General features: G+C 42.6%; 4 protein-coding genes and 1 non-coding gene across 14 annotated transcripts; 1 reads left to right on the top strand and 4 right to left on the bottom strand.

Moving 5' to 3' along the window:
• Nucleotides 1–99099: 99099 nt before the first annotated feature.
• On the bottom strand, nucleotides 99100–130851 carry TRMT11 (tRNA methyltransferase 11). Of its 4 annotated transcripts, none has more exons than XR_012659648.1 (13): nucleotides 130713–130851; nucleotides 126904–126969; nucleotides 126076–126149; nucleotides 123714–123795; nucleotides 123528–123620; nucleotides 121560–121694; nucleotides 119723–119879; nucleotides 115555–115635; nucleotides 114761–114925; nucleotides 113312–113384; nucleotides 112431–112582; nucleotides 108960–109080; nucleotides 99100–99686 (listed from the first exon to the last, which is right to left on the bottom strand). XR_012659648.1 is itself a non-coding variant. In XM_075087571.1 (13 exons), exons 1-13 carry the CDS (start codon nucleotides 130785–130787, stop codon nucleotides 99555–99557), a joined length of 1386 nt encoding a protein of 461 aa, XP_074943672.1. In that variant the 5' UTR covers nucleotides 130788–130849; the 3' UTR covers nucleotides 99100–99554. The 4 variants fall into 4 exon arrangements, 3 of the variants coding, with proteins under 3 accessions (XP_074943672.1, XP_074943673.1, XP_074943674.1); XM_075087571.1 differs by having other exon boundaries at nucleotides 112451–112582; nucleotides 130713–130849; XM_075087572.1 differs by having other exon boundaries at nucleotides 112451–112582; nucleotides 126045–126149; nucleotides 130713–130824.
• Nucleotides 130852–139411: 8560 nt separating this feature from the next.
• On the bottom strand, nucleotides 139412–146619 carry HINT3 (histidine triad nucleotide binding protein 3). The gene is made up of 5 exons (XM_075087570.1): nucleotides 146426–146619; nucleotides 145527–145644; nucleotides 144091–144160; nucleotides 143160–143286; nucleotides 139412–141204 (listed from the first exon to the last, which is right to left on the bottom strand). Exons 1-5 carry the CDS (start codon nucleotides 146549–146551, stop codon nucleotides 141157–141159), a joined length of 489 nt encoding a protein of 162 aa, XP_074943671.1. The 5' UTR covers nucleotides 146552–146619; the 3' UTR covers nucleotides 139412–141156.
• Nucleotides 146620–148382: 1763 nt separating this feature from the next.
• On the bottom strand, nucleotides 148383–241189 carry NCOA7 (nuclear receptor coactivator 7). Of its 7 annotated transcripts, XM_075087566.1 has the most exons (17): nucleotides 241032–241189; nucleotides 221719–221850; nucleotides 219276–219328; nucleotides 201239–201492; nucleotides 177522–177601; nucleotides 176575–176682; nucleotides 175216–175317; nucleotides 174032–174157; nucleotides 171506–171690; nucleotides 169135–170201; nucleotides 167476–167644; nucleotides 158161–158308; nucleotides 153643–153768; nucleotides 153011–153163; nucleotides 152287–152382; nucleotides 151565–151638; nucleotides 148383–150668 (listed from the first exon to the last, which is right to left on the bottom strand). In XM_075087566.1, exons 3-17 carry the CDS (start codon nucleotides 219320–219322, stop codon nucleotides 150533–150535), a joined length of 2871 nt encoding a protein of 956 aa, XP_074943667.1. In that variant the 5' UTR covers nucleotides 219323–219328; nucleotides 221719–221850; nucleotides 241032–241189; the 3' UTR covers nucleotides 148383–150532. The 7 variants fall into 7 exon arrangements, with proteins under 7 accessions (XP_074943667.1, XP_074943663.1, XP_074943665.1 ...); XM_075087562.1 differs by lacking the exon at nucleotides 219276–219328 and having other exon boundaries at nucleotides 241032–241160; XM_075087564.1 differs by lacking the exon at nucleotides 219276–219328 and having other exon boundaries at nucleotides 169135–170168; nucleotides 241032–241160.
• A 9360-nt stretch (nucleotides 241190–250549) lies between these two features.
• Nucleotides 250550–250621, top strand: TRNAE-CUC (transfer RNA glutamic acid (anticodon CUC)). The gene has a single exon. It is a non-coding gene; the product is annotated as a tRNA-Glu (tRNA).
• A 12134-nt stretch (nucleotides 250622–262755) lies between these two features.
• On the bottom strand, nucleotides 262756–274454 carry HEY2 (hes related family bHLH transcription factor with YRPW motif 2). Its single transcript, XM_075087561.1, has 5 exons — nucleotides 274177–274454; nucleotides 272945–273023; nucleotides 272753–272836; nucleotides 269983–270064; nucleotides 262756–264978 (listed from the first exon to the last, which is right to left on the bottom strand). The coding sequence occupies exons 1-5, from the start codon at nucleotides 274257–274259 to the stop codon at nucleotides 264299–264301; spliced, it is 1008 nt and encodes a 335-aa protein (XP_074943662.1). The 5' UTR covers nucleotides 274260–274454; the 3' UTR covers nucleotides 262756–264298.
• Nucleotides 274455–288358: the final 13904 nt, after the last annotated feature.

The following is a 288358-nucleotide window of genomic DNA, read 5'->3' as shown; positions in this document are numbered from 1 at the left end:
TGAATAGGGATCAGCTGCTCACTATTTTCTCCAGTGCAAAACCAGGAAGGCATCAAGTGAAGACTGTAAATCCTGATCCAAACAAATGTGAGCGCTTGATTCTTTATGCAATGTGGGTAGTAGTGGATATTGTATACAGATGGGCTTGAGGGGACACTAGACCAGTTAATGGAAGAAAAATCCGTTACAGGTTACTAGACACATAGAAACTACATCTGATTCACGAAATCTCTCAGCTGGTGATAGTATAAAATTGGGAGTCCTCAGGGCATACTCATATTTGTTTGCTCTGATCTTGTTCTTCCCTAGGCATCTGCTTATGACCATTGTTCTCATTGGATTTCCCCTTACAAACAGACTTCAGTTCATGTCTAATACCAGCTACCCAGCCAGAGTAAAGGATGGTGAAATTAAAAAATAAGCAAAAAATTACAGAGGCATCAAAGAGGAAGAGAGTCAAAGGGTCAAAAGTAGAAAAAAGTAGAAATTGTGGGTGGGGCAGAGGCAACCCAAAACAGCTCCAAGAAGTGCATGCCAGCAGCATAACCACTCCTTCAAGGCATCCAGCTCAAGGCACCCAAGGAGATAATTGGTATTGCTGAGTGGTGCTTTCCCCAAATGGAAGGGGCAGAACAAGGGAACACAGGCTCATCCTGCACACACCAGATCCCATCAAGTTTCCTTCCTTAGAAGGTGTGAACCAGTTTAGACAGGGCCAGGAGGAGGTTGACAATAAGGTGTCTTGTGACTTTTTGTGTTCTCAGGTGAGGAGGGTGTAAATGAGAAGGTGAGGGGAGGAATGCAGCTGCACCCTCAAGGACTGAAGGACCCAGAAGAACTGCAGGGTTGTGCACTCAACGTAGATATATGCCAGGGCCCCTCTCTCACTGCATGTCAGGGACCTTTTGAACCACTATGTGCAATTCGAATCAACATCCCTATGCCAGCTCCACATTCTCCTTGAATACAGCATAGTCTGTATTCATTCTCAGCTTTAGTATTTACCAACAGGTCTTTGGGCTGAAAGATCTAAGCACCAGTTGGAGCCGGTCCGTGCTAGGGTACCAGGCTGCCTATCATCCATCCCAGTTCTGGTTCTCCTGGCACATTTCTCTCTCCACATTTCATGAGGCAGGGCTCACACCTTCTGAGAAGAGGCAGTCTTTGGTGCGAATGTCACTGGGAATATCAATGTAGCCTATAAATAAAAAGAAAAATGTAGCAATGCCATTCTAGCACGTCAGAGTGAGAAACTCAACATATAAACAAGGTAGGTGGAATAATTGCATGGCAGGTAACTGATGTGAGTCCAAACAGTGCCCTCCAAATAGCCAATGCTTTTATCCTTTACCTCAAATGCAAGTTCTTCCATATCATTACCATAGTTAAATGTGGCAAGGAAGAAAAACTCAGCACTTGTGCAATCTGTCTGAGAAAACTTGGACTTCTGAGTGTTTTTAGGGTGTAAGAATTATGAGTCATTCTCAGAGTAACCTGGCTGCATGTAGAAAGTATCAATGACTTGTTAAGTGCAAATATTGGAAGCTTGTTTAAAGTTATTTGTTAGTCTTTGGGTATGGTCTGTGCTATACAGTTTTATGGCCCACAAAGGCACATGGTCTCATGCCAGGCCCAGTCGTGCTTTCAAAGGCAGTGTGATGCAAGATAAGAAACTTCAGCATATACATGCTGTGCTGAATTTTCCAAGTGCAGTGTGAACATTGGCAAACCTGTTTTCAGAATGGGAGGGCCATGTTGTACAACAACTTGTATTCAGCTGTCTCCAAGGGCAAGGCTACACTGCTTGTCAGGGCCCTGCATGCAACCTTTTCCCCCCTGCCTCTTTGCCGGGGCCTGGCTGCCTGGTCTTAGGGCCATCTTTTGAGACAACTATACAGCCTTGAGCCAGAGAGCTGTGAGGAAGGAGCTGTGGGAAGCAGGCTTCTACCCTTCTTTTCTCAGGAGCTGCTTTTAAGCTCAGACCCTCACCATTGATTTCTGCCTGAGTGATGTTTGCAGCTGTGCTTGAACCTGACCATTGCCAGCTGGCTCAACTTCCCAGCTTGACCTTGAATCTGCCTCCTCTATATGGATGTTTCATGTGATCTGGACTCTTGGGCGACCCTGGTTGCTGTCACTGGACCTCACTGCTCCCAGCACAGCCTGCAGAACCATCCTGTGGCTAACCACATCACCAGCTTCACAGTTCCCACAGACAGGTAGCCAATCTGTAAGGATGACTGCAGGTGATCTTGGAGACCATCACACCAGGTGGTATCCCACAGCCTTGATCTCACCACCTGGTTTGCCCAGACAGGCTCTCCGTGAGCCGGCTGGTAGGCAGCTGTGTCAGGGAGCAAGCCATGAGCGTGGTTTCATGTCAAAGGTTGTATAGACATAGGCAAAGTGATTTGCAAAGCTAAGTGAAGAGAGACCTAAGTCTATTCAAATATCAGATACCATAATTCATCCTGATTAGCCTGAGATGATTCAACAGCTGTAACCATTTAGGCTACAATTCAGAAAGGCAAATACTTTAATCTAATGCTAGCAGGGTCTTGCCAAGGAAAGGGAGGAACTGAAAAGAAAATATATCAAAATTTCAAACTTCATCCTGGAAACAGAATTCCAAAACTTCATTAAAATGCTTATGCTGTATGTATCACAATATAACAGTTTTACAAAAAAATTTGCTTCCAATTTGTTAAGAAGGATCAAGAGCATCCAAGATGAATACAATGTAGACAAAACTTAGGTCCAAGAAGAATGATGAAGAAAGCTATTATCCAGCTGTGCCTTATCATGAGGCATCTAAAATCTAGTGGGCACATCTATTATGCCTTTTCATGGTCTTAAATCTCCCTAAGTGCCTGCACAACCACAGTAGGGCCTCAGCTGTGAGGCATGTTCTCACTTATGCTCTACCATGATCCGGAGGTAAGGATGTCCATCTACAGCTGCAGTCCATTACAGCTTGCTTCCAACACATGTAGAGCGCTGAGGTCAGCATGTAGCACAGCATGGCCACCTACTCCCAAAAACCTGGCCAGTGCTGGCAGCAGCCTTTCCTCTAGAAGCCCTGCCAAAGGACAGAAAAGAGCACAAGATTAACGTGGCCTGGAGGAGTCTGACTCTGCAGGTGAGGTAGAAGAAATTGACATAAATTTTACCAGAAGGGGACAAGATGGGTCAGCCCCAAACTCCTGTGTGAGCTTTCTGTTAAAAGGATCTGAAAAAGCTACACTTCATCCAACAAGTCACGTTGCTGGTGGGACACGGAACCTCATCTCCGCTGACTGACCCATTTCCAGGAACTCGTTTCTGCCCCTGTGGTTCCTTACACCCTGTGACAGTTCATCATTATGCAGAACTGCCCCTCTAGTGAGAGGAAGGGAAGGAGACCTGAGGTCTATGAAGGCTGAACCTAGACACACAGCATGCTGTGATTGACTATTACTTTCCCCCAGTGTGTGCAGGCTTTGAAATAACGTTCATTTTTCACCATCTAACTGTCAGTGTAATGCAACTGAGTCATTAAAATGATATTAGGGCTGACTTAAGCCTTCAGTGCGTAGTGCCCTTTTGAACTACTTACTAATCACTATTAAAATAAAGTGGTCAGGTAGTGTCTTCCTCCTCCTTCAGTTAACAAGATTAATTACTTTTTTTCAATAAAGACCAAAAGGAGAGGCTCATGTAGCTCTGGGTTCTGACTGGGATGGAGACTTTTCCCAGAGCAGCAAAGACATCACTAACTGCAGAGAAGTTGCCACTAGGTGAGGATGCACTGATAAGATCTGTGTATGAGAAGCAGTTAGGTCCTCTTTCATCCAGTTTGTTCTTATAAATTGTTTACTACTGTTAAAATAAACAGGTTTTAAGATAAGCTTTTCTCTAAAACCCTTTCTGTCAAAGGCAAAGTGAGTCTTGGTGATACAACTGGTTTTTTTAAGGCAATATGATATAAGCTACTTTTCCTGCAAGGTACAGGTTTTTAGTGGCAGAGGAAAAATTGACCACCTGCTTCCACACAGTCAAAAAGAGTAGTAGGGATCAACCTCCTAGGTATTCATATTTGGCATTAATTGCTTTCTGCAAATGCAGTGGCCATCCTCACACTATTTGCTGGCTACCCTGCACAATCATTTCCATTTATTTTTTTGTAATCAGGTAGTTTCCAACAGATAGTACAATATCAGTGTATCAGTGTATTGACATCAATGTATATGCTAAAGACATGTTTTGTGTTATATGAATGGCATAGCTATATAGCTGCAGGCTCTGAAGGTCGTCCCACCAGGAACAATTTCGCAAATCTGCAGCTTCAGAAACCGAGCAGATGCATAGTGCAGTGTTAAAGTAGTACATTTTATAGGGAGCTGGGCACCTTAAAATTGAAATTAGCTAGAAAAAATGAATTGCTGAATACTAGCTAAAACTCCTTAGATTATATCTTTTATGTTTAAGAAGCTACAGGAAAATCCAGAAGCAGCAGCTTGTAGTACACCTGTGACTGTACTGGTACACTTGGAAGAAGAATCAGGTAAGAGTTCCACAAGGGTGACACATGTAGATTACATTTTATATCCTCTAATGAAAAGTGGCTTCCTTCATTAATTGTGTTCTTAAAAACTGAGCATAATCCGATATACGTAAGGAGAGAAAATAAGGTGTGACGCCAACAGAACCTGATTTTCAAACAAACTCCAAACTTGTACTGTTTCAGTACTGGTAGGGAGATATAAACAAAAGTGCATCTTATTTCTTGAGGTTATTACAGAGCTAATACTACCCAGACAGTGTCAAAATACAGCTGATATAAACTATCAGATTGTACTTTGAGGGTATATTCAAGAAAAGTCATTCAGGGGGTGCCAACCCAAGTTATTGATGTATGGCACCGCACAAACTCAGGAGACTGTTCTGGACCTGAGTTGGCTCAAACTGAGCTAGGTTTGATGCCTCTGCATGAGTTTCATAGTTAATGCGCAACCTGGAAATCCACTTTTGGATCATCGGAAGGTGACTGTATCTATCATATACGTGGAGGGAAAAAAAGCAAGGTTCCAAATTCTGACCAATCTAGAAACAACAGACAGACTTCAGAGGATCAGAGGATAGCTGAGGTTGGAAGTAACTTCTCAGAGCAGGGTCAGCTAGAGCAGGTTGTCCAGGACCTTCCTTAGTTGGATTTAGTAATATCCAAGGATGAATATTTTCACAGCCTTTCTGGGTAACCTGTTCCAATGTTTGATGATCTTTACCATAAAAGAGTTTTTTTCCTATATTTAAATGGAGTTTCCTGTACTTCAGTTTGTACCCATTGCCTCTTGTCCTTTCACTGGGCACTACACGCTACCGGGTTCCCCTATTCTACCCTCCTAGTCAAAAAGTTTTTTCCTAATGTCCTTACCAGCCACATTTTGTGTCCATTGACCCTTCTTATATACTTTGCCAAAAAAGATGAAAGTTTGGTTCTGTCCTCTTTGTAACTCTGCTTCTACTGCTATCAGATCACCCTTCAGGTTTCTCTTTGACAGGAAGAATCAAGCCCAGCTCGCCCAGCCTCTTCTCAGAGGTGATGTGTTCTGGGCTCCCAATCAGCTTGGTAGCCCCACTAGTCTCTCTCCAGTTTCTTCTTCTTGAACTGGGGCCAAAACTAGACTGTATCCCAGGTGTCACCTCCCAAGCACCAAGTAAAGGTTGTTATAACTTCCCTTGGTCAACTAGCCATGCTTCTCTTAGTGTAGTCCAATGTGCAGTCTGCCTTATTCATTCATTTGTTCTTCAGTCAAATCCTGTGCTTGCTCTAAAACACAAATACCTAACCATTGTTCGAAATGAATCAGTACATGTAATGATTTAGTTAACCTATGCTGCTCTTGAAAGATATACCCCAGAGCCCGCTGTTTCATGTTCCAGTGGCAAACCTGTTGACCACAATAAATTAACATCACAGTAAATAATAAAATAGTTCAAACTGAGCATTGCTGAGCCAATCCGATACTTGGCACACCTTCAGAGTTTGCCCTGACTTATTCTGCTGGTCTATGTGATGGTTGAGAGCAGACTTCTGTTGTAAGAATGGAGCCAATCTGAAAGTCAAAGACCAATTTTTCTTACTCAAGGAGGTCAGGCAGTAACACAAATTCCAGAATTGGTGTATGGTATACGAAGAATCTGTTTATCTCCAGAAAAGTACTTCAAAGGCAAAGCATGACTTTTAGAAGTATTGACATGCACCTCCACCTATCCCTTCAAAAACTGTCACTCTAATCCCAAACCTTCCACACTGCCCTAGATGAGAGATCTTGGCTGAAGGCCCAGCAGTCCTTGCAGTCTGCCTAAACCAGGCTTGGGTGGACCCTGAAATGAGATAGTCTCTCTCTTTTCATTGTAAAGGCAATGGTTTAAAGATAAGCAGTGAAAGAGAAGAAAGATTGAGAGTGCTGTATTCAAGCTGACTGTTGGGAACTTCAAGAAAGGGTAAGGGTTGAGGAATGAAAAAATGAACATCGCCTTTTTAGAATAAAGGAGGAGTAAACTGAGAAAATTACTTTTTATTTAAACTCTAAGCATCCTCTGCAAAGCATTTAACAGCTTCCACTCCCAGTAGCTTCAATGGGAGAGGCTGTACTTTGTCAGCTGCTCCCCCCATCTTTAGCAAAACCGTGAGCCATCTGAAACACTTAGCTCATGCTAAATGATCATATGCCAAGTATTGTGATGATGGCTGCTCTTGCTGCCTGAGAGGAATTACACAATGAGCAAGAGTGGAAATAAGTAGGTGTTTAAAAGGACTTTTGCTCTTAAGGATATGGCTGTACAAGTCCCTGACTCCTTGAGCTATGGCACTGTTTTAGAAAACACTGCTACACAATGACACCTGTACCCTTGACTGCTACCATTTCCATCAAACAAAGAGCTTCAGAAGCATCTTCAATACTAGAGTATGACCCAAGGGACACAGAGAAAGTGTGCTCCCAGTGAAGCAGCAAAGCAGCATGGACAAGGCCCTGGAGCTTGTACCGCTCAGAGGGTTACAGTCAGGGAGCAGCAAGAACAGGATTGTCCCACAAAGGCAGACAAGGGTGACCCCAGCACAGGTTATGCCCTCACCCGCAAGGCATCGTCACACAGGGGCTGTAGCAGGGACTGTCAATAGACCCCAACACAAGTGATGAACTAGGGCCAGGGTCCACCCAGGGGCTCCAGTCAGGAGCAAAAGGAGATGGAGGTGGAGACAGGGCTGGAGATAAGCTGTAACATATGACCAAGGGGTCCATCCAGCATACAAGCTAACTACTGAGTAGGTCCCAGGTCCATTAGGGAGGCAGGGCTGGAGGCAGGCACACCTACAGCATAGCTCAGGACAGGACCAGGTTCCCATTCCTGAGCTTATAGAGAGTGCCTGGGCAGAGGAAGTGTGGGTGTGTGTCCCAGGTAGGGGCCAGCTGGGGCCATTAAGGCCTGTCAGTGCCACTGAGGCACTGACAGTTACCTTACATGGCTCTAATTCCAGTATGGGACATTTCACTGTGTTATAGAAAGATGTCATGTCAGAGAGCAAGAGCAAGCCAGAAGGACAGCAGCCCAAGAAGGAAGCATAAGCCATCAACCTGGCTCTCCTTATTCATAAGAACTAAGCACATGTGCCCAGAAAGGCCAAGTCCCATTTGCAAGAAATCATTAAAGGTTGTACTGAGACCAGCTGATATTAGTAAGGCCTCACAATCCCTGTTGTCGACAGCTCATTCGCATAATTCATGGCTGCCTCCAATTATCTGTGGGAGATTTGCAAGCTGGACTCTCAGCCCGTGAAGGAGGTTCCACATGGGCAAGCGCTTAATGAACAGATTGGATTATAAACACTAGCTAATCTTTCCCACATGTACACCTGAAGAATATCACAAGTGACAGCTGTTTAAATTTCCAAGGAAATTAATGATTCCTAAAGAGGCAAGGCTTATCAAGGCTTTGACTGGGCCTGATAACGGACAACCACCAAGGGGCAAATTGTTTATGATAGTCTGTAAGTGCTTCATTCTATGGGTTCATCTTAGAAACTTTTATTGACATGGTCCCTTTTATTATTGTTTGTGCTGGCAAAGACTAGAACAGCTTTGTTCAATCTACTGATGATATGAGGCTACTAAGGCCTCTAATGAGCATCTCGTATCTTCAGGTCACGGTCAGTTTAAAATGATTGGTGCTGGAGCCAGGATACCATGGGCTCAGCTGAACCCTACAGGACGGCTACATTGTGCCTGCCACATGCAGAGCTCACATACTTGCAGGGCCCATCTGTGAGGCGGCTAAAACATTAACTCATGTACGGTGGGTCATTTGCTGCATTCACTGTCTTGAGATTTGGGGTTGAGAGACAGGTGGTGGGAAGAGGGCAATCCAGGTTTACCTTGAGGCTACAGCCAACCTTTTCTGATAGACCATATATGGGGAAAAAAAGCCCCTTCCTCTGCCCCCTTTTGCAGGAAGACTGTACCTTTACATTAGGACACAAAAACTCTCTCAGTCACCCTGGCATTCCTACTTCTCCATGGAGCACATGGCAGGACAAGTTCTCATTTCCAAGAGGACTTTTCAGGGACTGGTTCTATTTCAAAGAAGGCATCATGAAGAGAGAGCATCCATGCTGGCCTGTGAAAGTGGCACCATGGAAAGATCTTCATTAAACTCAGTGGTCAAGAAAAAGGAATTAGCTGCAGCAAGTCATTCTCCTCAAGCTACAACTAATACAATTCTCACGCTGACCTGGTTAGCTATGGGATTATTTTAAAGCCAAACTTCTCCTCCTGGTCAATGAGTGTTTCACAAAGGAGCATGGAATTAATTTAAATTCAAGACTAAAGACAAAACAAAGGCTCACAAATAGTTTATAAATGTTTTCTTGCGTAAGAATAACTCTGTGATCCATCACTGAATTCGCTGCTGAAGTGTCTGACAAAAGCAAGGGACCTGTTCCTCCTGCCACACTGGTGTAAACCAGAATTGATTCAGTTGAAACAAATAGATGAAGGTGATGGTCAAAGTCAGGCTAAAGCCAATGGAACTGGGAGGAGTCTGACTTGTTTTTTATCTAAAACTATGCTAATATTACTATCTGGCCCATTGCACTCAATTAAGACAATTTTGGATATAAGTGATATATTCTGCAAATTAGCTCTTTCCCAGTTTATATTCATATAATTACACTGACTCTGCTTGGTGAAGGTCTGGTCCAGTATTTGCGACTTTAAATTCTCTGTCATTCATCATCAAAATTAGTTGGGGGTTTCACTTAAAGAATATTGGAGCCTGCAATGACTGGATAAATCATTTCTGTATGGGTTATTTCTTGTGCTTTCTCTGACTAGCACAGCATTTTTCCTGGGAATAAATATGAAAGAGAAGTAAATCACTGACCTTGTGATTGGATTAATAAATAATGGATATTTTAAAATGCAGCTTTCAGGCAAAAGATGATCTAAGGCCTCCCAGTGCACACGCATACACACACACATATGCAATTTCCTCAGTTTTATATTAGGATCTTGCATGATTGGTCTTTTTCTTCAGATGCTGAATATCTGCCACAGAGAATGTTCTATTATAACCATAACAATATGATGCTATATTAGGAAAGGAACTCAATTTGTAGGACATTTGGAATCTTTGTTAGTTACTATTCAAGCCTGTTTGCTTTCATGAGCAAAGAAACCAAGAACAGCTAGCCTAAGCAGGAGATGTTGCTAGCGGGTAGTAGAACTTCCTTGGTCAAATTGACTATTTACTAACTTCCTGCTGGATTTCTAACAAGATAAAGTTCTTGAACAGAGTAAGAGGGTACAGCTGCTCACTTCCCTGGTTTGTTTGAAGTTTTCTGTTTTGTTAAGGGTATTTCTACTGCAGTATATGGGTCCCTCAGTGGCTAATACAGCACTTTTTAATCAACTTTTAATGCCTCTTTCCTTAAGTAACAAAGCAAGTGTAACGAACGCATACAAAATAAATGTATGTGTGATTCCAGTTGGTTTAAGGCAGAAAAGGGAAGTGCTGAAGCCATGTAGAATAAATCAGGCCTTTTCCTGAACTGCACCTTGCTTTTTCCTCCCATCCTTCTTTCTTCTAATATTCCATGTTTGTCTTGAATGAAGACCCTGACTCCTCCCCTGACCCAGGAAGGCTGCTGCATCCCCAGAAGCTGGAGAGAACAGGCTGACCGGTGCGAAATGTATGGCAGAGACCCCCTGGAATGACAGGCAAGAGAGGAAGAAGTGGGGAAAGGGAGAATGACTTTCCTTCTCACCATGGCTGTGCAGCCTTGCCACTGTTACCAACAGTATACCAGTCCTGTCTTCATGCAACTCGTTCCATAATACGCACCACTCCAGGAATTTCTTTCTGCTTTCAAGGACCACTTTTCAAATGCCTATGCTTAATTCTCAAGGTCAGAAAGCTCTATCTGGTGAAAGTCTTTCTATGGCAGAAAGTCCCCCCTAAAAAAACACAGTGACTGCTTCTCATGGATCCCATAGAGGGCATAGATCAGGGTGGGGGGGAAGACTCAACAAAACCATTTTCTTACAGGACTAAAACTTTGCTCAGATGGGCTGAGAGAGAACTTAGAAGACCATGTACAACAGTGCCATCTGATGGGCTTACTCAAAAGGGTAAACAAGGTGACAAGTAACCTGCAGGCCTGGCAAGCTACCTTCAGTCCTAAGCAAAATGATGGGACCAATACTGGATTTGATTAAAAGAAGGTGCTGTCCAATGAGTTCTTCTTTACATAGCCTTTTCACATGAGCTTATACCAAACTACTTTTTAAAATAAGGTTATGAGAGTTTGGGATAAAGGTAATAGGTTTAAAATAATTTCCATGGTGGGATATTTGATTTAGTACTGTGGAACATTTTGGCTGAGACACTACAGCAAATTACACATACAGGTCCAGTTAAATGCACTAATTACTGGGTCATAGACCCTCAAGTGAAAATTTCAAAGCAGAAAACAATGCAGGAGGAGAGGAGGGTCCAGTGGTCTCTCAGGAAAAGCTGGTGTGTCCCAGGGGTAGGCTACATAGCTACCTAGGATGACAGAAAAGGAAAGTAAATACTATATAATTGATCAGCATTTATGTGTTGATGTCTCTTTAACAATGTAAACAACTGTGGGTTTCATCCTTGCAGAAAACATTGCCCTGAAATAGTTGCTAGAAATTTGTAGGACAAAGTTAACAAAGGGGTTTTTTTTAATATAATTTGTTCTTCTTCAAGGCCCCAGTCAAGTGACTTTGTTTTGAAGAATAAGGCATGTTCATTACCTGTTAAAATAAATGTAGAGGTGAGGCTTCTGAGTTTTTGGTCATGACTTCTACATGCTTGGTATGGCTGCTTATCACTAGACTGCCTTCCCCTAAGCCTCTTATAGTGCCTGAAGTTGTTATTAGTATGTCATTAATTTTGAAAGGATCGTTCTTCTTAGATCAATTCCAAATGTGACCTTTTAATTGATTTACATCTTCATTACTATATTACAGCATAGGTAAAACAAACAAATTTCCCCAGGTTTGAACTTCTGTGAACATGTAGAAGTGGACAGCAAAATTTATTTGATTTGCTGCAGTGAAATAGCAAGAGCCATCCCTAGCCACAGAAATCAGTTCATGGCCTTGTAATGTAAACAGCTTTTATCAATGAGTCAGGAGAAAACCTTAAATCATTATTTATACAATCTCTAAATAACTCAAATACTAGAAATATATATAAATATTGGAAAGAAAAGACTTTTGAAACAGACCTGGGCCATTTGGTTAGTAGCATCAGTGTTATATTGTTCAGCAAAGATAAATTAAAAACTTGGCGAAAACATACTACATCTTTTTATGACTTATCTTCAAGGAGTCTACTAAAAATGTTTGGAGATTATGATAGACAACTGGTTGAATATTAACTGGCTTCTTTTGTGTTTGGTTTCAACTTCCTTCCTAAATCTTAACTTCTACAAACAAAAATCCCAACTTCTTTTTTCCCACAAATTGATTAGTCTTGGAAAGCAAAAGCAATGCTGGACCATTGTCATGCAAAAATAATATTTTCCAGAGGTGAAAAATAACATGAAAAATTTTGCTTTAGCTCTTGATTTTCTTTGGAGTTCTAACTCTTGTCAAGGGAATGTTCGTAGAGGAAAGCCCTGTTCAAACATCTGTCTCAGAGGGGAATTAGGTGGATGAGATACGAAAGGCCAGAAAAGAAAAAAGGTTTGTGTTGAGCCAGGAAAGGATTGTTTCATTTATGGCTGTCTGAAGGGAGGGAAGGAAATGGGGAATGATGGCAAGGGCAGAAGGAGTGGGATTGGTGAGATGTAGGCATCTCACACATAAAGAACGCATCGTTTCTGCTTTTGGAAAACTGAAATTAAGTGTGCAAACACCTTGGCTGAGACTTCTTATTGTACCTGACATGCCCTAGATCTACCCATATCAGTCCTTGATATTAACAGTTCTATGCCAAAAGCTGTTAATAACTGCTCACTTCATAGCAGTACCTGGAGATAGGACTGAGTATTTAGATTCTAAAATTTAAATGTTGGCCCTTATTAAATCCAGGAGCTATTTCTCAGTAAAGGCATAATTGAAAAACTCAGGTAACCAGGCTTTTCTTTTGTATGCATATTATGTGTGCAATTTAGTTACACAACTAAGAAGGACCAAATCCGTATGTCCACTGCAGACATCATAGCAGAGAGCATGTCTAAGAAACACCAATGCTTGGTATGAGCAGAGCCACATTGCTGTAGCAGGACACAGAGGTAGAGTGCATGGTTATCTGGTTTTAGCTTCATGATCTGAAGAAAGGTAGGAAGCAAATATGCAGCCCCATATCTGTGCTTTTATCTACTTTTGTTATTGATCCCAAAATCCTCTGGGAGCCATTCTACAATGAGTGATTGATATTTAAATTGATGTTTACCAGTTAATCCTCTGCCTGGTATCACCTTTGTCAGTAAGTCTAGGCCTGGTTATAGGCTACAAGGCAAGATGGAAATGTGAACTCCAGCCAGTAACATTGTCAGAGTGGCTCTAAACCTGCTAAATCAATAAAACCAGAGGCAAAGGCTCATAAATCTGTGTGTGTGTGTGCATAGCTGCCACAATCCAGCTCCTTTTGGGAGCTTGCATGTGGCCTCCAAATAGAGTTCCTGGCAGTTCATCTTTCTGGCCTAGAGGTACATCTGTGATGAAGCAGAGTTAATGGGGAAGACCTCGCAGTGGAATAACATAAGCTGTATGTTTTCTTTTTTCCCTCTCACCAAAAAGCTAATATTCAGTTTCTCTCCTGTCCAAGTCAGATTAGCTTCCCATAACAGCACTCACCCATGACAGTCTCCAGTATTTTATTTCATGACAAATTGAGCTCCATGAACTACAACGCTTGCTTTTGGAGCTGAACGCAATGGATGCTGAGAGAGCCTCACGCATTTGCACTTAGAAAGGGGAAAATCTGTGTATTTATAGTCTAGCTTTCTGCCCACGTGTCTGAGTGTATATGTGATCTAATGCCAAACAAGAAAGTTCATCTGTGATTTGCAACACTAATATAATGTGCAGTGCATATGGAAAGGAACAGTTTCATTTATGGAGCATGAAACACCGTGATATCTGTAATGCTTTGGTTTTGTTAGCCAAGAGGAAAACAAATCTTGTCATCTTTTGTTTGTGAGAAATCAATATTTTTGGCAGTTTATCGGTAGAAATATCATACCTTGTACTTTATTAACACTGATTTTTAAAAAACCTATCACGTTAACCAGTCCAGTGGTTTAAAGAGAAGCCATTAGCATATTCCACATATTCCTTTTTAAAGTTGTGTCCTTTTTTTTTTAGCTTTTCTAGTCATAAATGCAGTGTTTCACTGCATACTTAGTGCAAGTTCTACAGTTTCAAGGGAGCGTTCAAAGCATGAAGTATTCTTACGAAATAGAGGCAGGAGTGAAAAAAAATTAACAAGGTTTCAAATGCATCAGAAGCAAGAGGCATGGCAAAGAGTCTGTAGGGCCAGCAGATTCAGCTGTAAATGAAGCTTTCCAGAAAGGTAAGACCATTAAACAAAGATTTAATTAAATCTTTATTTAGTAAGGAAGTTTTCTACCACAGCCGTTTTGACAGAGGGCTGAGTCTGTTGGGCTGTTTCAGCTTGCAGTGTCAGAAGAGATTTTTGAATAAAAACTATAAAATAAGAAGTAGGAAATCAGAAGGACCAGATGGTGCTTTTCTGGGCTTTCTGAAGGAACGCACATACCAATTTGAAAATGTTGTGTGTAATCTGTCACTTAAAATCAATCTCATTCCTAGAGAAACAGAAAGGAACAAATATGACACCATTTTTAAGCCATCAGGGAAGATTTTGGGAATTATATATCACTATGTCTCACTTCCATATAGAGGAAACTATGGAAACTATAATAAAACCTAGACTTAGTAGCCACATGGAAAGATTTGCTTTAGTAAGGAAGAGTCAAAACTGCTTTTCTGGATGGAAGTTACAGCTCAGATACTAAATATTTCTTCAAAGCAATCAGTGAGCATGCAGACAGCTTTCCAGAAGTGTCCACTCTGTGTTTCAGGCACAAGGAATAGAGGGCAAAATGAAAACTTCATTAAACCACTGCATGAATCCATGTTGAGTGCTGCATGCAGGTCTAAACCTTGAATATCAAAGTGTATGGTAGTTTTAAAAATATACAGGGAAAAAAAGTCATGTTAGCACAGCAAAACTGTCAAGAAAGGACAGCTATCTTCTGACACTGCAACATCACTGAGAGTCAAGCAGATTCATTTTATTTGAAAAAGCAGTTTTGGATTACTGATGTCAGGAAAAGAATCTTTAAAGTCTTATAAAAATTATGTTGAACATATCTGCAAACTTTGGAGGCAAATGAATTGCCATCTGTTTCAGTCCTTCGTTGTGTTTGTACTTAAAACAGAGTCATCAGAACAAAAAATGTCTCCAGGATCACTTGAACTGTGAACAGGGGATGACTTTCCTTAGTGTAGCAAAAGGGCTACTGTTAAATGGAGCTTGAAGACAGTTTCTGAATACTTTTTGTGGAAAGAAAGGCCAACAACTTCTCTCCAAGTGGAGAGGAAATAAAAGTCTGAAGCAAGGCTCTGAAGTTTGGAGGAGTTAAAACTCCAGCAAGAATGGGTGGTTTAACCAGAATTTGTATTCTACACCACTCTTCGCACTTGTTCCCTTCCGGTCCTTTAGGATTATCGTCTGCAAAATCTGGTTCTTGCAGACACAAGGAACTGCATGTGAGGATTCTGGGGGAGATGCTGAGCCAGGGAACAAGGAATGGGAGTGAGTGGATCCTTGTTAGAAATTGATCCCATGTGTGAAAGAAACATACTCATCTGCAGTGTAGGCAATATCTGGACAAGCCCAAAATTCCTAGGCCTGTCTCCCAGGTATTGAAAGATCATGACACTCAGGGACGTATTTTCTAAGATGCTAAAATCCTGTGATTGATTTTTATGGAGCTCGAAAGCATCCATAGCTGCTGGGAGAACGGTACTATAGCACCCGTGTTTCTAAAAGGAATAAGATTTGCAGCAATACCAGGTGTGCTTGCTCTTGCTTTCCTTCTGTAGTTAGATTTATGTACATGGGTAAGGATCTATCACTATTGTCTAGTGGATTTTGTTTTTAAAATGGTGTTTTAACAAATATTTACAAATAATACTATAACACGCAATTTTAGAACTTCAGCCTGTCCTCCCACTCCAGCATTTTCTCTGACTTCTTTCACAAATGGGTCTTTTAATCTATGCCTAGACTAGTGACTCTGATAATTACTTTTTAAGACAAACTTGCTTATGGCCAGTGTCTCAAAACCAAAGATATGTCTATGTCTCAGATGAACATCATACACGTATAAGCACAGAAGCACTCATAACACCACAGGTCACATTACAACAAGAAAGTATTTCTTCTTTCCCCATTCTTGTGCACCAGAAAACACCTCTTTATTTACACTCCATTCCTCCTGACATCTACAACAATTATGCACACAAGAGGTGGGAGTCCCAGTGATATTTCTAAATCTTTCACTTCACAGAAGGAGTCATTGCTGAGTGTTTTCTTAGGAAAAGGCAAAGCAAGTAGCCTCTCGTCTTGATTAAAACCCTCTGACTTTTGGAATCTTCTGCTAAATTATATTTGCCATACAGGAAGGGTGTAGGAGGGAGGAAAAGAATTGAAAAACTCCAGTCTTGTGTCAATTATCAAGTGTTTTAAATTTAGAGATTTTCCCATCAACTAGAAACTAAATCCACTTGTTTGTTGCCAGGGAAAATGGGTGAAGATGCCATTTCTAAAGTGTGTAAAGACTTTGTGGTTCATTTCACAATAATATTTGTTGAACTTTTGTGGCACGCTTTCAGAGGAAGCAAGACAGGGCTATGTTAGTCATGATTTGCTAAATAATGCATGCTAATCCTTCCTAGTTTTTGTTTATTCATGCCTTGCTGTGGGATTTACAGTGTTAGCTCATGGAAAGAAAAAGAAATCCCAGAAGATAGAGGAATGCAGCCTTCCAGTCTGCTGCTTGGAGGCAGGTTTGGATATTTCTGTCAGGAGGACTTGCTTCACTTCTGACAGAAACCCGAATGCACAGGGAATGGGGAAAAGGAGCAGAAATAGGTGGTCTGCTTCTCAGGCAGAGGCATGTGAGACCCAGGAGACCAAGCTCCACATGCGAGATGTCCTTGAAATCAGGAGTACAGCCCAGCGAGGCAATGTGGGGCAAGCTATGCCTTTCTCCCAAGAGCTCATCATGCCCCTGCCTGCTGCCTCTGACAGCCACAGCTGCAGTCAGGTAGAGACCATCTAGCTTTGGGTACCCCTGGGCACCTCCAAGAAATGTCACAGCGAGGAGGAGGGTGCAAGCTGTGCTAGAAGTGTTCCCACAAGCTCTACCTCTTGCCTTATTAGGTTGTTTCAAAGGTTGCTTTCATTCCCCATTTCTCCAGGCTGAGCTAACTGACAAAGGAGCTCCTCTTATTTTTATTCACTTGCTCTGAAACAGGATCTCTTTGTTGTGAGAGGCCCTTTTGTCAGGGAAGGGTGTCTCTTCTTTGTCTTGTTTCCTATTGATTCTCACTGGCCATAACCTTGGTGGAGCTGGAGGAGGGAGCTGCAGCACTGCCATGGGTGGTGAAGCCCCATCCCGCTGGCAGGGAGTAGGCGTGGAGGGCTGGCGAACAAGGGAGCAAATGTGTTGAAATCCTGCCTGTGCTTTTCCAGTCCAGGTGATCCTGTCAGTGACAGATCTGGTCTGAACCTCTGCTACCTCTGAGGAGGGTGAGGGCAAAGGAGAGGAAAGCCAAAGCCTGTGGTGCATAATGAAGTCCTTATGTGCTGAAAACCCATATCTGATATGCCATCGATGGAGATGCTGACATCCCCATGATCTGTGCCTTGCAGGAAAAGGTTTTGAAGAGGAAATACTCTGCCTTTGCAAATGCACAGACCCAGTATGGGCCTGCAGAGCACTGGGTCTGCTCAGTCATGACTCCCGTTAGAGAACTAAGGAAGAAATAGTTTGATTTTTTTTTTTTTTTACTTCAGTGCATAGCTCAGTTGCCGAGCATGCAGAACAAGGACCACAGCATCCAAGAAGGCTGGATATCTGTTCCTCAGCCTGTCATGGGTTTGTGCATGAATGTATGCAAGTCTGCTCTGTTCTGGGCACTCTGGTTTCTTCATGTCAAGTCTTTGTACCTCTTGGGAAGCTGAGTATCAAATATCGTTATTAACTAAGTCAATTGATGCTGGTTTTAGTCTTGGTTAGTCTATCAGTCCTCAAGAAAAGTCACAGTTTTTACAAATCTCTCCTTTCCAGTGAAAATGCATTTTTCTACACAAGTTACTGTGAAAATCGTGTGGTGAGATGCCATAAACAGGATGAATGCGTGTTCTGTGGCTGATACATGCTAGAGAAAAGACTCCAGCTGCCTCTTCCTGAGCTGCTGTGAAGTGGCTGGGTTAACAGGACTCAAACCCATGTACATTCGTTAGCTTTAGACCTGACTGTACCTTGCAAATTTTTTTTATGGTCCATTAACTTAGGGACGTATTCTTGATTATAACACAGGATTTTAACATGCCTTTTGAGTTGCAGTAGAAATTTCTTTTGGCTCAACTGCTCTAGTGCATTGTGTACCCAGTTCACACATCTTTCATCAGTAGTCATTGCTAAGGTTATCTCACTTCATTATTTCTCTTCAGTTACAATATTGGACTTGGATTTGCAGGATCCAGCTTGTGAGCACAGGTTATACAATCCCTCTAGTTGGCATGATGTGAAGTAGCTATTCTGCCACTGCAATCTGCAATACAAGTATTTTCACCCAGAACTGGACAAGCGAAAATGAATCCCCAAGTCCCCAAAACCATGTTTAGCATTCATATTGTCTAAAGAGTGGTCCCTCATATCCATATCATTTTATCACTCTTGTTCACCATATTATCACAAATTGACAATCACCCACACTTCCCACATTTTGCTAAGTGGTAGGGGGGACACCTCCATCTAGCTACCGTACCTTTTCCCGATCCAGGAATTCTCCTCAGGATTTGCTTGGTGGGTTGTCCAAGACACACGCATCCAAGTAACACATCCAAGGGTAGCTTGGCTGTATCAGTGTGGATATATATAGCTACAGCTTTATCTGTCATAAGAGGAGCTGTGCAGTTTGCAAGCTGCAGGTCTGCACCCCTGCTGTACTTAGGTATATATTCCAAATGTAGTTCCTCCCTTTTGCCTTTTCCAATTTCTCAGAATAATGTATTGAAGTAATAGAAGTCAGAGACAAAATTTTTAAAATGGAGACTCCAAAGAACAGCCTCCCATCTACGGCGGCACTTTCACTGTGCATGGGTCTGTCAGTGATACCTCAGATTCCCCCCTTTTGTCTAGGCTTTTTTTGTTGTTTGCTTTAATTAGTATGCCAATAAGGCACAAGCTTTTTTCAAATTAAATGAAATCCAGGATGAAAGACATAATTTTGTACCTAGGAATAAGGAGCAGGATGGAATTATACTTTTATTAAAGCTAGATCTCATTTTAGGTTGTTTGCACCACTGTGACATTTTTTGCAACAATACAAGAAAGAAATTGAAATTTGTGTTTGACATTATATTTATTTAATGTAGTTTTTTATTCTGTATACTAGTCTGAACATCACTTTTAACTCAGGAGATCAGATATAAGCATCGGAAGACATTTGTTTTCAGCTCATTTTTGCAGTGTTGTTGGTTTTGAGTCACTAGAACAGATTTTTCTATTACCCACATTATAGTCTTATAACATACAGGGCTAAATGCAGAGTAAACACTAAGTACAGATCTCTCTGGATTATATCATAAAGTGTATGTAATAAAAACAGAACCTCTCCTCTCAGCACTGCAACTTCATGTTATATTCTTCAAAAAATTGTCTTGCACAAACTAGATGCCAAGTCATGCTCTCTTCAGCTTCATTGCTTCTGTGACAAAACCCAGAGCAATCTCCAAAACTGTGATCCTCTCTGTTAAGACCATGATGATGAAGTCTGTTGTAATTTCTACTGTGAAGCCACTGATGGCCTGACAGGCAAAACGGCAGTCGAGTTTTAGCTCAATGCCATTTATTTCAACAGTTTTCCTTCCAATTTTCTCCTGTATACAGAGCAAATTAGACACACTTACATAATAATATTGCATTTCTGGATGCAAGCAGCAATTCTGGAGTTCTCAGCCTTAGCATTGACATGTTTCATTCAAGGTGGTAGAAAACTGTGCATAAAAACATTTGGGTAAGCATTCCCCATGTTTTGAGTCTTTTCTTAGAACAAAACAAAATGTGGAATGTTTTTGGGTAGCTGAAACTTGTGCAGACCCATGCACAATTTTGGATATGTCTGGATTACATGGTAGCATGGCCTGCAGAGCTTAGGAAATGGCATTCACTTCTGTTCTTCTCTATGAAAATTCAGATGCTTTTAGCCATGTCTTTTCTTTTCAAAATTGTCTTACAATAATACCTTGCTCTGTTGCTGCTAATTTATGTTCTTATGAGGAGTGAGGAGTGGATTTAGTTATACAAGAACTGTCTTGTACTTCTGTAGACACTATGTAAATTTTAATTATGATCTACCTTCTCTGTAGTACATAAATGTGTCACTAAAAATGTAGTAGCAAAGTAAAACAATTTCCGCATTAAAACAACATCCAGAATCACATCTCATTCTTCCAGGAATGTCATGAGGTAGCCAATGCTCCCTACCTTCAGTTCAGCTGGTGAGTTCCCACCTACCAATAGTCCATCCTGCTGGGACTGAATGTCTATGGGCATTTGCAGATCTAGACCTGTCTCTTGAAATATGAATACAAGGGGGAAAGTTATTATTTTGCTAACTAGATCAGAATATCAGATTCGTGTCTACAACTGAGGCAATATGTTGCTGCACTAAGTTTTGATTTTGGAAAATAGGCAAATAGTTACCAAGCTGGAAAGGGAGGCAGAAAGTGGTGACACAAATAAGTCTTTATTATCTTTTCCTTAAAGTGTTCCTACCATCCAGATGTTTCTGGTGACATCTGTCTTTGCTCAGCCGACGTGTGTCATTGCACAGTCCCATCATCTTATGCTGAGTAATTGAAAAAACCAACATACACTCAGCTCAGCAACACCCTGTTTACAGGAGAAAAGCTTTAATTTCAGCACTTTCAACTTGGAGTGCTATTTGGAAACATTTAGCTCATAAAAAGTCTTACAGTTCGTGCTTTGACCTCTTCATGACCTGGACATTTTGTTAACAAAGTACCCTGTTAATGTTTTGACCAAAAGAACTAATGTACTTGGGGCTGGTGGTGTTGCCAAAGTGGCGCTTGCTCCTAAAAAGGGAAAGATTTAATTCTATTTTCAAAAGCAATGTCTTACTCCTAACTATATATGGAAATGTCATCAATCAGTCCTGGAAACAGTGTGCAATGCAGTGCATTATAATAGCTTGTGTTTCTGCATTTGGTGTAACAAATCTCACCACACCATAGTCACAGCAGAAGCCTTTTGCTATGTCTATTTTCCCTCTAGTAGCTTGGGTAGATGATGAATATAACTTTTGTTTTAATCACCAGTGGTGAAATATAAAGTAATAAGCTAATCAAAAGAGAGGATAATAAAATGCATAGCCACTATTTACAACATAATTCTTTGACTAAGGTGGGTTTGCCTGTATTTTTTTTTAATTAAGATGTAAACCACCTGAACCCTTCACCCTCCATGGGTGAAACCTTCTGCTGTTGGCTCTTTTTTAATGTAATAAACAGTAATTTAGCTAAAATAATGGATTCTAAACATCAATGGCCTATTAATACCCACCAAAGGGCTTCAGCAACCAAAAACCATCTTCTTACTTAAAGAAGTATCTTATTTGAGCATTAGATCTCCAGGAATGCCAAAAGGTAGGTGTTTTTGAAGTGAGCAGTGAGCTCAGACTGTTTGGTCTTCATCTTTATAAACCAAATCCCAAGAAATCCCTGACTGATAAGCTCAGCAGGAGTGAAAGTAGCAGTCACAGGGAAATACTACAACAGTAGAGAAAGGCAATAATTAAGAAAGGTTGTATTAGACAAATCAGAACCAACCTGACTAAAAAACACAGTGCATTGGGAAGTACACCGTGTGGAGTTATCATTTATTAGCCACTTAGCTGTGTTTCATCTGTATCTTCTAACTTTTTGGGAAGTCTTGGTCAAGACTAAAAGTATTATATACTCTGCATATTTTAAAACAGCCATATTACCTCCCATTTTTTTGGTATGGAGCTCATCAAACATTTTGTATTCTTTTTTTTTTTTCATTGTCAGTCATCTAACTTACTACTGTCTCCTTCATATGGGAATAACAAGCACTTCTAGGTCCTTTCAGAAATGCATTTTAGGAACTCAAAACAGTCATAGTTGATTGGGTTAATATGCAAAAGAGGGTTCTAGAAGCCCCTGGTAGAGGAGTTCTCATGGAAGAAAATATCAGTCAAGTAGACAGGATGAAAAAAGGAGTGAAAAAGGATAATAAATTGGAGGGTTTGTGGCTTCTTAAAATATAGCTAGCTAAATGTAGGACAGCAAAGAACTTGTCCAAATTAGCAGTCAACATGATGTAAGTGTAGGATAAAATCTGTTTTGTTGGTGAGGAAAAGACAACAATTGTAACTTATTTAGCTACAGGATATTATTTCTGACACTTCATCAGCATGTTCTTATTAATACGGAGGTTGAGCACTATTTGTGTCAAAATTGTCACTCAGCCCTCACTTTCCGGCAGACTTCAGTTTCTTAGTAATCTGTAAACTCGTACAGTTAATTTTAAGTTGGGGTTCAAAGTCTATTTCATGCCAGAGTAGATGTGGCAGATAGGAGAAAGAGACAGAAATCCTCCACAGGGCTCAAACTATTAAGCACGGATTCTTAAATTTAGAGTATTTTAGGTAGGAAGCCTGATGATCTGTAAGGGACTATTCACCTTATAAAACAGGATACGCAGTTAGAGGGACTTATTTGGAAAAGTCTTTACACACTTTTGTGGTACCCCATTCCTTGAAGAGATTATACTCTATGTTTCAGAAAGTTCAACTAATTAAAATGCTTACATTAAATACAGAATATCCTGAGTTACTGTAGGCAGATATAAAGCTTTAGGAGAACAACTAAATGTGTTTTGAATTTAAGAAAATCTCTGTTAACCAGGGTTTGGGGGAAATCTCCTTCAGTGAACATATTTTCATGAACAGTCTAGGTGATGGAAAACAGAAAGTCCGTATTAAATCTGCAGACAATAGGAAGGGTGGAGCTTCAGACATGCCGAAGAGCTCAGAGTGATCCTGAAAACTGAAGTTACATGAGAAAAACAGGATGGTATTCAACAAGGAAGAACATGAACAACTGTACTTAGCCAGGAGGAATCAGCTTCTCAGATGCAGGATGGGGAACAACCGGTTAGGTGGACAAGGACAGAAGAGGATCCCAAGGTTATAAAGCACTGCTGGCTGAGGATGAATCAGCCATGTCATCCTGCCCTGGACAGGCCAAACATTAAGCTAGGTTTACAAACAGGAGAAAAGACATGCAGCAGCTTCTGTTCTACTCAGAAAATAAAACCTGCTGTTTTGCTTTAGTCAGTTTTGGCATCTCCACTTCCCAATCCGCTCTAGCTCTATTTTCTAGGATGATTGTTACTTCAGACTTTGCAATACCTTCTTCAGAGGATGTGGAGCCAGCCGCTGTTGGTGACAATGTGCGGGATGAACGGGGCTTCTGCAGTTCTGCCGCCCTCCGTGGCTCTGCTGTACGCAGTGCCCCATGCAGGGGACTGGGCTGCTCATTTTGCATAGCTTTTTTCCTTTTCGTTTGAGGAGGTGGGCCCAAACCCCAGATCTGACAATGGTTATGAAATATTTCAGGTCCTAATTTCTCCCAAACTCTAGGCTAACCTCCAATTCCTTCAGATGGGAAAACGTTGTATCACATGTGTATTGTCTTTACCTCGGCCGTTCTGCAGCATCGCCAGGCCAAACATCCGTGTGACGGAAGGGAAGACAGAGGAAGGGATAAAAGGTCGGGTCTCCAAGTATTGCACATAACTCATTGAGGGGAATGAAGAACTTTTATGTTTGTAATTTCACTTGAATTCAGGCCAGTCAGTAAACATCCTTATTCTGAAAACAATGTTGCACAGCTATTGAAATCTCACATTTTGTTCTGTCGGCTTTTAAAACCTTCCTTAGATTTTGCTAATTTGTTTCTGATGAGAACAAAGACATTTACTTGGTCAGACTTAGTTTTTCTTTATTCCATAAACTGTATGCCCTTCAGAAAGCAGAAACTGTCTAGTCACAAATGAATTATCATAGGCTGCATGAGGAATGGCTTTGTGAGGAAAAGCAGTCACTGCTGAAGTCCACTATTCCCTTTTGACTACAAAAAACTTAAAACTTTGATATTTCCATTGCAAGCTAGTAACAACACTGGTTTCAGTTCCACCCTCCAGACAACACACCACCTCCCTCAAGTGGTCAGCAAAATAAGGGTTGTTTTCTCTGCTGCAAGGGCTGTTTTTGGCACTGCCCAAAGAATGTGTTGAAGAATGTACTTTTTGAAAACATTATTAATAGATCAAGTTTAAACCATTCTGCAAAAAAAAAAAAAAAAAAAAGTATTTTGAATGGTAGAAAGAGATACAATCCCACAGAAACGAATACCTGGCTGGCATCACTTGGGCACTGTAGGCTTTTGATGAGAAGAAAACTGAAATAGCTGCTTTTTTTGTGGATAGGCTTTAATAGATTTCTGTCTGTGGTTACAAGCATTCAGTTATGGTCACTGCCGCGGCGGGGATTGTATAAGCACATAAGCTAATCAAAACAGTGGCACATTTGGAAAGGCAGCACTCTTAATTCTGATGGCTTGCTCAAATCCTCATTGGAATAATTACAGTTTTCTTCTTTTGTTCAGAATGTTCCCCATTTAGAAACAGTTCTTTTGTAATTTGCTGCCTAATATGTGCTTGCAGAACAAACTGGAACAATGCTGGGGAAGAGCTCACGGGAACTCAAACCAGAATTACATAAATTTCAAAAGCAGCAATAATGATGGTGAGATAACAACAGAGAGGAAATAGAAAGCTTCATACCTCAGGAAGCAACCCAGTCACGCACACTTCCAGGGTTGGGGATAAAATTTTCTTATGGAACAATATGCTATAGAAGTGCCTTACAGAGAGATGTACACCCAACACATGAGGCAATGCCTTTGTATGTATGCTGCCGATATGCACCGTGGCAATGGGCAAAGAAGTCCCTGCTCATACAACCAAATCATGCTCTTCTACACATCACTGGACACCTGTGAAATTCTGTGGGTATTATCCAGGATGAAACCAAAGACTCACACTGACCATTACCCTGTCATTGCCCAAACACTGTAATTTTCACTGTTACCTCATATAAGCAAAAACTGATAGCAAGCACAAAAGTTCAGGTAGGACTAAGCAAGCAATGAAAAATCAGGAGCACTATAAAAAATATCTTAATTTATAGTCTGACAAAAAATATCTAAGTACACCTATCTAACAAAAGACTACACAACACATAGGTTTAGAGAGGAGGCAAAAAAACTGTGATGCCAATTCACCAAGCAGTTAAATTAGTTACTACAGGAAGCACAGTCCTCATGTTTCAAGGCCTAAGTCAGTCCACAGCAGGAGTCAGGAATAAAATTGTGAAGTACGACACATATAGCCAAATATATTATAAGCATTGCTCTTGCTAGAGGCAATGTTCTGTTCTAGGATGTAATTTTTGTGTTTCTTTTGCTGGGTAAAACTGTAATCAGGTAGTTCCAACCACTTCTTTTAACAAAAGCCTGTTAATTAAAGCAACACTCCCCAGCCTTCTTCTTGGCATTAATGAAGTGCCAGAGGAAGGAAGCCTTAAGCATTTATTTTCCTCTCAGAGCATGTAATATCCCACAGTACAGCCAGTGGAAAATGGTAACACATTTCCTGACCAAGAAAATTAAAAAAAGAGAGAGGGAGAGAACGTATTTATCACAAAATTTTAAGTACAAAGGTTTTTTTGCAGTCTGTCTGAAAGCTGTTGAAAGGATAATGTCCTCTGCATATTTGAAAGAACCATAAGTGGTAAGAAGAAAGGTCCCCTTGCCTTACTACAGCACCAGGGTGGTTTAGGTTGGCTGTTGCAGGTCTCTAAAAAATACAGCCCAATCAGACTGTACACCTCTTGCAGGTGTTGTTACAGAAGCATGGCTAAGGACAACAGCCCTTGACTTGAAGTACAGATGTGAAGAGATGCAAAGAAAGAAGATAGCTTCAGATAATTTGCAAGGTCATCATTGCTAACTTTACATGATTAATCTACAGCTACGATCCCCCATCCAGTTGTCTGCTATTTTCCCTTATTCTACTGCTCCCACCTAAGAGCTGCCTTTCATTCACTCTGGCGTCTGAGAAGCCTTTAGAAAGAAAAGCGATTCCTTGGCACCAGATGCAAGCCAAACCAAACTCCCACCTCTAACTATCCCTGAAGCTTAGAATTGCTTGAAATTTATACTCATATCTAGATCCAAATTTGGCTGTTTGAGGTCATCTTTACACATTTTTGTTTAAAAAATAGCATTGTCTGATTCCCCCAACTTTTTTTGCTTCAGCCTTTTGGGTCGTGGTCAGATTGGCTTACCAGAGGCTCTGGTAACCTACCATACACATCCCATTCCCCACCCCCTCTTCACTTCATAATCTTCCAGAGATGAAATTCAAGATTGCCCACTAATTGTAACAGGACAGCTTCTCAGACAGATGACTTTCCAAGTAACCTTCTCATTCCACTCATATTCGGGGAATGAAAAAGTATGCCAGAGCGTTATGTGATGATGGATGAAGGCCAATATTACAATTTATGTTTGTGACCTGGCACACGGATGGAAACACAGAGTATGATTCAGTGGTTTTTGCAGCCTTAATCCCTACTAAAGAGTGACTCTGCCAAGGTAAATCTGACATTTTAAATGAAACTGCTTTGCATACACTGCATGGAACCTGAGATCCCACTTTTGTACTGCGGTTTCCTTCTAAAATGTAGCTACTGCCTGACAGGGCAGAGTAAGTGTGCAGTCTGGGCTCCCTGTGCTAACAGTATTTGGTCTGCTTCAGCAAATGGCAGTGATGAGCAGACCGTGCAAAAGGAGTGAGACAAATGTTATTTGAACATGTACATTCCCAAGGCTGAGAAGAGGAGCAAAAATAAGGGCTGGATCCCACTTTCCTTCCCCACCCAGGCAACTCCCAAGCAACAAAATCCAAATTAGGCCCCACATTTGTAATAACATCACATTTCCTGGTAAATCAATCATTAATCTACAGAACTAGGAAAGGCAATACGTCTCGTCATTACGTCCACAACTCAAAACAAGGTTTTAGCACTGGGAGCAGTTTCCTCTTTCCCCTCACCATTGCTTCCTTTGTGCTCTTTATAAAAATAAAATATTGACAGCTTTAAAAACGGAGGAAGGGAAGGAATTCAAGTCATTTAGTGCTCATTATAGCACCAGTCCAACCCAGCCCAAAAAGCTAGCCTCTGCTTAAGTATACAAGTAGTCAAAATCGATGAGGTTTATCCAAGAGCTTAAAGGTACTGCACCAAAGCCTGACTATGTACGACTGAGCCTCTCTGCACCAGTGTGGCAGGAACAGTACTGGTTTTCCTCAGCCAAAACCCCACCAAAACACCTCACATGCAGTGGGCAGAGCTATACCACAAAATACAGTTCATGTCCCCGCTCTCGTGTTCACCCAGAGACCCTGCTGCGAGCATGCAATGAGGCGATTTATGTAGACTGACAGCAAGTCATTTCACTCAAAAATCCCATGGTCATCAAATGTCATCAAAGTCATCGTAATCTCTGACTGTCACTGGCCAGACCTGGAGTCAAAGGTGCAACCTGTGTAGTGTATAAATTACACCTCTCCGAATGCTGCATAAGCTTGGGAAGAGAAGAGCACAGAGGCAACTGGAGACACTCAGCTAACACAGTCTTCCTCAGCCTGCTAACCTCTGCCCGGAGAGAACAAAAAGCTTTTAAGTTTCCCTGTGTCTCAACTCTCATCCACCCCCAGCCACTTTCTATATTTTCCTTCACCCAGGCATAGTTTATATGTAACCAAGTGAAAGTTCAGAGCCCCAGTCAAGGTAGACATTGCCTTGGCTCCAGGACTGAGAATCAGGAGTACAAGGTGCTATTCAAGAACTTGCCCAGACTTACCCACATGTGCATCTTTTCAAGCACTGGCTTTTGAGCCATCCCAGGAGCTCCCCTGCCTCATCTCCCAGGTCCTGCCAGAAAGGAAAGAGAAATTTCTATTTATCTTTGAACATATAGCTGTCTTACAGGGACCTATTGTTAAGGTAACTGGTTTGCCTTTGAAACGAGTTTATTCCTTATGGTCTACTGAATGCACAGGTCTGCAAATAGTTGCAGTAGTAATTCACACATTTCTTTGGTTAAATATAGCCAGAACAAGACTATTTCCAATCATCTATCTGATCTAACCCTACTAATGAAAATGCTACCACACCACCTCTTCAAACTCTTAACACTGCACTTATGGGAGAGAAGCATTGAGAAATTCCTTTTCTTTCAGAAGAGAATGGTGGGGAAATGGCAAAACACTTCATGAAGAAATAAAAAACCAGAAACATTTGAAAGACATGATTTTCCATTCAACTTCCTTGAAAAGGTTTTGAAAGACAAGAAAGAGAATAATCCCATGGATTTTTCTAGTCAAACAGGTGTGAAATGGACCCTTCCTAATATCCCAGAGGTGCCAGGGAGGTTGAGTATCTGCCTACAGCATCCTAAATGTTTTGGCTTAGCCACTGTTACCCCACCACTGTTATCCTCCTCCAGCTTCCCCAGTAAATCTGTCTGTGACCAGCTGTATGCAAATACTGCCTAGCAGGGATAGTACAGATTTCTGATCCTTTCAGCAGCATCAGTCTGAACTTCAACCACATTTCTAGGCAGCTAGACACAGCATCCTCTCTCATGCAGCTATAAGCTCTTCCTAGTGCAGTGGAATTGATTACTATTTAAATAATTTTTTCCAGAGTATAATTTAAACAGGATTGGCCATAATTATATATATTTTGGAAATTGGAAAAAACATATGATAGGAAATGTATGTTTCCTGCTTCCCATCACTGATTTTGAGGCTCTCCAAAGAGGTCTCAAAAGCTTTGAAAACTTTTCTTTTGCTTTTACTGATCACATCTTTTTGATATTAAAACTAAAATGCAGCAGTTTACAAGACAAGAAGCCTGGCACATTTTCTTCGCCCTACAACAGCACAGTATAGCATTGCAGGAGCTGTGATAGGACAAGGGGTAATGGTTTTACACTAAAAGAGGGTAGAATTACCCTAGATATAAGGAAGAAATTTTTTACCGTGAGGATGGTGAAACACTGGCACAGGTTGCCCAGAGAGGTGGTAGCTGCCCCGTCCCTGGAAACTTTCAGGGTCAGGCTGGATGGGGCTCTGACCGCCTTGATCTAGTTGGGGATATCCCTGCTCGCTGCAGGGGGGGGGTTGGACTAGATGACCTCTAAAGGTCCCTTCCAACCCAGACTTTCTATGACTATATCTGTCTTTAGAAAAAATGCAGACAAAAAATTAGATTAAATGCAACTGGCAACAAGGAGGAGAAACAGGTACAGAGGGATGGAATAAAAAAAAAAGAGTTAAAAAGACAAAGGGACATAGAAGCACATTCATGTGTCTCTCTCTAACTACCAGCAGATCACTGAATTTTAAGAATACGCCACATTGGAAGGAGGGAAAAACTGAAAGCAGCTTTGAAATATTGCTAGCTGTAAAGGATATTGGGGTACAAAGAAGTATAACTGAATCAGGACACCCTCAACTCATTAATCCCTAAGCACTTCTGCAAAGATAGAAAAAAATTAAAATACATTGTAACATAGGAAGATGATTTTAGTTGGCTAAGCTGTAGTATAAACTTTGTAAACACTAAGACAGAAGATGTTAAAAAACTTTGGACTATGCATTAGCACTTCTTGTAACTGACTAGTTAGACAGTCAGTAACTTTAGAACCATATCACAGATCATAATTTTTAGGAGCAGATTTAGCCATTTTTTACTGATATAAGAACCCATAAGATTCATGGGTCACTTGTAATTTTTATTTCCAACAAAAGAAAAACAAGAAAGTTGCAAACAAAAGCCCTGCCAATATTCAAACAAGGAGAAATGTAACCAAAGTAGTGGAAAGCAGAAACCACACATGTAGTCATGTGAAGGTGCTGGCACACAGAAACAGGTCTCCAAAGCATGTGCTGCCTCTTTTTAAACCGAGAAGAATTCTTGTATGGGTTCCTGAGGGACTAAAACAGTGACAGCTACTCCCAGGGACTGGAGCACTTCAGGATGATATCCTGAGCAGCACTGTCTGTGAAATTCTGCAGATGATCAAGGTGGCATCCTGTTCTTTAAATCCTACCTGCAGGCACAAGCATATTTGTACAAATGCTAATCCAGTCCTCCTTCCACTGTTTAACCCAGATTCATTTGTTATTCCCATATAAATGTTCCTTGGGAATTTCCATTTTTATCCACTTTAAGTCCAAAAGTGCATGCTCTGCAGAGACAGGCACACAGAGCTCTGCTGCAGAATCATTTCGGTGCATGAATACTGCACCTGAACACTACACAAGTCTCTCGAAGAAGCATGAAGAGTTAAAGGTAGTTCGAAGTAGTGTGGGTATCTGCCTTTGGATAGCAAAGGATTAAAGCAGGAAGCAAAAGGGACTGATCAGCCTAAGAGGGATTAAACCCACTCACTCTCTAAAAAGTCCTCTAACCACCAGATCATAGGGTACGCTGGGCAAGAGCATTCCTCATTCTCCCTCTTGAAACTGAGCCACAGTGCAGCTGGGCACGCAAGAACTTCAGAGACAGCCAGAAAAAAAGGCAACAAGGAATATTACTGTAAGCTAGTGGTTAGGGCACTCATCTTGGAGGGAGAGGATTGAAAGGCCTAGCCCATTCTCCCAGGTCTGTTCTGGATTTTCTTTAACCCACAACTAGTCCAGTGGCAAACTGAAGGAACATGCATATCCATCCCAAGAAGTAGGGTATTGACCCCCAGCTTCCTCCCTTCACAATCAAATAACTAACTAATCAGCTAAAGTCAACATGTCTCTTCCTGCTGTTTCCTGCATTTCACCTTCAATAGAAGGAAGAGATGTTGTCAAGTGGGATACAGTATGGCCTTGCAGCTCAGCTACTTCTGCAAGATGGAGAGAGAAGTTTGCTCCTTGTCCAGCTGAGTGGACCCAGCATTCAAGGCATCCCCCTGTCTGTGGGAGTACTGTGAAAGGACCATCCCTCTGGTCCCCCCTCCCATTAGGTACCCGTCCTCAGAAGAAAGGTGTGCAGATGAGGTAGCCGAGTAAAGACTAGCACCCAGTATTTCCAAAAGGTCTGCTATTTTCTTAGTGGAAGCAGAAGGTACCTAAATTAGATGTCCTGACTGACCATAAGAGATGTCACTGCTCACACGACTGGTGCTGAATGAGATGAAGAGGCTAAGCAGATGAAGAATACACTTAACACTGGCTTGTGCATATGTGTGTGCGTGTTTGAAGAAACATGAGGATCTTCCAGTGTAGTGATCTCTCAGGTAATGTCAGGAGAAGTTAAGACACACACACGCACAGACACAGCGTAATGATCCAGCCAGACTGCTATAAGCTTTTGGTTTCTGCTGATACAAACCAGATGGTGGCGAGAACTGTATTTCTGAGTTTGCTTAACTCCTTGGAGTGTCATTTTAGAATAAACACCAGAGGCATCTTTCCTCACAGCTCTCTTTTCTCTCGCATTAGACTTGCTTCAGCTGAACAGGTTATTTATTGTCCAGTGGGAAATGTCAATTACATAGCAACATTTGAAAACTTAGAGGGAGGACGGGAAAGAAAATAACTGTGAAATTTTCCAGGCAAAACTGCATTTTTACCCTTCATTTGATCTGATACAGTGGTTTGCTACTGTCAGCTATAGATCCATTGATATGTTTAAGCAGACCAGAGAAAAACCTCATACTATTCAGCATAGTAGGATAAATGCAAATTTAATATATGGCTCATTGAAAACTAATTTAGAATTTTAGTCAAAGAATAATATCATTCTCCTCTCCCTTGTGATTTATTTACTACATGAAGGACAGGTGCTTGGAGAAGTACTTCAGAGAGAATGTACCTGGATAAAAGAGATCAACATCTGTCCCGTTCTACTTGTGTGAGATAAGACACCACAAAAATCTGGAATTTCAAGGCCACCTAGAGCAACTCTAGATAATTTCACAACTAGCATAAAGTGCCTTGAGTTATGCCATCACATAAGTAGTACTACTGATATTGCAATGAAATTTGGGAATGGGCAGGCCATGAAAGGGAATTTTCAAAATTTTAGCTTGCTGCCTTCTCTCTTTGCTCCCACACAGCAAAGCTGCCCTAAGTGCCTACCCAAAGCTACTCCAAAGGAAGAGAAAGCATGCCCACAGCAACGCTGCTGAGGTCAGCAAGAACAAAGTCTCCCCAAGGTCTGCCCCCTTTTATACAGAGTGGCTGTCTGAGCTCTATATACTATTATGAGGTGCTCCCCATTACTCTTTAAACATCTCAGTTCCGAAAGAACTGGGAGGAGGAACAGGGAAGAGTAGGACCTTTCCTGTGCCAACTCTCCCCCTTCAGACTGGTCGCCCTGAATCCACTTTGCATCCCAGATGTCTGCAGTCTGTGTCTCTGTCTCACAAACAAGAAAAGCGACCTTCTTCCCTGAAGAAGAATTGCTTCAAACATGGAAATTGTGGAAGAGGCAGCAGACCGGATTATATGGCATGGCAAGGTCTCTGACCAAAACAGCCTAAACTGCACTTATAAAGTTAACAAATGTTGGGGGAAAAAAAGAATATACGGATGACCTATACAAACTTTTAATCTAGAAGATATAGTAGTCTTTTTGCCATTTCCACTTATAACTAAGAAAATCTTTTGCTCTGCAATGCATCTACATTTACAAGTTTGCACAGATGTTTAGTGCAGGGCTCTGCAGTAGCACACTGCTGCCTAGCTCACCAGAAGTATATGGGCGGAGGATTTGGCAGAACTGACTTGATTGTTTTCACTTGAAATGATCAATAGTGCCAAAAAATTTGGAGGAATTATAACTGTCCACACTGCAAGGATCTTTTATCATGTAAAATTTGAGTGTGCAGCTAACTGTTCATGAAAATTAGATTAATTTTATGATCAGACAACCTAGCACATAAACATTGCAAAATCTTTTTTTTTTTTTTAATATGGACCAGCTCTTTCCCCGTCCCCCAGATCAGCAAGGATGATCTATCTATTCCAGAGACAAGACAAGATTTAGAGTAGCCTAGAAGAAAGAAAATAGCTGAAGAGGCCACTTTCAGACTGTGAGGTGCAAAAGCATGCAGCAAGGCAAATCTATAGATCACTGGCTTACAAAGTCATGGAGGACTCCATTATAAGTGGATGCAAAAGAGATTATGTTTGCAGTGCTGCAGATGTTTAATCCATTCAACGAGTAAATAACAGTTAACTCAGTCTACTGGATGTGATGAGTCTGCAGGGATATATACACATGTGCAAGAAACACCCTTCTTTTATTAGGATCAGACAAGAGGAATCCTGAAACTCCCTCTTTTTGTGAGTTGAGGTCACAGTCTGGAAGAGATTGAGAACCACTGTGTTAGAGAGCCTCAGTCTCTGGCACTAATCAATCCAACATCTTTCCTGAGTGGTAGAAGAAGTGATAACCCATCTATACTGCCCATAGATCACTGATAGTAGTCTAGCAGGCTCACTGATCAGCCAGGCATCTGAGTAATATTCAAAATGAGACAAAATAATTGGCTCCAGCTGTAGATTTTGAACATACATCTCTCTTAAAAAAAAATGTCCTCCTTCTGTCAACCTTGTAAAGGCTCTGCTCGACAGGCCTGGTCTCCCTGGTCTCTGTTTGTCTGACAGCCCTGGTACTGCCAGCTACTCTGTAATCATTCCCATTCATTAGCTGGAGGCTGACAAGTCCATTGAATTCCACTCAGCAGTAAAGCATGTAAGGAGTGACACTGTCTTCTGCTTCTGGGATTACTCACTTGCTTTGTTTTTGAGCAGCGCTTAAGTGCTTTGCTGGAGCAAACCAAGCCACTCAGCACCATCCAGGATCTGGCACTGCAACCCTGGAGCCTGCAGTCATACATCCAGTGCTCTACACAGAGTTGCAGTTAGGGTAGGATAAGGTGATGAATATTCATAGATCAGTAGGTAAGTCACGGAAGATTTGAAGGAAGATGATCAGAAGGAGAGTTACACTGGTGTAACCTTTAAAGCAAACAGAGCCTTCAGACCAGGTGTTTTGAGATATCTTACTGTAAACAGAATGCACTAAGGGGAAATAGTCCTGGTTTGACAAGGTACAGAACGTGCTGGAACAGCCTAACACACTGAGATGACAAATTTCGGCTGAACATCAGAAGTTAACTATAAAATCAGTTGGGCAGAAGTGCAGACTCTCAAAAGAGGCAAATGAAACCACAAGATAGCAGCTATGCAAGAACCAGTAAGGTACCACAGGACATGAACCAAGGTGTGGTCCCACAAATGTAAGGGACCCTTTTCTGGATCACCCAGATTGATGTTACATTTTTCCCTATCCATTGACAGACCAAGCTTACTTCCACTGAAGCCAGTGGGAATTTTGCCACTGACTTCCAAGGGAGCAGCAGCCCTATGATTTGGCTGTGTACAATTTCAATTAAAAAGTCCATGAATCACATCATTCTGCCCTTGGCAGCTGAGAGATGAAGACAGCGGGATAGGAAAAGAGCAGCTCAAGCAAATGGAAATAATTTTTCTATTAATCTTTTTTTAAAGGAAGATACTTGGCGTAACTTATTCCTTTTTTCCTCCTGTGCTGTTACTAATAACTGTCTGGTGTGATTAAAGCAGATTGCTAACATCTTGTTTACTTTTCACCATCTACAGGTTTGATCCTGTGAGATTCCTATACAGAAAAAAGTTGTCTCGTTCAGGGGTCATTCAAGTTCTTACTTAGCTCAGTTTTGGCAGTTAATTTGGGCTTTGGCTAATGGCACACCCTTCTGAACAGGGCACAGGAAACCCTCTCAGAAGTAATTCTGTGAGCTTCAGTGCTGCCAGTGGAGCTGACTAATTGTTCAGATTGGAAACAGACCACTGCTCTTACGCTGCCTCTGTATCGTGAGCACCCAGCTTGTTTGAAACATACTATTGTATGTGCATGCCTGCATTATAGACTGTGTGTGTTGAAGTATATTCTCCAGAAAAGCCATCCTGAGAATGCAACTGCAATTACACAACGAACCTTCATATGCAATATTTTCTGAAAGAATGTAGGAAGGACACAGGATAGTGCCAGTGGATAAAGACTGATGTTCAGGTGGCTTTGGCTCAGCTCCAGGCTTCCTAAATGCCCAAATACAAGTCATGAGGAAGGTGCCAATGCAGGTCAGTAGACAGGTGACCCCGCTGATTCCATTAACACTACATTCAAGACTGGGAAAAAAACCCCAACAACCCAAACCAAAAACTAGAAGGCTAGAGGAACAGTCAGTACCCTTTTCCTGACTGACTGACTGAGCATAAGTGAGCATGGATGGGGGTGTGCCTGTTTGATCAGCCTGCGGAGAGGCATTCCTATGGGCACAGGGATGCCATTCTACAAGCCAGGCTACCCTGCAACCCCACCAGATCTGTCTGGCTCACCTCCACCACATTGTGTGGTGCCAGCTCAGGCCAGCCCCAGCACCAGCATCTCAGATGCTCAAGGCACTTGGCTGTTTGGCTCACACCAATTTCAGTGCCATTTAGGTGCATAAAGCAGGAAGCATTCTGGGGGAGCCAGGCTTCAATTCCCTCTCTGTGAAACAGAGATATTTCCCTTTTCTCATGCTCCGTACTATCTGTTTTGATCTTTAAGACCTTTAGAGTACTTTCTTGCTTTGTGCATGTGCAACGTTTAGCACAGCAAGGCTGCAGCCCCTGCAAATGCTCTGTAAACATAAACCAAGCATATTATTAGTAAAAACAGCATACACATTTTTATTGTGAATCAGCATTGACCTTGAAATAAAACTTCCGTAAGCCTTCAGGAGCAGTAGCTTGCAAGCTTCAGATAAGTACCACCAAATGACTCCAAAAGTAGCTAGGGTCATTGTCAGTTGGGTTGACTCAAAAGTACTGCAAATATCTTTTCAACAGTGGTTTTTCAGAGATAAAATACTGCTCTCTGCCTCTTCTCCCAATAGCATCCATATTCTGTAGCACAGTGACCTTGTCATTACGTAGTAAATTAATAGAGGTATTAAGATAACTCGCCTTCTTGTAAGAACAAAAGCATGAGAGCAGCAGCAAATCTTAACCTGAGTGAAACCCACTGATCCAAAGCTAAACCAAGAGAATGTGAGATAAAACACTGAATGCAGCAATAGCCAACAACCTATTTTGGCAGAGAAATATTTGTTGGTTTTTCATTTATGAAGGCATCAAGTCGTGAATGGAAGACTAAAAAATCTGCCACTCTGTAAATCCTGTTATCCACAAGGTCTTCGTGTTTGTGCCATGTGTCCCCTGGTAGTCTTCCTATTTAATACCCATAAACCACACTCTCTTTCCATAACACCCATAATCCTTTGATACTGCACAGAGCAGAGTTCAGAAGCTTTGCAAGCCAAGACATTTTTAAGTGATTTATACTGTGAAGTAGAATTTCCTCTGCCCACCTGCAAAAGCTGAAGCATTTCTGTGATTATAGTTCATTTTTAAAAGTTTCCATTCATGTAGGGTTTTTATTAAAAAAAGAAACACATTAAAGGGATTCATATATACGTGTCTGCTACTTAAATCTTCAACAGGTCTCACAGCGTGCCACTTGGAAGAACAAATTTTATTTCATTTGAAACAATCTGCTTGCTACATGCAATTGTTTTAGCTGTAAATTGTTCTGTTACACTATAAACAAACAGAATATAGGAAAGGAAAATATCAATTACACATGCAGAATTTTTCCTCTAATAACATCACCACACACGCTTGTTTTTATTGTAGTACGAAGTAGCAATCTGTTCATTTTCATTAGCAACGTCACACTCTTAACAGCTATTAAAATTGCTTCTTGAGGATCAAATTAGAGCAATCAAATGCCAGAAAAAAATAGAAACCCGTCTTATACAAAAACATTTTGTTAACTTCCTCAGTTGAGACATGGAGTAGCAAGATAGTGGCAAGCGTTTTCATATCCCATTGCCTACTCCCTCAACCATGCTGTTCCTTGTTAACAGTTAAGAATCTCAGATTAATCAAAAGAATACATATCAGAGAATATTCAGTTTAGAACAAAAGGAGAAATTATTAGCAATGTCATAAAATCGCAGCTGGTAACTTAAATGTCTGCAAGGGTTGCAGTCAAAGAAGCAACACTCAAAAGTCTAAATTAAACACAAATAAAAGGCCTTGTGGAAAATTAGAAGAAGTGCCCCCACATTTAAAATAAAATGTATGGAGTAGGATGTGGAATGTACATTGCAAAAGTAGCAACCATGGAAGAAAAATTATTACAGGGTACATAAACACTAGTTAGAGGAATAGCATGGCCTTCTTCCATCTTGGAAGGCTGTTATGTTACTAAAAGGCAGCAGTAAAAGATCAGAGCATTGTTAATCAGCATGAAAGGAGAAGATCGGCCAAGAACAGCAAAAAATAAATATATTTTTAATGGCTATTAAAAATCGCAGGTCTTCTGGCCAAGCAGGGAGTCTGGGATGTCTGGTTACCTCACTCTAGCAGGAGACACAGTAATTGAATTTACCCTTCGGTGCTTACACAGAGGAGGCCAGTTTTAGCAGCACCTGAGGTACGTAGAAGCAGACAGCACTGGGATGCCTGGACAGCTGCTTTGTCTGCACTCTTGGTGTTGGCTTTGGGAGGCAACAGCTCCATCTGTTTGTACAAACCAGCCAAAGAACCCCGAGATGCTGTGGCACTGAAGCACCATTCGTAACAATGGCTTAAGTCCCCAAAGCCTAAATCCTACCTATGTTTAATACAGTAGATAGTATTCTTACAATATATAGACTGTTCTGCATAATTCCTATGCAGCAAATACCATGCCTACATGTTTCTAGCTGAGGCTGGACCTTTCAAGGCACTTAGACAATAGAAAACAGTGGAAATTTTAACTGCTGGGGAGACTGTCTATGGAGTTCAGTAAATGAGCAATATGAAAAGCAACACGTCAGTATTTCAGTTACTGTAAGCCTCACAGATCAATGATGTACTTGCTAGAGAAGCAGGACATGGAGTCACCATATTAAATAAAATATTATCTAAATCCTACTATCCTGGAGAAGGATCTCACTGCTGGAGTTCTGATATCCCCTGTGGTCTTTCAGGAGCTGCCAGACCTGTCTCCAACAAAGCTTCAAGCTATTCTTATACCCAAACACCATCTCACTAAATGTTTTTGGCAGGAGGGCATACAAAATGGGATCAGTCTACTAGCTCAAAGGTATTGGGTATTGCTCACATACTAAAGAGAATTGTTCTGCATGTTGCGGCTTTCCTCACTCGCTTTCTAATACAGAGTAGTTCCATTTTTCACAGGAAAGTGAAACAGAGTTAAAAGGCTTATTACATAGGAATGTTAAGTAAAAATAATGAAGTACCTTACACCACATACCAGCTATTACTTCTATGGGATTTATTGCTGTACATATGACGCTGTGAGCGAGGCGTTGCACAGGGCTGATGACACCCTACTCCAGTGAAACTGAACATTGAAAAATAAAAAGCATCTAAAACATATTTCTGGTGAATCATATGCCAACAAACTGTCTCACTCGTGGGTCGTTTAATATGCAATTTCAAAGCAGATTTATTTTTCCTAATGCTATTTACAGATCTCTCAAACTGCAAATACAATTCCTTTTGTTGCTCAGACTTTTTCCCGGCTGAAATATAACACTGATACAAGTCTGGGTGTTATTTTAGGATGTCTCTAATCTTTTTATTTTTATCTTGCACTGCTTGTTACAGTTTCTTTGGCTCCCATTTAAACATCTGTGGAAAATACAAGTGGATTTACATTTCAATAAGAAACTTTCATTGATTGTTTTTTTTTCTCCTGAATCAAATCTCTCCTGCTATTTTCGTGTTTTCATGGGAGGAAATCCAGTTTTCTTCTGCAGTTCCTTATTTTTGTTTGGTTCTTTGTGAAACCTTTAAATTACCTCTTATTCTTTTACTTTTTGGGAGAAAGGAAGAAGGATCCCTTCACTCATCTCATGTTTTAGCCATTCATTCTTAGCACGATCTCAAAATTACATGGATTATATTCTCAAGAAATATATTGCTATGTTTTTTATTCAGGTAACAGTTACTGAGGCAGCTTTGGATTTTCAAAACTCTGTCTGTTGATCAAGCTTAAAATTCAGGGGTAGTGATTGCATTGATCTATGTGAAATGCAGCATACGCTAACCAAAGGCGGGTCAAGAAAGTAGCATTTAAGATCCATGGTACATTTCAGCTGGGGCTCAGGGTCTGGATCTGAAACTGAATCAAAGCCAAGAATAATGCTCCATTTATTTCCATGGCTTTATTTCTCATTTAGATTAAAAAGGGAAAAAAAGAAAACACAGAAGTGCTTTAAATCTCACAAATCAAATGTAGCCAGAACTGTATAGCATAATTCCACAGGTTCAAATTCAGGAATTAGGGCTTTCATTTTCAAATGCATAGGGATTCCATTTGACAGGGCACATAAGATGGTCCAATCTAGCATTTTAATGGATCTGATCTTATTTTTTACCTGAAAGTAATATAAACTGTGGGTCAAAAGCTCTTGCCTAAAACAAACAGTGTGGTCGCAAAATGTTAAAATCAGAATAAGTCTTTTCAGGAGCATTTTGGCAATTTTTGTTAGATATCATATGGGTTAGAAGGATCTGCTACATATAATATTGCTTTAATTCATAGCACCAGCAGCAGGCTACTCTGACAGTCTAATTTCAGTTCAGTTTTGATGAAGTTGCAAAGCTAGGTCTGTCCAAAGCTACAAAATTCACAGCTTGAGATTAGAAATCTTTTGGAAGTAGCTTTACCACCTGTTGTCTAGGACTTCATTAAGTCTGGGATTTTTTATAGCATCTCAGGACCTGTGCTTTCACTTCTGATCTCAACCAGAATAGCAAAGAGATTTTAGAAGTGCTTCAGCATCATACTGCTCTATTCAGCATCAATTCTGCAAATAACCTATATTTTGAAGACAGAAGTACAGGGGAGTCAGTTATGCCAGACCAGTTCATCTGTCTATCATCTGTATCACCTGACTCTAGTGCTTAATGAAAGCTTGTATCTTATGTGTACCATTAAAGGTGACTTAATGCAAATTATTTCTGCCTGCCTGGGGTCCTGTCATCTTTCCTCTGCAGGATGAAGGCAAAGATTGCACCTGCAACTTTGAAAAGTGTCTGTAGGACAGAACCATTTGAAGAGAGAGAAATTTGGGTATGCCGATAATATAATGCTGTAAAAGAAAATTGCCCAAAAAATAGATATTTTTCTTTTTATTTTTTTTCTTTTTTTTTTTCTTTTTGCAGAAGGCTATAAAGGTGCTAACTGCACACAGAGAAGCACACACAAACAAACTAAACCCACAGACTCAAAAAGAAAACGAACTCCTGGGGAATCCTGTTTGAGACAGGAGTAAATGGGGAGCTCCCATGTGCTTTTGATGACAGCACACTGCCTGCTTCTTCAGGTTTCTTTTTTTAATATGATCTGAAAACAAATACAAGATTTCAAGGTTTTCAATTCATGAACATGACAAAAAATTTAAAAAGATGGTAGATCCTATGGGAGAATAAACCTTTACCTTCTTGCTATTCTGCTGCTTTAAAAACTTTCACGCAATTTATTCTGATTGGCTCTTATAAATTAAGAACCAGATCTACAACACCTGGTAAATTAGTGCAACACTGCTAACCAAGCCAAGTTCGCTTACGTGGGTCCAGATCTGAATCCTCTGTTGCCTTTGGGTATGTCTTCTGCAGTAAGCAATTTCCCCAAACTGCTTAATCACTTAGGAGTGTTAGGATATTTTTGCACTCTATTAATGAGATTAGCTTTATTAGATTTATCTAAAGTTTCAAAAGATGATTGCATTTTAAATGACTAAAACAATAAAATTGAGGAGGTTTAAAAAAATCCTAACAAGTTTGCCAGCATTGTAAATTGAAAAATAAGCAGTTAGAACTGGTAAAAATTTCAGCTTGGATGAGGCAGGTTATCACTGGGAAATATGGAAAATTTTTTGTCCAACTGCATAATGACTTAATAAAAATATGTACTTTACACAGTGCAGGCTACTATATCACCATTTATACTTGTAAAAACAATCTCCTTTTATCTCTCCAGGCTGTGGAACATCTGGTAAGCAGCTTCCACTCTGCATTCTTTGATGCCTACTAAAACTTTAAGGTTTGAGGAAAACCCATTACCCAACTTGCCCCTAAAGAGTAAATATTTTAAGAGATCCACCAAAATGTCTGAAGCTAATTCACTTATTTATGGACATGCTATTAACTTTATAGTTCAAGCCAGTTCTGCCTCAAAGGTTCTGCATCTGATGGTGGGAAACCTGTTTTTCATGGCAGATGGATGGGAGGAAGGACAGCTCTTCTCAGAAGGAACACTTTTAACAACTTTTGAGAACAGAGCTGTACAGTGCAACTCAATCAAATGTAGTAAGCAGATCTGAAGACTGGGCTTCTTGAAAATATTTCCACCACAGCTGTCTTTGGAGGGGATTTTTCTCACAAGTATCTTCTATCTTTTTTTCTCTCTCTCTCATTGAAAAACTCAACACCCAAACTCTAAAACTTCTCCTCTCTGGCCTGCCACATCAGTGTCCCTCAGGATGGTCACGCTGTTCCCCATTTCCCTCAGCTGGTGGTGCTTCCTTCAGCTCCTCTCTGCTCATACTTACAGGTGACACTGGGAGACATATGGGGCAACCATGGAGATGAGCTTGCAGGTCAGATTCAGAAGGTCTCTTGTGGAATTTAGCCTGATCTTGTTAAAAAGTGGAGGGCACAGGAGTGGAAAAATACTATCCAGCCTGTTCTAACTCAAACCTACAGATATAGTGTAGCTACATAACCCCCCAGTATTTTTATGTTCCCTTTGCTCCAGAATAGCAAGTTTTAAAACATCCATATTTTTATATGCCTTGACATTTGCCCAACTTACTCTCAGCTCACAGAGGGCACCTGGATGCCATGAGATAGCGGGAGAGAGAGACAGCTCTGCAGAGATGCCCTGCTGTCACTTGGCCACAGTCCTCACCATACTTGGGCAGGATCTGAGCCCAGGGACCTGTCAGGGGCTTGAGCAGCACCACTCTCACACCTGCCTGTGCCCAGCCCATCCAGAGGAGGCATATCAAGGCCCATATAAGGGTTCTCAATGGCTTTGGGCTCTTCCCTCTCCTTAAACCTCTAGAGCTGGGACTGGCTTCACACCAGAGAAAATTTCTAGTGATAGCCTGGCAAAAACCTATACAGAGGCTCTGACAGGAAAATGTCTAAGATGCTAACCATTTAGAAGCCTAGGCAGGATAGACCAAGTAACAGCATGGTCCTAAGGATGAAAGGCTTTGGAGTTACATCATTTCTCGACATTGCAAAAGGACACTCTGCATGACTCTGAAAAGGTTTGCTTCAAATTAGCATTGAAAACTTATGCACAGGTCCTAAATTGAGCTCTTATGGCTTGTACATTTTGTTATAGCGGCGCTTCCCGCCCCTGGCTTTGTTTAATCTTACCCAGATGTGCAGTACTACAGAGACCCAGACATAAGGCATGCACATTTGCTGCTCTACCCCAGCCCTGCAAACTGTCCAACAGGTGGGACTGCTGAAGAGCGATATATCCTGGTGGTAACAAATGAAGTCTAGGAGGGAAATGTCCTAGTCTAGATGATCGGTTGTCAACAGGAAGATATGAGGCAGGGGAAGGAAGTTTTACTTCTTTTAATAACTAAGTGGTGAGATTCTCTGGAGGGAGACCATGATGCCAAAGGGGAGTTACAATGCTCTCCCATGACCTCCCTTCATTCCCCTGCCTCCATCTCAACTGCCTTCTCCTTCCTGACTCTGAAGAGGAGAAAGGAAGAAGATCCCGTCTTGTTCTTCTCATGAAACAGAACTCTCCCTCTTCCTCCTGCCCTGTGCTGTGGGTGAAAAGAGAGGATGAACCCACAATATCCCCTCCCCTGGGCCTCCTGGGCAGGGTAAGGAGGCACTGCTGGCACGGGTTTCATTGTTTAACTTTAGGAACACAGGATTGCATTTTTGTCCTTAGCTTTTAGCCTGTTTCTTTTTAAGAGAACATACTGGATAAAAGTCATTGCTTAGGGCGAAAAAAGACACTGGGCTTTGAGTTTCATTCAACTTATTAGTCCAAGCTGACTTGTGGTATAATTGTAATTGTGCCAGCTATCTGGTTAAATGTCCAGCTTGCTCCAGTTCTGTGACTGTTTCTCCTCAGAGTAGCTTGTAGCTGTACAGAAAGGGTATGAGTCTTAGCATTTGAGTAGACAAGGAAAGCTATTACCATTAAGCTCACAGGTTTGGGTATTTTGGTGGGTGTTTTCAATCTGCCTGTGCTGCTCTTAAGAAGTTCTCCTTTGCCATTATTCCTTCTAAATGACCTATTGTAATCCAAACATGCAAAACCAGAAAAAAATCAGCAGAGATTAGCAGCAACAGCAAAAGTCTAACAGAGGAGTAACAATTTACCTGTAAGAAACACACAAAACATCAGAAAATGGGATCCAGCTAAATAAATGAAGCGAAACATTAGCTTAAGTTTAGCCTGCAGCTGTCCTACAGACCTAGAAAAAGGACTTTTATGGTTAGCATAGCTACTGGGAAAGGAGTCCTGGGCCAGGGGAGCTGGGATGCTCTGTCTCCTTTGGGAGCCAGGGTGGAGCTGGTTTCTCAGCAGCATTCATCTCCATTTCCAGATCTCCAGGAGACTTCTTTGTGAATGCCAATGGTGGATTTCAGATGTCTTTTTGTTTGCAGACCCCTCTAAAACATTATGCTAAGAGAGGCGAAGTAAGGCACTCATACTGCCTTAAATCCTGTTGTCACTAGGCTTGTTTTTCTTAGTTACCATTGACTGGCCTTTTCAAAGTAGTCCACAGACAGTCCAGAGGTGGAAAAGCACTGCCCTTGGACCCTTATTTGTGGCAAAAAGGGAAGGCAGAGACAGTGACAAAGCTCAGAAAGCATACCTCTATCACAAGCAAAAAAACAGGATGGACAAAAGTTCAAGAAAGTCCGTTGAGAACTTGCTATGCCCCTGCCCAGCAAGGTGTTTAGGACTGTCCTAGGAGCTGCGTTGGCTGCTTTTATGACAGGAGACACCCTTTCAGGAAGATGGACAAGACAGTAGAGTCTATCAGAAATGCCAAAAGATGCCATACAGGGAGTCCTGTTTCTTCTGGTACCAGACTTATATGAGGACAGAGGCTGAAAAAACTTGATTGAGAAATAAACCTCCTCTCTTCTGATGACAGGGACATGGTCAATTCTGCTCTACTTCCGCCCCTCCTGAAACAGAAGAGATTTTATAACCTGCACATATATGGGATAACAAAGTACCCAGAAAATACAAGTGAGAAAGGGTGCATTGCTCTTTAATTCAATGAAAGTTAATTCACTATTTTCAAAGAAAGCAGCAGCAGCCCTCTTCAAAGCAGAAGTATCTCACCAAGTGCCCGCAAAGATGATCTGATGAGGCGAGAGAGGGCTTTGTGATTTCAGGATCAGGCCCTTTGGGACTGAATAAAATAGAAGGTTGTGTTATGCTGATACTATTCTTCTGTACATTTCAGTCTCCATAATGCTCTGGACACAAAGCATTTAATTTAATTAGGGATAGAACAAGAAGGCCATGTTATGGTTTTGGTTTTGAAGAACTACATTAGTCAGGTTGTGATTTGCACAACCCAAATCAGGGATGGTTTAAATCCAGGTTCCATTTTTAGCCAAACCACCAAAGTCAAGAGGGGATAGAGGGCCCAGATAAAAGGTTTTCAGTTCAGTCTCATGTCTATAATGGACAAACTGGAGTGGTTTGGGTTTAAATTTTGCAAAACCTCATCACTCAGGTTTTGGTTTTGCAAAAACAAAAACAACTTGGTTGGTTTGGATGTCATTCCATTTCATCTGAATCATTAAATTTGGGGGAGGGCATGGGGTTGGTTAAAGTCTCCATTTATGCCCCATCTCCAGCTTTAACAGCGTCGCTGTGATTTTTCCTGTGATTTTCCAGGAGACAAAGAAAACCAGCCCAAAAAAACAAAAGCGCAGATTATGAAGTCAGTTTAGGACTCATTTTTTCAGGATGCTAGGCAATTCTGCAAGGTATCAAGCTAACACAGCTGCCAGCACCTTTACAAGATGTTGAGGGCACAAGGTATTTTGTAGGGATCTAAACCACTGGCACTTTACAGGTCAGGGCCTTTACTGGCAGAGCTGTCAGCATGCCTCTGAAGGTTAGTAGCCAAGGGTCTACTCCACTGAGCCAAATCTCACTGTTGTAATCAAGCATATAAATCCTATTCATGAAGTTAGTCAACTTGGATGGAAGTAATTGGAACCCTAAAAGGTTAGAGATTTAGGAATTCAGATGACATTTGAAGCTGAGAATTCATATTCTCTGAGCTGAAAGGTTAACACTGTCCAGTACAAGATGTATGTCGGGAATGATTAGAAAAAGAACACCTGATTCACAGTTATGAAACAACTAATTTAAACAATGCTATTCATAGAGTAATTCAGTAATATTTTATTATTCTTTCTTCTTCTTCCTCTGGCTCTGTGTTGAATTTTCTCAAAAGCAAATTCATATATAAAGCAAGTTGCTGACATTTTCAAAAATCAATCCTAGTTGTGTCCTCTAGAACAATTTTCCCTCCCCCTTTTTGATGGTTCTATTTGCAGCAAATGAAAAAAAAAAAGATATATTAAAAAAATGTATATGTGTATAAATATAGGCATTGTCAGTGCTTTTAAGAATCAGATCCAAGCAGTTAAATTCAGGTACTGTTTTAATTTGGAGTAGAACAAATGTCAATATAAGGTTCATTGAAGGTACCTTCTCTGCTCAAATCAATCTTGCATCAGTTCTGTGCTCAACAATCACGTGTCTGTAGCGTGCTCTTGGATAAATGAGTGAGAAGACTTCAATGAAAGGTAAAATATTTGTCAATTTCTTACTATCATTTGATCACTAGATCAGTCTTCCTATAGTGCTACATCCAAACCCTTCTTTCACACTCAAGCCCTGCCTCTTAATTTTCCCAAAATGAGTGTTTCTTCTCCAGATTCCAAGACTTGATGATTAATGCACAGACTATGTGGTAGAGCTGGGCCAGCAGAGACATCTACTCTCCACAGTGTCCTGTCCAACCTCCTCAATACATCCAGGTTTCCAAAATACCAGGGTGTGTAAAGGAACAGTCTGGAAGACAGAGCAGATTGGAAGCACCTGTGCTCATTGCCTTACTATTCATTCTTGGTCACTCTTACTGACTATATAAAACCTTAATCAATCTTATTGTAAGTTGTCTTATCCATTTCCTGACCTCTCCGGGTCTCTGTTGTTTATACGTTCTTTACATCTTTGTTTTGTCTTTTCTTTCCCCTCTTTTATTTTTTCTTTTTCACTTTCTCAACTGACTTTAGACTATGCTCTTTTCCCTCCATATCTCACCACAGCTCCCCCCTACCCTTTCTCTCTCTTCCCATCCATATACCTATATCCTTAATGTCAAGTGCCCATCTCACCCCCTTCACATGGACTTGTGACCATTACACTGTTGTTCTATAATGACAGCAAAGTACTCTAAGGAGTTGCATGCCCCTCACAGACAAATGAAGGATGAGCGACTCCCAAGCTTTCTGTGATTGTTTCACACACCAAATTCAACCCTACAGTCCTCAGCTGTGTACCAGCAAAGTTTTTCACTTAAAACTGTCCTAAATGCAGTTTTCAAAGACTGGAAAGCAGTAGTATGATTTCACATTTTGAACATACATCTAGGTATGTGTCTGAAACAGAAACATAACCTTACCTCTTTCCTGAGTGCAAAATAGAATTTTATGCTGCAGTTGTAAGCTCTACAAATACCTTGGCTTTGCTATGAACACACTCCTACCAGATGTGTACCTAGCCTCTAAACTATAGCTTTGAGCATAACAGGTTGGCACCCTACACACTTTAGCCTGAGACCTTACAGTTCCTGTTGATGTTGCCTTCAAATACACAGGGAGCCGCACAGTGCCTTTCTGAATGGACATTGCCTGTTGTAAAATCCTTTATTGTTATCTGCGCTGTGGAATGAGGTCCAAAGGGGGAGCAGATTAACTCGAAAGAGCTGCTCTGGCTGTCCTGCGGTCAGCTTCTGCTCCAGCAATTATTCTCTTATCAGGAAAAAAAGGAACTCTTTTCCTGGCAGTATGTGGTTGCCTGTTGTCTTCAGGACCTAGACTTTATTCCTTTCCTGCCAAAAGGAGGTTAAGAGCTAATTTTAATTGGAGGGCAGGGGGGATCAAAAGTATCAGACACTTTCCAAAAATCATTCTCAAAGAGAGGATTTCTCAGATAAACAGAAACAGCATTGAGCTGTGATAACAGTGAACTCCTCTCCTACTTAACATTGTGAGAATTGAAGAAATTGTCATGAGGTACTGCTCTACCTCAGTGCACAGATAAGAGCATGAAACCTTCTAGTCATGTGCATGCTGGGGATATAATTACGGACTGTCTCGTTGAACAAGAGGGTGCTGATAAACGCCAGGTGATGCGCACTAGTGGGAACGGGAAAGTGAGAGATCATGTGGAGGCAACAAGCATTTTAAAACAGAAAATTGTGATACCTACTGAGGGGGGAAATTCCGCTTTCTAATTCCCCAAACAGACCTGATGTTTACATATTCTGGCATAACTGACTTACACAGCATGAATACTAACCTGGATTTTTTCCATTTCCTACCTCAACCTCATCCAGACTTCCAATAGCACTCTAGACTCACTATTGAGTAGAACCAAGAATAAAACCAAAAGTGTGGATGAACAGCAAAAGCTTCTTTTTATGGACAGCAAAATCAAAAAACAGAGGTCCGAGGAGATGCTGAAGATGGCCCAAGACCAGAAATAAATCCCAGGTTTCAGGGGTCTCACTCTGTACCCTGAACACAATTTCACCTTTCCATTACTCATGCTGAACAAATATCAGTGGGAAAATGATAGTGGCAGGAAGGGCATTGCAATTCCTCAGGCGTATTAAAAAACATTTTGCCTTCATCGTAGTAATGAGGGATAAATGAGAGATTTGTTGGGAAAAAAAGTCGAACAGAGCTTTAAGATGGAGGAGTGTTAGTTTGGCAAATTTTGTCACAAAGGCTTGTGGGAACTATTTTTTCTGCCTTTAACTAAGGAAATGAAATGCAAACAAGTCTCCTTTATAACTCATTTGAGATTTTTAAGCACTGAGAACTCAAGAATTTCATTAGTAACATTCCCACAGCAACTGTAACTTGTCCATACTGCACATGTATATGGCACCATAAAAAGTAACACTCCAGACAGTAATAGAAAATTTCTGAACAATACTTTTGTACTGTGGTGGTTATTGTAGAAATTAAAATACTGACTGCCGTCATACATGTTGTATCAAAATCTCAGCCAGAAGGGTGAAGTAACATTGGATAGGCTTCACTTAACCATTAGGGCACTCTCTTAACTTCCTGGGAGCAGTTGTCTTAACCTCGCCATCATCCTTGAACCTTCTCCACCTTCATCCACCTTCACACTGTCCTTGGCTATGTCCACTACCATAAGCCATGAGATGAGAACAGCTGCAGATTTGCTGCACACATAAGAAGATGCAAAAGGCTGATAGCACTCCCACTGGGATTCATCATAGACCCTGTTTCACAGGAACACAAAACCAGGCCAAAACAGAGGTGGCATCAGTCACATTGGCCAACTCTTTGGTCCTACCTGCAGATTTGAGGTGTTAGATCATTCTGCTACTTAAAAACCAAAGCTCCCCCCAGGCAATAGGGTGAATTCCTATTATGCACAAACCCAAGATTCAGGTCAGTTAATCACAGTGGAAACCGAGCTTTGAATTTTTTTCATATGGCCTCAAGGTTATGCTTGGCCATCAGGCAGGAAGTCTTGCTCGGTGCATCTGCATTTAAAAAATGCTAAAAAAACCTTCTATGACACGTAGAGTGTACAATGAGCAAGTCATTATGATACTGTCTTTCACCTCTGTGATAGCAGCTGAGCTTGTGGAAGTCACGCTGAGTCAGGAAAAAGTTGGCGTTATCTTTGTGTCTGTCCAAGAAACACCATCTGGCATTGACACTTGGAGAACCACTGCAACGCTTGTCTTTGTATTGCTTTTTGCCATCTGGAGGCAGAACAACCACCTAACGTACTCAGGTGACCAACTGCCAAGCAAGGGTTCTTGCAGGAATGAAGAGTGTGAACAGCGTATAGGTCCCAACCAGCCACGGAGGAAGGCTTAGTGCTGGAGCACACAACTAGCAGCAATCAGGAAGCATGCTTTTTCTGCACCCATGTTCTCTTTTTTTCTTTTTTTTTTGCTTGTCCTTTCTGAAACATCTCTGCTGCCTTTTGTTCTTCTGCTCCCTGCAGCACTGCTCCCAGGATGGGTTTTGCTGAGCATCTGGCTCACTCTTCTCCTCCAAAAACAATTCCCACCAGCTAAAACAGGCAGACCATTGGCAAGTGGGACCCCATGGAGAGCAAACTGAAGACACCTTTCCTATTTACAGTGCGTCTCCTTGTTCTGGCCTGCTGCTGGAGAAGGGAGCTTTGGATGGGGAGGAGATCACTGCACAGGCCAAGCAGGTCATGGGGGCTAGGGAGCTGGTAGTTTGAAAGGAAGCTGAGGGTGTTGGCCAGGGAGCAAGTAGAAAGATGAAAATATGGGAGACTCCTGCTTCAACTGCATTTTTGGCAGTTGTGGGACTGTCGTTGGCTCAGAGCACGGTACATGACTGGCACAAATAGCTATTTGGAGGAACAAGGGAAAGGGAACACTGTATATTTCACATACAATTTGACCCACCATAATCAAATTTATTAATAATAACCAGCAAATAGCTGAGCGGTAATGAAATGATACAGACCATGTTCTGTGGAAATTTCTAGGCAGCATTAAAACTCTCATGCTAAGTTCTGTAAAACACTGCCCTTTTAAGGAGGAAAGAAGCCATTTGCAAAACAGCCTTCCCATCGGTCAGATGCAGCAGAGGATTCAGTTATAGCAAAATCAATAGAATGAAGGAAGGAATTAGAAGTAATCAGGTAGCTGATCACCAATACATGCAAGCAATAGAGTCAAGGCAGCAAAGGAGGACATACTGTCAGTGATGGGGAGCTGAACAGGGAAAATGTCTGAGGGAGAGGGAGAAGAAGGAAAGGAATTTGTGGGAGAGAAAAAGCAAAGCAAAGCTGGAGACAGAGTCCCACTCTTGGAGTTTCCCCAAACAGCTCTGGTCAATGGCACTGCACAGGCACGGTATAGCTGCTTATAAAGGTGAGCAAGCTTAGCTGGCCTCAGCCGTGAGACATGGTTGGGCAAATACACTCTGGCTTGCACAGTGCTGGGCAGGCAGAAGACCTTGGGTCTGAAGGTACATCTACACACAGGGGCCTGACAGGGATCTAGAAAAAAGTTTGAGAAAAACAAGTGCACTGAAGCCAAATAAAGATTGTAAACAGTGAGGAGGGAAAGACAAGTAGCATGCTAGTCTGATTTTTGAATCAGATAAAATAAAGTCAAGCTCCAGGAACTGGCACTCAGTGATTCTTATATATATATACAAATATCTCTCTATATATATATGGTACTGCATGACCTATATGATGGAGAAGGTCAGAACAAATTATCATAATTGTCTCTGCTGGCCTTACACTTTACGAATCTCTGAATTTATGGATTTACATTTGAGAGTACAGCCCTCTGTCATGCCCAGCGTGATGCACTGTGGCTCTAGCAGCACTTCACTGGTGAGCCAAGTGAGAGCCACACAGGGAGAGTGAAGTCATGAACAACCAGGCAGTGGGGCTATTGCAATCACTTTTTATGCCACTATTTAGGAAAAATCTTAAAGATTTAAGAATTGTCTTCTTGCAGAAAAGAGCTGCGAAATCCAGGTCTCAGCATGGGGATGAGTATCCAGGCCTGCCTGGGAAGGTTATGCTCAGCAGCTGGTCACTTCGCATTGCTTATTTCACAGCTGCCATACGGTTTTGTCAGCACAGTGCTGCTTCCTGACTAGTGCACTCCATGAATCTTATCTACTCTCAGTGCAACATGTAGGAACGATTTTGTTTATATATACACATGCACGTGTGACACAGAGCTCCCTGGAGCTTCATGCGTTATAACCTGTGCTTTGATCTTTTCCCTTTGCTGGCTTTGATTAGACTGCGAGATTTTTGTTGAGGACTTGATATATATTCAAAGTAGATTTTGGGCAGTGTGATAAGGATAAAGCAGTGGGATGCTAACTGAACAAACAAACAAACAAACAAATCCCAAACCACTTCTAAAAGTTGAATTTTGCTGTCACATGCTTCTATTTTGGCTTCTGTTTGCAACATGTAATGATAACCACACTGGTGGTTGACCTTGAAAAGCCCAGCTGCAAATCCCCCTCTTTAACTTTGCTGTGTTCCTCCAGATCATCCATAACCCTCTTTTCTCTCCTTCATATTTTCCCACATAGATCATTGCATTTGCAATCGTAATATTTAAAATCATAAACACTTAATTGTTTGCCTGCCAGCTTTGGAAGCACTGCAGCCTCTCTATCTGTGTACACGCTCATCTGCTGTCCTTCTATTCCACTCAAGGCACTTCTGAAGCTGCGTGCAGGTTGTCCTCGAGGCTGGTTAGGGAGACCGTGTCCTGCCCGATAGAAGGGTGCCCTTAGCGCAGCTTGGTGAGCACACACGTGAGCAGGGCCCCAGAGATGACCCAGTCCCAGGAGGGGTTTCAGTCAGGGCTGGTGCCTGCTCAGCCATGGGATACAAACCATAGCTAATTAGGCTCATTCATTGCAGCCCGCAGGGAGCCCGTTGTTTGTAAAGGGAACTCCATAGATCCTGGTCCCTCATGGAGCAGCTGTGGCCCCGGCCAGGGTCATCTGAGGTATCAGTAGGGACATGGTTGCCGTTCAAAAGCGCGTCCCAGAATGATCCAAATGGTCCCTCCCCTCCCCAGGCACCCCTGTCCCACCAGAAAAAGCCCTGGCAAGACGGAGGAAGATGAGATCCCTCCCTCTTGTTGTTGGCTTGTATTTTTGCTGCATAAGGGTCCTGAGCAGAAATTAGTTAAGCTCATTACACAAGGTAGTGTGAAAATAAAAGTGAAAGTTGCTGCCGCATATATGCCTCTGTCACTTCTTTATGAGATGCACAGGTTTTCTGATGTTCTTTTTGTACAATAACATGCTCAAAAGTCTCCAAAGCTCCACTTTATAAACAGCTAACTAGATCTACCCAGACACAACTGTCCTAATACCTTCAAACAAATTTGCAGCTAGAAACTGAACTCGGAGACATACCTTTAAATTTTACTTTACCCATCTGAAAAAGCAGTGACTGCCCAGCTTTATACAAATTATTTGTATTGAACTTAATTCTCAAGTTATCATCCATTTAAAATGAGGAATGGAGGAGAAAAAGTGCAAGGAAAAACCTAACTGTCACTTCACTATGTGCTCTGCAGTGATCACTCCATCAGCCAAGAGGGCTGGCTTCCAGTTAAGGACTCTGACCTGTAAGGTCACTGACAGGGATATTTCCTCTGGGCTAAAATGCTGGCATAGAGGTCTTATAGCTCACACTTAAAAGCAATAGCTCTGAGAAGAGCAAGTACCAGAGAGTGTGTTTTTTAAAATCTCTGTCATATTCCTAACACTTGAGCAATGACCGCATCCTGAAAGGGGTGGATTTTCTGTCTTTCTCAGGCCTGATTGATTTAGATCAGAATAGTTATTTGGTTTTCAAGAAAGAGTTATTGTTCCCATGTGCAGCGATTTTTATGTGGCCAACAAAGCTTTGTGATGTTTCTAGCATATGGCATGAGTGCATTTACTTGACAGCTCACTTTATATTTAGTCCAGAAGCTTGGGTTAGAAGTGGGAAAACACAAGCAGTGATTAGAAACTCCCTAGCTCTCACCTGGCTCTTCTCACTGACTCCCTGTGTGGCTTGGGATGCTGGGCTACAGCAATTTTTAAAAACAGCTTCTGAGCAGGACTGCCAAGTTTCTGGCTAGTGTGAGACACTGTAGGCCTTCTTCTTACATAGCTGTGAAAACCAAAATGTTTTTTCTCCTGAAGTGTTCACCTAACAACTTAACCACCAAAAGTTACTGGACAGCAATGTGTATATATCAGTTTCCCCATTTCTAAATAAGGTATGCTAATATTAATCTAATTCATCAACATGCTAATATTAATCTAATTCATCTGCTTTTAAAATCTGTACAAACCTTTAATGCTCACTTTGAATCAGTTCATACTCAGTCTCATTTCATTACAGAATTAAAGTCAGGTTGAATCGGGATGTACATGTGCTATTTAGCATAAGGGGACCTTCCATTACTGGCAATCCAGAATGATCTGATTTCAGCCCACTTCTAATGGCAATTGATTTAAATGTTTACTGCAAGCCCAACAAGTCCCAGCTGCAAGATTCCTTGTGCAAATGTGCAGGTTGACTGTTGCCACTTATGCTGAGTGGCCTTCGCACAGGATTTCTGGACAGTTGGCAGACCAGGAGCTCAGTATCCAGCCAAACAAAGTGACAAGGCAGTAGGGAACTGCTAAAATCTATCACCAAAGCTTATAGAGCCAGCAGGGGTAGAATAAACCCTGATTGTATCTGCAAAAGGAAATTCTTCCAGCATAAACTCTCTCTGAATAAAGCCACATTCTGGTGATTGCTTCAGATGGCTTTACTCACATGAATCACGGGCATTCAATTCTTTTCAACCATTGTTGCTCTGCTATGTCTGGAGAAAAAGGCAGGGTTATGAAAGGGCAGCCCAGCTTCCTTACAGCAAAGCATTAGATGTCCAGAATGAGAGCATTTCAGGAAAATGGTCATAAAACCAATCCACAGCTCACAGGTGACCAGCCACACAGAAACCTTGGCTGCTCTCAGGTATCTCAGGCACTCCCCAAGGCCATCTTCCCTGGGTCCTCACCTGTCAGTGCTGAGGTGAAGAATGTTTGCTGTGTTTCCATCACTGTCATCCTGTGTCCCAAATGGGAGGCGTATTGGGAGGTCTCTGGGGCTGAGGTCTCCTTACAAGTCATCATGCTGGGCTCTCATTCTTGACCGGGATTTTTGGTGGGCCTGTGATGAATGAAAGTCACCCCCCTCATCTGTGTCATCACACAAATTATACACTTTCCCCAGGGAAGATATTAAAGCAAATTTAAGCAGTAAACCTCTATGTGGGGACAATCAATTGTATAAAGTGGCATAAAGTCCAATGCCAGATTGATCATCTGATGACAAGAAGCTCCTTTAGCAAGTATTGTCCTCTTACAGGCTGCCTACTGTTGTATTCCTGAAATTGCTAGGATCTCCTTAAATCAATCAGACATGGGTGCTTCAGAAGCAATTGCCAGTTTCTGAGTAAAATTTTCAGATGTACCTTCTTTACTAAGTGCTGTTGACTTTGAGTGGTTCTTAGAGATCAAACACGTGGTCAGGTTACTCAAACTCGTCCAGCCAGGAGTTACCAGAGGTTGTGCATAAGCTGAATGGCAGTAAATGTCTGTGTGCATACAAATGCAATGTAATTTGACCTAATTTAAACCTCTCATATTATGAGGTAAGTTCAGAGCTGCCACAGACTGAAAGCAGACACATGGAGAGGTATTGCAGCTTAGCGGACACATGGTAACCTGCTATGCTGCAGGAGTTGGGTGGTTGATCTGGGCTCCCAGGTTCTCAAATCTCTTTTGAAAATGAAACTTAGGCACTTCAAAAAACTGCACAAATCTCACTTGTATGTTCACAGCCTAGACTCAGCTTTGTGAGTGCCACGTAGCTTTGGAGGCACTTTTAGAGATGGCTGCTACCAATAATCATAGCACTTGATGGGAAAAGAAAATAAAAAAGGCTTTCAGAAATAAAAAGTAACTCTGACAGTGTTTCTCCTTCCCCCAGCTGAAGGGACTATGGGACCTTGCAACTTACAATGAATTCTGACTCTCATGCAGAACACAACAATTTCCCTCAAATAGTCACAGTGAGGAGATAACTTAGTAGTGGAAAACTGAATTACCATGTACTTAGCTTTATTTTCAGAGAGGTTTCTAATGAACTTATCATGTAATTTTCATAACAAAGTGTGTAATTATTCCTCTTTTTTATTGTGGAGATTTAATATTGAGTAGTAGCCTCAGGTCTATTGCTAAACCACATGCTACAATAAAGCTGTTGTTTTGTTTTATTTTAATTCTTAGACCTAACAAAAGGACACCCTGGCAGAGCTTGTTTAAAGTGGAAAATGGGATACATCCCTTGAAGCTCAAAGAAAATATAATTTATTACACAGTCTTCTCAATGTCTTCATAAGTATTGTCCATTTTCTGGAAAACCATGTCAATAAATCAGCCACTAATTGTTGTTTAAAGGTCAAGCTAAAGGTTTTGTTTTTCTTGCAGTTGACTTCCGTAGGTGAAGAAACATTTGGCTTCATGGCTAGATGTTCTTGGAATTAATTTTCCACCAGTTCTTATGCTACTGAATGTCAAGTATTTCTGCCTTTGAAACTGTCACATCATTCTGAGGAGCTAAATCTAATTGCCACCTCTTTGAAATATTTCTTTGAGCATTTCTGTGGCTTTTTAATTTCTGTCTGTATTTTTTCTTTCTTTTTTTCTTTTTTTTTTTTTTTTTTATTGGCTCCAAAGACCTTTCTGAATCTAAGTGCCTTAGTAGGAGCCAGGCTAAAACCAAAAATTGCAAGTGAAGCTTCACCACTGTGTGCTGACTTCCTCAGTGCTTTAGAAAAGGGTCTCACCTGCCCCACTGGGCTGAGAGGGGGAGCGTGGGTGGCTGGGTGGAGAGGCCACGAATGAGAGTTTGTTTCATGGATGCAATAGTCTGCATGGGCATAGATGCAGCAGACAACCGAAGAGAGGCAAGTATTGACGGGGGCTGATGAGAGGGCTACAAAGGAGAGAGCAACCCTGGAAAGCTGGCTGGCTGAGGGATCCAGGCTCTAGCTGTGGGCCCTGGGAGAGCTGTGGGAAGGGCTGTCCAAGAAAACAAGAGGCCATGATGAGAGACTAGCAGGCAAGGTGACCCAGAGTCTGGGATTCCTTGAAAAGGAGCAAAGGTAATTGCAAGGATGCAACTCTTCCCTGATTTCATCTCATACAAGGAGCTGCTGGAGGCAATCCCTGTATGTAGGACATGATCACAGTTTCTTTCCCATCATGTGGGCTGAATTATCGTATAACAGTTGGCATCAGTCCCAGGGGACTGACTGCACCAATGCGCATTGTGCTCTGGCTACGCAGCCGATTTGATTGCTCCCCATGGTGAGTCATGGTGGAAGGCTGCCACACCACTCCTGGCAGGGTGTGCGTTGCAGTCTCTTTTCTGCTATGGCCATTGAGGCACATCTCACCTATTAGATGCCAATAGACACCTACACCTGGACTAATTGTCTAAACTCTGTAGTTAATGGGGAGAAACAGACACATCTAAAATGAAGTTCATCTCTTCCTAAGGCAGACATCTTAAACAGGGCAGTTTAATTGCTCTCCCAGCGTACATATTTCTTTTCTTTGATAATAAAGGAGGTAGGCTCCGTAAGCCTCTAAAGATAATTCAGATGAATAGGCTCTACATATCTGTAAGATCTAATTTTTTTCTTACAATGTCGACATGGGCAACACTTGTTGGATTTTTTGCTTCTTTCTACCATTTGTTCTTTTCCAGACGACTAACTTTTTTCATACTTTGATCTCTTTGCCTTTATTATATGTATGATGCACAATGTCTGTCGCTTCTCTGTTGCCTTGTTCATGTACTGGATACCAGCCACATGATTAGGTGCCAGTTCCACAACAAAATATTCACTCTGAATTCATTGACTGAGCAAAAGTAGATCTTCCAGTGTAGATGTTGACATTTGTCCCAATGAATCCCACCTTAGGTGAGATTTAGGTGCAGAGCCTGGCAGTTGCACAATGTTTCAGAAGCAGAGATAAATTCTACATCTTTTCATGAAGAACTAGCCTTCCAGCCGAAAGAGGCAATCAAAATAGCAAGGACCATGCAGCAGATTGGGAACAGATGATTTCAGAATTGAACTGAGTTTTGGACAGGGGTGTTTGGATGTGTTGGATGGAAAAGAAAATCTGGGTCCATTCTTCTAAGGAAGGAAATGAAATCTTTGCACATAGACAGGAGAAAAGACTAAAATGAGAGAGAAAGAAAGAGGATTAAGAATATAATAAATGACTGAGGGCAGTTTTGGGGAGTGTGTCTACAAATCTCTCTCATCTCCTGCTCTGCAACAATCAGACCCAATTTTAGAAACGCCTGATGAAAACGCCTCCTTCCTCGTGCCACCTCTTCCCGCAGGCAGCTCATGGTGTCACGGTGCTGCCCCTGCCCACATCCCTGAGGAGAGAGCCTGGCCTCCAACAACAGCCAAGGTGAAGGGGTGGGAGGGAAGGACTGCATGGAGAGATGTGAAGACACTGTTCAGTTCTGTTCAGATGGGAGGGGTTTGTACCCCACTGAGATCTAGAAAAACAAGTGGAAACTGTAGCCATGAGTTTTGAATAAATAAAATAAATATTTTTTAAAAAAACAGTTCTGCAGTTTTAAGGAGAAAATAATATTTGATTAAAAGACAAAACATGTATGGGGTAACTTTTTCATTTCCTGTTCATGATGAAGGTATTACGGACATTATTTAAGCTGTGTTGAAGACATATAACGAGAGTCTAAGCAGATATAAATGTTCTTTTGGAATGTTATTTATAGTTCCTTGGTACCCAATGCCAAACGTTAATAAGGTTTATGAGAAACCAGTGGAGACTGTAAATTGTTAGACTTCTAATTTAAATCATGTTGCTGACTCCATTTGTTTCCTACACATTGATCTGACATTCAGATAAATCTGATAAAATTCTCCAAGTTGGAGAGAGATTTGTTTTCTGTCAGTGGGAATCTAAGAATTAGGAAGACAAGGAGTGAGGTTATTCGGAACAAAGCCACAGGCAGTAATATACCATACTTGAATACTTCTTTTTTTATGTATTTAAATGTTCCAGTATTTGATAAATTGCTTATGCAGCCATTTAACTGACTCTTCTGGAAAGTGTTTATTTGCAGTCACCTCAATGTCAGCAGTGAAATGAGCTGGGACTGAAATTTCATTAAGAAAGTCATATTTCATTATTATGGCCTCAGCGATCATCACTCTATATACATTAAGTACAAAACCTGTAGAATGTTTAAATAATAATGCAGCTATGGCAAAAAATGGGCATGAGCCAGACAGGATATTCACTGTTAATGCACTGGCCATACCAACAGCTTGGGCTTTTGTGGGACAAATAGCTGAAAGAGTATGTGGGTCTTAAACTTTGAATTTCCTTTGATTTGCCCATTTCAAATTGCAGCCTTAATTTCCTTCAGTGCAAAGAAAACCTCAAGGTACCTGATCTGTGCCAAATTGAGCCCTCCTGCTGTAAAACCTGAAGGGGAAGGCCAAAAAGGGAGGGAAAAATTACAAGGGTCTCATTAGGATGTCTCATCTGAATGCTTCTCTCAGGGCAGAAGGTGGTTTCCCTTCTGTTAAAAGTAAGGTTACAGAGGTGGGTCAGTCCACTGTCCTCTGGACAGCCACAGGGTCCAGGCCCGGGTCTGGTGCCCTCCTGCTTTTGAAACTCCCACCATTTTAGGGCAGCTAAATTCAGCCTTTTCCCAAATAGCACTATAATGTGTGTCTAGAAACCAGCTTGGCCCAGTTCAGCTAAACTGGCTTAAGCATTTCTTCCCCCAGACTACAAGTCTACATTGTATTCCTGCAGAGGGACATGATTCAGAGCCTGCGAAGCCAACAGAGAGAGGGACAGACAAGCAGGCAGGCAGGGCTGCAGCAGCTGTGCTGGCCTGAAGCAGGTGAGAGTCCACAGCACAAAGCTCAAGGCAGGGTAAGGCCTCGGTAGAAGGGATATTTTGCCCAGGTGAGTCTTCCACCTTAATCTTTCTTGCCATCAGATACCCTGTCACCTAAGTGGTCTGGTGCACCCGAAATGTCACAGACTGACTCAGAAGCAACCTGCATTATTTGCACCTGTCTGTGTTATGAAGGTAGCTATGGGTTTAGAAGCCTCATTCTGAGGAAACAATATTTGGAAATAATTGCCTGTTAAGAATCAGGACACGAAACATTTTTGTGGCTCCTTATGCCTTAGAAAGATTAATGATACGTGGAGTTTTATTCCTATTTTCTGTCAGTCAGAAAAGTCCTCAAGGAAAATAGGCATACAGAAATTACCACAATTTAGATATAGTAAATAGAATAAATCATAGAAGGAAAGGTTATACTCAGGTTTTTGTTTGTGCCTTTGAATATACCAGGATGAACCAAATGAAAATCAGAATATCACAGGAAAATGGGACCCAAGGGGACCTTGAAAGACAAGCAGCTTTTAGACAGCTTATCTACACCTTCCCTTCCAACAGTGTGATTCCAACCCTGCAGAAGTCAATGTGTGTCATAGGCTTCAGTGGCTTTAACTCAGCTCCTTAGTGTTTTACAGTCCCTTTGGAGCAAGAGAAATCTAGCTTGCCTCCTCCCATTCACCAAATAAAGTTTCCAAAATGTCACCTCTGCCTTGCTGACTACACTCTTTTCTCTTTTAATTGTACACGTGTATCCCTGAGAAACCTCACTCCAAGTTCAGGATAAACTCATGTTTCCTCTGCTTGCCAGAAGAAAATGAAAAGTAAAGCCCCATCAATTTTATTGCTCATAATTGTGGATAAAATGCAATATATTTGGCTCATATAAATTTGCTAGCAAATTATATTCAATAAAACCCTGGTGAGCAATTTAAAAGCATAAATCCCCCCATGCTGAAAAAAAAATCTCATAAATTATACAAGAAAAAGGAGTGATTTCATCAAAGAGCCAAGCTCTGCCCATGGAATGTTTCAATAGTACTGGATTTATAGTTTTCTGGGAGACGATTTATGATCCCTAATTTTCTTCAATAAAAATCTCAGCGGGGATTCTCTGAATGAAATATCTTTTAACAAATAAATAAATTTTTTAAAAAATCCATCTGAGCGTGAATGCAGACAATGCCATTCTTGGAGAGCTGCCCCTTTTGTGCTCCTGTTCCAAAATTAATCATGGAAGACCCTAATAAAGATTACATAGTGAGAAAGGAAAGGAAGACCATTCGACTTTGAAATAAATGTATTGTATAGTTGGAGAGGGCATTTTTAGTAATAAATTCACCTGTGATACTTCATAGCCATTGTCTTTTAATAAGAATAAAATAATCAGACTAGTTTAAAGGAAAGGTTAAATATTTCCAAAACACACAGGGATGATTACATTATATAAATAACCTAGATGGAGGAGGTTGCGTGTGAAGCCTGTGCACAGACGTGACGTGTAATCACAGCTAGATGCACAGAGAGATTCACTCACTTCCCCTCATTTCAGGGCTCTGATTCACAGTCCTTGCCAAATTTAGTGGTGGTGGCTGAAGAGCTTACTGTTCCCATGGGCCATAAGTCACCAGCCAGCAGGGACTATGAATCAGAGCATGCATCTGCCACAGGTCACAGACCAGGGTGCTAAGGTGAAGTGAGAATGACAAGATTTAAGTTAATATGCCAGGCTGTGAATTATGACAGCTGAGGAGGAGACTCTTTGACTGCTAAAGGGATAGAAAAAAGAATCTTCAACTGTAGAAACATAGAACCATTTAGGTTGGAAAAGACCTTTAAGATCATCAAGCCCAACTGTTAACCTAGCACCGCCAAGTCCACCACTAAACCATGTCCCTAAGCAACACATCAATTATCTTTTAAAAACTCCCACATAAATCACCAAGGCTGTGACCAAGACTGATTTGAGAATCTGCTACTGGGTGGTAAGAAAGAGAAGATAATGGGCTGGATAGACATTTGCTGTAATAGACCATAAATGTTTCTCAATGTTATTATTCCCATTTTACTGATAAGAAGCTGAGGCATATAAAGATGTTAATACCTGTGTGAATGATCAGACAGGCAGACAGGCAATACCAGGACCTGAGCGTATTATCCTACACGGCAGATTGAGGACTGTCCTCCCTCTCTACCATACTAGTCATCCACACACAGTCCATGATCCCAGTACACAGAGATAGGGATAGCCACCAGGATAAGCGGGAGCAATGAAAGTACCTACTGCTAAGTACCTACATCGCTGGGGTCAGCAGCAAATACTCAAAGTCTCTCACTGTCCCTCCAGACTTCCAGACTTTGAAAAATAGGAAAAGGGTGCAGGTGCAGTCCAAGTAGGTTTCCCATTTCTATCAATTGGATTTTCCCTGTTTATTTCTTCCATGCGAGGGCTCCAATCTAGGCCCCCAAGCTTTCAACTTCTTTCGCAAAAAATACAGACACAGGCAGTTAGGGACTGATCCAATGCCCATGCCAGGCTGTTGATGAAAGGACTCTATTGCCTTTGCTAAGCATTAGATTGAGCCCTTGCCTAAACCCACGTAATACAAATGAAAAGAAAATGCTCAAAAACATTTTGTTTTGACAGCAAACAATGGACAGAAAAGGTCAGTGAAGATATTTGACTGACCAGTCTTTTTCTCATCAAGTTTCATTATGAAATAGAACAAGAATTGCTGAAAATAACCTTGGTTCAACTAACTTTCTTATATAGCACAGCAGACTCAGTTGACAGAGCTTCAGGAAAGAGGGGTAAGAAAACTGCAGCAAGGAGGAAGATTTTTCAAGAAATTAATTTAAACTCACATTGCAGCTCTGGAAGACTACCAGCTAAGAGTGCTGAGGCAGAACAGCTGGCTGAAAGGAAGGAAGTCTGTCTTTGGAAAGGTAATTTGTAAGTATTAAGCATGCAAGATTTGCTATCTATCATCTATCCCTGCTCCAAAACACTTTACAAGCACTGGGCATTTTGCCCATGTCTGTCCAGCAGGACCTGGGAGTACTTCCTAGCTCCTCTGCCTAGGTATTCATGCCAGCTACATCCAATGCTATGTTGGGAGCAGACACAGCTACAGACTGGTCCACTCCATCCCATGGAGTGGAAATCCTGACTTATGGCCCAGAAGGTAACTGCAAAGTGCCCCTGGCACTCCCCTGATCTGGACAGAGAGTACCTGCCTGGAGCTAACTTAGCCCTTACTCTTACAGCCTTTGTGGCTGAAGCAGACCAGGAGAAGGCATTCATCAACACCTCACCCATTGTTCCCTTAGAAAAAAAAAATACAGGCTTCAGTTCAATCATTCGCTGCTTTTACAGAGTTGGTTTTTTGATGTTGGGTTGTTGGTTTTTTTTCCTCTGAGGATCTGGACTGTATTTCTGATTGATCAAGAGTGCAAACTAAGATCTTTTTTTGCAGGTATAAGTGTTCTAGTTATCTGCAGGTATTCCAGGAAATATATCTATATGCTTTTCATCCACTATTGGTACCAGAAGAGACTTTAGGGAATATATACATGGAGCCATATATTAACACGTCTACTTGGCATCCCAGTGTACCAAAAAAGTAGCATTTTCTTATGCAGACAGTGGTATCTGGCTTCCATACCAAATAGCAATAACATTTATTTGACATAAGTAGAAACATCCCTACAAAACAACAGCTCCCCACAAAATAAAGGCATTCCAAACTAGACCTCTCTGATCCATTCAGTCAGCTGAATAGATTAAATTTCAGAGACAAAATGAAATATCTTTTTTATATATATATCTTGGAGATAATGCTAACATTTCAGCAAATGAGACTTATCACTGATGCTGCAGTGTCCTAGTGTGTCCCCTGAAGTACATCAACTGTCTGACCAAGGCAGGAGCTGCTTCTGCTTAGGTTCCTGAAAGGGCCTTTTAAACACTACTCCTGTGGATCTGTCCAGGACTTTGACAAAACTGGGGGGGTGAAGGGGAAAAAGAAAAAGGCCATCTCTTAGTTATTTATCTTGATCCACAGAATAGATCCAAATCAACCCTCCAGACTTCTACGTGATCCCATATGGAAACTCAGGTCAATAAACATGGTAATTATTCATGGCATCGTGAAGCCTTACTGCATTAGTACAGGCTCACAATGATCTGAAACAACAAAAATAGGATTTTTGAACAACCCACCCATTATTAACACCTAAAATAGCAGAGTTGGATCCCCAGAATATGTTATGTTCAGAGAAATTAAGGCAGCCTGCCTGAATGCTTTGTTTTTCTTGTTCAGCCCAATCTAACTGACTTACAAAAGATCTGGCAGCTACTAAAAAAGAAACCAAGCAAACAAGAAGCTGATTCCTCAAACTGAAATGCATAAGAGGACATCCAAAAGGAGGCAAAACAACTAAAAGACAAATGTACAGCAGGCATGAAGGAAACAGCTTGAGTTGGAGAACAGTCTGCATATATAGACTGAAAACAGCCAGAGACATACTGCCTGGGGAGGGGTCCAGCTTGAGCAAACAGCCTCACAGGCAGCATACATAAAATGCAGGGTAACATTTTTTGCATAGTGTGTTCTAGTAAAGTGAGAGTCATAAACATCCCAGAAACAAGGCTGGAAAGGATCTCAAGAAGTCATTTACTCCATGCTTTTAATGTGAGACAGGCTAAATACAGCTGAGAGTGATATGTTCAATCTGTTCTTAAAAATCCCTAATAAAGGTCGAGCCATGGGTATACATGGAGAGTAAGGGAAGGAAATTAATTCAAAAGACACTACCTGCCTTGCAAATGGCTGGGTTCCCCAAGCTGACCTACATGTTATCTGCAAAGTTGCTTTATTGAAACAACAAGCTATGTCTTTATTGTCAGTTACAGCCAGAAGTACTGAGTGTGGGGATCAGATCCCCGGTGCTAATGGTCGGTGCCCTTACTTTCTCCAGCAGAGTCAGAAGAGGATAAGGAAGAAGTGGAAAATGGCCCCTTTGAAAAAGAAATCTACTGTTACTGACACAAGAACAAGAGAAATACCTCAGTACAACAATGAGTTGGCAATTGGATCCTGATGGCTCTTCACTGTACCTGGGAACTTCCCGGAGTCACAGGCCATAGCACTGACCAGCCATGAATCATGAGTTCTGATCCTGAAGTCAGCCTCAGCAAAGCCAAGATGTCCCCACATCATTCAGATTTAATGCAAAGGTTATTTTTGTTCATGATTTTTTTCCTGAGAGCTGAAGGCATAGGAGGCTCTTCCCAAATTTTGTGAAGGTATGATCCAAGACCCAAATGCCATACAATCAATATTCAGCAGCACCCAACCACTAAGCCTTGTGAGGGGAAAATATTGGGAAAGGGAGAGGGAAAAGCAAAGGGAAAGTGGAAGGGAAAGGGGAAGGGAAGGGAAGGGAAGGGAAGGGAAGGGAAGGGAAGGGAAGGGAAGGGAAGGGAAGGGAAGGGAAGGGAAGGGAAGGGAAGGGAAGGGAAAGGGGAAGGGAAGGGAAAGGGGAAGGGAAGGGGAAGGGGAAGGGGAAGGGGAAGGGGAAGGGGAAGGGAAGGGAAGGGAAGGGAAGGGAAGGGAAGGGAAGGGAAGGGAAGGGAAGGGAAGGGAAGGGAAGGGAAGGGAAGGGAAGGGAAGGGAAGGGAAGGGAAGGGAAGGGAAGGGAAGGGAAGGGAAGGGAAGGGAAGGGAAGGGAAGGGAAGGGAAGGGAAGGGAAGGGAAGGGAAGGGAAGGGAAGGGAAGGGAAGGGAAGGGAAGGGAAGGGAAGGGAAGGGAAGGGAAGGGAAGGGAAAAAATGCTCAACAGTAAAAAAAGGTGCTTACTAAGTGAGCCATAAATGAGCCAGGGACCTCTGGCCTAAATATCATGGTTACTGATTCCTTTCTCCACTTAATTTCAGACATAAGAAAGCTGAAAATGGCTGAAAAGGAAGACAGAGCAAGAGGGGAGACTCTGTGCTTTACCAAGGGTCAGTTCTAGGATGCCCCTGGGAATGAATCAATAGAAAGCAAGAGAAAAAATACCTGGAAGGAGCGCACTAACCTGCCCATCTGCCTGCTGGGGCAATCAGATAACTCACAGTGATTCTGGGCTACAGTGAGACAAATTGGTGCTGATGTTCCTGCCAAGCCACAGATACCACACTCAATTTGTTAGGGAATAACCCCAGGTCTTTCCAGCAAAATATTCACTCCTTCCATATCCTGTCAGTGAGCACTATGGAAAACTTTCCCTCTAATGGGTGAGTGCTGTGTCCTAAAAGAAGACTGGGTAACCATAGCTTGTACTTCGTGCATGAAAGTACTGGAGAATTAGAAATTCAGCTCAACCATGCAGATTGTCTGCTGATGAGGGTAGACACTTATTAAAAAAGCGTGGAGTAATTTATTCTTTGAAGTTTACAGCTGTTGCCATTTCAACCACAAGGCCAAGTTTACATCCATGACAGCTGAAAAACAGGAAAAAGAGATCCAGCTTGCTAATTACATGACCATTTTCCACCTTTCTGAGGGAGGTTTTTGTTTCCTTCTACTTCAGTGGCTTTGTCAGGGCAAAAAAATTATTTGTTTGGTATCCCAGGAAGATGAAGTCTCTTGTTGTTCCCCAAGATGGGGTAGCTAGGACTGGAGGAGTGTCTTAGAGCAGTTTCTGTCTCCTCTGAGTGGGAGGCCAGGCTGTTTTCAGTATGAGTGGGATTGCTAGTCTCTTCTTCCCCTAATGCCTTCCTCCCTCCACACTCCCTATAAAACTGCCCCTACCAAAAATGTACTTCCCTCCCAGAGGGGAGCCGGGGTGGGAGTCAACTAGAGATGAAAGAGCATGTTAGTGTCCATGCTAGTTTTCATTTTGGGTTACCTGTTAAGATCCAGCAAAGACTCTGGAGCTGTGTTTTTCTTGTTACCTGGATAAAAAGATTATGCTCTCTAGCCACTGCAATGACACTGACATCATGCATTTAATGCAGTCCATTAAACAAATGATAACAACCTTCCACTACCTTGATGTTATATCCTTGATTAAACTGAGCTGCTGTTTATTTGTACTTCACCTCAAAGCTGGGTCATCTCTTCACTGTTGTTCCAAAATCAGTGAAACAAGACCAAACCTTAACATTGCCACATGGCACAGATCAAGTCTTCTTAACAAAACCTTTTCAGAAACATCCCTGAACCTGTAGATTGCTTAGTCTGATCAGAAGAGCACAGGTGTTGAGACAGGCATCTCTCTATGTCCATCATGTTGCACAACACTAAAGTTCATGTCCTAGAGCCATCCGTATATGTGACAGACAAGGAGCAGCCTATTGAATATTTGGCTGGGTAATGTGTGGTGTGATGGACACAAAGCTACTCTGCAATAATTTTAACAGTGTGCGTTGGCCTAATAACTGTTTATTGCACAAATATTTTAGTTAAGTTTAATAGCAGACTGTAAGGAAAACAATCAGAATGGAAGAAAAATGGCTTGAACTCAGCCAGCCCTGCAGTTAACACAAGACAATGGGAAAGTCATGGGCTTGTAGGAGTCTGATTTAGCTTCCTGCAGGGCCTACTGAACTGGATGGGAAAAACAGAGCCAAAAGTCTGACAACCGAGAAGCATAAATGAACTCTGGCTGCATCAGCAGGACTCTCTATTCAGAGCCAGGGAGATCTTGGGGAGCTGTTCAGGGGCACCAGACCGACTCAGGCACTCGATGTAGTGTCTGCAGAACCGAGACCTGCCTCAGTTGCCAAAGGGGCAGAGCTTTGGCTAGCTTGGAGAATGGGGAAGAATTGCTCATTTTAGAAATGCTTTCTGGAAAAGAAAACAATGCTATAGTTTTGAGAAAGCAGTTTTGACATTTTGTGGGCATCATTTGTCACGCTATCTTTGAGGGAAAGTCCACAGGCATCCAAACACATATGGATGTTTTGGTGAAACCTTTCCTCCCTGTACTGCAGCCCCTGGCAACTCAAAGAGAGGTGAGACCCAAACTCTTGAAATCTCCCCGAGCTGGCCAAGGCTCAATGCCCAAGGTGAGGTCAAGACCCAGTTGCCAGTAACAAACTCTGCTGGGACTATGCACGTAGAGGCCTCCTAGTTAGCACCACAGCCCGGCTGGTCCTGGACCACCCTGGTCCAACACTGGCAGTTGGCTCCTCCACATCTCTCCTGCCAAGAAGAGTATCAGACAGTGCCTGATGTCTGAGCCAAACTGGTTTTTTTAATCCTCTTGTGGGCTTTGCATCAGAGTCCCAACACTGGAAGGGCAGAAGTGTTACTAGTCCTGCAGTCAGCCTGAGTGGGACAGAGTGTGCTTGAACATATAGATGGGGCAAGTTTATACCATCAGGAGAAAGCATTGCCTGTTTGTGCTGAAGAACGTAACACCCCTTGCTGGGGCCTAGTATCCTTTGCTCTACTGCAAATAAGTAAGCTAGGCTAGTTTAAGTCACTTGAAATCATGTTCAATCTATTAGCATATTAATGATTTTGTGTTACATTTGCAGTGGGATGGATACCAGGCCTGCTCAGTTCCTTCCAGCTCCAAGGCAGTAACAAGAAGTATTAATGCATGTCGTCCTTGAGATCATTTGAGTGTATCCTCACAGCATTGCTTTTCCATGCGGCATTTCAGGACTAGCAGTTCTCCTCTTCCAAAACCAAACTGCTTATTTAGATGAAATTTCATTGAGACTTCTGTGGCATTATAGATGTGCATCAGTAAGAAAGCACACAGCCCTTGCTGGACAACAGTGGACACTCACTGGCTTATGTGTATGAGGACAAGTGACTGCTGGGTCATATTTAATTTACCCTTACCACACTGACCATAATTCTGTCTAACCAGAAAAAACATTGCATGATAGGGAAAACAGGCAGACCACAAACTAAGTATACACCACAAAATCCAGTACAGCATGTTGAGTAAGCAGATGCCACTGGAAGGAAAGTACAATACTGTAGGTACTGAAAACCTTCAACTGACAACTGCATTTCTTTATTTCTATCTAAAGGTCTCCTTTAATAGCAGGCTTCATGATCTTATTTTTATTCTTTCAGATGTAAAATGGTGATAGTTTATATCTGCAATTCTCTGAAAGGCATTTTTCTCCTGTTCAGAAAATCAGGTATCTTCTTCTTACAGGTGAATTAATGTTCATCTGGTAGACAATTTCTGACCAACACTGGTGGGTTACTTTATAGAAGATCATATATGATCATAAAGAGAATGACATTCAGCTGAAGAAAGAAGCAGCAGCAAAACCAAAAGGTTTGTCAACCTTAGATAACCTAAGCAGCACCTTGTCCTTTAGCAGGGAGCTAGTCTTGAAAAGCAACACTAACAAGGGAAGAACTGGCGCATAAAGGCAGCAATCTTACTTTTCAGTCCACAGTTGCTTATAGAAACTACAGCTCAAAATCTCAGCAGGGAGCTGGATGCCTAGTACCTCATGCTTTGGATGCACAACTTGAGACATATTACAGGGGCCCAATTTTAGGGAGTCCTTTCAAAAACCAGGCTTTGTTTTGGACATCATAAGCTATTCAGCATCACCAGTCAGATGCTAAGATCTCGGCTAGAAAGTACACCTTCCCATAAGCAGCATGCCCATCTTCACAACAGGAACCCAGTCTGCTTTGTAATGCTCGGCATTCTAACCTCAAGTAAATACACCAAGTAATCTGCAGGATATGTCTCTGAGCATGCTTACATGGTAATAATGATGTTAAAGTAGAACAGCCGTATGATTTATTATGCCTTGTGAAATAAAGCAAAGCCAATCTCTTCCCACCACGGGAAGTACCATCACAGTAGAAAATGGAAACAAGAAAAAATGAAATACCACCCAGGCCTGGTTCAAACATGCAAACTTTCTAATAAAATATCAGAACCAGATGCTGTTAAAGATGAGTGATAATTAAAGAAGATAAATTAAAGAAATGTTTTTCCAGGGAATGAATCTACTGCACACAAATTGTTTCAGCATGGGGAAAAAAATATAATAAAATTACTGCTGCTGCCTGTTTTCAAAAGTTTCCATTAATGAGTCAAGGCAGGTTCCCTGCTAAATTTCCTCATATCCAGGCTCCCTCTTTGCCTCTGTTGGTTTAATCTCGGTGTGGTTTAGCAGAGTGAGCAGAGGACCGAGCGCCAGGAACTTGGTTCCAGCACTGACTCACTGTGTGGGCTCCCTGATGTCATGCTCAGGGCAGGTCAGCCCTGGAAAGCACATCTCTAAAAACAGGATTGAGGGGTCCAGAGCCTGATGGTCTCCCCACTCTCTGTGTCAGACGTGCACAGTTCACCAGAGGCTTTCCCCTGACTTCCAGCCCAGCAAACTGACCTCAGACTAAGCTGGTGTAATGTGATTTTTCTTTCGGTCTGGTGTCTCATCACAAGGAATGAGTACACTGGAAGCCAGATTATGCAGACACCTGTGCAAACTCACAGCAGGAAACACGGCTGGAGCACTGCAGATGAAGGGTAGATTCAGCAGACCCGCTAAGACCACCCTGGAGCTTTATGTGCCTGTGTATAAACTCTTCTTAGTTCAGGTTGTTCTTAAGCTTCATCTTAGCTAAACACAGATGACGTTTAAGCCCCTCGAAGACTTTTAATTTTTTAGATTTCTTGCATGCAGAAAAGTGCCTATCCAATTGCTGTAGGCAATTTCATAGCAAATAAAATAACGTGCTGCACCAGGAAAGGGAAAGAATAAAATGAAACCACGTAAATACATGGCCTAGTTCCCTTTTAACCACATGTTCCCCAGGCTCATAACCCCTGCAAATGCCTATGAGGAATAATGTGGTTTGCAGTGTGCCTTTAAGGTCAACAAATCTGGCCTCTTTCAGGCTGAACAAGGACTCAGACACAAGATCGGGTTCCCCTTGCTTAATGAGCTGCCGTACAGCGAGCGTCTGCGTGAGCACGCTTCGCACATGGCAAGCACAAGGTGAAATAGCACGGCTTCAGCTGACCTTGCTGAGGTTCGCATCCCTGGGCTCCTGCCTCATTTGCCTGAGGGGCTGAGAGGATGAGTGCGGCTTGTCACTGCAGTTCAGCGGCCATGTGCCTACTCACTAAGCCACATGCAAATGTCAAAGTAGAGGGCTTCATGAGGGACACTGGACTCACAGCTCTTTCTCCTGGAGAGCAAAGTCAAACCAAATGGCTGAACACACACAGAGTCAAGAGCAGGGACAGGCCTCTCGGGCACACGAGCTCCTAGCTATTTGCAGCTGTTTTAGCTAAAACTGGGGATTTATACTTGATTTGAGGCTCCGTGCAAACCAAATCTGTCCACAGGCTACCGTCTGCCAGCCCCAGCCCAGCCACCCATGTGGCAAGGCCAGCTGCACTCTGCACCTTCTCCTTCCCAGCCTCCTGGGAGGGAGGCGGCTGCTGCTGCGACAGCACAGGCACAAGGGGACGAGGCATGGATGACAGTAGCTAGGGCTGCTTCCAAAACAGCAACAGCTGTGATCTGCTGGCCAGACTCAGAGAAGGATCAGTGCTGACCACAGCTCTCACTTGATCCTCTAAAAGGTGCATTTAATAAGACCCTCTACCCCCTGCAGACCTTTACACTTGGCATAAGTATTGGTTATACATCTCATAGGGAGCCTGGCAATCTCTCCTTGATCTCTGCTTCGGTCCCCGTCCTACCAACGCTGCAGGGCATCTGCCCCTGAATCACACTTCTCACCTGCTGGACCGACTTTCCTGGAGACATTGGATGTACAAGTCAGCAGAGGGAGGCGAGGCAAGGTGAGAGGCGAGGCGAGGTGAGGCGAAGGGAAGGGAAGGGAAGGGAAGGGGAGGGAAGGGGAGGGAAGGGGAGGGAAGGGAAGGGAAGGGAAGGGAAGGGAAGGGAAGGGAAGGGAAGGGAGGGGAAGGGAGGGGAGGGGAGGGGGAAGGGAAGGGAGGGGAGGGGAGGGGAGGGGGAAGGGAAGGGGAGGGGAGGGGAGGGGGAAGGGAAGGGAAGGGAGGGGAGGGAAAAAGAGAAAAAAGATAAAGAAGAGAAAAAGAAAAGGGAAAAAGAGACATGAGTCTGGGTGTGTAATTTATATATGAGGGAAAGTTTAAACCAGTGTGATTGGCAAGAATACAATGTTACTAAAAGCCACAGACATGCTAATTGGTGACTCATTTAAGTAAACCCTATTGATCTTGTATGTTTGCCAGTTTTCAATTTTCACTTTTGCTTGAAAACAGCTCAGAAAATAAGACTTAACCAGAAGTTCATGATCAGTGACTTTTTAATCCCACTTTTTAGCAAATGTAAATTATTTATCTTGAGGAGTGCTTTTGACCAAAGGAACAGTTACAGAGAACTTCCCTTTACTCACCTAAGCCTCCCCCAGCACGGGCTGGAGATGCATGCTCAGGGCAGGCCAGGTCCTACATGCTTTTCTCCTGCAGCTGCAAACCAAGATATTCTTTTCAATGGTGATATTCACTGCCAGCAACCAGTTTTAGGTGTATGAGGAACAACCATGAGATGCCTGTGACACCTCAGCCACGCCACTGCAGAGGTGGGGGAACCCAAATGATAAAAGCTTGGCTCAGCTTGACTTTCTGCAGTTCTCACAGCCGTGCTCAGCACAGGATCTCTGAGCTGCTCAGAAACGTGACTGACATCGTCATCTTGCTTACAGTAAATGAACATGACTGATGTCTAACAGTTCAAAGATGAGTTTAGTATGGCTATTCAGGTAAAGGAACAAAAAAAAAAAGCAGCCTTTATCCCATTATCCCATTCGTCCTTTATTATTTGGGCTGTAGCCAAGGCAAACTTGACAGAAGTGGCCAAAGCAGGTATCCCTGGCCATCCACCCTGCTCCTTTGTCACAGGTTAGAAAGGCCTCTTCCTCCCTGAAAGAAGGGCCATAGGCTGCCGGGCGATCCTGAGCCGCCGGGCGATCCTGAGCTGCCGCGATAGAGGGACGGGCTCCTTCTCCCCTCAGAGAGAGCGTTAGTAAGCAGGCACAGGCTTTCCACATTCTTAAGCAAAATATTTACTTTACAAGCGCTGAAACAAAATTTGGAAAAGTGAAGAATAATATTTATTTTGACAATTTTAAATTGCATTAAAGTTGAAAGTGAAAATTAGATGCATGCACATACACCGAGGGCATTATCCACTAATCACAGGAACATAAAAGAACTGGAAAATACCCTCCTCCACTGCCACTAGGAAAAGTTGGTCTGGACTAAATTACAGGCAAAATGTATAATTAAGCAAGCTATTATTATCCAGTGTCTTAGCAGATGCTGACCTCGTTTATGGTGATTTGGATAAGAATTCAACCGAGGTTTGATTTCACAGCTGTGTCCATGATGCCTTGGACCTGTTGTACTGCCCCAGAAATTCCCAGCATGTTAGTGCTGGTGTCTAAGTGTGGTGCTTACAGTTTCCTATCCTCCTCGGCTGCTGACTGGGGAACTTTTCTTTAGCTTCTTGAGAAAGAGAAAATGGTTTGACTGATCTGTCAGCCAGGCTTTATACTTGAAACCTGTGTTTAATTACTTTGAAGAAGCTTTAACATTCCACCAGTACAAGGAGGGGGGACCTTCCACCGCTATGTTATTCTCTTATTTTTATTTTTTGCAGGTGTAGGATTGTGGCTTAGTTACTGAAATAATAATTCTGTTGGAAATATCATTGGCATGAGAGATGAGCTGCCAAAGTGTTATGGGCTCAGTAATTTGTACATGGAAATGAGGATCCAGGGAACAACATGAACATCAGTGGCCTGAGGAGCTTATGATTAAAACATGATGCTGAGCTTTTATGATTTCTACAGCTAATTAGTGAGATTTATAAGCATCTAACAAAAACCAAGGCTGAATACAGTAATGATCCTTATTTTCCACTTGGAGCAGAAAACTACTGGGTTCTAAAATAGCTGGGAAAGGAAGAGAGGAACAAACACCCTTATCTCTTTATTTGCCCATGAATTAGCCTAATTGCTTCCCTCTTTTCCATAGGATGAGTGAATGTCTCTCAGGTGGCAAGCATGAAGTTTGTGACTTATTCACATCGATGGCAATACCTCATTTTTTTTAATAGAGAAAAGGTTTCCTGCTGTTTCTTTATGGCTTCAGACTAGCACTGGTTTTGTTTTCCAGCAGCATGTTGGGGGAATGCGAGATGTCTGAAAAAGCCACTTCCACCAATATATACTTGGTTGATTCTGTTCCCCAGAGGTGCAAAAGGAAAAGGAGTGGGGGAGGAAAGAAGAAATACCAAGTCAGTCCACAGAGGAATGAAGGGCTTAGTCTGCAGCCGTAGACCTGCGAGGGCCCCCGCTGTTCCCACGAGGGCTTCTGGCCGGCAGCGCCTACGTGACCTGCCTGGGAAGTTCCCGGTGTGCATGGAGGGGCTGTGCATGACCCGGCCACTTCCCTACGGCTTCTGCATTTCCAGAAGCCCAAACATCCTCATGCAGTTGCAGTCTGGAAAACCCCTGGCTGATGTGTAAAACTCTTGAATTCTGTCTGGAGAAACCTTCCAGCTAGAAAAGGAGACATCCTCCAGAAAACCTGATTGCACGGAAATCTCATCACATGGGATGAGCCTTTCTCAAAGTGCAGACAAAAAAAGATGAAGCCATTGGCAAAGGAATTGCTTCAATACAGACCCACAGCAACCGAAGTCAGATGCAATGACTGGCTTTGTTGTGATTGCAGCTAGCTCCTGTGCGCAGCCCAGCTGAGATTTCACCCAGAATGCAGCTGGCTGTTTTGTCCAGGGTGTCCCTCGCTCAGGTTTGCCTTTGGGAAGAGGCTTTCCAGCTACAGCCAGTGTTGCCCTTTTTCAGCATCTGCACTGGGCACCTCTCCCGTTTCTAGCCAGGAATGGAAGGACCACAGGTGGGTCTGTGCTCCCCAGGCTGGGAATCGTGACCCATGGTAGAGGACTGAGAGCCCCAGTGGGCCCTCAGCTGCCTGGGCAGCAGTGCTCCCCATGGCACAGAGCTACGTGGAGGGAAATGTGCTGTGCGTACAGCCATCCCAGGCAAACCTGGCCTTGACTTTTTGTCGGTTGTAAACTTCTAGTGGCAGGCACAGCATCCTCCCATGCTTTAGCATGGAATCAGCACGGAAAGAGCTTTATGCATTCTGTATGTTGCCACAATTTAGTAATTAAAAATACACTGTCTTATTACACAGTTGGTGTGACCACAACAGTCCATTTATAAAGCTCCATCTATTTATACTGGAGCTGTGTTTTCTCAGCTTAGAGATATACAAATACTGATACGCCATGCTTAATAGTATCCTAGCATTTTATTATTTTTTAATGAACCACTGTCATCACCTCCTCCAGTATTTCTTTTTCTTGTTCCTGTATTCCTAGACAGTTGGCCTAAGTGGGGATAATTTCCACTCCCGCAATGGTTTGGAGCTCACATTAAACACAGCCTGGTAGCTGGCACCTCCTTAAGACACAGAGTTTGGCAAAGTTTATGGTGAGCCCTGCACTGGAGTGATGCTATACACTCCATTTTCACCTCCAAAACCAGTCAATTTTTCTGGTGACCTGGAGTAGTAGCATAGAAATATTTTTGGAGAGTTTCTGGTCTAACATCAGATAAGGTTTAGCCAGCGAACTTCCACCAAAGTGGCACCTAGCATCCTGCTTTCTTGGCCAGAGGTGTTTCAGATCACAGGCATGTCACATCAGCATCTCCAATGGCAAAATGTCCAGCAAGAGGAGCATCAGCAGAGCTTGCTCTCATTTTATAAGCCCAGGGCTATGTATGGATGCAAAGCTCTCAAAACAGGGCTGTGGGTGAAACAATCTCACCCCACTGGAAAGAAGAAAGTGGAACGAAGGCCTGGACTTGGCCAGCATCGCCAGGACACTGGCAGAGCTCAGGCCAGTATGAGTAGCAGTGGGAGGGTAGCAGGGTAGGGGGCACCCTGACACAGGGATCCCCCCTTGCCCCTCACCCTCCGGCTCAGGGAGCAGGGTCCACTCAGCCTCTTTTACAGGTGTGCAGGGAAACGGGGGAGCAACGTGCTGCCGGCGCTCTCCTCCCAAGCATGTGCACTCCAGATGTGCCAGGAGTGAAAGCCAGCCAATAAGGAATATTATTTATAATAACAATAATAACAATATTAATAACATAAGAACATCTGGTAGCGTTTCTTTTCCATCTACCATTTGGCTGGAGGCAGAGCATCCGGGTGACATGACAATCGGTGTTTCTGTTTCCAATTTAGCCTAAGCTCAGCTGCTGCAGTGACTCAGAGACAGGCACTTCCAGGGACACGTCCCCAGCTCCTGGGCTCCGCCAGCCCTGCAGGTGTCACTCCTGCCACCACCGACAGCAGAAGCACCTAAAATCATCTGGGTTTGGGTTTCCTTTATCAGCTGTTTCATAGGAGACTGCAAGGGGGGGGTTTACACTTCCATGGCTCCTTTCCATTCCATCCTATGAGAAAGCTACCCACCTACAATGGTATGCAGTTTCAGACTGAAAACAAAAGCTATCTGTTTTGAAATCAAAACAGGAGTGGCTCTATTATACATTTCACTCTACTGAAAGTATATTTGACTAAATACATATTTAAACCATTTTGGTATTGTTTTGAATGCTAAGGCTTTCAAATGTGTCCAGTAAATGTATCACTTCTACCTACAAAGATTTCAGTTTTGACACACGACTAACATCTAGCCTAAAAAATTAATGCTGTGATTAAAAAACACTCCTCTAGCTTGTCTTTCATCACTATACCTACAGAAAGCTAAAAGCAAAATGACTGTGGCTGCAGCTCCTAAAGTGTATATAGGTAGTTGTAGTAGAAATCCTTTTACCCATCCTGCTCATCATTAGTTTCTTCCAGCAAGTTGTAGGCTGGGGGGTTGATTTCTTTGGGACCTAGCGCGCAGAGGACGGATTCCTCAGTTGTGGAACAGGCTTTCGCTTCAAAGCAGATAACGCATTGCGCACAGACTCTCATCTGCTATAAATTTATACAGGTTGATGACAAACTTAAAATGTGCACTATTAAAACTTCATGTTCAAGAATAATGTTCATTTAAGTATTCGAACATTCTCCCTCAAGTCATTAAAGACTGAGATTTATGTACAGCAAATGAAGAGGCCCCCTTATGCTTTTGGAGGCATGTATCCTGTTCCTGTCCTTGGGGTCAGCCAGCTCTGCACGTATGCTCAAGGATAAACTAGGCCCCAACACTCATTATATTATCAAATTTGCACACGAAGCCGCAAAAAAATGCTGATAAACAGAAAATCTAGGCCTTTGCCTCACCACTTGTCCAATTATTAAAATCAGTTGCTTTAGATGGCATCTTAAATCAATCCATTTCTCCTAATGCACTTTACACACCACTCTGTGAATAATAGGTTAGATTAAATCTAATTATGCAGCTAGACCTCCTAGTTTATGCAGCTGAATTTATAGGGTAATGCAAGACTGCTCCCATCTCCTTTGGCTCCAGCGCAGTGATTCTTAAAATACGTACAGTTAAAATGTCAATAGTGCAGCACTATTTGTAACTGGCAAAAGCCAGGAATTTGAGTTAATTCTACCTCCAGCCTTATTTTAATCCCCACATAGGCTCCCTGTTGTCACAAATATTATTAGCATATGAAACCTGCCAACTACTAAAGTTTGGGGAATTCCAATAATGAAGGAATTTCCATACCCTTAAATCTGACACATTTTCTGAAGGAGATGCTCAGCTAATGTATATTACAAAGCTCCCCTGGTCGTTTCAATGCTAAGTTATAGTAGCCAAGAGCCTGGAGCTCTGGCATATGAATACAGGGCCAGACTCTTATCTCTTGGCCTGGAGAGCCATTGGCTCCCCTTCCCCTTGGGGATGCTCGTGATGCCACTCAGTGGGGACCCAATGCCCGCTTTTCTCCAGGATGCTGAGACTGGCCCCAGGTGCAGTGATTACGGGGCAGCACACAAAGAGACCAGAAATTTGGCAGCTGAGCAGCCAGAAGAAGCAGAGTGGGAATGAGCAGACCTGGGAAAAAGAAACTGGAAAGGAACAAAGAGAGAGATGTAATCAGAAATAATCTCAAGCGATGCTGTTAATACGTTATGCATAACAATGTCCTTGATGACAGTCCAGGACTCTCAGCTTAGGCCAGGGAACTGTCAGCTAGAAAGGAGTAAGTTGTTACACAGGTTCATACTATTAATAGTGACAGTGCTCAGTAAATCTTACCTTGTATGCTGTAAACAAATTTTTATTCCTATGGCTCAGAAAAAGTCCTTCCAAATCCAGAATGTATTTGTCTCCCAGCTACATAGACCAGAGGTCCAGCTTCACAGGCAGAACTGAAACACTGCATTACTGGGCCATGCCCTGGTTGCATACATTTTGTAACATAAATAGGTATGATTCACCTTCCTCTTGCAAGATGTTGAGCCTCTCAGTTAAATTTCTCCTCCCCTTCCCACATCCTACCTCTCCAAAACAGGGTCTTCTCTCCATTCTGCAGGGCATTGCCTCACATTCAAGCTCTTTTGCTTTATGTGAACTAAAGAAGTATCAGTGAGAGTCACCTGGGAAGGTGAGAAGTGGATTCCTGTCTCTATCTGAAAGACTTGGTGCAGTGGGAGAATGGGATCCAGATCTCCACGGTGTCTGCAGAGGTCTTGCAGCCTGGCGAGACAGCCTTGCCGCTGCTGGTGCTTCTCTGAACGTAATTAAATCTTTGAACCCAAAGATGATTGCTTCAGTGGGGAAACTGAGGTCCCTCACCACAAAGCTGTCTAATCTTTTTCTCCTAGAAGGTGAGTTAAACAGCCCTGGTCCCCCTGGCAAAGGAGGGGTTTCAAACTGGGCGTCCCATAGACTAGGTAAGCAGGTAGAGCTGGAAGTGCCTAAACCCCTTCTCAGTCCTTGGGGTCTGCCTTACTTTACTATCAGAGGTTAGCAGTGAGCCAGCCAGTCTTTGAACACCAAGCCTCTGTGCACCTTCAGGCAGAGGTGCTCTGCCCCCCACTCCAGTGTTTCAATAGCCAGGAAATCTTGAATGTCAGCATTGATTTTCTGCTAAGATTTTCATTGTTTTTTAAAATGCAGGTGTAGAAGGCTGATGAAAGGTCCCCAGAGCAGTGTGTGTTACAGTGTCAACATCAGATATCTACAGAGAATATCAGTGATTTGCTCTCATATTTCTGCAGGCATGTCATCTGAAAGAAAAGCTTGTTTAGTGCTGAGCATCATACTATTACGGAAGGACATAGAAATCAAATAATGGGAGAGGGTACGAACACTTCTAGCCAGACTAAAACATATCTCTAGGAATAAATACTGCAATTTATTTGTGTTGGTTTATGCCTTTTTCCAAAGGTTGCCTTGAGCATTGCTCATAGGCAAGACACCTTCCTCTCCTGGGTAAAAAAAAGAAAAACTTCTCTCCCAAAAAAGACCTGGAGGGGAGTAGATGCAATCTACCTGGCACTTAAATTTGGGAGCCTCCAAGAATTTCAGGATCTTCCAAGCATCAATACCCACAAATTTGCTTGAACATTCAGACTTGTCCTTCAGTGGAGAAAAAATTTCTACATTTACCCTTGATTTCCAAAACTAATTTATGGGCTCCCTAAGGACCCGTGCATGCACTGGAATACTTGACACTTCCACCTACCTACTTCTGAGTGTTTCAGCCACAGGACCACAGATTACTATGTCTTCTCAAAGAAGACGCTGCTAGCAATGTAGCTCTCTCTGTTAGTGAGCTGTGGGGGAAGGAAGAGAAAATCATTCTTGGATTCATAAAGAGAGAGCCCTGGAGTAAATGGGAGAAGAGTGAAGATGACTAGTGTCGTACTGATCGCTGTCAGCAGGCAACTCAGAGCACAGTCCCTTCCAACCTCTTTATAAGGAGGAACAAAAGAAGAGGGCTGGGGCAGAGGACCAGTGATCCAGCCCAGTGAATCAGGATGGACAGTCCATCTCTGCAATGGGTAAATGAGCTGGTCCAGCTCCTGCCACAAAATAGGAGAAGCTGGAGGGCTAAGCCCACTTAACTTTAACCAACTTTTGTTAATGTGGGACCTTAAACCACACATTTTGGGGGATCAAGAAACAAGAGTGCTACTGGCTGCATTACAATGAACAAAATGAGCAGCAAAGTGACTTCATATGGGTAATAAAAATAATAGCTGATGGGAAACATGAGGAATCATTTAAATGATGCAAGAGAAAGGATATACATCTGAGTATATTTTTCGTAGGCAAACAGATGAAAACTGGTCCTCCAGCAAAGCTGGGGTACAGCCAGGGACTTAGATGTTGCAATGTTTTAATTTGCAGATTTCCTGTTGCCTAGCAGACTCCTCAGCCAGGAATTAGACAGTCAAGATATGATTCCCGAGGAGAATTAGGTGCCTTAGAATAGTATTCCTAGAAACCAGCACACTGAGCATGAAGTTATTTACACTGGCCTGGAGAAACCACAGAAGAACAGAACAGGACCACAGTCAGAGGCAGCAAAAATCTCTCTCTCTGCTCAGTCTTGAATCTTCTCCTGAAGGTAGGTGTTCAAGCCCAGTTAACCCTTTGCCACAAAAAGACACTTTGCTTTTTTCTTCACCTCCTATTGCAGTCAGTATCTCAGTAGCTAAATCACTCTCCACAAAGGCGGGAAACCTGCTTCACACCTCCATGCTGCCTGATCTGCGGCAAGGATTTAGTCCCAACTGCTGCACATCACATATAAGCACCTACATCAAACCAGGTTCACCTGCACCCTCTCCCTCCCCCAGCAGCTATGCAAAGTGAAATGGCTTCTACAGGAGGAGCTAAGAAAGGCTCACTTTAAAACACCAGGCAAAGCAGTAAGCTGAATGCCAACAGAGGATGCCAGAGTATGGCATTCAAATCTTCATTCCAAGTCAGCAAAAGAATGCGAGTTTGCAAAAATATCCTACTTTCCAGGTCAGCCTTCTGTCTACTTGGTAACATCTGTCCAGTACATCCTGAAAAGCCTAATTTATGGCTGCTTGCAAAAGCATGACCCAGTCTGAGGGTAAGTGTGAAGGCCGATCTACAGCTGTGATGAGGGAACACATGCTCCATTTTAGAAGTTGTTCTGCAAGAACTTGGAAGTGGGGCTGTGAAAAGACCGGCCACACCAAGACTGAAGCTGTGGTAAGCATGACAACAGACAGAGGTTTAGGTGGACAGCATGGCCTTTCAACTATGCCTAGAAATCAGGATTTAGGTGCCCTGAGAAATCTACCCTTCTGATACTAACACAACAATCCCATAGCTGCCTATATTACTCACAGTAATGTGATGATGCAGATAAACTTTATAAAAGCTTCATGCGGAAAAGTTTCACAGACAGCTGTTCGTCAGCATTTTCTCACCCCTATATTAGGCATGGAAAACTGATAGACAGACTCTTGTTATCTTCCCTTGTGCTTGCTACCTTGTGAAAGAAGGCTCTCCTCTCTCTGAGGAGGAGAAGCGCAGCTGTGTATTATTTCTTTTATATTGGATGCAATACCTGTTGAACTCTGTCAGAAATTTACCTTCTCCTTATGCTCCCTTATTAAGTGTGCAAGAGTAATATTTATGTGAAATCAGCTGAGAGCTACATCCAAAAAAAACAACAATCCCAAAGAATATTTATGTGATTTTATCCAGCTAAAAGTAAAATGCTTCTGCATGAGCAGAATCTATTTGTGTAATATTATAATATGGACAGCTGTATATTGCTTGCAGGCAACCTCTCCACTATTTTTGGTTGGTATGCTGACCTTAAAGCACTGAAGAAACCCGCTTGAAAATAATTAAAAGTATACTTCTCATTGTCAAATATACAATAATCTTGAAAGTCTAACCTTAGAAAATAATTTTGAAATAGGCATGAATTATCTATGTGTTTGACTTCTATTATGGAATTTTTAAAATTTAAGATAAATGTGCACTAGGTCATTTTCATAATGATGTTTGCACTGCAGCATCACTCCCAGTCTCAGATTCAGTGGATTTCTGCCTCTGTGGCTGCCAGTGAAACTCTGTTTCCTTCTGTAGGCAAGTAATTATCAGCAGTGTCTTATCTAGCTCCTTAAGACAGGCTTCCCTGCTAGATAAACCACTGAAATTTGAAACCACAGGAAAGCAAACTGCAAACATACAAGCAAACATGCTCTCAATAAAGAAAACAACCTTTGAGTTAATGGCCATGCACGTCAATGGCCATCTTGTTTTCTGCTAAGAGAATATTCTAGATTGAAAGGATTGAGATAAGAAGGACTCAAACAGTGCTGTTGATGTAGATGTTTGATTTGACCAGTTAATGAAATGTGCTTCAGAAAAATGTACCAAATCTGATCTGAGTAAGAAGAGTCAAAAACCAGATAATTTTTCTGACCATACGAGACCATCTCCCACCTCTCAACAATACCCCAGACTACTCCCTTCTTATAATTAAGGTTACGTGGGGTATTATTGGTGGCAAAACTTTGATGAATAAACAGGACCTATTTAGCAATCGGCTGGACAAAACAATAGCAAATAGACCATGAAAGCAATAATCCTGTGCTGGCAGAGATGGACACTGGATGATCTAATTGACCTTCTGCATTTGAACCTTGTCATCTATCACTGGCTACGGGCTGCAGAAGAATGAAAAATGTGTAAGATGAAAACAGGTTTAACAATAGAGAAAGAAAACACAAACGCAAATGCAGAATGCAATATGATTGCTCAAGATGCAAATTATAACCAGACCCAGGGACAGATTAAGAAATGATGAGTATACTCAGAGTGCCAGACTCCAAATAGTAGGTTACTGTAATGCCTCCTTTTTAACCCCACTCCGTCACTCAGCTAGCAGTAAACGTCCTTTGCAGGACTTGGATCTCCTCATGTTCACAACATAGGTAGACATGCACATTCAAAGCTCCAGTTTTACTTCTAGGTCTACAGTGCATTAGAGACAACAACCTAGACTTCACTTTACAACTGGAAGAGTCACAGAAACTAGCTCATCTCATCTGAGGCAGCTGAAGGCTGGATAAAACCTGTGCCTGTGGAAGATGATGTAATTGACACATCACTTCTGAATACAGCTGTATAAACTCTGATTTCCCAGAGTTTATACTAGAGGCTATGCCAATGGTAGTGCTGCGATTAGCTGAAAATACACCTTGGATTTCTACTATAATCAGCCTGAAAACCTTTGGTTTGTAGAACAAATTAATCTGCATTGCTTCCATTTCTGCTGATTTGTTATCACTTTGTGCACAGCCTGCAGCCAGCCCCATTAGGCTAGCGGCGGCCTAAGGACAAAAGCATGCTAGGTGCTTCTCAGCGCTCGCTCTCGCTCCTTCAAGATGCGATCACAGAAGGATTCTCCATGCTTTTCCCCAGGCCCAGGCCCATTACCCCACCAGGCAAAACACGGGAAAATAGACTCTTCTCCTGCTCTAGAACTGCTGTCCTTCCTTCCTTTGGGAAACACTGGATTTACTTCCCCATTCCCGGTAAAGAAGCAACTCTAATGCATCCCTACTTTGTCCAGCTGATGCTCAAAAGCAGAAATTTTATAAAAGAGAGAAAAGAAGGAAAAGTGCTTGTGAGGGGCCACAGCTCTGACTACATCACCCTTCAATTAAGAAAGGTTGAGAAATACTACCCTTATCCAAAATATTCAAAGATGTTACAAACCTCCTTGCTCTCTGCCACATGCCTTTCAAAGCTAGATTAAGAAGGGAAAAATGCAGACAGACAGATCAACTTCTCCCAAGATCTTAGCTGCAGTAGAAATGAAGCTGGAAGTATATGAGTGACCATTTATTTTGTAGTTTTGCAATTTCGTCACTTGCAAGTAGAATTAATAAAAAGTTTAGGTTCATTCTATTCCTCAGACACTTTAGCGACAGCAATTTCTGTCCTCCATCTCTAACAAAAGGTCCCCAATCTCAGTATTACTCCAACAGCTCTAATAAACAGCTACAGGGTCTCCACTGAGCAATTTCTTTGCAAATCAGATTGACATAGAATAATTTTCTCGGCCAAGAAAACCAAGAATTCAGCCAAAAAAAGAGAAAAAAGAACCCTTTTCCCCTCAATTTTCAGGCAAACACACAACTGTAATAATATTTAGGCATATTTTATCATCAAAATCAACTACTTCAGTCTTAAACAACTTATACTATTTAGCCAACATCCTACCAAACTGCTGGTCTGTCCAAATAATTAGTCATATTTTAAACCAATGATAACAGGCAAGATTGTGGTTTCCATAATAAATAAAGCAATCATTTTTAGTAGAAACCATACTTTGTATCTGTTTCTCCAACATATATGTTATTATATACATATTGATGTAGTTAATACTCAGATGACAACCGATGGAGAATAGAAAAGAAACCAAGGCTGGCATAGATCCTACCTCATCCTGAGTTTCTGCTCCTGGGACAGGAGTCAGGAAAATGAAAGGTCTCAGTAAACTTCATTCTGTCTTAACTAATGAGTAGGAAAGAGGAAGGTGAACCCACAAAGAAACCAGAACAAGATGAGACCTTGGGATTTCAAACTCTCTTCCAATTCATATAAACAGAGGCTATTTCCTTTGGGTTTAAATCCCTACCCCACCTTATTGCTCTGTCGCACATTATAGTAGAGGTCCAACCATTTACCTGACTGAATTACCACAATATGTTCCCAGAAGAACTACTATCACCAGGAGAAATCAGGTCATCAGCACCCAGCCCAAGAGATTGGCTGCTCTACCATCTGCAAAGGGGTGGGTGGTTTTACTGGCATGAAGCAGACATGTTCGGAGCCAAGCACATGGCACATTTTGGTCCTTACGAGCCCTGCACCTCAGGGCACATTGTCCTGCTTCAACACAAAAGGTATCGACAGCACAAAATAAAGCAGCTCAACACACCAATGCTGCCTTCCCACCACAGTGGGTGTCTGTTTTGGCCTGTGACACCCAGGCACAGATCCCCTTCCCCTCTAACTGCCCGTCTAGGCAGGTGCTAAGAGGGGACCCATCACTGGCTGCTCATGCATCACCTTGAAGCTGGCTGCAGCAAGAGCTCCTTTCTCACAAGGACCAGCTGAAACAAAGACTTGGAACCTTCCAAACACAAACCTAGGCTTTGGTGAGGGTTTTTTGGGGCTGGGTTTCGGGTTTTTTTTTGTTTTTTCTCAGGCAGACGTTTATATAACAGGGAGCACCTGAACTAACTGAAGTCTTAGTAATCATGTGGGGAATGGAGAGGGGGAGGAATGGGGAAAGGAGTGGAAAAGCTTGGTCGTCAGTAATTTCTTACCTATAATCATTTCTAAAGCTGGCTAAGCACCTAAGCGTGTGCAAAACTGCATCAACCGAAGTCTTCCTCTGAATCACCTCCAAGACATTAATTAGAGCATTCAGAATTAAAAAATATGCATACACAATTATAATTAATGAGATTACAGATGTTGTGAGATCCCATTGTTTCCAGCTCAGTTTAAGAACAATAATTTTGGAGGGGTCAGTTGCCCTTTCTTATCCAAAGGACTTGCGCCAATGTAAAATTAGTAAGTGGGAGGAGAATTAAAGCATGTCACTGGAAACTGGACAATTTAGGTCTCTAGAGATATACATCTGGTTTTATAGTTCATTCTTTGATATTTTTCTTTAAAAGCCTGAAAAAGTACAAGCAACTGAATACCAATTAAACTGTTGCAGTGTCTGCAGGGCTGTTTTTCCATTACAGGTTCAATAACCTAAATGAGGCATTTTAGTTACTTCTACAGAGTCCAGATTTACAAAAACACCACACACATGCAAACAAACCTTTGAATGCTTGAAAACCCTGGTTTATAAAATCACATATTGAGATCAGTTCTGAGGAAATTCAGAAGCAACAGTGCAGTTATGTGTCTGGTAGGACAGCCAGCAGATAGGGATCATTTCGAAGAAAGGCACCCCTTTTGTCCCACTCAGGACAGCTATATTTTTGACAGTGAGTCAAAGTGAAGTATATTCAGACACTGTAGCTACAAAGGCATCCTACAATTATGGCAGAGAACTACTTGTTCTTTGATTTATAAATAAAGCAACCTGTGGGACTAGGTGCTTAATGTTTGTAATTCAACAAATATTCTTAACCCCCTTTTTCAGAACTTAGGTATTAACACAACAGATTAGTTGGACACTTCAAAAACTGCCCTATCCAACTTTCCAGATTCTCCAGACCTACAAAGCAAAAGGCAACTGGTAACAAAACAGAGTCTTTGGGTACCAAGCTTACAGGCTGGCAAAACCTTAAGCCAAGAAGCGGTTAGATTTCCTGCTTTCTGCCCAGACTATAAAGAGGATGTAGTATTTCGGGGTAAAAGATTGCTATGGAAGATATTTGCCTGCACTTTTTTTAATTAAGTCTATTTGGCAGCTATAGGGGAATGGACCATTAGGTATTTTTCCATCTCTAGTGTCTATTATTCTAATTTAATCTAGGAATAGCAGTCCAATATCCATCTGTAGCAGTGAAGCCTAGAAAGGTAGAGTTAAAAACAGACATAAAAACACAGGCTGCTGGAACAGCCAACATGATCAGTTGTCCGTATCTGGTAGCCAGTAACCTGATGGACAAGCTTCTTACCTTTAAGACTGAAAAAATCCATCATCATAGAGTGAGAATTCATTTCTAGAAGAACAAACAGAAAACTTTGAAAATAATCTTCTAGGCATGTGCTGGAGGTACCTCACCACCCTGTCCTCTCTCTTTGCACTGATGTGTTGCATCCTGTGAAGAAGGCTAAAACAGACTGTCTGAAATGTGATGTTTTTCTCTTCACCTTGTCACAGCTCTGCTGAGTGATGGAGGAGGATCTGAATGGCCTATTCTCTCTGGAGTGAGAGAATAGTGTCAACACTACTCTAGATTTCAGATCTGGTAAAATGTGCCTGAAGGTGACATGGAAGAACTGTAAGTCTTAAATGACATCTCTGTTCTCATACGACTCCTGTGAAGGTCTGCCATTAATAAGATTCTTAAAAATTAAATGTTTTATTTTGTCTCTCATACTCAGTATCTCAGCACAACACTGAGTTAAATAAGGCAGGCACTTATTTTAGATGTGGAGTGATAAGCATCAATTACTTATAAATTTTAATGAAATTCTATGAGTGCATTTTAGTCCCAGCACCATCGGTGCTCACAGACTAGCAATGCTTCATAGATAAATTAGTCTTTCTTGACATTAGCAATCACAAACATTCAATTTTTCTTTGGAAACCCTAACACAGTTGGGTCTTTTGTGGAAAAAATCTTTCAGACAAGCTTTGAAGATAACCACTACAATAAAGGATTAATTCTCTTAGTTTTCTAGGTCATGATCTGTTTGCTGTAGTCTGGTATAAAATAAAGAGTACTTTCCTTAGAAAGACAAGGCAGAGTGAATGAAACCAATTGCACAGAATACAACCTTTGAAGTTTTACTCGAAGATCACACTAATTGCCCAGAAAAATTTAACAATCATTGACAAATCCGCTTGCATTGCTGCTCATGGTACCAAGCAGTTTACATAACCTGCATTTTCTTCAAGAGAACGTGCAGTATATCATGGGCAATTACTTTACAGTTCACACTGATTTTCCCCACTAATTTTAAAATCAGTCTTTTTTCCATGTATTTTCAGTACACTCCTATGGATCATTGGTTCTTTCCAGTTAGAAAGCAAATGAATGTAAATGGTGCCCACAAGCACTAAAATATTAAATGATACAACAGAACCCTAGAAAATTACTATTTTCACAGATAGATCCAGATTTAGATTTACAGATCCAGAACATTTTGCCTCTCCTAGCACAGAAAAAAATCCCAGTGGATGTATGGCATCATGAGCTGGTTGTGGTCAACCCTAGAAGAAAAGATGGTGGAGTGGTTTGGGAGCTAGCCTGAGACTTGGGAGATGTTCATTTTCCTGTTCCACTATGATGTCATGTATGACCTTGGGCAAGTCACATTTCTAAGATGGGAATAATATCTATTTCATAAGAGTCTTGTGAGGACAAATACATTCAAGAATGCATGAGACTCAAATCATAGATTCATAGAATGGTTTGGGTTGGGAGGGACCTTAAAGATCATCTAGTTCCAACCCCCTGCCATGAGCAGGGACACCTTCCACTAGATCAGGTTGCTCAAAGCCCCATCCAACCTGGCCTTGAACACTGCCAGGGATGGGGCATCCACAGCTTCTCTGGGCAACCTGTTCCAGTGCCTCACCACCCTCACAGTAAAGATTTTCTTCCTAACATCTAATCTAAATCTACCCTCTTTCAGTTTAAAACCATTACCCCTCATCCTATCACTACAGTCCCTGATAAAGAGTCCTTCCCCATCTTTCCTCTAGGCTCCCTTCAAGTATTGAAAGGCCACAATAAGGTCTCCACAGGGCCTTCTCTTCTCTAGTCTAAACAATCCCACTCTCTCAGCCTGACCTCATAGGAGAGGTGCTCCAGCCCCACTGATCATCTTCGTGGCCTTCCTCTGGACCCACTCGAGCAGGTCCATGTCTTTCTTATGCTGGGGCCCCCAGAGCTGATGTTCTATATAAAGACATAAAATAGTTATGCAAGCTCTGTGGCTAGAAGCTTTGCAGGATAAGGAGTCCTAGGTTCCCATATAATTTGTAGAAAGAATGGCCACAGCACTATATAAAAGGAGTCTTCACCCTGAATTCCTGAAGGCAGATGTCCCACATGGGAATCTGTTCTCAGCCTCAGAGATGAATGCCTACTTGCATTTCACACACAGAAAACCCCTTCAGGCTTCAGGCAGGATATAAAATCTGGGGTACCCAATGCAGTCACAGCTGCTGCTCTGTCACTCTTGTACCGCTTCATCATCTCAGCATATAAGGTACAAATACCCCACGAGTACACACATAGCAACTCTTTCCAAACACCTCCCAAAACTCCTCTGCGTGCTGCTGTTTGCTGTGTAACTGACTTAACCTGCTACGCAACACTGCTGCTCCCTGGTACTATTCAGGGTGGGATTAACTAGTCGGTGATCTCACACGCTGAGTCTGGTTTATGTCCTGCTACTCAGACCTTACCCAGACAGACAAGGACTGTCTCACCAAACCATACTCAGAGAGCAAAAAAACCCCAGCACATCCTCACACCAGCTACCCAGGCATGCTTTTTGAAACGCCTGGCTCAAAAAGCTGCAGCATCCAAATTAAAGGAATCCCAGGCAACCCCTCAGTTGCAGACTGGGAGGAAACAACTGATTTCCCAGTAAAAATCGGTACCCACTGAGATGCAAATCCAAATAGGACAAAGATCAAATCAGAAACACATTATGTTCCAAAAGGGGCAATTCCACAGCGTTGTAAAGTATTATGAGCCAAATCAGCTTGGAGAGAGAATTTTTGAAAGGAGAACAGAAGTAATAATTAGGCTGTATTAAAAAAGAGAGCACTTATACCTAATACCTAAAGATCCAAATTCACACAAAAAAGATGGGAAATTTTTGCTGCTGTGACAAGCACTGTGGATGGACTTTTCTACACCTTAAAACCCTCCAGAACCTGAAGACAGGCTGCAGGTAGCCCCAGGGCTGCAAATCTCTTCACGCCCCTCTGAAATCCTCTGGACCAAAAGCCCAGTTGCGGCTCCAGTATGGATCCTCATGGTTCCTCTGGGTTAACTCTGGCACACCCATGTCTGCATCGCAACAAGAAAAGAAAGCTTTCAGCAGCCACAACGTAGCCCTCCATTTAGAAGAAAAACACAGTAAAGGGTAAGTCAAGTCGCAAGTGAGTAAATAACCCCCAAAGGCAATTCTTCTCACTTTAGTTTATCTTTCTTTTTCTCAAAGACTGGTCAATCTGTATTGAGAAAGGCAGCTAATGACTTTTCTTCTTCAACCTTCCACAATTTTAGGTTTAACAAAGCCCACTGTGACACAAAAGACCATCAGCTGCTTTTCTTCTTCTGCCAGGAGGCCCTTGGGTGATTCAGCGAGGAGCTGCCCAGTCTCCACAGTCAGCCTGAGGTCTAGGCGCAATGTGACAGAGGCCACAGTTTCATGACCACAGTGAGCTGATCCAACATCTCACCTCCAATGGAAGGAAATGCACTCCCTTGCAGTAATCTTTTTCAGCAAAAAGAATGTTTTTCTGCTGGCTTCGTTGAACTGGCACAAGAAAGGCTCCAGTAAGAACCAGAGTCAGTGCAAGAGTGGGCGACTCTGCTGAGCACAGCGTGAGAAAAGCCGGGACCAAGGACTAGGGAAAAGGCACAAACCCCCTCTCCTTTCAGCAGCACTGCACTGTCACATTAGCTTCCCTGCTTGTGAAACCACAGGCTGAGGACTTGCTGCGGAGCAATAACTCATCTGCAGAACCTTTCATGAAATGTAATCCAGTACTCCCAAGCGGGATTCATATCTCACCCATCAGCTCCCCAAAGCATCATACATATAAAGTAACAATCTAGTGAAAGGGGAAGCAAAATTAGCTGTACAAATATTTAGAGAACTCAAGAAAAAAAGGAGAAGTAGGCAGCAACTCACAGAAACCATAAGCCAGAAAACTGATAAGGCCGCCAAAAGGACAAAGGGAAATAAATTCTGTGACCGCCAAAAGACACTAAGAAAGGAAAGATTTTGATGTTTGGGTGTTTGCTCTCCTGTGTGTTGAATTCTTGGTTTTTTGCTGTATATCAAAAGCAAATTTGTTCATTTCTAGATGGACAAAGTAGGTGAAAATGAAGAGGCAGAACCATTTCATAAATATTCTTATCCAGCATTATAGAAGCAGCATCTGATATGTAGACATGAAATGAACGAGAATTAACTGGTCTCATTGTAAACAAAGGGTTTCAGTAAAAAACCAGTTGTCACCAACCAAAGTAATTTTCAAATGAGCAAGGCTGAGTCGTGCACATCCAGGAGCTCTAGAAGAGCAGACTGACATGTGCTCCAGCCTTTTTCCTCTCCACTGACTAGAAGGAGACTAACATGACTGCTTTAGATATAGATGTGACACAGAAGATTAGGTGAGTCAAGCCTCAGTTTAAATATTGTCAGAGTATTGCAGAAACGTAAGATATCTGTAATAAAGTGAATGCTGTGCCAGTTTGGTAAAAGACAAAGTACTGGCCTGCCAACTTGATCAGTAGTACCAATCTTGATATGAGACCCAGTTAATGAAAAAAAATTGAAGAAGATTAAAACAATCAATACCACTCAAAATGGGTATCTGGAAAGCAGGCTTTCTCAAACCTGTAGCAATTCCTGAAAGCCTGCTATCTGAAATTCTAAAAAAATCAGAGTATTGTATGGTTTAAACAACTCACATTCTAGAAGTGTCACTCCCAAACTGTGTCCAATTTCCATAAATCAAGAGAGAATGAAGTATCATGGGAAACAATAAACTATGTTGTCACATTCATTGGTAGTGTGTTAAATGGATAGATCTTGTTAATTAGGTATACATTTCTAAAGTATAAATTATTCTTAGCAAGATGAAAAATCGGAGGAAGGAATAAAAAAATCTTCCATATCTTCCATATCTGTTGTTCTTGTAGAGTTGAATGAATTTAAAACTTCTATCATATTAAATTAAAATTGTACAGTATTCATCGTTTACGAGATTACTTTGTTAAAAGCGTTAGCTTTTTCAGGGAGTTCATTTCAATCTGTTATCACTGTACGGATCACATAGGCCTTATTGTCAACAAAGAACTTTCTATATTATCTTTTACCTAAATTCTGTTCTCTGAATGGCATGCATTATTACCACTGAACACAATGGGAACTGCTCATGCAAAAACGAACGCTCCTTGTGGCTTCTGTTACGGACTTACAAGTTACAAGTTGATGGAAAAGCAAAGCAACCCACTAAAATATTTTAGTATTTCACAAGTGTGATTCAAGACCTGCCGATTGTTGATAATTAGAAGATGATTAAACAATATATCTTTAATAAAATCCAGATTCATGCCTCGTTTTCTCACTAACACTATGAACAGGTGGATTGTGGCAGATGTTTTCAAGGGCACAATCCAAAGGCAATAGGTTTATAAAGAACTTGTAAGGCAAATACATTAACCTGAATAACTCTTTTTTCTCACAATAGGATGAGTAGAAAAAATCCACTTGCTGTTACGGAACTCAAAACGCATTTGCAAAGGTGGCAGTCAGGGAAGAAGTACTTCTTGGCTTACTTCTGACTTCTTGACTGTGGGCATTTGGTATGGAAATATGCAAGGTGATGGCTGAAAATACACCCCAGTGCTGCCCCTCCTGACTGAAAGACAGGCTGGACTTCAGCTGAGACGTTTTACTTTCCTCTTTCTGCCTCCTTCAGACTACATTCATCCCTACCTCAAGGCATCCTGAGAAGGAAAGAGCTCAGTCACTGCATTTCCCCGGTCCCTTCAAAGCAGCTGGGAGGCAAGTTGAGGCAGCCTGTCAAGCATCCGCTCACACCTGCTGAATGGCCCATGGAGGAAACCAGCAGCTAATGGTGACAACGAACAGACCCTTTAAAAACAAAGCCCTCAGCCCTGTGGAAACAAGTGGAAGGGGCAGGTCTCCCCCAGAAGGTCAGAGGGATTGTGTGGCTTTCCATGCCAGCAGGCGCAGCCTGGAGACAGGAGATGCTTCTGCCTACACTGTCCCCCTTAATGTGTTAGCAGTGGCCACCTCCTTCACAATCTTCAGATTCGCCAGAAATTTAAGTGGTCCATCTGGGGAAGCTGATGTTGCTGTTGTTCATAATGGTTAACGCATTATGCCATATATGCAACTGGTAGTATTTGTACTCCTTCTCCATGCAGGAGGTGCTCCAGGTAGGTGAGCAAGGCGCTCAGAGCATCTGCAGCAAGGAGCTCCTGCCATCCCCTCTGGCAAGGCCGGGCATCTAAGCCAACATGCTCACAAGTAGCTTTCAGATGCCCTCGTGAGCTGCAGCCTCCCACCTGGAGGGGCTGCGCTGGTGGAGAGGGCACCCCCTGGCAAGGCCACGGGAAGCGGCTGTCAGCATCCCACGGCACTGCCTGCATTCGGAGCACTGCTTTTCCCTGTCTCAGCATGGTCGTGAAGAGGGGAACACACTGAGCAAGGTCTTAGTAAGCTCACAAGCTTCCAGAAGACTCTCCTGGCAAGAGGGAGGAGGGGAAGGAATATGGGCCACTTGCCAGAGATTGATCTGTCCAATTTAAAGAAATTAATTTAATTGCTTGTGGCAGCAGGAGAGCTTGCAGCTGCTGGCTCCAGGAAGCCTGGACAGTAAGAAAACATGGCGCCAATTCTGCTAGAATTAAGCAAGCGAGGTGAGCTCCCAGCAGCTGGGACTCAGGAAGCTCGGTGGCTTCATGTCCCTGCAATGACAGGCTTGCACACCCACCTTTGCCATTTTGAACAGTTACTTCCCAGCATGACAACTCTCTCTAAAATCCACGCTGGCTGTTAACACGAAGAGTACCTGGTATGGGAAGGCACTTAAAAAACCCCCACTACCCTGCAATCAAAAACCTTGCCCTGCAAATGGGCGCCCCAGCAGGCTGCCTGGGCAGGAGGGAGCGACGCTGCGTGCTCCCTGCCCTGCACGGAGACACCCGCTGCCCCAGCCCAGGGACGGGAAAGGCAGGGAGAGTGCTACGAACTGTGTAATTACAAAAACGATGTTTGCTGGTTTTTTTTCTTTTTCCTTTTTTTTTTTTTTTTTGCCTCAAAAGATAAGAACAGTTGGAGAAGTATATGCTGTGGGGCCTCAGCAAATCTACTGCCAGGATTTGCTGTTTGAAGCTTTCATCCATCCACTTTTAATCCAAATTAGTAGGAGCTTCAGAAAGGGATTCTGGAAAAGTCACAGCTGGAAAGATTTTTATCACTAATTCTGCCAAGCATATAAAAATACAATTAAAAAAAAAAAAAGAGAAAGGGGGGTGGGATATAAGATTTCTTGGCACAAACATGTTTTGATTTCCTTTTAGAGTAAAAACAAAACCCAAAAGAAAATGTATATTTAATTAAGAAAGAGTCCATATCTTTGTCTTCCTTGACATCTTTACATAAGGCTAAAAATGCTGTTATAAGATTAATTTCTTACTGAGGTAGAAGTTTTCTTTGCTTTACAAAGAGGCAAGGCGGCTGGGGGTGAGAGGGGAGGTCCCGCTTCCCTGGCCCCAGCAGCACGGGGCCTGTGCCATTTTTTGGCAGGTCATTCCCCGTAGCAAACAGCAGTAGTTCATTGAGTTCAGCCTGCAGCTTCTCAGGTCACTCTGGGGAACACCAGAACGGGGAGGCAACACAAACGCAGGCGGTGCTCGGGCGCCTGTGCACATCCACCCAACATGCACAAGCGTATCCATCGCTGTCCATGCCAGCTGCTTTGCAATTACAGGACTGAGCAGAGGCGTCACGCTACTGAAGAAGCTGCTTGCCAGTAACCACTATCGAAGAACGCCCATAGGTGCACAGGCACCTGTGACAGCTCCCGTTGCAAGCCACGGAGATTAAAATATGACATTTTGTAAATGTCAGCTTTGACAAATATTTACTGATTAAGTGAAGCTGCCCCTTTTCTCATGTAATTTCACTACCTTTTTCCAGGGAGCGTTGTGTTATAGAATGAGGTTCAAGCAAAGGCGTACAAGCACTCTCTGCCACATACACATTTTGAAGAGAGAGTAGAAACTGCCCAAAACTTTCCTAAATTGCTAGGAGTTTGTTTATCAGCAAGACGGAAGGTTCTCTCCAAGACAAGAGCATGTGTCCTATGGTGCTGCTCATGGTTCTGGTTATCCTAGCCTCTGCCACAACTGTTACTGCAATAAACACACTGCACTTGCCTAGCGCTTCTAATCTCAGGGTCTCACAGTTTTAGGCAAACAGCCTCAAAACAAACCTGTAGAGCAGAACAACTTATAAAGGCATGAACTGTGGCCAGACAGGCATCATTCCACCCATCACTACATTCACACAAAGAACAGGACCACAACTCAGTGGAGAAGGCTGCCTGTGTGTAAGGACCTATCCATCCAATTGCATAGATCCAACTACTCACAGGACTTTATCCACATAGCTATGTTTCGTCTCTAGTCAAAACTCACAGTATTTTATGAACCTTCCTTATTACTTGTTAAGAACTTTCAGAGCTAAATTTACCCCGTACTGAAATTGCCCACTTGCATTTCTCCTAGTGCTGCAGTCAGGAGAAAAAAAGGATACATCAAGGATTAGTCTTGCCTCCAAAATGCAATCATCAGCATAATTCCCAGTGTTCAGTGGAAATCTCTCATATCAGTCTCCGGATAAAGCAAAGACACTCTGGGCTGTCCAGTTGTGTCACTGAACATCCATCCCTAGTCATCACTCAGAGAGATACCATCTTTTGGGACAGACTCTCACAGAAGGCAGTATTATGATTAATTGCTATATGACTATCTTGCTAATGGTATCTCCTTATGGAGATGAGATTAGTTAGAAGTTATATATTTGATTAGAATTACCTATCCCACCACATACAGTAAGACAACCTGTTATTTTGCACTTTATTAGTGAAAAATTTATTAGAATGAATTGGTGAAGAATGAGTTTTAAATCGGAATTTTATACAGCAAGTGGCACTTTTGTTGAAAAAATTTGAACAGTAATTTAAAAATAAAATTTAGTTTTGGGAAGAATTAAAACAGTGATGATACTATGCTGTTTTGACATCTTTAGAAGGTAAGATCCTTTTATTTTAATCATTTTTATGTAAAGCAACAGAAATTTTGGATTAGAATCTCAGATGATCATTGGCAATCATTGTATCTTTGTACAAAACATTCTCTTTCCAGCACCTGAAAATCGAATTTTAAAAAATTAACTTTTATGAAGGAAAATGTCCTGTTCCTACCCAGTTATACTCAGAATGCTCCTTGTCAAACCTGACATGCAGTGTCGAAGCCTCCTGTGCCTAGGTCTGCTGTGGGTCGTCAGCAGTCTGTAATGCATCTCCTGGGCACCTCACTGAGTGTACAGACATCTAAGATCACAACAGTGACAGTAAAGACAGTAAGACCTCCCTCCTATCTGTGGATTTTACCTTTCAGCTGCCCACCTCATTTTAAGCAACCTACAAGAATTAAAAAAGATCTTACTTGACAAACCTGTCTTGAGGTCCAATACCCATAGCGTAGCCAGATAGATTGTCCTTCCTCTGGGACTTTGTGTCTGATGAGGCCTTTTACCTAACGGAGAGCTGACATCTCTTTTGGGTGGTGTCCTCCCCATCCATAGGCTCAGGAAAGCTGTAACTGAGTAGAGGCACTGTACAAAATAACAGCAGCCATGGCAGAAAACTATAATGAAAACAGTTTTGAGCATACTCACATAAACAGAGATTTTTACTGTCTACTAAGCCAATATGAGAACATCAGTGAAATATGTTAAAAAGGGTAGCATGGAGGCAGGTAAGATATATTTTGCTGTTTAAAATTATGCTATCACCAAAATCAATGACGTAAGAAAACAACGTTAAAAACCCACATTTTTTCCAAATAGCAAACAGAAGAGAAAGGCAGAGAGGGATACTGGCCTCTTCGTTCTCCTGGGTACCCACAACTCTGGTTTTCTCAGGAGCAGGAAAGAGGTTTTCAGATTGAAAAGACAGCCTTGTTCAACTCTGGACCTCAGTTTAAACTGCAGACCAAGCTAAACAGCAAAGAACACAGTGAATTTTTCTTCTCAGCTTCTGTGAAGGGGTGGAAAGGAGAGTCAGAAAAGAAACATGATGGTGACAGGAGCTGAGACAGCAGAGAAGAACCTTTGCCTTTTGGAGGCTTCATCAGCCTCCTGTCAGCTAACCCCAGAGCAGCTTGTGGTATGACAGAGAAACCCATGACCCCTGCGTATCTATCATCTGCTCCAGTCTTGCCCTCTCCAACTGGACATTTTTGTCTCTGGAAAACCTGTGGCCAGAGTGCAGACAGTGCAAAGTCACAGGGTCACCATCTCTGTGACACCCTTCTCTGGCTAGTGGTCCTGAGGCTGTGGTTGTCCTGAGGACAGTGGAAATAACCATTAAGAAGAAATCTTAAAAAGCAGTGATAAAAGGAAAAAGAAGATTCAAAATTATTAAGGTGTTTCCTCCCTAGAACATCTCTACGGTTTTTCATTATTTTTGGACAGGTGAGCCTTGGCTGAGAACTCGCAAAAACCTGACTGCCTTCTGCCAACTGCCATGTGCAAGGATACTACGACCCTCTTGTAAGTCCCAACTCTGCTAAAATACTAGCCTCATGGAAAAAGAAGAGATGCCAAACAGTTATGGACTTCCACCACAGTCTCACAGGTAGAGAGGAAGGAAGGTTCCACCAAAACCAAACTTCAAGAGCTGCCATTGAAGCGCCCGTATCCAGAGCGTGGGTGTTGCTGCAGCACATGGCACCAGCACAAAGGTCAGCAACAAGTGCTGTGGAAACGAAAGGCCTGCTCTGCTAGAGGAGACCCAGAGTTAGATGTTGTGCCAGTCACAGACACCAGTTCCTTAGGTTGGTGTAAAGGGAGGACTGCACTCTCCTTGAGATGTTCAGCAAGCTGACACATCTGCTTGACTCCTCTCATCAGAGTGGGAAGGATAAGCTCTTTGTACGCTTTTATTTGGGTCTTTTTGTTTTAAAGAGAAGATCAAGAAGCAGCAGGACCAGCACTGGTTACAAAATACACTGGTTAGAGTTTTTGTCTCCAGGTCTTGTTTCCATGGGACTCTTCTGATGTTCAGTGAGGGTTGAACTCACATTACCTTTTCCCTGGAAGAGATTAACTGTCTTTTTTCTTCAATGCTTCCACCTATTTCAAAAAAATTTGTAGCTCCCTGTTATCTGTAAGACGTCATCAAGACCTCACCTTCTGTCAAACTTGCTCTAACTGGCCACTAATTAGCATTAGAGAGAGACAGCAGGTAAGGGCACGCAATTAATGCAGAGAAAATCTATTTCTGCTATTTTTCCGCTTCCTCTTCCCATAGACAGGCGGGAGGCTTGGCAGCCAGGAACACCACCACCAGGTAAACAGATTCTGTGAAAAGAGGGGGCTCTTTCCCTTTGTTGCCTCAACAAATCGCTCCCTACAGCAGGAGACAGCCTCTGCCCGTACGACCTCGCAGCCGTGTTCAGCTCCTCCCTCCACCCAATTTGCTGCAGCGCAACACAGCGCTCCAAAAATAACGTTTATTTTTCAAAACTGGAAAATGGCACAAACCACCCGAAGGAGAGAATGACAACGGCGTGAGTTCAGTGCGGGCTCGTGAGCTGACCCTCCCTGCCAGGGACAGGAAACTGGAACCTCACGGAAACAGACTGAATGGAACCAGATTGAAGGGAAGTGCCAGAAACCGCGGCCATCGATGGCCAAGTCCTGCCGAAAGGATAACTCACCTGCCTGTCAGTCCTTTGCTAGAGAGAGCACAAGGACTGTGCCACGGCTCTACAGCTATAAACGCCTCTGCTTTGCAAGCCTGCTCATACAACAGGCTGGAGCATGCACATTGAGTGAGGAGAACTTCAGAGATCAGAAATATTTCCAAATGATAGCTTTAAAGTTGGGGAACAGCAGAGATTGAACATCTGATTTCAATTCTGAACTATTTTTGATTAGTGGATGTTGATGCAGTACCCCAAACACACTTGAGAGTTTCTGTTCAAAATGGTATTCTTCAGGAATGATAGAGCTGTATGTATGAACTGCTGCACAGCGGCCACACCACTGCTGCTGAATGGACTAAATGTTGGACCAGGCAGAGGAGAAATAAACTAAATCATTCTCTTTGAATAGAAGGAGCAAGATTTGCCACTACCTTACATCTTGTATAACCATTTAGATCATGTCTATGTAGGGTAACTTTTATGAAGTTATAAATGCGTAATAAATCCATCTAGAAAAAATCCTTGCCTATGAAGAGCAGAAAGTAATTTTAATTTGTAAAGCAATAAAATCTGAATGCCAAATTGTAATGCTAAAATTGAAGTCAGAAGTTATACGAAGACAGGTTTTCAGGAATAATTTTTTTATGTACTATTTGAAAGTGATCAATTCAAATTCTGCTTTTGAAAAATTTTGTGAGCTTTGATCTTGCTCCAAGTTTAGCCCAGAAAAACTATTATATGGCTGACATTAAAAGCCTCAAAACAAAGTGATTTACAATGGAAACACAGAAAATAAATCACTATTTCAGGACCTCCTAACATATCAGATTAGATCCAGAAGGTCAGACAGAGTTGTCATCGAGTATGTGTGCTCTCCCTGCTGCAGCTGAGGACCACAACCCGCAGAAGAGCAAATTCAGCTAATGAGTTAAATCCAATACACAGAATAACTCACACCTTCCTAGGTATCGCTGATTTTTTTGGAGAGGCACTTATAGAATATAATCCACAAAGATTCTAACATGACCACAGCCACTGACTTGCAGCAAGTTGAGAAGCAAGGCATCCTCTGGCTGGAGCATCCACCAACACCCTGCTGAAGAATATTTGACCATACTTGACCACCAAAACGAGAAGAGCCATCAACATCCTGAATGAATGGGCTTAGTGGTTTTCAAGTGAGGTATTTTCATGATGGGCATGGTATGGATTCAGCAAAGTTTACCCTTTAACAAATACAGCTTCAATTTCAAAGATTTGGTTAGGCTTAATACCATTAGGGAAGCATTACCATTACTGATTTTATGCTGTTGTTGTTACTGCTTTAACTATCAGTTTCTGAACCAAAAATTGCAGACAGTTGGCTTGACCAAGAGTCAAGGTTTAGGAATGCAAAAGCAAATCCAAGGTACAGATGAGCTTCAGATGTGGACAGGCTTCACAGGGTTTAATAGGCTCTCCAGAGCTTGTCAGGTCACAGAGGCTTTTGGGGTGGGGGAGCATGGGGGGGGTGGTGAGCGCGTGCATGTTTGTTTCTTTGTGTTTTTTGTTTGTTTTAAACACTTCTGGCATCAGCCAGAGCAACTGGAATTCATACAAGCAGTTATTGCATGCAACAATTAAAAAAACTCACAACAATCTTTTGTTTTATTATATACCATTTACAAAAAAACAAATGAAAATGATCTTCTTAATAAGCAATCCTTGATCACCACCACGTGTTTCTGAAACAGCCAGATGTTCACAGTTTAAGAAGCCAAATAATACTACTACTTTTTTGTAAACGTTAATGGTGAAAGAACAATAATAATGGTTTTAGTCAATCATCATTAGTACTTGAAAGTACAAATATAAATTAAATAAGACTCAAAAAACTTGTACAATAAAATGTGCTATAAACAAAGCTAATTAAAAAAACTGCTCTCAACCTGTGTTGTGGGTTTCATCTTGTTTTAAAATTAAAAGCAGCATTTATTTTTCTGAAGCATCCAAATGAATGTTCATATCCAGATGTCCTTACAAAGAAACACGATCTTCATTCTTTCCTCATTTTTTAATCTGTTTATATTGTATTTTACTTCTGATTGTCTTTTTCTTCCTTGGCAATCCTCTTTGTCACACCACTGAAATACTTCTCACGGAAAGAATTGTGTCCCCTGTATGGCATATATTGACCATCCAACAAGTAAGAATTCTGATCTTGATCCTGCATGGTATCAAAACGCAAGCATTAGATTTTACCGTAGTAAGTTCGGCACGTATTGCCATTGGTTTTCCTCCAGACTTTCAAATAATTACAAGGAAGAGTAAAGCTTTTGGGGTTTTTTTTTTTTCACAATTCAGTGGCAAACATTTAAGTCACTAGATTGATTAAAGAATTTCAGAAATAGAATGCTAAAGGTTTCCATTAGGATTAACGAGAACATATACATCCTACTGCGAAGTCTTATCTTTTAGCAGAAATGAAAGTCCATATGCAATGGATTCTCATTTGACATTGATCGAATACAAGCTGTAAGCAGACAAGGGGTTTTTGCTGGTTTTTTTGGGGGGGTTTTATGTACTCATTCAGATTTCCATTATTCTACACTGTACAGCAAAATGATGCAACTTGTCAGTAACAGACATTTGAAGTTTTAACAGTGCTGCATCGCTGGAAACATCTCAGCTGACGTCACCAGAATCCAACCCTTGCAGGAATGAATGAGAGCACAGGTACTATGCCACACAGACTTTTATAAAGGAAAATATAAAAGTTAGTTTCCAGAAAAAATACCATCTGGATAATTCAATCGCTCAGAGGTTTGTGGAAGGCAGTACAAACAGAAGAGGAACACAAATGACTAAAATGAGTTCCTACAGTTACTGAAGCGCAATTGGAGGCTTTTCTCTTGTGCAGTATTCACGTACTTCTGAAAGTTAAAGTTGACACAGTAAATCCCTACACATAACACTTACTTGACATCAGCCAAGATCACAGTTTAGAAAATTGGCCCATTATATACACAAAGGTTTAGTTCATCCTGTACTGTGGCTTTATCTAATTACGATACTTGTCAACTACTGTTATCAAAACTGCAAGATAAACAATACATCAAACTTTAATCTGAGTGCTGAAGAAAACTGATGGCAATTTTTGAAGTTTTACACTTATGGTTGCTGTCAGTTTATTAGGCTCAATAGCAAGATGGAACTGAGAAACACGGCCTCACACAACTACTGAACTGTGCAAAGGAAAAATAAAAAGAAGCATACAACAGAACTAAACCTCTATTCCACTAAATGTTTCTTCTCAATGCATCTTCATTGTTATAATTTTTTAAGCAATGCAGCAACATACAGATTGGTTCAACACTTAAGTTTACAGTTAGACTGATTTGTTCATATTTGAAAATAAAGTGACTGTGGAATGCTTTAGCATAAGTAGTAGCAACATGGAAGTAGATTTAAGTCAATATTTTCATACTACGGAAGGATGCAAGGATGACTGAATCCTAGTGGACAACCTCCCCCTTCAGCTATTTTGTACCCTTTCCAGGCTTCCGCCTAGCAAGACCTCATCTTGCTTTGTATATCCTAATACACATTTTAAAGGAGTGAAACAAAAGGTTTTTCAACACAGCAAGACGTTTGTGTGCATGTACAAGTGCCCTCTTCTGGACACAACGAGATATTCCTACAACGTAGTTCTCAGCTGCTATCCTAGCAGATACCAGTAGCATGCCACTGGCTTAAATTAACTTGCTAAATGTTAAGTGCCATGTGGATATCTAACATGTAAAGCATGTGCACCAGTAACAGCAAATTAGTTCTATTTAAATACTGCACTGTTGGAAAATAGCAGGACAAAGTTACCTCAGTAAACCCGCTACACACACAGTACTATTGTCTTTTGGTCACCTGTGAGAGACTGCCATCTCCAAGACCATTCTCAGACTGATAACCACCAGGCTTTTAACATGTCCATGGGAAACAAAAAAATACTACAGGCAGACAGGAAACACAGAGGATTTAACACAAGCTCCTCTCACAGCCAGCCTGTACCCACTTCTCTAGGTCTCCTCCTCAGAGTGGTCCTGTGTAAGAGTGCTTATTCTCCCCCCTGAATTTTCAGGCCAGAAATCCTTCTTTGACCTAAACATGTAATGTATTTTTACACCTTTGGGATGTGTTTTAATAATAATTCTACATAATGTGCTTGTTTTGAGAAATGGATGGGCTATTTGACCCTGAAGGATAATGATATATGGGTCAACAGTATTTTAACATAAAAATCAATCCCCATAACCTCTAAGAGGTCACACATCTGTACACCATTCCTCTTGACTCCTTAAGGAACAAAATGCCGAGTCAGGGTGAAGGGAGGAAGGAAGAAAGGAACTGTACCCTTCTACCTCCACACTGGTTAGGGCAAAGAGAGAATACGATATATAATAGAACAAACTTCAAGTTAACACAGCTGTAAGAGGAGCATCTGCATTCATCAAATGGAAGCAGGTTTGGTGCATCACTCCACAGCAGAATCCATTTTGTAAATCCAGGCCTCATCAAAATCTATGCAAATCATTGCTTGTTAGATGAGAAGAGATCTGCAGTCAGGCACAGATTTCTTGGGAGAGCTTACAAAAGCAAGCTCCTGGCCCACATCACAATAATTCCAGCTTAAGAGAGCTTCCATTCCCTACCTCTCCCCTGTACAGGCATGACTGCCCAATAAAGGCAGTAACTGCTTTAAAGAAAAATAACAGATTGGGAGTTGCTTCTTAAAACAGGGAAAAGAAAATGAGAAATCCTGAACTAGCTGGAGATGCCACTCACTGTAGACTAGTCATAGAATCGTAGGGGTTGGAAGGGACCTCTGGAGATCATCTTGTCCAACCCCCCTACTTGAGTGGGCACACCTAGAGCAGGGGGCACAGGAACGCGTCCAGGCAGGTTTTGAATGTCTCCAGGGAAGGAGACTCCACAGCCTCCCTGGGCAGCCTGTGCCACTGCTCTGGCACCCTCACAGTGAATGTTTTTTCTCATAGTTAAGTGGAACTTCCTGTGTTCCAACTTGTGCCCATTGCCCCGTGTCTTGTCATCGGGCACTATTGAAAAGAGCCTAGTCCCATCATCCTGACACCCACCCTTTAGATATTTATAGGTATTTATGAAATCCCCCCTCAGTCTTCTCTTCTCCAGGCTAAACAAACCCAAGTCTCTCAGCCTTTCCTCACAAGGGAGAAGCTCTAGTCCCCTGATCATCTTCGTAGCTCTCCACTGCACTTGCTCAAGCGCTTTCTTGCCCTTCTTAAACTGCAGGGCCCAAAACTGGACACAGTACTCCAAATGTGGTCTCACCAGGGCAGAGTAGAGGGGGAGGATAACCTCCCTCAACCTGCTGGCCACAATCCTTTTAATGCATCCCAGGATACCATTTGCCTTCTTGGTCACAAGGGCACAGTGCTGGCTCAGGGTCAGCTTGCTGTCCACCAGCGCTCCCAGGTCCTTCTCAAGAGAGCCGCTTCCCAGTAATTCAGCACCAGCCTGTACCAGTGCATGGGACTGTTCCTCCCGAGGTCCAGGACCCTACACTTGCTTTTGTTGAATTTCATGAGGTTCCCCTCGGCCCAGCTCTCCAGCCTGTCCAGGTCTCGCTGGATGGCAGCACAGCCTTCTGGTGTATCAGTCACTCCTCCCAGCTTGGTATCAGCAAACTTGCTGAGGTTACACTCTATCCCATCATCCATGTCACTGATTAATATGTTGAACAGGACTGGACCCAGCACAGACCCCTGGGGAGCACCACTAGTGACAGGCCTCCATCCAGACTCTGATCCATTGATCACGACCCTCTGAGTTCTGTTGTTGAACCAGTTCTCAATCCACCTCACTGTCCACTCATCCAACCCACGGCTTCCTTAGCTTGCCTGTGAGGAAGCTATGGGAGACAGTGTCAAACGTCTTACTGAAGTCAAGATAGACAACATCCACTGCTCTCCCTTCGTTGACCCAGCCAGTCACACCATCATAGAAGGTTATCAGGTTGGTCAAGCATGATCTTCCCTTGGTGAATCCATGTTGACTACTTCTGATAACCTTCTTTTCCTCTACATGCCTGGAGATGACCTCCAGGATGAACTGCTCCGTCACATTTCTGGGGATGGAGGTGAGGCTGATTGGTCTATAGTTCCCCTGGTCCTCCTTCTTGGCCTTTTTGAAGATTGGAGTGACATCGGCTGTCCTCCAGTCCTCAGGCACCTCTCCTATCCTCCACGACCTTTCAAAGATGATGGAGAGTGGCTCAGCAAGAACATCCGCCAGCTCCCTCAGCAGTCGCGGGTGCATCCCATCGGGGCCCATGGATTTGCGAGAATCCAGTTTGCAAAGGTGATCTCTGACCCAATCTTTCTCAACCGATGGTAAGTATTCCTTTGTCCCAGTTTGTCCTCTCTTCTCTGGGGGCTGAGATGCCTGAGGGCCAGCCTTAGCAGTAAAGACCGAGGCAAAGAAGGCATTCAGTAACTCCGCTTTCTCTGCATCCTGCATTAACAGGTCCCCTTCCTTGTTCAGCAGTGGGTCCACTGTTTCCCCAGTCTTCCTTTTACTGCTGATGTATTTAAAGAAGCCCTTCTTGTTATCTTTGACATGCATTGCCAGATTCAGTTCCAAGTGGAATCAAAACAGTTTCATGGGCAACATGAGAGCTGATCAAAGTAAAAGGAATTCTTGGAATTCTAACGGAGTACTTTATATGTAGACAGGCATGTGAATGGGTACAACCTGAACACTAGGGATAGGCTGCATTTAACTCTGCAGAGATAACTTGTAACCTTCATGAAACAATTTGTTGTGACTATTTGCACTAGAATTTGCCTGCGCATCAGGCACCAGCTCATTTCAGTAATGAAGCCAGTCAAACATCCTCAGTTAAGCTCTATCTTGAATAGCATAAATTGGTAGAATATGCACTCTAAATATCTGACAGGCATGTTCTGCAGTAAGAGAAGCTCTCTTATGGAGCGTGTCAGCGGCAGCATCAACTCTCCCTCAAGTGTGTTAATTGTCCAGTGCAGTTAATATGGATGTTTTTTCCTTTCTGTTGACTTTTTAAAAAAAAGTTTAAATTCGGGGAGTGGAGTTGAACCACAGTGTTTTAAGGGAGATAGTCTCTTTCCTCCTCTTAAAATGACACAGTGGAAAAGGAATGAGAAGTACTGCTTGTGATACACAGCTGCATCTAGGGATGATTAGCTTTCTTTACTTATTTCCTTTGAAACAACTGTACATAGTTTTCAAGGCATAAAGTTTGTAATTGGTTATTCAAAGCAAAACAGTGAGACTTCCCAAGAAATCATTTCCAAGACTGATCGGCAGTGATCAGCCTGCTTGGCACTTAGTCAGCTCTTTCCCAGTCTGTGAGCACTCCCAAGACGACAAAGACTTCTTCCTTTATTTGTAGAAGTCAGAATTGAAGATGTTTGTTAATCCCTGGTCATTCTTTATCATCATCCTTGGTTCTCACTTTGAATTATTTAAGTTCTCAAAACAGCAGACTAATAGCAAACAACAGTATCACATAAAACTTTTGTTCTGAAATGTTTTACAATTTCTTCTGTGACAACTGAAAACCAACAAAGCTTTTGTCAAAGTGCATGCTACCAAATTGCTTTTAGTTAATTTGCGTTTTCAACTCAACACTTATTTGTTCTAAAGGCAACACTAAAAAAAGGTGTTATAGATCTCCAATAAATAATGAAAGAAGTGGAAAAAAGAGGAGGAAGCTTAAAGATATCAAGAAAGCTTTGTTTTCCTTTAAATCTTGGCAAATATTAAGTGATAATCTAAAGGTTTTTCTGAATCTAGCATGCCTCAGTTCAGCCCCAGGGTAATTATCCACGTTCAGTTTTTGTTTAAAAAAATCTTCCTAGCCTTATCACAGCTTCCTACCACTCTACATCTGGTGCTAGACAGTAGCTATAGAAACCACTTGTACTAATGTTATACAGCTATAAACAACACTGAGCAGTTTCCAAATCAGTGACAACAGGGTCATATCCAGGAACAGACACTGCTATATTCAGTAGGAAAACTCTTACACCAGTAATGACTCTGGAGTGACCATGTGACATGGAAGTGCCGGACCCATTCAGCGTGGTGGATTTGTATGCACGATGCTCCAGAGTCCTTCCATGGGCAGTCGAATGCTCAGAGCTCATCCTTCAGTCAAGTCTTCTGTTTCATCTTGCTACATAATTTCTAGGTACCTCTCTTAGCCCTTGTCAATTACAGATCTCTCCTCCACTAGTGTTTTTAAGACATCCTGATTAGTAACTTCAGAACTAGGTAGCATTTACCAGCCAAATAGATACCATATATTTCTGTAAGACAGCCAGCAGAGGAATGAAAAAAGTAATTCAGCAATAGCTGAAATAAATCAGCACGGAGAAATCAACAAACCTCAGAAAACAGGAAGCTAGACATACTGTTGCAAAGAAAGGGAACACCAAACAACCTTAAACACTGCTAGCAAGTCCACCCAGTCTGAAAGCAGGTGGTTGATCACCAGATATAGATTCCCAAGATCCCCTCTGGTAATAATGCTGTAAGTTTTTACACTCCAATTTTCCTACTGATTATCCGCTTACCAGTTATTTGACACGTAAATAAAAAATAACGGTGACAATTTAGACACAAGTGGCACAGACTGAGACCTTTCAGCCTTACACAGCTATATTTTTTAAGGCTTTTGAAAATAAACTGGCACAATGGAAGGTACATTTTCACTTGATTCGGGCTGGAGTAATTGGTTCAGACCTCCTCTGACCTAAAGCAGAAGACTGGACTCCTGAGATCACAGTTGACAGACATTATAACACAAATCTACTCGGCCAACAGCTTCTTATTCTTCCACTAACGCTGTCTTTCAGTTCTTACATATGAACTATAGTGTCTGGAGAGCTGAAGTGGTGGTTTTACTGCTTAAAAAAATCCTCCCTTCACAGTTCAATGAGGGTAGACTCACACACAGTCTTGCCCGCTATAATATAAATTAGAAAGTTTTATTTCAAGTTTAGAGAGATATGGGGGAGGTCCATATCCATTTAATACCAGAAGAAGGGACACTAATGTCCACAGAAAGACGTAATACATCAGGCTAGTAAGCTCACACCTCGTATCACTTCTAGTTTGTTCCTCTCCCATTCCACACTCCTCTATAAGACTGGAACTCCTTTTCTTCAGTTCTCTAATCCTTCTGCCTTCAGGGCTTTAAAAGACTAGAAGTTGCTAGCTGCCCTCTACAACAACTGCCTTCATTCACTTTTATTATCATCACTATAATTTAAGACTGAGGAGGAGGGGAGTTATTAATGACCACCATGGCTGTCCAAAAAAAGCATTAAATGTGAAAAAACAAACAACTCTGCCGCTCATACTGTGCACATGCTGGAAAAGCCTATTCATATCAACACTGTGTTCAGTAAGAAATCTTTTCCAATTGGCACGATTTCATCGTAAACTTAAATAGAACAGACTGGATGCTTACAAGACAGTGAGTTACAGACCACCTTTTCTGATGTTTTTAATCCAACACTCAATCTTCATGCTTACAATTAATTATGATAGATCAATACTTCAGCTAGACATTCATTTTTTACATTCCCTTTGGTCTCCTTTACATTACAAGCACAGTCAAATTGCACCGTCAATTTAATGTTCAGTAACTGATTTAATTCAACTCCAGTTAAGAGTTCAGAGTGTTAATAGTGAAATTGAATTTGCTGTGAAATCTGCAATTCATTATTGGTGGCAAACACTGGGGAAACTGAGGGACTGCATAACAATACTACATGATTTGCAAAACTTCTTAGCCACTTCCGAGTACTACACTAAAGTGAATTAAAAGGCATTTGTGAGTGCCTGCTAGAAACCAGTTCAGTAAAGCAGACAGGAACTGTCTGGAAACATAAATGCTTATATATTAATAAAAATTTACTCCTTCATTTGGGAAAAACGGCCAACGCTCCAACTACTGAATTTTATGATCTTATCTGGTGAGTCAGAAGCATCCAATTCAAAGCTTGTTCAGGATATTAAGACAGGAGAAAACATGTCCCAGGTAAGGGATACTAGGGTGGGGAAATCTTAGATAGACACCAAACAACAGGACCCTTCAAACCAAGCAGGCACTAGCTAAGGAGTCAATATGTATTTTGTTATTTGGACAAGTTTTGCATCATCAGAAACAGTACATGCGTTCTGGTATGTATAAATTATCTAAAAGACATCTGGAGTCCTGAGTGGAAGCACCTGCACAGTTTTATCTAAGCAGTAAGCCTGCCAACTAGACTCAGGTGCTCAGAGTAAGCATTTCCAGACATGAACCTGTCAAAGCACGTACTGAAGAACAGGTGATGCACAAAAAAAGAATAACAAATGATGAAAGTCTATTTGCAGAAGGTTGGATGTATTTTTTAAATTAGAACATGTTATCCTACTGCACTGGCAGTAATAAAACCCCTGCAGAAAACCTCCGTGAACACCCTGAGACATACATGTCAAAACCTCATAATTTACTCTCTTGGTTCGCTACTGGTGAAGTTGGCAGCTCCGGCTCTGAACTCCACGTACAGTGTTTTAAAAAAATTCAGGTGTTGCTTGAAAACCTCAGTCAACGTTAGCATTATGAATGTGGTACAGAAACCCTGCTGTGTTATTAGTGCAAGCACCACGCAGACGCAGCAGTCCAACTGCATCTCCTGTCATTCAGAACAGTTATTCCAACTGACAAGGAATGTACTAAAAACAATTGCTCAACGCTTGCACATTTTCATTAAGAATTTGCTTCACCTTTGTTTAGCATCTCTTTTGACAGTATTAGGTGAGAGAAGCAACAAGAACGGAAGGGAGACCTGAATACAATATTCCCTGGTCTCAGTGCCTCAGTAGGGGCACTTAGCGTGTCCCAAAACAAAAAAAAAAAAGCAAATGTTCTTCACTGTACTTATGTCACAGCTACAATATTATTTCAAAAGCTAAAACAAAGTAACAGAATTGAATACGGTTTACCTGTACTGCAAGACCCACAAAAGTATTTAGTATTTATTTGGGCATCAAATTACACTTTGGAATCAACAGGACTTCAGGCATCTCTGTGAATGGGATTCACAGAGTTCAGTTTTCCAGGAAAAGCATATGCAACTTTCACAAATAACCTTAAGTTCAAAGATCTCTTTCACACTACTATGTGGCTTGCTCAGGATGAGAAGTTTATCAAAAACTGATGAGAAAAAGGAAAAGACCAAAACCAGAATGGCCCCTTAAATCACTACCCAGTTTATTTTAAAGAAATATGTAGCAATTTTACAAAAGCTCTAACTCTTTTCACAAGAAACTCAAGTGTGATAGAAATAAGGATCAAATGCTGAATAGCACAAACTTTTCATGAATACGATAGCTACTATTTAACACAATATAATCAAGAATTCAAGCTTACCTTGAATTCTTTCACCTTTTCCATGGTTATCAGGCGCCTTGATGTGTGGCTGGAAAGCATCTGCTCACAGTTGCTAATAAGTTTCAGGCACGGGTGGCGGGGAATGATCTCTTCTGTATATCTGGAAGAAATAAACATTCATACAGCTGTAAGCTGGTGAACTGGAACACTTGCATCTGAAACAAAATTCATAAAGATTCTTCAGAAAATGGCTTACACTAGAAAATTGCTTTGCATTTTAATCTGATTTAAAAAATTCTGGTATTGGTGCTCCAGAGTTTTGACATCATAGATTCCATCATCTTGTGACATAAAATGTGTATAAGAAATTAAAAACTCACAGTAAAGAGACCCCCAAACATTTTCTACAAGTATTTCCATAATGTTAATGTATGCAGACAGGCCTGTCTGTATCATTTCAAGTAGAAATCTCAGCCAGTCAGGAGGAATAACGTATCCAGCCAGGAGCTGTGATTTTAAAAACGTACTCCACAGTCAACATATATAAAGTTGCAATGAGAGACTTAACTCTGGCTCCCTCAACAGAGACCATTACACTTCAGTTCCAAATTGTATTAAACCACCTCTTATTAGACAGGGACATTTCTGGACTTCAGAATTTGGTATTACAGACATATCACATTGTAATTACTTTTTCTAAAGGGAAGAAAAAAAAAACATTATCTTTTACCATCGGATGGTAGCAACACTGGCTTGCAATTAAACCCTGTCTATAAAAGCAAGCAGCGTTTTAAATGCCCCCATCTCAAAAGTATACTATTTTCTACAGAAACAGCTTTCTCTAGGTTGCTTTCAATCCTCCTATTTTACTAAACACTGAAAGAGAAATTTAAGGACTTAAGAGCTTTGCATGGGACTAGAGCAGCAAGAAGTATTGACCTAGCTAATAAGAAAAATATGAGATCAGACATCCTTCCTATATACTAAAATACAGATCAGCCATTTAATCTTAGTTTTTGTAATAAGCTTCCCTGTAATAGTTACTATAACATAATACAGAAAATGGCATATGATATTGTCAGTGACTAAGATTTCATATAAAAAGCCTGCTCTCATGATTCCCCAATGCTTGGGGGTCAATAGAAGTCAGACATTAAAAGCAGAACTAAACACCTTTTGCACCTATCACTTGAACTTAAAAGATACAAAGGAGAAGCTTCATATTTTTCCTATAAAGAACTGGATTTTAAAGTGAATGCACTCTACAAAGTTAATGTATTGTTCTGGGAGAATAAGAAGTCAAATCCAACACAACTCAAAACAGGATCCATCTAGGTGCTGATGGAAATGTTGACATTTCTTAAAGGAAATAGTGAGCTATTAAACAAGGAAGACAATACCAAATACAGACTTGTAAACACAGAGAAAACCCAAACAGTACTGCCTCTTTGCATTGTTCCAAAACGTCCAGATTGCAAAACATCATTTCAGTCACTTCTGATGTGTGAAATCGAGTACCACTTCTGCTAGGTGAAGTCAGGACATGCTTTTGGCAAAGGTGAATCAAGTTAATTCTCAGTTGTTTTTCCTATTACACAAGACTTTTGATGCATCTAGTACCACCAAACTGCCTCTCTCTTAAAAAGGTAGGCACTCTGCCACAACATCTTAAAAGTTTCTCTTCATAACCATACAAAAGCCTGACTGCAAAAGAATTAAAAGAATTCAGACTCAACAATGATTTCAATGTCAGATTGAAAGAGTAAACTTCGGAGTGAGATGCTATCTTGCAGAGGGAGAGATCATTATCACTGTTAAAAAGCCTTGTCTGTTAGCATTAATGCATATATTTCTACATTCTTTCAGGTAAAACTTAGAACATTTTCAAACAAGAAATATAGTAGTAGCAGTTTTAGCAGATATCTGTTTTAATCCAGTTTTGTTTTTAGTTTAAGGAAATACACAAGGGTCTCAAATAACACATGAACCTGATGGCAGGTGTTGCCAAGGGGTATTTAATAGCACAACGTATTAGTAGACAGTATCTTCCCCCCACATACTTGTTTTAATGTTTGTTCCTGTGTTCATCATTACAGCTGAAAATTAAGTGACTATACTAATATCCTGTGCTAACAGAGTGACTTCAGTATTTCAACCTTCATTGCATAAAGTCAATTCACAGTAGTATGTACGAATTTACTTTTTAAGGGCAACCCAACTACAGCCTGAGAGAGACAACCTCCCCAAAACAGCAACTAAAGTAGTACCAGAATGTGCAGTTCATAGTTATTTATACTGCTGTACTGAGGAAGGATGTTCAATGAGCAGACAAAAAGCTCTGGTTATCTTGACAAACAGAATAAACTCAGTAATTCCAAACAGAGTTGACTGACATGGAAATCTAAGAATGCACAACCACACATGGTCTGTCAGGGTTAAGCACGGATAGACAGACATTTTGAACAATTAGCTGTAATACTCTTAATGGCATTCATTATTTTGTTTGTGAATAGTCTTACAATAAAAAAAGGCTAAGATACCAATTCTATCATTAAAAAAAAAAAAGCAAACTACTAAGTGCACTCTTCTCTTACGGAAGCATGGAACAGAAATGGCTCTTTTTGATTTCCAAAATTTCAAAACAGCATGTGATAAGATAATTAAATGTAGGACTGTCACAAGCCTACATGGTAGAACCAGGGACAACCACCACTTTATATATCAGTACAGTTTGACTGTACATAGAAACATATGACAGCATAGAAGATACCTCCCCAGAGCACCCCTACATTTGGAAGATACTTGGAAACAGCTACTGTACATCAACTCCCCACTTTACTATGAAAGAGTTGGGGGGGAACCCCAAAAAAACAACAACAACAAAAAAAAAAACTCAAAACCTTATCTACAGATGGGGAAATAAGGTATGCAAACAGATATCTTTCCTTCTAAACCCAGTTCTAATCCCAGGCTGCAGTATCAAGCAGACAGCATCCTGCAGTCTCTGCTGGCCTCTCTCGTCCTTAACAGGGCTGCTCCCCTACACTTCCTGCCTCTCACTGCCACCTCTTGGTCACTTGACTTTCAATTTCACAGAAGAAAGCTAAATTAGTAGTGCCAAACCCCCAAGAGCCAAGAATGTTCTCTTACAGGACCTTGTCATGCACCTCTATCAACTACTCTAGTAGAAACACATTTTAATAAAGAGCCTTTCTAGTACTATCTTAGAAATCTATCTGCACCTTCAAAGCCTAATTTTCTGAGCTTAAACCTCATCCCATCAGACATGCGTTTGCAAGGACATGTGAAGACTTTTATCTTTCTGGTAGACGTCATGAATTATCTCCAGTCAGAAACCTTATTTCAAAATCTCCTTTCCCTCATTTGAAGTTTTAAAATATGAAGTCTGAGCACTACTCTTAAGTGCTAGTACTACGGAAGTTCCAGCTGTACTATGCCCCAAAAGAAAGCACAGTGAGAATGTAGCATCTGTTCTGACATACTACATACCAGAAATCAAGAATACATACTCAGGCCTGTATATCGGCAGCCAGTAAACTAGTCTTCCTCCCATCACCAGATATTCAGCCGCAAACTTCAATAGGTCAAAAAAGATGTCACTTAGATGATAATTGGATGAAACGAAGATGTGATTTTCTGTGCTAAACAAAAAAAAATTTACAAGTGTAAACATAAAAGCACAGGTAAAACCCGAGTTAAAAAATAAACCCAACAAAACAAACAAAAAACCTAAACAAAAACCCCAAACCGCAAAATAGCACTATCTGATATTTGCAAAACCACCTAGGACAATCCAGGAACACAACTTCTACTATGAGGAACACGACTTCCCAAATTCCCCTACTGACTCTTTGGAGTATCATCTTCAGTACTTGCCAAAGAATCACAAGTATGTTGGGAATAGTTATTTTGCACAGCATCTTTCTGAAGGGCAATTTAGAGTAAAAGGCAGAAGACAAGGAAGGCTGGGCAGTGAAGAAGCCATGTGTTATCTCTGAAGGGAAAGGAGCAGTGGAAATCCAAGAGAGAAGGTTAAGGTGAAATAGAGGTATTCTATTAGACTGATTCTGAAGCTTGGAGGGACTGAAGAGAACTTTCTGAGGATAGGAAACGTAAGGTAACGGTGGCTCACAGAGACGAGAAATAGGATTTGAAATCTCAACACAAGGGAGAACAAAACCAAGAGGATTTTAGGAAGTGACATACTAGTTTTGCTAAGAGAACAAAAAGGGCTTTTCTTCTTTAATTATTATCACTATCAATTTTTTTAACTGCTGACAGCCAACCAAGAAATAATAAAGATTCTGAAACTGTGACTGGGTTTCCATTAAGACATTTATATTCTACAACAGACAAGACAGCTTACCTACCTTCTTTCAGCTGACTTAACTGTTTCCTTTTGTGAACCTGTTCTGCGAGTAGCTTCTCTGATACCATATGGCGCTATACAAAGCAAATGCATAACACAGAGATGAGAACCTCAGCCTTTGGCCAAATAACATACAATATATTATACATACACAATAGTGCACAAACTATGGCTTATAAAAAGTTTTTAAAAATGCTTTTACAATGTAAAAGTCAGTAAGGGCAATTTCTTCAAGATCTGTTCAAAGTTTCTTGCTTCAAAAGGTTACTTTAAAACAGTTTCAGAAAAGCCCTCCAGCTGTAAGAGGCTTCTAGCAGCCTAGACATTTGCTACACTACAAAGGACAATGCTTTTCTGTATTATCCATTACAAGATATTCCTTATATTTCCAACATGTGACAAATAATCCCATCCTCTCCTGTTTGACAGACACAAACATCTCCCCTATAGCACTTAGCTAACCTTTTTCAAAATGAAATTGTATATATTGGAATTTCTTGCCAACACATTATACATTCTCACGCCGACAGATAAGAAGAACCAGAGGTGGCTTTTTCTCATACATTTTTGCACATTTCTAATAGCATAACATACTTATTTCATTTCACATTTGTTTTTGTGAGACTTGTTCCAGCATCATGGAAGCACCAATATCACCATTTTGTAAATGCAGAAGTTGTGTCACAATTTGCAAACTCAGTTCTAAGTCATATTTAACATTCTACATTGTCTTATTGCCAAACAGGCCAAATAAAAATTAGCAGGCAACCCACAAAGAAGTGTCACACTCTCTATTCGTAATTAATATAAATGAGTTGTCATAAGAGCCAGCACTAGAGATCAGAAATTGCTGTATCAAGGTCTTTTATTTATTCCCTTAGCCTCTACTCTGTCTCATGCATGACAAATGGTGCTAAATATATATGTTTCTAAGAAAGCAGAGGATCCTTTCAAACTGCTAGTGCTTCTAGCAGTTAAGTGTATCAGAAATGCATTAAAATTTCTCTTTGTAAGCATTCCAATAAGGACTTGACATAAGTCTCCAGAAGTCCCTCAGAGCTGCATGGCAGACTCCAGTGTGTTGCAGATCAAGTCCGAACAGCAGCATGGACCACTCTGATAAGAAGTCTCCATGCATCAATAAAGTTATGCCTTTACTGAGCGAGACTTCTCTGAAGGAAAATTTTCAGCCATATTGATTTCTACTGGCAAACATAATATTCTACCCACGGAAGAAAGTATTATCGCCAGCTTTGTTAGATATTTCTAATTATCATGTCAAATGCAGATCCAATTTCCACAGTGCTGCTCTCAACAGTCACCTTTTGTAATATGGAAACTGCAGGTGTGAGCACTCATCAAGGCATTAAATCAACGTACACAGGCACAGACATAGGCAATCATCTTTTAGTCATTGTTATTAGGCAACAAAAAGCATTAACAAACTTACGATCTGTAATGATTGCATCAAACAACATCCCTTTTCGCCATATTGGTCTTGAAGAATCAGAAACTAGTGCGTCAAGGTAGTATTTCTCTAAACCATACTGTCTGAGATTAGCTCTGATATTTTCATCTGGCCCTCTCCATTTCTGGTTCTTTCTGCTTGCCTTGCCTGGAGGAGGGGGAGTGGAATGACAAAAAAAGCATACTCAACAACAAACTATTTTACAGGAAAAGCTTTCATATACCCTATCACTTATTTTAAAGGAAAATAATTAAATGCCATATACAAAACCAGAGTTTATCTCCTGCCTTATTCTACTCACTGTCACAAGTATTTGCAATAAAATTCACAAGTAGCAAGGAATAATGAAAATACATGAGAAAAGTTCTGCACCATCTGCATAGGGTGTCACAGAACACATTCATAAAAATATTGGTTCGTAAGATGTTCTCGCTATCCATCAGTCATAATACTGTCCAATAAGTCAGATATAATTTGCACTGCAGTTTTTCAGAGGAGTAAGAATGGAATTAGACTGCCTGGGTTAGGTTACAAGAAGCTTCCTACATCACAGACTAAGAAAGCACCCAGCTGTTGTAATTATTATTCGGAACTGTGTTTTGGTTTTCGTTATTCCTTTTATTAAATATTTCCTGCTTAAAAAAATTAAAAGAATAGTTTAGCTAGGATACATGTAAATTGATCAATAAAAATAAACATGACCAAATAAATCCTGTGAAGATTAATGTTGCTTTATAGAGAGTAAGATTTCAGCGGCGTAGAAACATGTAACATACCTAATCCGTGGATGGTGTTGTAATCTATATCAGTACCACACACATATGCTCCAAAGTGTGCTGAGGAGATTAGAAGGCCACCTGTGAAGGGGAGAAAAATGAAGAAGTATAAACTGCTGTCATAAATGTTATCTGTGTTAGGATTTTTTGCTCGGGAACTTCAGGAGTTTACACCAGTAGCATAGTAGACCCAAAGGTAGACCCAAGGAAAAAAAAAAACAAAGAAAAAAAGAATTAAGACTACCAACCAGTTAGAATCACTACAGAACTATAATCAGAGGTAGTAACACTAGGTCCCTTGTCTGCTATACCTGATCTTCCTTATCTTGCTATGCCCTATGTCACTTGTTATCTCTGGAGACTGTTCTTAGGAGTTTGTTTATAGTTTTCTGTATTTCAAGGCAACAAGATCCTTTAAGCATTACATGGTCCAAACCTTTTAATTCTACTTTGCAAGCAGCAGAATCATCACCAAACGAATGGCAACTCTACCCTGTCTGTTCTCAAAGTCAGTCTCCCTAAGTGTGTCTAATATCAAACTTGTATAACGTGGCCATTCCCTGAGTAAGAAGCAATGGTCAAGAACCTTGTAAATGTAAATATCTCCAGTGTAAACGGCAATATCAAAGAAGTTTCTGTAATTGTTTTGCAGTGTGAAAGCTATACACAGATGCATTCTTTCTGTGAGAATGACACCTATTTTACCAGTGTATTTATCGGAGTACTTATCCTGCAATAAAACTATTATCTTAATCCCTACTATTGTGATCTGCCTTCCTAATTAAAAAAAAAAACACCACCATCAAAAAAGCATGTGTGTTTTCCCCTTGAAACTGGGCAATGGTTGAATAGCCCATGGAGAAGGGCAAATTACATTATCTCTTTAACAGCTTCCAAACGACAAAAAGGACAGACAGAGCTGTGTTGTTCAGTTGTTAATAAGGAGGTATGTAGCTAACAGAATGGTTTAAAACAGAACCATGACAGAGAACAAGGCTGTGAAGCCCACACTACTGACATTAACTGCTTATGGATACAAACAGTCCTGCAAAAATAAAGGGGATGATTGCTGCAGGACAAAGAGTTGACCAGCACAGGGAACAACGCGCAAGCTGGCTGTGCGGCTGACACCAGTTCTCCCATTCACCGGCAGCATGGAGAGGAGCATCTCAGGTGGCTGCGTTGCCCCGCACCACCCACAGCACCAACAACTCGCTAACATGCACTGTGTGCACAGGCTAAAGATCCCATCTCAGGGCACTAGAAAACAGAGAAATCCTACATCATATGCTGATGAACTCTACCAAACCTGAAGGTGAGGGAGAAAGAAAAAAAAAAAAAAAAAAAAAACAATTCCTCTGCTTTTTCTTGTGAAACAGATCAGGGAAAAGCAAGGTTACTCACCCCAGAGGAGTCACCCATTGCCCTTCTCGGCTGCAATCCCTCAGAACAGATGGGCAGTACCTCCAGAGGGTCAAGACAAATTTAGCTAGCCCTGACCCCAAGTATGGCATACCACCTAGTCCTATAAGAAAAGTAAGAAGAAAGTACTTTGCCCATCTAGGAATGTTTTTAATCACAGGGTAAAAAAAAAAGTTAGGAAAACATGAACTTACAGCTTATGATAGATCTCAGCTGGCACTAGTTCAATAGTGTTCACACAGAAGGTGCATGAATACTTAAATACCCTAATATGGCCAGCCCTTTGACCTACTGTATCAAACAGATGTATGGAAAGGGTTAATCAGAGAATCATTGTGCCCCCTGACGACTATTAGCAGAGTGATGGTGGCACAGAAATTCATGCCTTTCTATTGTATATTATTTCCCCCATCTCTTCAGCACGGATGAGGGTCTGGTCATACCGCTACGCTCCAGGATGTCAAAGAAAAAATTCCTGTCATTTGCAATTATGCAGTATCAGGAATCAGCAAAGGAAAAGTAGGGACAAACATCTTCCAAAGGTACGAACAATAAGCTTACTGAGATAACCAGAACAAATTGTCTAGGAGGAAATACAAAGTATTCAGGTAAAAAACTCAATTTATTCTTCCAGAAACCTCCAGGCTTCCTTCCGTCCAACACTGAGGAAAGAATGCCAAACAGTTTATGGAAGTTACATTTTACAACTCACAAATAATCCTGGCCATTCCAATTCTGCTTTACAAAAAAGGGGAATCAAGTCTCCTAAATCAGCCTGGTCAAAAGCACTTTTCATTCCAAGGACAAATTCCAATTGTCCACTCTTAGACTAACGTGGAAGACTTATGATTTGGCTCATCCAGCAAAAATAGTTTGTTTCCAACAAGCAAGCACCATTTTGCGAGGCCGGTCTAATTTGATACTATTTACCTTTTCAGCATAAAAAACAGGAAGAAACCAAGCCTGGTATTAAAGTTGCATTAATGAAAGAAATCTGAGCTGCAGTTTCTTCAAAGTACTCCTCAAATCCTGATTGTATGTTCTTCCAAACCCCTCAGCTCAAACCCACTGCATCACTCTCAAGTCTAAACTACCCCCAAAATTCCAGTGGCACTGTTGCACTGACAACCTTGAAAATCCTCTAAAAGACCTCAAGAGACTAGTGAAATTCCTGAGGTTTACTCACCAAAAGTAGGTGCAAAATCCACTGTTTAGTTTTTCAGTCATAAATACAAATACACTTTCCTGACAAATGACATGCCACCCAGTATCTCCAGTGTCCCTACACACCTTTAACCTCAAGCCTGTATGTTACAGCTGGCTAATTCAATAAAGTAAAAAAAATTGTACTTCAAATCATTAGGCAATTTGGGGACAATTTTGTATATCTTACACTTTTGAACTGAAACACAACTTATCATTTATCTTAAATTTCTATAGCTTTGCCACTTCTGTGATTTTTCTTCCTCTAACTTCACCCTTCCTTTTTTACTTCAATTTTCAGTCCCAAGAGAATGAATGCTCTCAGAGAATTTTTTGTGATTTAGGTTTAGCAGATTTTTGCAAAAAGACACAAAACCATAGATACCGAAATTAAACAAACTGCTTAGAGATGAAGTAGAGGAATTTCCTCAACCTTTCAAAAAGTACTACCCATCTGCAAGGAACACAACAAGCACACGGAGGAGGAAGAAATTTCATATGACATTATTATGTATGCAAAAAATCAGGTTGTATATGAACAAAAATTTGACACAATAACCATACAGTTCACTGAAGCCTTCTGTTTCTATAAACATTACACCCCTGGTCTGTTTTTCTACAGTACAGAGAAGCTGCATGCTAATAAGAATTTGTCCTACTGGTGACCCTTTAGTGTTGTCTTCTCTCTCCCTAACTTCCCTGCAGTGATTTCTGCAGCAAATTCTCTTCAACTTCCCATTAATGTAGTATTTGTAATTGCATGCATCTTACAAGTGGTCTTCTTGATAAAAGTTTAGCAAAATCAGGGTCAGAAACACAGCCTTTGTTACGCTTTTGAAGAAACTACTATAGGTAGCTTAACACAATATATACTCTTGTATGATTAAATGGCACAACCTGACACAATAGATCTTCTATTTCACCTAGAAAACAGTTGAGTTTCCCTCAGGTAAAAAGTCCTTCTATGCCACACAGAGTAATATGTGGAATAAAAGCTCCCCCTCCTGGCTTAACTAAGGAAAGTTCAGCTTGGGGCGGATATATGGTGTGAACAATATCATCCTGAAGACAAGACATGACGGTACAAAGAAGTGATCACTATGCTATGCTATGTTGTGTTATATTCCAGAAGTGTCCTCAGCACTTCTCTAAACAGCCACCTCCAAAAATGCTGCTCCTTGAACATTCTGAAAGTGGCTGCAGGGAGTACTGTAGCCAAATTTCAGTTCTTACTCACTTTGGATCTTAAGGAGTCCATGGCACACATGAACTGGTGTTTAAGCCACGTTACATAAATTAATACAGTGAAGACAGACTTGTCAGAAGTGTAAAATAAACTGTTTACATCTTCTGAAGTTAGTCTCCTTCCCCCAAAATCCCTCTCAAGTTAAAAAAACATACATTTAATAATCACCATTTTGCTTTTGGTATCATCTCAAATCTCAGTCAAGCACCAGAAGCTGCTGCACCAGGTAAAAGCGTGGTGCAAGCAGTAACACAATCTCCCAGTTTTTCCTGCCAGCAGAAAAAAATATATATATACCTGTTCCAACAAATGGATCATATACAACATCATTGGGTTTTACTCTCCCATGGTTTGCCATAATGAAAGACAGGCAGGCATCCATGCTTGTATTTCCAATAAAGTGTCTCTTTTTTACACTGTAGGACTCAATAAGTTCTCTTTGGCCGTCTGCAATCTGTTGAAACATTTAAAACCACTCTCAGGTCTTAGATACAAGATACAAACAGACAGGCTAACAGACTTGCTTAAGTGACACCACCCAACATCAGGTAACTCTTAATTTCGTAACACATCACACTGCTTTCTGCCGTCTGAAAACATGACAGACTTCTTTCCAAGCAACAGATATGTTGGTTCAACACCTAGATAAATTCTTTAAGACAGAGGTCAAAAATATACAAACAGTTCAGAGGGAAAATTCTTCTGAAGAAATAACAGTTACAGCAACCTTGCTATTACTCTAGGTATCAGAAAAAAAATTCCTGGCAATTCAGAGTTAAAAGAATTTTGGAATGATGAGGAATAGAAATGTACATTAACACATGTGTGCACATACACACACACATGCTTAAGGTCACAGAGAATTTCCATCCTCACTGGCTTTTCTGTCACGCTCAAAATCTAAATTTAGGATAGCGTTGACAGACCAGAATTTACTGGAAAAACAAAGACAGACCAAAGGCTAACATTTTTACATCAGACTTCCCAAATATGTTGAAGAGAACCAAAGCAGTCTGGAAGAAAACACATTCACAAGCTCTTCCAACACTATCCCCCAGCTCCGGTCACATCAGTCTTCCTCGGTAAATAAAATACACTTGCCTATTTTTTTCAGGTTGGTTTACTCATTTTTAAACACTTCAGGAATCCAGCACAGATGGGACAACAGCTGCAATGTTTCGCAGTATTGCCACAATCCAGGGTACTTTCACATTAACCGCAGGCACGGAGAATATTCACAGGCGCTAACGGATCACTCGTATCTCTAACTTCGCTGCGCACAGTCCCTGACCATAGCTGTGCAACCTCAGCAGCGGTTCTCCCTCCTTCCAGCTGCCCTTGACCCAGGACACAGCAAGCACATATTCTCATCAGTGGCTGGTGTCATTCTGGAAGATGTCCTTTGGGGAGCCACTTTTTCCTCACAAGAAATAGAAGACCAGATCAGATTTCCTCAGGATATCCTAACAATGCAGCAGGTTTAGAGTGCATACACCCAACAGGCAAGTTTGTAGCAAAGACCTCATATGACAAGCTCCAGGCAGTTTCTGAACGTGGTTCCTACTGTACAGCACTGCACTGCCAGTGTCTCCCCAGGCGAGCATCCAGCTGCGGGCTGGACCCGCTGATGTCCAAGGCCTCAGGCATCAGTCAGTCTGCACCTTTCTGTGGAGGTGCCTGTCAGGACCACTTGAAGCACTTACAGAATGCTCCAGTGGGGCTGATGCAGCCCAGCGGGGCCGCAAGTCATCTACAGTTCCTGTAAATCTTTGTTCATGTTTGAAACAAGCCGCTGGTGCTTTTAGCTCCATCTGGCCCCAAAATGATATAATACACCACCATAGCTGTGCAGTCTCGCTGCTGTGTTGAGTTCCCTCAGTGGAGGACAAGATAAGGTGTGTTCCCAGATACAACTTAGATTTTTTCCACCTCGAAACTGCTCAATTAACCTGCTTTTTTCTAGTCACAATAAGGACTTCCAAGACTTGCATCAGTGTATTATGCAGTGACAGATTCAGCCATAATTGTATTGTCTGCTTCCATTAAAACTCAACACATTTTTTTAAATCTAAATTGAAGAACACCTTCCTGAAAATACAAGCTCATAAGAACTGAAGCGAGCATATTCACATACCCATCTACCAAAATACAGATGAAAGGGCTCTTCAGGAACATTATTAGGATCCATTCCATAATCTTCCAAAATCCAGAAGATGTGTTCTGGATTCTTTAAATTTACTTTTCCTTTGAATGGCAGAAATTCAAGGGCCTGTATAATAAAGAAAAACAGAGTCAAAAATAACAGGGTCACATTTCTGAAATATGCACCCCACAAAAAAAAAAAACAACCCAAAAATAAAAAACACCAAAAGAACCAAACCACAATTCCACTTTTGAGAAATGATAGATTAGGACTACAAGTACACCCTCAGTTTCCTCTGGATTTTTGAAATGCCTTTCTTGTGAATAAACATAGCTCAAATTATTAACAATTAGAAATCAGGATGAATAACTTTTTATTAACTGAACAGAACCCAACTTTAGAGGAGATGAACTATGTATATTGATTACGTAATTTTCAAGAAGAAAAACAACACTGATGATGAACGATGGAATTTAAGATTTCAGTGAAGTGCAGCCAGACCAATTTACACACTCAGCATTATTTCATGTACATAAACACTGAACAAAAAGGAAAGGGTAGCTACTATTAATACAGATACTTTCAATCTCTGTAAATGAAGTAAATAGGATAAATAGCTGCTAAAAACAGAATGTGGAAGAGCAAAAATTAACAGTAATTTAGAAGAATTTTCTAATTAAAATACTGATATATTTAGGAGGACAGCATGAGTGCAGACAAGAGCATAAGGGCAGAAGAGGAAATCAGCACACAATCCACAGCTTCCAGCTGAAGTCACTGGACTGGCTTTTCCACATTCTGCAACAACAAACACCTAATATGGAGATCAAGCAACAGATTTTCTAGAAATCTAGCACCTAACTCTAGCCTTTTGAATCTTACAGTTTTCATAGCATCACAGAATCATTAAAGTTGGAAAAGACCCTTAAGATCATCGAGTCCAACTGCTAACCTATCGCTGCCAAGTCCACCACTAAACCAGATCCTCAAGCACCATGTCTACCCTTCTTTTAAATACCTCCAGGGATGGAGACTCAACCACCTCCCTGGGCAGCCTGTTCCAATGTTTGACAGCCCTTTCAGTGAAGTTTTTTCTAACGTCCAGCCTAAACTTCCCCTGGCGCAGCTTGAGGCCATTTCCTCTCGTCCTATTGCTTGTTACTAGGGAGAAGAGTCTGACCCCCACCCACCTCACTACAACCTCCTTTCGGGTAGTTGTAGAGAGCAATAAGGTCTCCCCTCAGCCTCCTCTTCTCCAGGCTAAACAACTCCAGCTCCCTCAACCTCTCCTCGTAAGACTTGTTCTCCAGACCCTTCACCAGCTTCCTTGCCCTTCTCTGGACATGCTCCAGCATGTCAGTGTCCTTGTACTGAGGGGTCCAAAACTGAACACAGTACTCAAGGTGCGGCCTCACCAGTGCCCAGTACAGGGGCACAATCACTTCCCCTACTCCTGCTGGCCACGTGATTCCTGATACAAGCCAGGATGCCGTTGGCCGCCTTGGCCACCTGAGCACACTGCTGGCTCATGTTCAGCCGGCTGTTAACCAGCACCCCCAGGTCCTTTTCCTCCAGGCAGCTCTCCAGCCACTCCTCCCCAAGTCTGTAGCGTTGCATGGGGTTGTTGTGACTGAAGTGCAGGACCCAGCACTTAGCTTTTGGGCAGTAAGCTTCAGTTTCCCCAGCATGTTGGGCTGAAATCAGCAGTGATATTTATTTGTCTTTGTATATGCCTTACATGGTCTTTTTAGGGAAGAAAAAATACAAAGTTATGAAATTTGAGGAGAATGTTAATTCAGACACAAAGATCTCATTTAGAGCTGATAAGGCATAAGCTGCAAACTGCTTTAAGATCTTCAGGAAACCCACACTTAAATACACTCTAGAAAATACTGATAGCATGGCATAAGAACAACGTGTATAGGCTAAATATCAAAGTTTTCTTAAACATCTACTTACATCTATCTTTTTTATCTTCTGTGCTTGGGTCAGTGTTTTATTAAATGTATGAATGTGTACTTTGTAAGTAGAGTCTGACTGTAGATATGGAAGCTGAAAAAAACGCAAAGACACTTTCATTAGTACAGCTGCAGTGCTATTCAGTGTGATTAAGGATCCACATTGTCCAGATTTTTATATGCATACCATCTTGTCCATTGGATAGTTCTTCAAAGATGCATAGAGCTCCCCCACAGATCTTCCATGTCCCCACAGTTCAAATACAGACCTGAAATTACAAAGTTTTTTAGAGTGCAGTCATATGGGGGTGGGTGGGGAATGCCTTGTAGATACTTACTCCTTTTAACCTTCTTGACCAACACATTTAGGCTTTGCTTTATGGAGTATTGAAGTGCATTATTTAACTCTTAGCACATGCTTAAGTTTTGTTCTTAACAGGGACACAACTATTTTTAATCCTAAACTGGTATTTTGATTAAAATTTTTTGTTTGGTGACATACACTAAAAGGTAAATTTCAGTCTTAGTACCCTTGGATATCACCAGACCTTTTTCTGGCACACAGTGGTATTAGCGAATGAGACAAATTTCGTTTGCACTTATCAATTTGATGGGGTAAGCAAAGGCTGAAGAAGGTCAAGAACAGACTTTCAAAGTGTTACGCTACCCTGGAGTAAAATGAATCATGAAACTGTAACATCCTGTGTATAATGACTTCATCAGAGGTTCTATCCCATTTGAAGATGTGGTTATGATGTCTGATATCTTCAGATGTTTATACACAATGCTGTCTTACACTTTTTTTGTTTTGTTTCCATATTGCTGGCTTTAAGAAAGGCATTGCCTTGGAAGGTGAGATAAACAACGCTACTGGAATGAAGGCATAACACCACATCATAGACCTTTTCCCCAGCATTCACACATCCCAACCGAGTAGACTTTCCCTATCAAAGAAAAAAATCATTTTAGTATAGGAATCCTAGTGTCACTGTATATATTTTTAGACATTCTTACGTGCATTTGCAACACACCATAAAACACAGCCTTTAAGGATTAGCAGTGCCATCATACCTTTTGAAAGATAACTCCCGAAATAAAATCTTTAAAATGTTCAAAGGTTTAGCTCACACATTTTACTAAGCGACCATAGCAGATACCAAGGCCCAATGGTAAGCCACTTTCTTAAAGTATTCCCTTCCTGAATAAATTATTTAAGGCTACATTTCTAACCTGCATTTACCCTGAAAAAAAAATAAGAGCACAGTTTTCACAGTGTCTATTTTTTTCCTAAAGCATCTGTTTCTACCTGTTGTGAGAATTTAAGCTATATACCTAGACAGAGCAATGGAAATGCTGGCAGCAGAGGCTGTACTAGAGAGAACCAAATATCCATCTTTGAATTTTATTCAACTGTTGGAGAAGCTCTTATAACACCTTTGGGCCGACTTCTTACACTTACATTATGTATTGGAAAAAAAAAAAAACAACACACAAAATGCTAAGGAGATTATATTTAGATAAATGTATGCTTCAGAGCTTTTAATACTCATTAGCATTGCAATGGAGATGTTCTAGCTCTTATTCTAAAACTAACATATCTCCCCACAATCAGTAGTAAACAGGAAATCACAGTGGGCCAGTTAAGCTTTCTACATAAAACATGCATACATTAGTTGAAAGAGCATGGCGTATGGAACATCTGCAAGCTGTTCTGTCATGTTTTACTTCCTCAGTTGCCTACAGCTGCTTTTTTGAAGTGCAGTACAGTTTATCCCCATTGAAAACATGCTATCATATGGATAATTTTGTATATGTGGGGTTTCTTTAGGCAAGAGAACCCAAGTACAACCCAAGTCATCACAGGTAAAACTGAATGCCTGACACAAGCAGCACTCAACAGGGACATCCAACGCTCTGCACAGGTGCCCAAACTAACCCTGAAGAGAACAGAGCAGACACCCCAAGTTTAGCATGGTCAGAGAGCCATGAAGCAGCTATGCTGCTTCTCATCCTGAACCATACCTCTGAAGAATCTCTCAAGCCTCTCTGGAAAGTATGTTATGCAGACACCTCTAAAGAGGACCAAAAGCCACCAGAACGATCTCTCTGGCATATTCCTGCGGTCTTGAATTTTCTAGAAAGCCCTCTGCTGCAGCGGTGTGGGCAACGACAAGGAATCACTACCTTTCCCTTCCAAACCTGATTTTAAATTTTTATGAATCACCGTTTTTGTCTTTCAATTCCATACACATTTTAAAACAAGCCACTAACTAAACATTATTCAAGGCAACTAAAACTTCAGCGACACTACAAGACAAGTACTGGCTCTGAGTGAAGAACACCATTTCAAGACCCTGTGCTGATCGTTCACTAAGTTAAGAGGACGAGCATGCTCCATAATCAGTCCTACAGGCTCCAGTAACGCCTCCTGAACTCCAGAGATAATCAGAGACTGTTTAAGGCTCCATACAAAACTAATATTTGCCACAATATAGCAGAACAATTTTCCACGGCTTACGTTATCATTTTCAAGATTTTTCACCTCTTACTTTGCACATACTGTCCGTTTCATTAGTCCCCTTGCCATCTCTTCTGAAGGAATATTGAGAATCCAAAATGGAGACTGAAATAAAGAGAAGATAAGTGATGCAAATACCTATCTGGAGGATGTCACATGAATTATACAACTACACAATTCTGTTCTATAAAAACAGAGCATGCATGCTGAAGATTTTTTTAAAAACCAAAACAAACAGTTAACTGTACAGAGAACATGAGGATAAATAATTTCATTTTATGTAAAACTGTATATTCAGCTTGAACGTCTCAGAAATTTTATTAGGTATTTCATTTTCCCACCATATCTTTGACTTGGTAAAATATTATTATTTGTTTATGCTGCTCTAGATTATTCACCCTCTAGACTCAAAACACCTCATTACACACAAGTAGTAACTAAAACCCAGTAACATTCTCTGATGAAGCGTTGAGACAAGAATCACACAGCTTCCTAGCTTCGCTCTTCCAGATATGCTGTCTCACTGATTTAGAGGCAAGCAGCAAATCCAAACTGCTGCTGAATGTTTTCATGGTTTGGCTATTCTGAAAAGGAAGGAGAGCCTCCCAGCAGATGGCACTCTTTCTATTCAGCCTGCTAGCTGAAGACATCCTGAGGTGCATTTTGTGCATCTTTTACTCAGTTCCTAGTCTTTACTGAAATTGGGAAGTGCTCGTTTTTGCAAGATTCTTTATTTTCAAAATCCAAAATTTCTTTATCTTCAAAATTCATTCAGCTACCCACACTTAATAAAAATACTACAAAGAGCATACTTGTATACCATGCATGCACTCAAGTAAAATACCTAGTCCTTACTTACATTTACATTAATTTCCTGCTCACCACTGAATTGTCCACCATAAAGCGAGAGCAAAGATGTTATTTCCTAAAATGAAAATATAAAGGTCAGGCTTTAGGAGCATTAACTAAAGTTTTTTCCCTTTAAAAAGAAGAAAAAAAAGCAATGCAGATTTTTGTAAAGTGGCAATTTCAGAGATATAGCAGCACACCATAAATTCTATTGCAGACTGTGACCTCCATAGGGATTATGAACAAAACCTTAGAGATGGCAACTGAAGAAAGAATGGCGTTTACTACTGACTTACTGTGGGAACCGACATTGAAACATTAGGAGTGACTGTGGATAGGGCAGAGGTTCACAATTAAATTCAGCTTGTATAAAAACCAGCTGTCTCAGAGTACAGGTGCAGAAGAATGAGCTACGAGTAGTTTATGAAACATTATACACTATACAATAAGATCAAGTTAGGCAAATTTCAGTAATCAAATCCCACTGTATTGCATTTTTCTATTCCTCTTCCACTGAAATCTTTACTGTTCAATCCTATGCTCTCACAACAATATTCCTCTTACAATATTATCCTATCTCTTCTTAAAATATTTTTCTAATTCACGCAAAAGCAATGCCTCACTAGTACCACTCTGACCTGGGGCTGGGCTCAGCACTGACCATCAATCCCTCTTCTGTTACCTCTCTGCTTTACAGGTACCTCATCAGTTTTATTCGGTAGGTGTCTTTCCCAGAGTAAGCTAAATCAGAGGCTGTAAACTGAACACAGGAAACAGCAAATCTCCAAGAAACAAGGCAGCAAGTAATAACTTAAAAACCATTCACTAAAGAGTCTTTTGAACTGAAATGAGAGGTAAACATTGAGGAAGTTTCTCATACAGCCTCTTCGCTAGAAATGGCACGCTGCAGCCTCTGAACGTGACTGGCAAAAGAACACAGAAGCAAATTTTTACATTGGCTTAGTGAGTGGATAAACAAAAAGATTACCATGAAGTACCAAAAAAAAAAAAAAAACCAACCACCAAAGGAAAAGAAAACCCCTACATAACTAGCACATGGCTTTAGCAGGGCATTACCCCATTCACTTCCATCTTTCCATCTGCGTAGCAAGGACATAAGAAATGCTGGAAGAAACAGTGGGTTTGCTCCAGAAGAATAAAAGTTTATGTATAACTATTTCATTGTATGGTCCTAGGACAACAAAAGCATCTGAGCTTTTACACATGAATCAGTGGCATCTCCACACACACACTACCAGTAATATTATCTACAGGGAAGTGACAGAAATGAGAAGCAGAGAAAACATGGCCTGTGAGGAAAGGCTTGGAGAGAAACACGATCATGACCTCTACACATGCTAAAGGCTGCTGTGATAAAGGAAGGTAACAATCTGTTTTAGATGTTTACCACAGAGGAGATGAGAGCACCGGGTTCAGGTAACAGCAGTGCTCTGGATGAGAGGTTGAGAGATCCTTCCAAAAGTAAAGACAGTGAAGCACTGAAACAGATCTGCCTGAAGATATTGATTTAAAAAAAAGCAGAATCACAGAATCATTTGACATGCACTGACCTGTCCATTAGAGATAATCTGAGCTGGAAAACAGGATGCATGATGTTACCCCTCAGCCTCTGACCTAACCAAAGAGAGGAGTCAGGGACCTGACTACAGAGCAGTTTCTTACCAACTACGAAACACAGAACTCCATTCTACAGACACTTAACACCAAACGTGGACTTCAACAAACAGCTTCAGCTGTCGTGATCCAGCACCGCCACCAGATGAAAAGCACTCCTCTTGTATGCCATATGCAGGTGTGGTAGAGATGGAGATCAGGCAGATGATCTGGCTGAAAAGTCTGTCCTTGCTTGGTTCGTTAAGTTTTCAGACAAGCCAGGACCCTAACACAGCTCATCACAAAACCAAACATATGGATGAGCAGTCACCAGAGTACAAAAAAAGGAAAATGGAACGGCTTTCTTCAGGGGCTGTATCAACCAAGTGCAGCTACAACCTTGATGAAAAGAGAAAAACTTTCTATATAGTTTTTTGGGTTTTTTTTTAACTTAATCTGGGGACCTTGCCTAAAGACAAATAGGGTTGATCATAAATAAATTCATGTTCCAGTCCCACAAAGCAGATACTAAAAAATAATGCAAAAAAGAAAGGCTTAATGAAAACAAGGAAAATAAAGGATGCAATACACGTTAAATATTTTAAAACATGTGTAATGATCACAGAATCACAGAATGGTAGGGGTTGGAAGGGACCTCTGGAGATCATCTTGTCCAACCCCCGGCTTGAGCAGGCACACCCAGAGCAGGGGGCACAGGAACGCGTCCAGGCAGGTTTTGAATGTCTCCAGGGAAGGAGACTCCACAGCCTCCCTGGGCAGCCTGTGCCACTGCTCTGGCACCCTCACAGTGAATGTTTTTTCTCATAGTTAAGTGGAACTTCCTGTGATCCAACTTGTGCCCATTGCCCCTTGTCCTGTCGTTGGGCACCACCAAAGAGAGTCCAGTCCCATCCTCCTGACACCCACCCTTTAGGTATTTTTACGTCTTGATGAAATCCCCCCATAGTCTTCTCTTCTCCAGGCTGAACAAACCCGGGACTCTCAGCCTTTCCTCACAAGGGAGAAGCTCCGGTCCTCTGATCATCTTTGTAGCTCTCTGCTGGACTTGCTCCAGCAGTCCCCTGTCCTTCTTGAACTGGGGAGCCCAAAACTGGACACAGTACTTCAAATGCGGTAACGATGACCTACCAATTCTAACCAAATACCTCTGCATTTCAGCAGTATTTTAAACAATGACAAATTTTGCGACCAGCTGGCATAAACACGTCAGCAACAGGCAGGCTGCAGTCACAGAGGCAGAACCTGCTGCCTCCCACACCCGACATGCCGCAATCCCACCGCAGAAGCGGGTCGCCTCTCTCCAACCCCGCGCCAGCCAGCACAGAGCAAACCTTTCTGACCGCATGGAAACAGGCACCCAGAATTAAAAGCCCCAGGCAAGCAGTCCTCGATGCCACCGGTGCGGCACAGAGGAGGGAGGTCACGACCAGGATGGTCTTGAGCCACGGCCTTGGAGACCTCCGTTCGGTCCCAGAAGGCGTGCAGGCCACACGACCTCGGAGGTGCCCCGTCCTCGCTGCTCCCCACGTCCTCCTCCAGCAGATGAAGCCGTCCGTGCCCTCCTGCCCGGCGCGGCTCCATCTGCACCGGGGTGAGGGAGGACCTCGCGCGCGGCCAGGGCAGCACCCACCACTCACGCGCGCCGACCGCCGCGGCGGGGTCACTCACGCCCTAGCTTAAACAAACTGAAGAGCCACCGCAGCAGGACTTTAAGGCTCTGCTTCCTTAAGGAAACGTTTTCATAAACGCATTTTCCTTCTCCCCGTTTCCATTTCTCATCTGGAGCCCCAGGGGCTTTGCTGGAAACCTCTCGCGGCTCCAAAGGCTCTTCAGAGCGGCAAGGAAAGCCTTGCCCCGGAGCCACCGCCGAGCGGCTCCCCGCGGAGGCTGGGGCAGGACGAGGCCTCCGCCTGCCGCGAGGCTGCGGGGAAACGCGGCAGCCCCGCGCCAGGGGGTCGCTCGCCACAGGGCAGAGACACCGTCTTGCCGAGGGGCGCCGGCCGCCACCGGCCCCCGGCCGGCAACGAGGTCCCGCCGGCGCCAGGCCGCCTCATGGGCGCACCCGGGGCCGCCCCCCACGCAAGCGCCGCGCCTCGGCTCGCCCGGCCCCCCGCCTCAGCGGGTCGGCCCCGCCGGGCCGGGACCCCTGTCCCGACCCCTGCCCCGGCCCCGCGGGGCGCTCACCGGCAGGCGGAACTCGAGGTGCTCCTGCGCCAGCAGCAGCAGGTACTGCCGCAGCGCCGAGGCCGCCGCCGCCATGGCCGGCCATCCCCCGCCTCCCCGGGTCGCATGCGCCGCCGGGCGGGCCCAGCGCCGCGGCGGGAGCGGCGGAGGAGGGAGGCGGGAGGAGCACGCCCGCCTCGCCTTGCCTGCGGCCCCAGCGAGGGGGCGTCTCACCGGGCCCCCCCGCCCCTCCGTAGCGCTGGGGGCCGGCGCCGCCGGCGGCTGGGCCGGCTGACGGGGTGCGGAGCCGCGGCTGCCAGGGCGGGCTGCGGGGACAAAGCGTTTATTTCGCCTTCGGCTCATCCTTTTTCTAACTTATATTTTGTGTAGGCTTTATAAGGCACGCCATGAGCCTCATATAACACTACCCCTATATAATTTATAAATATGTGAGTACACGTACACTGAGGACACCTGCTCGGCAGTGTTCTTCTGGCGCGGGGGGCGCGGGCCGGGGGCACCGGCTGGTTTGGGCCGTGCCCCGTGGGGCTGCACAGCCGCAACCTCTCCTTCCCCCGGCAATAACCTTCCGTCGCGGGCGTCGGAGGAGCGGGTCATTAAATGACATTTACAGTTAACAGGCACCAAAGGAGCGGCGTTCGTTTTCCTGTGGGAAGGAGGTCAGCGCCGGCGACGTGGGCATAGGAGCAGAGACGAGAAACAGATTCCCAAGAAAGGGGCAGAGATGTGACTATCCAACAAGGGAAAAAAAAAAAAAGAAGGTTTTTGTATTGCAGCTTATCTTTTGTTTTATTTTAACATCTAGACTTGATAACTATAATCCTGTACTCACTGATCTCCCTGTTATGTTGAGCTGAAAGGTTTGGCTTATCCAGATTTCAGTAAGCCTTTTACTAGGACCAGGCCAGCTCAGCACTGAACTCATGTTCTGTATTTTCTGTGCTGATTTTTGGGCGCCTTTTTTTCTAGATGGCTAAGATTTTGCTCATGACCTGTAAGCACTTGCATGGGCCACATTCTTTATGCATCTCCATAATCTCATCCTGCAGCTTCACCAGTTATCTCTTCCCACAGTAATCAAAACAGGTTTGCTATGAAGCTTTAGCCCTGACAAATGACAAGAAAACAAGCTAAATATGAACTGGCATCTAAACGTGAACTTTTCTAGAAGAGAAAGAAAAGAGGTAGATGTGGAACAGGCTTGTTCACCTCAGCAGTTGAGTGCAGAGGCCCAGCGATGAACACACTGCTGAACTAACTGCTGACAAACCCTGCAAGTCTGAGATTGCTTACAAAATCTTGGGATTGCTGAAAGAGATTTAGTGGAAGACTGCTTTTATTTTTCCAATCTGTCTCACTTTACATTTCTTAGCTGTATAGCTTCCATTGTAGAAATTCCTTAGGAAGGGTTATTGGTATTACTGTTCAATCTCTTTGAGACTGGCTTTCTCTTACTTTGTGCGTACGACTTCATCTGCAGAGCATTGCTGCTGAGGTGAATGCCTCAGTTTTCCAGGGATGCTATTCTCGACAGGAAATTAACTAAAGCCCTGTTTTTTCCTGCATTTGACTTGAGGATCCGTGCAAAATCGCTGGCAGTCTCTACATGCTGCACAGCATAGTTTGAGAGTGTATGTATATTAATAAGTAAGACAGAGTATTTGATCCTGACATAAAAACAAAGTGCTTTTCAGACCCTGTGTTTGTAAATTTAACATACATTTCTATACTGCCACTGAGGAGAATGAAGCAGTCGTGGTGAGTCATCTTAACATCTACAATGTTGCATAACTATTTTAGGGAGGGAAAGGAACAACAATTATCCTTTTTAGCCTTCAGGGGAATTTTAAGTACACAAAATGTAATTACTCAAATTGAAATTTATCCAGGAAGCTAGAATTAGCCATCCTTCTCTCACAAAAAATATAACAGGATCACATGATGATCATAAGTTTCAATTTAAAAGTGAGAGGTTGTGAATGAAAAGCCATTATTTAACGTGTGCTGCTGTTTATTGTTCTCAGTTCTCTTTCGCAGCCCTTGTGTTGCCATCTCCTGCTCACCCTATGCACTCTTTTTCTAGACCCAAACGCAATGCAAATTTTTTTGACCGTGGCTTGCATTCGGGGAGCTCTATCACAGCTCATGGGGTTCACGTGCAGCAGCAGCATATGTAGGTGGGCAAATACCGATGAAACCTTACTTAAACAACAATGCTTTTAAAATACAGAAATGCCTGATCTATAATTCAGTTATTAAATTGCTCAGAATTTGCATTTGTCCATTTCCCCACAGAAAAGCCAGCACTAATCCTCTGTTTTATCTCCAAATGTCTGTAAGAAAAACATCAGCTCTACTGATGTGCTGTATGCAAACTCTGGTTTGTGTATTTCAACAGGTGGAGTGTACAATCCAGCAAAGACATGGGTATAACACAATCGGATCTCTATATGTATATAAAAGCCTGTCCCTAACTCATCAAAATAATTACCTACTGCACAGATAATCCATCATCTAGGTACATTTTATAGGTGGCGGGCAGCCGGTGTACCTCGAGGAGCCGGGCAGTTTCACCTCTAGCAGGCAAGCTGCCTTGCCTGCAGCCAGCCGGTGGTTTTTAATAGGCAGGCATGGCTGTGCAGCACAGCCTTTTAAGGGAGAACTATCTATTCTGTTTTTGCCTTCTTTGCTAAATAGGGCGTTGCAGACGGTGCCACACTCCCTAACTGGATTTCTACATCTCTTTTCGGTGCCTGATGAGGAAAATCCCCGTGCTTCCACCGCGCATCGGTGTTTCAGCTCCAGATAATGTTTTCTGTGCATAATAACTACCGCAGCCTGTGAGCACCTCGTCGGCGGAGCGTGGGTTTGTCCACCTTTAATCAGTGTGCAGGCAGGAGAAAGGCTGCCCACCCCTGTGTATGGGTTGGTGCGGCTTGCCTCTTGGGGAATGGTTTGCTCTCTCGCCTGTCAGTAAGCCTGTGCTGAACAGGTCAGCCAGCGCTGCATCAGATTGTCTGGGAAGTCGCTGGGGCTGCCGGCTACAAGGATAAAGTTATTTAAAAGGCGTCATTGCATGAAGAGTAAGTACTGCACTAGGTGTGCGTTGCACGGAGGCTGTGGGGTACGTACGGTCACTGCGGGACTGGTGGTGCACCGCGTAACCTTGTGTGCCCTGCGTTACACAGTGGCTTCCAAATTTCAGCTGAATCACTTTTACTTTCCTCATTGCTGTAGGATTACGGGTGGATTTACCGAAATCTTCGGATATTTAACACCTTTTTCAGCAGCCTTGCCTCTCATTTGGGCAAAACTCTGCCAGAAATTATCAGGTTGATTTGTTGTTTTTCCTTCACAGCTGACAGTGCACCCAGGAGCGGTAGTTACCATCAGTCATTGATTTGTTTCCTGTTAGAGTGCCATAAAACATTTTCAAGAAATGGAAGAAGATAAAGGACAGAGTGCTAAAGCTTCGCGTGCAGTGGGTGACTTGAGGAAAAGTTGGCAGAGCTGGGCAGAGGATCACACCGAGTATCAGAGAAAGAACCCGTTCAGCAATGACGACAGGCTTGCATCTAAACCTGTGCATACTCACAGAGGAGATCCTACCTACGGGAGACCCCCGGAAGGCTCTCAGACAGAGCAGAGGGGGAAAGATGCTCACTCACACGTGGGGAAGGAAGTAGAAGAGCTGTGCTTGATCATTAGAAGCACTGGACAAGTGGGAGAAGATGGACATGTGAGTGTGACGTTCGGGCAGCTGTTTGAAACGTATGTGACTATTTCCAATAAAGTAGTGGGAATCTTGTTAAGAGCCAGAAAACATGGTCTGGTTCGTTTTGAAGGTGAAATGCTTTGGCAAGGAAAAGATGATGACGTGATCATCACTTTACTAGAATAAGGCTTTGTCATCTGATGAATTCTGCTGCATGATTCCATTTGGACAAACATATCTGGATACCATCTTGAAAGAGGTTTTCATTACAGAATTTCAACTCAGCTACTTACTGGGACATAAGCAGGAGAGAAAATGGGAGAGAAGGATAAAAATATTTTCATAAAAATTCAAGAGAATCAGACAGAAATCACAAATAATCAACTAATCCATCACGCTGCCATTGGATTGTCCTTTCATTATTAACATCCACTACTAAGTATACCGCAGGTCTTCAAATATCTCCACTGGCTTACCGCTCTAGGTTACTGAAAGTATAAATTGCTAACTTGCTACCGTACAACGCTGATTCTTGCAGGTTCTGAAATACTTGCTGTGTGTGGGATTTTGGTTTGTAAAACATGGAATTGAAAACTTTTATGGGAATTCATATACTTCAAAAAAGCAGCCTGATATATAGCAAAAGTTTAGGTTATTTTCACATGGTGAAACTGAATAAATGGAACTTATGTTGACTTTCATGAGGTATATGAAAATTCCTGAACTTACGGAAATATCACAGCAAGGGTATTTGATGGTTCCTAAGTAAGCTGCATCTTGCATGTACTTTGGAGAGCTGCGCTAGTCCTGGTATTTAATAGTGTGTTCTTCATCATGTCTTCTCCAAACGTTCTGTCTCTCTTGTTCTTTTTCCTCTTTACATCTCACACCATTTTTATCTGTTCTATTCTTTTCATGCTGTGTCATACCCTAGAAGATCCCAAAGCTCTGTAGCCTTGTTGGTGAATTCAGCTAATATCCCTTCATAGCTAGTAAGGTGCCACAAGGTGAAGAAGTGAAAGACAACTGAAACTGTGTATCGGGACACTGTGCGTTTGTGAGGAGAAGAAATGGCTCTTTGTTTTCTTTCACTGAAATGTGGCAACATTGCTTACAACAGGAGGAGAGTGTTGTTCCTGTAGTGCCAAACACATAAATAGAAGTATAGTGGTGCAGTCCCATACCTCGCTTAGCTGAGGCAGAGCTGTGCTTGCAGAGCACAGTTGTGAGTTCTCCAAACTGGGAGAAAAACTGATCTGCTGGTGAAAAAATGGGACTGAAAGATGACTGATAGCAATTTCCTTCATGGTTCTACTTGGGGAACTTTTTCTAGGTTTAAAAAAAAGTAAGGTTTGCTTATATACAGTATTTGTAATAATGTATTCAAATAATCAGGAGCTGTATTTACAATAGTGTGTCGTCCCCCCCCCCCAAGAAAACTGTATAATTAGGGATACAAAATTCTATGTTTTACCAGTGCAAATAAAAGCTTTCATGTGGTGTTATCTACACTACTTGATGGGTCTTTAAAATAAGAATATTCTCCTGCCTCAAAAGGATATTGAAACCTAGTATCAATTATGAACTTGATAAAAGTGGTAGATCATTTTGCCCTATTTATATAAAATAACTTTTTTTTGCAAAAAGCCTAAAACAATGTTTTTTTGTTTTGACATTTTCATCTAATGGGGATTTGAATCAAAATAAGCCTTTTGACTGAGCAAATAAAAATAGGGAGTTCATTACCCCTCTGCCTCCATTCCCTAGTGAAAAGACAATGAAAATTGAAAAAAGGGAAGAAACGAATGTGCTGAAATAAGTATACCTGGGGGACAGGCGAGCCAGGTGCAGGTAGAGCATGGAGGGGGAAACAGAAGGTGGGTTTTAGTCACCAGGTGATTTTACCATGTAGGAAACTGGGGAACATGTTCTGCACCAGGCAGTGCTGGTTTGCATTCTCTGAGTTTTCAAAACCAGTCCCTAAACAAATCTATGTCTTGCAGCTGAAAACAAGACATATGATTTGTGATCCTAACACGTTTAAAATGCTTTGTTTTTTGGAAAAGCATTTCTTGCCAAAATGACATGAGCACACCTCAGTGGATTTCAGCTCCCATTAGATAAAGCCTGGACATGCATTTTGATTTTGAAATGAATCAAGCTTTTTTATAATACAGCTGCGGAATCTAGTTTAATTCTAACAATTTTCAAGTTCGGCCAGTGCTGCTGTAGCACTTGCAGGAAGCAGTATCAGCCAGTTCAAGTGCCACCAGCAGACTAACAGGATATCAGGAAAAGTAACACTACTAGATGTTGTACAAATAATACCTTAAAAGGCACACAGCTGAGGCAGTGTGTAGCCTGAGCACCCTAAGATGCAAGTTCCAGCTCATGCAAACTTACTAGTTCTTAGTTAAGTCTGGCACAATTAGTTAAATGGCAGGAATCTAGGCTTCCACTGCTATGCAAGAGGTTCATTTTAGATGCTTACATGGCCTCTGCTGTACTCTCTCCTGCTGCTCAAGTAGCACTTGTGTACATCTACAGGAGCTTTAAGCTTGCCTTTGATGAAAACAGAAGGAGAGTAAGCCCAAATGAAATGGTCTTACCAATTTTGTAAGCAACTACAAAAAGCTTGCCCTATCATGAGATTTCTAATAAAACCAAGGATTATTATCAAAAAGATTATTTACAGAGAGATGGGTTTTTTAAACAATTATAGGGCCAGATTTCCTACCTGCCAGCTTTAGATGAGCATTCTCTGAAGAGTGACTGAAATCTTTCTATGTGCCCATGCAATGGTTAGAAACCAAAAAAGGCTGCCAAACTTGGTCAGCACACGTGCTGACAAATCCAATGTCCTGCTCCCTGCAATAGCCGGTGTTTCAAAAAAAAGTGCAAAAGACAGATAATGCACTAGGTCGGTTTGTCCACTGGTACGCTCCAGAATAAAAAATTACTCCTGAAGCCTGTACAGTCAGGAGTGCGTCATATCTGGTGGACATGACTGAACTGAGCTACTACTTTACAAGTTTTACAAAATTCTGCTTCCTCGTCTGCAATGTTGAGGTTAGATTAGCGGCTACAGATGAAACAGCAATGTAAACGTTTTTGCAACAGGCCCCCATTAGAGTATACGGACAAGAATTTATTATTTTCACAAAAATTGTAGCATGTGAGGCTTTTTAGTATTAAACTCAGACCTTCTAAAAGGTGTTCTTGCCCTACTGAGTAACTTCCAGCTCTTCAAATCCCTCCTAAACTTCAATTCTTTGTGGCAAGCTCCCTCAGTGGTCTTTCCTCTTCTTCCAGTTGAAGCCTGTGAATTCTGCGTCTGTTCTGGGCTGTACGTGGTATAGGGATTATCTGTATTTTGTCGTCAAATACTGAAAGCACTTTCAGCACTTCAATAAACATTGCATGTTAGTTTGAAATGACAGTGAGTTTTTATGCAGCATTTTATTGTCACCAAGTTTGTCAAATTTCAGGTACGATTTTCACTGGTTTGCTCCCATTTCTATGCTTTTATTTACAACTCACACTCAAGACTTCAGAATAGCTTGAAGAGCTACTGCCAATTTAATCGCGTTGAAAAGGCTGTTCTTAGTCAAAACACAAACTTCTTCCATTCTACATTTAACAGCGTTGTACGTGTATCTGTGTCACCCTTTCAGAGGGGGCAGTCAGTACTTCAGCATAAAAGCATTATTCTCTGGGTTTTCATTAGTTTGGGAGTTTATGTAAAACGACTGAGCGAAAGAGTACAATTAAAGCTTTGTCGTTCCTAAACGTGTAGTCAAAAAAGCAGCTTTTCTCAGGACTGCTAATGCTGCATCAAAGAACAGCAGAACCAGGGGCAGTGGCTAAACAACTTTCCTTTTCTTCTCCAGGCTCTTGGAGAGTAAGAGCTACAGAGTTCTCTCCGAGACTATTTTGTTGGTCTTTGCTCACTGGAAAGCTCCATGGAAGATTTTTGAAGTTTTAAAATTATGTTACAATGCTGCTGTAGAAGAGGGTGACATAGTTAACCTAGTCTGCCCACCGCCTCTTCCAGGGGCTCCCTAGTAATTCTGAAATACATACAAAGCATTACGGTAGGCTTTTCGGAAATTATTTCTTAGCCTAATTAAAAAAATTATCTGCTGAGTCCAAGAATGCTTGTCAATTCAGAAGGAAAATGGAACACGGTTCTCTGTGGAAAAACACTAATGAGGTACTGAGCATTCATTTCAGTAATTAACGTGACATTTAACACTCTGAGCGAGCTGTTTTGAGGCCTGTCTGCGTCAGTGACCAGCTGAATTCCCCACCTTGCTCATCAGCAAAAGTTTGGAAGCTAGATTATATCCCAGTTTCTGCCTTTCCAGTCTTACTGTCTTAGTGGGACTCTTTGCAATTGTAAAAGCTGACCTTTGTGTTTCTGTGGACATTTGACAATGTACTGGGCCTGGCTGGGACAAAGTAATTTTCTTCAGAGCAGCCCATAAGGTGCTGTGTTTTGGGTTTGTGACTGACAGAGCGTTGATAACACCCCAGTGGCCTGGCGCTTGCTGAGCGGTGCTCGCGCAGCTTCAAGGCCTTCTCTTTTTCTTTCTCTGCCCCTCCAGTGTGCAAAAAGCTGGGAGGGGGCACAACCTGTGCTGCTGGTGCAAATTGGCTGGCAGGGATATTCCATGCCCTGTAATGTCATGCTCAGCAATAACAGCTGAGTTGTTTTTTTTTTGGAGGTGGGGGCAGCCATTGCTACTGGCCTGCTTGTGGAAGGTTATGAGTAATTACCTTTGCGTTGCACGTTTTGGTTTTTTATTTCATCTTTCCTTCATTTATTAAACTGTCTTTATCTCGACCCATGAGTTTTCTCACTTTTGCTCTTCCTGTTCTCTCCCCCATCCTGCTGGGGTTGGGGGTGGAGAGCAATCAAAGGGGTATCTAGGGTCAACCCCTATGGTCAACTATTCCATTGCACTGGAAGATCATTCCAAGATTAGCATTTACTCTGTTTATTAATGCTTTTTGACAACAGTTCATGTTCATACTTTAAATATTACATATCACAGTTAAGTACAGTTACATAAATTAATTACAAATCGGAACACATACACAGCATTAACTCTTGAAAGACCTTAATGTTCAGATATTTCACAAAGGTAGGAGCCAGCTCAAACCTCCTGATCTATTGCACAGAAGTAATCAAAGTTCAGTGGCTTTAATTCACACTCTTCCTACCTCATCTTACAAATTAAATCTTACAAATTTCCACCTAACCTTATAAATTAAAACCCTAAAGGGCTGCAAATGACATGAGTGCCCACTAGTAAGCAGAACAAGATGTCAGGAACGAGGTCTTACAGAAACCAGCTGTAAACGTTGTTCTTCAGAAGGGTGTAAACTTTATGAAGTATCCCGTATAGTTTACAGTAAGAATATTACAATACATTGTACCACTAAGGCAGCAGGTGCTGGATGAGTGGAGAACATCGAGAAGATTACATTCAGGGAAGCTTGCAGGTGGAACTGACCATCACCACCTCAGCTGCATCTAAATGCATCAGCCAAGGTCACTTGATTAGTTCGGCACCAAGAGACGTGCTCTGTGAATGAAGAAAATCCACTCCGTGTTTTCTGGAGTTTTAACTTTCCAAACAGCCTGCCTTAATATGGTGCTGAAGAACAGAGCGTGAGCATTACTGATTAGAGTCGTACAGCAAAGGCAAGTGTTCAGCAGGTTCCTTAAGCAGCCCAATGTGTTCTAACTTTGGGCTGAGCCACTGCTACCCCAAATTCAAATCAGATTGCTATTATGCCAGCCTGCCACATACTCACTGCACTAAAGGTCCATTTATCTTATTACTTCATTTAGAAATCTAATTTAGCCAAGGCATTAGTAATCTCCAAGGGACTGCCAGTGAGAAGAATATCAGAACCACCTAAAAATTTGGATTTTTTTCCTACCATCATGCAGAAGAGCGGTATATGAAATCAATTCCTCTGAACTCTTCACATTTTTTTGTAAACATACAATCACTAATTTAAAATATTGTACACATAAAAGGGAAACAATCCAACATACAACCACTTATATGTGCATTTAAACTATATTCTATGTTATATAGCATTATCACATCTTGGGCACCTATTGTGTTAACATTTACTATGTCAATGCCATGCAAATAAAACAGGTAATATATTAAAGTGGTTTAGCACCAGAAAGTTAGTAGTGCACTTTTGGCAATGTACCTACTAATAACTAGGCATAGGTAATGTTATCATAAAAATAGAGATGGAAACTTAAGTGTTTTAAATATTACTTGCAATCCCAGAACAATGCATCTTTAAAATAAAAGCTTGATTCTGTAACAAATATTCCCTTTGGTACCACATACATGCTGTTAGTAGTAACTTGTTGCCTTAGTTGCAATACATTCTGCTGCTATAGCAGCAGAATATAGGAAAAGTTCTCTGCACACATGAGTATGTATTATGTACGTATATATATACACAAATATAAAATTATAATTAATCGCCTTATTGTCAGAGAAGTTTACAGACTCAAGTATCCAAACAGGAGAATTAGGTCGGCAGCTACAAAATCTGTGTGTATTTCCTCATAAGGAACTAAAGATTTTTTTTTATCCTGGTATATGATTGGCAACATCAAACTGTGCAACCTTAAATCAGAGCTGGAAGTCAAAGAACAAACCGGCTAGCGACAAAAGGCTAAAAGTGCTTTCAACTGGCAGCATTTTCAGTTTGCAGCCGCTCAATCAGTTGTTCAGCCTATGAAAGAGAGAAAGCAATGCATTAACTACACCGTTGGACCTCCAGTTTACTGAAAATTCCATTTCATAAATGCTAAGTGACACTGACAGAGCATTTACTTTTCATTTTTACAAAGCATACAACAGAAGCAGAATACAATTGCTTTAAACAGCAGACTCTTTCACAGTTTCCACCAAACTCCCATTAAGTGATCAGAAAAGGAAACAGAACTTATAAAAGTCAGAGGATGTTTGTTTGAGCAAATAATAGCAGATGAAGCTGTGTAGTTTTGAAGACCTCAGAAGACAGCAGTGCTCAGAACAACCAAACTGAGAGCTGGAGTTCTTTGGGAGATGCTCCAGAACGGCGCACTGTGACCTCTCATCACCCAAGCAGCTGCAGACCAGCCACGTATGCTGCTGAGGGATGGAGTGCATTCACATGTCGTTCATGTCATGAGATATAGATCCATTCTTTGGTTATGTCAGCATGCTCACACCTAACTTTTCTCATTGTACAGCTATTCATGCATCTCGCGTGTAACTGGGACAGCTGTACTTTGTATACGTAATAGCACCAGCCCACAGGGCCCTCAGAAAGGCTCAGGGCAGAAGGAAGTCTGCCAAGACTATTCTAGCAGGCCAAATTGGGCACATGGAGACTAACGTGGGCACTTCTGAAACAAATCAGTTTACTGTCAGCCTTTTTTTGCCACTCCCACTGAACTAACCTTCTATTTTGAACTAGTGCTTGAGGTTTTATTAAGATCTCCAAAGAAACCACGTTAAAAGGTGAAAAAGCTTAAGTTTGGCATGTTTTAAATACACACAGCAAAAATGCAATCAGCTACTTATGGTTGGAACAACTTAACAGGAGTTAAGTAGCTCTTGCAGTTTATTCGCAAGTAAAGCTAGATAAAGCACGGAGCGACAGAAAATGAAGTTAATCTGAATCTTGTTCTGCATTCTTAAACAAGTATCACATTCAAGACATTATAAAAAAAAAAAAACAAACCCCAAAACCCAAAACCCCAAATCAACTCAAGAACAATTTCCAACTTGACAACAGGGCAAAATACCATTTGAAGTGCGTCCATATTGGATAACCAAACTTGGTACAGAACTCCCTAGGCTAATCCAAGATTGTAAGCAGTAAAACCACACAGCTATACTTATTCGAGGGCCAAATATGTGTGTGATGCTCCACAATACAGCAGAGACATTGGCTTTTTTCGAGCTAGGTGAGATCTCCAGCGAGGTAGAGCTGTGACGAAGACAAATTACTTCTCTTCAGGTAAGAGGCTGTCTTATATTTTTTGGATAAGACAGACCTTTTTCAGCATCTTTGTTTTGGGGCTGTGCAATGACACTGGGATGCTGTACCTGCATTGCAAGGATAGGTTCTTTGCTGCATCAGAGCAGTGAGAATAAGCTCTAGTCCTCAAAAGAGAGATTTTCAAACAGTGATTTAGTTCAGTCTCATTGCTCACCTCTGCTGACATAAGTCAGTACAATGTTTTTGTAAAGCAGACAGTTGTTTCAGTCTACAGATGACAAGATGACAAAAACCATGTGAAATGATACAAGCAATCACTAGGTGGCCATGTTTTTCACCTAAATTGGATGAACCAGAGTATGTACAATACATGGCCCATCACAGCTGAATATATCCTTTCACACTAAAGAACAAATACTTATAAAGTGTCCTCGGAAGCACATCACATTAACCTAAGCTACACATGAGATCCAGAACTACTGTGAGTGTTATTGTCACTCCATTTCCCTTAATAAGCATAAACATTAAGTTGCATTTTACCATTATATTTTCTCAAATGTTTAATGCAACATATAAATAATTAATTATTACAGCAATGACAAAAATAATTGCTCGAAGAATTTTTGGACATAGTTAGAAAGCTGTCACATTTTCAGCTTGCAATTGAAAACCAAAAAGCTCACCTGCATTACACTTACCGTGATAAACCAGTAGGAGTTGACTCTGTAAATGAGTCTGGATAAGAATCCTAGCTGACTGGCTGGGGCCAGGACATGAAGATGCAAGTGGGATATTGAGCAGAATGGAGGCCAGTGAAAACCCATTCTTCAGAAAAGGAAAACAAGTGAAAAATAGTGCTGAAGCATTCAGGAAGAAGTGGAACATTGCAAGTTATTTAACATGATCAACTCAAGAACTCATCACATTTTCCTTGTACATAAAGGCAGGAACAAAAAAAATGCCCTTTCCTTTCATTATGCTCTCAGGAAACCTTTCCAAATACCCATTAATCTCTGTCACATCTCTGTATTTAAGATACATTTTGTTAAGAATGAGGGTTTAAAAAATAAAATGTATTTTAAGGGTATCATATCCAGTTTTCAGCTGGAAAGCCAACTGTCATTAGGTGAATGCAGTTTCTACGTATTTTAATCATGGAGACCCAGTTCCATATACTCCATGCTATTTAAATTATTTTACGAGTTACTTCAGCTATCAAAGGCACTGGCTTAAACTAAAGGTGCATCACTGAAATCAAACGAGTGCAGGTATACCTGAAACACAGTGCAGTGCCCTGCTTGAATAGGACAAAGTTTCCCTCTCCTCTGGAATCTAAGATTCAGAGCATATTTTCAGCATGTAATTAAAGAGCAGCCCTTTTAGATAAGTTATTTGAAGTGCCCTCTCTATCCCAAGATGTGGTCTAGAAAGAATCTCAAGGGTTGGAACGCAATCTGTGCTGGAAATTAATCAGAAAATAGTTTATATTCAATGCCAGTCCATGTGGTAAGTGAACGCAGACCTGATTTCTTCAATAAATCATACTGTAGTTGTTGCCACCGTCTCTAAAATAGCATTCTGAAAAGTAAAAAACATACTCAATAAACACAGGAGGTTTCCATTACATACCTTATATCATTCAAGTCACTGAAATTATTTCTCTGGAGCACAGCTTTTCCAACTTCCATCATTCTCTTCACTATTAAACACAAATAAACTTCATTTAATTTTAAGTAATATTTTACATAACAGATATCATCAAGTAATTTAAAAAAAGGTTTTCTTCAGAAACAAAATCTTTGACTATTAACTTCAACAAACTGGTTGGACTGAGATCACAAACGTGTTTTTTTCAAAATATAAATACTGTAACTATTCATAATCAAACAAAGATTTTCAAGACAGTGTTGTGCAAGGATCACAAACATCACCACTGTTACTGATTTCTACACCAATGATGTTTTAAGTGTGGTATTATTCTAACAACTTTGGCCAAAGCTATGGCATCACCACACCCTTATAAAAAAAAACAGTAAACACTGACTGGCAGAATGATGATGTTTACGCTAATTCCAGTGTTAGATCTCTACTCAGCTACAGGACTTTGATCTCTAAGTCCCACGTAGCCTGGCACAAGTTAACAAGTTTCAGAGACAGTGCACAAATTTAAATTTAAATAAAATAAAATTCTCAGTCCTACTTATTACTAGGACCAAGTTTCATTACTGTATCACTGATAAGAGAAGCAGGCCTAATACAAAAACTCAAGACAAAGGTCTAAGGAATTGCCCCGAAGCCAAACACACATAGAAGTTGTTTCCAGAGCGAACTACCCTATGTTTAGACGCAAAATACAGGGATGCAAGATTTGCAACACGTAACTACAACTCTTTTCTTGCATCACCTGTAATTTCTCATGAGGTGGAATCTCTTCATGCATGTATGTCTGTAGTTTCTTCCATTACTCAACACTCCTAGCTAGGCATTTCTTGTGAAACAACTAATTCCACAACAATGTTTTCTGAAGGGAAAAAAAAAGCTTATCAACAATACATCATAGCTTCAATATATTAGAATTTTATCTTTTTAAAAATTATTGAAATCTATTGGAACACCATTTCCCTCTTTCTTCTTTTACTCCTGTTTCCTGAAAAATAATGTAGCACTTATAAAATATACACTTCATAAAATTCTTCTATAATTTTTCATATAATTTGAAATCACATATATATCTCTATGAAAACGCAATAAAGCAGCACATAGATATTTTTAAAAACAAAGTTGCACTTGCAACAAAGCACAGAGGCATCTATACTCCATGGAAACAAGAGAGTTTCATGCACTGGTGCAATGTTTTTCTAGAACTGCAGAAAAAAGCATGCCGTTCCAGAGCAGCACATTGAAGTTCCCCAGAAAGGTAAGTCCCTACCTACACTCACACCACCCATTTCAGCATTTTTATTCACAATCAAACGGTGCTTAAAGATGTAATTTCTTGACAACATACTTTTTAAGACCGTGCAGAATTACTTTCCTTCAAGTTAAACACACTGGTGCAGCCTTACCTATAGATATGTGTTCTGTCTTCAGCGTTTTGCAGTTTCCCATGTGCTCCACCGGCACCACAAGGTAGTGGTGGGGGGCACCAGGTCTGATATCTCTAAAGCAAACAAGGTCTTCATACTAAAAAAGGATGCAAATGCATTAAATTGATTAGGACAAGGATACGGGCAAAGAGTAGGCAACAAAGTCCATCTTCCCTGTATCAACATGACGCTTAATTATTTTGAATACTGATGGGACTCAGTGAAGTGACTTAGTGACTTAATATTGAAGTGACTAGCAAAAATCTTAAGATTTTTGGAGCCGACCTGCAGAAAGACTTGTGAGCACGATTTGTGTCCTCAATTGACCTTCTGCAGTCAGGGTTTCCCCGTGCCTGCTTTAAGACTTCTGGCTGTTGCACCACCGTTTAAGGAGAGCAGGACACCTCCCTGCTGACCAGCGTTTCACTCCTACCTCCCCCCACAAAAGAGCACGCCACCCTTTAAGCTGCCCCTGACCCGCCGAGCCTTTGACAGCCACCAGCCGCGCAGGCGCCGCCGCGCCGAGGGAGCGTGCGGGGACCGGCGGGGACACCGCCGCAGGGTCGGGTCGGGTCGAGTCCGGTCCGGCCCGGCCCGGAGGACCCCCCCGGTCACCCCCGAGCCCCGCAGGCCCCGCCGCCGGGCAGCTCGGGCACGGGCCCGCCGGAGCCCTCATCCCGGCCCCCGGGGTTTGCCTCTTCCTGAGCGACCAGCGGCGGGCGACCACCGCCCGCCCAGGCCAACGAACGCCTCCGGCTATCCGGCGGGGCGCCTGCCCACCCCGCTCCTCCGGGATGGCGGCGGCCAAGGGCGGGACATCGCGACAGGACACCGGGGGAGGCGCCGCCACCGCCGCCGCTCGGGAGCCCGTCACTCACCTCGCAGGGGAGCAGCGCCGTGCCCGGCTCCTCCCGGCGGGCGATCCTGCAGAACACGCACTTCCCGTCGTAGCCGCCGCTGCTCACGGTTTCTACCTCGGCGGTACCGGCCGCCATGGCCGCCATGGCCGCCGCCGCCCCTCGCCCGCCGCCACAGCCGGGCCTGCGCGCGCCCCCTGCCGGCGCTGGGAGTAGGGCGGGGCAGCACCTTCACGCGCTCTCCTCGAAGCACCAATGGCGGGGCGTCGAACGGCCAGCGCCCCGCCCCCCCCGCGCGCGCGGGAGGTGCTGCCCCGAGCGGCACCGCCATGAGGGAGTGGCCGCACAGCTGCGCGCGGCTCCTGTCAGCCGGTAGCGGGCCGAGTGTCCTCGGCGCGGCGGAGCGAGCCTGGCGCCGCCCGGCGAGTTACAGCCCCGGGGCACCAGTAACGGTCACGGAATGACGGCCCCGTTCGGGCTGGAAGGGACCTTCAGAGGTCACCCAGTCCAACCCCCCTGCAGTGAGCAGGGACATCAACTAGATCAGGTTGCTCAGAGCCCCGTTCAACCTGACCTTGAATGTTTCCAGGGATAGGGCAGCCACCACCTCTCTGAGCAACCTGTGACAGTGTTTCACCACTGTCATTGTACCAACTCCTTCCAAAGCTAATGGAGGGTATTACTAAGTTTTAGCTAACCTTCCTTTTCTAAAAAATATTTTATTAATAATTTGTATTTTAAAACTGCTTGCGCCCTTCATTAGACTGGAGTTGCAGAGAATCCCTGGCCACGGAATTCCCATGTTTGTGTTCTTCCTGCAGCCCACGTGGCACAAAGTCCTTGTCCCACAGCTGATAGGCCATACTCTTTAAAAAGGTGACGAGTTGCAAAATATAGAAGGCGGCTTTTCAAAAATGCATTTCTTTCAGGGCATGCAAGCCACGCTTGTACAAACAGGACATGGTTAGCTATTCTATCTGAAGAAGCACATTTGCCAGAAACTGCTGGCCTGCAGAGTGCAAGGCAGTCCCTTTGCAATGAGCTAACCTGCTCCCTTCCTCTGCTACAAACAGGCAAGTGAAATCTTGAATGTTTTACACACGAGGATTATTGTGAAAGTAACTGGGTTTTACTTTGCTCTAAAGCCAGCTTCATACAAAACATCTGGTGCAAAAACTGCACTGAAACCAGCACCAAACTGAACTTACCAGCCTTATTGTGAATGAGCATTTCAACACCATCCTGAATCAAAAATCTTTATCCATGTACCACTAAAGTACATATGCTTCATGTTACTAGAACAAGCTTTCGTTCCCCCCTCCTCCAAGAGAGAAATTACTAGTGACCATGATTTTCCTCTTACTTTACATTAAGAAAATTCTTACTGTCATTTCACTCAAAGCAAGGTTCACAGTGACCGTACTTGTTCCCTTTCATGTGTAATAGTAGTTTGTTTTTTCTTCATGCCACCTCTGTATACCATAAAACCAATAAAGTCAAGAATAAAGTACTTTAAGACATTGAATGCCTTTGTCTTGCTTGGACAGAAGTTAAAATACATGAACACTTTAGCAACATAAAAAGGCTGTGTACAAAAACAATACAGACTTTTGACTTCTGGGAAAAGGTTGGTCAAAGACAACGAGGGAATACATGTCATTCACCACAGCTGAGAGAAGCAAGAAGAACTGCTAGGTCAACTGTTTAACTGTCACAGTCTGTCTTTGAGTGACCATACAACACAGCTCTATTTCAGGAGATGACAAATCACACACACACACACACACACACACACACAAACCCCACCCTCAAAAGCTCCCATCTCCTTAACCATGTTTCTAAAATACGGTATTACTGGAATTATCTTTTTGAGGGGAGGTGTAGGTATTCGTCAGCATAACCTGTAAGTTAAGTTGCATCCTCATCTCTTTAAAATGTACTAAAATCTGTGAATAAAAGAGGAAACATCTGCAACAAGTTTCTGAATGCATAAATTCCTTTATTGAAAATATTGTGATAGCACTGCATTACATATATTCAATATTCATAGTTTCAAGGGTCACAGAATTTTGATCGAACAACACTGTTTTGAATATAGACCACAGCGTTTAGATATGCTCTGACAAGGATAATATAATGCAGTAAGTTGTAGGTAGCAATAATGAAATGCATGTAAAATGTTGAACTCTCAGTTTGGGTTGTTTTTTTTTTTTTTTAAGTGGTCTGCTACCATTTAAGAGAGCAGTATTAGATATTCCTGGTATCTTCAAAGCATTATGCTGTTAGCAACTTCCAAATATGTTACAGCATTACCCTCGTTCTTATTGAACTTTATTTATGACTGTAGTAGACCACATAGAAGAGAAGCGTGAGAAGCTCACGTGCAGCGTGTTACAGGCTTACTGTATATAGCATTGGCTTTTGGACTGTGAAGTTTCTGTGCAGGATTAAGATTTAGTAATGCTTTTGAAAGAAAATCACTTGGCTGCTTTTTTTGTTTTTAATCTATTCAAAAAGGGAAGAACAGTAACTAAATTGAGTTGTATTATTCAGTTTCCAATATTCCAAAATTAGTCTATACTGTTTAATGCATGAAAGCACACTACTATTTCTAAAACCTGCCTTTCTCGGGACCATGACACATTCGAGTCTAAGGGCAGGACAGTGTCCTAATAGTGGTTCAGTCTGGATTGTGTAAACAAAACCACAGCATAATGGGAAAGCAGAATTCTTTAGCAAACAGTGAAGATTGCCAGCCCCCCGTCACAGTCTATTAACCAAAATTTTCATTTTGTAACGTGCAGTCTTTTCAGTGTTGGGGGTGGGGAGTAAGTATCTGATTATTTAATGAGAAACAAGGAAGAATATTTAGTTGCCTGTCAAATCCTAAGCCAGCCTGTTGCTTCAAGTCTTTTTTTTTGGGAAGGAAATAATATAGATAATTACTAAGAAAACAAGTATTACACTAACATGACCTGGCCTGTTAGGGAAATAGCATTCTTCTCTAAATCTCAATTGTATTTTCTCCTAAACAAAGCAGTTATTCTTCAATTTGTAGAGAAGTGCTCATAAAAGCACAGTGGGTGGCTTATTTTGAATCACTTGGTGGCGATACAGAAAAACAATCCTCTCTTAGAAATGTCCTTTGTAAACAGATAGAGCATGCTGTCCCAATTCTGTTGACTGTAACAGAGCTGATACAGTCTATACCAGGCGGCAGTTTGCCCAGTGTCTCCATACCCTGCCAAAACAATAATCTATGAACAAGAATGTGGCAGCAGAGTTAATCAGCAGCACTATCCACCTTCTCCCTCATCTTAGAAAAAATAAAACAAAACAAACAAAAATAAAACAAACAAACAAAACCAAAACACCAAAACAGAATTATGCACTCAAGTGCTTCTGCCAGAAAGCAAACCCTCTAATTAGGGTAAAATGAAAACCAGATCTCATTTACAAAATAAAAATATAAAACTTAACTTCAGAAATCAAATAAATTGATTCAGAATAAATGCCAATGCATAGGAAACCTACCTGAACAGTAAATATTTATCAAATTGAGATTAGAAACATTAAAAGAAAAAACTCATAGCTAATACATTTACAAAAAAAAAAATATCTGCTGTACAGTAACAATAAATAAGAAGATTTTAAAAACATGTTCCCTTAAGTGCTGTGTACACCTATTTCTGATTTTTTTCCATGGCAAAGAGTATGCTGTAGATTTTGGTAAAGCAACCTTTTATTTTTGGTTAGCATTTGTACGTTGAACATAAATACACATGGAATGTACTAGATAGTTACAGTTTTCCCACAGGATCTTTTTCACAGTTACAGAAAAAGTTTTCAATGTATACACTATGAATGTTTTCATATGCATCATATCTTCGATGGAAAAGTGTTGGAGGAGGAAGTAAAAAACACTTCAGACTGGTCTCTTACTGTTCTGTCTCTTACTGCCTCTCAAAACCAGCTCTGTTTTCTCCTGCGTTGGTTGGTTGGATTTTTTTTGCGAGTCATGCTCTGGTACAAACTTGAGGAAAAAGCGTGTAACATTGTGAGGCAGCCTGCACCATCTAGTTAGCGTTTAAGTGCCTAATAGATCCAGTCCTTAAGGCAGTCAGTATTTCATTCAAATGTCCATACTTCTACATCTTGTATTATGAAGTCTTCTTTCTTAGATAAGATGTCATTATTGAAGGTGCTGCAGGAGTTGCTTCGCCCATGATACAAATCTGCATCTAACCATAAGCCAAACCGGCCACTAAAAAGAAAATACACAACAGGTTTCAGGTTATATGTAATAGTAAAAATAGTGGAAGCTGTAGGAACAACCAGGGGAGAGATACGGGAATCTAGGTAATTCTGAGGATCTCTCAGACCAAATGGGAAGAGCTCAATCCTGGCAAAGCACCTGACCAGAAGTTGCAGAGCAGCCCCCTTGCTTCTGTTTGCAACCAGCGAGTGGGGCAGAGCGCATGGCTGAGCATGCGCCCGCGGCCCCCCGCGCCACTCCGCTGCCTGCACAGCCGGCTGCGGCTGTGACCAACACCAGGGCACGGACATCAGGGTCTGTTCCCTGGGTGCTTGGGTGTGAACGCAGGCCCTTCTCGTTTAGGAGGAGGAGGAGGAGGGGGTTTATGCAAACCAAGCCCAGATGTCTCGTGGTGCAGCCTGCAGTCAGCTTTAGTTAGTCGTATAGCCTTAGCCCTTGATTTCACACCCACTGACCTTTGAAATTTAGGAGCTGATTAAGCACTGTCTATATTCTTGCTCTGTGTAGTAACAGAATAATGACAATTTAAGGAGGATCATGTGAAAAACCTTAGAAGCTGATGGCAAAACTGCCATTAGAGATTATCTTCCAGTGGCAAACCTCTTCAGCAAGGAGACATGTATCTACCCAAAACATGTTTTTTTTCCCCGATCTCAAAAAAAAAATTAAAAAAAAAAAGTGCCCAACATCAGTCACTAAGCAATGGAAATCGCTCTGGGACTATAACAGTAATCAGACTGCTGAGGTATCTGCCCTGAACAGTTTACTAAAAGTAAGTTCAGCCATTTTACTGATCGTTTTTTTCTTGCAACTACCATTGTCCCTATTCTCATTTAAAAAAAAAAATTAGCTACCTGATTTGAAAAGCAAACATTCACACTCACCCTCCACCTCCGAGCTCCAGAGAGCTGGTGTCTCCATTGATGAAGTAGGTGTTCTCTCCACTCCATTTGAATACCTGGAGGGGGGAAACCCAAATATATTTGGACTGTGAGAGTTCTTGTACTCTAAAACTACTGGGAACTGACTCTTAGCAGGTATTTTTTGGTGTTTGGCTTTTTTCTTGAAGGGGGAGCAGGAAGAGGTAATACGTAGAAAGGAAAGGAACAATACGCATTTAGAAAAATGAACAAGGCACCCTGATCCTTTCTAAGGTTCTACTTCCATCACTAAATCAACAGGCATCCTGTTAAAAAGGAACGTGTTCAATATTGAAAAACGCATAAGCCATGAACATTAAGGGGTATTTTAGTAGCACTCATCTCTGATTTGTTGTCACTGTGATCCTAAGCATGTGTGAAATTATACCCTATTCTTGATAGCACTGCCTTCCAAGGTGAGTCTGTGACAGCCTTCTTAATGCTTCCACCTTCAATCCACTTAAAACCCACCCCTCACCCTTACAGACTGTCCTTTCAGCACTTCAGATAATTACAGCCACTTCTGCCCAAGGCAAAAGCAATTTGTATTGAAGCAATGAGTGATCAACTGCATTCATCAACAGCTGACAAATCTTCTAAACTCAAATATGCTGTCTTCATAAAAATCTAAGTGTTTTAGAAGTGGAACCCAAAAATGTTATTTGAGAAAGTGAACACCCACTTACCTTGAAATTCGGACTGAATGTGTAGAGGAATGTTTCACCAGTGCCATAGTAATGGTCACTAAACCTGAAGGGATGTGTAGCATATGCTCCAAATATCTGTCAGAATAAAATGATTAAACTACTTCTGAGGACATTGCAAAACTCAAGAGAAAAAAACCCAGATATTTCATAGAATCATCGAATCATTAAGGTTAGAAAAGACTTCTAAGGATCATCAAGTCCAACCGTCAACCGAACACTACCATGTCTCCTAAACCATGTCCCAAAGTGCAACATCTAAGCATCTTTTAAATACCTCCAGGGATGATGATTCTACCACCTCTCTGGGCAGCCTGTTCCAATCCCTGACCACTCTTTCAGTAAAGAAACTTTTCCCAATATCCAATCTAAACCTCCCCTGATGTGACTTGAGGCCATTTCCTCTGGTCCTATCATTTTCACTTGGGAGAAGAGACCGACACCCACCTTTCAGGCAGTTGTAGAGAGCGATAAGGTCTCCCCTCAGCTGGCGGGAGGGGGGTGGTGGTGGTGGTGGTATATTTCTATTAATGCTGATGTGCTTTCCTACCTATAATTTTAGTTTAAGCAGTGGAAGTTGTAACAGAAAACACCGATGTCTTATTTTGGTATGATGTCACCTCACGGTATGGCTAGTACTTCACACTGATCACTTTTTCTAACATTGCACTTTCAGTCCAACCCCCACAGAACAAGCACTCCTTACCTGGTTGTCCATATCCTTGACGACAAGAAGAACTGGATTGTCAAGAGATGCCGATTTACGGTACAGAGTCTTCAGGCTAGTCCCGTGCTCCAGTGTACTGTATGCCAGCCGCCATGGATATCCCTGCACTCGTGCGGGCAAGCGCCGGGCAAGCTGGGCAATGAACAGGGGGAAACAGTTACATATTCAACAGGTTGGGTCACAGGTGGTGCCCCAGAAGCCCTTGCAGAAAGGGAATAGTCTGAGCCAAAAAATGGCTGTCAAGGGAGAGGCTGATGCCAGCAGCTTAAGATTGTTGCCACATGCATGCGGCCTTGCACTCTGAGCCCAACTGTCTGCATTCACATCACCTGTGAAAGACATTTCAAAACTGGCACCCCCTCTCTGAGCACAGAAAGAGTTGCCAGTCCTCAATATCGCGACTCAAACTCCAGAGTTGCAAAACATAAAAAAGCTTTCCAGGTGAGCCAGTGCTGCAGCAAACAGGACCTTGCACAAGGACACTCCGGCATACTAAGTACTTTCCAAACTCTTAAAAACCATTGGCACTGCCTGCAGAAGGCAGAATGTCCCATGCTCAGCAGAGACAGCACTGCTGCTAACAAGGAAACTTGAGGTTTTTCTAGCCATACCTGCTCTATGTGCATATTCTCCAGGAGGGCGCTGTGGTGCTTTAAGACAGGCAAAGTATCGTCATCATCTTCTTCATAGTAACTGCAAACGCTCTTTCGTCGTTTTGCTTCTTCTACAGTAATGATCTGAGACAAGAGAACAAGTGTCCAACCTAAAGCATAGCTCTTACGCAGTCAATCCTCTGTTGAAGCAAATTAATTTAAAACAACATACACCTCAGCTCTTACACTGTGTGGAGCAAAACCACTGTATGGGATGATTGTATCAAGCACAGGCAGCTCTAACCAAATGGGGAAATTCATAACTGGCAAAGTGTCATTTGAGACAGCACGGCCAGAATTTCTTCACACCCTGGTGACCTCCCACAGCTGCAGAGTCCTTTGGGATTAATAAGCATTGAGGTAACCAGGTGACATCATGTGGTTGATCTCAGAATACTTGGTCCCAAATCAGAAGGCTAAAGTGCACCTACATCTTCTGAGGCACGCTACACGCGCCTGAACTAGGTGTCTTATGGGAGTCTAAACAAGGAAGAAACAGAAGCTTCTTTGTTTTCTCTCATGCAGCTAATTGAGTACATTAATTATTTTCTCAAGTGCTAATGCATGAGAATACGAAAAAGTTTAAAATTTCAGTTCTTTTTATTAAAACAGCAGCTTTTTCCTGGCTTTCTTTACTGAATCAGACATGGGTTTGTGTATACAAACTAAAACAGAAAGAATATAGAAAAGAAGTAAAAATGTAAATCAACTTGAACAGATATTTTGAAGTTCTGTCTTGTAGGAAATGTAAATATTTTAAGCATCCAGTTTATGTAAGTTCTTGAAAATACTCGTTTTGAGGTCAAGGTCTTTGTAAAATACATTCTTAGTTGAAAATGATCAAACAGCTCTTTGGAAACTTATATTTATTCCTTTGCTTATTTATTGCTTTGCTTAAAACTTTATGAAGAGAACACACTGTAATATTTTAAAAGGTGGGTCCATATAAATATTTCTAATGTCAGGTTTGAATTTAAATACTTACAAAAACAAAGCACACGCTTCCTTCCAGCAACTACAGGTAAGCCATGTTACCTTTTCCCATAAAGCAGGAAGCAAAATGAGAGTTAGGCTCCACATGCTTAATGCTTGTCTCTGAAAGGACTCAGCAGCCTGCAAGGTGCAGAGAGAGACAGGGGACAAACGCTGAACCCCACGCAGCACGGGCAGCAAACAGGAGGCCGGACGTGGCTCAGGACAGGCGCTCCCAGGCTGGCAGCACCTCGGCGCCCGGAGCTCACCGCAGAGGGGAGGACACCAGCTCGCCCTTCAGCTGCAGTGGTCTGGGTGTCCTGTCCCCTGACGAGACGCTGCTGGGGTGCTCAGCCTCCCAGCAAGCTTTAGCTGGGGCTTGGCAAACAGGAAGCAGCAGCAAGAGCTCAGAGATGGGGCTCATGAGAAAGAAAAGGGGAAGTAAGTATGTCTAACTACAAAACAAACGTGAAACCTTAAACCACCTTCCTTCCATAAACACATCACCACAGAGGCCTTATCTTGGAGCAGGAACCCCAGTATGTGGCTGCAGAGCACGCTGCACCGCTGCCACACACCTCCCTGCAAATACGGTTTCCAAACGACTTTCAAGTTATGTGTGGATAAAGTTTTGCGTAACTCCTCCGTGCCTTCACAATCACTGCTTGAACTTGCAGGAGCTGTCAACAGTCAAAACAATTGCCAAGAAGTACCTGGAGGTCCTGCGCACACCTGCCCCACAGGCGAGAAAATAAATCCACTGGACTGACTCCAGGTGCAGATTTAACCACACCACAAAGCACACAGAAGGAGCTTTTAATGGACACAAGGACTAGTAAGGAGTTCACTGAGGGTAGGACTAAGCCCTAATACTGTCAGTCACACCTGTCATCTCCAGCGGGACGTGAGCAACATGTCCCCTGTACGCATTCACCTGGAGACGCCTGGAGCTGAGCCCAGGGCAGCCGCCCCAAGCAGGGCACCTGGGCACTGGTGCTCCAACGCAGATGGCGGGGTTAGGAAAATACTGCAAGGACCCCTGCAAGGCAAAATCCAGCCTGCAGAATTAACATTGTTACGTGCCCCTGCGCACCTGGGCAATACAGGTGTTCCTGCTGGTGATACTGGAAGAGCTGTACAGCTACCTCCTGCCCCTCCAGCCCAGGCTCAGTGGGATCTAGTCCTGGGTCTTCTGAGACTGGAGGGAATCCTGTGCTGGAAAATTTTTCATATGGCCAGTTTCAGGGAAGGTTTGCACTGCAAAATTAAGATCAATTTAAAAAAAAAAACACAACAAACCATTACAGGAATATGGCCTTCCTGCTTTTATCCTTGTTCTATTTCCACCTCCTGAATGGTTTTCCTTCCCTCATCTCCCATGCCATTATTATATTGTACTTTAATAAAAAAAAAAAAAAAGAACACCTTTTTCATCTTATATCAAAACTACCCAACTCCTCTTTCGAAGACTCTTTTCAAGGAACAGTCTCCCCACTCCAGGCAGGGGGAAGGAGGGAAGTATCCCAGTAAATCAAGCAGCAACAGGTTTCTGTAGCAAAATACAGCCAAACTCACAGACACAGGCAACCACAGGAAAAATCTATTAATACATCTGTAAATTGCAAATCAGCTCCAAAGACAGACAAGCCCCCTCTTCACTGCATAGATACCTATTCAGTCTATAACTGAAGCACACATTTGAATTAAGTTCGGAGTCCATAACTGCAAAAAAAGGGATCTGCAAGATCAGATATTTACAAACCACACAAAAGCAGAAACAAAAAAAGAATCAACCACTACAGAAACTGGACCTACAAAATCTTTTAAAGATTTTATGGGACTGAGAAAGCAAGCTACCTGGGGTGGGAATACCCTGTTAAAATTCATCTAAGTATGAAGCACATTTTTTACTAGGACAGAACTGTTGTATCAGATCCATGCTGTGCAAACAGGGACACAAGTTCAACATACCTCCACAAAAGGTTCCTCCTGGTCAGGTCTGGTATAGTAAAGAATTCGAATGTTCAAAGGCATTTGTTTCCCTTTCATCATCTACCAGATTGTTTTGCAGTATCCACTACACTTCCCTGCTCTACTGGCAAGAGCTGTCGCCCCCAAGCATGACAGACGGCTACTGCCTGTGGCACGCTGTGACAAAATTGCTTATATGCTTCTCTATAACTGCACTTTCTGTTTCCCCGCAAGGGAGAGTGAAACTTTCACAGTAATCATGCCCAAAATTGGACTTTACATAGTGATTTCCTGGCAGACCTACTTGAAACTTGTAAAGCTTGAATATATGACAAACAAGAGACACACTTTTAAGAAGCTGTTTCCAGCTAATTCTTCTCCCAATATATGTTTAAATAAAACAATGAGAGAAAAGAACCCAGTGTGGCCAGATCTCTCTCACCTCTGTGCTTTGGATGACTGCCCCTCCTCCTTCATTTTGGTTTTATGAAAATGGCATGCAAATAACAACCTGAAAGTGAAATCTAGTGCAATATATGATCTTGCAGTGCACAGAGCACCAATACTAAGAAATTACAAAACTGTAAAAATTAGAAACTATTTGGTATTAGAGGTGATGCTGCTACATTTCAAATGACAAGCCCCACTCCCAAGCTCCGCTTCTGAACAGAACAACATACTCTGAAGATAGAAATGCTATTAAAAAAAAAAAAGAAGAAAAAAAAAAAGAAGAAAAAGAGGCCCACTAAATTTTAAAAACAAGTTTATCTTTGTCTTAAAGAATCAGATCACTTCCTAAATCGCCATCAAGGTATTTCCCACGTAGGGATTTATCTGTTTTTTAATTTAACCCATATCCTTAGCACAGCAAGTGCTTCAGCATTCAGAAACACCATTAAAAAACATGCACGGGCTTATTTCCCTTAGAAACTAGGCTTTGTATGCACAAGAGACAGACAGATAACAAACACAGGCATGCCAAGCAGTTAAAACAGATGACAAAATCCCCTATACGAAAAAGCCAAAGTCCCAGTCTAAAACGTATCCATCTTACAACCAATATTCAAACAGTATTGCTGCATGCACCTGAGAACCAAGACAATGGCACATCACCACATACCAAACCATTTCAACCAACACACAGGAGCCTCTGTTGGTGTTTACATGTGCATATAGGTTTTGGAGGTTTTATTCATAGCATATAAATAAAACACAAATTTAGTAACATTGACAACACACACCTTATAGTTTTGCAAAAGGCTAACATCATATAACTAAAAAAATTTACAGAACTTCTGGTTGCACGCCACAGAGCTCCCAGTTTTTTGACTGCTCTTTCCAGAGGGAGAATAAAGGAGGACTGAAGACTGAGTACATTTGTGAAACAGATACAAGCCTTGAGGAGACTTCTGTATGAAGCAGTAAGCATTATAAAGAAATGCCATAAAAATCAAACGAGCAAGTGCTGAGATTCTTAACAGGGGATGCACACTCAATATTCACATGCTTCATACAATGGCAGAAAGCACTCACCTCCCAGCTTTTAGTAGTGGGCTCACTGAAGAAGTTGTCTATCATGTCAAGCTCCTCCTTTTCTACCACGACAAAACCTTGCTCTTTGGCATCTTTCCCATATATTTCTGGTGACCACTGAACAAAAAATGTGTACAAGTGATCCACCCTGCAAACAGAAGAGGAGAAGGCAACCGTTGTGCAGTGGTCCATGAACTGTCATGTAGTACCGAGGTTTTGCCCAATGACATAGAAGGGACAACCATACAAATAGGATACCCCTGTACTTCCACCCTCATGTACCACACAAGGCAACAGCTCCTTCCACCTGGCAGCCTGAAGCATTCTGAGGTTTCTCTGCTTTCTCTCACCACAGTATTTTTTTCCTCCCTTTGCTATGCACACAGCCAAAGCATCATGGAAAAACTAAGTAGCTTGCCCAGTCCAGCACAATTCATTTAAAATGACAAATTGTTTGGTATTAGATCATGCTCACAAAAGTCAAGTCCGTAATAAAACTCTCTCACTTTAATTTAGTTTGACCTCCTGCATAAACCAAGCCATAAGATATCACCAGTGAAGTCTACACCATGTTTCTAGCTGCCCTCTAGAAGTTGTAGACTCTAACCACAGAACAGTTCTTCAGTCTGTTAGCATGATGAAAATAAGCAGATACTGACAGCTTTGCTAATGATACAGTACCAGCAGTGTATGCACTTCTGTAAGTGTAGTCAGCTCTCAATCACTGTCTTTAAAGAGATGTTCTTTGACAACACCCATAACAAACAGTGAAACAATTTCTAAAGGAACTTGTGTAGTATATTGAAGTTAAAATGAACACATACAATTTCAAACAGGAATATGATAGTGGATATATTGTACAAGAAGTCAAATTGCCAGAAAAAAAAATTCAAATCCTAATTAAAGAGGGCAGAGAGAAAGATAATAAGTACTTATGACACTGAGTCTTTCTCCAGTTATTCACTAGGAAGTTTTGTCCATCAACTCCTTTATCAATACAAACCAAGAAAAATCTTGGAGACATGTAAACATTTTCCCCGTATTATTTCAAGTTACTTGGATTTATAACTATGTATGCACAAATAATCTTAAAACACCATTTCAGCACTGTTGGATTCTGTTCAGGGTCACTAGTATAATTCCAGAGATTTTTTTCCAATCAAGTCTACATTTTTTGTTCTACCCTCCCACCAATGAGGGCTAGAGCCTGATGTCAGTTCTAACTGCATAAACTGATGGCCCTGAAATTGTTGCCTGCTCGTCACAGCTACACTAATTCACAGCCAAAGTGAGATATTTGGAGGGGCCTGACCCACTTTGGCCTCAATTAATTTGGATCCAATTTCAACTACCCTCAGAAAGAATAAAGGATTGACTTCATCACGGAAGTGCCCTCTTAACCATGAAAAAGGAAAAAATTCACATTGTCAGGTTTTTCTCTTCTCCTTTGCACATTCACGGACACTTCTGTGATGCATGGCTAACATGTTCTAGCAGAGTTTAAATTTTTGTTATCAAATAAGAACTGTACCTGTGAAACATTTTTAATACAGTTTTTGTGAATTTGTGAACACCCAACACTAGTACCTGAGGCATCAGCAGCCTCCCTTCATCAAGAACAAGTAAGGGAGCTAATGTTGATATCAAAGTAAAAATTTTAGCTGCTGTTCATTCCTCTGCAGCAACACACACACAAGAGGTCAAGGTAGTACTGTGCAAACAATCAATCTTTGGGATAGTTCTTGCCAATAATTGCCTTGAAAAGGCTAAAAGAAGGTCACGCTCCCATTGCCAAAAGTTCCCCCCTTCTTTGTGAGAAGCCACGTGAATGCTTACAAGTTTGCACAGATCTAAAAACAGTGAACTATGGAAAGCACTTCTAAAAGCCATGCCATTTTAGTCAAGACCTTTTCTTTTAACTGCAGAAGTTTTCTGACATCAATAGATGCCACTCAGCGTGCCCCATTCCTCTTCACCTGCACACAGAGGCTGCAGAAAGAGCAGTACGATCATCTTGTTGCTAACTAATATGAGTTTTAACTGAGAGACACATGTAATTTGAGCACCATGTAGTTAATGTGCCATAGTCCTACCTAGTCCAGAAAGCTAACTACTTAATTCCTACAAATCTCTATGAAAGAGCAAGAAAACGAGTGGTTGCTGCTGTCAGGCTAAAATCAATTTGAAACCATGTTCATGCAGGTGGGTGGAGGAGAGCAGCATACTCTCCTCTCAGAATCGCAGAACATATTTAGGTTGTAAGGCACCTCTGGAGATCATCTAGGCCAACTTCTGTTTACAGTAGAGCTAACTTCCAAGTCTGAGGAGGTTGCACAGTCTTGTCCGTTTGCATTTGTGAAAATCTCCAACAGAGATTCCACCACCTCTCCATGCAACTTGTTCCACGCGTAACCAGTCTCATGTTGTTTTCCTCTTTCATCTAATCACAATTTCCTCTGACGCATGCAGCATGCGGTCTGAGAAGGGTCTAGCACCATCCTACTTTTATTCCTCCCTCTGAACAGCAGCCCTGCCCTCCAATGTAGGAACACTCCAAAGCAACAAAGGTGTATTCTGTCCCAGCGTCCATGTTGCTGATGAAGGCATTAAACAGTATCGGTCCCCAAGGAATACCACCTGCACCTGGCTGCCACTCAGACTAGCTGTCAACCCTTTGGTCCAGCCAGTTTTTCACCCAGCTGGTAGTCTACCTGTCCTGGTCATCTCTCTCCAATTTGGCTATAAGGATACTATGGGAGATTGTGCTGAAAGCTTTACTAAGGTCATGGTAAAACAACAATCCCTTGCTCACAGAGCTAGTCATCTCAAACAGAAAAGTTATCCGGTTGGTAGGAAATCAATTTGCCCTTGGTAGGTCTATGATAGCTGTTCCTGATCACTTCTTGCCTCCCACGCACTTGGAAACAGTGTCTGTAAGGAAAGTGCTTCATAATCTCCCAGGGACTGAGGTGAAGCTGACTGCCCTGTGCTCCCACAGATCCTCCTTGATTCTTCTGAAGATGGTTGCAGCATTTGTTTTTCCAGTTATTAAGAACCTCTCCCAGTGATCATAACCTTTCAAAGGAAGATAGAAAGCAGCCTTGTAGTAACATCAACCAACTTCCTCAGTACACTCAGAATATTTCCTGTCAGGCTCCATGGACCTATATATGCTCAGTTTATTTAAGCAGTCCATAACTAAGTTTTCCTCTACCATGGACAGATGCTAAATAAATCCAGACACTCCAGGTTTAAGCAGCAGCAGCATAGAATGAGAAATAGGTGACTGTAGAAGTTAAGTCATTCTGAGCGGGGATGCAGAGCATCCTTCCTCTGTTAATAAAATTGTAACATTATACTGCGGTGGTATTTCCAAGCTACCAAACTGAAAAAAATGGAGACAATTTTTAAATTGAAAAAACACTGCTTGAGGAACACTCTTACAGCCAACTTGAAAGCTGTGAGGAAATTTATCCTAGAACTCAATAGCTAGTTTGGTGATCACATACTTATGGGCATGTCATGCATGAACAGAGAAACACCAATAAAACATAAACACTTTGAAAGGAACAACTTCAGAAACTTACATTAATCACTCCAGAATGAAATTATTTAAAAGGAAAAGATGATACAACTTTTTTTTTTTAAAAAAAAAACAAACCAAGCTTTGAGGCACAAATCAAAAATGAAAGAAGGAATACTGATTAAAGAGGGATGCCCCCTACCCTGTAGCCCGATTAAAAGGAAAATGAATATGCTTACAAGTATGTTCAGTAACACACACACAGAGGGCGGAAAACAAATGTAAGAAAAAGTTTATAGAGAAGGATATAAATTCAGTAGAAAACTGATTTTGGGGAGTATAAACATGACAAAGAGATCATGACAGCGAAGTGATAAAATCAGTGTAAGATTCTGGTGGGTTGATCGTGGCTGGGCTCCAGGTGCCACCAAGCTGCTCTATCACTCCCCTCCTCAGCAGGACAGAGGTGGGGGATGAGATGGGAAAAATCCCCTTGTGGGCCAATATAAAGCCAGTTTAACAAAAGCAAAAGCAAAGGCCACGTGTAGAAGCAAAAGGAAAACAAAGATTTTATTCTCTACTTCCCATCAACAGGTGATGTCCAGCCACTTCCCTGGAAGCAGGGTTCCAGTATGTGTAGCAGTTGCTCCAAAAGACAAACATTGTAAGTAACGAATGCTTGTTCCTTCCTTTCTCTTAGCTTTTATTGCTGAGTGGATGTCATATGGTATGGAACATCCCTTTGGTCAGTTTGGGTCAGCTGTCCTGGCTGTGTCCCCTTCCCAAGATCTTGCCCACCCCCAGCCTGCTGGTGAGGGTGGGAAATGCTGGAGAGCGCCTTCATGCTGTGCGAGCACTGCTCAGCAACAGCCAAAACACTGGTGTGTTATCAACACCTTTCTAGATACCAACACAAAGCACAGCACTATGGAGGCTGCTGTGGGGAAAATTAGTACCATCTCAGCCAGAACCAATACAAAACCAAAAGCTCCATGCAGTATTTATGCTACTGCATTGCTTAGTAAACTGGGCACCATCAGCTTCACGTGTGAATGCACCTGAACAGAGGAGCACACACTGAAGAACAGTGAGCAGAGGCTGTGATTGCGGGATGGTACTTTACCCTTGGCAGAAGGATCCTAGAGACCTGGGATAATGGCTCTGAGTTTTGGAGCAAGAGCTCCACACCAGCACACTGATGACAATACTTGGTGCGATCCTTGAACGTACCAAGAAAGTAACATTCAGCAGAAGGAATGAGACTGTGGTTAGTTTGGTGTTTGACACTTTGGTGACCACTGCTGGAATACTCTGCCCGTCTCTGGTTCCCAAGTCATGCTCAAGTGTGGCAGCTTAGAGATGCAAAACCAACTGCCATACAGCAAGAGGCAAAAAGAGTTATTTGGCTTACAGGAGCGATAGATACCCTGTGATAGCCTACATTAAGAGGAAGTGAATCCAGGTAATACAGATAACCACAACCAGGGACCGGAAGCCAGAAAAAGTGAAGTATATAGTGCACTGAAAAAGAGCAAAGACAATTATCAATAAAACACACCAGACAACTTATCAAGTTAGTTGATTCTTGAGGGGGAACCATAAATAATTTTTCTTCTAAAATATATACTTTAATTTAGGGGGTCCCAAACTGACATGACCACCATTTCTGTTGACATGGCAATATCTGACTTCTTTGAAGGCAGAGGCAAACCAGTTTTCCATAAATTAATGGCTTCAAGTCAGCCACAGGTGAGAGGTGGGCTACTTCCAAATGTGTGCGTTCGGGTAGTGGGAGAGGGTTTGTGTGCATCCTGTGATACATGTACAAAGGCTCTAAGTCCAACCACAGCTCCTGGCCTAGCTGGAGCCAGGAATTAATTCAGAGGAGTCCCATGGCTTTGTTATGAACACACCTAATGATGATCCTTAATGAACCATGAGGGTTAAGGTACCGTAAGCCCTCATATGCTTCTATGAGCTTATATAAACTTATGTGGGCCCTCATTAGAAGATATTAAGCTACAGATACAAACAAATTTTCATAGGTTTCATCTGTGTAGTTTGATATCTTATCAGCAGTCTAGGAGTACTCTATTTGTAGAAGACTAATTCAGAAGGAGTCTAAATCTAATCTTTATGCTATCTATTCTGTTCTATTCATGAGCATGGAAAAGTGATCCTTCAGCATCAGGACCATCTTAACCATCATCCCTTTATGCAAAGCCCTGCATAAGTCCATGGAAGCATCATGTAGGTATTGATTCCAGCTAGTTGTGCTGGAAGTTCTTCCAGATCTCATCTTCTCCGTATTAACTACAGGGTGTTATGCACTAGATGCTAACAGGAGTCACAACCAAGCAAGATCTTGCTCTACAAAAGGAAACCCCACAGACAGAGTAACAAAAACCAAACCAGAACTCACCCAACTCCCCAGACCAAACCAAAAACATCAATGAGGCAGGGAGCTAAGAATGAATGAGTGAAGCAAGGCTCAAACCCTGCTACTTTTCCTCCTTGAAAATCTGCCTGCTTTCAAAAAAGAAACTCCAAAAAAAGCAGATGCCCTCTCAGCAGCATGATCTCAGTTCAATGTCTTTTACATCAAAATCAATGCAAATTATACGTTTATAAACCAAACCTGTCTGCCATATTTATATTACAGATAATCAATGAGATTTACTTCTTGACTGAGGAACTAGTCAATGCTAAAATGAGGGAATTATTTGTTAGGACACATGTTTATAAACAAAGAAATTCTACATTACTACTTCTGTCCCAGTGCAAGGCATTTTCCTCTGCAAGACCTCTGAGGAAATCTGTGACATAATTATTGACCTCCTACTACTCAAAATCCGCTAGGGTGGAAAGTCTACATACCATTTCAACACAAAACCATGTAGTACGAGCACACACAGACTTACCCTCTAATACTGTAAGCTACACCCATTGCACGACGTCTCAGCAAAAGAATCAATCTCTCTGTTCTTATCCAAAAACATGGGTGCCTCTCTGCCCAGCTGAACCCGGCAAGCAGCTGCCCTAGACTGTGTAATCTGTAGTAATCTGTATATAAGGCAACTCGAGATGTCCATCTCCCCTGTTACGTGTCAAGGCGAGCACCACTGCGATGAAGGGGGCAGGGCAAAGCAGCCCTGTAGTCACTGATTAACTCAGCCACGCTGTGCGGGTCATGGGGCGATGCACACCAGGACACACTCAGCACCTGGGAAGCCACACAGCAAGAAAGAAAACCTACAGCAGCTGCAGAAGGCAAACAAGACTTATTGACAGCCTTTGTAAGGGATATCAGCCTAACAGTCTTCTCTATTAATAATGTTTCCAGAGGCTTCCATAAAAAACACAGGAGAAAAATTTTAAAATTTTAAAAGGTTAAGTATGTCTCCCTCAGTGCAGCTTTCCTGCAGCCTGCCAAGGCCAGGAAAGCAGCAGCAGTCTGCAGATGGATGAGCAGCTTTGCTGGGAGCGGCTGAAAACAGAGCCATCTTCACAACTGATGACAGAAGCTGTTTTAACAGCAAAAAAAAGAAACCATGGAAAGATGTAATTAAATGCAAATCAGAGGAAGATTTAACTTACACAGTGATTATAGGCACGCACACTAATTTCTTCACAATCTCAATCCAGGTTTGGGGCTGGGGAGGGGGAGGTATGTTTGTTGTTTTTTTGTTTGTTTTGGGGTTTGTTTTTTGTTATTTTAAATTTTGTTATTTTAAATTACTATGAAACATTAAGATACTGCACAAGCTACTGTGACTGCACTGGACAAAGTGTTTTATTTATGCTGCTTTATGGCCCATGAGATGAGACTGGTGTTCTTGATATTTTCATACATGAATATAAATTGGATTCCAAATGCATTATGATATATTAGTTATGTAAAAACATAAATATAAAATGCATACCAAAAAACCCAAACATGTTTTTAACTTAGTAAATTATTTTGATACGTTGTATGAAAAATACATTGCAAAGCTATCCCAAATGACCTACTGTCCACAGCACTCAAGATGCAATACTGAAAATTATATACCATGCAATACTGGTGCGAGAATATCACCAGCGGCTAGGAAGCGATGCATTTTGCTTTGGGAAGGCACCCAAGAGTTTGGAGAAACCACTGACTTGTTAGGCAAAGATATGTCTTGCATTAATATGAAGGAGTGGGTCTCATATTTCATTTGCCCAAAGTTCTACATGATCTTTTACATACCTCTGTGATGTTAAAACAGGCATGCATGAATAGCACCAAAATGACCCAATTTTATAATCACATTCACCACTAATCTTGATCAAGATCCGAACAGCAGCCCTGACAGCAACGATCTGGCCTGTCAGCCAGCAGAGCCAAGTGCTGCTGCAACAGCTCAATACAGAAATTACTTTTTCCTCATTCTAAAAACTTAAGTATAAGCCAGAGTCAACACTTCAGTTATATATGGATTAGGTCCCTTCACTAATCAGAATGTTTCTGCTCATAAAACGACAAGCAAAGAAGCTATTTTCCAAGTTTGTGCTAAGAAGCTTAATAGATTTACCTGTTGCTCAGAGCAATGATCAGAGACAACCTCAGTTCAGCTCAGCAGCTTTATTCAACATTAGATAGACTATCCCCAAAGCAATAACTGACCTTGTGTTGTATCACTCCAACTCCTTGAAGTATTTACTCACACTTCAACCTAGAATTTTCTGAACCCACCCTTTTGCAATCCCTGAGGAGCCAAGGACTGGGTTCAGCAGATAGCAAGCAAACCAAAAGCTATCTTCAGCTATACTCCTGATGGCCACATTCCAGCTGGATTAAACCTCTCCCCCTCCTCCCCTGGGTCAGCAACTTCCACACTACTGGACTGCTCAAAGCACTAATTTCTAAAATACAAGAAATAAACACTTAAATCAACGCACATGCTACAAATTTGAAAAGAAAATTAAATATTCTGAATAATTATTTTTAAAAAAAATTTAAAAAAGAAAAACAATTTACTGCATCTTAAAGAGACATCTCTGAGATTGATCACAAGTTCAGATTCTTTGTTCCTGGCACCTCATTCACCAGAAGTGATCACCAGTGTCACTGATTTCCCTATTTTGGTTTGTCAACAGACCAGAGAGTTGCTCTAGCTGCCTTCTAGCGAGAGAAGGACCAGTGAGTATGATAGCCTCACAGCCATGCTTGGGTGATTTATGTGGAAAATCACAGGCCTTCACTTTTTTTTTTGTTATAGTACTATTTACACATACATACACACCTACAGGCACATAAAACATTTAAATGGCTTTTGTCGCAAAGGGACATTTTTTTATGGGCCTGAAGGCAGAAATAGCCACACCCATTCAGTTAGGAGAGTCTCCCTTTTCCACATCATGCCCGTTGCTCATGTGAAATACCTATTTTTTAGCACTGGCACCTTACTGGATTCCTTGCCTCTCTTGTCACTGTTCCCCTCTTCCACTTTCCCTCACTTCCTAGACTATAGCCAAAACCCAGATCATCCCCCAGTGCTTTTATCACATGTTAGCTGCACATATATCTCTCCTTTCATGCTCCAAGTGGCACCAGATCCCTTCTCCCTTCCCACTGGGAGCCATATTAGACCAGCAACAGGCTCTACTTTATCTCTCTGGAACAAGGGCACCTCTCTCCTCACCTCAGCATCCTTGCTGCATTTCACATCTTGGATCACGTAGGAAAAGTCAGATTCAGCTCTAGAAAGCACTATACATATAAAAAGATAAGAGACAAACATGTTTTCATGCTATGCACTGCAGCTCACCTTTCCCGAGGAACAGCAAACCAGTACTCTGGTTGCTTTATCTTTTTACTGTACTGTTGAGACATGGTGGTGCCCTGAGACGCGAAGGACTTTCTCATGGGCTTGCCTACTTTAATGCACAGAAACATTGGAGGCGTCTTGCTCTTCTCCTCTTTTGAAGGAAGCATATCTGAATGAGAAACAAGAGATGGGCTGCTTACAGGAAAGTACAAATACTGCAGCTGGTAAAACACTGTCACGAAAGTTAGTAATCTCATCCAAAGGAATACTCAGAGGCACTGTACAGAGAATTAAACCTGACATGTCATTCAGTAGCAAAGCTAGTTTAAAAAAAATCCTTGTTCCTTCTAAACTGTGCCCATTTATTCTCATTTTGTCAGCCTGTATCCCCCTCAGCTGTACAGCTGTGTACGGAATAGCTCTGTACAACAGATCAGTAAGATGATCGGGCTGGGAGCAAACTGCAACATGAAGCAGGAAAGTAAAGGGGCCAATGTGGGTTCAGGAAAACCGTCCAGTCGTAGGGTAGCCCTACGCACACAGACACACACACACACACACAGAGAGCATGATCAGTTCCTCAACTCTGATGGTCAGACAGCCATACAGATGCCTTTTGTCTGCACAAGACAGGGTCAAGCGTAAGAGCAGTTTAAGTTCATTAAACTGCTGGTGCGACAAAAAAAATTGCTAATGAAACTATAGCCTCAATCACACTGAAGTTGCCTCATTCATTTTAGGAGTACACATAACAGCCATTCTTTTTTTTTCTCTCCCAATGAGAGCTATCACCAAATACAACTAGCAAGATATAAACCCTTCCAAAAGAAAGGAAAAATCATTTTAAGAACAACTTTTTTTTAAAAATAAAGACTTCCACTCTAATCATCCTCTACCACTTGCTATGAATCAAGGGTATGTCCACTGGTTCATTAAACTACCAAGAGAGGAGCATCAGTGCTCCAGTAAGGACTAAGGCTTAGAGGCACTGGGCTGTAGCAGAAATAGTAATATGCGGACACTCTATCTAAACTGAAATTTCACTTTGTTATATGATTTCCAGTAACAGCCTGAATTTTATTTATAATAACCCAATGACCAATCAGGACAAAATGATCAGTCAGTAAGACTCTGCATATATTCCTATTTAACATTTCTTTAAGGGTTTCCATAGCATGAAAGACACTAGACAGATGGAAATAGTGTCAAGAATACTTTGGTATCCCCCTTTACAGCCATGCACTGCTTCTTTGGATACTATCAGAAATACACTGACAGACTTGACTGAAGCAACAGAAGTTACCAACACAGAGGGACAATTCCTAGACCATGAAGTGTCCCAGTCAATACTGCAACTGGATGACATTTCACTGTCCTTCTTAAAGGCAGTGAACAGAGGTGAAGATTATATAAACAGTGATCACTGAATGTGGAAAGATCATACAAGCTACTAGTCAAACTAGATGCTTAGGGAATTTGAAGGTATTTTTTCTTCTAAATAGCACACAATATAAAAATATAATATACAAGAGTAAGGAAAAAAAAAAAAGACCAGGTATTACAGAAAGAGGAAATTTAGAAAAGAAGGATATCAATTCAAACGTTACCATGATAATGCTCTCCAAGTCTCAGAGGAAAAAAGGATAACCAGAGACCTACCTTCAATTGGCACTTGAATTTTCTGCAGCAGCCACAGTCTGATTTCTGATTGATTGTCTAACTGTGTTTCTTGACAGGTCTTGTCTATAGCTGGTACTAATGAAGAGTCCACAGACTCTTTCACATCCTTTTCCTCTGCTGCTGCTGAGCTGATTTCTAATGAAGGTGCTTTCCTTTCAGCACAGCAGGAATCAAGCTCCATACTTTTAATTGTATGGACTTCATTAGCGTGGGACTTTGAACAGCTAAGTGTAAGGTCTATGCCAATTGCTTTATTGTTTTCACCTTTCTGGATTTCAGCCTTGTGTAAGTCTCCAGATGACTGAGACCCATTCCCATCTTTATTGAGGTAAAATTCAATAAGTTTATCTTTCTCTAGTTCTTTCTTAGTGTCCAATGCAGTCTCCACCTTACCTGTTGGGGAACTGACACATTTGTTTACTTCTGGAATAACATCTTGCTTTTCACATAGCTCTAAGTCTAAGTCAGCTTTAGGTTCAACACTGTCCTTTTTTTCCAAGGAATCAACTGTCAAGTGCTCCTGGACTTCTGTAGTGGGTTTGGTTACCTGCTGCTTAGTTCTCCCCAGCTCCCTGGCATCAGCCAGCAAGCCTTCCATTACTGAGATTTTCCTGTCCAACCCTCTATCCATATGAGATGACGTCTTTTCCAGTTCAATGAAGTCATCCTCCCTTTCTCCCAAAAGGGATTTTTCTTTGGTTTTGTCATCTGAAACATTTTTTTCCCCAGAAGGCTCCTTAGCACATGGATCTGCAGCAAACTTTTCCAAATGTTCAGTAGCAGTGATGTTGTTGGGAAACTCCAGTGACTTTGACTTGATTGAGCCTGTACTCTCAGATGACTGAAGAACTTCAAAATCAACAGACTTCTCCTTATCTGAAGGTTTTATCTGTTTGGCACCCAGGGCAATGGATGGATCCCCATTCTGCTGCCTCTTTTCCTTGCTAAGGGATTTGAATTTGCTGAAAGGATTGATATCTTTCTCAGAGGACAGGTCTTCCCATTCTCCTGGCCTGTACAGAGGACAAAGATCCTTTGGTATGTCACTGTCAGGGAAAATGATGGATGTATATAGGATGTTAAAAGCAAAATGGAAACAGAAAAAAACGGAAAAGAAAAAATAAATAATATACTAACTTAACTTAAGCTCTGAAACTCAACAAAAAATTACTTTCTCCAAAACAAACATACATTAGTGGAAATAAGTGACTTTAAAGAAAACAGAGAAAAATGCAGAAAGGATAATACCAAAATAAAATGAGTAAACCACCTGGCAGAATATGCCACATGGGTGAAGAAATGGTACACATGTAATAACAATGTGCAAGTCATCAGAAGTTCAGCAACCAAAAAACCACAGGAGGTCTATTTAGCTGCTGGAATTTCATTCATACCATGCTACTATTGTTATTTCCCACACCTGACAATGAGTCAACCTCTACAACCATCCGTGCTTCCCTACTCAGTACAAATGTATTTTTGAGAAGAAAGCAAACTGGAGATAAGCCGTACCCTGTTTGAACATGTTTTCTGCAAAACAGTAACAGGCATCAAGAGTTGGGTTTTTTTCCTTTTATTTTCTCTGTTACTCAAATGTACTGTTTGAATGCAGACTTCCCCAAAGATTTCTTTTTAAAGCAGGACAATCACAAAACATTTCAAAATGGAAAATCCTTAAAAAACTTAGCAGCATACAACTTGAGCTCTTCATTACTGCTAAAAAGTCTGAGGTGAACGAGAATACAAGATTCTCACCACTTAAAAGTTACTAAGAAGTTACTAGACACTCTAGTAATGAGCGTAACACAAATATTTGGAAAGATTTTCTTGGAATGAGAAAATGGAGGGAAGTAGTGAAGTAGTCCATTGTGTATTGTAAATGCAAACTGCCAATGAATTTCTGGTTCTGAAGTGGAAGTATTCCACAGACTGGTATTTCTGTAAGTACTGAAGATGACAGTTAAGGTGCTTTTATCTTCAAACATTTTAAATACTCCTGGTAACACAACAAATGGTCCAAATCTAACCCTCTTCACTTCTACTGAAATAACCCCAGAGATGGGTCAGTGCAAGAGCTCAACCATGGCATGCCACCAATGCTTTCAATCACTGGTTTTTACTTGCACTTTGGTTGTCATATTTATGACCCATTTCTCTGTCCTGCCACTGAAGTGTTCTAAAAAGAAAGTGGAAGAACAATACAAGTGAATCATTCTTTTGCTGGCACTTTCCTTCCCTGATTTGTTTTATTCTGCTACATTAAAACTCTTCCCCTCCACTCCCCCACCTCCTTTTCCATGACCCTTACTAAAAATCTGTAAACATAAGTTCAGGGAAGAACACTCCTTACGATGGCAATGCATCTTTAATCTTCATGTGAGAGATGTCATTGTAGAGAGCTATTGAGACAACCTCCTCCATGGGGCAGATGAGCCCGTATTCTTCACAGCCATTCTCAATTACCAGAGGATCAGACTTATGTGGGTCAAACATGATATTGTTTGGAGTTACTATCATGACTCCTCCAACTACGCCCTGCAATAGGAGAAAGAAGAGTTAGCACATCTCATGTAATTCACTTATCATTTGGTATTGGAATCTAGGCTCCTATCCTAAAGAGAAAAACCTCTCTCCTGCCTCTATATACCCCATTATGCAATGTTTGCTAACAAAACATTTTGGTTTCCAATTGCATGAAGTCAGACATTGTAAGGAGAGTAAAGAAAAAGATTGCTTAGTGACACCCAAGTTCCAGGCTGATAAGGAAAAACATCTGAACTATTCAACTTCCAGTGCTGGCTCCTACAAGCTAAAATTCCAGATTGTTAATCAATCTCAGACAAATAGGTTAGTGCACTTAAAAAAAAAAAAAGAAAGAGAGAAAAACTACCATTTTATTCTAGATTCAGCCACCTTCATACAATATGTGAATTTATATGCAACCGGCACACCTGAAGGCAGCCTTACTCATGGAAATGTCACGGTTACCATGCTAAGCTACATCACAGCTCCCCTCGATCTGCTCTCCCAGAGGTACAAGCAAAAAGCTTCTACATATAGGGGCCTGACATGAAACAGTTTCTCCCTCACCTAGGAGCAGCTTCTACCACTGATCCAAGCATATTTTGCACAGCTGTAGAAGACATCTAATTCTTCAAAATGTGCTTTAGCCATGGATTTGATAAGAGGCTGCATCAGCCATTATTCAGCTTTCAACCTGTGGCAACTGACCATTTTTCAAGGGAGATTTCCAACGTCTGGCTCCTGCACCCTCTCTTCCAGATGAGCTACAAAATTCACCAGACCAACTCAGAAGCTGTGCATAAATCATGACATCTGACAGACAGAGCCATAGATCAACAGGAATGACCTACACTGCAGATACTATTAATTATCCAAGGTCATCTGGAAGACAAGGCAAGCCAAAGAAGACTTAACAGATAGGCAAGTAAATGACCACAAGCTTGGTTTGGTTTTTTTAAGTCAGGGAGATCCCAAGCTGACAGCTTGGCACTGGCAAGTGAGTACATGTGTGCCTGGCTCCTTTGTAAAGCAGAGTCTGTATTTCCCATTTGCTTCTCCTGTATGACTCACATACACGTGCCTGGTTTGTGTTTGGATTAAAGAATCAAAATCAAGGGCAGAGGCTTCTCCCCCAGGTATGTAACTCTCTTTAGCCAGAAGAGCAATACATCAGTAGGCTGTACTTCCTACCCAGCCGCTGCAGGAAGGCAGGCAACAAGGGTTTTTAGCTACACTGGCAAAGAAGCTGTCCCACTTATGATTGTTCTGACTGCAAATTACTTTTTCAGCCCTGCAGCCATAAAACTGGCAATCTGGATCATCTGCACCCAGCAAGGATCACGTGACGAAGTGACAGGATTTCCCTAATTCACATACGAGACATCAAGTAGCCCTCTATTACTTTCTACAAAATAGCAGACTGAAAAATTGCAGAGTGGTTAAATACAGTGTACCTCTACTCGATGAGAAAATAAGCCAAAACCTGTAGGTATAAACACATCCATCTTACAAAAGTCAGGACTAAGAGAAAAATATGTTTAAATAACAACGGTTAGCATCTCCAGTGTTACAAATACCACAGAACTTAAAACCCAAACGTGCAGGCATCTAACTGAAACCAGAATCAACAAGAGCAGATATGTCAAAGTAGACAGTTCAAGAAGATAGTGTCTGGCAGGCAACTTTAAGAAGGTTAAAATACGGCCCAAGCTTTGTGCCTTTGCTTCTAAAACAGCTGCTGTAAAATTTAGGGTTGAGTCCCAGTGGGAATGTGTATATTACAAAACACTTGCAAGAAAAAGAAAGAAAAGGTTGCACCATGCAGTATTTATCTTTTCATTAGGGTTTGCATGACGTTCATTAGCAAGTGCAGAAGCAACACGACACATTTGGAAACACCACTCTGGAAACAGTTAAAATTTAGCCTAGAGTCATAAATGAAATAGATAGGCATGTGCTCGTTTTATAAAGGTGTTGCACAATTTGATGGAACTGGACAACTAATCCTGACACATCATAACTCTAAAATGCAATTTTCTCTGTCTGCCTAGCAACACACAGTTTTAAACAGGTAATTCTAGTAAGACATGGTAGGAGAATGAAGATGGGTAGAAGAGCTATTCATCAATAAAGCAATTATCATAACAGATTAAACAATTGAAAGAACAAAATAACACAGCATATTACCACTGTACCAATAAACACAGCTGTGATAGATAAAGCCACCATAACTTTTACATTCTTTACAAACGTGGAGCATATTTGACTTCCCCAATATTCATCTCTCACTTACCCAAACAGATATTGCTTTTAAAGAATCTCAAACAATACTCAAAAGCCAGGTTCCACCTACCTTACCATCTGTGAAGTAACGACAATTCATTTTTAAAAATTTGACAACCACAGGCTCATCCTCTTCTGAAGTGGAGGACAGGACTCTCTCAACTGGTTTGAAGGCCTTTCTTGCCAAATCAGCATCCTTAAAAAAGAAAAAGTTCCGTGCAGAGCAACAGGACCTGAATCATATACTTTTAGATTCTGGGAAACTAAAAGGCCAGGTTCAACCAACTCTTCTCCTTTTGCTTAAGGAAGAAAAGTGGTGGTCACGTATGTATGTATGCGTGTATGTACGTACACTTCCTGCAGCATCCTGTAGAGAAGAAAAACCTCATAACATTACAAAAAACCTCCAAGCAAATAACAGGCAAGAAATTAAAAAATGCCCAGGCCAGTCAGCTCACTGAATTTCAGTGAGGTACTCTCATTAAGAGAGGGCTAGTCCTGCCACCTCATCTATATTGAAGACCTCTCCACACAGTGCACTGGTGTGATTCCCCACGTAAGACCAAGTTTATACAGTTATTCACTCCAGGCTTCTCTCCACTTTCCTCTTCATTGGTTATGGACTTGAAATGCCTAATTGCTTTAACATCAGTAGGTAGACAGCTAAACTCCTGAAAAACTACTACCTAAAATCATCATGGCCAACCACCCTTCTAAGGAAAATGAAAGATCAGCTACATGAAGGCCTTTCACAAAGATTAAATCCAGCAGCCCTGTCTACATAAGGCAAGTCTACATATGGGTATCGCCATAATATGCTTAACTAGAAAGAAACTGACTGCTCAGACTGAACTAACAGCCTCTGTGCACAAGGATTCTAATGCAGGATCAAAGCTCTGGACTTCAGAGCAGCACAGAAATCTCCAGGGTGAAACACTAAATAATTCTTCATGTTTAACTTCCTGTTCTTTAAAAACTATACACTATACCATTTTCAATTGCTTTGATAGTCTCTGGGTCCAAATGAACTTGTACTGGGTTTCTACACTCAGACAGAATTTCCTTAATTTGGAATATTTTAAAGAGATGGTAAATTTTGTAGTACAGCGAATTAAAATCAGTGTTACTCAATACACTACACACAAGGTCTGAACTGTAACATCGAAAAACCTGATATTTACACACTTTTGAATCTCAGCTTCAGAATCAAATTATTTTGTGAGTTTAAGACCAGTGAATCAATGTTTGACTTACAGGGAGTTTGTCATATTCGGCATCTGATGAAGAAGGAGAAACGGGAGCAGCAGGACTGAAAGAAGACAGCCTCGCAGCACTTGTTTCTGGCACAAAGAGAATCTAACAAACACATGTCAAAACAGTAAGACACAAGCTTCAGAGTTATTCACTATAAATACTACGTTCTACTAGAAGGACAACCCAGTGCTGATCACTTGTGATTGCAATGCACACCTTCTTTCCCCCCCAAAGTTACAATCCCAGGTTGTCTTGCAACTATCGCAACTACAGAACAAGTAACTATAAAATTACTGTTAACAGTCAATAATTTGTAACAGCAAACTCTGCTCCAAAGAGAAGGCCATTGCTGAAGATGGGGGATCTTTAGTACTAGAGATTTATAATACTGCTATAGGTTGCCTGTTTCGGAAAACCTACTCGTGTTTCCAAATTTATAAAAAAATCCTTTATATGAACCAGCGTTTTAGTATCATGTACTCCATTTAAAAGAAAAAAATAAACCCTTACACTAATACAAGCGTATATAAAATTATAATGCTTTGTTTGAATTTTCATATTCTCTCACAGTGAACACCCCACATTTTTAGTAGAGCAGTACTAAAATTGCAGTACAGCTTTGGACCTCCATCCCAGACAAAAACATGGAGTAATTTGTTGCAAGTGTCACTTCTAAAGTTAAAAAAATGTTCAGTTTAGTTTTAAACTAAAAATGTTCAGAAAAGAAAACCATTTTGCTTATCCCAGCTTTTGTCTGCTGGGTATTCTTAAGCAAGTCGTGACATCTCTTTGTGCCTCAGTTTCCCTATCTGCAAACCAGGACAATTCAATCTCTTCATGTCCATGAAGCACAAGCAGAGATCTGCTCTTCATGAATCAGGCGTCAGCCTTTCACATTTGCATTTCCATTACTTGACTTTCCCAAAACCAGTCTATCTCCATTCACTTCTCATCTTACAGGAGACTGACTCATCCCCAATATAATGGCAGAGAGCCATTTTAGTTACTATATCTAACTTTCTAATTCTTTATTGTATTATACATAGCCTTTATCTAGGCTTTCAAAAAATTTACCTTTCTTGCAACAGCTACATTACCCTCTTGACCTTCAGAGTCACCTTTAAGCTTTAGTGACAGCAAATAAATAACAAAAGTCCGATATGGCAATTGCAAAGCTCCCCCGCCCCACAACTCCAGGTAGTGATCTAGTGAGTTCCCCTCTGAGGGTTCTGAATTACTAATGTCCGTTATCCTTGCATCCAAGTACCTAAAGATCTGTGAAATTAGTAAAAAGCTTTTAAATACATAGCAAATTATCAGGTTTCAGGTATAAAAAACCCCAAAACATAAAAGATTTACCTGGCCTGGCACAATCGTCTGCGTGAAAAGCTTATTGAGCTCCACAAGCTTGTTTGGGGTGATGTTAAACTTTAATGCTATGCTGTTTATGGTGTCCTGATTTCCAGCCTGAAGAAAGAGTTGAAGCTTAAGATACCATTGTGAACACATTCAGCACACCAGCTGAACTAAAACCACCTAACAGACCGTTTGCAGGGAATAGATTTGATGATCTCAACATACCCTCTGTTTAATAGCTTACCTCATAAGCCAGATCAATAAAAAGAAATATTCTCTCATACTATACAGTAGATAAAACGGAGGTGTGTTACAGATGTTCCTCTCCTTTTCTCGTAAAACTTTAAAGAAGCACCACCTTATTTAGAACTGGTCTGGCAAGTGGGGAAAGGACACACACTGTAAAGTTCATTACACCTTTGGCAATCGCAGCCCATCAGGCATTTGTGCTGTTCCCAGCTGGGACACTTGCCTTCCACAGCCACTCTGTGTGATGGAGGGGGGGTTTCAGGCCTCCCACCGAGTTCTGGGCAGAGCCAGTCCTCTGAGCCGCCGCAGCAGTGCACCACCACCCTGCTCGAGCTTAATAAGGTCTCACATCACCTCAGGACCAAGCACAGGCCAACCACTTGATGACCTAAGCAACGCTGTGGAATGAAAGTATTTTTCAGAGTAACAAAACCAATTACTCTACTAAAGAGCCATGGTGCCAAAGTAAAATAGGCCTGGCAGCTGTGAGAAGAGGCAGGGGACCTGGTTTGAACAGTGGTTCAGGGCGTGAGCCTAGCTCTTCCCACACAATGGTATTTGGAGCAATCCCTATTGAGGTAGGTACAAACTGCAGCCAGTATTCACTCGGTGCTTTCAGTTCTGTGCCACTGGCTCCCTCTTGACCTCAACAACTACACTTTCAAGAAGCAGACATGAACAAAGCACAAACCAATACTTACTGTATATTCTATGGTACCATGGGGTTTCTGAGAAACCATTTTTTTCTCTTTCTTTTCATTGGTTTTGTTTTGATTGTCATCTAAAGAGAAAAAAAAAATTATTTGAGTAACTGACTTTCAAGTGTATGCCTATCAACATGTTTTGAAAGAGATCTACAGGATGTGCAAATTGCAGCTGTGAACAGGAATAAAAGGGCACATCAAAAATACCTATTAGGCCTTAAAATTGCATTGCAAGGCAAGCAAAACTTCATCAAGTACAGAAGGTTTAGTAATCATTCAGGAACTCTGCAAGAGTAATGTATACATGATACCGTATCAATACACAACTACTCCCATGTTTTTCTCCACGATACCTGCACAATTCAGCTGTTGACTACAAGTACTTTGTGCGATGGGCTGCTATCAAGGCTGAGGCAGAAACCAGCAGAGGAATGTACGTGCTGATACTGCATCAGTACAACCACAACAAGTACTGGTTAATCGCCACTGTACCACCAGGACATCATATTTAAATACTGTTTTAAACTCTGAAGGTGAAAGTATGCAGAGTCCTGCAAAATATGCATGTGTGCAGTATACAGTCAAGCATCAGAACGCATAAAGCTTGTTCAGAAGACATTTTTCATCAGCTACAGTACACAGAACTCATTGCACCTGCACAAATCCTTGCAAGAGCCCAAAAGGCACGCACGAGCTCTCAGGAGTGTGAGCAGGGTAGCTATTTCCAATTCTTACCACTGCCAAGTGTAGGCAAAACCGAGGATCAGAGAAGATGCCTGCTGCCCAGCCAACGCCAGCTCCCTGAAAACGACGCTGGTGCCGAGGGCTCACCCTCTGCACCCCGAGCCCAGACGCACATACCTTGGGGGGATGAGGGCAGCATGCAACCCCAGCTCCAGGAGTGGGGCCGGGGTGCAGAGAGGCTGTGCATGGCTCCCCTGCTCGCCCAGCCTGCTCGCCCCCGGCCCCTCGGACAGGTCCTGCTGCCTCTGGCAGGGTGCTGCAGCCCAGCTGAGATGGGGAGAAGTGAGAAGGCAAGGCAGGGCTGGGCCCAGCAAAGCCAGCAGCCAGGATCAGGAGCAGGGAGACGCTGCCCTCCTGGACGGACTGTTCCTGCGGTCCAAGCTGGCAGCTCTGGAAGGAGGTCAGGTAGGAAAGGATGGGGAATGGCAGCACAGGGCTTCTGGCTTGCATTCAAGCTTTGCTGCAACCTTTGCTATTTCCAGAGAGCAAGAGGCAGATAGTAAAAAGGGCGAGGACTCGCCTGCCCCACTGTAATGTACACAAGAAGAAAGGAGGGGCTCGGAAGTGTGTTGCACCTGACCCTTCTGCCAGCCCATTTCCACAGTGAGATTAATGCTGGGGGCTGCCTCAGCGTCTTCCTGAGGCTACACGGTCAGAGACCGACTCCTTCAGTCAACAGAAACTCACAGGAGCCCAGCCTGGTGCACACAGCTGAACACACATCCAGGTGCTACTGCAGGTGACCCACTACCTGCCAGGGATGCAGTCGTGAGAAGTGCCATGGGTAGTGGTATAACAGATAGCAAAGACATTTTTCCCTATAACATAATAGAGGCAGAAAGCCTGCAGGGACTAAATACACACAATTTAAGTACATGTGGTATGAAGGACAGAGGTAGGAAGAGGAAGATCAGGATGATGCTGGCTTTTCCCTGATAGCATTTTGGAACAGAGTGCCACTCAATGATATCAGACTTTTATTCTTAGACCGGAAACCCACAGTAAAACTTTTTAAATTAGCATTCTTGCTGCCTTTTTCTAACCATTTGTATTTCCACCATTGTCGTGCCATCTTCCTCTGATCAAAATCAAAGCAGTCTATGGTGAAGGACAGAAAAACAACATTAGCAGAGCACAGTATTAAACCACCAGAAACACAATGCCAATACAACAGACAAAGAAGTAGCAAATAGCGGATGTTTCCTTAATCCATTATTTAAGTACAACTGCTGATACAGACACAATCCTGCCTGAAGAAACTCCCCCAGCTAACAATGAGTGCGTTCACACTATTTTGTGCTACTCAGGAGATACTACTTCAGCTACTCCAGGATAACTAGAACTATGTATCACTCCCATGCAGGCAAATGACCTATTACTGGAGAGAGACAAGAAAGATTTATAGGTAGACTTCTAGTAAAACATTTGGTCTAGCTGGAAAAAGTAGGCAAGTTTTTCAGATATATTAACTCTTGCTTAGTTCTGAAACAACACACAACGTAGGAAGCAGTTAAGAACAGTTATTTCATAGTAACTAGACGTGCATGTAAGACCTTGGTGTGTGGGGAAAATAAAGTAGCCCAGAGAGATACAGAGATTTTGTACCTGCTAAATATGCAAAAGTTAAGTCTGTGTGTGGAGGGGAGGAATAACAATATGCAATTAAAAGCAGTTTCTCTGCAGAGCTTATGATGTTTGGTATTAGCTAAACGTTTTGATTGCAAAGCTTTGTCTTTGGAAGGCGGGATGATGACTGAGAGCTGACCATGACAGCAACCACAATGCCACCAGGGCACAAGACCACAAAATACTCTAGCAATACACATAACTTTCTCTTCTACAGCTTCCTGCCTGGGGGATGATGTTCCTGTCTCTCACACCTCTCTTTCCCCTTGTGAAACACACTGTATTTTTCAGGTCCTCCTAATTGCATTGGCTGCATTAAGTCTGGAGACAAATAAATACTATCCAGTTATAACCTGAAATACTGCGTGGCAAGGAGACCTGTAATACGCTGTAGTTTTTGGCTGACAGGACTGTGGGTCTGTTTGTGTAGTAGGGTCTCCAACACAACTGTGGTGCAATACAGAAAAATAAGCTAGATACATATAGCTGAAAACCCAAAACTGTACAAACAAGTAAAAGAGGAAAAGTTCAAAAGACCAGCTGAATTTAGACTATACATAATACAGTTATCCTTTAGCCAATAAAGGCTAATAAACCCTAAATAAGTGCAAGAATTAGATAGCTTGCTTTTCTTTCACATCTACATGCAAGAATATATGTTGTATAGCCTGTTTAGCTACAGGCCAAAAGCAGCAGTCTCAGACTGTGAACCTACCTGGCTTCTGAGACCAAAATCTGACACTTCTTGTTTCGATACTTTTGGTTGGTTGGATTTTTTTTTTAAAATCCCACCAGCAAGCGGTTCTCAACACAATCCTTACACTGAGCATAACTACTTGGTAGGCTTTGGCAATTACAAACCACATCATATCACTTTGAATAGTGGAAAGTCTTAACTAGTCTGTAATTTTACTTGTACATTTAAAGCTTTAAAATAATAAATTAAAAAAATTCAGCTCTTCCAAGGAAAAAATTCCAATGAATCCATTAAATCTGACAGGTACTGCTAACCCCACCTACTGTACACGTGGCGAGGCCAAGGCCACAAGTTATGCTCTGCATGAATGGTTACAGTGGAGGGGGGTGTAAAGCCTGGCAAAGCAAGCAAAACACCACAATATACTATTTCTCCAGTTCCCTTATCCTCTCTCATTTCTTCCGCAGGAAGCCAAATGTTTTCTGACATGATATGAAGGCAGCTAGCTCTAGTATGAGTCCCAAAGGCACCCAGAGCACCTACAGGAGTGATGTGGAGATCTTAGTAACCACATTTCTTTCAGACAGAACTAGATGGAAGAGCTGTACCTCTCCACAGCCTTTAAAATAAAAGCCACTGGCTACTTTTTGGACTTAGACATTTACTTAGTGGTGAAGTGACGCATGGTTCTGCCTCCCAAGTTTTCCTGAACTGCACATACACTGAAGACAGAATCATACAACCATGAGAACCAACTAGGTGTTAATGCAAATTTGATCACACTGCATTTTTAGGAAAAGGGCAGAGTGGGTGGACTGAACCTCTCTGTGATTTCAGGAAACATGTAAAATAAGAATGATGCAAAAATAGCAAAATTAATGAGCAAGGAGATGAAAAATGCCAAGTGAGAACAGCCTAGAAAATACAAGCCTATTGAAAACGGATAGGTCTAGAACAGAAATTTTTCTGCCCTTATTGGTATATTTATAGCTAACTCAAGTTTCCTAGCAGACTGTTCATATTTCATTTTACAATGCTATGGGGAAACCCTACCAAAAAAAAGACTTATGTAGGAATAATCTGGAACGCAGCTCTTAAAGGAGTATGACAAAGAGGTCAATCAGTTTATCATCCAAAAGACCTTGACACACGATAGGAGAATTACACCTCTGCCACTATGTAAATAGCCATATAAACAGCTCAAATAGGTCAAGAAGCATGAACAGAATCCTGGGCTGCTCACACTGACATACAACATCAGGTCCATCTGAACTTATTGGCATGTCTTGACTGCAAGACAATACCATCAACACCAACATTATGGACTAACCTGCTGCCGGCTGAAATCAGTGCAAGGTTTTGCAGTGCTGGCAGTGACAACTGAGCCTGCCCAACAGTTCCCGAGCCATCGGTTAGGCTGAAGTGGTAATGCTAGCAGGAATGCTGAAGTAAACAGGGGGCCAAAGGACTGACCACTTCCCACACCACGTAAACAAACTCAGTAGCCTGAGAGCATGGAGACAATGGCATACTTGGACCAAAAGTCCATTTTACTCATTAATCTTTGTCTTACCAAACACTTAGGCAGCATGTAAATAGAGAAATCTTTCCCCTGACTAGACCCCTTGATTTCCCAGGGTAGAAGAGCAGCATCCACTAAACTGCCCAGTCACTTCGAGACCTCCATTCTGGTCCTATGCCAATGAACCCCACAGTACCACAACGTGCTACATGAACCAGTGCTTCCTTTCTTGTACTTCATACTTGATTAATTTCACTAAGCATCCTAAGTAATGTTAGTTTAAGGGTGAACAAATAAATATTGTTTATGCACCTTCTGCATACCATTCATGATGTCTGAGATTTCCAACATCTCTTAGCTATTTCACTTTTTCAGGCTGACTAATACTAGCATACTTTAGACTATTTCCTACTTCTCTGATCACACAGGCTGCCCTCATTATATTTTCTTCTATCTCTGTTTTGAGGTGCAGTAAGGAAAACTAAATGCAGATTTTAAGATTAAAAAACCCATTAGTTTGTGCAGTGACTTAATGAGGATTTCCTTAAAACTGTAAGATACTAGTCATATTTTTCCACATCACTGAGTTCGTCACTGCTGTTTTAGGACATTCCTGTCCTACATCTCTATGACAGATTTGTTAGAAGAAATAAACCTATATTACTACAGTCTAGCCAAGCACCAGGATGAAGGAGTGAAAACCTGAAGGTAGCTTACAAGAATTTGAAACACAATAAATTCATGGGAGAACAGTTATCACTTGAAGCAACCTAATCAGAATACTGATAAGAAATTAAGCAAACAAGGCTTCCTGGGGTAGGTTCCCTTATCAGATAGTATCTGATACTATCTTGACAGAGATGAGTACAATAAGTATCACTTAAGTCATTCTAGAGAGACACGGAGACCTCAAGAACATGAAAGTCCTGCTTGGACTGGTAGAGGAGGAAAGAGAAAGACGAATCGGTTTATCTGGATAATTTGTTCCATTTCTACTTTCTAGACTAAGATTTTAATAACTTGCAGCAATGCTGTTATGTGCAGAGTTGTGTATAGGATGATTTAATTGTGTCTCCACAAGCACCTTTCTGGCTCTTCTCATGGCTCTCAAAGTGAACTGAACAGCATTGACATTAAAATTATTACTTTTTATTTAAAAATCTTATTTTCAGCCGCCATCAAGTGTGGGTAAATCCCACCACCACAGGGGCCAGATCTCTGTTTTAGGACACCCTCTACCCACTCTGACAATCCAGCCCCTCCCAGAGGCCTCATTAGCCTTCTAGGAAGGAACATTACCCCAACTCATTCCCTCCTTTAGCCAGCTGCAGCTGCAGCGGCTGGGTACAACATCTGTAAAAAGGTTTTTTGGCCATGTGATCAGACCTATCTCCTTGAGTAAAAGGCAGCATATCAGAAACAATCCCTGCTCAGATTTGGGTAGTGAACTGCTACCATGTTAAAAGAGGAGAAAGAAAACCAAAATCAAACGAAAAAACCCCACAACATCCCACCACCTCAGGTGTCTGTTTTTCTGTTCTGCTTCCCACTCTTCCCATAGCCTCCTGCCAAGCCCTCACCTTTACTTCTGCATATTTTTCCTCTACTGAATCATATTATCATTTGGCTTCCTCCTTCTCTACTGCTGAAGTCACTCAAAACAAAAAGGCAGCTGTCCCCCATTACGACCACACTTCCAGGTGCATGATTATGAAATATCTACACCTTGAACAACTTTACTCTGATCTCAATAAAAATTGATTGTGATTCTCCACTAGTTATTTTCCAAACAAGTCTTTCAAAGGAATGAATCAATCACCAGAAAATATAGAGCCCCAACAAAAATGAGCAGCAGTTCAAAGAACTGATATAAGAAAGGTGTAATTCCTTCTGCTATAAATGGAGAAGATATTTTAAAGCACGTTTAAATAAGAATTTGGGTGTTCATGCAATATTCATACACTGCAGCTTCTACATGAAGAACTGGAAATATGTTAAAGGAACTTAAATTCCCTCTTTATTTACTCCTCCCTCCCCAAAATGTGGCTTTAGCTCCTTTGTAGCGGTCCAAAGCGATGCTACGTTACATGTTTAACACCCCCTGAATACGCTGCATTAAAATGTGAAGCAACACCACAGTCAAAGCAACAGAGAACCCACTGCCTTCCTTCCCTTGCAGCTGTGCGCAGGGCTGGAAGACAGACAGCACCCACACTTGGGCAGTGAGATATTTTTGGGCGCTGCAGTATTTTTGGGCAATGGGGCACACAGAAGTGCCTGCACACCCAGAAGGCCCTCCAGCTGAGCAAGGGTAAAGGGCCTCCCTGCAGCAGGGTTCCTCCCACCAGGAGCCTTGCAAGGAGACATTCATTGTCCAGGGCAGCATCCCTGCCACTTTTTGGCTGGCATGTCAACAAGGTGGCCACAGAGCAGGAGACACACGACCTGCAGGGACGGCACAGGGCAGACAAGTGCTCACCAAGAGGGCCAAGCTCCAGGCAGCGAAGCAGCTCTTACGTTTAAGATGGCAAGGCGTGTGCTGCTGCATTCAAAGTTTCCTTTGTGAGGATCTGCTTGAAAAGCGAGAGGAGGAAAGATCTAGTTTAAAAGGTCACTGAGGTTTAAGAAAAAGGGAAAAAAAAACCACCCCAAAAAAACCCCACCACTCAATTTCAGAGGGAGGTAGCTCACGCACTCCAACCGTCAAGAGGAAAATCTGACATTTTATTGTAAAGAAACAGTGAGATGCAGATGACAGCCTAGTGCCTTAGCTCTAAACCTCAGCTGGAAAACAATATGGCAGCAGTTGAAATGTACTGAAACTAGAGTACTGCTGAAGCGGCGTGTCACTGGGCCCCAGAAAAAAAGCATTGAAGAGGGATGACTCTAAGACTCTATTGAAGTCAGAAGGGAAGCTTAAAGGAAACGATGTGTGAAAGAAAAACAGTTAAAGAGAAGAAAAACTCATTTCTGCTAGTCACATTTTGGGGAACAGTTCATGCAATTTTTCATAGAATCATAGAATAGTTTGGGTTGGAAGGGATCTTTAAAGGTCATCTAGTCCAACCCCTCTGCAATGAGCAGGGACATCTTCAGCTAGATCAGGTTGCTCAGAGCCCCGTCCAGCCTGACCTGGAATGCTTCAGGGGATGAGGCATCCACCACCTCTCTGGACTTTTAAACCAAGTCCCCGTGACACAACTGGAATGCTCCTGTGAGCAAAGTTCTTGCAGACACAGATGAACACCTCCTTACACAACGGTGAAAAGCATATTGAGACTGAGCAGAAAGCTAACAGTTGTTAATTGTATTATTAAACCATACGTGGCTTTGCTCTTGGAGGAGATGTAACTGACCTCGAGACGCCAATCCCTGCTTCATTTTGGGTAAGATTTGCAGAAGTGCCTGGGTGAAGTTTTCCAAAAGCAATTTACGGCTCTGAGGTAACTGAATCCCTCTTGAAGATTTTACACTAGGGCACTTTTAAAGCTTCTTTCTTATTTTATAGGAATTAACAATTCACACTGCCATACTATAACACTAGGAAGTGTCAAAACACCAAATACAGGTAAAGAGCAGTGTCAAAACCAAAGGACTGCTCAAATGCCTGAAGTTGAAGACAAGCTGTACATCTATACACCTCTGACTTGTTCAAGACTGTAGATTGGCAGCTGGGCAAAGAATTTCACTGCAGAGGCAGTCCTACTGCCTAATCTTATAAATCATATTAGTATTTTTAGATTTGTAGGAGATCATTCCCAATTTTATACTTGTTCAACGCAGCTATGCAAATGAAAAGCAGAAATAAGAGTGGCACAGGGATTAAAAAGACAAAACCAGGTAATTTTCCTTACACAAAATGAGAATACTTTGGAGAAAAGGAAAAAAAATGCAAATAGCTTTTATATTAAATTGTATTTAGAGCACGCTAAATAATTCTAAAAGCAACCATATAACACTCTGAGCTCAAAACTCATGTCAATACTGCTTATGTAGAGGAAAGCATTTACAGGATGAACGAATCTCCCCCATATGCAAATACTTGAAAGAAAATGAAAGAATCACACGTCAAGATTAATTTGATTTGGGTTTAGGAGGCGCAATAGGAACAAAACCCACACAGCTACTGAACTGACTTCAGTGAAGGTGCAGTGGCCTAGATGATCAGTTTGCTAGCCTACTTTCAAAATGAACATAGCTTACTTAAGGTAGAAGGGAAAGTGTGTGTGTAATGCAGTACAATCATACAAAGATATCCAGGATTGATATTTCAAAAAATTTATAAAGAGAAGCGTACAACTTTTGTGCCCTGGATTCCTTCAGTCTCATGTTACTTAGCAGTGACAGTGACCCCCAATTCTTCTTCAGGGCAGACACAGGGGTATGGTTTCATAAGCCAAATTAATGGCTCTTCAGAGGAGGGGAGCTGTTCTCTCCTCATACCTCTTTAAACCTCTGACTCTCATCTGATGCCGCAGAGGGACAACTGATTAAAACAAATCAATTATTTCAATTTTTTCTTTGTTGGTCTAGTGAATTGACTCATCTTACCTTGTGATCAGATGAATGCCAGTGCCAGTTCAGAGGGAGGGAAAAAACATAGTTCAGAGAAGGAGGCAGAAGCACAAGACCCCCTTGTTCATCAGCAGCGAGGTGTTAGTTCACAATGTGGACCGTGGAGCTCTTCATAGCTCCCAGCTGTACTTTGAAACTACTGCCTAAGCCACCAGACATATGGGTGCAGTCTAAATCTAGCCTGGGCCAATTTAAGGAAGAAATTTAAAAAAAAAACACTTTACACATATGAAACTTGTTTATTACACTTAAAGATTGTGAGGGACAACCAGAAAGATTAAGATGGCATAAAATCAGTAAGTTTTAGCAACAAATAAGATGGTTGACAAGAGAGCAAGAAGTAACAGATGCAAGAGGAACGGAAGCTCTCATTATTTTTAAAATGGAGCTTGACCTGTTTAGTCTCTATAAGACATTATACAATTACTATCTCTAAGGAATTACACGACTTACTATAGCAGAGAACAAGATCCAAGATACCAGCAGCTCCTCTTCACCATGAATCCCATCCATATGTGAGGCTTTAGCTTGAGCAACACTATTTCAAAATGCAACAGTGTACAATTTGAATCTATCCATATTATCATATAAAACCAAGTTTTCAGTCCTTCACTCCTGGGGAGCTTAATTTTTTGGATTATCCTTTAAAACAGCAAATAGTTTCCTAGCTTTAGTTTCTGCTCATTCTACACTGATCTATTGACTTTCACCCCATCCCAGTCTGCCTAATCCTCTCAGGGCAAGGTGGCATTTAACCAAGCTTGGTGTCAGTACTGAGGATGAGAGAGGGAAGGGAGAGACGGGGCAGGAGGAGAATAAGGAGGGGTAAGAGTGTCAAAAAAACCCAGCCCCATCACAGCTGAAGCAGCTGGGTGGTAGATCCAGGTCCTAACTCTATTCTTTCCTTTAGAAAATGACAATAGTTTTCTCTCTTCATTATCAGTCCTATGTCTGACGTAAGTTACCACAATTCCTTTTCTGAAGGTTGTCTTTAGTTTCCACAGATGCTTTGTGGATACAAACACATGTGATAATTTCAGCTTTCCATTCCACAGCCAAGTGTCTGTCCTTCCGCACACTTCTGCGTATAGACAAAGCAGTGATGAAACAAAAGGAGATCATCTTACACAAAGCTGTGTGACATCCGAAAGGAAATCCACAGAAAATTTCAGATGGGTAAATACTTGCAAGTGCACTCCTGCATTTTGCATACATGATCTAACCATATTTACTGCGGAAGTGCTTGTAACCATTTATTTATTCTGGCCCTGGATAGTCTCAGTGAAATACTGACATGCCTTCAACAACAGGAAGCAATCATCACTTCTGTGACAGGACCTTGTTCCTACGTGCTGCGGGTAATTACTTTGTGGTGTCATCAAAACTGTGGACTCTTCCTGACCTACTTGTCATTTACCACTAGTAACTGCCTCTCCCCACTGCTATTTCACCAATGTCCAACAGCGTATATAAGATAGACTTGGGAACACGTTCTTCACCTGAGCTATCCACAAGACAGACCAAAGTCCTCCTTCACATCAACACCACCTAAGAGTAACCATAGTCGGCAGCCAAATATCACATCTTCAGCTAAGTGCTTTATCCTCCTTCAGAGAAGGAGTTTGTGAACCACATTTATCAGCCACACAGAAGACAGCCTGCAAACAATGGATGCCTACTACCCTATGGATATATTAAATACTACCATCCATGAGGTCTACAGCTACCAGGGAAGTCATTACCCAGTGTGCAGGTACACATGCTATTCTCAACCTACGAAGCATGAACAACAGCCAAAGCAAAGATGCAGCAACAGAAACTTCAGCATGGGCTGCTACCAACTTGCTGGGTACACTGGGTATGTACGCAACACAAACCCCAAAACTCCATTATTATATACTCCAGACTGTTTGGCAACAGTAGAGTCTAGTTCCCCACTAGCGTGATTAGCATTATACAATACACAACGTTAAGTCAACCTTCCACAGAAATACCAACTTGTGTAAGACAATTCACATACTCAGCATCCAGAAGCCTCCTCCCCATCCAGAGTCTGGCTTTACTCAGAAAGAAATGCGCAGTCTTAAGATTAGAAGCTGTTCAATACCATCTATCATCACTTCTTCCAGTTTCCAGTTCAAGACCATTCAATCTACCCCAAGATTGCTGTGTTTGACACTCTACCTCTAAAATATTCTGCTCTCCTTGCAGAACAGCAATCCTTCCAAAATCCTTCCAAATACATTACTTTCCTTGCTAGGAAGAAAGGCCCTCTTGGGTGCACTGATAAAGCCGGGTGGAACTGCAGGACAGAATAAAGTTTGCGCTTTGCCAGATTTATCAGCCAGTGGGGTCTTAGCTGTCTTACCACACTGCAAGAGTGACCACAGACTTAAAAGAGAAGCCTACACTCTAAAAAAAAAATAGCAAGGTGAATTACATGAACAAATTACTTTCCCCGGTTTTCTTTAAAATCAGGGGAGAAAAACTCTATATTTTCAGTTTCATAAATCTGGTAATGAAGTACCTCGTAAGTCCTCCCTTGGATAGCATTTCCCCCCATGATTCACTGCATGTGAAGGAGCTTTTCTGGCTAAGCTGGTCACCTGCAGATTTATATTCCATGCAGGTGTTTGTGCTATCAACTCATAAACCAGATCAAACCGCACAGCATAGCTGAAGTATGTCAATCTTTGAACGCACTACAGAAATACACTTGATTACTGGGAAGTGGAAGAAAAAAGCCACCTGTGTCCTTAGATCAGATAGACAAGGTTGATCTTATTTTCTGTCGCTTGCCCAGACGAGCTGTTCTGACACATAGTGTCTAACTGTATAGTCAGGAACTCGATTCTTACTCAAATTCTACATCCTGTTTTCAGTTTCTGAAAAAAATCCAGGTACAGGAAGGAAGTGTGAAAGCTTTTCTCAGGCCTCTGCTGGATGAAGTTCATTCAGGTTAACTTAATAAACAAAACAACGGGAGTGAGGAAAACAGCAAAGACTTCCATTAGAAAACTCTAAAAATCCCCAACATAAAATTTAAACTACACACTGTTTGGTTTTGGTGTTTGTTTTTTTTTTTTTTGTAAAAAAAAAAAAAGGCAAAAAAACCCCAACCCCAAACCTAAAACAAAACAAAACAAAAAAACACCAACAAAAAACCACAAACCAAACCCCCAAAACCCCACCTAGATACTTTTCATACTAAACAATGCCTAAGAATCAACCCTTTCACATATCTAACTTTAATTTCTTCAACAAATTCACCTTGACAGTGACAAAGGCTTAATGCACATGACTCTCTGTACAGCTCCCCCTGAAAACAGACCCAACATCAGTCCCTCTGGAGCCATACTGGATTTGGGCACAACTCCATAAACAGTTTAAACCAACCTATGATAAAGCTGTTGCCAAAGGGGGGAATTCCACGTCCTGTCTTCCTGCCACCAGCCCTGCACTCGCCAAGGTCACTAGATGCCAGCCTAGGGAAAGCAGCTCCTGATCCCCTGCGCTGGTGACAGCTGAAGGCCAGGACTGGGACCACCCACCTGGGCCCAGGAGGAAGACGGGAAGTATATCTGCTTTTAGCAGCAATGTGGACACTTTAGACTGACTTAAACTGTTTACAGAAGTGCACCCTGGGAGGGATAGGGTGACAGAGGTAGTTCCAGGTCTCTTATACAAAGGTGGAGGCAGAAAGGGTAGGTGATTATTTCAAGAGATAAGATGATGCACAAAAGAAGGTTCAGTGAATTTTTACTCACTTTGGGTATAGGTAGGCTCAGGAGCATTTTGCAGATATGTAGAAGAGAAGCTGTCCACTGGTCTTTCTGTAGTCTGACAGACAGTACTGCCTGTGAAGCCCGTTCAGGTAAGTGTCAGTACCTAAATGCATCTTTCACAACACTACCACCATAAAATTTTTGACTATCCACTACATCAGGGACTCAAACACAATACAGAGTGAGGAAAACCAGTCTGTCAACAGAGAAAGGCTGAGGGAATGTATACTTAGGCATCACAAAAGATGACATGCAGATTTTTGAAAACTGTTAACACTACACATGCTGTTTTCCTTCATTCATTTTGCTTCTTGAGCACAGAGTGTCTTGCCTGGGAAGGCTATGCCATGTAAATCGACCAGGACAACGTCTCCTCAAAACACATGCTGTACTGCCTTGTCTATTGGTTGGTGATTACAAGGTCATAGGTCAAAAATGTAGATAAAAAAAATCACAAAGACTCTAAAGATAAGGGACACATGCTCCATTTTTGCGTACAGAGATGACATCAGCATCTGATGTACTGCTGACTGCCAGCACTTCATCACGCAGATTCTCAGGAGCCATAGAAAAGAGCAACTCAAGTTTATAAACACCGCTGATCCCAAGCGTGACCTGACCAGTCGCATCACAGACATCACAACAGACGGATGAAACATGAGAAAACACCACTGTGGAAAGCTGAGAGTGAGAGTGTTACAAAATCTAAAAGATATGGCTTAACTTTGTATTATTATTTAAATGCAGGTGACAGGAGTTGTGCTTTTCAGAGCATTTAATTTCTGACATTGTATTTCAAACACAATATGGGAAATTGTTGAAGAAGAGAAATTAAAAGCCTGCTTTGAGGATACCAGCCTTGAGTTATGCAGAATCCCTGAGAATGACTCCCTCATACCTCTGCTCAGAGGCTTAAAGATTTGCAATATGATTTCAAATGCACTCTCTTGTGCCCCTTACATACTTGGCTTATGACTATTCCTGCCTTAAAGAGATAAGAATCATACAAATGTAAACGTCATGTCTGAAACTACCAAGAAAATATTCTGCCTTTTCCCTGTGGGCAGAGATCCCCAGAGAGCTACAAGGGAGTCACTGGGCAGGGGAGAGAGGCACTGAGGTACCTGGGTGCTGCAGAATACTACTCCGCAGGCACACAAGGCGCCTGTCCTGGAAACCTGGGTGGGGGAAGAGGCAAAGATCCAGTCTGCCTGGTTGATAGGCCTCCCAGGAAATGTTGAAAAGAAAAACCTGTAAGAAAGTCCAGCCCTTTCTGCTAGGACAAGATACTCTGCCAAAATCACCTCCAATGAGCTGCACGTTCCCCGCAGGCACTCTGAGTAACTTCACAGAGCACCCACACTCAGCAAGCACAAGACCCAACGGGCAGCTGACATGGCCTGGGGAAGTTCAAACATCATGAGCCAGTGGATTCTGGAAGTGAAGGACTCGCTAACCACGCAGGCATATTTCCCTTCATTATCCCCTGCAGAAATATGACAACTCCCTTCATTAATTCTCCTGACACGCTTCCCTTTCCCCTCCTGCACACATAAACCTGGCCACAGCCTCGCTGTGTGCTGTGACCAACTGCTCCGCAGCTTTCCTCCCTTCCTCCTGGGGCCACTTTTCAGAGATGTTAAGTGCATCTGCATTTAAATATAATAAAGAATGTAAGTGCTCACTCTTCCTGAAAATTCAGGCCCTGGGAAAACAGACAGCCCTTGGAAGCTACATGTGGTTCTTTCAGCTGATCAAAGACCAGTTTTTTTGTTGTGTCGTTCGTTCCCTAGTCTGACCTTCGTGGAACAGATCACAGGACGTCACGATCTTAAATCTTACTTTGAGTAACTGCCATCGTAGAACTTAACTTCCATAAACTCTCAAATCCTGACTTTTTTTCCCCAGTGACAGGAATTCCACAGTAAACTTTTTTAATTTTATCCTCTCAATAATTACTGCCACTGTTAAAAAGGTATCCATGATTTCAAATCTCCACTTGTTTCTCTCCACCTCCTAGCCTGCTCAGCATTCCAAAACTCTTTGCTATGATATTTCAATTACTTACACAAGTAATTTAGGATAAGGCTCTGGGGTTTTTCCCCTCAAGAACAGTTATAAGTGAAGGAGTATCTCACAACTCCCTCTTGTCCCCACAGCTCCGCGAGGAAGCAAAACAGAGAATCTGAGTTAAGAGGAAAAACCCCCCGTCTCATCCACCTGGGTCCTAGAGGTTCCGAGAAGGATAACAAGGACAAGCAAAGCCATGGAACAGCTTACACATAAGGAATGCCAAAGCTCTACAGCCTGGAAAGGAAATTATGCAAGAATGGCATTTTATAGAGATTAAACAAAACAAAACAAAAATCATAGGAGGCTTGGAGATGGTGGATGGGGATTGACTGTTCAGTTTCTTCTCCAGGGACCACTGGCTGCCAAACAAAGCCGGCAGGAGCAAGACTGCTCTTCATGGAAATGGTAGCAAACCTACGCACTCTACCAAAAGATATTGTAGAAACCTGCACAGGCCCAGGGAGAGACAAGGTAAGCATATGGAAGAACAATCCCTAAATGCACAAACTACAAGCAGCTCAGAAGATCCCTAACAGTTGAAATTGTCAGAGGACAGGAGAACATTAGTGCAAATAATTTTACAAAATTCACTGTGTTCTTAATCTTTCCTAGACATCCAGGTGTGGTCTTTGTGGGAGAACAAATGCTGCACTAAATGGGCCCTGGTCTGAAACAGCGCGGCCGTTCCTATGGCCCCGCCTCTAGCACTCCTTCACCCTAGAATCACAGACACCAGGCTGCGACATAGTGGTTCAGCAGCAGTGACACCATCATTCCCATTACTCTTGTGCATAGAGCTTCCAAGAACCTGTACTATTTTTTTTTTCTCCACAGTAATGTTCAGCAAGTTTACACTTAGGCAAATATGCTCATCAAGTACCCAAGAAATTTTTCAGAGTTAACAGGCCCCTTATCCTGGAAATCTTTGTCCTACAACCTACCTTGAAAATACGTAATTTGCCTGTGCTCAGATTACCAACCAATTTGCCTAACTCAGCATCACTAACTTGCACTGCTTACAATCCTTACAACTCTGTGCAAATGTGGTGGGTACTTTTTTTCCCCCTCACCTATAAAAGTATTAAATCACACAGAGCAAGCAACTGATCCCTTCAGAGCTAAACCCACTAGTTCAGTCACCCTGCTGGAGGGAGATACCATCCAAATTTAAAACTCTTGATGTTCCAGAACATAAACTCAAGGGCCTCATAAAATACTAGTAGATAGTGTCAGCAACATAATTCTTACAAATGCAATTGGTCTCTGTTGACTATTTGAAAATTATAGGAAGGAATGTAAAGATCTTGTATCAGCCCTTTTTAAAAGCTTACTGAAGAAAAGCCACATCAATGATCAAGAAAGTTCATCAATACACTCTTACAACTCCTACATAAAAAGGAGCTCTGCCAATTAAAAAGAGATTACACCTATTAAGCTAATGTCTACCTTAATTGCTAACTGAGTGGAAAGAATCACAGCAGAGGATAAAAATACATTGATTCTCCTTCTGTGTCCTTTCCTCCTCCCTGCTGCCCAGATGCACACCAGAAAATTACCGAAAATCCAACCACTAGCATCATATAATGAGTTAAAGTTATTGTTAGTTTCCTTTTTGTTCTTAACACAGTTAAGAAATCTCTTTATTTTTATGTTACTGGACACAGTTTTCCTGTTTTGTCCTTTACTTTCCCATTTCAATTCCCTCACTTCCCACTTGAAATGTACATTAGTTTACTATCAATGGCCATCAAGTTTACAATTTCGTTTTATGTATCCATATAGCTTCACTTCCATCTAACTGCAGACTTAAGACAGAAGACTGAGCTTTTTTTAACTATAGGTTTTGAGACATCTTGTCATGCGTGGATAGGCAATGCTGAACGATTACATACAAACTACCAGGTTCACTATTTGTGTCTTTTCCTTAGTTTTACAACAAACAAGAGCTTATCCATCAAAAAGATCAGAAGAGGATTCCACACATGGGGATTTCAAGAAGCATTAAGATGTTTCTATCCAAATTTTCAGAAGTTAAGTCCTAACAGCATTATTTCTGGTCCTTACTGCTCAGATCAAGTTCTGCCTGTCAGCGGACAAGGCAGCCCTTCTGCATGCCACAGTTTCTTGTAAACACCAATTAACAGCCCAGCTTGACTATAACCTGGTGGCATTAACATCAGTCCCCTGGGATTTGAGAGCATTTGTTCTTATTCCAAAACAAGTGATCTGAAAATGGCTGGCTTTCAGTCCCTCGTCCACCTCATTCTTCCCACATGGTTTCCGCAACCAGTGCTAATATACCAACTACCTGAAGCTTCCCAACCAGCCACTGCCAACCACATCCAGTTTACACCTACATGTAAGTTATTCCAAACCCCTTGTTATTCTACACAGGCAATTACAACCAAATAAACTTCTTCCTATGCTGCTTTAATTTTATTCCAGATCTTGATTTTGGAAGACAAATTATTTCCCTTTTCACACCTCCTTACAACTACTCTCATTTTTGCTGTCTGAAGCCAGCCTGAAACACAAAGGCTAAAGAAAGGTCTCAGAACTTGGGAAAATTCAGATCCTGTTCCTCTCACTGTTGTATTAAGAAACTTAATATTAAAAATATTAAGAAATTGGAAACAGTACTCCAGTTTGTAAATCAATTGCCTTACTTAAAATACAAAGTACTTTGCTACACAAATAGGGCTGACCAAATCAAGCCCTGAGATAAGGCCTGATTACAGTTAGCTAATAACCAGCATGAATTTAAAAAAATAAGAAAATCCATATAAATGTACTCTACCTTTTTATGACTAGCACCTCAATTATGTCCTCAGCTGCATTCTACCATTGAATAACTGTACCAGGTAGTAGAAAAGACAAAACCAGGACTCATTAGCAGAAGTAAGTTTCAACTTTCAACTCAATATATACTGAAAAGTCCACTTCATATTAAGCCTATTTAGCAAACGACCTAACTATTAGAAACTATTATGTAAAGTGGGCTCAGTAAGTGCCCCACCTTTTTATTAAATTTAAATTCTCTATAAATTTTTATTCTATTACAAGCAACTTTCAACTTTGAAACAGCGAGTGCTACTGGTGTCACGGGAGCTGCCTCTGCTGATTCTGTGCCAGTCAGGGCAAATCTCACCACATTATGGGTGATGAAAATTGCTATGCCCTCTCTCATTTATTTACTAACATTTGTTCTTGGCCAGCTACCCAGAACATTCCGAGGCTCGGTAACTACATGCATGCCACACTGCTCCAGTATCGCATCACCCCCTGCCTGAGTGACAGCAGAGAGGACGAGTCAAAAAGGCATCTGTTTTCTGCCTCTGGACTCTGGGGAGATACTTTGGCACCTCCTATTCAACATACAATACACTGCCTCATTACATGGGCCATACCATTTTTCCCCTCTTAGGACTCTTGTCACAGTGTCTGGGACTCCTGCTTGCTTTGGACAGAAACCAGAGGTACAGCAAGAGGAGGTTTTGTTAGTCTCACCTCCCACTCACTTGCTGCAGAAATTGAACACCGTACAGTGAAGAAGAAAGGAGGGCTTTATGGTTAGAGAGCAGAATGGCAAGCTAGTTAACTGGATTTTATTTGTGTGACATAGGGCAAGTCACCTAAACAAAACTTTTCTTTCTGATACATTTTTTAAATTGATACCAATTCCTTACATATGCTGACATCTTATTATTTCAAGTGAAATCAGTGCAATCTCGGAATATTCTACTCATCTGGTACAAAGATGCATTATATCATGCTGGAATAAATATATGGACACAATTCAGAGGACTGCACTCAACCCCAGTTTACACCACTGTTACGCTGCCTGCTTTTAGAAGGTCACCTTTTTTCCTGTCTCACTGGCTTCAGTGGCAAAACACAACCATCTTCATTCAGCTTAGCAATTGCTGACAGGAGTCGTGGTTTCCTAATCTCACAGGAGTCCACCTAATGAGTCTGTCCCCAAGATGTGCATCCTGCCCTAGAGCAAACAAACCAGTGCCTTCAGGCCATTACAATTCTGGTGCTGGGTTCCTGCAACTCGCCCCGTGTTTGTGAAAGTGTTTTAGAGCCTGTGACATGGAGGGGTAGGTAAAATAAATAAGTAAACAAACAAACAATAAATCGAAGCTTACCAAGTCAATATCTTCCAACAAAAACAGGCTTCCCACGGTAAGTGTGTCTGAACTAAGCAGCCAAGCTGCAGAACTAGGTCAGCTAGGTTATCCCAAGAAGTGGAAAGCATCCTGGGCACCGTGTATAGCAGCCAGGGTGCCCATGCAACCAATGTGTCTGTGCCAGACCGACACATTCCTGGGAGTCTGAAAGAAGATTACTGCAGCAACAACAGCAGAAAGGGTGAGACGACCAAGTTAAGAAGCTGATTGCCATGTAAGCCAAGAGATGAGGCAAAAATAGAGTGTTATTGCCCTTAGTTCTCAGGAAAGAAGAACAGTATTAGAGCCTGTTGTTTTAAGACATGAAAACAAGGGCTACACCTGCCGTTGTCTCAGAGATTTGGAGACTGAATGGTACAAATATATTTCAGAATTATAGCACCATTGAACAACAACACAAGAGCTATGAGAAAAAGAAACGATGAGGTTATGCAGGAGAAACCTTCTGGCAGTGGGATCTGTTCAGCCATTTAGCAGTGCCTGAAGAGAAACGATCAATACCTCATACCATTAGGTTATTTGTAATGGTGCCACCACAGTGCTAGCAGATATGCTGTACAGAACAATCTCAGCTGGGGAGAGCAATGCTGGAGGGTCCCCTTCTAGAGGATGCCCCAGTCACAACTCCTCCTCCTCGGCTAGGTGATGCCACCCGCTGGCTACAGGCATTAACACAACACAGCACCTGGATCCCAGGCGAGGAGCTCCTCCCTCCACCACTGCGCTTCCATCTTCTTCAAAGAATAAGTGAAGTCTTTTAACCACTCTCTTTCCTACAAACCATGGCAGGGAGCACCACCACCTCCTGTTCTCCGCAGCCTTCAGAAACTGTGCCAGTCTTTCCACCGGAGAAGGGGTATTTATAGAGCCAACAAAATCCTCCTGACAGTATCAGCCCTTGCACAAATCCATTAAAATGGGTAACATTCAAAGCGAAAAATGCTGACAGTGACATCTTCACTTTAAGAATTCATAAAGGCAAACACATTCACAAACTTCTAATGAAGGGACATAGTATGCAAGGAACAAATTATAGTGAGATGTGACGTTCCTTCCTTGTTTGTCTTGGAACAAGAAATAAAGAAGGCTTTATAGCCCTGTGAAATATGAAAGGGACATTATTCAGAGGGCAGGGGTCTTCATTCTGTTAGACTGACAGACACGACCCTTCCAGGCTCAAAGCAGCTTACGACAGGACCTCTGTTAAGCCACAAAATAAAATACGTATGCATCATCATATCAACACAGAGATGAGAATGTGCAAGAATGTTGCTACATCTAATGAATTTTTCTTTTGACTAGGAAAACTAAGCATTTTGGAAAAGTGCAGAGAGCATTTAGAAAAAGAATTATTAATTCCTGTATCAGATTTTCTTAAAATTCTAGACATTAAGTCAAAGCTAGGTAATTGTAAAAAACCAACCACCAAACAAAACCCCCAAGCCCTTGTCGAAACATACTCAGAAAAATGGTTAACCGTAAGTAGGGGAGAGGGGCTATTTTAGTCAGAGCACCTCAGAAACATCAATAAAGGGACAACACAGCGGGGAAAAAAGCATGTGGAAGAAAAAAAATGCAGGTATATGCAATGTCCTGGTTTTGGGTGGGATAGAGTTAGTTTTCTTCATGGTAGCTAGTATGGGGCTGTTTTGGATTTGATTGGAGTTGATTTTTGATTGGATTGGAGTTGATAATGCACAGATGTTCTAGTTGTTGCTAAGTAGTGCTTACACAAGTCAAGGACTTTTTCAGCTCCCCAAGCTCTGCCAGGTGCATGAGAATCTGGGAGGGGGCACAGCTGGGACAGCTGACCCCAGCTGACCAAAGGGGTATCCCACACCATGTGACATCACGCTCAGCATATAAAACTGGGGGAGGAAGAAGGAAGGGAGGACATTTGGAGTGATGGCATTTGTCTTCCCAAGTAACCATTACGCATGATGGAGCCCAGCTTTCCTGGAGACGGCTGAACTCCTGCCTGCCCATGGGAAGGAGTGAATTAATTCCTTGGTTTGCTTTGCTTCTGCACGTGGCTTTTGCTTTACCTGTTAAACTGTCTTTACCTCAACCCACGAGCTTTCTCACTTTTACCCTTCTGATTCTCTTCCCCATCCCACCACAGGGTGGAGTGAGCGAGAAGCTCTGTGGTGCTTGGTTACCAGCTGAGGCTAAACCATGACAGCATCCATAACGTTAAATAAAGACAACAGATGTATATGCACGGATAATCCCTCTAAGCCATTTTCATATGAAAGTATATGAACAATTAAAAAATTAAGTCTTTACAGATTTGGTAGTACCTTCCCACCACTGCAGCTAACATCTTCCAGCAGTTCACTGCTGAACGCACACCTTCTGGCAGAACTCAGCTCAGCGAGACGGACGGTTTTGTCCTCTGACGCATGCAGGTGAATGCTAACTATTTAAACAAGTCCAGTTCGTACAGGCTGCTACTGGTGTAGGGAGAGCTCTCAGAAACTGCTTGGGAGGTTAGCAAAGGCGGCAGCTTTCAGGAGAGGAGCAGAAACAAACGGCTAAGCCGGTAACCACTGCCAGGTATAGCTGCAGTGGACAAAAGGCAGGTGTTAAGATACGCAGATTAATACTACTGCAACTAACGATTCTGCTGAAATGACTTCACTTTGAGAGCTGCATAGGGAATGTGGAGCTACTGCACTTGTTTCACAGTCAACTATTTTCTACCTCTCTTCAAACTTTCACTTCCACAATTTTGATGCTCCGGTTGGGTAAAAGTCTTTATTTAGGAACAACTGAAAGCACATGTTTAAATAACAAAACAGTTTCTCTCGCTATGGATTTTGTCAGTTGGGTCTGTGCTCTGCTCAACAGCAGCATTAAATTCTTGTATTTCTCAACAAAAATTCTGTATTTCTGCAGAACCCAGAGGCTTTGCACACCTGCATGACAGCCAGTAGCAATTCAAGTCCCCCTCGCAACGATGCCAGTCCACATGAAACATGGGAACACTCATGAAACAAACATTAATAAAACCTGAGTTTGTATTGACTGTCGGATGACAAGCCAAAGTCGACCTATGCTCTCCTCACCAGCCCTACAGCGCTATTCAAGTGAGAGAGGGATGCCATCATCTCTCTCCTCCCCATCTCTCCACGGCATGCGTGAATTGTTGAAGCATTTTTCACAAAACTACTGAAACATTAGAGAACCAAAATTCAGCTACCTCAAAAATAAACCCAAATACCTTTAGGTACAAATGAACAATAAATTGCTGCTTTTAGCAGAAGCACTTTACTAGGAATGCAACAGGATTTTATATTTTGATGTGTGTGGTTTTTTTCAAGTAGCACACTAACAAAACAGAGTTCACAGGTTCATTCATTAACAATTCTCCAGTTGTCTTTCTGCAGATTTTATATCAAGAACACTGAGGCCAGAACTTCAGACAGAGAGAGGCAAGTTTTCTTTTAGTGCTGAGATTACTGATCTCATCAGATTTAAACTTGCCAAAAACATTGGACTGATCAATAGATCACGGTAAACTCTTGAGCTTGCCAGGAAACATTACTCCAAGATTTATCGTCTTTTTGGTAAGACCCATGTTGCCGCATAAAAGGCAACCTCCGGGTGTGGACTAGTCTACATACGCCAGTCAATGCATAACAACATTTTTATTGCAGATTCATTTCCTTCTCCTAATGGCTCCTTAGGAGGGAAGAAGTCCACCTCTAGGATAACTACTATTTTCTGTTGCCTGCCTTCTCTTTAAAAAAGGATTCCTTCCAAAATGGAACCAGAGTTCTCTTAATCTAAAAGATCATTCCTACAAAATACCAAGAGAAACTTTGGCTGGAGAAGTATTTCATAAATCATATCTAAAATTACTTAAGAGTATCTAACAGATTACAGTCCAGAACTGCAAACAGATGTGTATATGACTCATCTCACATATACTTATGCACAAACTGATTTTTTCTGAATTACTTGCAAGAATAAATCTAAAAAAGATATATATGATTGACTGAGGTACTGATACAGATAAAGGGTGGGGGAGAAACGAGCTTTTCAGCACACAAGTCCTTAAACATCTTGTTTAAAAATATGTCATTCATTTGCGTACTTGTTTACACTTCAGCAGACAAAATGAATATGAGTTAAGACTGAAGTCTTAAGCAGTATACATCAATTTATGAAACAAACAATGCCACCAAAAAATGGAACCCCAGCCCCATAAAACACTGAAGACAAATATTTTAAAAAAGCAAGCAATAAACTTAACTGTTGCCTATAACAACTCTGAGTTTTAGAACTGAGAAACAAGAAATACATATGGTTTAAGAATTGCAAGGTTAAAGTTAGAACCAGATGATAAGCAGAAATACAGTTTTGTTTGTTTTTACAGGAAGGATATCCAAAGTCAATTATCCTTTTAAGGAAGGCCTATAGAACATGAGAAAAGTACATTAACAAGCTATCAAAACAAACATATTTCAAAATATTGTAGCATTAACATAACTCACCAGTACTATAGTATCTTTTAAGTTCTGTGCGTCTGATGTCTTTCAGTTGATTGTATTTTTTCTTTCTCTTTTCTTTGTCTGGAACAGTTTCCTTTTCCCCAGCAACTTTACAGTTGTCTTCAGAGGAACTGATTTGCTCCAAAATAACTTTACTTTCATCATCTTTCTCAGAAGGTGTTCTGGAAACGGGAGATCCAGGGGAATTGGCAGAGACAGTCTCAGTGTTTTGTTTGGCTTGCCTTTTCTTTTTCAAACTATGCATAAAGTAAAAAAAAAAACAAAACCCAACAAACATTAAGATGTAGCCAACCTCTACAGACAAGTTAACTCACTTACTAACTTGATTTTTTAAAAATTAACTTATTATCAGAATTCCTTACAACTCAGTAAAAGCCACACACTTTGTTAGTAACTTGGTAGCTAAGCTTATCCTATAGAACACTCTTCAGTCATCATATTGTGACCTCAGGGATCTCGTCTCAAGAGTAACAAAAAAGGTAATAAAGTTTTTACTGTTGTTTCCAGGGAAGGAGGAATGGAGAAAAAGAAACAAGCAAACAAAAAAACACTGAAAAGTTGTTTTGTGTTTAAACCATCATACATAAAAACGCAGAAACAAGACACTGAATTGCATTTTCAAGATGAAGCTTAGAATAAAATAAAACCTTAGGTCATAATGTATTATAATGCAACAGCTAACATAACTTCACAGTCAACTGCTCCTGCTTTATAAAGCCACTTGTTTTGATATAAACTTGTTATTTATTTCCATTTTGTCCAAGGTTATCTCCCAGCAGCCACCCATGCTACTCCACACCTGTTCTTGCACAACCCGCACCACCTGGTACTCCAAGTGTCACCCAGCAGCTCCTTCCACAGTGTGACCGATGTGGCTGCAAACTGCTTGTGAGGGAACATTTTCCAGTTGCTATAGCTCTTCCGAGAGAAATCTTAACAAGCTACCTGTAAATTTTCGAACTTATCACTATAGCAACAAGAGTATTTTCTTTTTAGAAGACTCCTTAAAGCACAGCTCAAGTGAAAAAGATGCTTCAGGAATCCTAACAGGGAATTTTCTGCTAAATCACCATTTTTAGCACTGACTTTGGTTAGCGAGAGCAAAGGCTGACTTTATGGGTTGAGGGTCAGCGTCACTGAAACAGTCCTTAATTAAGAATCACTGACATACCACACAAAACAAAAAACTAATCTACCTAATGATCCTTCTCTCTAGTACATTAACTTCTTAGTTACAAGGTACCTAAGGGAGGGAGTAGTCTATTAATCATGTTGATGCTAAAACCTTTGTTACATGCACAGGAAGAATTATGCATAGAAAATAGAGACAATCAATGAGTCACCCCAAATGGGGAAAGGTTACGTGATTTCAAAGCAGCAGTTTACGTAAGGGAAAACTTAATACATTAAGTTATTAATATAATGCAGGAATTTCAGAGATTTTTCCTTCCACCTTTCATATTTATATTCCATCAATATATTTTTTTCAGGCTACAACATAAAAATAAATACAGAGAGCATTTGAGAATTATAGTGAGACATTTCAGGCTACACACTTCCCCCCTCCTTAATGAAAACATTAAAACCAGTTCCCAGGTTTAGAATAACCAGCCTGAGACCTCAGAGAAGGGCGGTTTTTCAAACCACGTGACCTACGCTTTCCAGTGAAACATTTCAGAAGATTGTCTTGCAAAAGCTGTGTCTATCACACACGTACGTATACATATTTCTGAAATGCTTCCCGAAGTACAGTATCAGGAGACCCACACTGCAGCCAACTCAGTGAGGATGGGTCCTGCTTCTGCAGTCCTCTCCCATTCATTCAAACCCACTGATTTGTGAGACAACTAGTAGTAGTTCACACTCTGCACAGCGAGAGAGGTTTAGTGTGTGAAACTACAGATCAGGTCCTGACTACATATGAAAACAACCTACGGGGATTTATAAAAGATAAAAGTGAACACATCTCTATAAAAGTGTTTTGTTTAGGCTAATGAAAATTTGAGTATGCAGAGAAAGCTTATTTTTGACTAATAAGCCACAGTCCTGATCAAAGGCTGCCATAGCAACCGCAAAACATTACAGTCACATTGCATACACAATGTCTGTATTTAGCCCTGGTAGAAGTCTTTGCAAAGCAGCCCTCTACACTGAAATGGCGTATCTTTACCTCACGCTTGCACTTGATTCCAGACTTGTAAGTCAGACAGGGCCCTGATGTTTTACTCTATGACTCAACATCGTTCCTGCACGTGTGCATATCACAGGGTACCCCAATCATCAGCTTCAGGAGATGAGAACTGGTGGCGAGCACCCACTCACAGCCCCATTTCTACTCATATTGCACCAGCGCCTTCTATCCTCAGATTCCTAGTTTGTTTTGATCACAAACTCTGTTAAGTGAGCTTTCTGTAGCATATATGTAGTATCTCAAAACAGCAAAAAGAAAACTGATAATGGAAACACAGAACCTTTTTTTCTGAGGGAAAAAAAAAAAGGAATGAGAAAAACATCTCTAGAGGTCAACAGTCCTCGTGACAATACTAACAGCTTCCATCAGTACTCTCCTTAAAACATAATCACTTGACACAGAGTTTTCAAAGTTACCCTAGGCAACTTTAAGAATAAAGAGCTAAAACAGAACTGGTCCATTAGTGACAGAAAAGAGGAAAGCTGAAACGACTGTCTAACTGCAACCTAACTGACTGATGCTTCTCCCTATAGTTTTAATCTTGCCTGATTCCCATGTACCACAGCCCAGCAAGAGCTCATCAGACAACCTACAGCATCCCCAGCACACAGCTGCTGCTGTGATGGGCAACGCCACGGGCACCTTTCAGGTAAGAGTGATCGAGGATCTGTGTACTGCATAATTTTTATTCCGTCCTCGTGGCAAGCATCATATTTTCAGATAATGCCAAGCCTACCCCTCTTGCCCACTGCTCAGTTTCAAGGCAATGACCATGCAGCTCTCAAAGAGGCAACCTTGGCACTAGAAAGAAATACTGGATGTGGACTGATTATCCTTGGCATTTGTCACAGGATTCGAAGTTACTGCAACTCTGCCTGGGGTTATCATCTCTGCTCAGAAGATGCTGCTTTTAGAGGTCTCTAAAGCCTGGCCAAAATTATGCAAAGCATTCCACTTACTCTTGAAAAACCTGAACTATAATATCCCAAGGAACCAAAACAAGCCTTCAACAGCACTTAAAACTGTAACAGCTCCCTCAAATTTACTATGCTTTTTGACATTGTTCTGTGCACCCTCTTAGTATAGCAAGTACAGAGGCCTGTATACACACAGGGCAATTCATTACTAACATGCGCTGGTACAGTGCGGCAGAGATTGAGCTGTGAAGAAGACAGCCAGACGGTATACTGCATCTTAAAACAAAACTCCATCCCCCTGAAGCACCCCCTCCAGCCTCTACCAGTCCACCTCTCACACTGACCTGCACATCCCGCAGCCCACACAAGCCGCCAGCCCCTCTCCTGCTCAGATTTCAAACCCATCACCTCCTGAAGAAGCTGGACGCTGAAGGTCTCATCTGTTCTTCTGCCAGCTCTCAGGTATTTCCCACCCTTCACGGCAAGAGCTGCCACAGAAGATGGATTTAAGAACACCATTTGTCAAATTATTTCCTTTTTCCACTACTTTGGAAGATTTTGAGGGGTTTTGTTCAATTTTAAACGGGGACTTCTCTGAATAAAACTAATATTCAGTCTTGTCATAATGGTTATGAGAGCAAAAGGGAGCTGAAGGCCAAATAAATAAATAAATAAATGCCCTCAGTCTGACCAGTGTCAGGTTTTGCAATTAAATCAGCCTTTCAGACAAAACAATATGCATCTTTTCCAGTGAGTGGATAAGGTGTTACTGTACAAGATGTCTGTTTTTCTGTATCACAGTCAATGGATATGTTGTGTATCAGTAGGGAAGTTGCTGGGGGAAGGAAGAGGGAGAGAGAAAAAAGGAGGGCAGGAGGAACAAACAGCTTACCTTACCTGCAAAAACACTCCAGTTTCTGAGGAAAGTCTTACACATCCGTAATTTCATTTAGACACCAGATAATGTTTTTTCAAGCTAATTGGTTCTGACAAGCAAAGCATTTCTTGTGATTTTATACATAGGCATCCTCTTAAAGTCCTCAAAATGTTTTCTGAGCAACAACTGATATGCCATTTTCTAAGTCTGTCCAAATACAGAGTTTACAGTAAAAGTTTTCAGTCTGTCACTGTGCCCAATGGATGGCATGGGGGCTTTTCCACTGAGTCCCATGTGAATCAAAGGAACTGGTTCTTAACAGGCACCGAGAGCTGGCTGCAGAGATCTTTCAGGCATTCACTCTACAGAGGAAACAAGGAGCAGAAACTTTCTGCAACACAACAACTATTCTCATACCATTTAATACAGGCTAACGGTCTGAAATGGACATAATTTCAGAGTAGTCAGGTAAAAATACAAGGTCAGCAGCACTCACTTAAATTAATTTGCAACTGACTGCTTAATAGCTTGGGCACTGACTTACAGGAAAAGAGCTAGGAAAGATTTCAAGAAATGGCCTACTTCATCTTCCAGACCTAAGTCTGTTTGAATGCCTACAAAAGGCAAATAAATCTGCCTTTTTAGAATAGCCTGAATTTCCCATTGCACTAAGATGGTAGTGTAAAAAGAAAACTGATCAGAGAAAAAAGGGGTGTTGTTAGCTGCACAACTTTCACTAGAAGACTACAAGCAACCAGAAAAGCTTATGCAACTCTGACACTGAGACAATAAAGAAATGGAAGTCTGTCAGTAATTTTTTTTTCTAGAAATTCCATTTGGTTTTGGTTAACACTTATTCAACAGAGATGCCTAACAAACAATTGAATAGGACCTCATTTGACATCTAATAATTGATCACAGACAAAGCACTATGTCCATATCACAGGATGATCTAAAGAACTCCTAGGATAACAAGGCATGAATTTTACGATGTATTGGAGTAATAAAAATCACACAGCATGGACAACTCTCGCTTTAGAAACAAAAGAATCTAACAAAGTGACCTTCCAAAAAATATTAAAAAAAAGAAGGGGGAAGGGAAAATAAATCTTCATTTTATCTTGAAGCTGACACAGTTTTCCTTTTGGGAAATCTTCCACAATGTGTATCCTCCAAAACATGCCTTGATATCTGGCTTGCAATCAGCTTAACATCCTGCACGGCACAAACAGATTGCGTTCTACAAATGCTGTGGGTTTTTTTAATCCATTTATGCATATATGCAATAAGATAAACAGAACTTGTTAAAAAAAAAACCCACACAAAAAAACCACTTTCAGACACTTCAAATATCTTAATCTGTTTTGTTCCCACAAAGATTCTTGTTTATTTACTCTGCATATGAAATTATATACTGCCCACTTATTTCATTCAGAATTAACAATTTTAATTAAGTCTCTGCACACAATACAATATCTACTAATTTCTTTGTACCCTGCATGACATCCAGAACAGCTAAATAAATCAAATTAATGACATTAAAAAAACTACATACAGAAACCTTACTGTAAAAAATCCCCGTTAGGCACCCACTGGCCTGATCCTAGTAGCCACTCTATTTCGGCCAGCACAGACCACCCCTCTCTCCCTTCACCCAGCTCAGTGCCAGCACGACTAGGCCAGCTCCAGGCATGGCTGTGCTCTCATCCCATCTGATGTAACCTGACGAATAAGCAATCTTAGACAAAATAAATCATTACTGTTTGCAAAACCAAAGGAAGTCAGACTGCTTGCCAGACCTTAATGTTTCACTCCTGACCTCCTCAGTGTGGCTACTTTCACTTTATGACAGAAATGAATACAAAACCCTTCGTTCTCAGTGAGAAATCTTTCTAAAACACAACAGCATCCACCCTGCGAGAAAGCACTCTCTATGAAACACCAGTCATTTCAGGCTGGTATGTGCCCTGTTTTGGAAATGAGCAAGCCGCAAGGCTGTATGTTTACTATTAAAACAGACTATTAAGGCAAAAATAAGGGATGGAGCACTTTTTTTATGAGAGATTTAAACAATTAACTGCAAAGAAAAAAACCAAAACCATTACTCTGAAATGGTTATCATGGACAACAGCGTGGTTGCAGTACGGTGGTTGCAAACACTGAAAAGTGTCTGTACTCTGGTCATTCCCAATGACAAAGAGCAACTACAGAAAGCTCTGATATCAGCAGCACAGGTCAAAGCCGGAAATTTTCACTTTTATTGGAACTCCTATTACTAATTTACAACAAATAGCAGCACCACGTTTCACACATGGTCAGTCATGGAAGTTGGCATGCTCCAAAGAGTAAAGAGCTGTACTGACAATCAGGGTATCTCTGCCTTCTTCCTGATACTGCCACTAGCTTACAAAAAACAAGCCACACTACCTCTGTTTCATCATTTGTAACATGGAGGGAAGGATTTGTAGTAAAGCTGTCTGGAATTTTAAAGACATTGTATCTTCTGATAGAAAAAAATACTAAATTATTAGATTAAATGAAAATATATTAATTTTCCCCCCAGTCTTCTGACTGATATCAGGGAATTTTAAACATCCCACTTGAGCTCTCGTTTTGTTTATTTTAAGGGGAAAAAATGATCACCATTTCCCAGGGTAAAACTCAAGAGAGTTTTGAGCTGTCAGAAAGCTTCTATTTTCTTAAATTTAAGACAACAAGGTTCCCACAAAGCTTAATAAACTTTATTTCTTTCAAAGGAAAAAAAATATCCCCATCTTTTCTGTTTACTTAGCAAAAGAAGTTACGATGTATTCAGCACTCCATTACCATGACAACAATTTAATAATAAAATCTTTTCCATAGGGCAAGGATTTGGGAAAGCTGTTTTGTTTGATTTAGGCATCTATTGAATTCCTTCTCTTACAACCTCAGCTACTGCAGGCTCTCAAAGAACAGCTTTAGGCAGAAGGCAAAACGTAGAAATCCCTCCCTTCAGATGACTCCTTTAACTTTGCCTGAAGTTCATTTAACAGGCTTGTTCAATTGAGCCCGCACCACAGATCTATCTTGTCACTAATGCCACTGGACCCTTTCCACACTCCCATCCTGCTCTTCCTCTTCTCTGCTAAGGGTGCTGGATACTTGTGTTTGTTAATCATCCCAAGCTGCTCCCACACATGCAATGAATTCTTCCCACCAAAGCGTCTCAGCAAGACGCTCTCCCTGCACCGAAGCCCTGGCCAGGGAGGAACGGCCTTGCCTGGTCACTTCCAGGCGGTGCTGGGCTCCAGCTGCTCTCCCACGCTCAGCGCCAGCTCCCCAAGCCCCCACTCCCCTTGACATCAGCTGGCTGAAACCGTCAGAAAATGGGAACTGCAGTCACACAGCAACAGAGGGCGTTACTGGGAAGCTGTGCAGATTCTGCACCGGAGAGTCACATCATGTTAAAACTACTAAGATTATTTCACAAGGACAATAAGCACATGGTAATCAGGCTGGCTGAAACACATCTCAAGTTCTCCCCAAAACTTTGATAAACTCCTCCCGCTCCCTGCCTCTATTTTTAACACTCTTCAAAGAACTCAACTTCCATGAAACAAAGAGAAAGGCCCTTTTAAATTAGTAATTGATTAACATGGGGAAATACAGTGCAAGAACTGAAGACAACCCAAAAGAAGAAAGATGACGGCAGGGTTCACAGGGAGCTGTGGGCGACGTGTACCACTCTGTACAGTCATCGCTGCACTTTCTCATATCAGGTAAGTTCTGGACTTTCCTGATAATACAGAGCCAGCTTTAGTACTGATTAAACTGACTGGAAACAGTCAGAAGGAAATTTAGCGCTCAGTGATTCAAACAGCAACAAACATTTACAATGAAGTGATAAAACAGTAGATTAATATCAACGGTCAGTTAAAGCAAAATCCAGGGGAAATGTGCCATACATTGTGCGGTGGTAACGTAGCTCAACCCACCTCCAGGAGAAAAAACCTCAGGGAATGGTATTTTGGTATTTCTTATAGGAGGAGTACCAAGGGCACCACATTAAATTCTTTCAAGAAAGGCTTTCAGATAAGGTGAAAAGCAGCTAAAAATAAATAGCTTAGGCAGGCTGTGTTTGCCAAAGACATAAACAACAGATAAATATTCACAGTTGTTTTTTCTATCATGGCATGGCCTACGAAGGGCTGTGGAGAACAGTCACAGGGATACAGTTTTTTTAAATTTTTTTTTATTCTTTTCCTTCTTCAGCAGGTACCTACACCACAAACTGCTAGAAACCTATATATGTGTGGGCACACTCGTGAAGAATCCCTGCAAGCACTCACTGGCCCCTGTCAGAGAAAGCATGGTGAGTGCAGCAGTATTGGGGCAAAAAGCAGAGCAAAACCCTAGGAGGAACATGGTACTATTTCAGGAAAACCTTGTAGCTCAAAGAAGTGTTTTAAGACACTTCTGTCAGCAAAAGGCAGCACCTCTCTGCTCACCACTGATCCTGTCCCCAGGAGTTGCGCCCACTCTCGCACACAAGCGTGTCTTGCAGCTCCATAGGGACCAGATCTAAGAGATTATCTACGTTAAAGATAACGCAGCAGAAGTGCCAATGCATAAACTAATTTTTCAAAATCTGATGTCTCCCCCGTTATACCCTACTTGACTGTGCTAACGTTTTTATCGACACAAAGGAGAAGGCCAAAGGAGGAGACAAGACTGCTCCTCCCAGCAGCAGCGCCCGTTCAGAGGGACTTTGCCCAGACCAAAGGGCTTGTCAAGCTACAGCCTTACTTGTTCTCTGCAATGTTAGACTCAGATCAGCAAAACGAGGAAGCCAGAAAGCCAAACCAGACACAGGCCATGCGATGCCCAACAGACCTCTGGACAGGAGCACTGAAGCAGTTTGTGGCAGCTTCCTTCCACTTATTCAGAAAAGGCACTTTGATGTTGGGGAATTTTCATGAAGGTTTGCGCTGCGAGGGCTGGGAAGCAGGCAGCTTCCCCTGCTGCAAAAACCAAGGAAACAGTGACTCTGTTTCTCTAACAGCAGCAGGGAAGAGGAGAAATAATTGTTTTCTTCATAAAGAGGACCTTAACATTGAATAAGTTGGCTCAACTCAGTAAGTGAAGTCACCTGGCTGACTTTGCTGACTGGCAAGGTTGGGGAGATCCAAAGTAACCATGGTCAGGAAGTCAGTGATCAAAGTCAAGGCAAAAATTCAATTATTTCTTTATTTAAATGATCACTAAAAGGGATATCTTAGAGAGGGAGGGGACTGAGATTTAAAGCACCTGTCTGCATTAGCTTTTACTTTTATTTAAAAAGTTACTTTGAAAATCAACATTTAAGTGTCAAGGCTCTCCGTATCATTGCATCATTCTGTATGGCGTGAAACTACTGACTTAATACACACGTAAACAAAAGTATTTTAAAAAGAAAAACACAGAGAAAAACCATACAACTTCTCTTTTAGTAAGACAACCAGGATGAAAAAAAGCGCTAAAAAGGAAGCCAAACTAATAGTTTTAAATGCTAACTTTCATGATGACGCAATTACCCAAAAGCCACATTTCTCAGGGATTCTGTTAATCACATCTGGAGCTCAAAACGTAAGAGATGCTGTGCATGTGCTTGCAAACAGGGTGCATACTCATCTGTTCAGGAAGACACAACTGGAGAAAGCTTCTGTTTAAAATATTTCAGAGTAGTTGTTAAATCACAACCCACTGCGTGTCTCAGTTCTACGTTTGCATTCATTGTCCCCAACAACTTGTAACCTATTTTCCATGTTGAGCACGTTAATTGGCTTCCTGAATAGACTTCCCCACTAACTGACTTAGCACAGAAGAAGAAATGCCCAAGTGTACTGATGACCCTGTTATCCAGGTGGGAAAATGAAGAATCTGTGGCTTTAGTGTTTGGAATAATGAGGATTGTCTCCTCCTACAATACGTATTTCGTAAGTAAGAATGATAATCCCCCTCCACCCAGAGGAGGTGTTTGCATCAATGCTTCTGTACAAAATAATACGGCATCATCTTTTTAATACTGTGGTCAAAAGATCATTAACCATAAGTATAAAGATGATACAACAAAGTAGGGCTTGTCTACATGGGACAGTCACGTGGCATGCCTGTACCAATATAACTTCTCATGTGCATATACCTTATGCTAAAATGAGTATTTGGCACGGTCTGATATTTTTCAGTAGCCATACCATTATACTGAGGAAACCAGAAGGTTACAGCGCTCTTGAACTTGATCTTATAAGGCAGCCGCTCTGCCTAACACCAAGTGGCCTCGCTTCTGGAAGCAACCACATGCACCCAGGCTGCAGCACGGCTCGGAGCTTACGTGCTGCCTCCTCCCCGCAGAAGCGGAGCAGGAGGGTGGTGGTGGGAAGCAGACCAGCTACCTTCAATCCCCTGCTGCGTTCAAGGACAAGGGCCTCCTAGCAAACCCCGCTGGCCGCAGCCAGGTAAGGCAGGTGCTCTGCAACGCCCTGTCCTGCTGCCTGCCACTGTCCCTGCCTTGCCCATTCCTTTCTGAGCTGGTAAGGAAAGCTTCTTGGCGTGCTGGGTCCTACCCCTGCTATGGCAGGTGGGGGGGGAGCTGCTGGCCTCCCCCTCCTCTCCTGTGCCCTGCCATTTCACCCTGCAGCAGCAGTGCCTTGAACCCGCTCCCACCGCCCTTGCTACAGCTCTGTTCCCACAAGCAACTTCCACCCTTCTGTTAAACCTAACAGTATTTGCTCAGATGCATCAGTTCACGGGACCAGAGTCATATGCTGTAGCTCTGAGACACTCTGTGGGACTGCAAAGAAGAAAGGGGTGGTGGGGGTGGTTGGCAGCGTTGGTAAAGCAGAACACTTCTATAATAACAAAAAACCCTTCTCAGCCTCAGGCCAGCAGAACTGCTACATGCAGCACCCGCCGTGGTCCAGGTGGAAAGAGGAGCATCACCTTTTTAACACAGATATTGAACATACAAATAAATCTTCTGCTTAAGGAGATTTGATTTTTGAAGATCATCTGATTTAAACATGTGATTAACACCTCAAAGCCATGTATTTATGGAAGCATTACTGAAAGCAAAAATCCAGCAGCTGACAGAAATGCAATGTTATGTCAAAAAAAAAAAAATTTAAACTAAGCTTATCTGTGATTGGTTAGATGTTAAGTTTATGCTTACCAAAATAAAAATAACCACTCCAAAAAATAGTGGTAGAAACCTGGAGTAATTATCTGTATACTAAGTGCTATACAAGACAAATTCTCTGTGCCAGAGACTGCTGTCTGACAGGAAAATACTCAGTGCATTAAGACACCCAGAGAGCTGATTTATGGCTCATTTACATTACAAAGGTTTTCCAGCATAAGGACAATTCTCTCCCTCCCCCCCAAATTCCTAACCAGTTCTGCTGCTCTCCTTGGGATTTTCTCCCACACAGATCAACAGGACAGATCCCAGGGACCTCAACGGAGTAGCATGAGAGACTAAGAATATAGCTAACACACATCTTAAATTTCAGATGATACTAAGAAACACTCCCTGCCCAGACCACAGTAGGACAGAAAAAAACCACCAGAAGCCTACACTTACAACCCACCTCCCCATACTGAGATTGGCAGGAATGGGGCGGGGTGGGGAGAAATCCCTTCCAAACCCAGCCTGGAAGGTAGATTAATGAATACGAGGGTTTAGCAGCCCGGCACCCCAGGGAACCTGATGCCATCAGGAATATCCACACAGCCTCTTACCCGGTCCAAAGCACCAGGGAAGCAGGGGAAATGCTTCATTTCCTGGAGCAAGCAGGAGTGGGGAGCACAATGCCCACAGGCACGCCAGCAGAAACTGCAGAACATGCAACTAAGTTTAAATGCAGTGCAATTGGACAGACATCCCATGTCCCCACACAGGATTCACAGCATTTCTTCTCTTACCAACTGAATTCTCTTAGTTAGCTATAGAATGCTATCCAGTCCCTCAGACAGAGAGAAACTGCCTCTCTCCAAAAGGACGATCCTGCAGGTATCATTCATATCCTTCCCTTTAAACACGCAGCACCATTACCAGAAACAGACCATCCCACCAGTCAAACCAACAATCCTATGTAGCATGGCACATGCCGGAAACAAATGGGCAAAAGTCTTGAATCACAGCAGCAGATACAAGGCAGGGAACTTCATCTGTGGGCCAGAAACACCAGCCACCTTCCCTGAAGGGACATGTCTAGCTTCATATCAACCCGGGTTTTCTTCAGTCCAGCAAACTCTTCACAACGCTGACTCTTCTCAAAATACTCTACACCCCACTCCCTACTACCACGTGGCACAAAGCACAGGAAAGCTGACCAGGACTGCTGCCACAAGGTGGTAAGACAGCTGGCATTTCCCAGAGCACAAGCAAGAGATGACTAACAGCACCACCAGAAAGTCCGTACCATCAGGCATCTCTTTAGGTGTGTGCCTACCTCTCACTTAAACAAAACCGTGGCTGCTTCTGGAAGGGGCCTTCATGCCACAGCAGCTCTGTCATCCAGAAGAGACATGGCAAAACCAGAAGACTGAGTGGGACCACCTCTTTCACTTTAAAATTGACCATGGAACTGCACGTCTGCCAAGTAATAATGCTAAATTTTCACCAGCATTTTAGATAGGCTTAATTTTAAAGCAGTTCACTGGGATTAAGCAGAATTTTATGCAGTAAGTCCTAAAAGCAGAAGAGAAGACACATCTGGGAGGCTGAAGGGACAAGACCATACCTGCGGACACTCCAGAAACACTGTGTAATTTAAAAAGGTAATTGTATCAGTTTCCTACAGACAACAGCAAAAAGTCTCTATCTCACCTATCCAGAAAGCAATCTTTTGAAGCCCCCGAATTTTATGGCCCTTAAGATACAACGTCTTTAAATCCCTCCAAGAGCAAAAAGGTAAATGCACGGCCCGCCAGGAGCCTCCAGCACACCCCTCTTGCCCGGTATATACAGCTGCAGGGAAGGAGAGGGAGACAAAATACATTACAACAACGTTAACAGCAACTCTTATCAAAACTGCACAGACTCCTACATCAAAAGGCCTATCATGTAACTATTTATGTTCTAAAAAGGAGGCAAAATAAGTTTCTTTTTTCGCAGTTTCTTTTTAAAGGCTGATAAGAGACACCCAAAGGTCCCCTTGGGAAAAGCAAATATAAGGTCATTTTATGCTTGCTGCCTAACAAGCCAGCCTTATACGTATCTTGCAAGGTGATTAGTGAAAATTCTGAAATTGCTGGTGTGAGACAGCATGTTTGAAGATTAAATAAACAGAAACTCTCTTCTCTGTATATTCAGTGATATAGCCCTAAAAGAAATCAAGAACATCATGAAACTCTGCCTTTCTTCTCCTTCCTAAAAAAAGCCTCTCTATACAGAGCCCACACTGTTACCCAGTCTCACTTCACATGCAGAGGGAAGTGAACGGGTGAGGAGATGAACCATGCTTCCTGTCTTATGCAAGTTTTGTGCCTCCTTAAATAGCATTTCTGGTACTGGAAAATTTTGAAAAAGACTCTGAAGAAAGCCTCACAGCCCCATTAGATACTTTCACTAACTCTGTTATCCAATAACAACATTCTTCAATCCTAAATGACTCCACTACTCTTGAGGATGAAAGCACTGGAAAGAACCAAGGCTGCAGAAACCACTGCATTGTTTATGCTTCCCAGAGGAAGCACTCAAGTTGGGAATAATTCTGTGATTCACAGGCAAAGTAAAGGACAGTAATTCATGCTCTTCTGCTGACTCTCATCCTGCACCACAGAATTACAAGACTGCTAATATAAAAACCTCAGAGTCCAGAAAGCAACAGCAACACGAGATGAGTGAACAGTTCCCAAGATGAGCAGCTGTTCAATGCAACTTCTCCTCTGCAGTGCAATACTCTTCAAAAAAAGCAGGTTCAATTTTCCCCCCAGTTCTCATTCTTCAGGTTTACACCCATGATAAGAAGAAAACTTTTTTTTATATATATACACACAAGTAATTTTATGAGCAATGAACAGCAAGTGTCTCTCAAGCATCTGAAGGACTTGACCAACCTCCCAAAGCTCTACTCAAAAGCTCCTGATGCTGCTGCCTATGAAATTCTACACATTCTTTTATGCCTGAAAACTACAACGCCTGCAAAGGACAGCTGAAATACTAACCTACACAGCCAGGCAGAAAGTCTGCTAAAAACATCGAGATCCCTCCAAGTTACTGGAACGGCAAATAACAATACTGTATGTTTCAAAAAATATCTTACAGCTTCTCTCAGCAACCAACAGAGCAAATCAACTACCCTGCACATACACCCCTAAATACCAGAGCAAATAATATCCACTGCACCCCATAAATCTGAAGTAGCAATATCTTCATCCTTCTCTTAGAAAATAAAATGCCTCAGGCATACACGTTATTGGCAAAACAATACGAGTAGAACACAATACTGGTTTTAGTTTCAATAGCAGGATTATGAAGTAATGTTTATACATCTGGAAGCAGAGCTAAGAAATTTCCATTATACAGATGAGCTGTAATGATGTATTATTTCCTAGAGTCATTTAAAAAAATGTAAGCATCTCCAGGATCTTGGCTTGGCTATTCTTCACACCCAAGATAAACCTCCACAGTGGTTTGTTTTAAAAACAATGTGTGGAAACTTTTCCTTCTAAAAGCAAAAAATAAATTATGGGTGCTACAGGAAACCTGAATAAACATCAACACTTTGGCTCAGCAATTGCAGGGAGAAAACTGCTGGAGAAACAGTGCTCTGAGGAGCACCCAACATTTGAAGCCTGCTGCATGGATATAGCAAGCCTGGCCAACAAGAAAAGCACCTAACAAAAAAAGACAAAGTATCTCATATAGGAGATACCCTCAAGAAAGTATGTTTGCGCATATATACACCTTATCTGGGTCTCCCTCCTTCCTAGCCACCACTGATATCCTCCCTTTCCACACATGCCCTCTGAGCTCACTGCAGCTTCCTCATTTCATCATATTCCAATATGAACTGTACAAACAATGAATACAGGAACAAACCAGTACAAAGCCAGAAAAATTCCAGATGAGACGCTTATAAACCTTTTAGTTTGAATATGGAAAAGACTGGTCACTCCTTTGGTCATAGTGTGTCACACAGAGTCCCTGCAAGCTAACATCCCGCCTCCAACAGCGGCCAAGAGGGAAAGGAGGATCAGGGAAAGACCATAACAGTGTGACAAGTATATACAACTCCTTCTCCAGCTAAGCTTTCCAGACTCTAACTGTTTACAAATCAGCGACTATTCCTACTGTCATGGGTTGTGCATGTTTAAAAGGAAAGCTAAGGTTAGGTCATAAACAACTAATGTGATTGGAATGCTGTATATCATTTGTTGTATGGTTTGTTTTACTTATTTTTAGGTATTAAAAAATAATTACGAGAAGAAAAAAAGCTGCAAATTCAAGCCTGGTAACAAGTAAATAATAACTATACTAAACACATTATCCTTCTAAAATCTTGGTTTTAATGTACAAATCTTAATCTGTATGAATGTAAATTTAGGTATCTAAGCCACGAATTTAAATTAATTTAAAACATGCTATGAATTCCTTTATTTCCCTTAAATATTCACATCATAAGGCAACACGAGGTGAACATTAGGTTGTACAACGGGCTTCATGTTCTGACAGAGTATTAGCAATCTGGAGCTAAAGGGAGTCTCTGCCTACTCAAATGGGCTTTGGACCATGTCCCAGACATTCATGTAGTTATTTCAAAAGAATGACGGTAACAAGACCAATGTAAATTCAACACACACAAAAGCACCCAAATCCCGGTGAGAATATTGTCCCTAAGACAAGCACTTCATCTTTGACTTCAGAAACCTGGCTCTCAGTGGTCACCAAAGGAAAAAGACTGAGAACTAACATTTGTAATTCCCCTGGAAACTATTAAAAAATCATTCAAGTAAGCATCAGTTTTAAGGTTCATCTCTATACAGCAATCTTCAGATTAGGGTCACCACAAGTTGGAGACATAACTATTAATAAAAGTAATGTAAGCATCTCAGTTGACTTGTTGAAAAGGAACATGTTTTCAAATAAAGCACTATTTATTTGTTGTTCTCTGCTAGGAAAGTAGTAGAGAGCTACTTGACATAGATCACAGATCATATAAAGCATGGAAAATGCTGAGTAACTTACAGTGAGGAAGGTTAAGAGACAGAAAACTTGAAACTAAAGGAACCCCTTTTGTCATCCTTTCAGAAAACTACCCAAACTCTTCCCTTACGTTTTCTCATCTCCTAGAGCTTCCTGTCCAAATACATCCAGTATCACACAATAGTACATGCAAAGCAATTCCAGTTTCAAGCTGTGCAATCAGCTTTCCAGTTGCCAATTTATATCCAAGGGAGTTCTCTCCATGTAACACACATCACTCATTTTGAGAATTTCTTTTCAAATTCTTAAAATTTTAATAGCTATTCCTTTCATGAGGTGAAGTAACTCTGAACTTGGCCCTACGCAATGGGCAGGAGAAAACCAAGAAGTTCTCCATTCTGTAAGGAGAGAGGAAAGATAAAGGAAGCACAGGCAGAGGGAAATGGGGTTGTATTACGCGTGCTCATGGGCACGTAATAACAATAAAAAGCACCAAATGTCATAGTAGAGTCAGGGACCCGATACACACAGATGTGCCATTGTACATCTATATTACACTGTTTGATTTATTTTTGGACTTGCTGGATACTAGGACAGACTTCTCAAGAGGAGACAGAGTTCTTTGCAAGAGCTAGAGTAATATTGCTCCATTTGGGAGCTGATGACACAGAAGGCAACAGAACAGCCTAAGAACAAGGTTTGGAGAATTAGGCAAGAGAACCTAACTACACAGAATAGTCTTTAAGTAGGAGTAGCAGTCTTAAATAAGGACCTATTGCATAAGAGAAATTTATGCTTGCATGTTACTCTTATACTTTCACTTCTTGCCTGTTAAACTCCCACGAGCTGTAACACCTTATCTGCATAAGGAATCTAAATCGGTCTTTAAAAAGTTTTGTAGAGATTTCTATTTTGTTTGGAAAGTTACATGTTTCATTTCTTGCCAACCAAAGCAAAAAATAAGCCCTTTACCACAACACACAGTATGTAACGGAGCATTTGGTAAGCAGCAAAAATGGATGGTGAGGGTTTTATTTCAGCTTCACTTGCCATAGGGAGGTTGGAAGAGACACGGGAAAACTGAGGCACTCAGACCATGAAGATCTGTAGTGGAAATATACTATGGCTGGGTGGCTCTCTTCTGTAGAGAAATTTTAAGTATTTATCCTTTAAAATGTTTAAACCAGCTTATGTACAACACTAACTTTGGGGGACAGAGATACAGTTACTTCATGTTAATCTTTTTTCCTCTCAGCAGTACAGGAGCTGGTCTGTCAGCACGTAACTCCCACCACACTAACCACTTCAAATATTTTGGGGTTCTCAAGCTAACCTTTCCAACAATCGCTAACGTAACCAGTCAGACACTGAGCACCACCCCTACCTAAAGCTGTTCAGGAAGGACCAAAATTACACTAGCCTGGAAGCCAAAAGCTGCCTTCTGATGGGAAGTCAGGCCCTTTGGGATGCTAGCAGGGCAGCAAGGCTGCTACTCATCCCGCTGTTCATGCCCACATGCTCCCTTGCTCTGCCAACAGAGAGCTTGGGTTTCTGTTAGCAGGAGCTTAAGGGAAAGAGCTATCACCTCCCATTTTTCAGTTAATGCCTTTGCCCTTGTTGATACCACAGTAACCCTTCCCCTCACATTAAAAAGTGACGTTTTCTATTAAAATTTGTGTATTTTCATTAATGTAGTCCATAAGGTAGCTATAAAACATTTTACTTCATCAGCATTAAATACATACATTTCCTCCTGTCTAACCAGGATATAAGCAGGATCCTTCTTCTCAACCCTGGGCATAGCAGAGCCCTTTCCCCCACCCTCCTGACACGGAGCAGTTTTCCCTCCTGCTGGAAAAAAGGCTAACCTGTTTCCCATTCTCTTCTTTGGCAAGCAGTAGAGTCTTCCTCCCATGAACACCTGATCACAGGCAAAAAAAACCAAGATTCAGATAAGGAGGGGGGATGGTCCTTGTCTCATAAGAATGTTTACTATACATAAATTTATATTTTGTAAATACTGTTTTCATCTTAGGCTCACAAAATGTAACAGTAATAAGAAGCATAGGGGGAAAAAACAATAATGTTAGTAGGGGGGTGCATGTGTTGGGGAATGATCTGAGGTTGCCCTTGGCTTAATAAATCTGAGCCCAAGCTGGCAGGAAAAGCAGGGTGTTTGAAGTAGCACACAAAAGATGAGGGCCAAAACTTATTAAACTTGGGTGCTTAAATTCAAGCACCCAACAGCTGTCCACAAAACAACCAAAATGACAGAAACATCAAAGTATACAGCTGATTAAGTTATCTCGGTGTCCCAATATTGGGCACCTAAACAGGGAACTTCCGTCTACATCAAGTCAAAAGCTAAAATTTAAAAAGTTTTAAAAAAAACCCAAACAGGTAGGGACATTGTTAGAACTGCCTTTGTACTAAAGGCAATATAGGCTGCCTATTTTTTTCAGGTACTCGTATGACATTTACATGGGTCATCATGTAAAGCATTCAAACCCTTCATCTGCAAGATGCTGGGACACCTGTTTACTAAAGGAAGAACACTAGACTAAAATCAGGGACATGTAAATTCAGTTCTGCTCTGTCCCTGATGGCACACACGCAGACAATGTAGGTGAAGGTAAGCCAGGCATACCATCTTCTGACCTACTTTAGCTTCTATTAAAACATGACTCGAGGGTCTGCAAGAACATTCTTGTAGAAATCATACATGAGTTTGCTTAGAGTGGGAACTTAATTTACAGGCCTGCAACTTACATAAAGAAAAAAGAGGCAAGCCAGGAGGGAAAGAAACAGGTGACCTCACCAAAGTTACACAACACGGAAGTGCTAGAACTAAGAACTGAGTTCAGGTCTTTTTGACCCTTGCCTAACATCCACTGCCCATACAAGACACACTGCCCCTGTGAATTTTTAAAAGAGAATAGCCACAGATGATACAGGGAAGCTGCAAAACATATTAAGTAAAACATCAAGGACTTTGCTGAAAGCCTCTTGTGGCTTTCCATTTTGTTTAGCAGGCAGCATTTAGAACGGTCTCAAAACAGTCTCTTCAGTACTAAAGCATCTTACTCAGACATCTCTCCCAAAGCCCGAGTCTTCCTTAACAAGAAACTACTTGTTCCTTAGTACAACATCTTCAGCTACTTCTGCTTTATCCTACTTGATACCTCCTCTGCCATAGGTGCCATTGTTTATTTCCCCTTCTCAAACTCCAAAACTGAGACATTCCTTTCAATCAACATCAACATAATCGCATTTCTCCAAATGGAAAACAACTTACTTGGCATTAACAAATGTCCTTCACCACAAAACTTCAAGTCTTTAGCCACCGCTACATACCACCTGAACAACAGTAAAGAAGTGCTGCAACTTTTCCCCATGCTACTACTTCTAAGTGGTGCGACAGGCATGGCTCTAGATGTCTGTAACAGACTAAGGCTAGTGGTTTAGTGTAGTTTCAATAACACTTATTTAGTACAGACTGGAGGGAGTATACACTTTTCCTCTTCAATGGGGCAGAAAGTATCTTTGACTGAAAGATGTTTTTTACGCTGATTTCGTCCCCCTCTTATGCTCCCCAAGAATAAGTGAGCTTCAGTTATTCTTGTACATCGAAGCTCAGAGATGATTACAGACTTGCTAAATTAAATATGAAAAGTTATTAGGAAATAATAGTAAATAAAATTTATTTATTTTTAATATTTTATATAAAATATAGTTAATATTTGTTTATTAAAAATAAATAAATAACACCATTTATTTCTATTTCTTAAAAATCACCAATCATGAATTCCAAATTACAAAAATGATTGGCTAAAAAAAGATTGCTTGTATTTATAAAGATGATACAGTCTAGGCATCTTAACCTATCAGCATGTAACTACCCTTTCTTAGCTGACCTTGTCCTATGAGATAATACTACTTAGCCTGTGCTTTATTTGAAATCAGATAAAACTTTAGGTTTAGACACATCTATGTTTTAGATGTGCTTGTTTTTATAAACACTCTCAGGAACTGGATGCTGGAAGCTCAAATGCAGTGGAATTTGCAACTGAGTACCCAAGAACAGTTTAATGCTACAAATAACAATTATAATTCAGGTTTACCTCCACTACCCAAAAAGGAAAATATTACCACTCCAACATTAGGGACACAGCAAGGAAAGCACTTTCTGGATACATAATGCAGCATGGGTTTGATTTTTATACATACTTGAAAAATCATAAAGCCTTGTGAAAAAAGCAGAATGAGGAATTCCACACTTTAATCAACATCGAAATAAACCCTGTACCTTACCGTGCAAAATAGCCTTGTCTTCGTTCCTTCTTCTCCTCCTTGGTCTCCATTATGTACAGTCAAATGGGCAAGGTGAGCAGCCAAGCGTGATGGTCTTTTTCCCCTCAGCACCTCATATCCAGGCAGAGTCCCCTGTATATAACATTTAAAAACAGGAAGTTTATAAATCAACATGTCAGCAACACCTACAAAAACCAACAGGGTTGTGGAAATGCAATTAACTCAGTGACAAAGCGAAGTAAAACTTTAACCAGTCAATGCTTGCCATGTGACATCCATTTAGTATACAACAAGACAAAAAACAATAAATGCACTGAGGACAGTTTCTCCAGCAGAGGAAGAGAGATTCTGCAAAGCAGGTAACCCAAAAAGCAGTACCAAACTTTAAAACCCTGGAAGGATTAAAATATTTTGCAAGCTGTTGAAATAGTTTATACCAAAACATCTTCCTGGTTTCATGTGTTTTATAGACAGGAAGATCAAGAGAAGCTTTAGAAATACCCAGTACAAACAGTATAACCGGAAAGACATATAATGTTCACTTTATAAAAATTCTGTAAAACAGTGAGAAATAAGAAAATTTTAAAACAACATAAAGAAAAAAGTGTGATCTAGATCCTTTACACAGGTTTGACTGTTGTGAACAATACGCAAGTCCAAACAAGTACATGGAGAGGAACACAGTGGGTCTCCTGCTCTCCGGATGAATCTCAGTCACCTTGAGACAGACAGGACTAGGGAAGGTTTTCTGAGAAGTTTTTGTTGTGTTTTGGTTTTTTTTGTTTTGTTTTTTTTTTTTTTTTAAAAAAAGACCAGTAACACTGGCTTTTGACACAGAGATCACTCCCTCTTTGCAGAATGCCATACTGAGACACTTGGAAACCGGGAGCTGGGAATTTCAGAACTGCTTGGTAATTACTGCAATTAACAATATGCCACATCAATTGCTGTCCAAGATCTCTGCCAAGATGTTTTATCCTCTTCACCTCTCCGACATACATTCAACTTACCCCAATGGCTTGTGCACATGCACAAAATAAGTTAACATCTTAAGAGTTCTTTATTGTATTACAGTTCAAACTAAAAGTTACTACTGAACATTTTACCTAATGGGCTGTATAATAAAGAAATAGAAGCCACACAAATTATGATTCGTAGCAAAAGATGAAAAATTCCCCCAGCACCTAATCAGTTCCCATTATTTTTGCCTGCATTAAAAGATCATAAGCTACAAACTGCCATATGTCAACAAAAGAGATAATGTAGCAAAAATAGACTAATCTACTTGAAAAGCCCATGAACATATCATGCTGGATTCTATCAGAAATACTTGCCATAATTGTCTCTCCATATCTATGGAGCACCAGTACACAGCAATTGAAGTCCACTGCTTCAAAATGCACTTTTTCTTACTCATTCATTTTCAATACATCCAGTGCATCAAAAACAATCTAGTCTCTCTGATCTCTATACACCAAGTAGAGTCTTAGAGTAACGGCCTTTGCTCTCTTCAAATGGCAAATTTGCCTAAGACATCTTTGGCTTTATAAGGAGAATGCTTTTATGCTTTTTTTATCTCTGCAAGTTAATGTGCGTTGCAGTCTTCAGCCAGACACAGAAACCTACATGATAGTAGCCTAAGAATAGCATCAAAACAAACTGTCCTGCTCACATGTCCAGTCTGCATGAAGATATCACATACTTCCTGATAATTCAGTGCATCCTTATCTTCCCTGTTGGGACAGGTCCTAGAGCTTCAGAGGAGAAGATCCTCTGCATTTAGAGTTACAATAAATCTTTCAAAGCATACAACTACAACCTCTATAGCAAACTACAAAGAGTTCAGGGAAAGAGGAACCACTCCTTCCCCTTTGCCTGCATTGCGTTCACTACACTCTTGAGGTGTGTGCTCAAGGACACTGACGGGTCAGAGCTGAGTCTCACACTGACACCAAGAACTATCAAATAACCACAGGGCACTAAGATAATATTAATCCCACAACCATGAGGACAGTGGGACCTATGGGAACAAGATGAGGGAAGTGAGGAGAGCCCCTCTCACCTCACTGAAAAAAGATCAGCTGGGATGGAGGGGAGCAAGAGCTGTCCTCAGGGCCTCACCCCACGCAAGGGTCAGCAGCACACTCCTTCCATAAATTCCCATCCTCTGCCATGACCTACCGACTCCACCCAGGGGAATACCAGCCCTGCTCCGACATGGTGCTGGCAGATGAAGGGAGCGCTACAGCCCAGCGAGCGAGCCAGGAGGAAAAAACCCCACTTGCCCCCAGCCCTGTCTTGCCCAGTGCTGGAGCAGCCGCCCCCTGCTTTGGCGAAGAGCGGCACGGACAGAGAGGAGGCAGAGCTTAAGCCTCATCCCAACCACAGGTGCTGCAGGAGGTGCCAGCGCCAAATCCGCGTGGCATTCCTCGGCTCGCCAGGTGCAAGGTTTGCCGTTTGCTTTCATCAACACTAAACAAAGCTCGCAATGACAGCACGGGTATGGAGCCTGTTCCTCCCACATCAGCTAAATGCAACTCCGAGTCCTTTCCCACACTGAGGGGGAATAAATCAAGAACTTCAACAAAAAAAAAAAGTTATGTTCAGAACAGATGGGCACTCAGAAAATTGGAGTGTTACCCATAGACTGTAACAAAGGCGTATCGGGTGAATTTTGTTTTTTCTTTTGCTGATGAAAATACACAGGGATCTCATATTCAGTCACCAATTAATGAAAATTTTCACAATAAAATAATTTAACATCCAGTTCTACTCTGTTGACTTAAAACTTACTTAGCTCACCTTAAAAGAAACAAAAGGTGGTGTTCTAGGAAGACATATTTAAGGCTGAAAATTATACTTTGGAAATGTAGTACTAGGAAAAGCAAATTGATTAGGAGCGCAAACTTCATAACCACTGAGTTCAGTTTTGTAGTTGGGGAATTTTTCATGTACTAGTTGGCTTCAAGGGATAAAAAAAAGCCTGAAAGCTAGGAGGACCACAGCGTAACTTGCAGTAATTGCTACTGAAAACTAGTATTTCTGAAAGGCCCTTTTCAGTTTTTAGTTCTTTAAGCAGTAACCGTACAAAAGCCATATTTATTTTATAGGTTGTCACTGATGGTTTAAGTTACATGAAAAAAAGTAAACCTGCTCCACACTCCCCCCTTACTTGTCCTTTGGTATCTCCCAAGAAAGAAATCCTGCTTAATTAACTGCTTAAAATGTTATTAAGGATATATGATTAAAACGAATCTGGATTTCCTGGTAGCGACGAAGACTGAATCAGGCAGACTATTGAAAATGTACGTATTTGGGGGATATTTATATGCTGGGAGACAGACATCTTACTCGTCTATCACGAGTACAGTCCAAACTCAAATGATGACAAAGCTGATTTTATAGAAATTTCAGGCTCAGTTTAACCCTTTCTACACTGAAACGGAAATAGACAGTGAAAAGCTTATATTACATGTCTACAGCAATGCTAATTCTTTTATTAGGTAATTTCAAGAGGAAAGATATTCCTGATGCACAAACAATGCATTTAAATAAAGATCCTGTTAAAAATTTGCCACTCTGCAAATTTAGCACCTGATAATTATATGAAGAAAAGAACAAAATACAGCAAAAAGTACAGTATATTTTTATGTTAGTAAGTTAGTCCTATTGCTCTGGATTTTTTCATTTATATTAGCATTTTTTGGATACTTGCTTGTTTATTGTTTATTTAGGCTTGCTGCCAGGGAGTTTCAGGGATGCTGCTGGGAGTTTGTAATGATCCACCAAGGCCACAAAATAAACAAAAAAGAAAAGAAAAAGTTTAAAAAAAAATCAGAGGAACAGACTAAACTCCTGTCTGTGCAATTGCTGCCACTGTCCCAAGACCTCCAGAAATGCCACTTCCAGCTCCTACTCCCACTCTGCCACCTGGCACTGCAGGACAGCAGCCTCTTGTCATGGTACATTCAAAACAGCAGCAGCAGAAGATGCTCTAAGTGTGAGGATGAACAAAGAGGAAGGGAACTGTATTTTTGAGGGGAACACTTATTTTTAATTTAATTTAATTTTAATTTTTAATTAACAACTACGTGAATAGAACATTCTAAGTCTTCTAAAGACTTTGACAATTTTTTCTACTTTCTTTAATTATTTGTCTTCTCTTTTCCCTCCCTTCTTAGGGCTGAAGGCTAATATACCTTATATTACCTGCGGCATAAGCAGTTTGCATTTTCATGAGACAACAAAAGGACCTGCTTGCTGCACTCAGAGGTAAGCACCCAGAGATCCTGTTCACTGGCTCTAAAGCATCAACGATCAATCCTCCAACTGTGAGCACTACTTTCCAAAACCACGTACGTGAACAACTGCACATCCAAAGCACTAGCAAAGCAGAAGCCAATGAACTGAATATTTTTAGAATACTCAATGGACTTGATAGCTTGTCTCTGGCCATCTGCGCCCACTGCAAGTCCTGGAAAGACATACAGGTTAAAAAAAAAAGTTCAAGATTGTGCAATTCTCCCTATATATTTTCACAATTCTGTAGAGTCAATAATGCTCAACCAATGAGGTAGGAAAACGCTGTAAATCCCTACTTTGCAAATGGGGAACTTAACTGCAGGAAGTACCTCCACATGCTCAGATGAGAGTGGAAGAGCAGCATGTAAAAGGATCCTCCCACCAGCTTTAATCCAATCAGCCCCAATAACCAGCAGCAATGAGAACAAGGAAGGAGACTAATTTGACAAGGACCTAGTTATTATTTTCTGTGTAAAATTTAAACTGACAAACTTTGAAGACCCATAGCACAGTCTCACCCTTATTTGGCTCTGTGGGCTTACGTGTAGAAATGAAAGCTCAGATGCACAACAGCAAATAAAAAGCCTAACTACTCTGAGGATCTAGGATTAAATGGCACTGTCAGCTCCTTCAGGAAATATGTTAAAAAGTTATGAAAAGAATTTAGGGAAACTAAGTCAAGGGTAGTGCCCTGTACCTTAGCAGAGGACCCAGGAGGCAAGCAATAGTGGCAGCAATCATACTGTGAGAAACAAGCAGGGGAGGTGAGAGGCCTAAGCGCAAATTTTCCACAGTTAGGAGGACGGAGCAGATTAAGGCAGAAGACTCCCAGTGAGACAGCCAAGAGGATATGGCCACGCCAAGGATCTAACAGGGAGACCCCACTGTGCCGAGGGAACAGGATGCTGCCCAGACACACCACGTAGCCCGCACCTGCTCTCTAGTGCGGCATCCCATCCAACATTAGGTTTTTTATTTTTGCTTCTCTATTTTACCTCTGCCCCTGAGACCACAGACAAACATCGCACACATCTGTTCATATTGCTACACGCTTCCTTACTATCATCTGCTGCAATACAAACATTCAAACGTCACCACCGGCCATTTTTGGGCATGAAGCATTACTAATGATTCTGCTTAGATTTGCAACTCTGCAGCAGTGACTTCTTACAAATAACAAGTCTTCTGAGTTCATGTGCCAGTTCTGACCCCTAAAAAACTCACCAGGAGAGATAACACAGATTATACCAACAAGTCAATATTAAGACTAAAAAAAGGAAAGATATGTATGTAGTACTTCAAGAGCAATATTAAAAACATCTAGCAAGCTGACAGAATAAGAAATTGTAGAACAAATCACAGATAGAGGGGAAGCATTTTCAGTGTATTATATCTGTAACTGAACCCTTTGGGCTGCTATCTGTGCCTCCGGTGAGCTCAAAGCAGTTTCCAGGGCACTGTGCAGACACAAAGAGACACGAACACACCAACAAGGTTGCAGCATAGGGTCACACAGAACACCTTTAAGCACAGGCAACAGAAACAGGTTAACACACAAGGAGATGTATTTTAAGTTGCTACTGGGTCATATAAATGCATACGATTAAGCTTCACAAGCCAAAGCACTAATATCAATTCTAGCATTTACTTCAACACACATTTCATTTCTAAAAACAGGAAGGTGAAAGCACATTAGCACCTTATGAGAAATGCTAAATTTTGCAGAATTTCATTAATGCCTCACTGGCTAGCCTAACCAGGCTGAGTCTTACTGCTTTTATATCATGCTAGTGTATTTCATTTAGTGTAATAGTGAAGATAAAAGTTTTAGAATAAAGACTACAGCATCTCAAGATGAAAGGGTAACAAATGCACAGCCAGCAGTGAGTAGAGTAAGCCAGAAGTTTTTTAGTCTTTTCTTCAGGCAGAATGACCTAGCTAAAAGTGAGACTGGAAGCTTTCAGGAAAGCACTAGCACAAACCAATAAAACACAGCATAGACTAATTACATTAAGTTAGATTCAGCAGAATGGACAAAAATATAGTTTACTCGAAAGCTATCTTAAGATAAATACGGAATTGTTTCAATACAATTACATAGTTACATTACATTTACCATGTAAAGTGTAACGCTATTTCAAAAACATTAATAAGCTCTATAAAGAAGTTTCAGTCTATTGTACATAACTGAAGAGTGCTAAAGCAACCTAGGAGAGCTTCTCCCCCTTGGTGAAGTTGAGGCTGATGACTCAACTCTTACTTAGGTGAATAACCCCTATTTATGCACACAACTCCACTGACCTTTAAAGGGCTAAGCTGGTCATGTTTCTTGTTACAAGGGTGGACTCTTGAAATCCCCAAATAATTAAAATGCAAAAATTAAGAGACTGGAAATAAAGTTGTATGCAGAAGCAATTTCTGGATTTCTTCTTCAGATTAAACACAGACAAGTATCACAACTTCTCTATCTCCAAATGGAGAGAGAGAGATTCCACATGGCTTTTGCACCTTGTGGACTCTCAAGCACAGTGAAGATAAAAAGATGGAGATAAGACAAGCAAAGGAAACAAACACCCTTGTTTTTGAGGAACCAGCTGCAATGTTTAGGGGGTTATTAGCTTACTACACTCCGTAGTGGGGATAACAGTCCAAGCATTTTCATTCCCTACTAATGCAGTAAGAACAGGCTAACAAATCACCTTCAACTCATCAGCTGGATCTCCAATAGCCTGTCCACATGAGCAAAGTTCAAATAACTAAATGAGAATCAATGAAACAGAAACACTTCTGATTCAGAAACAGAACAATAACAAAACTTGATTCAGCTCCAATGGGCTCCCCCACCAAATTATTTCTACCTTGCCTGGGAGGAGACTTTTACCCACTAACTCAGGCTGTCATGTTTCACACAGAACACAGGGAAGCAAAAGAGCTACCAGAAATTCAACATCACCAGCGGCGGTTGTCAAGAGAAAAAAACATCCAGGTTTAATCTTTCGTCATTGGCAGCTGAACACCACCAGGTGCATTCTCCATAAGGAACAATGTATTTTACAGTGCAATTCAGCTGCAGTTGCTAGACAGAAACCGGTTACAAAACACAGTGTAAACTATTAACAGGTAGAGTGCTACGCCATACGAAATGTAAAAGTGCAGTCCTGTTTGAAATCGGGCCACTTGGGAAGATTTTCACTTTTAAGACAAGAAGAACATTTCTGCAGAAGCTTTAAAAAAAAAATAAAAAAAAATAATGAACACCATCTTCTTGTATCACCTGTTTTAACCCACCCTAGTTCAAATAAGTGGTAAGCCCAAGCCTTCTGAACCCTGCAGCCTTTCACGCTCACTTTGTACAGGTACAGGCACGTATGCAGAGTCTGAATGCCAAATGCTGCATCTTTATGGATCGTTGACAGAAAACACTGGTCTCTTCCTACAAATACTTTAACAACAGGTACAAGGCAGCAGAAAAACATTAGCATTTGGATAAACAGAATGAATTCTGTAGCCACTAAAATACAGAAAACCTCATACATGTAAACAACAGAAACACCCAAGAATTTGCAGGGTGCTGGTTCCAGTTAATTGATATTCCAATAAATTTTAGCTACTTTTATTTAAAAAGCTAAGCCTTTCAAACATTCCTCGTCAAGAGCATTGCTTTCATTTTACAGGTGAGAGACTGAGATCCGGAAGGATCTTGTGGTTATTACAAAACCACAGATCTTGTCTTGCAGTTACAAATGGCTTACCCTTTGTGCCTTTCTTTCCTGGGACACCTGCTGAATGAAATCAAGTATGTGCTTACGCCACATACTAAGGCACTTCCATCACAATTTATGCTGCATTTTTGAGTCAGATCCTAAACTGATGTACAGCATGATAGCTCCACCACCACAGAACAAAAACAGGATGCAGTGTACCATTTCCAGAGAGGGTAAGAGAGATGTCGCTGTTCTCTTACCTCTCCCTGGAGCACACAGGCACGCACAGAGGACTTTTATGTATGTGCTTAGCAGCATTCAACTAAAACACTAAGTACTTGCAGTTTTCTAAAAAATAAAAATTTATGAACGTTCTTAGACACATCAGCTGGCATTTAGACAATCCCCTTAGGACTACCTTGCTGATTTGGCAGTTGGTGCCAGCATGTTCCTTGCTCTTTACAACTGCTAGCTTTATGATCTGTTTAGAAACATTTCTAAGAAAGCCTGCACATCTGTTTTCACAAGGTCAAAACATGCATACAGATAACCATGTCACTCCCAGAGCCAATGACTTACGGGTTCTCTACCAGGTTTTTAAGGGACATGACCGAGTCCTCCTTAGATTCCCCTCCCTGAACCAAGCAAAGGGACAGAAGCAGCAAACAAAGTCAGCCCATCCTCACCACTCCTACACAGCAGTGTGCTGTAAGAGCAAGTCAAGTAGCAAACAAAATTGGGTGAATGGCTGGTGCCACATCCATGCCAGGTGAGCAACCAGAACTGTCCTACATCCCACCCATTGGATCCACAGTGTCACATATCACAGGCCCAGCCATATATCAGAATTGCTTCTATGAATTAGCTTACACAAGGCTCAAGCAGGATTTGAACTGGCCAAACAGCAGCACCACTGTAGATAGATGCGCAGCAATGTCCTTTGGTGATCAAGGGGACCTTGGCCAGCCGAAGTGCCAAGCCAAAGAAACTGGGCTTTCACCCATCTCTCTCAGGCTGTTAAAATACATCCATACAGTAAGCAGCTGCCAGTTTGAAGTATTACTGCCCTTCACCTTCCTCCCTTTCACCTCCTTCAGCTGTTTGCTACCACTCCTCCACCCAACATTACCACAGAAATGACCCGCAGCAGAGTCAGCAGAAGTGGTTCTGTGCCTGCCGTTCAGTTTATATCCTGCCCCGCCAGCTCACACCCCCTTCCAGCAGGCTTTGCTACACACAGCTGAACTGCAAGCACACCCTTACTTCTGCCGCAGAAGGCAGACTTACAGCAGAAAGCTTGGGCAGATAACCATCGGCGTAGCTCCTTGAGCAGCCACTTCGTTCGGTGGGCCTCAGCAGCTGCATGCTTTGAAAGATGGGTGCTGCAGAGACCTACAGCCAGCATGCATGCCATGAGAAAGAGACTACAAAAGACAAATGCATGTTCTCAGCTTCACAGCAAATTTGCTCTCTCATGTCTCAGCTCTTTTCTCATCAACCCAATAAAGGCATTTATACCAAGGGTAAGTAAAGTAGAGGTAGAGCAGAAAGACACAGGTGTTTGAAGAGTCACACAAACCACAAAGATGCGGCTTGATGCCTGGCACAAATACCTGTACTGTAAATCACGGGTACCATAAATCACCTTCTGCTTACAATCAGCTTAGGTCCCAAAATGCTTAAGCATGAAGTTAGGTTTATATTTGTAAATATTTCCATTAGACTCAATGAGACTTGGTTAACATATTCTCAGTGCTTTATAGAATAAGGCCAGGCAACAAGAAAGTGCTAAAATACAAATAAACCCATCAATCTAACAGAAAGTATTAGAATTGGTCACTGTTTTTTAGGTCAAGTACATTTCTAACAATATTCATAATCATGGTGTGAAAATTTCAGAAGAAAAGTTTCCAGAAAGTCCCCACAATTTTCAAGTTTTTAGAAAAAAGACCCTCAAATTAACAGCCCACTGACACTACACTGTGAAAGATTAACATTTAAATACTTTCTCAGTTTAAAAAGCAACTCAAGACACAAGAGCTACTTGAAGGGAAACAATAATTTTTAGGTTTCAGCTCAACATCCCTTTTTTCAGTTGACGCTGACTCATGCAAATCCCAGGTCATGGCTTTTTTGCTGTCACCCACCCCCCAACTGAGACGCAACGGAGCTGAGGAGGGGGATGGAAAGGAGCCTCACAGTAATGCAATGCAAACATTTTCCTATCTGAAACACCATTATCAGAACCAAAATACCAGGTTTCCATAGCAACCTTAACTGTGCCACACTGCATACACTGTACATTAAGTAACATATTGAACAGTTTAATTGTAACAGAAAATCCTGTGCATTTGTAATGTGCAAAATTAACACTGGAAACCTTAATTGTTTATTTTTCAACTCCTTAACCTGCAACATTTACTGCATTAGTCTGTTGAGTCTGACCTTTACACCAGCTCACGCAGCTTCACAGGTGCTCAGATATTGGCAGCATTAGGTGCATTAAAATTACAACGATAGACAGTAAACTGTACCCTCTACTCACTGCACAGTCTGCAGCCTGTTTTAAGAGCAGCAATGTTTCTAATTATTTCCTTCCTCCTTGCAAAATTCCTTTAGGTATTGTGTAACTAAGAATTATTTAGTTCTCTTGCTCTTCTGAAACATCCTTAAAACCTTTATCTTTTTTCCTTCCTCCATCACTGGATTCCTGTACAACACTGCACAGTGTTTCTAGTCTTGTACCAAGAGTCACCTTGCACTCCATACAAAGCAAAAACTCCCCTTTCAAACCAAATTCCCCATGCTATATACCATAGCAGTTACATTTACTTACCTAATTAAAGAGTCTCTCTGAAGAGCTGTTCACTTCTTTCCAAAAACAGAAAAATCAGTTTTCTCTACTTTTCTGTGTTCTAACCATCCGTGCACAGCTAAGAGTCTGCTCAAAATTATTCAGGTAAATAAAGTCACAAAACTACGTCTATGTATGCAGAGAATGCAGAACAATGGAATGGTTCATACAAAACAGCTATATGCTATCCTTTTTTCAGCATATCTAATCTGGACTTTATTTGCTCAACTCTGGATGTGTTCAGTCAGGGAGATGGTTCAGGGCTTAGTAAAAAAAAAGTTAAAAATACGCTTGAATTAAGGTTGAGTACTGTTGCATAAAAAAACAGAAGTATAGAAATTTTCTGGTAAAACAATAGCAGTATATATTTTATTTTTGTATTACACAATTAATTTAAACATTGTTTTAGAACTGAGGTGCTCTTGTTGAGCAAAACAGGCTGATCTTGAAACTAAAATTCAACCATCTTACACTGACTGTAATGACAGAGTAACTCAGCATTTCTGAAGCTAGGTATTTCTTTTTGCAGGGCGGGGAGGAACCCTTCACAAAATTTGACCTAATGTTACAAATAGCTTCAGTTCCTCCAGTGCTGCATTTTTATGGAAGCCATCTCAGCCACATCATCAGGTACTGCAATGTTGCTGAGCTCTCTACCCACATACCAAGTGGATTCAGAGGGACTACTCATTCACACGAGTTATGCTTCTAATACCTAAGCACACATTCGCAGAATTGGGGCCCAAAGATGAAAACTTCTAACTTTCCGTTCACCACAAGTTATGCCTGACATAGCTGGTAACAGCAAGTGTTTCAGATTACCCGACATGTTTCAAACAAAACCTTGCCTTCACTTGTTTAAAGCTACATCAAAGTAATTGCTTGCCCTTCCTCATGTTGAAGCCAGCCAAAACAGTAGATATATTAATGAGTTTTGGGGCTTTTTGGTCCATGTTAAAGCCTCTTTTTTTGAGGGGCTGTAGCACTTCCAGTTTTGGCATTAGAACTTAAAATTTGGCAGAGAGCAATTCAGACCTTTTCACAGCTGCTCTGAAAATCTGTCCAAACTTGGTAGAGACCTACACCTAACACCTGGGTGCATTAGTGATTTGTAGTTAAAAGGACTGGCACATTACCGGTGGGAAGTGTGTTACCCCAGTGCTACATTCATGTTCTTATCAATAACTATTACAAGACCTAGGATTAAAATGCACACTTCCAATCTCGAACACATGGCTGGGCTAACCTAATGAACAGGTATAACTGGTACTAGCTTCCACAGGTCAAAATCACTTTTCTGAGCTATCTGCTTGGTGGACTCAGTGAAGTAAAAAGAGTGAAGAGAAGCAGGAAGATATGTTTCAAGGCCAGACAAAGTAAATTCCAAATTATAACACAGTATGCTATCATCCTAGAGCCTTTCAGTGAGAAAATAACCATCCACAGCTTCTTCATCACAGAATTCACAAGAAGCAGTATGTGGGATGAGGAAGAAATCAGAATTTAAACAACAGTTATAAAACACAGTACCAGGTAAAACTTTTATTTTAAATGCAGCATAACGCTGACTGCAAAGCAGTTAAGAGTTGAAAACTGTACTCAGTATTGAAGGTTAAGTCCTGATTTCAGTGACATCCATGGAAGTTTGATTGTTTACAAAGTTTCTAGATACTAAAATAAAAACCAAAAAACCCAACAACAAAAAACCAATGCAGCCAGAAGAAAGGCTTTTAAAGGCCTGTTACCATTTACTGAGGGATGACAATAATTTTGCCCAAGAAACACATTTTCTGACTTCAAGCCCTTACATCCGAAACCCTACACAGGTCCACATGACAACATGAACACATTACGGTTACCAAATACAAAGAAATACACATTTCCTCTGAAGCACCTTAAAATCAGGTTTGGTGCTACAGGTGGCCCCTTCAGCTCTGCCAGCTTTCCTTTTGCAAACCTCCTCAGCTTTCCGCTGGCATTTGCACAGACTGCCCACGGCACACTTCACTCGTGGCTCGCTCCTAGCACAGCGTGTCCCTGCTCTGCTGGGTCTGGGTCTGCATTTCCCTCCCAGGAGGAAAACAAGGAAGGGAACGCACCTTCCTTGCTCTTCTCATAAGCTTGATCCGAAGCACACTTAGACTTGACCTGAAGGGCTAAGAACTGCTCTTCTGCATGCAGTGGTTTTATTCCACAGCTCGCTGTCTGTGGAGGCCAGGAGAACTCACCAACATGTGCCACTCCAGAAGGTCTGGTTGTTTCCTGAGCTTCATGTTCCCTGCTCTTCCCACCCTCCCTGTAGAAGATACTGGATTTCTTGTACTTGCTGTACCATTTTGGTCTCAAGATCAGTCTCTAGTCCCCTTCCCGCAAAACCTGCCTGTTACTTGCCAGGCTCAGCCTGGGACTGGGAACTGCCAGAGTAGGGCTGAGGAGAGGACACAACTAGTTGACAAAACACTGAAACTTACTACTTGCACAATAGCATCAAGTGCACAGTGTCAACAGAGCAGGAGAAAAGAAAACTGATCTCCAACTCCTTAATGTCTTTTCATAACAATCAGTGTGTTACATGTACTAACAGAAATCATGCATTACAAAAGGAAGCACAATTTTCAAAACAAATAACCCACTTAAAAATGTATCCACCAAGTCATCAGTTAGCAGCAGGGCTCAATTTTAAAGAATCCAGAATTCCTGTATATAAGGAAATAAATGCACCCCAATGAGTAACCACATCAGCACTAGTCTAAGACAGGAGATTCTGCTTTCCATCCTGTAAGCATGACTGTAGCAGGACACAAATGTAGTTGTCACCACACACTCCTGCCTAGCCTCTGTACAGTGATGTGATGATGCCTGCCACCTCTCACCATCTACTCGCCCCATACAAGGCAGCATACCTAACCAACACAGCTCAGCATCATACACTTAAAAAAAACCCCCAAAACCAAAAAACCCCAACCAACCAAAAAAAAACCCCAAACAATTACTTGTAAATCAAATAAAATTTCTTCAGCTGATACCTAAGAACAAGGCCTGGAGAACAACTCACCACACTGGCAGAAAACCACCCTTGTCATTCCTTTGTGGTTCTCAAGTCATCTAACTGCTCTGATGACCTCTCAGACTGCTCACTACTTGACCCAGCACATCTGGGTGGCAAGGGGGCTTTCATGTTCATCAACTGTTGTGTAGCTGTCAGTCGTTTGGCCCGTATCTACACAAGTGACCGGCTTCCAGCAGGCAAAGCCAATCCTTTACCACGTACCTGGACACGTTTCAGCACACTGTTCTGTAACAAAGTCAAAGTTTTTATCTCCTTGTTTCTCCGCCCATTGTCACCAGGACATCACCCCTCGCACCACGCATCTACTGGACAACATCTGCATTTCAGAAGCCTTTGGAGCTGGCACAAATGGAACCTTCTGGGTTTTATGTCATGGGTTATCAAAGCTGCTATCTTTAGCCACCAGTCTTCAGCAGCTTCACTGCAAGAGGTTTGATTGGCGACCAGGATGGAAAAAAAGGGAGTACAAAAAGTCAAACATTACTTATATATTACAAGCAAGTAATTTCTTTTTAATATATATTCTGAATATCATATAAATAATCTTAATGTGTAAAATTACTTTTTTATACTCTTCAATGCTTCTCTGACTTATCTGAACATTTGTGAGAAAGTAAGAAGGAAAAATTCAAGCCACTCTGTGGCCTACAAAGCTTTGCCACACTTGTCACAGATACCAAAGCCTACATACAGTATGATACCCAGCCTTATCAGAAGTGCCCAGGTTTTTGGCATCCTATAGCTACTTAAAAAGCATTATAGAAATGCTACTTCTTAAGGCGATGGTAAAATAAAGCCCTTGCCACCACACTGGGGCATTACTTGACCACGAGACAATTAACTACAACAGAGTAGTGCTACCTACTACGCTATTTGTGCACAGTGACTACTGACACAGCATGCAAGCCCTGCTGAGCCGCTGACAATGCTGAGTTGTTCCCTGTAGCATCTCCTTCAAGTAACAACCTAGGCAGATCCCCATCAGTTTCTGCAATCACAGCATCACCTGACCTGGCAGGATGCCATCCACATCTCTCCGCCTCAGAAGGAAGGTGGTATAGTGAGGCTTCATGAATACCCATACTTCTTTTCTATCTGCTGCATTAGCTTAGAGTATTTAAAAAGAAAACAAACCCGAAAGTAAGACAGATGGCATGTGGGACAGGAAGAAAAAAAAGACAGGAGTAGCAGCAGATAGAGAGAAGACTGTTAGAAAAGGTTACATTTACTTGAAAAATGAGCCAGGGAATAAATTACTTTTTCTTAAGATAAGGCTGAGTTCAAGTAAGCAGCAGCTCTCACTGTGACCTTCTGTAGAAGAAATCACAGCTTTGTTTTAACTGGTGCACTGGGACAGCTCTTTGTCTGCCTGGGGAGTCTTAGATTTTGGGGAAACAGCTCTCAGATATCCATGGGAACACCCTGGGAAGATCCCAAAATCAGCCACTAATGGGTGAGACTACTGTAAGAAAATTTCCTTTCTAGAAATTGGTAGCTATTAACAAAAGGCTTTTAAAATCCTGTTAAATGAACACAGAATGAAACATAAACAATCCTAATTTGACACTGTAATGAAAAGGTAAACTCAAATCTTACTGGTATAAACAGGAATAACTTCCCTGCTCAGTTTGGATGTTTTCTGTTCCTGTAAACCAGGCTGATATTTTCCATTACTTAAATATGACAGGTAGTCATAGGCTTTGCATTTCAAAAAGGCTGTTGAAAAAACAACCCTGTAAAACATACATAGTAGCCATAACAAAGGCAACAAAACAAAAAAAAAGTGGTACTTCAGTTGGATCTAGATGTAGCATATCAAAGAGGAGGCCTAACGCTTAATCACAACACATAAATACTACAGGGGACAGAATAACTGCGAGCATGGAACAGCTTCATCTAACCAAAAAGGCCATACAACCACACAACACATGGAATTTCAGGCAAGCAGCTGAAAGCACAGCTCACCTCTTAAAAGCAAGATAAATAACAATCAGAAAGGCTTATTAAGATTATGATGAGAACTCTATCCATTGAGAGCTCAAAGTCTTCCTAAAGGATAAACTGTGGTTCCATGACAAGTCATTAAGTCTCATGTAAATACAGGCACGTCACTAGGATGCTACACACTACCAAGCTGACATACTGGACTGTCTCTCCGACCTTGGTCAGAGACTGGGAGCAGCACAGGTCCATGAGCAAACCATTGCACCTGGAGTAACTCACCCTTCTCTGCACTTATGACTACCTTCTGCACTGCAACGCATCGGGAGTACCACCGGACCCCACAAAGCCTGCCTGCAACCTGCCCTTGCAGGCAAGTGGAGAAGAGACTGAAGATACACAACCACAGCCCCCTGCCCCACTGCAGCGCACTGCCCACCCCAAAACAGAGCAAACAGTTCTTAAGAGACACCTTCCAGCAGCAGTACAGCCATTCACGCCCACCTGACATTTTGATTAAGAACAAAGTATAGCTTTCCAACTACAATCAGAAGGGTTTGCAAAGAAAAGGGGGAAAATCTGATACATTAAACATATACACAGGAGTATTCTATCTGAAACATCATGTTTGTAAGGGGAATATAATCCCTCTAGCTTGCTGTGAGTTTTGTTACTACCTCACTCTTCCATGAATCTGGCTGGGGAAAATGGCACAGAAATAAGGAAAAATGTCAGGTTTGAAAAAAAAAAAAATTTATCTGAAAACTCATTTCTCCTACCCTGCTTTTCTTCCTGGCTAAAGGAGGGCACCTAAGCGACTGCTCGTAATGCTGACTTCTCTCCTCAGCTGTAGCATTATGTTTCTTCTTTTTGGGAAGGCAATCTTAATGCCCAAGACAAACTCACAGCAGCAGCATGACTCACGCATTTCCTCCACGAGGGCACAGATCCCAAGGCCCAGCTCCCTCGCAGCAGGGAGCAAGAAACCACCAGCTCCGTGGCAGGCGGCCATCCCCGCTGTCAATAACTACACCAGCAAGCAGGTACCTCACTAAAGGAAGAGTTGCGCCCATAAAGCCTTACACTTTTTTTGCTTATTGATGAGGAGGAAGAGATTTGTCAGTCTGCCACTTCTTGGGTGACAACACTAGATTTACCCCGCCAGGAGAGCTGAGGACCACGACTGCCTGCTGCTGCGCCAGGCACCTGCTGAGACACAGAGGGCACAAGCCAGGTGCCAGACAGGGAGTTTTACCATTTTTCTCCACACTGGTTATGTTCCAGCTTTCCCTCAACACCTACTGGAAAGCAAAGGGAAATTGAGCCCCTTCATCCCTTACTTCCATCATAATTATCATTTGTGAACATCTCCAGCTGCCTGAAGCAGCGGTTTCTTGTGTCAGATCACACTGCAGAGGCTCACACTGATTTCCTACCTTTGAAACACTCACCCAGATGGGTAACTGCAAGAGAGCCACTCTGGCTGCAGTATCCATATCTATAGGATTCTCACAACTTTGTTAATAACCTTTTTGAGAAACGTTATTCTCCAACCCAAATCACCCTCCAATGAATTCACCTCTACTCTGAACAGAGGGACTAATTCCTTAACACTGCAAGTGACTTGCAAGCTGTCCACTGAAGTCACAACCATAAGCTAGCCAAATATTCACTGGAGCCAATCCCCAGACAATTTTACTCTTCTCTTTCAAAATCCTGGATACACAAAGCAACAAAGCTGCATTCCTGTACAAGACAAGGACTGTTCTGATCTATTCTAAGTCACTTGAACTCCAAAGGGAATCACTTATGATTTCAGCAGTAGACCTGACGAATCCAAATGGGAGTGTGGCCACTTGGTGCAGTGAGAACAGGATGCTGGACACAGGCAAGGAGCGAGACTCAGAGACTGTGCCTCACAAATTGGCACATTGGGCAAATCAGGTTCTCTAGAAGTGTTTCTTTTTCTAACATAATACACAACAAGGAAAAAAGGGACTGAATTTAACTGAAGTACAGAATTTCCTTCCAAGCCCAACATTTTGATCCATTATTTAAACAAAAACAAAAAAAGGAAAAGATTAAACAAACAAAAAAGGAAAGCCATCACACAGCATTTTATCTACAAGCAGTCCCATCAGCTTCAATACAACTCTTCACAGGACCAACATTACTTACCTGTTTAGATTCTTAAAATATTTTGCATATATTTTTGAACATTTTCCAGGCAAAAGGATGAAAGAGAAAGCAGCCTAAAATGCACTAGGACTTAGATACTTTTAACCATGACTTACATTTAAAGACGTATACTCCTGATAAAGTAGTTTTCATTCAGAAAGTATATACGCATGCATACTTCTCCTGGCATTTTCTATTGCCTTCTCTGATAATTTTCTGAAGTCGCGTGTGTATACATACGCATCCAAAAGAACAATAATAGCAAAAATATTATTTCCACACTATCTAAACACTCGCTGATACAATATGCTGGGAGGGTTCATCAATATGCATTTTAAGCACCATCCAAGCACAGGCCCTTAGTCTGGGTCACAGCATTTGAGGCAAACCATAATCGATTAATGCGCACCTATGCATCTTAAGAGTCCATCAATATGCATTAATACAAGAAACGTATGACTACTTAATGGGAGAAGACTAATTGTGGCGCGTAAAGTAAACACATGGTAAAAGCCTGTTATTGAGTCTAAGTGTTCATCATCTTATTTCATCACCTAGAGGACAAGCTGTTACTGCATCCTTTAGCACCATAATATTGCAAACGCATCACCAACACGCAGGTTACCCCCTCCAGCCAAAAAAAAACCAACTCCGAAGTAGGCGCGCAGGACGAGATACGGATTAAGAGACAAAAATCACTTACTTACGCGCCTCTGGCACCCGGCAGCACTTCTTAATCATGACAACCCGAGACTATAAATTACTGTATGGAGCGCCTGGAACATTCCAGTAAATCACCCCAGAGCTGGGGAGGGAGGAAATCAACGGGGTTTGAAGCGGCGAAAGCCACCCGAGCAGGGCGCTCAGCTGCAGCGGCCGGCTGAAGGCGGCGGCAGAGGCGCAGCCGGGGCTCGCAGGAAGGGGCCGCCAGCCCTGCCCAGCCCAGCCCGCCCCGCACCGCCGCCGCCCCCGCCTCCCTCCCGCCGCACACGCACCGGGAGGAACGCGCCGCCGCCGCGGGCCCGCCCCTCGCCTCCTGCCCCGCGACGCCGGGCCGGCTCTGCAAAGGAGCAAGCAGGCAAACAGCCCCCCCGGCACCGCAACAGCGGGCGCCGCCGGCCCCTGCGCCCCACAGGGCTCCGCTCCCGGCCGAGCCGGGCCCCGCCGCCCCCGGCCCGGGCACAAGGCCGTGGGCTGAGCGGACCCACCCTCCCTCGGCGCGGCGTAAACAGGAAAACACCGCGCCCTCCCCCGCGGCGCGCACCTGCAGGGCGGGCGGGCGGGCGGCATGGCGGCCCCGCGGCGCCCAGGACCCGCTGCCGGGAGGCGGGAGGTGGCGGCGGGAGCGCCGGCCGCAGCGCTCCCCGCTCGGCCCGAGCGGCGCCTCCCCCGCCGCTCCCCCTTGCTCCGGCCCGGCCCGGCCCGCGGCTCCGCCCCACCCGGCGATCCCGCCTCCCGCCCGGCCCCCGCCGGTGGCGGTCGCCCCGGGGCTGGCGGGCAGCCGGTGGGCTCATCGCCGCGGGAGCCGGCCCGCACCCGCACCCGTACCCGCACCCGCACCCGCGGAGGGGAGCGAAGGGCGCGCTTCGCCAGAGCCGCCTGAGGGGGCCCCGGCCCCGTCCGGGGGGGGCATGGTCTGGCGTGGGGGCTACAAAAAAAGCCGAGTGAGGCGTAGTTGTTCACGAAGCCCGAGCGCCGGGCGCTGCCTCGGGAAGGGAGTTTTCTCAAGGGCAGTGCAAAACCAAAACAACCCGTTTTGGAAACTGAGGTTAACCAAAGCCTGGGAAATTGAATAGCCTGCCAACTTCATCTGCTGCTTCCATGCTGCCAGCGTGCAGACTTCTTCACACAACCCCCAAAACCCACTGTAGTTGCCACAAACTCCATCCCCTTACCTGAGGTAACTCCTGGTGACTCTTCTAGATGTTTGTGGCTAGCCTAAAGGAGATGTAGTCCCCGCTCCCTCCTTCGGTCAGTAACCAACTCAGAAAGACTGGACAGCTTAGGGAAAGGCCTACAGTACTGTATTGTCGTTAAGTCCCAGATTCTGCAAGATAAAAGCCTGGAGGTAGGCAAATGCCCGCAAAAATAAAGATTTAAATTAACACAAAGGGTATATGTACACACACAGGTACACATATACATAGAGATGCTAAGAGAGTGTGCCAAAATAAAACAGCAAGTGGTGTGCAGGTGCCTCAAGAATCTTTTTTTTTTTTTTTTTGTAGTTATAACATGACAAATCCAACAAGTTTTAATTTCAAGTAAGGGAGGTATTTGTCAGAGGCCTATTTTTTAACCTAAGAGCTGCTTGCACATCCATTTCAAAATCATGTGTGTCGGTTTCAGGACCGAACACAACTCCCCGTACGGGCACGGAGCCATCTCCCACCACCATTACCCTGCTTATAGCATACACTTTCTACCGCTCAGTGTCAGTACCGGGACAGTAACTGTCTCAACTCCTCCACTAAATGTGCTGCTGTACTTCCAGCTACAATTGAAGTCTGCATCTGATTTTTTTTTTTCCAAACCAGTTTATTTTGCAAGACACAAGATTTTCTTTAAAACATAGTCCCCTGCTTAGAGGTTATGTTTTCACAGCACACTGCAGTTACTACACCTTACATCGCAAAAGACGGGCAAACACAAAGTCAGATTGGTGCAAATCTCAAAGACCTTGCCGGTACAAGGGTTCTCAGCACAGCGCAGAAGAATGGGGCCCTGCTCTCAGTTACTCCTCCCATGCTGCTTAGCGAACAAAACTGGGAAAAAAAGAGGAAGAAAACCGCAGACCTAAAATAGTGCCCTTTACCTGACTTCTTTTGCCAAATTGCAGAAGATACGCAGCCCGATCAGAAACCCTACTTAGCTGAACTTAGCTGAACTTGCACAACAATGGCAGTGACTAACACCTTATTTTAGCTCCAGGAAAAGTTGCCTCTGTCCTAAGGTACCAGTTCACTGTCCATCAGCATTCCGAGCAGGGCCGCCTCTATTGTATTGTGTAGAAAGCTCTACGAGGACAATGCATAGGTTCCATATAGCAGACAAAGAATGCCCCAAGCATTTCAAATACATATCCTAGCTTACTGGCATGGGGAAGAAATCACTCAAACTCCTGTTAACGCAGCAGAATAAGCAAGGCTAGGGCTGGAACAGAAGCATCGTACAAGTTCTGGTTATGGCACTGTGGGTTATTGCCTGGAGCTCAACCCACAGAGCTCATGTCGCTGGAGGAAACCGCGTGAGTGGGATGTAACGTATGGTTTTATTTTACTGAGTCTGGAAGTAAGAAGTAATGCCTGACTCTGTTACAACGATGAACATGATAGGTAGATAGATTAATCGATAGATCACCTTTGAAATAAAACCTTTGAAATTAAATTTAGTTTTGGCCTCTGTACAGCATAGAGGACATAAGACAGTCTGAATGGTTTGCTCTTTCCTGTGGCAGTATGTTCCATGGCTATTCATTTGAATATAAACAATCTAACATTGTTTAATTCATTGTCTTTGTGATATCAATGCTCAGAACATCTTTACCTGAGAAAATCTTAAATTGTTGTCACTCATACGGTTCAGTATTGGGCAAATTTGTTTTATCACTGATGGCACTATCTTGGTGGAGATAAAATGCAAGTGTCCTATTTTAATCACTTCCAAATTGTGAATTTTTACTTTAGAAAAAGATTTCTGACACAAACTCCTATGCATAATAACACACAAAGGACAGAACAGACTTGAGATACTTAAGTATAATGTCTGAATGGGTTTTGATCTTCCACAATACACACTTCAGTGTATATTAATAGAGCTGCATACACTACAGAGAAAAAAACTGTCACAGGTACAGTATGTTTATGGCCTGCACTCAGATCAGCTTACTCTAATATCAGAAAAAAATACTGTATTGCTTATGTGTGGTTCATGTAATTTTTTTTTAACACTTGCAACTGTTAGCTTGTGGCTCGTTCGTTTAAGAAAGACAACCTGCCATAAAGAATTACGCTGATAAGCTTGAATACCGTTACCAGTCCAGCTTTGAAAAGGTATAAAAATAAAGGTGACACCAATCTTTTCTCGTTAGCAGTCATCCTGTTTTTCCCAATTACTCTTACAATTATTCACCATGAAGTAGTCACAAAACAGGTTCCATACAGGCAGACGCATAATTGAGGCTCTACTTGATCCTACCATGCATCGGGGGGTTGACTTCTGTTTCAGCCTTTCTTCGGTTTATGTAATGATGAATTTTCTGAGTGTCCCCAGCTAACCCCGTAACTTCTAATTGATTGTCTAGATATAACTCAATTTGACAGACGTATTGAAAATTTCTACAAGTTTCACAAATATGAAAGAGACCAGAGCTTGAAACTTTTATAAGAAGCTCTCCCCTAATAACTGACGCTGTGCGCCTGTTTCTACTGTCTAGTAGAGCAAGACAGAAGTTGCTTCCAAAATGCTTTGCAGAAGGCAGGCTGTAAAAGAAAAGGAATTTGCTGAGACACGTGAGGAGATGATAAAAAAGTGTATTTGTTTCAACTAAGGTATTTTGTTGAACTCAGTGGACACTGGATGAAGCACCCCACCGCCATACCTTATCCTGAAGCCCAGAATCACTTGCATTTTAACACAGTCTAAGAGAAAAAAAGCTGACACAGGTTTTACTGGATCAAATACAGGAAATATGGGGAAGAATGGAAGATCGAGGAAAACAATACAAGAACTTGTAAAAGTATTTCTAAAAATATTGCTACTGAGTTACTACCCCACTTTTCTTCAGGATCTTGAAAATACTTTCTGTAAACAGTAAATGACGAGTCTGCAAAGTATTAAGACGTGACGCTGCAAATTCTCACAGACTGCCCCCTAGCCCTGTTTAAGTTAAACTACAAGAAGATGGAGCGAGTCACTGTACAGCTTGAAAGATGATCTTGGAGCTAGGAGTGTCAGAACTGCTGTAACATTTGGACAACGCCTTTTGAGATTTTCTTTAGATTATTTCCATAAAGACACTGTTATGGTGAAAACCGATATAAGTAATATAAACTACGACAGTATTTTTTCGCCCAGAAAATCATTATAATCTAACAGTTAAGTAACCATTCTGACCATACATGGACATTAAACATTATATAGCAAAAGACTGTGCATCATCTTTTCGTTCCATCTCCTTTCTACCTCTCTGAAACTGGGATGATTTACATTTTAAATCAAGCTACCTTAAAGAAGAAAAGCAGATATCAAGACTTTCCAGGTCAAATACACAGTTGAGGAAAGAGAGGAGTGAAAAATGTGCACATTACACATAGTTATAGAAATCATTTACAGCCTCTGTGCAAATCAAGGATTTCCACTACTGCTGAAGTGTGTACCCCAGGTACTAGAGACAATTTGTACTTCTCATTATGTCATGGAAACACACCCAAATAACATACTTCCAGTAAATTAGCACATTACTTTGATGTTATTCTTACTCGTTTTTACATAGTAAGCCTACTATCACACATTAATTAACATGGCAAATTAAAGTAATAATAATATGTAATACATTCATATGGAACAAACAAGTTAACTGCACGCTGCTTTACAGCTTGCATTTAAAGTAATCGCTCTGATTTTTCGGGTTCCAAAGTTCAGCTTTGCATACCAAACTCTGAAAGCTGGGGTAGAGTACTTCTAACATTGAATGCTACTCACTCAGTTTTACTGACACACCGCTGTTCCCTTAAGTGAAAAGAAACATCAGCTTCTGACATTCCTTCCCTGGCGCTTTTGGGAAGATCATTCCTCTCCAGCTAGCACCGCAGGGACGCAGGCACAGGCACTGGCTGCTTCTGCACTGGCAGGAGGCTGAATCGCTGACAGTTTCACTGATGCGTTTCTCTATCGGATATAGGAAGCCAGAGAAGAGGCATAATCTTTTGTCAGTGCACATGACTTGTACAGAAAAAAAAAGCTATTTCTAAAAATAACTAGACAGCATATGACTCTCAGTGCTACTTTCCTGGTGGTCTAGTGGTCAGCCCCTGCCCGCCACAACCTGGGTTCACATCCAGGAAAAGATTTCATATTTCAGCAAAATTTCTCTAGTACGTACATTAGAGTTTTCACTACTCTTATGGCTGTAATCAACAACCCTTCTGCTGCTCAACAGAAATTTAGTAGGATGTATTACACAGCTTGAAAATAACTTGCTAATTGTCAAGCATAACAGAGCAAGAATTACTCGTTTCTACATCGGTTTCCTAAAGCATAGACAAAACACGTTCGCCAGTCCTGCCATCGGCCATGAGATCCCATCTTTCATAGGCTCAGCTACTTTTCTGAAGTTGTCAGGGGAGAATACTTTGTTTCTATCACTCCTGCAGCTTAAGAAGCAGGGGGCTCACCCCTGCCTTCCCGAGGTGTTGTACAACTGAGGCATTCTAAGAACAAACAGTAGCAACAACCCTTCTGTAACATTGACTTCAACACTGCAAATGCAGCAACATGGGCCCACCCTGGTTTTAACCCAGCTGTCCCAAGTGCTGCTAGCACCACAGCCACAGAAGCACAGAAATCAGTACCCCTCCAAAACCCACCTGAGAAGCACCCAGGGTGGGGAAGCCTATGCTTTTAACCATGACACTGTGGACCTAGTGAAGCAAACAAACTCCTTTAAAGCTAGCTCAGTTTCTGCAGTATAGGACCACCTTAATATTTGGTTGGTGTTTGTTGCAGGTTCTGAGTTGCAGAAAACCAGGTCCTACTTTGCCGTTCTCTTCAACAACGAGCACAGATTACCTGCTGGGCCCAGATGATCTCTCTCACCTAACCGTATCCCTCTCTTTGCAGTGGCCTCAGGCCATGGTGGTGCCTCAGTCTGAGCTGCCTCACTCTGCCCCTAGTGCTCCACAGCTTTGACTCCTCAAGGCCTGAAATGCCTTAGCCTTACCAAAGAAGCCACTACCTATATGCACATGTGAAATGCAATTCTTGCAGTATATGACATCAGACTGTATCTAATACGGACTGATTTGTAACCTCCCATTTTATAAGTTATTTTCCTCATTGCACAGTAAAATTGCTCAATTTGGACAAAAGAAAGCTCCATCACAATCAAGACACACATTTTGTTCAAGCCTGCTACTGTGAAAGGTTTGAGATGAAATGAACCATTGGCTGAATAAGGACTTCGGTGAGACAGAAACCAAACACCAAAACCTCCTAAGTATACCCCCGAGGAAAAGTGGTCTCCATAAGTTTGTTTTCAGACTCTAAAGCTTTCAAAGATAAGCTAATGTGTATTTGCAGAGTCCACAAGCATATAGTCTGAGGCTTATCTATCTTAACATGGAAAAGGTTTCTTATATAATGCATTTTCAGAGGCAGAGGGTTTGAGAACTAGAGAAATTTGCTTGTGTAGAGCAAACCCTCTTATATTATGGACACTGCTTAAATATGCAAAATTACTTTTGCTAGTACTGTTGCCTCAAACATATACATATATTCTTCCATTAGCATTCCTGAGAGCAAGGATTACACCCAGATTCAAAAGGTCAGCCCTTTTGAAATGCTATATGGAGACCTTATCAAAGTATAAATCATGAACCAGGATCTATAGAATTAATAGGGAAACAGTATCTTAAAGAATATGTAGTTTCTCTAGGGAAGGTTTTGTCTTCTCTTAACAGGTATCTACAACTGAGAACACCTTTAGGCCTGGTTAGTGCAGTCCATGAATTTTAGCCAGGAGATTGGGTCTACCTAACTTGGAACAAGGAACCTCTTAAAGAATGTTGGAAAGGACCCTTTCAAGTCCTCCTGACTACATATACTGCAGTCAAGCTGGACGGAGTAGGGCCGTGGACTCATCACACACGGATTAAGAGAGGGTTCCCACCAGATAAGTGGACTGTGGAGAAACAGAATGAAAGCCCTTTACAACTGAGATTTAAAGGGGACAATTCATTAATAGTACTTGGGGTCAGGGCATTGCTTATGTGGATTTAGATTGTACACAAGGCATATTCCTATTTGAAGTTATTGTAATTCTGTTTATGATTTTGATAAAGGTATGGAGGCCAAATTTCTAATTATTGTAATGATAATTGGCTGCATGAAACAGGTGGTGCTGAGGAGTGTCTTTGTCAGAAACAAAATACTAGCCAAAGATCATAGAAGTCTCAAATATTTGAAACTTCCAAAGGGGGGAACTGTTGCCTCAAACGTATACATATGTTCCTCTTGGATGAAATGGAATAGTGCAGGAAATAGTAGTAGTTAAGGGGTGATCACAGTTCAAGGTAGTAAATAACGCTTAGGCCAGATAGGAGAGTATAGGCAATGAATGCCTCGTTAACAAGCACCTCCTAAAAGAATACAAATCAGTAGAACTTCAAGGAGTGACAGTGGAAACATCCTGCTACAAAGAAGGGTGTGAAGATAAGGGTAGGCCAGGTGTGGAATCACCACTGATAAAAGGGAACATTCCCACAGCATTCTGCTAGAGAAGCTGGCAGTTCATGGCTTAGACAGGTGTACTTTTTGCTGGGTAAAAAAACTGGCTGGATGGCTGAGCCCAGAGGGTTGTGGTGAATGGAGCTAAATCCAGTTGGTGGCCAGTCATGAGAGGGGTTCCCCAGGGCTCAGTGTTGGGGCCAGTCTTATTATCTTTATCAATGACCTGGACAAGGGGATCAAGTGCACCCTCAGTAAGTTTGCAGATGACACCAAGTTGGGCAGAGGGTCGATCTCCTTGAGGGTAGGAAGGCTCTGCAGAGGGACCTGGACAGGCTGGATCGATGGGCTGGGGCCAATTGTATGAGGTTCATCAAGGCCAAGTGCCGGGTCCTGCACTTTGGTCACAACAACCCCATGCAACCCTACAAGCTTGGGGAAGAGTGACTGGAGAGCTGCCCAGTGGGGAAGGAACTGGGGGTGCTGGTTGACAGTCAGCTGAACATGAGCCAGCAGTGTGCCCAGGTGGCGAAGAAGGCCAATGGCATCCTGGCTTGTATCAGGAATAGTGGGGCCAGCAGGAGTATGGAAGCGATCCTGCCCCTGTACTTGGCACTGGTGAGGCCACACCTTGAATACTGTGTTCATTTTTGGGCTCCTCAGTACAAGGACATTGAGGTGTTGGAGCGTGTCCAGAGAAGGGCAATGAAGCTGGTGAAGGGTCAGGAGAACAAGTTTAATGAGGAGCGGCTGGGATTGTTTAGCCTGGAGAAGACGAGGCTGAGGGGAGACCTTATCGCTCTCTACAACTGCCTGAAAGGAGGTTGTAGTGAGGTGGGTGTCGGTCTCTTCTCCAGAGAAAACAGAGGAAATGGCCTCAAGTTGCATCAGGTGAGGTTTAGATTGGATATTGGGAAAAGTTTCTTTACTGAAAGAGTGGTCAGGGATTGGAACAGGCTGCCCAGAGAGGTGGTAGAGTCACCATCGCTGGAGGTGTTCAAAAAACATGTAGATGTGATGCTTAGGGACATGGTTTAGTGGTGGACTTGGCAATGCTAAGTTTACGGTTGGACTTGATGATCTTAAGGGTCTTTTCCAACCTTTATGATTCTCTGATCTTGCACCAGAAGGTGCTGAAGCACAGTAACTGGGGGAAAGGTAATTCCAGCAGGGGGAGATTGCGACCCCTGACTCACCTGAGGGACGAAAGGTCTACCCCTCCACCTCCACCCCCCCCACACCTTTTGAGCATGCGCAGGGAATGAAAATGACACTAGCTTTAAAACTAAGTGGAAAAGGTACAGACCAGTGGAAGAAGAGGATGCTCAGTCAGGGCAATGATTATGTATTAGATAGGCGTGGTGTGTTAACTGTCATGCATAAATGTCAAAATGAGCTCCAGTAGGTGTGCTTCATTTGTGGAAACATTCCACCTTGCACCCTGCACAGAATAAAGCAGTGTCTCCTCTCTAAACATAATTCGTGTGTTTTGGGAGTTATTTTAAATTATAGGTAACAGTACAGCTCGCAGATCTACCTTGCTCATGCAATCAACACGCCAGAGGAAAAAGCGCTTATGCAGATGTCACGTGCATCGATGGCAGAGCTTTCACTCCTCTCGTAGAAACCTTACCGAAAAAAAAAAGCAAAGAAACACGTCTGTATCTATCGTGTAAGGCGGCCCCGGCAGCTCAAGGGGAACGAGCTGCCAAGCCAGCCTCCCTCCGTGGAGCCAGGGGCTCCCACCCGAGCTGGGCCTTTTGACCGGCTCTCCCCTGCCGAACAAACACCCAAAACCGGAGAAGCTGTCATCTTTTTGTTACCACGGCCGGCCCGAGCAGCACCCCGGGAGCTGCAGTGCAGGGCGCTTGCCTGACAAGGCCCTGCCCTCTGCCGTTACCGCAACACCCCGCAGGGAGACGATCCTGTGAGGAGCGGCGGGAACAGGCAACACGAACTGCGGCTAAATGAGCCCGCCCAGCCGCACTCCCGCCCCGCTCTTGCCTGCCGCACCGTGCGGGGCACGCCTGGCCCGCTCCTGCACCGCCGGGCTGGCGGCAGGGCCTGAAGCTCCGTCCCGCCCGGCCTCCCACCGCCATCCCGCCTCCCACCCGCGGCGAGGCCCCCTCACCCGCCTCGCCTGAGGCGCCCCCTCTTCTCCTTCCCCCCTTCCGTGGGGTGGAATGGAACGTCCCTCCCTACTCACAGCTGCCTCCGGGACTTGGTACTGCCCGAAAGGGGGGAGCACAAACAAATGACACCAGCAGGGCTGTGAGGGCGGGACTGTGGTTATGTGAGTTACCTCTTAAGGAATGAGTGGCAAATGAGGTGTGTGGATCCCTGGTGGTCTAGTGGTTAGGATTCGGCGCTCTCACCGCCGCGGCCCGGGTTCGATTCCCGGTCAGGGAAGATCACCTTTTTCCACCCACCTATCATTCTCTTACTTTTTACCTTCTCTCAGACTCTCCTTTTACAATTCAGACAGCATGTGGCCGGCTACTGTGCAAGCCCGAGAAGTCGGCTTTGCTGCTCAGCAACGAGTTTTAAGACGCTCTTGGCAGTTTGGAGGAGTCGTGCACAAAGGGAGTGTGCAAATTCTCCGTACCCTGTGCAGATGCGGGCAAGCAGGTGAAGCCTGCCCGGGTGTAGTATCTCTCTGGAAGTCTTCCCTTCACAAAACTGCCCATGGACACCCCATACTCACCCATACGGTTTGCAGGAGTCAGCAGAGGGCTGCCAAGCAGTGTCTGCCTAGAGGGGCACAGACCAGGCTGTTGGCCAGCCCTTAGAAATACCATATTTCCCTTTTGGTTTTTTGGCTGCTCTGACAGCTAACGGTGTTCCGACAGCTAATGGTGTTCCCACACCTTTCCCCCCACAGGCAAGGGGTCACTCTGTGCTGTCATAAATCTCTGAGCCATGGCATCGGGGACCCCCTTAGCTGCCTCTCTGACCGAGTGTTGTTTCCCCCAGAGATGGTGGGAAGGGTTTGTGCCCTGCATCTCTGTCCTGGCAGGAGGGGGCTGCAATTCTACATGGTGTTTGCTCACCTGAGGAACAGAAAGACTGTCCTGTCCCTTTGCAGGGTATTTGGACAGCCCCCACCATGTAGGGCTGTTGGGTAGATGGTTAGGGGGGCAGGAGAGATCCCAGATATTCTTCGGGAGGTAGAAAGGAATAAACAGAGAGGTCAGAGGGAGTTTTAATATCACCCTGTCATTACCATCTGTCTTGCTCCCTCACCACACCTTCTCAGTTCCTAAAGATGGTGTGGGTGCTCTGGCAGGTGGAGAGGAGAAAGGCGATGAGAACAGGGTAAAGCCTTTTCCAGTCCTGCGGCAGCGGGGTGCCTCCCCGCCTCCTCCCAGAGCTCCCAGCTCTGTCCTGTCGCAAAGCATATCAGCTGCGTGTCCAAACCCACATCTAGAGCTCCAGGAAGAGCTGCTTTTCTTCACCTGTAGCCCCCCACCTCCCACCCCTGCCCATGATTTTGGGGTGAGAGAGTGGGCAGTGGGAGGACCTCTTCTTTCATGCTGGAGCGGTGCCTGCCAGTGGTGGGCTGCCCTTGGCTGGCCACCAGCTGACAACTCAGCCACTCTCTCACCCCACCCTCCCCACCCCCAGCAGGACAGGGGGAGAAAATAAGATTAAAAAATCGTGGGTTGTGATTAAGGCAGAGAGGGGAGTGTTGGGGAGAGAGCATTGATGCTGTGGGAGCACTGCTCAGCAGTAGCCAAAACATTGGCGTGTTACCAAAACCATTCTAGCTTCAAATACAAAGTGCAGCACTGTGAGGGCTGTTCTGGGGAAAATTAACTCCATCCCAGCCAAACCCAATACACTGCCACAGTTAAACCAAGAAATACTGGTAATAAATTAGTATAATAGAGTTATCTTAGGCTGCAAAACAAAGGCCAGCACACCTTGCAGGTTATGCTTTATCAGGGACCCTCCGTGCTGCCAGGAGCAAGCCATGGCCCTCGCATCACCCATAAAACTACTTAATATGGGCAGGCCATGCTTTACGTTGGAGTACTTTGCCCTGATGTGAAAGCATGACTGGAAATAATGGCTTTGGCTGCCTTTCCCAGGGTGTGCCAGAGGCGTACTGCAGTCTGGGCTGCCCTCCAATGCAGACAGGAGCGCCTCATGAGAAATCCCAAGGTCCTTCGCTATATTTTTTTATGACAAGAAAGCTTCAAGATGGTGCAAAAGGATGGGATCACCTTTGCTTTAAGGCAGAAAGCAAACAGTCAAAAGGGCTGTTGTTAGCCTTTAGCTATTAAGAAAAGCTGCCCAATAGTGGCTAAGCACTGGGATCAAAGGATGTAACCTAAGGAATTACTGCTTTCCTGTGGCTGGAGGTTGTTAATGCGGGCTGGGCAAGCATCTTGTCAAGGGTCTCAGACTGGGCCGGGGGCATAGCTAAGTGGGTCTCCTAACATCCTGGAAGTCCTAATTTTACTATTTCTCCTTGGAATTTCACTTACAATTACCTGTTTACATGTGCTGCACTGAGATAGTTGCGCGGGGCTCTTAGATTCCCCTGTCTCTCTTTGGACTCAGTGAAATGTCTTAGCAAGCTGGTGGAAGAAGTTGCTGTTTTCTACCTCAGAAAATGATAGGTCATTTTAGAAGCAGCTAAAGTGAATTTCAGGTGTTGGCTAATCTCCCACAAAAGGTATAGGTATGGTAGCAAAAGAAGCATTTCCTTCGCTTTTAACTCATTTTTTTTTGTAGTAGTATGTTTGCATGCTCTTAGCACTGAGTCCAGCTTTACAGTCATCTGATAAAGGATAATCGTATGTAAGATTTTAGAAACCCACAAAAAGTCACCAGAATAGCTCTTGCACACAAAGAAAGAGCACAGTTTTCAGTATTTTGCTAGGAATGGAAGCACAGTCTCTGAGGTGGCTATCTAATGGCCTCCTTTTCCAGTCCAATGCCAGACCTGAAAATTGCCCTTGTGCAGAGGACAAATATCCACCCAGCAAGGAGAGGGAACCAGTCCTTTTGCTGGTGTCCTGCCGCTTCAGGTCCCACTGTAATTAAAGGTGTCCTGGTTTGAGTTGAAGACTCCAGGATAAGTGTTCATCTTCAGCGTCAGTTGAACAGTTATGACAGTTTCTGACTCGCTGTTCCTGAGCCTTAGACTAACATTATGGAGGGAAGGAACAGGGTAACTTTTTTTAACAGATAAAAGAAGCATCTTTCCTAGAGTCTTTGTTGATATTTTTGTTTACATAATAAGTAACTCATGAAACTGGCATGCTGAAGCCCCAGAAAAGGTGGGCTATTTTGCAGAGGACTGGCAGTACAATCAAAGACACATTACAAAACCAATCTGGCACATGGCTGCACAGGCTAGACTAGAGGTATTTCAAACAAATATAAGAGAGAAATATGGTGGCTATCATTGTTGTTATTATTATTATTATTGCTATTACTATTATTATCATCACATTCTCAAAGCATAGCTGAATTTGCTTATAACTGTGATAGATTCTGAGATACTGATTCACCAGTCATTTTACTTTAATTTCTGTTCTTCCCCAAAAGCTTGACCAATTGCCTTCCGTCTCACAGTGAGGGCTGATGGGAATTCACTGCAGCAGAAATAAAGAAGATAAGGAAGACAATCTATAGCTATAGCTCGATTTAAATCAACAGAGTTTCTGGATAAGACTATTAACTCTTAGTTTTTACAATTTATTGGAAAATTTGGGAACAGGAGCTTTCACATCCAAACTTGATCTTTAATCTTTGACATTAACTTTTCTTTCTGGCTACCTCCTTGAAGTTATAGCCTTACGTTAATTCTGCTTCTTAAGTTTTTCCAATCTTATATGAAATATCTTGCCTGTGGCTGAACATAAAATTTTTCATGACTTTTACAACCAATAGATGCTTTAGAAAATGAAAGCTCCCAGTTTTTTTCTAAAGGCACATTTTCCACTCATACTTCACTTCTATCTGTAGGACATACAGTCATGCAATCATTGGATTTATTCTGTTCGCAGGATGTTCCGGCGGCTGCTTATCCCCTTATTTTTTGTTTTATTGTGGGCATAGATAAGTACAACTTCATGCTGTCCTCTACAGGGCAAGGAGCCTCTACTTACGATAAAAATATCGTTTGAACATGCCACGAGGTGGCACCCTGGCCCCGTGTCTGACACCACCCACCCGTGCCTCCCAGCATGGTCCCTGCTCTGAAGGTTTCAGATTTAATTCCATAGGTTAACATTGTGCCCATTTAATTCCAATGAGCTATAGAGTAATGAAGGCTTTTGTATTTGCTGATAAAGCCAACTTCATGTACAGATGAAGCTGTTAAGCCAAATCATCCACAACAAATTTCCTTGAGTCTAAGGCTGTACGTGGAAGCTGTACAAGCTGTATTTTAAACAGCCTTAATGTAGCATTTAAAAAAGAGAAGTTACAAAGGATTATCAGGAGTATGATTCAGATTCTTTAACACCTTATTGTATCTGTGGCATTTTTACATTGACGATATATGCTGTTATCAGAGCGATGAAGAACCACGTGGCCCTGGGCACATTCATCCTCACAGCTGCCCCGTCAGGGGCCAGCAGCATCTCTGCTTTCCACCTGTAGATTTTGAACAGAAAACCATGCAGAAGGTCTGTGTCAAGGCAAAAGAGATGACCAGAATTTCTGCATCCCACGTCAGGGCCCCAGGGCGGCATGATCAGCTGGCCAGTGAGTCAAGAAGGGTCTGGCTTCGCTCCCTTCTGCACTGATTCACAAGGCTGGTGGACCATGGGAGCTGTCTGTGCTATGACATTAGTGCTGTTGTCCCCATGGCAGTCAAAGGACGCAAACAAGGCAAAGGGTTTATTAAACTGCTGGAGATGGAGGGAAAAAAAATGCTTTCAGGCACACAATCCCTTCTCCAGAATTTTTTTTTCCTTCCTCCTATTATCTCTCCCCAAGATCCTTTCTGTAAAATACTGCTGTCTTAAAACATAATTGTAAATCTCTTTCCTAGGTCAGTAAGATAAACTAAAAAACCATAACAGCCTCATTTCAAATCCTGCTAGGACTGTCCCTTCAGAACTACAGCTGGAAAACTTACTCTGAATCGTGTTTTAAGAGAAATTATTTTATCCAAACCAAGGCATTTTATTTAAGGTGGTGGCAACAAAAGTCCAATGCAGGCTTATTATCACACACAGCTCTAGATAATACTATCCAAGGACCATTTTCCAAAAAGTCCTTTTATAAGAACAGTTGCCATGTCCTATTAAGAAGTGCTCTGATCATGAAATTATGAAAGGTCTGATCCTTTTAAATGCCTGAACTTTTTCACTTATGCGCTGAAAAATGTGCTTTCTAGACCCCTTTTATTACTGCCTTGTGGCTACAGTCAATCATTACCTTCTGCTTTTCCATGCTTTGTTTCCCATGTGCTCTTTTGATTAATCACATTTTAGTAAACTATATTGACAACGTTATTATGCTGTGCCTAATCTCTGTCTTGCTGGCAGGAAAATGGAGCTGGGAGGTGCCAGCTTCCCCCAAAAGCAGGAAAATAATAACAGGCTATAAATTGATATTACAACACATGCTCTGGCTGGTGGTGCTGCCCGCTGCATGTAACAGGGAATAGCAGTGACCCAGGCGAGGCCAAGGCGGCTGGTGGAGCGTGGCCACGGCAGGGTGCCTTCTGCAGCTCTGCTGCCAAGCCACTATGCACTCAAACTGGCCCCGCATCCTTTGCAAGGGATATTTTTTTTACATAAATGACAACTCTGTCTTCCATAAATGGTATAACTGGTATTGTGTGAGCTGCAGTTCTGCACAAGAGATCCAGCAAACTAAATGAAAGAAACAGGAATGATCTTCCCCTCTGTTCAGATAAGAGACTGTATAATTCTCAAAGGATGCAGTTTTGTAATATATAGCCTTCAGTTTGTTCCTGTGCTACCCAAAGCTGGGTAGAAACTCCCAGCTTCGTATTTGTTTGGACAATGGCCTCGGGTCAGTCAAAATGGAGCATCTTGCTGTAGCCTGCCGGGTAGTTTTCGTCCCTCCAGCCATACCGCACTCATCTCCCCTTAAGCAATCAGGCTGAAGCTGGGTGTGAAGCACATGTGATGACGAGCAAGAGCTCCTATCACCATGACTCCCCTGCCTGCTGCAAAGCTTGCAGGGAGCCCTTGTGTGCACGCCAAACCCAGCTCTGAAGTGCTCGCCTTTGGGCTTCCCACCATGACCTCCTGAAGTCTGTGTTTGGTGAGAAAGGAGTGATGGGAGCTGCCGGCAGGTCTGGTGGTGAAGGCAGGCAATACGCAACAGCTCACTGAGATATGCTGTACTGCCACACTTCTTCAGAAAGACAAAAGTTTAGAAGAGGCGTCCGTCACCCCCCTGCCTGTCTGCTTTCTTGGTGACTGCACTCCCTTGCTGGGCTGCTTGGAGAGGGTAACTCACAGCAGCATGAGATAAACACGCCGCAGGCAGCGGGAGCAGGCAGCTCTCTGCCTAGAGGCAGCAAGAGTCACTTCACCCCGAGCACGGCAGCAATTCCCTTGTGACAGCCCAGCACAGCAGTACCCAGAAGTAGGGTCCTCTGCTTATTCATTCCCATCATGTTGGTGTACTTACAGGTACTTCAGCCCTTTTGAAAATCAGGTATCTTAAAATCTTTTTTACTTACTCTCTATTACAGTTTGCTGATCCTGCTTTAACAGTTAAAAAAATGAATGCTTAAAAGTAATGTAATAAATCCCACTTCTCCTCTGGTCGTACAATTTGAAGAGGATTTTTATTCTGTGTCATCCCTTATGCCATGAGAAATTTGCCTCCCTCGCTAGCATGTGAGCTCCAGGGCAGCTACTGCCTTCTATTAACTGGAGGCTCATGGTAAGGGCCAGAAACTCTAGCTGAGGGTGCTCACAAGACGAACATGAGTGTGGAGATAATCTTTCCCCTGAAGTCTGAGGTCTAATTAGGGAAGATCAAGGACAAGAAACGAAATAACACTATTCCCACTTTACAGCTCAGGACCCAAGAAGCAGACTAACAAACAGTTGGATTTTGGATGTATTTAAACAATCAAAAAGAGCTTGACACCTAAATATTTTTAGAAATCAGACAAATGAGAATGCATCCTCTAAAGTTTTGGTCCTGCAGGGGCTTAAAAGCATGAGTAACTTTACACGAATAGTCCCACTGAAGAGCAATAGTTCCTCTGTGCCCCTCAGAGGGACATCTGTAGTCTCTCTGCAGGATCAGTCCTAAAGTGCGTATTGGTGCCGAAGTATCAGACTGACTTTGAAAAGCAACAGGGACCCCCCTCCCCCCGCTTAGCTGAAAAACTCATGCACATCAATGACAGCTAAAAAATCTCTCTCTAACATGCCCAGCTTTTCTTCCCTTAAAAGGTTATACACAGAAAAAAAAATGGCATTATTTCTCTTTTTTGTCTCCAATTTCAACCACAGGCACAGAAATACCCCACTGCAAAAGCTGGGTATATGGGCAAGCAGGTTTTACATATTTATATTGAATTATTACGTCTCTATTGTTTTGTTGGTGGCTACTGCTATTGGGCATCCTTGGGTTTTGACGGTCACATCAAAGGAGCTGCTCTGGCGTGAGAACCGGCCAAAGTGAGCCAAATAATTCATGGATTTATTACTGAGGTCGGTTCCCATGATTGTCAGTGGGCAGCAGCCACTGCTGTGTCGTAATCCTCATTCTCTTGGTAAGGCACACACTGCCTTAAAAAGGTTTAATGATCCAATAGTGATTTACTAATGGGAAACTTTCTTGTGGGTGTCGCAGGCCTTGAAGGAGGACAGGGCGGCGCTTGAAGGTCAGTTTTCAGCAGCATCGAGAAATATTTTTATTTGTTTCGTTTCATTTTGTTTTGCAATTCCTGTTTGTAGCGTTTTTATCCGCTACCTGCAATAATAAACAGAAGGGACGAAGCCATTGTAGCTGGGCAGGTATCAGACCTGTGGTAACGGGGAGGGAAGGAAGCAGACACCGGTCACGCGATGGCAGATCGCAACTGAAGACCTGAGGTAATCATCAAAAAACACTTCTTTGGTCTTTGTGATGGATGAAATGAAAAGAGCATGGCGAGAGAGACTACTGGGACAGCTTGGTGAAACCGCTGTCTTTTGCTGTGGTTGCAACCCATTTGCCTCTCCTTTCTGTCGGGAGAGCAGGGAGGGGGCTGCCTGGTGGGATGGCTGCCCAAAAAGAGGGCAGGGGAGGGAAAAGGCAAGGAAGCGGCTTTGCCCACCCGGAGGAAAGGAGATGCTCCTCCTGCCCGAGGAGCCAGCGTGCCTCGCCACCGCTCCCCCTTGCCACCCCGGTGCCTCTTCAGAAAAACAAACCCAAGAAAACCCAAACAAAATAAACTCTCTTTTCCTCCACCAAAATACATTCAGAAAGCAACAGAGGGAGAGGGGGTGGGAAGAGAAACAATGTTATTTTATTTTAAGGCTTGTATATTAAACCCAAGTGTTCTGCTGGGAAGTGTCACTAAAAACTATTTGAGCTGTCCAGGCACAACAGACCTCGTCCTGTTAATCTCGTTGCAAAAGCGTACCTTAAATGCATAGCATTTTGTTTTAAACTTCCCGAGGGAGAGTCCTTCTTCTGAAGAAAAATAAAGTTACTTGGCTTTCTGATATATGATTTTTTCATATGATATATGAAAAAACCCCATGGCATTCAGAGTTAAAATTAAGGGGGGAAAAGTGCAGGCCTTTAAGTAATCCTAACTTTGGCTCCTTAGGTTTATGGATTGCCTTGTAGTCATTTATTAGATTTTCATCTGCCACACAGTAATACAGCTTTGCCCTGCCACCATGAATGCAGAAAAATATCCTTTTAACATGAAATTATATTGACATCATCTTATAATGACCGCCACTGCTGCAGCCAGAGCATTAAGAGAAATTCTCTTAATTTAATAAAAAAAGCAGTCAGTGTTAAATGAGCCCATTGCACGTGTTGACTGGTCTTAGTTTTACAAGATGGATAGATGATGACAACACATTATCATCAAATAATTTTGATACTGTTCTGTTGTTTCTTTGGGTGAGAAGGAGGTTGATTCTTTGAAAAAAATTAGATCACATGTGAAGATATTATTAAGCTTCAAATCCTACGTCTCCACAGACAATGCAAGATAGAGAAGCAGAAATTCAGTTGCCTGGCCATATGCATTTAATGCCACTTAAGCAACCTTGGGTTTCCCAACCACCTGCACGGGGCTGGTAGAGGCGACACGGGACACAAGGGAGACCTGCACCTTCCAGAGTGATAGTTGGAGCCCAGCTTAGACTATGGGAAATATTTAGGCAACTGAATCCCTACTAAGTGATTGTATTTACACATTAATAGCACTTTGCAACTTCCAGTAGCAGCAACTACCACAGGCAAAAAAAACCAAAACCAAACCAAACCAAAACCTAAACCAAAACACCTCTTTTCAGATAATTATCTGTCAAAATTTTCTTTAATTTGTAAATCAGGAAAGCTTGGGTTTACCCTCAGGTTGAGATCCCAGCATTTTTGCCTCTGCTTATCATTTCTGGTCATGGTCAGATGTGTTGCTGCAGTCATCTCTTTTGAGACCTTCACACATTAGCTTCCAAAACACACGTCTTTGCTGTGTAAAATGGTGGAGCAGAGGAACAGCGCACAAGTAAAAGTTTCAGCGTTACAAGTAAGATTACACTCTGGTTCAGGCAGCAGCCTCGCACAAATGAGACTCGGCACAGGAAGTTTGCAAACAAAGCAAGATCAGTTTTATCATCTTTTCTTGAGGTTGGACAAAACTACCTGTGACACTTAAATCACTCAAGTCCTCATTTGTGTGACCTCAAGCTATCTGTGCCTATAGAAGCAGCTGACTAATGAGATTGGTGACTACAGAGCTGGTAACTCTCCACTTCACACTTCAGTAGTATTTTCTGATGTAGTATCTTCTGATGAAAAGACGCTTGTGACCTTTTTCTGTTATGGAGAAGAATCTTGTCGTTTATGATAGCCCTAAGCATTTGCCAATACCCATGTCCCAGGCTTCAGTAAATCCTCTCTACTTATCTCATGACATCCCGATTGAAGCATCATCTTTCAGAATAGCTGCAAACAAACATTTTGAAGGTTCACACTACGGAGGCAGAAGCGTGCACTGGTACCTCCTGGCAGTTGTTCAGGCAGATGTAGTCACAGCCAGGATATGATTATTCTGCTTTGAATATATGCATTCAGCCCTCAGCCACAGTAGCCTGTTTTTTCTTCTGGGGCAATACCTAATGCCGGATTTCCTCCACTTGAAATCAGAGCAAAGGGAGGACAGGCAGCACCGCCTCTCAGTTGCCCGTCTCCTCTCTACAGTAATAATCCTCTTTCGGTGCTGTGTGACACAGTTAGCATGGCAGCTACAGCAGCCTAAGTGCTTTTTATTTGCACTGCTGAGGGCTAAGGTTTCGAGCCCGCTAATGCTGAGTGACAGAATTGGTTTTTAGCTTTTTCCTCTTAAGTAAAACATTCTAGGAAATTGCATAACCTCCTTTGATCCTCTTGATAACTGGAATTTAAGGTTGCAAAGCCACCCCTTGAAAAGTTAGTCAAAGCCAACTGCTTACTGTTGAGCAAGCAGCCTGATTTGCTTTTTTGTGCTATGTGCTATGATCTAGCCCTGAATTATATAAATTACAGATGTTCTTCTTCCTCCAGGTCCATTCATCCTTTAATGCAGAATAAAGATAGAAAAGGGCCGAAGTAAGGTTGTGCATGCACTGCCACATGTCCTACCTTTTGGATCTTGGTTATGCCAAGGAAACAGTTTTCCCTTGCTCTGTTTTGAAAATTGCATAGAATCCTTCAGCTCTGACCTGTTAGCACAGCTACAACCAAAGCCATCAGAAGGCATTACCCTCTGATGTCCTTTCAACAGCGTATGTAAAATATGCTTCCTCTCCATTAATTTCGCACGTGGGAAATCTTCATCTGCTGTCACAGAGGTAGCATTCTTCACAGAAGCTCAGGACCAGAGAGGTATGAAGGCTGAGCTCCTGCCTCATGTACTGGTCCCTTCAGGTGATTCAGATTAAAAAACAAAAGACAACAAAACAAAACAAGAAATAGAGGAGACATCAGCAACTCAGCATACATGAATTTGGCCTGTTTTGCAAGAGTGAAAATGGGATAAGCCCAAACACACAGGCTGCACAAATCCATCCTTAATGCGTTGTTTCAAGGTGCTGAAGTAACTGCTTTCATCTAATCAGTTTCAGAATCTTTTTTTTTCAAAATTTCTTTTAGAATGAGGCAGATGTTGTATTTGGGGCAACAAATCATAATGACATGCAGCACATCAATTAAATTGAAGCCCTTAGGTGGAACCAAGTCGATGGCTGCCCATTTTTAATGTGCTATGATGCATGGGAGACCTCCTACTAGGCTCTTAGAGGGCAGGTTAATACTTACCAGCTTAAAGTCAAGTAGGGTTGCAACCTGCTCTTTTTCATGTAAATAAAGCCCACTTTTTATCTACTTGCCAGTTACTAATGTCGTCTTTGTTCTTGAAACTCTTCATATGGAAAGTGAATGGTACCTGAACTGGATGCTGCTAAACATGCCAGTACAGCACTTGTGTCCTGAATGAAGAAAATGTCAAATTCCCCCCCAAACAACAAAACTCCAAAGAGTATCAAGAATGATTTACAGTTCAGGGGTAGCAAGCCTTCTTGTCGCTTTTTCGTCCATTTTCTCCATGGGACAGCATGCTGTTCAGGCAAATCACGATTCCTGCTCGCCTAGGTGCAGGAGCCCAGCTGATGCAGGCAGGGATGGGTTACATGCTTAGCATGCGGGAGAAAGGGATGAAGGGGAGCGAGTCACTGAGATGAGGCTGGATTTTGGCAAAGGATGAAGTCTCTCTCTGGCTGAAGGGTGGTCACCCCACTTCTGTGTTTCAGTCTTCTCAACTGTTATGTGGGCATAATAATCTTTCAGTGTCTTTTGGACACACAAGGCTTCATGCTTATCCTCACGGACAGAGCTTTACATGCCTTCCACAGACAGGGTTTGCAGGTCTAAGGTGAAACAATAATAAGCCCTTGAGAACTGGTAAATTAGAAGACCAGAACTGGGGGGAAAAGCCACCCTCTCTCAATACAGATATTTAATGATGTCATTGGGTTGAAATTTTCCCATTCGAAACGCAGGCCCTTAGTGAGAATCTCCAGGAAAGCTGAACCTAGAAAGCCCAACAATTCCAGGGTCTCTCTGGGATGGACAGACGGGTTTGTATCATCAAGCGTATGGTCAATGCAGAACCAGTTTAGGAGCCTGAAAACCAATGCTGCTTTACTGCTTTTCACTGCCTATTGCAGAGCATGCTGTATGAGGCGCTCCCTGGCTGAGCAAGGGGAGCAGAAGCGGGCACAGCAGCCGATAGCCTTGTTATCAGTGGCAGAAATTAACTTCGAGTCTATGAGTATTCCTCAAGAGGAAACAAAAACTGCAACAAATCATCCATAAAATGCAGTCAAAAAGGACTTCGTTTAATTAGTGATATGTAAAGACTTTTGCATAGAAAAAAGGTTAACAAAGTAATGCATAAAAGACCGACTAGGTACAGTATTTTTAAAACAAATATTTTAAAGTATATTTTGCATAATGTTTAACATTCTCAATGCTTATTGCTTTCTCCACACAGCAGAGAAATCAAGTGCATAATAATACATGCTGTGTTTTATTTTTATTTTTATTTTTTTTTACATAAAATCTCTAGTTCTTGAATGGATGTATTAAAATACTTAGGTTATTTTAAGTCACTGTAATAAAAAATGAAAGCAAACCATTTTATGCAGCACTAGTTGTCTGGGTATTGACAAAATAATTTACTGACATACCCTTTAATACATTCATTTTGGTTTGGAATCAAACCCACATTACAATGTTGGCGTGCTAATAGCCAATTTAAAAACTGTCCCTACCGTAACTTCATTCATACCCAGAGTGATCGTTCTCCCTGTAGTTGATAGTGAAAAGAAGAGGGATCTTGCACAGAATCGGCTAAAAGTAGATGTCCAAGTACAACTAAATAAGTTAATTTGAACTCTTGCAATACCAAGTCTCTTGTATTGGCATGAATCAACCGTAGCCAAGTGTGCACACTTTCAATAGGTGGTTACTTCTGGGTGCATGACAAATTCACCGTTTGTGCAGATATGAGCTAGCACCATATTTAAGTCATAAAAAATGGTGCCTCAAGGCTCACAGGCAGTGCTGAAACATTCATTAATCCCAGCACTGATAAGATAATTGCTTTTACCAATGCTATGCTAGATGTCACAATTTGGCAAGTCTGTACAAAGAAAGTGAACTAAGGAAGCGAGAACTAGGCCTGTCAAACTGAACATTCTTCCTCGGCAATCTTTTGGCTAAAAAACCCCTCTCCCCTTCAAGAGCATGCTCTTCCCTGGAAAGATATCCAAGTCCTGAAGTTGAATGCAGGATCTCCCCTCTTTCTCATACCATTTCCATATCTGTGCAATGTTATTTGTTTTAGCAGAACACACATATATATAGGTTTTTTTATTATTACTTTTTTCAATGTCAGGCACTTATGAAACTCAAACTCTTTTTCTAGCCTGGGGAGACCTGGTAGGTGCGATCCCCCACCTCTCTGCCAAACAAGGATGCATAGCTGGAGAATTATTAGTTCTAGTGTCTACGTATTTCCCAGGAAACCTCTACATGCAGGTATGGTCTCGCTGCTTCTGAAAGCCATTGCTGCTCCCTCAAGGTGCCTCCAGTGAAACAAACCAAGAAGAAGAAGATACCATCCCATGTCCTGTCCGACGCCTGAAACGAGGATAGCTGTGCTGTTCCTCGGTGGGCTTACTGGCACCTCTCAGGCCCTTTGGGTGAAGGCGGCCCCTCGGCCGGGCTGAGCAGGAAGGACACGCTGGAGTCCCAGAGGCTCGTGTGCGGGTGTGGGTGTGCACGTGGGGGTGTGTGGATGTGCACATATGTGTGTGCTGAGGGAGAGGAGGGATCCAGACCCGGAAGGGACGGGGGGCCTTAAAAGGCTCCAACTTCAGTCCCCCAGGGTCGGTAGGGTTTAGTGCTGCCCCCGCTGCCAGCCTGCTGAGGGCCGGCGGTGGCTGATACGGCCAATGGAGGGGTGATGGCTGTTGCTGCTGCCACGGCGGCGGCGGCCGCGCTGGGGGGAAGCATGGGGAAGGCGCCGGTGAAGGAGAGGGGGAAGCTCTGGGCAGCGGCCGTGGCTGCCGCTGCCGCGGCGTGAACGGTAGCCGAGAGGGACAAGAGGGAGGTAGAGAGAGGGGGGACGCAGGGAGCAACGCTGCCAGCGGAGGGGACTCTGAGGGCGGCATCGGCATGGGCGAAGGTGGCCGTGAGCAGGGCAGAGCCATGGGGGGGCACGTCCGAAGAGAGTCTGCATGGGGTGGCGTCGGAGCCGTGGAGTCCGTTTGGCTGCAGCAAAGCAGCAGGGAGGTGGTGAAAAGCGGCTGCCCAGTGGTGAGGGTGCAAGGGGTGGTGGTGGTGGGCCATGGAGGAGGTCATGGCGGCGGCTTCCCTCTGAGAGGCACAGGTGCTCAGGTGAGACACGAGTCTAACACGCAGTGGGTCAGATGTGTCCAGACCTTCCACTGAAGTCAGGTACCTCGCGACTTCTGTCAAGCATTCCCGGAAGCCAATGCTTATGAAATCCATGGCCAGGGAATGAGCGTCAAAATAACCTGCAAGGAGAGGGCAAAAGAGGCGCTGAGTGTTGAGCAGCTTCCCAGCGACGTTAGGTGACACGGCTAACCCAGTCCTCACTCGGCCGCCAGACCTCCCATTTACAGGTTAAGATTTGCAACGTGAAAAGTTTGTTCTCTGACCTGTAAATTATTTGTGTGACCGTCCCTGTAATGCAATAGGCTGCATTTGTTTTCACAGACAATATACAAATGAAAAGAATTAAGTCCGTAAGTACTCGTGATACTTAAAAAGATATATGATGCCTCTCCTGAAATTCCTCAGCAAGCTGCTGCAGTGCAGTATTGACCCTGCGCGTGCGTGTGTGTGAACCAGACGTTTATCCACACAAAGAAACAGGCTAGAGATCAGAGAGTTTGCATGTACTACCCTGCCTTTTCTTCCCTACGCTGGAATTCCTAGTAACGCCCTCCAACTATTTCTCGACACTGTGAGATAGTTGTTGTAACTGCTGCCGGGGTCCCATCTACTTCACAGAGTCATTAAGACAATATGACATACGGTGTTATTTAACTACAAACTAAAAACATCTTGTCATGACTCTGCACACACACAATAAAAAGCTTTACTGAGAAAACGTTTTATGTAATGCCATTGCTAATTTGGAGATGGAAGACTGACAGTCATATGGCCCATGAGGTTATTTCAACAAACAGCAACTGGAGCTCCACAGGATTGGGATAAAAAAGCATTTGAAAAAAATAATTGTCTTATTAAATGCACATGAAAAGATATTCCCTTTCTAAAAGGGTCTAGCATCAAATCTAGTGCTTAAGTTGCAGCTTGTCACCTACAAAAACCTATTCCAGTTTTTGGAATTTTCCTATTTTAGTTTAAAAGCAGCCTCTTTGGGGGAATAATGTTCTATCCACTCCCAGGCTGGCACAGTGTTTTTTTCTCTTGCTTTCAGTGAAAATTTTTAGGTATTTGTGACTATGATGTGTGTTTAGTGTATAAAGATCAAGTACCCTTATCTGGAGGAATGTGGCAGCAATATCTGCATTAGGCCTTACACTCTCTGGCATGAAATAGTCTCAGTCTTTCTGAAAAATGCTAGCACCTCAGATAGTTGTTTTCACTTTTATCAACTTTCAAGCAAGGAAAGAGCCTTTCTGTTGCTGCATGCCCGTATTATAGAATTAACTTGGGCACATTTATAGACGTTGCCCCAAATCCCCTGCCTGCTATATACCCCTTCTTGCCAGATTACGACAGCGATTTTGACGCAGGCTGCCTTGCTCATCTGAGGCTGTACGAAACCTGAGAGAAACGCTGGCTTGGCCAGCAGATCAGCGAGCACAAGGGGTCAAGGACTTGTCTCAGCAAGCACTGACTCCTCGCAGCTTTTTTCTTGCCAGGTCCACTGCGACCAAGCAATCTGTGGAAATGCCACGGTTTGCGTGAACTCCTGAGAAACAAACGGCAGGCAGGCCAGCGGTGGCAAGCTGGCAGGGTACCTGCTCGGGTGCCAGCCAGCCTGGCACGGGGGCCGCCTCCGCGCCGGAGGCTCCAGGACCTCTGCTGGCTTCAGAGGGGCTGACGCGCAGCCAAAGCCGCCTCCCGGCTCTGGCCATGAGTCAGCCTGCCTGGGAGTCCTGAGCGCACATGGCTCAAGCCAGGGCTTCCCGGCCTCCTTCCCTCCGGACCGGAGGAGACGTGGGGGATGTGGTTGTCACCAGCTTCCCCTCAGTCTGAGGTGCTGGCTCTGTGACGAGCCGTCCCAAAGCCCTGGTGATCCTGGCTCCCTCTCAGTCTCCTATGGTGGCCAGGACATGAAAACAGGGGGGAGATGAGAGCTGGGGCTCCCAGGCTCCATTATGTTTTGATTTTGATGGTTATCTTTTCCAGGTTTCCCCTTTGCTGCCTTCCCCCTTCTGAGAGAGACTTAAACACGTCGTTTCTTGTTTCTTTCCAAAACCCAAGAACATCCTACACCACCACCCACATGCATACATGCCGGTGTTTTGTAGCGAATGGGAAGTCTCATTTTTCCTTCAGCTATGCTGGTAACCCACCTGCTCTGCACACAGGACACTGGCTAAGTCATCTGAGCTATATTAACCCATGTTGCTGTCCCAGGTGTCAGTCACCCAAGCTAAATTTGCAGTGAAGCTGCAGTAAAACAACACCGAGGCCCCACTGTTGCCAGATTACTCTTCCCCTGTGCCTGCATGCAGGGTCAGCGAAAAGCCCTGGCCCCAGGCCAAAATAATAACTCAACTTGAACAGGAGACCATTGCCCGCACCTGCGTCAGGGCAGCGGAAACACGGAGCCCGCGCAGGACCTCAGAGGCGGCAGCCTGCCTGGGCGGGCAGCTCTGAAAAGCAGAGAAGGGACGGCAGCCACATCGGGTTTTCTTCTGCCATGCCCACCGCGCACGCAGAGCAGCGGACACAGAGCAGCAGCTGACTCCACCCTGGCTTTCCTAGCCCCGGGCATTCCCCATCGTGGGTGTCCTCCGTTTCTGCGTGACAAGGAAGAGGACGAGCTCTCCCCAGCGCTCAACGCAGGGGAGCATAAGGATATCAGGACCCATTTCTCCCTGCTGCTTTTTGTCCATAGGAAAAATGATGGAACTCATTTTATTGCTGATCAAAAAAAGTTTCTGGCTCAGAAGATGAGTTACAAAGTGGGAATAACGACACTTGCAAATAAAACAAATGTCTGCCTTAAAAACACCCTAAGAAAATTTTATTTAAAGCTCTTTCTTAGGTTGCAAAGTAAAACATTAAGCAAGCAGGAAACGCAGGCTTAAACTTTGCCCAGTACTAACTCACAAACCTCTTTTCCTTAAAGTTTCTTAATCCGCACAGTGAGATTACTCTTATCTCTGGGTCAGAAGGAGAAGATAAAGTCATAGTATTCATGAAGCAGTTGGGTATTATATTGATGTGCCACCTGCTATGGATGGCGAGTAACCAAGGGGGCTGTGTATGGCGTGTGGCGGCTGCGGTTGCCTACCCAGCAGCAGTGGGCTCACACGGGTGTAAGTTGGCATTGCCTCTCCCTGCACCTCAACGCTTCATCCTTCCCTGCATTGGCCTCGGGCAGCCACAGGCATGCCAGTGTCAGCCGGGGCACAGAGAGGCATGGCAGCAGACTGAGGAAGAGACCACAGAACCTGGGACTGCTGACAAAACCCAGCTTGTCCAGCTGCAGCTGGAGGCCAGGGCTCTGCTGACGCCTCCCTCTGCCCGGCAGCTCCCATCCCAGGCACTTTGTCCCCTGCCCCACTATCTGGGCCACCCAACCTGACCCAGTTATAAGACATCTCCCACATACCCTTTTTGGGCAGGGAGGCAGGGGAAGGAGGGTTGACCTCCTGGCCCTCCCTCTGTTGGTGCAGACATTAGAGGGGTGGGAGCTGCTGCAGCTTTTAAGAGGAACGACGTGCAGCATGAGGTAGGGGGTCAGGTTGGGATAGCCAAGCTGCACGTCGCGTGTGGAGGATGAAGCAAAACAATCACTGCTTCCCTCAGCAGCTGAGCCCTGATCGCTCCGTGCACCATGTGAGACAGAGCTTGTGGAAAGCCAGCACGCAACCACGCAATTAAAGATGGCACCATTACGCACACACGCAGAGGATGTGAATTCAAATTGCAAAAGCACGATCAGTTCTGGTGTTTTGTAACTTTCAGGAGTGTAGCTTTACCAACTATAATAGTGCTTTTAAAAGGTCATTTTTAGATATAAAAACTAACAGGTTTTTTTAGATTTCATTTGGCACGTTTTCCAAGGAATCAAAAGGTGTATCTGTTATATGAGGGGCAATAAAATCCCTTTCACCTCTTACAGAACATGCTACCCATAAATTTTAAGCTTAAATGGACTCCTAGCAAAGGCCCGTTAACACCTAGAAAATACATAGGTCAGCTCAGCGTTAATTCTCAGAAATAACACCAGCTTTCGACATGCTTTCCTATAACCATCTGTTGTTAAGCATGCACTGATTATCAGCTGAATTCTGTAATCGCTGCAAGGTACAGAGAGGAGCAGTAATTCAGGCATGGGCTAAAAACTTTTGAGTTTAATCAAAAAAGGAAGAGAGAGAGCAGCAGCCGCCTCTTTCCTAGCCTTTACCTATGTGGCAGAACAGGTCAATGAAAAACCGGCTGGTTTCCATTGCAACAATTTGAACCATAATCACAGTTGATGGCAAGGGATGTGGGACCGTGCTTACAGGAGGCCAGCAAGTTTTTCACTCCAAATAAGTTCCAAAATCATGACTATACAGAATACCTCGTGGGTGGCTGAATCATTTGGCCTCCAGCCTCAGGACTGTCAGCTTGCACAAGTGAGGTACGCTCGCCTCCCGGCAGCTGGCTGATCTAGTGGGTCAGCCAGTGCAGCCCCTGCGTCACGCCAGCACCCACTAACAGGGAGCTACCCACATGTCTGGCACACAAATATAGCATATAAATACGAGTGCAGAGAGCACTCCTAGCCCTCCACCTGTCTGCTTTATCAGATACTTGGAGCTCCACAGAGCAAGACTAGGTTTTGTTCTGGTAAATGAGATGGTCTAACCTGGCATTTAGAAGTCTTTCCAGAACAAAGAAAATACATAAACAATAATGAAAGTTCCCCTCCATCCACTTCCTTCAGTATAGCTGCTGGATAATGAGGTTTAGCATCGGTTTTGTGCTACACAATTGTTGCCACAAACCTCCTGTTTATGTTTGCTGTTTGTGTATTTGTTTTGTCTCCCTGTGCAGATTTCAGTCCTCTTTGGAAACCCCAAACAAATCTCTGACTGGGCTGCCTGTGAATGAAGCCTTTACTCCCACAGTGTTATGAAAGCAAACACAAGCCCAGGGTCAAGTGCTTCTTTTGTCCCACTAGTTCTTTCCCACGAGTTCAATCCTGCCATTAGCATTGATTTCCACTCCTTTAATCTGGAAACGCCTATTGCAGCTCCTTAAAGAACTTTTTTTTGCTGAGATATCCCCAAATATTAGAAAAGAAACCGTCATCTCCTTACCTTTACCTCCCGTCGCCTGCAGCATCTTCAGATGATCCACTGTCATTTGCAGTATTTCCGCTTTTTCTAATTTGGCAGATCCCTTTGAGATAAGAAACTCATATAAATACAGGCTTACAACTACGAGAAACTTTAATTCGATATACTTTCCACTGAGCTCAGCCTTATGGTTTCAATTTCCCCTATCATCAGAACATTCTCGGCTTAATTCTTTTGTGAGCATCTGCCTCCCAGACTTTGTCTAAGGACTAATGCCGTCCGTCTCCTGTCTAGCAGGACAAGCAGCAGCAGCAGCAGAATTTTGCTTTATTAGGGGTATAGGTCAGCATAGCCCTGGTCTTGAAGAGAGCATAGAGGTGACATCTTCACGAAATGAGAGAAATACGTAACTTTCTGGACTTTCTTTTTGACAACAAACACAAATGAAGAGCTGGCAGGACAGGTCTGGACAGTTGCCGACGAAGACCCTGCTGCAACATTTTTTTTCTGCTTTTACCAGTAGGTGTCCCTGTGGACGCACACCGAGGACTATCCCTCTGTCTTAATCGTCTATTGATTTTCCACATGTCATTTGGCTGCCGAAATTTCTATTATCATTCTCAACAGAAAAAACAACCGTGCAGTCTACTGTATTTTAAGTCAGCAAGAGGCCTAGTTTGCAGGCACTGTGAAAAAGGGTTTAGCTTCTTTGTCAGTAAAAATCTTTTCTGTTACTGAGGGTGGCTCACAGAGCTACAACAGATGCTGGAAAAGTATAAAATACAACTTGAAAGGTAGTAGTAAAATATTAATCTATAAATTAGACTATTTTGCATGGTAGCATTCCCTTGAATACCTGGAGCACGCCCAGATGACTGAGCTTACCACGCAAACATTATTCCAGTGCAAGAGATCATCCCTTGCATCAGTTAAAACCAGGGCCACACAAGCTTTGGCCACCGGTGGATTGCACCCTGCAAGCCAAATTTTTCTCTTACTTATCATCCGGGCCGCCTCACTGCCGTCGGCTGTCCTGCAGCCTCAGCCGGCTTCGCCCAGGTTGCACGTGTGCAAGTTAGGTAAGGCTTACAGCCTCCTCCGTGGCCCCGCAAGGCCAGCGCTAATCTCTGCGAGGGATTCTGGAGAGCAGAGCTGCAATTCGGGGAGTGAGAAGAGGGAGGAGGGAAGGAGGAGGAAGCGAAACTAAACCTCCAACTTGGAAACTTTGGTGAGCTGAATGTCAAGGAGCTGGAAAAGGACTGATGACTTCGTCCTTGGCATATTGCAGAAAAATGGTAGGGCTTCCTGAACAAAATACAGTGCGCGCTCATTTTTACACCAATACATTTTTTTCGATCCACTTACTGCTTTCGGCGCTTTCCTTGTACAAAGGTTGGTGCGTGTGTGCATTTTTGGTCAGAATCCCCCATTTTACATGCGACTACATCCTGTACTTTTCTCAGACTTCATCTTTTCCATAGACACAGTACAAGCCGTCTCAGTGAGAGTGACTAATAGCTAAAAACTGCATGGCGCTGGGTAATTTCCAAAGGCTCTGTAGGACTTGTTTTATAATGTTTGTGGTTTTCAAGAAGTAAACAATAAAACGGGACAAACAAATTTTGCCTCTTGCCCCTGTTTATCTCACTGAAAATACCTCTGTCACTCCATTTTGCCAGAGCCTGCGGAAGGGCACAGTTACAACTACTGGTTATTAAAAGTGTATTGCAGGTGACACAAGTGATGCTCTCACCATGATTACAATATGTAAATTTTCTTTTTATTTTTTGTTCAGGCCAGGCATGTAACAGGCCTAATACGGTGCGATGCTTGCCACGCAGTTACCTCTGACATGCAGCACATCGCAATCCTGCTCTCGAATTTTACTTTCTGTTTATTTTACTACTACAAGGAAGTCGGGTTCTTTATTTTCAGTTAGTTCCTTTTTATTGAAATGTAGTGTCAATTGCACATATCCATAGATCTTCAGATACCCCTAGTAAAACAGGAACAAGGCTAAATATTGAATCAACACCCTCCCCCCAAAAATAGAAATCAGGATATGGGGAAAATAAATAAATAATGTAATTTGAATGGCATAAACAAAATGCCCTTTTTTAGAGGACAGATTACATTCTAAGCTTTTGGTCTGTAATTTCATGCCCAAGGAGCTGACCCACAGTTAGCTGCATCCCTCCAGCCTTCCCACTGAATACTCTCTCACTGAAAGCCTTTGAACATACCACTGACTTCACTAGCTCACATGACATGGGCCTATTCCTTCTCTTAATGCCCTGGTTCTACAGCGTCATTTTAAAATGTGAATAATCCAGACTGTCTGTTTCCTTTTCAGGAAGCTGGACTGATTAGTTTGCAACTGAAATTATACATCAAAAAAATAAAGGTTTCTTAAAGTAATGGCAAAGGAGATTAAATCTTTAGAGAGAAGGCTAACTGACATACAGGTTTGTGGGAGTTGTGTTGAGTTTGGTTTTTTTTTAAAAATATGGAGTAAAGCGCATTTTTAACAAAACCACTACTGGAATTCATAGAAAGAACAGAGGCAACATGAACACAGTTACCCTTAAGGGGAAAAACAAGCCAAAGAATGGAAATGTTTTTCAGCCTTATAATGAATTATGTTTCTAGTAGTTTCGCCACAAGAAAGCATTTTATTGAAATGCCTGCCTTGTGCCAGATCAGGACACATACAATATTATTTTAATGAGTTTTACAAGAGAACGAACATTGCCAGATGAGATACAGAATTAAGAAAAAAAAAAGAGCTTACTTGTTTTTCGAAAGCAGTTGGCACAAGCCGCCTCAGCTCTGATAAACTGTTATTTATACGATCACGGCGCCTTTTCTCTATAATCTATTCCCAAAAAAACCAAAACACATGAAGTTGATAAAAAACATTGAAGGGCAAAATCACAGCACACATGCAAATTGTCATATGGGAAAAGAATTAATCACAACATACCCCTCTTCTTTTCTTTCTGGCCATAATCTGAGATGTTGTTGTTGGGGAATTTGATCGAATGACAGAACTATGACTTTGCCTGTGAAACAATAAAAGTATGTCAGGTGTTGCACAACTTAACACTGCTCTTTGAAGACACCAGGTCACCACATTAAGTATGCATAGTCTCTTTCAGTGCATAGAAGATGTTGCACTGCACAGTATTTTTAGAGAGACAGAGATTTCATGTTTGATTGCCCCAGCATATGTTTCGAATTGACAGAACACTGTTGGAAGTAAAGTCCCCTTCTGAAGACAGCTCGCCACCCAGCTCAGCTGATTTTGTTTTCATTGCATATAAAGCCCTGTCTACCAAATACATGCTGATAATCCTAGTCCAAAACCAGGTGAACTATCTCTATACGCTACCAGCATTGCAAAGTACCTGTATCTGATGCCACAACGTCTGCCTGGCCTCTAGGTTTTGCCATTCCTGCCCATTGGTACACAAGTGAATAGATGCTCAAGTACAAAGCCAGTTTGTCCAGCCCCGGTCTGTTGCGCTGTTCCGCATGAGGAACAGAATTGGAAATCCACTTTTAAAACTATACTACCAGCAAGTACAAAAAGGCTTTATTTCATCACGAGAGAGCAAAAAAAAACCACTAGCTGCTGATACTCGTTTAGCCACTGGTGTGGATGAGACGGGGCTTCGGTGCACGTGCCTCTAAATTGGGAAGACCAGCTCTGAAGAGCAGCGCGGGCCCGGCAGGGGTCTGTCCCTGCGGGGCTCACAGTCCGGCCATCCTTGGGCGACCACCCCAGCTCGCCTGGGGCTGGCACGCAGGGCTCGCTGAAGTGACCATTCAACCACAGCGGATCCCTGCTTACATTCCACAGCTTGTTTCCCACTGGCGCGGATTCCCTTCGGTCGCCCGGCCTGCTCAGGAGCTATTTTGGAAAAGACCTAACTGAAGATGGCAAATTAAGCGGAGCTAATGAACCGCAGCCCGGTGGCTCTCAAGCCACCACTTGAGCGCTCCGCTGAATTTCGAGGCTCGGGCAGCTAGTCCGTGGGCCACATTCGCGGGGGGGCTCTCCACAAGCTGCTAGCTGACCTGGAGGGGGGACAAAATCGCCCCCCGCTTTGCCCTCGGGGTGCCGCCGCGCCCCCTCCCCCCCGAGGGGGAGGCCGGGCTTCCCCTCGCTCTGCCCCATACCGGGGCGCACCCCCGGGGGGGGCCCCCACTTACCCCGAGTAGTTGTTCTCACTCCCCACGTCTATAGTCTCGTCCATGTCGCTGTCTGAGGTAGTTTCCTCGCAAGGCCGCTTCATCGTGGGCACAGGACGCGGCGCAGCTTATAGCCGGCGTGGGGGGCAGAGATAAATAAATCCGGGGTGGGGGGTGGGGGGTGTGCTCCGGCAGGGCTGGGCTCGGCTGGGCTCAGCTCCGCACCGCCAGCAGAGCTCAGCCTCTCTGAGGCGCGTTCCCACGCCGCGGCACGGCCTCAAGCCCGACGGCCCGCCCCCGGCACGGCGCGGCGCGGCGCGGCACGGCACGGCCCGCCCCGCGGGGGGGCCCGGCCCGCAGGCGCGGCGCGGAGGGGCGGGCGGGGGCACGGCACGGCAGCCCCTGGCCCCCGGGGAGCGGAGCGGGGCGGATGGCCCCGGAACGGGGCTGGGGGGGTGGTGGTGGTGGATGCGTGTGCCGGGCTCCAGGGCAGCCCGCGGGCTCGCCCCCCGGGGGGAAGAAATGGGATCTGCCTGCCAGTCCTCCCATGCCGCTGGAGGGGGGGGTGGTGGTGGGTGGCGGGGGGCGGCCCCGCTATCCCACCCGGCATTTTGGGGTGGCCGTGCTGCCCCCCCGGCCCCTCAGCCCCGAGCCGGATCAGCACCCCCCCGCCCCGCCCCGTCCCGCAAAGCCCCCGGCGGTGCCGGGCAGCCCTGGGCGCCGCTACCGGGGTGCCGCGGGGTGTCTTGTAGGAAACAGGAGCGCGGGCTCAGGGGTGGTGTAAATCCCGGGAAAGGTACAAATAATCCCGGGAAGGGTGTGAAGCCCGGCCCGGCCCGGCCCGGCCCGCAGGTCTCCCACGGGCGCGCCGAGGAGCAGCGGGCACTCGCGGGGACGGGAGCCAAGCACGGCGATAATCCCGGCTGGAAAGGACTCGGGGGAAGCTTAGCGGCTCGGTTACTGGCGGATCTGTAACAGGCGGGTTTATTTTGCTTTTGTTTGGGATTTTTTTTCCCCTCCCTCTGTTTGATTTGTGTTTTCTAATTCCTGATTCCTGACAAAATACATTCGGGGCGGTATGTTCCCCGCTATACACTCCGCAGAAATTTAATCCTTCGCCTTCGGTGACTATCCCCCTCAGCCCGGCCCCCCTCCCTCCCCTGTGCCACCTTCCTGGGGACGTTTTTCTCCCTCCCCAGCCGCAGGGACGCCGGCCGAGAGGGGACCGGGGAGGGTCGGCGCGTTGCGGCTCCGGCAGCAGCCCGGGCACCGCCGTGTAATCGTGACTCTCGTGGGGTGACGTACGGAGCTGCGGGTCGCTCGGCAGCCCCGGAGGACTTACGGGCAAGCGAGGAGGCGATGGGGCTTGTCCCCGCCGAGCGGTACCGGGCAAGCCCCATCGCCTCCCCGCCCGGTGCAGCGGGTGCCCGGGCTCCGGGGAAGGCGGAGGGAGCACCTGCCGGAGAGAGAAGCACGGAGAGCAATCAGCGGGATGGCCGCAAAACGGTGGAGCGGCGAGGAGTCTCCCCGTCGGGGCGGGTTGGCCCAGCGACCCTCACCGAGGCGCCGGGGCCGCCGTGCCCTCTCCTCTCGGGGTTTGCCGGGAGGCACGATGCGGCGGCGGTCGGAGGGAAGGGGGGACACCGGCGGGTCGGGAAGGGAGGAAAGAGGAACCGGAGGGAGGGGGATGGCTCCGGTTTGCCTTTCGGGGCGAGCGGGGAGCGGGCACCTTCCCGGCGCGGCTCCGCTCCCGGCCGCGGGTGGAGTTTGCCCCGGCTGCCTTATATTTAGCAGCCGGTGGTGCCAACGACTCAGTTTTCCACTCGGTTAAACCCTGCAGAAGGTGCAGGTGGTTTGGTTTGTTTGCGGGTGTGCGTGCGAGAAAGGGCCCCGATGAAAGAGGAATCGGCGCCAGCTCTTTTTTTTCCCGCTAATACCCTCCATCTCCACAATTATATTTGGTGGCACGTTGGGTGTTTGCTCTTTCATGTGGATGTTGCCGCTATGTAAAGGAACAGCGGGATTTCATGCCTCATTGCCCTACCGGGACATCCTTTTCATGCCCGTGTTTGCACAGTTACTAAAAGCTCCCTGGCTGCTTAGACACAACAGAAGCCAGCGCCCGCGGGAAAGGCAGAGGCAGCTCCCCGGGTCCTGGGGCGTGTTCCCCACAACAGCCCCTTTGATGGGATCTGACCGGAAAAAAAAAAACCCAACAAACCCCCAAAACAAAACAAAACCACCCCCCCCCAAAAAAAAATAATAAAATAACCCTCCCCCCCAAAAATATCGGGACCTTTCGGGAGAAGTGGAATAGCAGGGGCAGCTTGCGGCGCCCGACTTCAACTTGAAGCACAAACGCTTTAGAAATCTGGGAGCAGGCTCAGCAGTTTTACCGCTCGGCTTGAGGTTTTCAAGATTAAAAACAAATAAAGAAAAATAATAAAAAAAAATCCCAGCACTTCCCTGCGTCGCCTGTGCCGTGAGGAGCCGGGGCCGGGCCGGGCCCGCTCCCGCCGCCGCCGCCCGGGAGCCCCGGGCCGGGGAGCCACGTCCCGCCGCAGGAACGGCCTTTGGGAAGGAGCGGGGCGAGGTTCGGTAGGTCCGGGCTGAAGCCCGGGTTACCTCGCCCGGGCTGCGGCTGCTCCAGATGCGCCTGCAAACCCTCCCGAAACGGGGCAACAGGCTGGGGCGCGGGATTTGACATCCCCGCTAAAATATTTTCATCACCCGGGGATATCGGTGCGTTTCCGAGCCGTCTCGGGGTTTTGCACAGAAATCTTTAATGTTACGCCTCGGTGCCGCTGGATTTCCGTAATTCCTGCTCGCTCTGGAAATAGCTGCTGCTGCCTTACGATATTCCCCCCCTCCCCTGGGGCACGGGTCTCCCGTGCTTTTCTCCTACAGAAACCCGAGCTGTCCGATGTTGACTTCCCCGAGCTTGTGTCAGCGTTGTTTGTCGTGGACGCGGCTACTAAATCCTCCTGACAGCCTTGCTGAAGTCCCTCCTCTGGGAAGCTCCTCGTGTTAGCAGGCAACTGCTGTTTTCGGTGGACTCATATTAATTTTTTCTTCCTTTTTTTTTTTTTTTTTTTTTAATTATATTTTAGACCTACATGCTCCTTGGCGGGGTGGGGGGGGCGATTTGCGGGCGTCCCCGGGAGGCAGCCTGGGAGGCAGCCCCTTGCACCCCGCCCGGGCCCGGGCACGCCGGCCGCGGCAGGTGCGCTGCGGCGGCCGGGGGCTCTGTGGGGGTTCCGTGGGGGCTCCGTGGGTTCTCCGTGGGTTCTCCGTGGGAGCTCCATGCCCCCCCCCCGCCGCGGGCAAGGACATCACTGCGACCCTCGGGGCAGGCGGCGGCTCGGCGGGCAGCTTCCTCTCCTTCCCTCCCTCCGGTCTGGGTTTGGTTTGGGGGGGTGGGGGGGTGTTTTTTTTTTATTCTTCTCTTGAAAAACGTGGTGTGGCTCCGGGGCCTGGAGGCGGCGGTGGGGCGCGACCCCGTGGGTCACTCGGTGGGGCCGGTGTGGGGCCGGTGCCCCCGCGAGTGGCAGAAGGTTTCGAGAGTGGGCTTGTGAAATAAGGAAAGCAGGACATTTGTCGCTCCATCTCTCGAGCCGGCTCCCGGAGAGAAGCGACGCTCCTCTGCTCCCCCCACTCGTCTCCCCCGTCCCCGAAAACACATCCGCCGTTTCCCCGAGATTTCAGGATCGCCCCTTCTATGTAGCTGTGAGACGTTTCGGATTCAATAGTTCGGAGTATTAAAGAACATTTTTTAAATGAGCATGGCCTCCTGAAGGAGCTGCAGTTTTCCCAGCAGCTCTGTCCAAGGGGACTCAGGATCGTCCCGAGTTTCTTTACTGGGCACAGAAGACATTCAAAGTTGTAGTCTCAGAGCTGTTTTTTATACTTTACCCTCTCCCTCTTAAACCTTTGCATCCCATTTCCTCCACCCAGTAAGCAGCTTCTTAGGTATAGCTGTTCTATTACTTTTAAGTTACTTTCTCTGAAAACAGTAGAGAAAGACACTCGCATTCATGGACTACGGACGATGATGCTGTACATTTTTTTCTTGATGGACTCGTTGTTAACTGCCAGAAAAAGCTGAAAAATGAGCGGAAAACTCCTCTTGATTTTTTTTTTTCTCTGATGCAATTGTAACTAAAAGGTTACGATGATTTCTGGCTAAATGTGTACCAAGGAGGGGTTGACACGAAGCTGAAGGAAATAATACTCAAAAAAGGTGGAAAGACCTTAAATAACACGTGGCTTTGCCTAGAAGAGTGGCTGCGCACGCACGGGTGGAAGTGGATGCACTGCATTCCACGCATTTTTGCATCGTGGAAGGGTATTTGGCTATTAGCCGGGCTGTAGGAGCCTTGCCAATGGGTCAAAGTTGGGGCTGATCCATCGGTGGTTGCTGTGGTCCTGCAATAACGGGACGGATACCGATAGGATTGCGCTGCCCTGAGGGGGATGTGGTCGCACCAGCAGATCACCTCAGCGTACTTCAGTTTGGGGAAGTATAAAAACTGTACAGAGACTTGCTGTGAGAAACTACAATTTCAAGTTGAATATGATTTTAAAAAATAAAGTAGGAAGGAAGGAAGGAAGGAAGATGCAGTGGGTATTTATAGATCTTTCTCAGTGACATCTTTGAATGTTTATCACTGAGTGACATCTCCACAAATCTGATCTTGGCAGAGTAGTGAAGCTGACTGTGGGGTTTTTAGGCTGACCATGAAAACATGACTCCACGTCCCCCTGTGATGTGTCACGCTACTTCCCTGCTTTCAGCACCTACAGAGGTCAATGAATGCAGCCTCCTGGGTCGAGTGCTTCCTCCTGGCCCCTGGTCAATAGGTGCTGCGTGTTTGTCCGGTCCTCCCGTTAAATGCATGAAATGCTCTCCCTGAGAGCTGTCACTGCTTCATAGGTGACGGGGAAAGACAGGAACACCTCCTCTGGCCCCCACAGAATCAAGGGCCCAGGGCTGTGCCTTCTGCTGATAAGGAGGATGGTTGAGCATCGCTCCAAGGAAGGGCTGCTGGCGAGGACAAACCCTGCAGTTGAAGAGCCTCGTCCTTAACTCTTTGCACCTTGGCACGCTTCCTGTGTGAGCTCAGGCACTCAGGACAATTAATTAAATTAACAAAAGGTGTAAATGAAAAGTGCCCGTGAACTGTGTTGAACCTCAGTTTGCATGCTCTTATTCACAACAGAACTGGCTGCAATTTGCTTTAAATTAATTCACTTTCAGAATAAAATAACATTGACTAGAATAAAAGCAGCTTTACTTTTGAATGGGCGTCTACATAGAATTTTTTCTGGTTTAACTAATCCACTTTAAAAATTAACTCTATTAATTTTCCTGGGCATTTCCATCTAGCCTAGCTTGCTTTGTCTCTATTTTAGTCCCCTATCAGTAAAATGGAAGTAGTAATTGCTGGCTAATATTTTAAAGTAATTGTGTCGAAGGGTGTCGGTAACTGCAGCATTTTGACAGATAATTAGCGTATATGTTCTGCAAAAGCCAGGTCTTGATTTTCTATACACATGCAACATTCTTGCCTGGTAGTATTTTATGGGGGGCTGTACCCAGCTGTACATTACCGCAGGAGACATGCAGCAGTGGAGAATTAGGGCCTCATTGTGCATTTTAAACTTTCCCTGAACATCTCCTTGGCTTTGGCTCTGTGTTTTCTTCAAAGACTATGGGCCAAGATTTAACAACTCTCTAACTTCAGTCATCTTAATGAACGGCTTCAATGGTGTTAACGGGAACTAGGGCACTTTCTTTATTAGTGGAAATCAGGCCACTTAATTTCCTCACAAAAATATACACAACCTAGTCTCATGATTTTCTGCACAACATGAATTATGAACTTTAACCTATTTTAGAGGTAGCTCTACTAAAATCCGTAGTACTGTAGCAAGAATAAAATTATCTTTTTATAAAGGAAATAGAGTACTTGTAAGAATGAGGGCATAAGCACAGCTTTCTCATTGAAACTCATCCCTGTTTAGATAAATTTTCACAGTGGTGAAGTATGGTTTGACTAGCTCACGTAACTGTGTTACTAGCTCAAGTAACTGTGGCAAGGCTAGATAAACACATCCGGTGTTGAAAATGGGGACCTTCTTTAATTTTTTTAATCAAAACTTTGTGGGTTTTGGACTAAAGGAATTCTTTCTTTTTCAGTTCCTTCTTCCTAGTCGGCTTTCTTCAGCATTTTCCTGTCTTTCTTGAATAATTTCACTCCAAATGGGACTTCTTTTGTGCTCTTTGGTTGCCAAAAACTGGAGAATTGACATTATTTGAGATCTGTTGTTGGTTCTTCTTTTAAAATAAAAACCAAGATGCTTTCCAGAGTCTTAGGAAAGAACCAGTTTTCAGGGAGTGCTAAGGAAACAGCGGTGGCGTTAGCTGAGTTTTCTTTATGAGACAAAATAGTGTATCATCTTCAGGCTTCAAACCTAGCTGTTAATAATAAAGCACATCACCCACCTAATGCTCTAAAAGTGCTCTGTATATAGACTATGAATATAATAAAAGTAAGCAACCCCAGATATTCTGGCTAGATCCATGGCATTTTAATGAACTTCCTCAGCAACAGTAGTTGTCGTTGACACCTGCAAGAGACCATGAAACTACAGATCCCGCAAAGCTCGGTAAGTAAAAGGACACACTAAACATCCACTTGTCAGTAGAAAAAAACTATGACCTCTGGAAAAAGAAAATTATTAATGAAAACATCTTCCAAATCTCTGCAATAAAACACTTAAGGTCAAAATGAATACTCGACTGGTAAAATTTGTACCCAAATTAAGCAGGCATAAATCCAATCAAGAGCCAGTCTTCCACCACTGAAGAGTTTGGATCAGGATCTTAAGCCAAAGGGGTCAACTGGTTTTCCCCAAACTGAAAGTTTTAAATACTGCCATGAGCGTGTTCATGAGGAGGACAGTTATTCTAAACTTCAGAAAGTTCCTTTTGTGAACCACTCTCATTTTCCAAGGGAGAGAAGTTGCCTCCCTCTTGGTTGTGTCTTACGGCTGTCCCTGCTTAAACAAGTGCTTTTGTGATTCTTTAGTTGATATCGCATTAGATCCTGCTGAGCTTAATCAGGAAAACCTGTGTTGGCTGAATATGACTTTTGCTTCAATAAAGAAATTGAAGAGCTCTCTGGAAGAGCTGGGCCTAATTCCAATTTTCTTCTGACTTCTAAAAGAAAAGGATACTGTCAAGGTATTTTTGATTCATGGTGATAAACGTTTTTCTCTCCTTCAAAATATTATAGTACTTTGATAGTATTTTAGTTTAACATGCTTGTGATTAATTTTATTCTGTGTATCTTTTTTGTTTATATGTGGTTGAAAAGAAATATGTCACAGGAAAAAAAGATAAGACTTTCTCTTTGAGAGGAAAGCTCTGAAGCTCTGAGGACATGTCAGACTAATTGTCAGTGCCTTAAAAAGTGTTTGCTATTCTTTGTGGTGCAAGAGGTGAAAAAATCTGCGCAGACTGAAGGCTTTCCAAAATACTAAATGCTTTCTTTTGCTTGGTAAGTTGTTTTCTTGTGTTTCTTTTTTTTTTTTATTGGAGATGTTAAACAAAGAACATTTACAATTACTGTGAGAGAGCACTTTGCTTTTGGTGCTTGCCGGTTCTGCGTGGGTGCTGGTGCTTACCTTTGCGAGGAGCAGAGGTTTCATTTTCAGACTCACGCTATTCCCGTTTTTGGCTCCGTCTCAGGACCCGAGGCAGCCGGCAGCGTTTCCTTGGGCCTGCGACCCTTCTGGGGCCACAGCAAACAGACACTCCCACTGCTGAAACACCACGAGGCCCCTGGGTGCTTTTCTCCTGGTGTTAAGGATAAAACAGACATTGTTATTTCATGTTTCTTCCCTCCAGCCGCCACCCTCGTCGCTGTTGTGTTGCTTTTGACCACAGAATGCTTTTTTAACTGAAGATTTTAATCTTCCTTTTCTGAGCCAAATCTCAGGACTCAGAAACTTTCTCTTCTTTGAGGCCATCACTCCTGCTTGGAAAGCTGCCCTCCCCAGCCCTCTGCAAGCCCTGCTCCTGAGCTTCTTTCCTTGCTTTGATTGTCCCTTTATTTTCTACGGCTTTTTATGAGGCATGCTCAGGTCTCCACCTTTGCTCCCTTCCTTCCTTTTCCCACCTCCATCTCTGGGAACAGCCTGAGGCAATCTTAGGGACCACAGCTCACAGAGCTTGATTTCTGGCAGTAATTTCTCCCCAGCCACAGAGGTGGCTCTTACAATGCATCTTTTTCTGATATGCTCTCCCTCTTCCTGTGTCCCTCTCCCATCTTTGGCATTCACACAGCCAGTGCCGAACTTCCTTTCTTCCTTCCTAAAGTCCTTGCCTCCTCTCGTTCCTCAGACATGGCCAAGGGCATCAGTTCTTCCAGTCTTGGTGAGAAGTGCTGGTGCCTTCTCTGTCTTCTTGTTTGCTGGGACGTGAAGGCTGTCTCCAAGTGCAGCTATCAGGTCTTCCTACATACGCAGAGGATAATCTGGCTTTTCTGCTAGATAGACTAAACTTTGTTCAGGCTTCTGCCTGGCTTCCCAAACACATCTCTCTGCTTCTGGACTGCTAGAAAAGCTGTTCAGTTTGTCTTTCTGGTTAATAGCTCTGGCCACATGACTCCTGTCACTCCCTCTGGCACGTGCATTCCTACCCTGCCTTCACCATCTTGTCCCTTCCCCAACCTTCCCGAACCCCTGCCTTTTCTCTTACCATATTCTTTCCTCCCTTCTTCCCATAGTTTGGTCAAGCCAAGCTTATCTGCCTTCCCCATTCCTGTGCATGTGAAGGGTCTCTGAAGCCTTTTGATAGATTTTCCAGACATGCTCCGGGTTAGCAGTGGTTGCGCGGGGCTCCCAAACTCAAGGGCTGTGACAGTCATCTGTGTTGTCTGCTCGGACTCCCCATACTGATTTTCCAGGCTCAGCAGCTGCTCCCCAGAGCAGACTAGCTCCAGTATTGTCCAGGTTATATTACAGTATCACTGCTAGTATATCTCCTCTATTCCCTTTATATTGTTTCTGGGCCTAAGCATAGGCGCTGTAAAACCCGGGTACCCCCGGGGCTACTAGGTACGTCCCTAAGCTGCCAAAATGTTGCCCTCAGCCTTGGAGCTTCTGCTGGCTGGGACCATGATTTTTTGTGTGAGGTGACATGTCAGAGCAGTGACACTTGGTCTCCATCACCCGTCCACCTCTGTGGGTGATTTGGGTGTCCGCAATCAGAGGGGATTTTTCTTTCCTGATAGGGGAATTCCAAGCTGGAACTGCAGCCCACTGGCTCTGTCAGGGAGGGAGGCGAGAGGGACGAGCTCCAGAAACCTCCCTGCCACGGCCCTTCCTCAGCTGACTGTGGGGAGGGGGGCCCGGGTGGGCATGTGGGGTTGGGGAGGGCAAAGGGAGGTAGGACATTTCCTTCGAGGGGTCAGAGTCTGTGCTGAGGAAATGTGCCGGGCAAACCTTCCTGCTCTGAAAGAGAGTCTGACAGCAAGGAGAATAAAGAAAGAGCACCTTGCTGGTATTGATTAAGGAGAGGGGATTGTCAGGCAGAGCAAGTGCCCTGCTCGAGGCAGCTGCCAAGTACCTGCTTATCTGAAAGAGGTTAGTGCCCACACAATGGGTACATGTCACTTGTATGCCCTGCTGCCAAAGCCAGTTACCTTGCAGGGCTCAGGGGCTCAGGGCACGGTTTCATCTAGAATGAGGCTTTTGCCGTAGTTTCAACAAGGCCAGAGTCCTTGTGCTCTACAAGTCCATGGGCTTGCCTGAGTAGTCCATCTGCAGTCTATCATCACGTGCTTTATTATTGAGCCCCAGTATTTAATTTATTCCATACAGCAAATCATCAAATAGCATAAGGAATATGTATTTAGATTTTCAGGACCACTCTTCCAAGTATGGTTTCTCCAGGAATCTTAACTTTCTGCTAATTAAAATTATCTCAGGTAAAACCACTGCTATAAAGAGAGGAAGACAGCTAACGGACCAGATGCAGAGGAGCTGCCAGCAACGCATTACGGTCTAGAGAGAAGTGGCTGAGGGAACTGGTGTTTGGGCCATTGATTTCTTCTGTATTGAACTTAAATGGGAAGTAAGCAGACTACTGGAGAGGTACTAAAAAGAGTGTGTAAGAATATTTAAAATTTGGACACCTGCCAATAGCAGTGAGGACTTGAGCAAGGCAGAAAGTAACCTGAAGAGCTCCGGAGCAAGGAGCTCAGCCCAAGGAGCAAGGCCAATCATGAGAAACAGGGTGTGTTCCAGCAGACAGAGGGGCACAGAATATTTCTAACATAGCAAGTCTACAAAGTGGCCAATGTAGCTCAGTTGGTCAAATGGCTGTGCACCTGTGAGGCAGGCCTGCACAGGTACCAGGGGAGTAAATCCTCATGGTACAGCCATTCGCTGTCATATCAGTGACAGAAGTAGGCCATTTAGCACACTGAAAGCTCAGGAGGAAAGAGGATGGCAGGGGTTGCCTTCCATTGCATGTTTCACGCTGCTCTTGCTTTCTTCTTCAAGTCACAGTTTTTTGATTCAGTACATGCCTTGTACAGGGATCAGAGTCAAAATGGGAAATATTTAGACAAGATGATAACTTTTTGTAGAAAGAGAACAGAATTTCATTGCCACAGACAGTGGCAGTATAAAGCCCATGTGTCCACGCACCTTTGCCCACACACCTGCTTCTCACCTTGCCCTTCCCTGTGGGTGGAGAGAGCATTTGCTTTCACATCACCACCCCTCTCCTTTTTCATCTGTGCCCATGCAGGTTCATCCTCTTTAGTGGGGGAGGAGAATTTAAGCCCTTCAAAAACAATGGGGGAACCTGTTGAGTTAATTTTCAGTGTAGCTGGTTTTGCAGTCTTGGGTTGGCTGGACTTCTGATGTTTTGCTGGGGTTTCATGGTTGCTGGCAAAACGACTAGGGAAGTATTTCACAGAGTCATCTGAGGGAGAAAAGAAAACAACCCAACGGAACAAATTGCAGCAGATGACTAACTTTCAAAAATACATTTTGATATTTGCTCATATAACTCTACATCACACACAAAATCGTAATGGATGAGAACATGCACCACCGACATATCCTTTCCTACATCATTAAGTATCTTGTCCAGTAAAGATATGTCCAGCTATCTCTTGTAACAGATATTACAAACCTAAAAGCATAGGGAGTGATAAACACTTGTTCTGAAATAAAGGTGTAACTAATCTGCTGCTATTTTATACCTCAGTAGGTTTGCATAGTCCATGCAATGCCTTATCCAAAGATCTCTGGTGTTTTAGTAACAGGAACTTTTTCACTGACTTCTATATTAGCACCACTGCATAGCCTAGTTATTAGTCACGTCATGAACCATCAATTAATTTATTAAATTAATAACTAGTTCTTGAAAATCTGCATCTTGTTAATACATTTGTTAATAAGTCAGTTTCTGAATACAGTGGCAATTTATGTTGAAATATTTTCCTTGTATTTTTTAACAGTTTGAGCACCCTTCCTAGAGTCAAAATATCCAGACTTAGTGGCTCCCACATAAAAAATAAAATTGTTCAAATGGCAGAGCTGCAAAACTGCAGTTCAAAGGGTGAAAGTTTTGCAAAGTGTTCCAGTAATAATAAATGTAGATTTTGCTATGACCACTTGGTGTCATCTAGTCGGAGCTTCTTGTTCTAGACTTGGTTTTAATGCAAAAAAAATATCAGTTTTAATCTTGATTATCAGAGACCTGGGGAACTATTACCAGCTCATATTCTTTCCAGGTGAGCTCCTCAGAGACAGAGTTGTGGGGTCACCAGAAGGCCACTGGCCTTAACAACTCTATTCCCTCCTTAGAAAGGCTGCTTTAGGGGCAGACCTGGGCATGTGACTGAGACTTTTTGCCCTGACTGCAAAGTTGTTTTGCTGCTAGTGCTGCTGGAGAGCAGACAAGGTGAGTACATCCTGCTTCCTATAGCTGAGATCGAGTGCAAGGGTCCGGTATGTGCCAGACAGCGCTATTAGGTGACACAAGTGGAGCCCTCAGGAGCTCCCGGGCAGATCTGGTGTCAGCTCGGGACAGCTCTTCACTCACCCTGCAGCATGAGCCTTCCACCTCTTTGCCAGTCTGCTAGCGAGAGGAGAATACTCAGCTCTCAAATGAGACAAACAACTCCAGGTCTCTGGGGGGAAGCACATTTTTCAAGAATTCCTTGTGAGGTGAAACATTTGGAATATTTTTTTTTTCTCTTTGTAAAGAGACGCCTCTGTTCTGCTCTCCAGTTGGGCGACCCTGCAGTGAGTTACACCCAGCAAATGGGTAATTGCTTGGAACTTGGAACTGAGGCTTGGAAAATCTTTTTGTGTTTAAATCTGTACCTAATCAAATATCTACTCACTCTGGGAGGAGCAAGAACATAGAACAGAGAGAGGGAATGTTTCACATCAGCAGAAATGAAAGGCAGTGTTTTGATTCGGTTGCTTTGCTGTCACTTAAATTTAGTTTACCAGGAGACGGGTTTAGAGAGAGGATGCTTTTGAAAGGGTTTTAATTGTTTCATATGTCAGTTTGCTGCGTTTTAAATATTTACAGCCATTACCTTTGCTGCTGACAGACTAAGGAATCTGACTGTGTCTGGAGCTGCTTACCACAAAAAGTGTAGTAGGGGGAGTATAACAGAACTGGGCAAAAACAGAAGTAGAATTAAATGCAATTAGTAAAACGCAACAAACGATTAGTTTGTTACTTGCCAAAAAGAAAACGGTCGCACCTTGTCAGCACTGCGACAATCGAGTTATTCAAAGGTCAGAGCACTGCAGATTGATGTTGACAAACTGGAGGGAATTCACATAAAATAACTCAAACCACTGTTGGACTTTAGGGACTGGTTTATGGGAAAGATTAAAACAGCTAGATAAAGCCTGTCTTTCTAGGTACTTGCATAACAGTAATGAATGTGATATATTATGCTGCATGGTGAAGAGCTCGGTGGAAGCTGAGGGATCCAGTAACCACTTACAAAGTTGTAGGCTGTAAGCATGAAGAAAGGAAAGAAGTGGGTAAGGATTGCTGAAGGAGCACAAGTGCTAAGATGAAAAGGGGGAAAGCTCGTGCCAAATGCTAGGAAATACTACCTCCTGTGAGAACTGTTAGGCTGTGGTCAGAAGTTATACAAAACCCCTCAGCTGAGTCATTTAAACTGAATTGTAAAAAGCACTCTAGAAAATATGCTGTATTGGCACAGGGCGAGCCTAGATCGGGAACAACCAGCCTACTCCCTGGTTTCCTTTTTCCCAAGGGCCCTTTACTGTTAGTATGGTAGATATTAATTGGCTTAGCAAGAAGCAGAATGGGGATGGCTGGAGGCAAAGAGGGAAAATTCAGTAGATGAGCTTTGCGCGTTGTGGGAGCTCAGCGTGGCCGCTCTTACGCAGATGCAGTAGCCCCACGGACATGGCACGTCACACTGACAGGCAGGAGCCAAACCAGCCTTGTCCCACAAAGAACCTTTGTATCAGGTCAGATCTAATCTTCCCTGTATTGCTGATCAGAGGGGTCTGCACTGAGAAAAACTGCTAGAAGACATAATGGGGCAAACTGGGAGATCTGTGACAGCTGTTCCTGTTGCATCCCTGTTCATGGCTGGGGAAGGGGAGCAAGAGGGAGGAGGCTTGCAAAGACACGTCACCTTGCTGTGCTGATTTCTTTTCACCTCTCTCTGCTACCACCGCAGAATTCCCACATTTTTAATTAAGAAGAAAAACAGTGGAACCTGTCACTCTGAACATTTTATGTTTCCTTCCTTTCTTGTATTGATAAGGCAGGAGCTACTGGGATTTGGGGGGAAGCTCTATGGCAGTTGGAAACAGTCTGGAAAAAAGAAGAATTGCTCTCTTGGGAGCCTCAGGAGAAAGCTGCAAAGTGAAAGAAATTGTTCTCTGCTGCATGGAAAATGCTGGCTCTGCTACTCATCCTACTGAAGTCACCACAAAGGGTTGGTGGTGCCCAGATGCACCCATCGTGCACACCCAGCAGCCATTGTTTGTCTCCCCAGGAGAATTGTCCCCATGGCTTTACCCTATCATGGCCAGCACTCTGTTTACCTGGCCAAAATTAATTTAGAAACAGTCTTTAGCATAAATGCTATCTTTATTGTGAGGGAATATTTGT

The sequence above is a fragment of the Phalacrocorax aristotelis genome, chromosome 3 (genome assembly GCF_949628215.1).
Source record: "Phalacrocorax aristotelis chromosome 3, bGulAri2.1, whole genome shotgun sequence".
In the NCBI taxonomy this organism is placed as follows: Eukaryota; Metazoa; Chordata; class Aves; order Suliformes; family Phalacrocoracidae; genus Phalacrocorax; species Phalacrocorax aristotelis.
This window is presented reverse-complemented; position numbering and strand designations above follow the sequence as displayed.

Bases quoted from the DNA above. Each gene is read 5' to 3' on its own strand.
- TRMT11 (XM_075087571.1), bottom strand. From the start codon at position 130,787: ATGGCGGCGGCGGCCTCGGCGCTGCGGCAGTACCTGCTGCTGCTGGCG. The intron at 123,621-123,713 runs GTATGCATATAA...CGTTTTTTTCAG, and splicing joins ACTATCCAATGGACAAGATG to CTTCCATATCTACAGTCAGA. The intron at 114,926-115,554 runs GTATGTTACATG...CCCCTCCTCCAG, and splicing joins CAACACCATCCACGGATTAG to GCAAGGCAAGCAGAAAGAAC.
- HEY2 (XM_075087561.1), bottom strand. From the start codon at position 274,259: ATGAAGCGGCCTTGCGAGGAAACTACCTCAGACAGCGACATGGACGAG. The intron at 273,024-274,176 runs GTAAGTGGGGGC...ATTGTTTCACAG, and splicing joins AGTGAGAACAACTACTCGGG to GCAAAGTCATAGTTCTGTCA. The intron at 270,065-272,752 runs GTAAGCTCTTTT...CTTATCTCAAAG, and splicing joins CAACTGCTTTCGAAAAACAA to GGATCTGCCAAATTAGAAAA.
- NCOA7 (XM_075087562.1), bottom strand. From the start codon at position 221,768: ATGGAGACCAAGGAGGAGAAGAAGGAACGAAGACAAGGCTATTTTGCA. The intron at 201,493-221,718 runs GTAAGGTACAGG...CTTTATGCATAG, and splicing joins AGACAAGGCTATTTTGCACG to TTTGAAAAAGAAAAGGCAAG. The intron at 167,645-169,134 runs GTAGGTCTCTGG...TTTCTCATTCAG, and splicing joins AATTCAAGTGCCAATTGAAG to ATATGCTTCCTTCAAAAGAG.
- HINT3 (XM_075087570.1), bottom strand. From the start codon at position 146,551: ATGGCGGCCATGGCGGCCGGTACCGCCGAGGTAGAAACCGTGAGCAGC. The intron at 145,645-146,425 runs GTGAGTGACGGG...ATCCTTTTTTAG, and splicing joins CGGCGCTGCTCCCCTGCGAG to TATGAAGACCTTGTTTGCTT. The intron at 144,161-145,526 runs GTAAGGCTGCAC...TGTGTTTAATAG, and splicing joins GACAGAACACATATCTATAG to TGAAGAGAATGATGGAAGTT.